Below are 270,855 nucleotides of genomic sequence, written 5' to 3' on the forward strand. Positions count from 1 at the left end.
TTTTTCATTTCTGGACAAAAGCATAATTGTATTGGTGGAGGGGGGCAGAATACTTGAGAGTGGGCATTCAGTTGAGTTGACAGTCTGAAAGTGACTCATCTGAACTCGAAAGAGCCTGCTAAATGGATTTATTTTAAAATGCTGTTGACAGATGGGAAAGATACATCACCTCCAAGGTTACCATTCTGCAGGGACCATTCCATTTGTGACATCCTGATTCATCCCTCTCACTCCCAGCATTTCCTCTGCAACACAGCACATTTCCAGGCAGTGGCACAAGGTCTAACACTTACTCTTTCTCCTCACTGTCCAAGATCCCACACATACCTCCCAGGTGAGGCAGTGTTTTATGTGCACGTTTAAATTGGTTTACTGTATCCACTGTTCACAATGTGGTCTCCTATAGCTTGGCAAGGCCAAATGCAAGCAGGCTGAATGCATTGCTTGTAAGAATGTTCCCAACTTTCCAGTTGCTTGCAATAACAAAATAAACTTGCTCCCGTTCTAACAATTACACCCGAGGCCTGTGTTCCTGTGAAGCTCAATGCAAACTGGAGGAACGCCACCTCATTTCCCACTTGGAGATTTCACATCCTCCAGGACTTCAGATAGAGTTCCACAACTTAATTATATGACCTCTTTTCTCCATTTTGATTAGCTGCTTCATCCTGTTGGTTTTCCTCAGCATAGCAGACCCATTTTCACCTCATGTACCACCATTAGAACTCCTTTTCAAACTCTGCAGTTTTGTTTAGGGCATCTGCACTTCCTCCCACTTTATAATCAGCAATTGAAAACATCCACCATTTTCCAATCCTTTTCAGTTCTGAAGAAGTCATATTGAATTCCAAATCTTGGTCTGTGGGAGGAAACTGGAGCACCCAGAGGAAACCCACGCAGACACAGAGAAAACATGCAAATTCAAGTCGCCAAGGATGGAATCAAACCTGGATCCCTGTGAGACAGCAGTGCTAACCACTGAGCCACCATGTTGCCCCACAGTGAGTACCCTGAATCTTTATATACATACACAGTATATTCTATGGATCTGCTGTCAAATTTGTTGTAATGCTTTCTACTGTCAATTTGATGCTAACATTTCCCATCAAGGAGCCCAGAATAATGACTTCCTAGGTAACAAATACTTACTAATCATGAGGAAATAAAAAGATCTTAGCTTTGCATTGTGCAATAATTCTGAATCTCACCTGCTGTTGAATTCTGGGAAGTTTATTTAGAAGCAAAGTACGAGACCAACAATACATAGAGTATTTACAAATTATTCGGATAAAAGTGCTTTACATCAGTCCAATAATTTTTCCAACTTCTAGCTCTCAGATACATTTACCAAATGGAAGTCATACTGCTTTAATTGGAATCATACAATTGTTGATGTAACTAACCATTTCTTTACTTGTTAGATGAATGTTTCCTGTCAGCCCCTTGACAAGTTTCAATGAATTTCAAATTCATTTAGTTTTTAAACTCATTTAACATATCTTTACTGTTCCATGAAAAATGAGAAATGGACAAGGAAATGGCATTAATGAGAAAAATGTTCATGGTGAGCATGGCGGAATAAATAAGCTACTTTGTGCTATAAAACTCTGATGTTATAATCAGTTGCAGCAGGTGCTTAGAAAATAAGTTAGAATTAGAAGCAAAACTTGAAAGCAATTTTCACCCAACACTTGTATTACTTTGATATTAAATGCTCCATCTCCTCAGAATATGCTATTATCCCTTTCAGACCCTCATGAGCTTTTGAATCTGCTTCCCGTTGAGCAGATTGACCATCCATCACCTTAAATATTCACTGTCACCACGACTGGCATATGAGGCAGCAGTGTGCAGGATCTACAAGATGCACTTCAGCAACTCAACATTTTTCAGCACCTGCCAAATCTGCAACCTCTACCATCTAGAAGTTAAGGGAGTACACACCTGAAAATTCTAACATTTGAAAATTCTCCTCCAAGCCACATGCCATACTGACTTGGAACTGCATTGCTGTGCACTAGATCAAAATCCTGGAACTCCCTTCTTCACAGCACCGTTTGTGTATCTACACCACATAAAGTGCAGTGAATCAAGAAATTAGCACATTACTGTAACATCTTCACAATGCAATTAGGGATAAACACTGACTGCTGAAAAAGTGAAGCTCACATCTCAAGAACCAGTTAAAAAAATTTTGCAAGAGCTAATAAACATTGGCAAAGAGGGTTCAAGCTACTGAGTACCCAGTTCTGCCTCCAATTGTGATGGAAATTCTAGACCTTTACTCTTGGAACAGCCATTATGCTACAGGATTTCAAAATGGGACGGTTTGGACAGTACCAGCAAAATATTTCTGCAACCCATCATTGTGCAGTGACAATTGGAAGTCACATTTCCCATCTAAGATGCTGATTTTGATTATGACCTCTGTTTCAGAAATACTGGAATAACTCTAATGAGCATTTTTACTTCAAATGTTTTTGTGGTAAATGCCTAACTGTGAACTCAGTTTGGACAGAATTTCAAAGATTGCTTTACAGAGAATAACTATCAAATGAACCAAAAGTCAACAATTCTGAAAAATGCTGATTATTTTTTAACTTTATTTCCAATCATGTTCCTTTTCTTTCTGCTTCCGAAGGCATTAACTTTGAAAATGAATTCACATTAACAGAAATAAAAATGAAGAAAAAAAATCTGCAATTATTTAGCACCTTTCATTACCTGACGATATTCCACAAAATACTTTATAGCCAATGAAGTGCTGTTAAAAAAAAACTTGGCAGCCAATTTTCAAGTTCCCACAAACAGTAAAGAGATAATAACCAGTTAGATTGGTTATCGTGAATATTCACCAAAAATAATGTGGGAAAATGTGAAGTTGTTCAGTTTGGCAGGAAGAATAAAAAAGCAGGAGTACTATTAAACAGAGAATGCTTTGGTATTCCACGATGCACAACAATTTGGGTGTTCTGCACAAGTCTAGCTTGCAGATACAGAATGTAATCATGAAGGCTAATGAAAGCTATCCTTTATTAGAAGAGGAATTGAACATAAAAATAAGAATGTTATGCTTCAGTTATACAGGGTATTAATGAAACTATATCTGGAATACTTTACAAAGTTTTGGTTTCCTTCTTTAAGTATGGATGAAATGGAGCGGGTTCACAGGTGGTTTACTAGATTGGTACCTGAATTGTGTTATGAAGATGGTTGGGTAATCCTGGCTTATTTCCACTGGAGTTTATAAGCATGAGGGGTAATGGCACAGTGGCTAGCACTGCTGCCTCACAGGGACCCGGATTCAATTCCTGCCTCAGGTGACTGTCTGGGAGGAGTTTGCACATTCTCCCCATATCTGTATGGGTGCACTCTCATTTCCTTCCACAATCCAAAGATGTGCAGGTTAGGTAAATTGGCCATGTTGTTCAGGGATTTATAGGGTAGGTGCATTAATTAGGGGTAAATGTAGAGTACTAGGATAGAGGAATGGATCTGGGTGGATTACTCTTCAGAAGGTTAGTGTAGACGTGTTGGGATGAATGGCCTGTTTCCACACTGTAGGGATTCTATGAACTTGATTAAGTGCAAGAGATTCTAAAAGTATTTGTAAAGGTAGATGTGGAAAGGATGTTTCCTCTCCTGGATGTATCCAGACTTAGACGACACACTTTTAGGACAGAAAATAATTTCTTTCTCTCAGAGAATTGTGAAACTTGGAACTCTCTGCCTCAAAAGGCGGTGGTAACAGAGTTATCAAACACTTTTAATGCAGAAATCATCAGATTCTTGTCAGACAAGAGAATCCAAGATTATTCAGAGTGGATCGACATGTGGAATTCTAAACAGAATAGCTAAGATCTTATTACAGGGCAGGGCTGTCTTGGTGGGGGGGGGGGGGGGGGGGGGGGAGGTGTAAATGTGTAATTTTGCTCTGATTTGGTAGGTTTGTTTGCTTGTAAAATAGAAGAGAGTTCCCCTTCTCTTTGAATAGTGCCACAAAATGTTTCATGGCCACCTGATAAGGCAAATGGTTTTGGTTTCACATTTTATTCAAAGAATGATATTTTCAACAAGGCAGTACTCTCTCAGTACTGCACTGAAATATCAGCCTGGAGTTTATGCTTGAGTCTCTGGAGTTCAGTTTCTGAGTCATAAGTGTAATGTGATACCAAGGGAGCCAAAATCATGTGTTGGCAGTTCTCTAGTACATGAGATATCACCATCCTCCATGGGTGTACCTAAGTAGTGATTGGAAACTCTCAGTTGTGAGGAGTATCACAGCCATGGATCTTCTGTCCTTTGTTTGATATCTGTATCTGTGTGCTAACAACAGCACAAATAATGCAAAATCTTCAAATTTAAAATAGTAACATCTTCATTTATAGTTCTACAATTCTGTTGAAGTCTCTGCACTTCTCCAATTCTGGCCTCTTTCACTTCCCTGATTTTAATTGCTCTGCCAGTGATGTCCTTTCTTTCAGGTTTCTCTACCCCATTGAATGGAACTTGTTCCTGACATTTTCCCACCTCTCTCTCCTTTAAAAACTCCTGAAAACCTTCCTCCTTCCTGTCCAAATGTCTGATGTGGTTTGTTGTCAAATTTCACTTAATGTCCTTCCGAAGAGTCTTGAGCTTTTTAACTACAATAAATACATCATATAAATGCAATGTCTTTACAAGTAATATTAAATCTGGTCTGTGAATTTCATCTTTACTGCCTGTCTCAATTTACTGTTTTGAGGTTCAAAAAGATCAAAGTAGATTCTTGATTTGTCAACATTTTCCCTGATATACAGCATATCTTCCACAGTGTACAAATCTTCTCTTGCTGTCCACACAGTCAGACTGTATCTGTATTAAAACAAGATTGTTGAATTAGAGGAGACAGACAATATAGCAGTGCTGGATTGTCAATTAAAACACATCAACATAAAAACTTATTGTATGAAACAGATTTGATAATAGTTACTTGGTGCAAAGTTTATTTATCTGGACTTTGTGATGCATGGATACAAATATATTTAAAACCATTTTATGTATTGGCCTGTCTCTATCACCCTTTATTAGGCCGTAAGATATAGGAGCAGAATTAGGCCATTGGCCTATCAAGTTTGCTCTACCATTCGATCAAAGCTGATATCTTTCTCAACCCCATTCTCCTACCTTCACGCCATAACCCTTGACCCCTTTACTAAACAAAAACCTGTCTTTCTCTGACTTAAGACTACTGAATGACTTGGCCTCCATAGTCTTCTGTGGCAGTGACTTCTGCAGATTCACCATTTCCTGACTGAAGAAATTCCTCCTCATCTCAGTTCTAAAGGGTAGTCCTTCTGAGTCTGTGCCCTCCGGTCCAAGTCTCCCTTACTAATGAAAACATTTTCTCCACATTCAATCGATCTTCTAAACTCCAGCAAGTATAAATCCAGAGTCCTCAACTGCTCCTCCCTTGTCTCTGATATGTCCTTCATTCCTGGGATCATTTTTATAAATGTCCTCTGACCGTCTCCAAGGACAGCACAATCTTCTTTAGATATGGGATCCAAGACTGCTCACAATATTTCAAATGCTATCTGACCAGAGCCTTATTCAGCCTCAGTAGTACATCTCTGCTATTGTATTCTAGTCCTCTTTGAAAGAATGCGAATATTGCATTTGCCTTCCTAGCTGCCGAATGAATTTGCACGTTATCCTTAAAAGAATCCTGAACTAGGACTCCTAAGTCCCTCTGTGCTTCAGAGCCTATGCCTCTTCCTACCAATGAGCATAACCTCACTATTCTAAAAAATAATTTTAAAAATCAAAGACTTGTGGATGATTAGATTAGATTACTTACAGTGTGGAAACAGGCCCTTCAGCCCAACAAGTCCACACCGACCCGCCGAAGCGCAACCCACCCATACCCTTACATTTACCCCTTTAACCTAACACTACGGGCAATTTAGCATGGCCAATTCACCTGACCCGCACATCTTTGGACTGTGGGAGGAAACCGGAGCACCCGGAGGAAACCCACGCAGACACGGGGAGAATGTGCAAACTCCACACAGTCAGTCGCCTGAGTCGGGAATTGAACCCGGGTTTCAGGCGCTGTGAGGCAGCAGTGCTAACCACTGTGCCACCGTGCCGCCCAGATTAGATTAGATTAGATTAGATTACAGTGTGGAAACAGGCCCTTCGGCCCAACAAGTCCACACCGACCCGCCGAAGCGAAACCCACCCATACCCCTACATTTACCCCTTACCTAACACTACGGGCAATTTAGTATGGCCAATTCACCTGACCCTGCACATCTTTGGACTGTGGGAGGAAACCGGAGCACTCGGAGGAAACCCACGCAGACACGGGGAGAATGTGCAAACTCCACACAGTCAGTCGCCTGTGTGGAGTTTGTGTGGAGATTGAACCTGGGTCTCTGGCGCTGTGAGGCAGCAGTGCTAACCACTGTGCCACCGTGCCGCCCACGATGCTGGAAATTGAAACAAAAACAGAGATTTCTGAAAAACTCAACACGTCTGTTGGCATCTGTGGAGAGAGAAACAGTGTTAATATTTCAGGTCCAGAGACTCTTCTTCAGAACATTCTCAAGACGGTTCTCTAGACCTAAAATGTTAACTTTTTTTTTTCTCCACAGATGCTGCCGGATCTGCTGAGTTGGTCCAGCTATTTCTGTTCTTGTTTAAAAATTAATATCTTGCTCTTTGGTTTCCTCTTTCCAATCACAGTTTTGAACAAATTTACAGTTAGATGCAAACAAAATGAGAAAAATCAAAAATTCTTGAAATGTGAAATCTACTGGAAGAAAAGGCCTCTAGAATTTTACTCAGCTGAACAGTTCTTTTACCTTTCTGACTGCTCCACCAACCAAGACAGCTGTGGCCAGGATGGACGAACCAATGCTGCTCTAACTGGGAATGTTACTGGTTGATTGAGAGTCTGACAAATTTGCTCCATCTCCTTCACCATCTCCCATGTGTAACAAGAATCTGTTTGAAGAAGCAAATCCAATTTTAAAGATTCTTTGGTTTTAGATCATGTTTACAGTTTTCTCAAGATGATTTAGGAGATACAGCATAATGTTTATGGCACAGACAGAGAACACAGGAGGCTAACACCTTCAACATATTGTCTGGCTAACACTAACTGTTACAGTTAACCTGAGAAGGTAACTTTTAAAAAACGTTTTGTGATTTACACATGAAAGAAGTGAAACTATCATGGTATTCGAACAGATGAAAGACTCAACAAACGATCAAAGTATTTTTCAATGTATAATTTCAGTTACATCACACAGTAAACTTTCGCTATAAATTCTGTGTCTTACAATTGTGCCCTCTCCTACCACCTGATGAAGGAGCGGCGCTCCGAAAGCTAGTGCTTCCAATTAAACCTGTTGGACTATAACCTGGTGTTGTGTGGTTTTAACTTGATATGCCTGGAGAAGACTTTGGGATTTTCCTTTATATTAGCTGCTAATCGTTTTTCATTGTTTCTCTATGCTCTTATTTGCTTTCTCACCTGCCACTAAACCTTCAATATTCCTGTAATTCTCAGCTGTACTTTCTACCTTACACATATGAAAAACATATATTTTCTACTTCTACTTCAGTTGTCATGCAGGGAACTATAGATTTGTATGTCCTACCTCTTCCATTAGAGAGAACATACCTCAATTGTATCCAAACCATTTTCTCTTTGAAGGTGGCCCATTGTTCGCTTATTGTTTTTCCTGCCAACTTCTTACTTCCAATCAATCCTGCTCAATTCTGTTCTTGCTTCATTACAGTCAGCTCTCTGTACATTGATTTTTCTTACTTTGGATTGATACAAGTCATTTTTCAATGCCATCTTGAACTTTATGGTACAATGACCACTGTCTCCTAAATATTCACCCACTGACATTTGACCCACTTGGTCCACCTCATTTCTAAATACAAGGTTAAGCAATGCATACTTCCTTGATGGACTGAACACATACTGTTGTAGGAAGCCCTCCTGAATGCAATTGTTATGGACTAGGCCAAACTACTCATAGAACATAGGACAATACAGTGCAGAACAACATCGGCCCTCGATATTGCGCCGAACTTGAACTAATCTAAGCCCATCCCCCTACAATATCCCATCATCATCCATATGCTTATCCAAGGATGGTTTAAATGCCCCTAATGTGGCTGAGTTAACTACATTAGCAGGCAGGGCATTCCACACCCTTACCGGTCTGAGTAAAGAACCTGCCACGGACATCTATCTTAAATCTATCACCCCTCAATTTGTACCTATGCTCCCTTATACAAGCCAACATCATCATCCTAGGAAAAGGACACTCACTATCTACCCTATCTAATTCTCTGATCATCTTGTATGTCTCTATTAAATCTCCTTTTAGCCTTCTTCTCTCCAATGAGAACAGACCTAAGTCTCTCAGCCTTGCCTTAAAAGACCTTCCCTCCAGACCAGGCAACATCCTGGTAAATCTCCTCTGCACCTTTTCCAATGCTTCCACATCCTTCCTGTAATGGGGCGACCAGAATTGTACACAATATTCCAAGTTAGGCTGCACAAGCATTTTGTAAAGTTGCAGCATGACATCATGGCTCCGGAACTCAATTCCTCTACCAATAAACCTAACACACAGTATGCCTTCTTAATAGCACTATCAACCTGGGTGGCAACTTTCAGGGATCTATGTACATGGACACCAAGATCCCTCCGCACATCCACACAACCAAGAATCTTTCCATTGACCCAGTATTCTGCCTTCCCAAAGTGAATCACCTCACATTTATCTGCATTGACCTCCATTTACCAACTCTCAGCCCAATTCTGCAGTTTATCCAAGTCTGCCTGCAATCTGCAACATTCTTCCACAATGTCTACTACTCCACCGATTTTAGTGTCATCTGCAAACTTACTAATCCATCCACCTATGCCTGCGTCCAAGTCATTTATAAAAATGACAAACAGCATTGATCCTGAAACAGATCCTTGTGGCACACCACTATAACCGGACTCCAGGCTGAATATTTTCCATCAACCACCACTCGTTGCCTTCTTACAGAAATCCAGTTTCTAATCCAAACTGCTAAATCACCCTCAATCCTATGCTCCACATTTTCTCCAATCGCGTACCATATGGAATCTTATCAAAGGCTTTACTGAAGTCCAGGTACACCACGTCAACACTTACCTTCATCCACATGATTGGTCACCTTCTCAAAAAAACTCAATGAGGTTTGTGAGACACGTCCTACCCTTGATGAAACCATGTTGACCATCTCCAAGCAAATTGTTGCTTTCTAGATGATTATAAACCCTATCTCTTATAATCCTTTTCAAAACGTTTTCTACAACAGACATAAGGCTCACTGACCTATAATTACTTGGGTCATCTGTGCTGCCCTTTTGAACAAGGGCACAACATTTGCAATCCTCCAGTCCTCTAATACTAAACCCGTAGATAATGACGACTCAAAGATTAAGGCCAAAGCCTCCGCCATGTCTTCCCTAGCTTCCCAGAGAATCCTCTGATAAATCCCATCCGGCCCAGGGGACTTATCTACTTTCACGCATTCTAGAATTGATAACACGTCCTCCTTGCTAACCTCAATCCTTTCTGGTCTAACAGCCTGTATCTCAGTTTGTTCCTCTACAATATTATCCTTTTCTTGAGTGAAAAAAGATGAGAAATATTAGTTTAGCATCTCTCCGATCTCCACAGGATCCACACACAGCTTCCTACTTTTGTCTTTGACTAGCCCTATTCCTACCCTAGTCATCCTTTTACTCCTCCCATAACTATGTAAAGCTTTAGGGTTCTCCTTTATTCTACCTGCGAAAGACTACTCATGTTCCCTCCTTGCTCATCTTAACTTTCTCTTTAAATCTTTCCTAGCTAATCTGTAACTCGCCTTCGTCTCATCTGACCCATTTTGTCTCAACGTCGCTCAAAACATTCTTATGCAGGTAGCCCAGACCAAAACTTTGCAATTTGTTTCAGTAAGCGTACAGTGAAAGTGACTCCGAGTAAGTTAGTGAGATTGACTACCAGGTTAAAACAGACAAAAATTTATTCATGAAATTGCACAATGAAACACAAAGAATAGAATAAAGAACCCCTACAGAACTGTCTTTCCAAACTAGATTTAATTATGCTGTTCCGAATACACACAACAGTCCCAATAAGCAAACTCTCTTAAAGACCAGTAAAAAAAAAGGAAAAGATGATTACACCTTGAAGTTAGAGGGCAGACGAGAGTGAGTGAGTTTCTACACTGCTCACTGCTGAACTCCCAACTAGTTGTGGACTGAACTGCTCAGCTAGAGAGCTAACCTTTCCCTTTTCATTATACAGGTTACTTCTAAAACATGATCACTGTGGCCTGAAGTCTCATCTGTTTTACATATAAACAAAAGGCCTCTTAAAATCCTTTTCATCTCTGTACCAAACCAATCTGATCGGAGCCCGGCCTGGTTTACGACTCCTTTGAAAAAAAAATCAATAACACAGTATCCTTGAGAAAAGGAACAGCTTTTAGAAAAAAGGACCAACTTTGTGACACCTCCTCCCTTAAAATAAAAAAGTCAATACCAAAAGATGGCTTCATTTTTAAAACCCTTTAAAAACCCTGTTAGTAGTCTGAACACACATATATACTATACTAACTATAAACATGCACACATGCACAACTACATGCGAATTCAGGCTGTGACACACCTGCCACAAACACCTCTGTATCTCATTTGAGTCTTGATAACGCATCGGATGGGCAATCACATTTTCACGGCCTGCCACATGCACGATTGTCAAATTGAATGGCTGCAACAACAAGCTCCATCTAAACAGTCTGGCATTTTTCTCCTTAAAGTTTTCCACAAACGTCAATGGGTTATGATCAGTGTATACAATTGACTCAGATGCATTGCTGGTAATATAGACACTGAAATGTTGCAATGCCAACACCAAGCTTAAAGTCTCTTTCTCCACCGTTGAATATTTCTGTTGATGAACGTTCAACTTCCTGGAAAATTACCCAATGGGTCTTTCTACTCCTCGTCATCCTCCTGCAGGAGCACCGCACCAACACCCACATCACCGGCATCGATAGCCACCTTGAAAGACTTCATGTAATCTGGTGTGGCTAGTACTGGGACAGTGGTTAACACATTTTTTAGGCTGTCAACTGTCTTTTGACAGTCCACTGTCCACTGAAACTTCTTGCACTTTTTTAACAATTCGGTGAGTGAAGCAGCCACATTACTAAAGTTCGGCACAAACCTTCAGTAAAATCCACTCAAACCTTGGAACTGTAGTACTGCTTTTTTTGTCAACAGTGTGGGAAATTCCCCAATTACTTTTGTTTTCGTATCCCTTGGGTCCATTTGTCCACGTCCAATAACACGGCCCAGGAAGGTAATTTAGGCTTTGGCAAATTCACTTTTTGCTAGGTTTACCACCAAGCCTGCCTTCAAAGGTTGATCAAACAAGTCCGATAAGTGCTGTAAATGTTCCTTCCATGAGTGACTAAAAATCACCAGGTCATCAATATACACCACACAGTTAGGTAATCCGGCAATGACCTTATTAGTCAGTCTCTGAAATGTAGCTGCAGCGTTTTTCATACCAAATGGCACAATTTTGAACTGATATAGTCCATTTGGCACTACCAATGCCGAAATTGCCTTTGCTCTCTCTGACAGAGGAACTCGCCAGTAGCCTCTGAACAAGTCCAACTCAGAAATGTAAGTTGCTTATCCCACTTTTTCGACATAGTCCTCCAACAATGGAATTGGATACGTATCAGTCTTTGTAACAGCGTTGACTTTGCGATAGTCCACACATAACCGTTGGGTACCATCTGGCTTTGGCACCATGACTATAGGTGAGCTCCAGTCACTGTAACTCACTTCGATTATGCCATCTTGGAGCATGCGTGCTATCCCCTTCTGAACCTGTGCCAACTTTAGAGGGTTATGCCCAGTAGGATGTTGCTTAATCAGAACAGTGTCTCCTATATCTACATCATGCCCAATTAGGTTAGTACTTCCCAGTTTATTTCTGCATATCTCCCCATGTGATAGCAATAACTCTTTCAGGTCATTTCAATTTTCTTGTGGAAGGTAACTCAATCATTTATCCCAATTTTTGACAACTTCTTCATTTCCGATTTAATTTGAGGAATGTCCAATTCATAATCATTAGCCACTTCAGCTGGTAACCTTGCTGTTTTAATTCTCTGCTCTTCCATAAGTTTGTACTTCCTCCCTGCTACGGTTACCTTCAGCCTTTGTCTCCAGCCTTTTAAACTGACTTACCTTTTCAAGTGTCAGTTTTTGAAGTTCAAAAGCTCTCTCTTTTTCTTTCTCTGCTCTCTCTTTTTCCCTCTTTTCTGCTTTTAATCGTAACTCAAACTGTTTCATTTCTGCTGCCCTTTCCTTATCTCTCACCTCGAACTCAAGCTGCTTCATTTGCAATCGAATTCTTGCCATCTCTATAGATTCTGATGGTTTCTCCAGCAAGTTTAAATGCTGAGCTACTGTTGTAATTATCTCTTCTTTCCTCACAAAAGCAGGCAGATCTAATTTCAACTTCTCTGCTAATTCCTGCAGCTTGGTCTTATTCACCTTTTGCAAAACATCCAAAGTCACCGCATCCACTTTCAGAAAACTTTTGGCAAATGGAAGAGCCATTACTATCCCAAAGTTTGTCTACCCAACCAAACCAACACCCAAAATAATGACACTGGCACCTACCATTCGCTGTTTAAAATTCCGTAAAGAGCCCCAAACTGTTATGGAATAGGCCAGACCACTCAAAACATTCTTAAGCAGACAGCTGAGACTGTAACTTTGCAATTTGTTTCAGTAAGTGTACAGTGAAAATTACCTGGAGTAAGTCAGCAAGGTTGACTACCAGGTTAAAACAGTCAGAAATGTATTCATAAAATTGCACAATGAAACACACAGAACCTCTATAGAAGTCAGTCTATCCAAATTAGACTTAATTATACTGTTCCGAATATATACAACAGTCCCAATAAGCAAAGCCTCTTAAAGATCAGTTAAAAAAAAGGAACAGATGCTTACAGGTTGAAATTAGAGGGCAGGAGGGAGAGAGAGAGAGATTCCACACAGCAGACTGCTGAACTCCCAACTAGTTCTGGACTGAACTGCTCAGCTATAGAGCTAACCACTCCCTTTTCATTATACAGGTTACTTCTAAAGCATGATCACTGTGGCCTGAAGTCTCATCTGTTTACATATAAACAAAAGGACTCTCAAAGTCCTTTCCATCTCTGTACCAAACCAATCTGATCGGAGCCCAGCCTGGTTTATGACCCCTTTGAAAAAATATCAATAACACAGTATCCTTGAGAAAAGGAACAGCTTTTAGAAAAAAGGGACCAACTTTGTGACACAATCAAGGAACACCTGCCCCTTGCTGCCCCAAGTATCCCACTTTATATTTGGATAATTAAAGTCACTCATTATAACAACCCTAAAAATGTTGGCATTCTCTGTAATTTCCTTACAGATTTGTTTCTCTACATCCTTTCCACTAGTTGGAAAGACTACATCATGCAATATAACTGCACTCTTTTTATCCCATAGCTCTAAGACTGACACTGTCTGTAAACCTTGGATGTCTTATTTCTCCAGCACTGCAATGCTTTCTTAAGCAATACTCTTACCCTTTCTCCTTTCCTTCCTTTTCTATCTTTCCTTTGCAACCGATACCCAAGAATATATAATATCCAGTCTTGTCCTTTCTTGAGCCATGTCTCCAAGCACTGCCACAACATCATTTTCAATGTTGAAATCTGTGTCAGTACTCCTTAACCTTATTTAGTATACACCATGTATTTACATATATGCACATTAATTCTGTTTTGGTCTTGCTTTCTTTTACTCCATCTCCACTTCACATATGAACTTAATATTCTCTCTGTGCCTAAGTATTTAGAGAGCCCAGGTTTTCTCCTTGACTATATTTTCTTGGTTCCCACATTCTTGTCCAGTTAATTTAAAGCACTCCCAATGGCACAAGCAAAACACCTCACAAGGAACTCAGCCCCGGCTCTATTTAATTACAAACTACCTGGTTTATACAGGGAGCCATCTTCCCGAGAACCAGTCCAAGTGTCCCAGAAATCAAGGAATCAATTATAGCAGTGAAGAGGAAGGATCATCAAACTAGGTAGAAGTAAAAACTACAAAAGGGGCAAACACACCATTGGGTGTGCACTTTGGGCTTTCAAACATACAAGGAGAGACAGAGGATCACATATATAATCAAATTTCACAGAAGTTTAAGAGCAAGTAATAGCAGTGGATGTTAAAGACTCAAATATGAAAATGTAGTATGTAGTATGATCCATTTTAGCCATTGACAAGAATATTTAAATAACAACCTGAAGCGAATACTGTGATATGTCACATTATTGAAAGCACACGGATGAACAATAACTTTACAATTACCCAGAACACGCTTTAATGAATTAATTTATCTGAAATAAGAAAAAACTGGATACTGGAAAACTAAAACAAAACGGAAATTTCTGGAGAAACTCAGCTGGCCTGGCAGCAACTGTGGACAGAAAGCTGAGTCAATGTTTTAGGTCATCTTGACAAAGAGTCATTGGACCTGAAAAGCCAAACCTTGCTTTTTCTGTACAGATGCTTCCAGACCTGCTAAGTTCCTCCAGTAAATTTGCGCAATTCATCTTAAATCCTTGCTCTTTTTACATTTGCAATGGACATATCCAAAAGAAGCTGACAAAGCAACCTTATACACTTGATGATAGGTGTGTAATGTGCAAAATTACTTTTCATAACAATCCTTGATTTTTATGACATTTGACAATCCTTACCAATATTTTTTTGAATAACCAACTCACCAGTTCTCCAACCAAGAGACAGTGTTACATGTGGCAAGTATGAAGTCACTATGCGTAAAAAAGCTTTGCTTTCGTTTGGTCCAGGAAGAATATCCGCATTGATCCAAACTGGGCGTGAGAGTAGATCCTTCATTGATATTAGCATTTTAATAGCAGGTTCCACAGCTGACAAACTGGCAATGACAGAGGATTTAATTTTAACAGAAGTAATTTCACCTCACAAATGGAAACACAAACTCTGACACAATGCATATTGCTAATGGTTTCTTCTCGGAGACAAGGTGGAGGAGAATATATATTCCTGATGTAATGAAAGGAATCAAGCAACTATAAATCTGGAGAAATGCTAAAAAATAATTTCTCCAATTGACCTCAGGATATATTCATACTACTGTTTTTATTTATCATGAAATGTTAGTATTACTGGCAAAGTAAATGATAATTGTTATCAAAGTCAGTGGTAGGTAGATACAGTGCTGTTTTAGAGGATGTTCTGGGGTTTTACCCAGTGACAGGGAAGAAATGCAGATATATTTTCATGTTAGGGTGCTGCATGACTTGGAGGTGATGATGTTCCATTAGCCTCATGTCTTTAGTACAGGTCACAGATTTTACACTTTTTCAAATGATCTTTGGTGAGTCGTTGCAGTGTATCCTGAAGGTAGTACCCAATGCTGTCATTGTGCAATGTTAGTGGTTGGGGTGCCAACCAAGGAGACACCTTTGCCCTGGAATAGTGTAGAGCTTCTTTATAGCATGCTGGAATAACAATCTCGAAGAGAAGCTCTGGGGAATCAGGAAACAAAACACCCACAGCAGAACTTTCAGCCTCAATCTGCCTTTTTATCCACTATTAAGTTTCGGGTCAGTGGTGATCTCCAGGATGTTAATAATAACACTGCCATTAAATTTCAAGTGGAGATGATTCAATTTGCTCTTAGCGGAGATGATCGTGAATTAGTGGATGTAACCATAGACAACTTTCTTAACTTCTCATATGAAGCAAGTGGTCTTGTTTTGAGGACAGCTACAATTGTGCTACTAGTAAACAATGCCACTGGACATCAGCTTATCTATTTTTAAAGGTTCATTCATAACTCAATTATACCACAGAAAAAGAATTGTTTGGAAAATAAGGGCTTCCTGCAAGAAAGTTTTCCTCGAGGCAGCATGGTTGCAATTGCTCCAATATTCCATGCACAGTGATGAGCATCAGCATGCCAATCACAACATTGGGTTATCAGTTTCGGTCAGCTCCATGCACAGGCCTCAGAGGCCAGCTCAGCTGCAAAGAAAATTAGAGGAAATGCTGACTGCAAGTAGATAATCACCAAACACAATGGACTATAAATGCAGAAAAAACCTGTGTTTTCCTTATTGGCCTAAATTAAATGCCCTCCGTTGATTTTTTTGCCCCTTTTGTTTATTGGAAAGTTCACTTCTGAATATAAAATACATTTTTAAAAAATCAGGTCTGAACAAATTATATTAAACAAGAACATTCAATATAAATACAACTCTTGGGGGGGATCCAAGATGGCAGCGATCTCAGCAGATCTGCCTTGCTGAGCTCTGCACCCCAGTCCAGCAGTCGTGATATTTTGACACCCCCACTTTCTGTTTTTTTTTGGGAGAAAATTGATGTTAAATGGTCATGAAATCATTTGAATCTATTTGCGGTGGAGCCTTGAGAGTCTGAATGAGATGAGCAGGGAGTATTTTGTTTGGATGATTAATCGTTCGGTTGGCCTTAAACAAGCGGTAATCTACAAGTGCCGGTTGTTCAAGCATTTCTCAATTATCCGGCAATGCTCACCATAATGCCGTTTTCGGATGGTTTTTGTTCAGATAGTCAAGGTCCTACTGTAAATTCTTTTTGAGCAATTGACAATGACAAAAGGATAGCATACAGCCAGACTCCAACATATGCGACACTCGCTGAAGGTATCGGGTGGGCCCGTGACTGAGGATGTAGCTGCAGCTCCCTCAGCAGCTGAGAAAGAGGTACCTGCGCAGCAGAACATTGCTGAAGAACTCATGGCAATCCGACGGATGATCAAGGAGTTGATGGAAGGCAATTGTACTCGGTTGGAGTGAAGTAGGAGGAAAAATATTTGAGTCATTGGGCTGCTAGCCAGAGTGGAAGCTGGGCAGCTAGCAAGCTTTTTTGAAGACTGGCTGTCACAGTTTGTTGGCTGGGATGTCAAAGCAGACTGAGCGAAGGTTGACAGAGCTCACTGGGTTGTGGCGCACAGATCTGGTCTGGTACAATTTCAAAGCTACAGGTACCAGCAGAGAGTCCTGGAATCTTCTAGAAGGATGGGGAAAGATCCACAGGCCCTGACTTATCAGGGAATTAAGATAACGTTCCTCCAGGACTTTTCTGCAGTGGTGATCCATAAAAGGAGATCGTTTGATGAGGTCAAGAGAAAATTCAGAGAACTTGGTATTCAATACTCAATGAGATACCCATCAGTGCTTTGTATTACTCACGTGGAGATGGTGTGGTCATTTGACTTCTCAGAACAACTGAAAAATTTCTTGGACATTTTAAAATAATTCGGATGGATTTATAGACATGGACAATAATATTTGGTTTTCTTTTCTCTTGCTATGTTTCTTGTAATGTTATCCTTTTCTGAAAGAAGCTGCTGTTGGTGTGTGTGTTTTTTTCTCCAATTAGGTTTGGTGTTGATATGTATTTGGGGTGGACAGAGTGCTCATTATTTTGTCTGCTTCATTCTATGGCTTGGGTCTGGGGTGCAGTTCGAGCTGGATGGGGTGTGTGGGAAGTTAAGCACCCTTGATGGGCAGGGGGTAGAGTCCCCCATTAAATGCCTTTTGTGTTTTGTTGTTAGTTTAATGTTTTGGTTTCTCATAAAAAGACTCCACGAGTCTTCTTTTGCATATGCTCAGCATACTGTAAGTTGAATTTTTCCTCTCAGCAGGTCAAAGGTGCTTGTAAAGGATCATGGCTAGCAGTTTTCTTAAATGGTGCACCGCTGAAATATTAGAGGGATCCATTTGCCAGTCAAAAAGAAAAAGATGTTGTCGAGCCTCAAAAAGGAGAGGGTGGATGTTGCCCTGTTGCAGGAGTCTCACCTTAATGACAAGTTACAGCAGGGAGTGTTTGAACATAGAACAATACAGCACAGAACAGGCCATTCGGCCCACGATGATGTGCTGAACATTTGTCCTAGCTTAAGCACCTATCCATGTACCTATCCAATTGCCGCTTAAAGGTCACCAATGATTCTGACTCTGCCACTCCCACAGGCAGCGCATTCCATGCCCCCACCACTCTCTGGGTAAAGAACCTATCCCTGACATCCTCCCTATACCTTCCATCCTTCACCTTAAATTTATGTCCCCTTGTAACACTCTTTTGTACCCGGGGAAAAAGTCTCTGTCTACTCTATCTATTCCCCTGATCATCTTATAAACCTCTATCAAGTCACCCCTCATCCTTCGCCATTCCAATGAGAAAAGGCCTAGCACTCTCAACCTATCCTTGTACGACCTATTCTCCATTCCAGGCAACATCCTGGTAAATCTCTGCACCCTCTCCAAAGCTTCCACATCTTTCCTAAAGTGAGGCGACCAGAACTGCACACAGTACTCCAAATGTGGCCTTACCAAGGTCCTGTACAGCTGCAACATCACCTCACGACTCTTGAATTCAATCCCTCTACTAATGAACGCTTATACACCATAGGCCTTCTTACAAGCTCTATCCACCTGAGTGGCAACTTTCAAAGAGCTATGAACATAGACCCCAAGATCCCTCTGCTTCTCCACCTTACTAAGAACCCTACCGTTAACCTTGTATTCCGCATTCTTATTTGTCCTTCCAAAATGGACAACCTCACACTTGACAGGGTTGAACTCCATCTGCCACTCCTCAGCCCAGCTCTGCATCATATCTAAGTCCCTTTGCAGCCGACAACAGCCCTCCTCACTATCCACAACTCCACCAATCTTTGTATCGTCTGCAAATTTACTGACCCACCCTTCGATTCCCTCTTCCAAGTCATTAATAAAAATTACAAACAGCAGAGGACCCAGAACTGATCCCTGCGGAACTCCACTTGTAACTGGGCTCCAGGCTGAATATTTACCATCTACCACCACTCTCTGACTTCGACCGGTTAGCCAGTTCTCTATCCAACTGGCCAAATTTCCCACTATCCCATGCCTCCTGACTTTCCGCATAAGCCTACCATGGGGAACCTTATCAAATGCCTTACTAAAATCCATGTACACTACATCCACTGCTCTACCCTCATCCACATGCTTGGTCACCTCCGCAAAGAATTCAATAAGACTTGTAAGGCAAGACCTACCCCTCACAAATCCGTGCTGGCTGTCCCTAATCAAGCAGTGTCTTTCCAGATACTCATATCCTATTCCTTAGTACCCTTTCCATTACTTTGCCTACCACCGAAGTAAGACTAACTGGCCTGTAATTCCCGGGGTTATCCCTATTCCCTTTTTTGAACAGGGGCACAACATTCGCCACTCTCCAGTCCCCTGGTAGCACCCCCATTGACAGTGAAGACGAAAAGATCATTGCCAATGGCTCTGCAATTTCCTCTCTTGCTTCCCACATAATCCTAGGATATATCCCATCAGGCCCGGGGGACTTGTCTATCCCTAAGTTTTTCAAAATGCCCAACACATCTTCCTTCCTAACAAGTATCTCCTCTAGCTTACCAGTCCGTTTCATACTCTCCTCTTCAACAATACGGTCCCTCTCATTTGTAAATACTGAAGAAAAGTATTCATTCAAGACCTCTCCTATCTCTTCCGACTCAATACACAGTCTCCCACTACGTCCTTGATCGGACCTACCCTCGTTCTCGTCATTCTCATGTTTCTCACATACACATAAAAGGCCTTGGGGTTATCCTTGATCCTACCCGCCAAAGATTTTTCATGCCCTCTCTTAATCCCTTTCTTCAGCTCCCTCCTGGCTATCCTGTATCCAACGCTCTGTCTGAACCTTGTTTCCTCAGCCTTATGTAAGCCTCCTTCTTCCTCTTTACTAGATATTCAACCTTCCATGTCAACCAAGGTTCCCTCACACGACCATCTCTTTCCTGCCTGACAGGTACATACTTATCAAGGACATGTCGTATCTGTTCCTTGAAAAAGTTCCACATTTCAATGACATCCTTCCCTGACAGCCTATGCTCCCAACTTATGCTCCTCAGATCCTGTCTTGCAGCATCGTATTTACCCTTCCCCCAATTGTAAAACCTACTCTGTTGCATGCACCTATCTCTCTCCATAACCAAGGTGAAAGTCACAGAATTGTGGTCACCATCACCAACATGCTCACCCACTAACAAGCCCATCACTTGTCCTGGTCCGTTACCAAGTACCAAATCCAATATGGCCTCCCCTCTGGTCGGACACTCTACATAATGAGTTACTGTAAATGAGGAACTGTAAAACCTGCGCCCACACCTCCTCCCTCACCTCCATCCAAGGCCCCAAAGGAGCTTTCCACATCCATCAAAGTTTTACCTGCACATCCACTAATATCATCTATTGTATCCGTTGCTCCCGATGCGGTCTCCTCTACATTGGGGAGACTGGACGCCTCCTAGCAGAGCGCTTTAGGGAACATCTCCGAGACACCCGCACCAATCAACCACATCGCCCAGTGGCTCAACATTTCAACTCCCCCTCCCACTCTGCCGAGGATATGGAGGTGCTGGGCCTCCTCCACCGCCGCTCCCTCACCACCAGATGCCTGGAGGAAGAACGCCTCATCTTCCGCCTCGGAACACTTCAACCCCAGGGCATCAATGTGGATTTTAACAGTTTCCTCATTTCCCCTTCCCCCACCTCATCCTAGCTTCTAACCTCCAGAAACTCGATCCCCTGACCTGTCCGGACTTGTCCGACCTGCCCAGCTCCTTTTCCACCTATCCACTCCACCCTCTCCTCCCTGACCTATCACCTTCATCTCCTTCCCCACTGACCTATTGTACTCTATGCCACTCTCTCCCACCCCCACCCTCCTCTAGCTTATCTCTCCACGCTTCAGGCTCTCTGCCTTTATTCCTGATGAAGGGCTTTTGCCCGAAACGTCGATTTTGCCTGTCCTCGGATGCTGCCTGAATTGCTGTGCTCTTCCAGCACCACTGATCCAGAATCTGGTTTCCAGCATCTGCAGTCATTGTTTTTACCTACATAATGAGTTAGACAAGCTTCCTGGACACACTGCACAAACACCGCCCCGTCCAATCTACTTGATCTAAAGAGCTTCCAATCAATATTTGGGAAGTTGAAATCGCCCACGACTACTACCCTGTGGCTTCTGCACCTTTTCAAAATCTGTTTCTCAATCTGTTTCTCCACATCTCTGCTGCTATTGGGGGGCCTATAGTAAACACCCAACAAGGTGACTGCTCCTTTCCTATTTCTGACTTCAGCCCATACTACCTCCAAAGGCAGATCCCTCTCGAACTGCCTTTCTGCAGCCATTATACCATTTCTAATTAGCAACGCCACGCCCCCTCCTTTTTTACCACCCTCCCTAATCTTACTGAAACATCTGTAACCAGGAACCTCCAACAACCATTCCTGTCCCTCTTCTATCCATGTTTCAGTGATGGCCACAAAATCGTAGTCCCAAGTACCAATCCATGCCTTTAGTTCACCCACCTTATTTCTGATACTCCTTGCGTTGAAGTATACACACTTGAACCCATCTCTGTGTCCGCAAGTATTCCCTGTCAGTGCTGCCTTCTCCACAGCCCTCTACATTCTTGGACATCCTGAAAAACAGCTAACCTACTTGCTGGACTACAAGTCCGGATCCCATCCCCCTGCCAAATTAGTTTAAACCCCCCCGAAGAGTGCTAGCAAACCTACCTCCCAGGATATTGGTGCCCTTCTGGTTCAGGTGCAACCTGTTGATCGGGTGTTTTTCTCATCCTTTAACACTAAGAGCAGGAGGGTAGCCATACTTGTCCAGAAGAAGCTTCCATATAATTTAATAGATTGTGTTAAAGATGACTATGGCTGGTTTGTTATCCTTAAAGCCCTAACACATGGCGAGGAATTTGGTATTTAAAATGTCTATTGTCCTCCAGCCCAATCCCTTAAATTTTTGACTGATGCACTATCTAAGCTGATGGCCTTTGCATCGCAGCATGTTATCATTGGGGTGGGAGGTAGAGACTTTAATTGCCTTATGGATCCTGTGCTGGATAAAATGCCCAAAGGTCCCCCGAAAGCTATCTCCATAATTGAAACAGTTGGGTGATCTATGTGTGGAACTGGGGTTGATAGACATTTGGAGACATCTACATCCTATGGGCAGGGACTTTACGCTCTTTTCCAATCTTCATAAGTGCCATACGAGGATTATTTTTTCCCTAACTCCCGCAATAAAATGGAGTCCTTTTCTTGATTTGATTGTATCTTGTTCAATTAGGAATATTGCCACCTCGAGATCAAGGATAATGCAATGAGCTCATGGTACTGGCAAATGGATTCCTTCATCCTCAAGGACAGCAAATTTGTTGAGTACTTTTCTAGGGAATTTGATGCATTTTTGGCCACCAACTCTGGTACAGCTAGTAATCTGTCCATTCTTTGGGAGACTGCTAAGGCCTATGCTAGAGGGATAATCATACTTGGCCAGACAGAAGCGATGTAAGGGAAAGCAGCAGCGTCTGCTCGAGGCACAATTGAAGGCAGCTGAGATGGCATATTATAGTAGACCGTCAGTGGCTAAGCAGCAGATCACAGCCCTTTGATTCGCCTGAAACTCCATGCCTTCACATACAACCAAAATGGAACCGTCCTTTGCAAAGCAAAGGTTGTTTCAGCATTGTGATAGGCCAGGTAAACATTAAATAAGGGAATGGGACTCTTATTTGTAATGCTACAAAGATCAATGTGGCATTTCAAAGGTTCTATTCTGAACTGTAACAGTCTGAATGTTGTGAGGATAGACGGGATAAAATGGAGTCCTTTTTTAGGAACTTGGATCTTCCTGGGGCATCTGCCGGGCAGCCGTCTCTCCTTAGTGCTCCATTAACAGCACAAGAGATACAGGAGGTGGGGGTGAGGTAACTTCAAAGTGGAAACGCACCCAGCCTTGATTGTCTTCCCAGTGAGTTTTATAAAGGATTTGTAAACATACTGTCAGGACTGAGCTCGACATACATAACTATTCAAACTGCCTCCCGCCATCCTTGAGAGAGACTAATATCTCTCTTATCCTCAAGAGAACTGTGTTTCATAATAGACCTTAAATTCTGATTATAAAATTTTGTCTAAGACTTTGGCATCGAGGTTGGAAGGGGTGCTGCCCTCTATTATTAAAGAAGATCAGATGGGCTTTATAAAGGGTCGCAGATCCTCCAATGATGTTAGGAGGTTGCTTAACATGTTTTGTGTGCTAGCAGTAATTGGTTCTAGGGTTGATGGTCTCTTTGGACACAGAGAAGGCTTTGATTGGGTGGAATGGCAGTCATTTTTTATACCCTGGAGTGGTTTGGCCTGGGTGAAGTGTTTACTAGATGGGTAAGGGTCCTTGACAGTGATTCTCTGGCGGCAGTTCTCACCAATGGTATAATGTCTGATAATTTTAACAGTGGTAGGGCCAGTTGGCAAGTCTGTCCCCTTTCACCATTGCTGTTCACATTGTTGATTGAGCCATTGGTGGAGGCCATTCATGGGCACCCTAATATAGCTGCCCCAAAGGTGGGGTCGAATGTGCATAAGATTACACTACATGTGGATGATGTTCTTATTTTTCTCTCAAATCCAGCAGTCTCAGTGCCCTATTTGATAGAGTGTATTAATTCATTTGGTTTTTTTCTCAGCTTACAAGATCAATTTTTCAAAGTTGGAGGCTATGGCTATGAGGGCTTTAGGGGAATACCTGGCATGAAAAGTGGGTTCCCCTTTAAGTGAGCACAGGGAGGTTTTCCTTACTTGGCTAATTTTGTTCATTTGTTTGACAAGATTAAACAAGACCTTCAAAGATTGGTGGTGGGGGAGGGTCCTTCCAATATCACAGTTGGGTCGAGTCACTCTTATCAAAATGAATGTTCTTCCTCACTTATTGTACCCTTTGCGGATGCTCCCTTTGCTCTTTCCTAGGCAAACATTTCTGAAATTGAATGGCTGGTTTAATTCTTATATTTGGTGTTATAACCAGCCCCTTATTAAGCTTGCAAAACTGCAATTGGCCCAGAGATTGGGGGGAGTGGACCTCACAGACATTAGATGGTATCAACTGAGCTCCCTCCTATTTTTTGTAAGTGACTGGGCCTGTGGGGACTTGGCGTCTACATGGTTGGACACTGAGACCTGCCAGACCAAGTGTCCTCGTATCAACCTGTTGTGTTTAGACAAAATGAGGACAGTTACTGAACACTGCCATAATCCAATAGTTACTAATACGGTCAAAGCATAGAGGGCAATGAGGCAGATGGAGGGTAATATGTCTAAACCATCTTTTCTTACTCCCATAGTTGGCATGCCGAGTTTCCATCCAGGGACAATGGATCCCAGGTTTAAACTTTGGGCGGGTAGGGGAGTCTCTTGTTTGGGTGATCTGTTTGAGGGTGAAACGTTGATGTTGTTTGCTCAAATAACTCGGAAATATGGATTGTTGAGTAGGGACTTCTTCTGTTTCTTTGAGATTAAAGATTTTATCCAAAAGGAGACCACTTTTTTAACTGAGTGTTATAGATCTGATATGGAAAAGAGGGTGCTTCAGACTAAGCACTCTTTCACTGAGTACTCTCTATCATTTGTTGGAGGGAGGTTCCTCGGGTGACATCGAGAATCTACATGAGGTCTGAGGGACAGAGTTAGGTGTTGAGATTACTTCAGAAACATAGGAGGACATTTGAGAGAATGCGAGGAGGATTTCATTGTGTAATAGGACCCATGTTATACCATTAAAGATTCTTCATAAGGCTCATCTGGCCCCAGATCATCTTGCAAAACTTAAGCAGGGAGCATCTTCAATGTGCCACAAATGTAAGATAAATACGGGTGCCCTCACTCACTGTTTGTGGTCCTGCCACAGGTTCTGTTGTGGCAGGAGTAATAGAGAGGGTCTTGGGGACCAAAGTCAAGATGGACCCGGTCTCTTTGCTCCTGGGTCTACCAAATTTACCTCACTTAGATGTACGTGGGAAAAACCTTTTTAACATTTTGCAAGGCAGAACATTCTGATGTGTTGGGTGCCTGAGAACCCTGAGTCTGTCGGGTGGTGCAAGTTAATTATGAAACACATTCCTTTAGACTTTTTTACAAATATGATGCACCAGGAAACAAACAACTTTTACAAGATGTACTTTTACAAGTAATTTTTGAATCATTTGGAAGCAGATCTGTCCGCCGTTTTGATGAGGGCTTTTGTCTCGCCATGATGGTTTGGTCTGATAAACCTAAGAACATGAGAGGAAGAATTTCGATCAAGTGTGGGTTTAATAATTGATGCTCTTGAAGTGGCATTATTTATTTATTGATTTGTAATAAGTGTAGTTTTGATTTCTTTTGTACAGTAATCTAGCAGTTGGTTTATTGTCATTCTTGATGTTATGACATTATATTTTCATGTTTCTATAACTTGCTAATTTTGTAAAGAAAAATTTTTCAATGAAAATGTTTTACAAAATAAATACAGCTCAACATTACCTTGAACAAATACTGCTTTTTGGAGCTGCCTTCTGCTAAAATTAGATGAAGAGAGTGAAATGACAAAAGATCAAAAATTATTTTTAACATAATAAATGTTCGAGGTTGTACCTTTTAAAATCCAACTTGATCCCCTTGTCTGATTGCCGTACTTCACTCAGCCAATTATGCAATGTATTGTCACTGTCAGTTTCAGGAGGATGGGCCATGATAGGCTCTCCTCTATGTGACCCCTGGCTCGCAATAAGAATATCTGCTTCAATCATATGTGCATCACCTGGTGTGAATTAAAAACACGTATATTTTAATAATGGATGCCCAGAAGAAAATTTTAATCAATACATTTAAGCTAGAGTCAGCCATAGAGACCACTATTAGGTATATTGTGTTAAAAGGAAATCTCCTGAATTTTTTCATTATTCTGTTTGGAATAACGAACATCAAGAATACCAGCCTTGTTGTCAGAAATTTCCTACAATAAGATGCAAGGTGCTCACTGAAAGATTCTCAGACCACAGTTAGCTAATATAGACAGGAGAAAGTGAGGACTGCAGATGCTGGAGATCAGAGTCGAGTGTGTGATGCTGGAAAAGCACAGCAGGTCAGGCAGCATCAAGGAGCAGGAGAATCAACATTTCGGGCATAAGCCCTTCATCAGGAATCCTGATGAAGGGCTTATGTCCAAAACGTCAATTCTTCTGCTCCTCTAATATAGACAGTTGCCTGTTAGCAAAGAACTTTTAGATAACTTATTAGGTTTGTTACATGATACCTTAGTTAATTAGACAAAAAAACCTCAAGAGAATCAAGAATGGTTTACTGATACCAGACGATGAACTGGCAGTTGGCACAACATGTATCAATCTCATTACTGTTGAGTGGACAGCATCTCACTCTCCCAGTTTTAGTGTTAGTGAAATCTTCCCTTGGATTTCCTTCTCTTCTTTTGGTCCAACTCACATCTGAAGGATATAGCTGCCCAGCAAGCATTGCCCCTTGACCTGGGCTACTGGCTGACATGCCTTGTTTTGAAAGGTAGGCAATTTATGGTGTCAGTCACTTAGTTGAAACTTGTAGCAAATGAACATGGAACAACTTTCATGATATCAGAGTAGCAACTCAAGGTTAGCTTACATTATAGAAGAGCAGACCCTTCTGTTTTTCCTAAAGAATTTGGGGTATTGAGCACCACTGGCCTGGAAATCCTTGTAATCTTTCCTTTAGCCTGCCTTTGGGTCCTTATTAGAGATTTGGATATTGCTGACAAGCATCATTAATTACTCATTCCTAACTGTCCTGGACAAGGTGATGGCGGGCTGCCTTCTTGAATGAATGCAATCTTTGGGACATAGGGACCCCCATAGTGCTGGGAGTTCCAGGATTTTAACCCAGTGACAGTGAAGAAACAATGATTATGGATCGAAGTCGGGGTGGCATATGAATTGCAGGGAACTTGGAAATGGTGGTGTTCCATGACGAGTTCAGGAGTGTATGCCAGGAGCAGCACCTGGCACACCTAAAGTGAGTTGTCAAGTTGGTGAAGCTACCAAATAGGACTTCTTGCATGTCAGACACTAAGTAGCAAGTGATAGACAGAGCTAAGCGAACCCAAATCCAATGGACCAGATCGAAGCTCTGCAGTCATGCCACATTCAGTTGCAAGTGGTGATGGACAATCAAACAACTCACTGAAGGAGGTGGCTCCACCTCAGCTTCCTGCAGAGGTCGCCAGGATCACAGATACTGTTCTTCAGTCAATTTGACTTACTCCACATGGTACCAGAGAAATGGTTGGAGGCACTGGTTACTGCAAAAGCTATTTTTCCTGACAACATTCCATCAACAGTACTGAAGATTTAGGATGCAGCAGGTTCTAGAGTATGAGTCAAACTGTTGCAGTACAGCTAAAATATTGGCATCTATCTGACAATGTGGAAAATTACCCAGACATGGTATCAAGCTGTTGTTGAAGTTGCACTCATCCAAGTAAGAGGGAGATAGGAGCTGAGTTGTTCACTACAGAATTCCTAGCCTTTGACATACTCTTGTAGCCACGATATTTATATGCCTGGTTCAATTTAGTTTCTGATCAATGGTAATCTCAATAATGTTGATGGTAGAAGATTCAGCAGATAGTACCATTACATGTCAAAATATGTAAGTTAGTGGTTGAATGTCACTCAAGTGAACATTATTTTCTACTTTTCAATCCAATATTGGTTGTTCTCCAGGTCACACTGTATGGACACACTGTGTGAAGTGACACAAATGGTGCTGAAAATTATGCAACTATTTTTGCTGGAGGAAAGGTCAATCTTGAAGAAACTGAAGATGGTTGGGCCTAGCACACTGGCTTAGAAACTCCTGCAAAGATGTGCTGGGGCTGTGATGATTGTCCTCCAATAAACATAACCAACGTCCTTTGTACTAAGTACAACTTCAATCAGTGGAGAGTTTTCTCTAATTCTAATGAATATCAATGATACCACATTCATAGAAAAGCTGCCTTGACATCAAGGGCACTAATTCTCAACTCATCTTTGAAGTAAAGCTCTTTAGTGCATGTATGGACCATAGCTATAATGAGGTCAGAAGAAGACGACTGAAATCTTTCAAATTTTTTTCTTTTTTTTTGAAGTAACACACTGACTGTGGCCCAGCCAGCACAGAGTCAGTGCCCTAAACTGAGGGGACTCTAAATCTCCTGGTTATTTTTTTTCCTTCTCTTTTTCTCTCTTATCTAAAAAACCCCACACTGCCGCCGAAATGTGGTAGTGCTTATATTTTACTGAGATCTTTAGATTTGAGTCCATATCTCAGATTGTACTTTATTTTAAAACAGATACATGAACTACAGTATTGTAAAGGCAAAATATGGCAGACACTGGTAATCTAAAATAAAAACAGAGTACTTGAACTATTCATCAACAGAGATGAAGAGTTAATTTTTCAGGTTGATGGAAAGGTCACCAAAATCTTAACTCCAAATCTTCCACCACAAATGCTGCATCATGGGCTGAGTATTTCCAACATTTTGTTTGATTTTAAATTACAGCATTGGTGAATTGATTCTAGAGTTTCCTCTTAACATTCAAAGTGATGTGGTGGATATTAATAGCCAGCAGAACATTTCACTATGATAGAATCAGTGCACATTTATGAAAGTGAAGTTGATCAAGATACAATGATCCTAAAATTGTGGTAGAATCATTCTGTTACATTCATTTAAAAACAAATTGCAAATTAACTTGCCCATACAATAACTTCGGATTAAGAGTTTTCAAAAACTGTATTATGGACTTCAGAAACATTCTAGGTACTCATAATCTTGATTTGTGTTCAAAATAGTTGAAAATTATTCATAGTCATACAGCACAGAAACAGACTCTTTGGTCAACTAGTTCATGCCGACCAAGTTTCCCAAACTAAACTAGTCCCACTTGCCTGTGTCTGGCTCAATTCTCTCTAAACCTTTCCCATTCACATAACTGTCTAAATATCTTTTAATTGCAGGAACTGTACCTGCATCTACCACTTCCTCTGGTAGTTTATTCCACATACCCTCTGTGTTAAAACATTGCCCCGTTACCTTTTAAATCTTTCTCCTCTCACCTTAAAAATATGCCCCTTAGTTTTGAACTCCCCACTGTAGGGAAAAGACCTTTACTATTCACCTTCTCTACATCCCTCATGGTTTTATAAACCTCTATAAAGTCTCCCCTCAACCTCCTATGCCTCAGTGAAAAAAAGTTCCAGCTTATCCAGCTTCTCCTTATAACTCAAACCCTCCAGTCCCAGAAACATCCTGGTAAATGGTGGCACAGCAGTTAACACTGCTGCCTCACAGCGCCAGGGACACAGATTTGATTCCAGCCTCGTGCGACTGTTTGTGTGGAGTTTGCACGTTCTCCCTGTGTCTGCATGGGTTTCCTCCAGTTTCCTTCCACATTCCAAAAATGTGCAGGTTAGGTGAATTGGCCAATCTAAATTGCCATAGTGTTATGTGCCCTAGTCAGAGGAAAATGAGTCTTGGTGGGTTACTCTTCGGATGGTCAGCATGGACTGGTTGGGCTGAAGGGCCTGTTTCCACATTGTAGGGAATCTAATCTAAATCTTTTCTGAACCCTCTCTTATTTAATACTATCCTATCTATAGCACAATGACCAGAACTGGACAGAGTACTTCAAAATAGTCCACATAATTTAGAACTAAGAGCACCGTCATACAAATGCTGAGTGACTAAAAATATTTACTTTGTTTTCGAGAAACAAGGCATTACAGGTTAGTTTAGATTCCTTCCAGGATGGAAACAGGCCCTTCAGCCCAACAAATCCACAGTGACCCTCCGAAGAGTAACCTACCCTATATTTACCCCTGACTTGACAATTTAGTATGGCCAATTCATCTGATCTGCACATCTTTGGATTGTGGGAGGAAACCAATGCAGACACGAGGAGAATGGGCAAACTCCACACAGACAGTTGCCCGAGGTGGGAATCAAACCCCGGTCTCTGGTACTGAGAGGCAGCAGTGTTTACCCCTGAGCCACCGTGCCAGATGAATGGCAATGTTGCAATGAATATATTTTAGTGTAAATAGGGTCATTAACATTTCTCCAGTAATACTAGTTAGGAGGATACATAGCTGAGTATTACAAAAGATTATTTGGAGACTCATTCAATTTACTATGCCGCTAAATCTAGAATTCAGGTTAAGCGTATTTATCTGAAAAAGCACGGCAGGTGTTTCTCAATTATAACAGAATAAAAATAGCATTGAATTGGGACTTTTGGACAAAAAAGTATTTCTTTGTACATTTTATCACTGACACTGTAACAAGAATATTCACCTCTGAAAGGTAAGTGCTCAAATGCTTCAATTTTGCTGTTTAATGAAAAGATAATGCCAATTTAATGTTAGCATTAAGATCTTACCATTTTGTTCATATTTCATTCTTTAATATTCATATTTCTATTTTACATGTATTCATCTCCATGACTTTCACCGATTAGAGTTACTACACAATCCCTTGGTCAAAAGATTCTGGGATCAATGCTGCTTACAGAGTCTAACTTACCCAACTATGCACCCCAAATAGTATCTTTACCTTCTGCTACATAGTAATCACTTTATGCACTGCAATTGTCTTTTTTCTGTATCTCTGATATCATCTTACTTTTCAGTGCTTCTTCCATTTGTGCCTTTCTGTTGGCAGCATGATACCAGATGATTTCCACTGCATCATGAGAGGAGATTCTTCCTTGTTTACGAAAGTACTCCACTACATTTTCTCCACCATCTGGTCAACAAAATAGCTTTAATTTATCACATGACAGTTTCATTAGAAGAAATTAAAATGTGCGTGTTTCTTTCACATGCCCATGTCACGAACACTGAATTTTTCAAGATTATGTTCTAAAATTTAACTTTATCTCAAAAAGTAAAATAGATAGTTCTGAAAAATGGGGTGAAATCCTATAAATACCTTAGTTTGGTGACATGCTCATGACACTTGAGAACCAAAGGGAAAGAAAATCAAATTGAAACCCATGAAATGTTGGGCTGCAGTTTTCTACCACCCTTCACATAGGTTCACAGCTCAGAAAACAAAAGTTGTTAGTGTACAGGAGTTGAAAAAAATCTGCATTAAAAATGAAGAGGGATGCATTTAAGGATTCTGCTTCTGTTTAAAAGGAAGGGACAGAACAGACAAAACTCGAAGATACGGGGAAAGTGATTCATCGGGATATGCCTTGTTGTGATAAATATCTGAGAGACTAAGTGGAAGTGAAGAAGTTGGCAAGAGATACTGGAAGATTTGACCTGGTATGGCAAGGTGTAATCCTCAGTTCTGAGAAAGGTTAGAATAATGATGTTTTAAGGTAACACAGATTAAAGATGATGTTTTTAGCAGCAGGTAAGCTAATACAGGGAGGGATCAGGCAACATTACAGCTGTGAAAGTCTGCAACCAATGCAATGGGGCATACACTGTCAGATCTCATCTTGGAGTCAGACACAACAATAGGAGAGTGAACATTACAGTTCAGTCTCAGACAATGACTAACATGAAGAACGGAGTTGCTGATGGAGGCTGAAGACGATAGCTTTGTTCACCTCTACACTTGGCTGGAGAAAATACCTGCTCACCCAACATAAGAAATAAATCGAGGAGATGAGAAAGGTGGTGGGGAGAACGCGGTCATGAGTGTCTACAGTTTCATTAGAAGAAATTAAAATGTGCGTGTTTCTTTCACATGCCATGTCACAGAACATGATACTGTGTCTTCAGCAACTAAAACAGAAACTGTTGAAAAAATTGAGCAGGTCTGGCAGCATCTGAGGAGAGAATGCGGAATTATCGTTTGCGGTCCAAAAGGAAATTGCCTTTTCATTGTAAATTGGCCATCTGTAGATTTTTCTGACAGGACCAACCAGTGCGAAAATTCAGCATTGGTAGTGAAGAGTTAAAAATCACAACACCAGGTTATAGTGCAACAGGTTTAATTGGAAGCATTAGCTTTCGGAGCACTGCTCCTTCATCAGGTGGTCGTGGAGTACACAATTGTAAGACACAATTTATAGCAAAGGTTTACAGTGTGATGTAAGTCTATCATCTGTTAGAATGATCATGTTAGTTTCACTTCTTTCATATGTAAATCACAAACTTTTTTTTAAAAAGTCACATTCTCAGGTTAACTTTAACAATTGGTGTTAGCCCAGATAATGTGTTGAAGGTGTTAGCCCCCTGGGTTCCCTGTCTGTGCCATAATATTTAGACTAATTCTAATCTAAAAAATGAGTTAACAGAGTCTTAGCAGTTTCATGCAGTTTTTGAGCAAAGTACGATATAATTCTGCAAGTACAAATTCCGAAGTACTTCCAATTAAACCTATTGGACTATAACCTGGTGTTACGTGATTTTTAACTTTGTACACCCCAATCCAACACCGGCATCTCCAAATCAGGTAGTGAAGGGTGCAGTTATGGATAGCAATGGAAGCAGAGCAGCATGTGGATGAGAAATTAGATTAATGTCACAGTTAGATTCCTGGGGGACACCCCCGGAAGCAATATCCTGGGGCTGGGGTGAAAACTTATTACAATCGCTCTCTATCTAGGAACACAGAACATGAAACTGAAACCAGGGAACGGCACACCACCCACACGGATGGGAAGAGTGTCAGAGGAAAAGTGGTGTGGCCTGTGATTTCGAAGATTATACAAACATTTAGAAGACAGACCCTCCCCCACTCTAATATGAAAACACTCTTTGGGACAATTAAGTTGACGTCGGCCCCGTCAGGAAGACCACGGGATAAGGATGAGCATCCCTATGTTTAAACGTTCATGGGGTGAGGCTCAGCCTCGGCTGCTCACTGTGAAGGATAAACAGAAGGACATACCGTTGGCCCGAGTACCATCTCCCCGGAGACCGCACTCACTCCCCTCACGGACCTCCATCACGAGCCGGCCCCTCCTGCGCACGCGCCTTTGCCAGGGCCCGGACCGGCCTCGCGCATGACAACAGGGAGTTCAGGTCATTTCATGCAATTAGCAGCCTGTTGTTTTAACTAGCACACAGCAAAATCAACTCTTCCCCTCTTTAAAGCCGTGCTTCTTTAAGCGCACACCCGACGTTTTCGTCAACATTGAACGATTCCGTGACAATTTCAATCAAATTATACTTTTCACAACAATCAATGCAGAAACCTTTCCCTGTTCCCTATCCTAAATCTTTACTGTTACGTTTGTCCTCCTAGAACCATGTTGCTAAAGGAAACCAGTTTTAAAAGCCGAGAAGCTTCACTGAAACTGTACAAGGCATTAGTGAGACAGTGCTAGTCGGATTGGCCATGGAAATGCAGGGTTACAGTAGAGGTGAATCCTAATTATTATATTCTTATCTCTTTAAAAATTAGACCATTTGGCCTTTTGAGTCTAATGGTTGATTGTATTGTGATCTTAGCTCCACCTTCTTGGCTGCAACCCATAGCTTCAGACATCCACTGGTTTATTTAAAAAAAAGACGAACTGAACCTTTAATAAATTTAAAGACCCCCTCCACTACATTCAAGGGAAAAGAATTCCACACTCATCCTCTGAAGGTGAATAAAATCTCATCGCTATCTGAAGAGGGGGACCCTCTTGGTGTTAAACTATGTCCCCTAACTTTCACTTCCCCAATAAGTAAAATTAACCTCAGGACATCCACCGTATCCAGTCCTCTCAAAAGCTTTTACGTTTCAATAAGATCAACTTTCATTCTTACAAACACCACCACAGTCATGGAGATGTATAACACAGAAACAGAGCCTTCGGTTGAACTCATCCATGCCAATTAGATATCCTAACCTAATCTAGTCCCATTTGCCAGCACTTGGCCCATATCCCTCTAAACTCTTCCTATTCATATATCCATCTAGATGCCTTTTAAATTCTGCAATTGTACCAGCCTCCACCACTTCCTCTGGCAGCTCATTCCATACATGTATCACACGCTGCATTAACAAGTTGCTCCTTAGGTTCCTTTTATAGCTTTCCTTGTTCACCCTGAATGTATGCCCTCTAGTTCTGGACTCCCCCACCTCAGGGAAAAGACGTCTGTTGATCCTAACCATGCCCCTCACCCCTCAGCCTTCGACCCTCTAGGGAAACTAGCCCCAGCCTATTCAATCTCTCCCTATAGCTCAAATCCTCCAATCCTGGCAACATGTTTGTAAGTCTTTTCTGAACGTTGTCAAGTTTCACAACATACTTCCGATAGGAAGGAGACCAGGATTGCACGCAATATTCCAAAAGTGGTCCAACTAATGTCCTGTACAGCTGCAACATGACCTCCCAACTCCTGCACTCAATGCTCTGATCAATAAAGGAAAGCATACGAAATGCCTTCTTCTCTGTCCTATCTACTTGCAAGCCTACTTTCAAGGAACTACGAACCTGCACTCCAAGGCCTTTCTTCAAAAGTTAAATCCTCCAGGGTCGGCTGGCCCTGTTAGTGAGGAATGATATTCAGTCCCTTGCGAGGGGTGCGTAGAATCAGGAGTAGCGGCAGTATGGATAGAACTGAGAAATTCTAAGGATAGAAAGAGCCTAATAGGAGTTATCTACAGGCCCGCAAATAGTAGTCTGGATGTAAGTTGAATAAGGAGTTGAAGCGAGGTTTGAGAAGATAGGAGGCTCAGGTTGTGGTTCTGGATGTAGGTTTGCTCACTGAACTGGAAGGTTCATTTTCAGATGTTTTGTCACCATACCAGGTAACATCATCAGTGAACCTCCAGCCAAAGTGCTGCTGATGTCTCCTACTTTCTATTTGTATGTTTGGGTTTCTTTGGGTTGGTGATGTCATTTCCTGTCCTTTTTCTCAGGGGGTGTTAAATAGGTTCCAAGTCAATGTGTTTATTGACAGGAGATCCCCATACAGACAACAAGCGAAACTAATGTCATTTACAAAATACCGTGCAAGAACTGTAACAAACACTACAATGGACAAACAGGCAGAAAACTAGCCACCAGGATACATGAACATCAACTCGCCACAAAACAACATGACCCTCTCTCACTAGTATCCTTACATACAGATAAGGAAGGACACCACTTCGACTGGGACAACACATCCATCCTAGGACAAGCCAAACAAAGACACGCACGAGAATTCCTAGTAGCACGGCATTTCCAACTAGAACTCTAGCACAAATGCATTGACTTTCATCCCATTTACCCCCCCCCCACCAAGAAAAACAGGAAATGACATCACAAACCAAAGGAACCCAAGCATGTAAATAGAAAGCAGGAATCATCAGCAGTGCTTTGTCCGGAGGCTCACTGATGATGTTACCTGGCATGGTGACAAAACATCTGAAAAGGAACCTTCCAGCTCAGTGAACAAACCTATATCCACAAGGAATTGAAATTGGCCTGTCGCAAAGGTATTGCTTCAGTTGTTATGGGAGATTTCAACATGCAGGTAGACTGGGAGAATCAGGATGGTACTGGACCCCAAGAAAGGGAGTTTGTGGAGTGCCTCCGAGATGGATTCTTAGAACAGCTTGTACTGGAGCCTACCAGGGAGAAGGCAATTCTGGATCTGGTGTTATGTAATGAACTGGATTTGATCAGGGACCTCAAAGTAAAGAAGCCATTAGGAGGTAGTGACCATAATATGATACGTTTTAACCTGCAATTTGAGAGGGAGAAGGGAGAATCGGAAGTGTCAGTATTGCAGTTAAACAAAGGGAACTATGGACTATGAGAGAGGAGCTGACCAAAGTTCAATACCCTAGCAGGGATGGCAGGTATTTCTGGGTATAATGCAGAAGGCGCAAAATCAGTTCATTCCAAAGAGGAAGAAAGATCCTAAGGGGAGGCAGGGGTGGCCGTGGCTGACAAGGGAAGTTAAGGGCTGTATAAAGATAAAAGTGAAGTATAACCTAGCAAAAATGAGTGGGAAGCCAGCGGACTGGGAAACGTTTAAAGAGCAACAGAGGATAACTAAAAAGACAATACGTGGAGAAAACATGAGGTACGAAGGCAAACTGGCCAAAAACATAAAGGAAGATATCTAAAAAAAGCTTTTACTATGTGAAAAGAAAATGGTTTCAGACTAAAACTGGGCCCTTGAAGAAAGAAACGGGTGAACTTATTATTGGGAACAAGGAAATGGCAGAAGAATTGAATAGGTACTTTGGATCGAGCTTCACTGAGGAAGACCCAAGCAATCTCCCAGATAGAAGAATGGTTGAAGGACCTAGGGTAATGGATGAACTGAAGGGAATTTATATTAGGCAGGAAGTGGTGTTGGATAGACTGTTAGGTCTGACGGTTGATAAGTCACCGGGACCTGATGGTCTGCATCCCAGGATACTTGAGGAGGTGGCTCTAGAAATCGTGGATGCACTGGTAATCATCTCCAATGTTCTACAGATTCAGGATCAGTTCCTACGGATTGGAGGGTGACTAATGTTGTCCCACTTTTCAAGAAAGGAGGGAGAGAGAAAACAGGGAATTATAGACCGGTTAGCCTGGTGTCAGTAGTGGGAAAGATGCTGGAGTCAATTATAAAAGATGAAATTATGACTCATTTGGATAGCAGTAACAGGATAGAGCAGAGTCACCATGGATTTACGAAGGGGAAATAGCGCTTGACTAATCTTCTGGAACTTTTTGAGGATGTAACTATGAAGATGGACAAGGGAGAGCCAGTGGATGTAGTGTACCTGACCTTTCAGAAAGCCTTTGCTAAAGTCCCACATAGGGGATTAGTGAGCAAAATTAGGGCAGATGGTATTGAGGGCAAAATACTGACTTGGATTGAAAATTGCTTCCTGTCAGCCAGCCAAAGAGTAGTGATAAACGGGTCCCTTTCAGAATGGCAGGCGGTGACCAGTGGGGTACCACAAGGTTCAGTGCTGGGACCACAGCTGTTTACAGTATATATTAATGATATAGATAAAGGCATTAAAAGTGATATTAGCAAATTTGATGATGACACAAAGCTGGGTGGCAGGGTGAAATGTGCGAAGGATGTTATGAGAATACAGGGTAACTTGGACAGGCTAGGTGAGTGGATGGATGCATGGCAGATGCAGTTGAATGTGGATGAAATGTGTGGTTATCCACTTTGGCAAGAACAGGAAGGCAGATTAATATCTAAATGGAGTCAAGTTAGGTAAAGGGGAGGTACGAGATCTAGGTGTTCTTGTAAATCAGTCAATGAAAGCAAGCATGCAGGTACAGCAGGCAGTGAAGAAAGCTAATGGCATGCTGGCCTTCATAACAAGAGGATTTAAGTACAGGAACAAAGAGGTCTTTCTGTAGCTGTACAGGGCACTGGTGAAACCGCACATGGAATATTGTTTAGATTAGATTAGATTACTTACGAGTGTGGAAACAGGCCCTTCGGCCCAACAAGTCCACACCGACCCGCCGAAGCGTAACCCACCCAGACCCGTTCCCCTACATTTACCCCTTCACCTAACACTACGGGCAATTTAGCATGGCCAATTCACCTAACCTGCACATTTTTGGGCTGTGGGAGGAAGCCGGAGCACCAGGAGGAAACCCACGCAGACACAGGGAGAATGTGCAAACTCCACACAGTCGCCTGAGGCAGGAATTGAACCCGGGTCTCTGGCACTGTGAGGCAGCAGTGCTAACCATTGTGCCACCCATAACCACTGTGCCACCGCGCCGTGTGCAGTTTTGGTCTCCAAATTTGAGGAATGATATTCTGGCTATTGAGGGAGTGCAGCGTAGGTTCACAAGGTCAATTCCCAGAATAGCGGGACGATCATATGTTGAAAGAGTGGAGTGACTGGGCTTGCATAAATTTGAGTTTAGAAGGATGAGAAGGGATCTGATTGAGACATAAGATTATTAAAGGATTGGACACACTGGAGGCAGGAAGCATGTTTCCGCCGATGGGTGAGTCCAGAACCAGGGGACACAATTTAAAAATATGGTGTAGGCCATTTAGAACAGAGTTGAGAAGAAACTTCTTCACCCAGAGAGTGGTGGATATATGGAATGCTCTGCCCCAGAAGGCAGTGGAGGCCAAGTGTCTGGATACTTTCAAGAAAGAGCTCTTAAAGATAGTGGAATCAAAGGTTATGGGGATAAGGCAGGAACAGGATACGGATTGTGGATGATCAGCCATGATCATAATGAATGGTGGTGCTGGCTCGAAGGGCCGAATGGCCTACTCCTGCACCTATTGTCTATCTTAGAAATGATTCAGGTGAAGCTTCCCTGAACTGCTTCAAAAGCAATTTATCTTTGCTTCCCACCCTAAGCATCTTCAGAAATTTGGCATGGCGTGGCACAGTGGTTAGCACTGCTGCCTCACAGCGCCAGAGACCCGGGTTCAATTCCCGCCTCAGGCGACTGACTGTGTGGAGTTTGCACATTCTCCCCGTGTCTGCGTGGGTTTCCTCCGGGTGCTCCGGTTTCCTCCCACAGTCCAAAGATGTGCAGGGTCAGGTGAATTGGCCATACTAAATTGCCCATAGTGTTAGGTAAGGGGTAAATGTAGGGGTATGGGTGGGTTTCGCTTCGGCGGGTCGGTGTGGACTTGTTGGGCCGAAGGGCCTGTTTCCACACTGTAATCTAATCTAATCTAATCTAAGGACCGTCACCACCATAAGAAACTGCAGAAGGTGGTGTGCACAGCCCAGACCATCATGGAAGTCAATCTCCCATCCATGGACTCCATTTACATGACTCACTGCCACAGAAAGGCTGCCAACATCAAGGATCCATTGCATTCCGGTAATGTCAGGCAGAAAATACAGAAGCCTGAACATACTCCCCAACAGGTTGAGGAATAGCTTCTTCCCAGTTGATATTAGACCAATGAATGGACTTCTCCAGCCTCAATTAATTCTGACCTTGCTAACAATGTTCTTGCCTAGTGCACGCCTTGTGCAACGTAACCAGTATGTTTCTGTCTAAGTCTTTTTGATCTGTACATCCTTGCTTACTATGATCTGCCTGTAGTGCTCGTAAACAAAGCTTTTCACTGTACCCTGGTACACACAATAATAAATAAATCAAATAAGATCAAAACTTATGACATTCCCCAGATTTGGTCTCACCAACGCTCTGTATGACAACTGCTCTGCACACTAAGATTTTTGCTGAAAGAAAAGAAACAAAATAAGCCTGTTGGACCATAAACCAGTGGTGTGATTTTTAACTTTGTCCACCCCAGTGCAACACCGGCTCCTCCAAATCAGATGGTCAAGACATTGTTAAGGAGTATACAACAAGGAAGTATTGTCCCACACTTGTTCAATTCAAAAAAATAGCTCAAATGTCTGGCTGGATATGATCTGTTTACAATAGTTGCTTTAAGCATTTCTCATCTCACATTTACACTTCTTTGCACCAGAGATGATCACTTATGCCACTAGAAAAAGCTTCTCCCGATTTATTACAAAAACATCTTTCATTTACCATCGTCAAATCTGAATAACCTCTTTTATAATCTTTTGTGCTCTAATACCTGAAGTCCTTTAATTCCAGTATCATGACAAAACATCTCTTCTACACTCTAGGGCTTCTTTCTAAAGTACAGTAACTACCATTAGCCAAAATACTGCAGCATGGGCTTAACTAGTTTTATACTGATACTTAGTGTAACTTGGCTGCTTTTATACTCCAAATATAAAGCTATCCTGCAAACCTTTCCAACAACTTTCTTCAAAATACTTTGTTAAATTCCCACTTTTTGTCTTGCATCCCTCTTAAAATTGTACATTCTATTTTGCCTCTGCCAAAATCCATAACATTACACTTCACATTTCATCGATATTCTCCTGAGATCTGGTGCTATCATTCCAAAATTGCATCATGACCTGTTCATCTATCCATTATGTTCATTGACTTGGTCTCCTGGTACAGCACCATTAATTTTAAAATTCATGGAAGTAGTTTTTAAATTCTTCCTTTTTTTCCAGCCTGTCACTATTCTCACTGTCTATGTTCTAGTCCCTCAACCCTTGTACTCACCCAATTCTGGCTCTGGAGCATTCCTGATTATAATCATGTCACCAGTGGCAGATGTGTGTTCAATTAACTGGCTCCAACTCTCAAATTCTCTCCCTAAAATCCTCTCTTTGGCCAACTCTGCCAGAGGAAGTGGTAGAGGCTGGTACAATTGCAACATTTAAAAGGCATTTGGATGGGTATATGAATAGGAAGGGTTTGGAGGGATATGGGCCGGATGCTGGCAGGTGGGACTAGATTGGGTTGGGATATCTGGTCAGCATGGACGGGTCGGACCGAAGGGTCTGTATCCATGCTGTACGTCTCTATGACTCTATAACTGCCCCATTATATCCATTTGCAGAATGTCAAATATTGTTTAATTGCACTCCCATGAAATATTTCCATGGTGTTGTGTCTCTTTGGGCAGCACATTGGAAAGCAAGCACCGCTATTTCCAGATCTGTAACAAAGGTTAAAATGTTTTAAATATACATAGGATTCTCCAATTTACCTAACTTTCAGACCCAGGTTGACAGTAAGCATGGACCAGGTTTCTGTACTTAAAAACAAGAATGACTAGTTATTACAAATAAATTAGATTCTAACTACACAGATATGCAATTATAAACCACTGATATAAAACTACTAGTTAAAATTTTAGCCTAGTTATAAACTCACCCTCTATACAAATACAGGAAAAAGTCATGGGTGTTTTGAGCAGAGTGAAAGACTTGGAAGATGTTCTTTGAACCTGGTCCACAGGGTTTACTGGGATAATTCTTGTGGTCAGAAAGCTGCTTCTCGATGTTCCAGATGCGTTCACTTGTTTGTAGGAGGCATAGTGACGAGCTTACACTTTTAAATGCTTTTTCTTAGAAATTAAGAGTCACAACTTAGGGGAAATAAACTGGCTAACTTCAGGCTTGAGGTGCTTCACAGAGTGAAAAAAAGCTAATTCTGTTCAGCAGTCTAATGGTCTTTGCCAAAACATTCACATCAAGCTGTTCAGCTTCCTGGGAGCCACACTCAGTCATTTGCAGGCAGAAGGCTGTCACTAATAATTACTTCATAAGACAAACTGCAACTTGTTGCCAGTCAAAGCTCCACTTGTGCACACCCCTTAGCTCCAGCTCATCCGTAAACTGGGCTTCCACTACTGCTGGAACAAGCAGCAGTACAAACAATATTCACAATGTGTGTCATGTTACTTACTTTTAAGAAGTGCAGCAATCTTCCAATAATCCTTGGTTTTAAAAACAGGATTTTTTTTGCTTTTCAGTAAAAAAAAACAATGAAACGACAAACAAAAAAGTCTTTATAACCAATTTACTTTTTACTACATTATGCAAGCTAGAATGGTGTGTGGTTAAGAATCATGTCAATAATGACATCATTTGGTTCGATGTTTTAAAGCTTTTTGCTGTGGCAATAGCAAACAATGGCACGTCATTAGCTAATGATTTGTTTTTACATGCTGCACTGAATTTGTATTGATCTGCAAACACAAATTTTGCAGCTTCATTGGAGGTAAAATCCTTCTTCTGGTTTAGATTTGTCAATGATACACAAGTTGGTGCAACACAAAGGCTACCTTTTGCCACATAGAAGAATAACAGTAGCCATCTTCGAGGTGTTGCTTTTGCGAATGTTGATATTGGACCAAATACAGAAGTGGCCTGTCAAATTGAGCTGAAGATCACATCTTCTCCAGAAACTCTAGTGACAGGAGAAATTGCACTTCCCATCCCTGATTTACTGAAATAAAACAAAACTGCAGATGCGGAGATTAAAACAAAACCAGAAATAGCTGGTGAAACTCAGCAGGTCTGATGGCATGTGTGTGAAGAAAGCACTGTTAACTTTTCAAGTCTGATGACTTGATCAGAACTGAACAGCTAGGAAAAGCTAGTATTTATGCAGATGAGATGGTGTGTGGTGCGTGGTGGGGGATGCAGAGCTGAGTGAATAGGTGAATAGATGGAGATGGAACCCCAGAGATATAATAAAAGGGGGTAGGTGACTAAGATGATCATGAATGGCATACGAGGCTTGAAGCAAAAGGTGCATAAGTGATAAAGATAGTGAAGATAGCAGAGAATGGGTGGTCTGTGCTGAAAGCAAATCTTTAACGTGAACAATAGGCTTGAGAGTGGGTGAAAATAGGAAAGCAACCCATGTCATATCAGAAGCTGCTGTTTCTGATTTCAAGCATCCACAGTTCTTTCGGTTCTATGTCATAACAGGACTGTGTGTGAAGGTTGGTATAAAACTTAAACGGATGGAATAAGGTAAAGTTGCAGGATCCCGAGGCGAAAATGATGTTGTTCTTCAAGCTTGCACTGAGACTCACTGGAACACTGCAGTAGGCCTGTGACAGAAATATTGGTGTGGGAACACAGCCGTGTGTTGAAGTGACAGCTGACTGGAAGCTCTGGGTCATTTTTACAGACATAAAATGGTTTTTTTTTTGAAGTGGTCACCCAGTCAGCACTTCATATCCTCAAAGTAGAGATCACCATTTCAATGATTACTGTGGACTAGATTGAATGATGTACAGACTTTCAGTTCTGATTAAGAGTCACCTGCCTCAAAATATAAACCTTACTTTCTTCCCACAGATGCTGCCAGACCTACTGAGTTTCACCAACAATTTGTATTTTTGTCAGATTATTTATACATGCAATATTCAAAGGTTTCTAAAAATCCAGATTGATTTGTAAACAGACCAAATTCATTAGCACCAATCTATGCAAAACATGCTCCAGCACAATTCTCTCAAATCGTAAATAAAACTGAAAGAACTGCAGATGCTGTAAATCACAAAACAAAATCAGAAGTTGATGAAAAAGCTCAGCAGGTCTGACAGTGTCTGTGAAAAGAAATCAAAGTTAATCGAAGGTTCTGAGGAAGAGTCACTGGACCTGAAACTTATCATTACAGAAATTTGAAAGGTGACATCAGGCAATGCCTATTCGAGAACATAAGTATACACACAAAACCAACAAAGCAATGGAATTTAAAAGTCTGATCCCCGAACATTTTACAGCAATTTTCCTCCATGTTTAAGGGCTCATGGCTACGTGTACTCATGTAGCTATTTCTCTACTTATTCTCATTTATTTGAATACTGTAAAAGCTGACAACTGAATTAAATCACTTTAATTCTCTCGTGATTTATTTTTCATCATAAATATACATGGATACATATAAATAAAAATATGCAGGCAATGAATGATTTACCATTTTACAAAACATAAATCCATGTGTTTAGAACTCAACATTTAAGGACACTAATTTGATTTTGTTTATACATTTGAAAAAAAATTACTTGATGCACCTGTCATGTGGAGCACATTTTATTACTTTAATCTTTCAAGCACATGGCATTGAAGAGATTTGAATGGCAAGTGCAGACACACCTTTCCCTGTGTATTGGCAGTTTTAAAAAAACAAAATATTGTTTGTAAAGATAGGAATTAGTGATTTTACACAGACATTTAACTAGATACAAAACCTACAGTAAGAAATTAGGCAAAGAATATACATTTAAACATTTCTCAGACACTCAAAAGGAGTATAGATTCACAAGTTTCATGGTAGGGAAATTGCACATTTCTACCTTAGCAAAATACAGACTCAAGGATACAGTAACTAATCAAAAAAAGGCGACGTATGCCAGTGTTACTTTAATTAGTTGTTCTTAAACCTCAAACATTAAGCCGATTTAATATCCCATTAATGTTCTCAATTTGATTATATTCTATTTGAAACTAAAGTTACCCTATTTTATAAAACTAATAAAAAAGTAATAAAGATAAGTACGCTTGAAAGGCTTTCTCAATTGATTCAAACACTGCTGAAAATTTAAGCCGCAGTTATAAAGTTACAGCATATTCCCAAACACCAATGTAAATAATTTGTAAACAAATCTATGAAAAAATTCAATCTGTTATAGAAAAAATTAGGAAATATACATAAAGGTTAGGAACATAATTATTTTTGCAAGTTGAAATCCTCACATTGGAATGTCAGATACATGAAATATGCTGAACCAGAATGTGAAGTGGTTCAGAATTCCTGGAAAGGCTTACTGGAGGGATCCGACTCCTCAAGTGGGATGGCTGTCTATTTTCAAATCATAAGGAGAATGTTTCTTCACCTAAACTGTTAGACTGGCCCACATTATTTTGTGCTTTACTGGATTGAAGGAGGTTAAACTCTATGTGATTGCCAACAGGTGACAACAGGTAACTTGCCTGCATATACTGCTTTATTCTCACAATGAAAATGCTGTCAACTGTAGCATGGCTTAGCCAGTTCACACATCCAAAAGGACAATTGAAACAGGGGACCTTTTAAAATATGCAACATTTCGAAGATACAAGATATCATGGAAAACATATGCACGGGTCAGCGTTCCTTACTTCCAGATTTAATATACTTAGCAGCTTTGAGATGTCTTTCAATCACTGACTGTCTTGGGAAATTCTGACGGTTCACATTACTATTCACAAATGTCAACTTAAGAAATAAACTGCTGCTCTTTAGCCTAAATAACTTTTCAAAAAAATTTACTTTTAATTGGATGGCTTTTAGGAATGATTAAGATGCCAAAGTCAAAGCATGATGATTCAAATTCCATTTATGGCTTCATATACTGCTGCTTAATTACAAAACTGCATAGCTTAATTATTTGTATTTAATTTAAAATTTTCAAAGTATTACTGGACCAGTTTATCAAAACTTATACTTAGCATATCTCCAACAATGACCTGGAACCTGATTGTGTTAAGATGACACATATTAGCCATATTAAATGAAATATGTTCTCATGGACATTGGAAAATTGAATGACTACCTTCTGTAGTTGAACTGCAGACCAACCACAGACCCAGAGTTGTGGGTGTCATCTATAACCGAACATCACATCTTGAAGTTGTACATAACAAAGCAAGCAGATTTCATGCCTGAGATTCTGAATGTGAATACAAATACATTCTGAATGGGAACTTAACCATTTTGTCACAAAATGAAACCTCGTCTCTGAAGACAGACTGGCCTGCAACCCTGCAACAAAATGTCTATTTTAGCACAGCACCTGTGAGAATAGATTAACTCAAAATAGGGATCACTGAATGCTTTAGTGAAGTCACTGAAGCAGAAGAAAAAACTTGGAAAGCTTCAATCTGTACTGTTACATGTTTGTGGGCCATCAAATTAACACATTTTCCTCCTCACTTAAGGTTTTCCAGAAAGAAGAAAAATAATTCCATCTCTAGGGGACCACTGCTAGCATAAGAGCTCCCACTGTGGATTACTGGGATTAAAGCACTGTCCAAGTCATTCATGTAGTGTTGTGGAAGTTGGCGTCCATTTGATCCTGCTTGATATTCAACCTATAACAGCGAAATATGACATCAGCAAATAACGTAAAATCTGCAGAAACTTTAAGTATAATTTTAAAATTTCCATAACTGATTTCTTTAGCTACAGTCAGTTCTACTATAACACGAGTTTCTTCAATGTGAATTGGCTATAACATCTCTGAAGAATTTAGACCATTATTTGTAGAACGCAAACTTTCCTTACCTGTATTGGCTGCAATGCAATTCCAGTCCCATTAGTTTAAATTGTGCTGCTATTACGCAATTTAGTTATAACACAGGAACACAACCATCGCGTTACATCAGAACAGACTGTATTATTACAACATTAGGTTCTGTTCGTAAATATTTCAGAACTTCGATACCAACTAGTTAAAGTTGGACTAAGAAAATCAGTTTAATAGAACATCTAAGCCTGTCAAACTTCAGCACTGTAAATTCAGCAATCCAAAACTGCTGCCTATTTTGAATTTGCATAAGTTCTATTCACCTGTGTTTACTGACTCAATTCAGCAACATCTTCAACTTTAAACTCATGTTTGAGTTCAAATTCCTCACTTGGCTCTATGTCATCATCTCCAGCTCTCTAACCCTCAGAGACTGCTCCACTCCTCCAATTCCTGTTATTGGCACCTCCCAGCTTTCTGATCTTGGTGGCTGTGCTTTCAGCTATATAGACTGAAAGTTTCATAATTCCTCTTCCAAAGCTCTCTATCCTACATCAAGACGATTCTTAAAACCTACCATTCAATGAAAGTTTGGTCCCTGTCCTCATGTCTCATGTGGCTCGCTGTCAAATTTTATTTGGTAACTTTGCTGTGAAGCACCTTGGATGCCTTAGCATATTAAAAACAACTTATATATGCAAATTGTTGTCATTGCTGACCACGAGAACAATGGTGATGGCATTTGATACGGGCAGGCATAAAGTATACAATACAAATAAGAAAATAATTTAAGTCCACGAATGATGTTAAAATAGCCAAGAATCAAATAGGGACAGACATATGGTTCCAATCGTGTGACATAAAATTTGTTTAAACGATACAGTGCTCTCAAAATATATTTATAAATCCCTAAAAGACAGATAGAAAATATCAGAGTTCCCTCATGTTACAGTACAGTTGAAATAACTGACAAGGAATTTTCATTAATGTGTATTGGCTAAGTTGTGACTTTTAAAAACAGAAAATAATTTCTCTCAGTTTCTCAGCCAGTTTCCCTTAATGTATTGAAAACATGTTTTACATTATCCCTTCACCTTCTAAATTCTAAGGGATGTAAGCTTCATTTGTTTATTCACTCCCTGTACCTTAAACCTTTGAGGCTAGGTCAATATTCACTGAAAGCTGTGACTCTATACAGTAATCTGAACATTCCTATGCAAACTGCACACATTTTGACCCTTCAGTTAAAAAAGTGCACAACTTGTTGTTATATTGGTCCAAGTAACACTGGAGTAAGTCTGACCTTTACTTCCCAAGGCCAAGGTGAGTTTTTTATGAGTTGACATTCTTACATTTGTGGGCGGCACGGTGGCACAGTGGTTAACATTGCTGCCTCACAGCGCCAGAGACCCGGGTTCAATTCCCGCCTCAGGCGACTGACTGTGTGGAGTTTGCACGTTCTCCCCGTGGGTTTCCTCCGGGTGCTCCGGTTTTCTCCCACAGTCCAAAGATGTGCAGGGTCAGGTGAATTGGCCATACTAAATTGCCCGTAGTGTTAGGTAAGGGGTAAATGTAGGGGTATGGGTGGATTTCGCTTCGGCGGATCGGTGTGGACTTGTTGGGCCAAAGGGCCTGTTTCCACACTGTAATCTAATCTAATCTAATCTAAATCTAAAGACATTTCATGCAATTTAATTCTTTCCTGTTTTTGAATCAAATTCTGCTTGTTTAAAAGACAACACTAGTCCAACCTATACAGTGTGACAAGACTCCAATGCTTTAGTATAGGTCATTACTTAAACTTTCAGGTTTAGGAAATCAGAGTTAACGTTTCGGATTGAGTGACCTTTCCTCAGAACTGTTGAGGAAGGGTCATTTGACCTGAAACGCTGACTCTGATTTCTCTCCACAGATGGCGCCAGCTCTGCTGATCTTTTCCCACAATTTCTAATTTTGTATTTGAACAGTACATGCTGCAGCAACCAAAAGTGATCAATTCAATTTCTCACACAGACAAAAATAATTGTTTGCAGAATAAAACTAAAATTGCATCATTAACATATGTGCATTCATGAAACCCTACAATGTGAATGATGAAGAAATTGAAAGTACTTGTTAAAAATACACTTGAGAGATGTTTTTGCCTGCCTTACCTTGTCAGTTTCTAAAGAGACTCTGAGACTCAGCTTGTTTATTCCAATTTCTTTCAATGCTTTTAGGTGTGGGCACAGAGCAGCACAGCAAGCACTGGCAATCTCCTCAGTCAGTTCACTCTGTGCAGCTGGAATGGTAGGACTGAGAGGATCATGATTTCTTTGCAAATAAAATACCTAGAATAACAAAAGTAATAAATTAATTAACTTAATGGTTATAGCTTTTATGTGCATCAAAATAGATTCTGTAGATTTTTACATACGTGGAACTCCATTTTATAAAATATACAATACTTGATCCTCCAGACATAGTAGTGAGGTGATTGAAAGACGGTCAGTGAAAGCTTGCAACCCAATGGATTTTAAAGCACTCAAACATGGAGGTGTGGTAAACAGTGAGAAAGATAATATAGACTTCAGCAGAGCACAGACATGCTTTGAGAAGACTTGTAGCACAGGTTGAGGTTCTGGATGTAAGTTTGCTCGCTGAACTGGAAGGTTTGGTTTCAGACTTTGCGTCACCATACTCGGTAACATCAGTGAGCCTCTGGTGAAGCACTGGTGTTATGTCCCGCTTTCTATTTATGTTTGGGTTTCCTCCAGTTGGTGATGCCATTTCCTGTTCTTTTCTCTGTTTGGCCTGTCCCAAGATGCGCGAGTTATCCCAGTTGAATGGTAAGTGAGCCAACCACAAAAAGGCTTACCTACTATCATTAGTATTCTTACATACAGATGAGGAAGGACACCACTTTGACTGGGATAAGCCAAACAGAGATGTGCATGAGAATTCCTAGAAGCATGGCAATCCAACTGGAACTGCATTAACAAACACATCGACTTGGAGCTGAAAATGTGTTGCTGGAACAGCGCAGCAGGTCAAGCAGCATCCAGGGAACAGGAGAATCAACGTTTTGGGCATAAGCCGACGTGGACCCTATTTACCACCCTCTGAGAAATAGAACAGGAAATGACATCACCAACCCAAGGAGACCGAAAATATAAAAAGAAAGCGGGATATAACATCATTGCGAGCCCCTGGTGAAGCACTGGTGTTACCTAGTATGGTTGAAAATGAACCTTTCAGCTCAGCGAGCAAACTTATGTCTATAGACAGGCTCGAAATATAGATAGAAAAGTAGCACAAAGAAGTTAACACAGAAGTGCAACGGGATGCATTTTGACAAGAGGGATAGAGACAATATCGACTTCATGGCAAAGTTCTTAAATGGCTACGTGCAGGAACACAGACATGGAAGAACCTCGGCATTTAAGTGCACAGATCTTTTAGGTTGACAAGACATAAGGAGAGGATTGTTAGCCAGGTATGTGGGATCTTGGGTTTCATAAAGAGTATAAAATCAAGGAGGTTACATTGAACCTTTATAAAATTCTGTAAATTAATTATTTCTAAAGGAAAGTGGATGGATACAATGACTAGATCTACAGGAATAGAGGGAAGAACAGAGCTGACTCGCATTGGGCTGAATACTGGCAATGAACTCATTGAGCTAAATGGCACCCTTCTATACTGCAAAGACTCCATAACTATAACCAGTCAAGACAAAAATAGTTTTACATTGATCTTAATTTGTTACATTGAGCGCTTTAAAGCTGTCTCAAAAAATGTAATTTAAATAACTTTTTCATCCATTCATTTCAAGACAACCAAGTTGTGTACACTTAAAACATTCATGTTTAAAATGAGCAGCTGCTTACATTGGACAAAATGCAATTAGCATTATCCATTTGTATTCATATCAATTCCAGTATCACCAAAGTATTACATCTTCCACTTATTTGGGGAGAATCAGCTAACTGGTTCATAACTTGTTAAGCTGTACCGATTACATAGCGATGTCGATTTAATCACGGCTCAGTGGTTAACACTGTTGCCTGACAGTGGATCCATACCCCTCTCCAGGGCTTGAACACAAAATTCAAGGCTGATATTCCAGAGGGGGAGTTATACTTGATCAGAGCTGGTGTCTTTCAGATGACACATTAAATTGAGGGCTGCTCAGGTGGACGCAAAAGATCCCATGACATTATTTCCAGGAGCAGAAAATTCACTGGTTTCTTGGCCAATATTTATTCTACTAGGCATAACCAAAACAGATGTAATCATTGTCACATTGAGACAGGATACATTCTTGAATAGTACCATATAAATGCAAATCTCTTTATTTTAAATTAAGCTGCATTTGTGAAATTACCATTTGAGCTGATTCCACATGGTATGGCTGCAGCTTATATAAAACTGCTGGTCAGATTGCAGCTGGGTAAAAAGTCACAACAGAAAGCTAGCTGTGGTAATAGTGCTTAACATTACATATTATGTCAGCATTTGAAAGTAGTGGCCAAAATATATTTGCACAAATGTACTTGTTACAAACAAGAATGCTGAGATAACTGTACTGTTGCAAACTGAAATGCAACTTTTCTAAATTTCAAGGTTTTATTATTGATGGATAACTGAGATTAGTGGGTTTTTTTAAGTGGATTAGACAACCAAAAAAAAAGTTAAACATCTGATGCCAGAACAAAGCACCTTATCATTTCATTAAACTTTGGGATATTCAGTGCAGAAAGGTTCCATTACAATAGATGTTTATTTCTAGAAGTTATTAAAGAAATATAACATCACTAATTATTGCTCACTTTATGTAGTCTTGACACATCCAAGATACATGCAGGCATAATGAAGACCTGATAACTTCTGAATTGTTCAACTCAATACATATCTTAAGATTTTTGAAGAGTAGATGAATAGGCTTTATTACAAACATTAAGCAGCCATAAAATAATACATTTAAAATTATTAGTTTACCATAAGAAAATACCACTAATTACAGTCTAACATCATAATAAACGTATGCAGGTGGTATTTAGATTAGATTAGATTACTTACAGTGTGGAAACAGGCCCTTCGGCCCAACTAGTCCACACCGACCCGCCGAAGCGCAACCCACCCATACCCCTACATCCACCCCTTTAACCTAACACTACGGGCAATTTAGCATGGCCAATTCACCTGACCCGCACATCTTTGGACTGTGGGAGGAAACCGGAGCACCCGGAGGAAACCCACGCAGACACGGGGAGAATGTGCAAACTTAGAACGGAAAAATACAAATAGGGTACAATATTGAATAAACGTCAAAATACAGGGATTCAGGAGGTTCACGTTAAAGTTTGATGCTCAATGTAGGGAACAGCTGAGACCTTGAAGACTTCCTATGGAAAAACTGCTTGCATAAAAATGGAAGGTAGATACTTTCCACCAAAGGAAACTACAGGATGCAAAAGTTCGCCGGTATAGTGGAAAATAAAAAGCATTATGTAAATATGAAAAGTTAGAAACGGCTATTTTATCTGTTCATCATTGGTCAAGAAGAGCATGCTCATGACGTGGTCACCATTTTAGTGAAAAGAATTGGGAACAGGGACAAGTTAAATGCCATGAGAGGCTCTGACTTTGTCTCCAGGCAGTGGAGAAATCTAGAAAACAAGACAAAGCAGAAAGGATAACAGAAAGAAAAACAGAAGAGGAGTTCCAAGACCAACACTTTCATGGAGAGTCATTGTGCACCCCTATCCAGTATGAAAATGGGAAAGATTACCTACAATGGATTGTACAACACTAGCTAAATTTATCACCAACAGTTCATCTGAGGATTTAAACTTGTCCTGACTTTATTTCATGAATCTAGTCTCACAATAAAGTTAAAAAAACCTTTCAACCCAGCACATAATGCAATCAAAACTCAGATACATGATCACTTATCTTAGAAAAAAGTTAAATGTCTGCTTAAAACACTGCCAAAGCAATTATTAACGTGATAAATGCAAAAGGATTAAAATACACACAAACTGTCCAATCATACATTTTCAAGGTTTTCTTCCATGTAGTTCTAAACAAAATAGCCACTGACCTCTGTACACTTTACAGTAATTCCATCTGTTTCAAATACATTTTCTTGGAGCATTTTGATGCTAGGAATGTCTTCCATGGATCGTCTATCAATGGGACTTAAAACACTAGAGGTGGAGTTTTAACATAATTACTTTAAAGTTTACAAGTATGATGAAAAACGTACTTCAAGATTCATATCACAAAAAGCTCTATGCAGTCTTCAATTACATATTATCACCAAACTGAAAAACTTGACTTCAGTGTGAATACACCATTAAGGGAAGTGCTGAACAGAGATCAATAGCCTAATTACACATTCTTCCAAGATAATCAGACTATAAAATGTTTTATCAATTCCCACTGTTAAAGGCTGTTTCCATATTTTAGAACAGTCGAGAATGTGATGCTGGCAAAGCACAGCCAGTCAGACAGCATCCAAGAAGCAGGAGAATCAATGTTTCAGGCATAAATCCTTCATCAGCAGAGCACGTAGAAATACAGAGGTCCACTGCAGGTCTGGGCAAGTTTGGGTCTGAGCTAGGGCAGGACTGACTGATGTAGAGTAGATGGCGGAGCATGGCTGATAGCAAGAAGCAGAGGATCTGGAAAGAGAATCGTTGTTGAAGGTTTCGGATCTGTAGTGTGTACATTCTACATCCTCAGAAGGATACATGCTCGAACATCAATGCTCCTGCTCCTCGGATGCTGCCTAACTGGCTTGCTTTGCCAGCACCACATGCTTGACTCTGATCTCCAGCACCTGCAGTCCTCACTTTTCCCATATTTTAGATGAGCGCGATTGTGTGAATGAAGGACACCATAAATTGGCTAACAAAATATTACTAAGAATCATACCCTTTATTTACAGGTTCATCACCATCCATCCATTGAATATTTACAAATTCTTTTCTGTCATCTGGATCCAATTTCCCACAAATGATTTTAAAGTTTCTTTTTTCTCTCAGAGCTCGTCTTAAACCCTCCATGGTTTCTGGAGTAATGTGTACCATAAGTCCATCTGAAATCAGAATCAATTTCTTTAAGGAAATGTTTTTAAAAAGAATTTATGTATATACCAGGAAACAAAAATCAGACTCTTAAATATGATGTAATACAACAAGAGCATTTTTTAAAAAAATGCAGTGGAGTACCTTTCCACAGAGATAAGTGGCCAAATCATCAAAACTTTGAATAATTTTGATTTGCTGGAAAATTGAAATAATACCACCATAGGCAGATGATTGTATTAAAAATGTTTAGTATATATTTGTTTCCAAAGAGGGAAATAAGATCTTAACAACTTAAATTTTGCATAATATTGGTAAGAACTTACCGCAAAATACTTCTCAAAAAACAATCAGGATTTACTGGCATTCAATTGTTCACCAACAACACAATAAAGTTATACAGTTAGAAAAGTATCAATCTTTTGCCAAACTCTGTGGGTTTCAACTTCACCTTCAACTATTTATTCAAAAAAAAACATTTTCACGCTGTACGTAAGAACTGAGATGCTCCAACACTAGTAATGTGGAAAATCGCACAAGTATGCTCTGTGCTCAAAAGTAGAACAAATCTAACCTGATCAACTAGTGCCCTACCAGTTTACTCTCAATCTTCAAACGAGTGATGGGCTGTAATTGACAGTACTATCAAGGTGCACAAAGGAATAACCCTGTCACTAATGCTCAGTTTGGGTTCTGCGTGGGCCACTTGTTTCCTGACCTCAGCACAGACTAAGTTGAACCATGGTCAAGAGCTGAATTCCAGAAATGCGAACTATACAACTGCCTCAATGTCAAAGCTGCATTTGACAGAGTTTGCATCAAGGATTCCTAACAGAACTAGAATCATTGGAAATAGGGGAAAACTCTCCACTGGCTAAAGTCATCCCAAGTAAAGATGGTTATGGATGTAGGAGATCATGGAGTCTGACATCTCTGTTTTGGGTTCCTCAGAGTATTATACAAGGTCCAAGGTACTTAGTTCTGAAGATCATAAATGTGTATGGTTTGCTGATGATTGCACAATGTTTAGCACCATTCACAAGACCTCAGATATTGATATACAGCAAGACCTGGACAACATCCATGCTTGGGCTGATAACTGGCACGTAATATTCACACCATTTAAGTGCTGAAAATATGACCACAACCAGGAATGGGGAAAAGCAAATTCTAACCAGCTTCAATATTTAACGGCATGACCATCAATGAATCCCCCCCACTATCAAGTTTCTGGGGATTACCATTGGTGGACCACTATACAAATACTGTAAGTACAGGATGGGGTCAGAATCTAGAAACTTTGTGGCATGCAAGTTACCACTTGTCTTCCCAATGCTCATTTACAGGGCAAAAGTCAGGAGTGTGATACACGCAACTTGCCTCGATAAGAGTACTCAACAAAATTCAGGAAGCGAGACAAAAACTCAAGAACAAAGTAGCCTAAATGATTTACTTTCAACATTCAATCCCTTCACCACTGACATAGAGGCAGCTGTCTATACCATTTACAAATGCACTGTGTTAAACCATCAAGACTACTCCAACAGCAGCTTCCAAACCAGTGGCCCTGACCACTTAGTAGGACAAGGGCAGCAAATGTGTGTGAAACTACCTTTTCCAAGCTCCCCTCCAAGCCACACACCATACTGACTTGGAACTACATCAGTGTTGTTGGATTAAAATCCCTTTCTAGCAGCACCATGGATATCCCTATTCCTCAAGCGCTGCAGTGGTTCAAGATATCAGTTCACCATCACCTTCTTCAGAGCATTTATACATTTGCAAAGATTGCTGGCCTACTCAGTAATGCTCACAACACATGAACAAATAACAATAAAACCTAGAAAATTTTAAGTGAGGTGGAAATCTAGATATCAAGCTTAAAATATAGATCTCTGATAATTACATGTAAATGTCAATGGATTTTAACCCAGCAATGATGCAGCAACAATACAGTTCCAAGTCAGGATGGTGATTGGCTTGGAAAGGAGCTTGGAGGTGATAGCATTAAAATTAATGGATATTTCTTAGTTTAATCACATATTTAAACTACTAAACTACAGAATTAAAATTAACATCCTTGGGCTTTCACTTTTACAAGTTACGAAAAATAATGAGATTTATAGATTCTTTTAATCAATGTTTGATGTATGAATCTATTTGGTCTTTTTTTAAAAAAGTGAATAATTTCTTTTACGTAAAATCTTAAAATATAAAGTAATTGAAGTTTTTTGGAGAGAGGAGGAAGAGAAAGATATAATAAAAGAAAGAACAGGAGTAGGTCTGAGCACAAGAGATTATTTCAAAATTCTAAGTATCAACCTAACTGCCAATTTCTTGTAATGCAATATACTGGGATCCAAAATTAAAACCCACGGTATCTGAAGTATAATTAGAATGCTTGCATTAATAATATAAGATGATGTCACATTAACATTGGAAGTCACATGCAATAGAAATGCTGAGACAGAGAATGGAATAACTATACCAGAGTCATAGATCAGAGACTCATGTCACGTATAACAGTATGGAGAGAAAAAAAACTTTGTTGCAACTCCACAGAGTCAAACAATAGTCACTTTTAGGTAAGGCATTGATAGTGATGCAGCGCACTTAAGAGTTGGGTCAGTATAGTGCAAGATAACAGACTTTAAATAGTGCAGGTCCACTTCTCAATACCCAAACTTCATAGATGATCAGTCTTTATGGATACTGATGACTTAGGATTGTTTCAATGATGACATAGAACTTAGAAAAGTACAGCAAAGAACAAGCCCTTGCGCCCACGATATTGTGCCGAGACTTATTCCTAACATAAAATATAGTAACTTAACCTACGCACCCCTCAGCTCACTGCTGTCCATGTGCATGTCCAGCAGTCGTTTAAAATGTCCCCAACGACTTCGCTTCCACCACCTCAGCTCGCAACACATTCCATGCATTCACAACTCTCTGCGTCAAGAACCTACCTCTGACGTCTCCTTCATACCTTCCTCCTAAAATCTTCAAACTATGACTTCTCGCACCAGTCAATCCTGCCCTGGGGAAATGTCTCTAGCTATCGACTCTATCTATTCCTCTCATTATTTTGTACACCTCGATCAAGTCTGCTCTCTTCCTCTTTCTCTCCAGAGAGAACAGTCTGAGCTGACTCAACCTTTCTTCATAAGGCAAGCCCTCCAGTCCAGGCAGCATCCTGGTAAACCTTCTCTGCTCCCTCTCCAAAGCCTCTGTATCTTTCCTATAGTAAGGCGACCGGAATTGGACACAATATTCCAAGTGTGGTCTCACCAGGGACTTGTAGAGCTGCAGCAAAACCTCGCGGCTCTTAAACACGATACCCCTGTTAATGAAAGCCAAAATACCATATGCTTTCTTAACAATCCTATCCACTTGGGTGGCAACTTTGAGGGATCTATGTACTTGCACACCTGGATCCCTCTGTTCCTCCACACTGCCAAGAATCCAGTTTTTAATCCTGTATTCAGCATTCGAGTTCGACCTTCCAAAATGCATCACTTCGCATTTATCCAGGTTGAACTCCATCTGCCATTTCTCAGCCCAGCTCTGCATCCAGTCTGTGCCCTTCCAATCCTCCAGTACGACTCCCGTGGAGAGTGAGGAGGCAAAGATCCTCGCCAGCGGCTTAGCAACCTCCTTTCTCGCTTCCCGGAGCAGCCTAAGATAAATCTGGTCTAGCCCTGGGGACTTATCAATCTTAATGTTTTCCAAAATTTCTAGCACATCATCTTCATCAATCTTGATCTGGTCAAGACTGTATCCCAGCTCCTCTAAGTTTTCACTTACAAGTTCCCTTTCCTTGGACATAAATAAATAATATAGATTAAAGCATGTATTATGAATAAAAACAAAATTAGCTTAATTGCCATTAAATTAGTGAGTCACTGATTATGTTTGTTGGTCATGACAATATGCAGTTTCATTGTTATTTAAATCAAACAAATTTCCAAAATGCTTAAGAATCAGTCTAAATTCAGGTCAAACTAACAACAATACAAGCAAAAGAACCATGAAATCAGTGAAAGGCTAACATTCTAAACATTCTAGGGACTGGTGGTTCTAGACTGTGTTTGGAGAATTTCCTACAATGATATGTAAAGGACAACAAGAAAGAAGGCACTGTTAGACCCGATTTTTGGAAATGAGGTGTATCAAGTAGATCAAGTGAAATGGAAGAATAATGGAGGTCATTGTATCATAAAGTTTAGGATGTTACTTGACAATGATCGTGGGCAAACCAGAGTCGGAAAAAAAAAATCAACTGGCAGAGAGCAGACTTCAAAAGGAAAGAAAACAACTGGACCACGTGGAACACAAGTTGGCAGTAGGAACAGCAACTGCAAAACAGGCTAACTTCAATGAGACAGTGGAATGGGCACAGTCAAGGCCATTACCTCAAAAGGGAAAGGTAAGTCAAACAAATCTCCAATTTCCTTGATGACAAAGGATTTATAAACTAAATTAATGAAGAAAACACGTATAATAGGTCTTAGGTAGTTAAATAAAAATGAAAAAATAGAAAATAGGAAGTCATTTGGCCCATCCTATAGCCAACCTCACATGACTGTGGGTGATCTCAAAGCCATACTCCCATTCTCTCTTCTCGACACCTGCAGTTCCTACAAATCTATTTCCTTCTTATATTCCTTTAGTGATGTCTACAGCTGACTGTGGTTGAGAATTCCACAGGTTCACCACCCTCTGCATGTACAAATTTATCCTCATCTCAGTCCAAAAAAGTTTATGCCATATCCTGAAACCATGATCCCTCACTATGGATCCTAACTCTCTTTCCCCCACCACCCTTTCCCAGGTCAGGTGAAAGATAGTCTCCATCCAATCTGTCCAGTCCTGGAAGAATTTGACAAATTTATTAAATCCCCTTTCATTCCTCTGAACTCCACTGAGTACAAACCCAATTTCTGCCCAGACAGCAAACCTGCCAACCCCAGACTCAGCTTGGTGAACAAAGCTGAATACACTCAGTTTAGCAGGGAGGTGGGAAAACAAATACAAGGAGAAGAAAATGATTTTTTTTTTAAAACTGACAGTTACCATAAAGGGAAACTCCAAAGTCTCCTCCAGGCATTACAATATGGAACTGTACAACGGCTCAGTGGTTAGCATTGTTGCCTCACAGTGCCAGGAACCCGGGTTCAATTCCAGCCTCGGGCAACTGTCTGTGTGGAGTTTGCACATTCTCCCTGTGTCTGCGTGGGTTTCCTACCACAATCTAAAGATGTGCAGGTTAGGTGAATTGGCCATGCTAAATTGCCCATAGTGTTCAGGATGTGTAGGTTAGGTGCATTATTCAGGGGTAAATGTAGAGTAATGGGGAATGTGTTTGGGTGGGATACTTTAAGGTTTGGTGTGGACCTGTTGGGCCTAAGGGCCTGTTTCCACACTGTAGGGATGCTATGATTCTATGCAGGAAAAGGAGGAGAAGGTCTATTAGGGACCTAAAGGAAACTTTATACATGGAGACAATAGACCTGGCAGAGGTGTTAAATGAATGCTTTGCATCTGTCTTTACCTAAATCTTACCTCCGTCCAGGCCATGGTGATTGAGGAGGACACTGTCACTAGAAGAGTTTAAAATTGATAAGGAAAAGGTGTTTGATAAATTGTTGATACTTTAAGCTGAAAGCCTCCAGAAACAGATGAGATGCATCCAAGGATATTGAAGAAAGTGAGAATGGGAATTGCAAAGGTACTGACCACAATCTTTCAGTCTTCCCCGATGCAGCAAAGTTGCCAGAAGAAAATTGCAAACATTGCTTGCTTGTTTAAAAAAAAGTTATAAGGATAAGCCGATCAATTACAAACCAATTTAACTATAGTGAAGAGAAGCTTCAGGTAGAATATACAGCCGCATGAAAAAGTATTGGCTAATTCAGAAGAGTCAGCATAGATTTGTTAAGGGAAAAGTTGTATCTAACTAGCTTGCTATTATTTTGAAGAGGTATCAGAGAAGATTAATGAGGATAAGGCTTTTGACGTGATGTACATCGACTTCCAACAGGCACTTGATACAGGACCATACAACAGAAACTGACAGGTTATGGAATAAAAGGGACAGCAGCACATGGTCACAAAAAATGACTGAGTGATAGGGAACAGAGACTAATGGTTAGTGGATATTATCTGAGCTAAAGGAAGGGTCTTGGTACACTGGGGACAAGTTTGAAGTTTCTGACGTCAGAAAACGTGGAAGAATTGTAAACCTGGGAGGTCAGTTTAGAACTTGAAAAAAAGTTAGTGAAGTCAGTGAATAGGTGACAAAAGGTTTAATAGAAGCAGGAGATTACAAAAAAAGTTCTAAGCAACCTGTTCACAGAGGTTATTACACACCTCCAGAGCAGATGGAACTTGAACCCTGGCCTCCTGGCTCATAGGTAGGGACACTATCACAGTGGCACAAAAGCTCCACATTTTTGTACAAAGAACATGGTGAGAAAGCATGAAATAAAAGGTACAATTCTTAAGGGTGTGCAGCAGCAGAGAGACCTGGCTATGAACACAAATCCTAGCAAGCGGCAGGTCAGAAACAGGGTGTAGTTAATAAATCAAGGTATTCTAGGTTTCATTATATAAAAACTAGGAGTCAGCCATTCAGCCTATTCCAGCATCAAACAGGCTCACAGCTGATCCTCTATCTTAATGCCATATTCTTGTCTTCTCCCCATATTCTTTGTTCCCTTTAAAATTTTCGAAATTTTACAGTCATAGTCATACAGATCTACAGCACAGAAACAAATTCTTCTGTCTAACTCGTCCATGCTGTTAACTAGCTCAATCTTGAACACCTTCAATGAATTGATCTCTATAGTTCTCTGCAGTAGAGAATTTCATAGGCTCATCCCCTTGAGTGAAGAAATTTTTCCTCCTCAGTCCAAAAAAGTCTATATTTTCCATATCCTGAGACTGTCTATCTTATTTTACAGTTCCCAATCATGGACACCATCCCCTTGCATCCAGTATATCCAGCTGTGTTAGAATTTTATATGTTTCAATCAGATCCCCGATCATCCTTCTAAACTCAAGTTAATACAGACCCAGTTGAACCAATCTCTCCACACTGGACAGTCCTGCATACAATAGTCAAGGTAAGATCTCACCAAGGCCAGTATAACTGCAATAAGACAACTCTACTTCTGAACTTCTGAAGTTTTTGCAATGAAGGCCAATACACCATTTGTCTCAATGCTTACTGCTTTTACCTGTCTACGTTCACTGTGTACAAGGACACTCAGATTCTTTTGTTACATCCACACTTCCCCATACATCATTTAAATAATACTCTTCCTTTTCACACAGAATTACATCATGTCACATTTTACCAAGCTGTGCTGAATCTATCAAGTGTTTGCCCAATTGCTCAACTTTTCTCAATCATCCTGAAGCCTCCTTGTGTCTTTTTCACAACTCTCAATCCCACCCAGTTTTGTGTAATCAACACATCTGGAAATGTTACATTTGGTTCCCATATCCAGGTCATTTACATATAACATGCATAGCTGGTGCTCGGGCCCAATGGTCACTGCATAGTACTTGAAAAAGAGGCTCATTTATTCCCACTGTTTTCCATCTCTCAACCAATTTTTGATCAGTGTTAATATTTTACCACCATCTCATGTACTTTAACTTTGCCCACTAACCACTTATCAGGAACCTGATTAAAAACCTTCTGAAAACTCAAATACACTATATCTACAGATTCCCCTTTATCTATTCTACTAGTTATATCCTCAAAAAGTTCCAGTGGACATGTTATGCATCATCTGCCTTCCACAAATCTGTGCTGGCTTCATCTAATCAAATTAATGCTTTCCAAATGTTCCATTATCACACCTTTTATATTAGACGCCAACATTCTTCCCACTATTGATGGTAGGTTAACTAATCTGTAATGCTCTGTTGTTTTCTCTTCCTTTATTTTTAAAAAAAAAGTGGCGTCACATATGTCACCCTCCAATCTGTCGGAATTGCTCTAGAGTCGACTGAATATTGGAAGATGATCACCAATATTTCCTGGGCCACTTCCTTAAGTACTCTGGGATGCAGATACTCAGGTTCTGGTGATTTTCTGGCAGCCTTTAACCATATCAGATGTTCCCAGCACCATTTTCTTACAATAGTGATTTCCTTCAATTCTGCTCTCTCACTAGCCCTTTGTTTTCCTAACGTTTCTGAGATATTATTCGTGTCCTCTACTGCGAAGACAGAACCAAAGCATGAGCTCAATTTTTCGGTCATTGCTTTATTCCTCGTTATAAATTTCCCCACTTTTAACTGTGAGGGACCTACATTCGTCTTTACTAATTTGTCTTCACATATTTATAGAAGCTCTTATAGGCAGTTTCTACAGTCGCTGCAAGTGAGCTTTCATATTCTTTTCTACCTCTTGATCAAACTTTTTACTCTCTTCTGCTCAATTTAAAAGCAAGCCCAAATCATGAGGCTTTCTGGTTTTTTTCTGGCAATTTCGTAAGTCTCCTCTTTGGATCTAATAATATCACTAATTTATTTTTTAAGCCAAGTTTGAGAGGAGATATGATAACCGTTTCAAAATTATGAGGAATCTGGATAAAGTAGAATGGGAGAGATTATTCCTGCTCGTGAAAGCATCAACAACTAGACGGCACAAATTGAAAGTGCTTTGCAAAAGAGTCAAACACAAGGGGAGAAAAATCTTTTTCACACAACGAGTAATTCAGGTCTGGAATGCTGTGTTTTGAAATGTGTTGGTAGCTAATTCAATTGAGGTATAGAAAAGGCCATTGGATGACAATTTAACTCCAAATAATGCATGGGGTAATGAGGAAAAGACCGGTGTTTGGATAAAGTCAAAACATTCAGTGAGCCAATGCAGACACGATGGGCCAAATGGCTGCCTCCTGCGCCAATACAATTCTGAGATATCACGATCAATCAAGTAGTTAGGGCATAGAAGACAAGTTATGCATTCCTTCACATCTACTCACGCTTTACAAGAATAATCTAACTATATCCTTTTCCAGCACTTTTTAAAAGCAAAATCATTGTTCTCAATAAATGGTACAGACTAATATTAAGCCATCCACAATCCTAATTGGACATGAAGAACTAAACAGACAAAGGCCGCGGAGAAGCAACAATCCAAATTATTTCCTAACTGGATATTGCTTACATCTTGAACTAGACATTAGCTTTCTATCATACTGTGTTTTCTTACCTTCCACTATGCTGGATTTAGCGATAAACCCTGATGTTGTTTTAAGGGCTCCATTAAACACCACAAAAGAGGCTCCTGTAACTATAGCACATTGGAAAACAAATTACTTAACATTGCGCTTCATAGTGCTCTGTCAATTTCCACTAATGCAAAAATACAACAAAATACAAGCTACCTTTCCTGGACTTCCCAGTTATAGTGTTTGCCTGTGTTTGATAAGTTTTATCATCATTCTGTATGCAGACCAGGTGAGAGTCAGCATCCAAACTAAAACATGCCCCCATGGTAATCACGTGTTCATTGGAAGAGGTCACCACCTTCATGACCTGCAAAATAGGAACAGGCAATCTTTGAAAGAGTCGATAACAAATATTCTCGCTAAGGCATAAATTATTACCAATACACACATCTTATACAAGTCTCCCCGCTACAAGTCTTCACCACACAGAGTTCAGTTTGATTCTTCTTATTTACCTCATTGTACCTTCGCTTAGGGATTTTAACAGTGCTTTGCCCCATCTCCACAAGTAGTACTAATCCCTCAATTGTAGGCAGAGTATATTGGTAACTTCGAAGATCCTGCAAAAAAAAAAGACAAAAATATAAAAATTAATGACAAAAATTCAACTAAGAAACACTTGCACAAAGGTTCAACCGTAAATACTGAGCAATAAAATCAACACAAAATTATCTTGAAACCAAGTTGCTTGATCAGTTGTCTATGGTTATGATACTAGACTGAATGACCCAGATTTTATAAGATGAAATTCCAATATAACATGATACTGGAAATGACGTGCTTTGTACCAGTAAAATAACTACAAATGCTTATTCAGTCAAGTTAGTCACAGAATATCTCTCAAGCACAGAAATATGACATTTCTTTCTGAGGGAGACTTTTGTCCCACAGTACATGATAGCCTTAATTTTTGAAGTTCACATGTCACTCAATTGAAAAAGAGAAAGAATAAACTGGTAAAGTCAATCAACAAACCAGGACAAGGCAGACAGGTCTGCTCAGTTGATATTCAGATATTTTAAACCAACCCGTCCAGAAATGTTATGACACACCACTGGAGCATGTGGGACTCAAACCCAGGCCTCCTAGCTCAGAAGTAGGGACATTACCAGTGAGCCTTAGGTCACCTTAAGTTTTCCACATTGACGGAAATGCTTCAGTTTAATCAGGAAAAACCCGGCGGTCAGTCACAAAATCATATCAACCAATGTGCCAGTTTCATTCTTATTCCACCAGGATAGAGTCATCGAGAGCCACAGAGACTTACAGTACGGAAACAGGCCCTTTGGTTTGGTCTATGCCAACCAAAATGTCCACCCACACTAACCCCATTTCCCTGCACTTGTACCATATCGTTCTAAACCTTTCATATCCATGTATTTGTTCAAATGCCTTTTAAATGTTGTTAATGCACCCACCTCAACCACTTCTGCCGGCAGCTATTCCACTGTGTAAAAGTGTTGCCCTTAAGTTCCTTTTTATTATTTCCCCTCGAACCTTAAACTTGATGCTCTCCCCAACTCTGGGAAAATGACAGAGTGCATTCACCCTACCCATGCCTCTCAATCTTATACATTTCTGTAAGATCTGCCCCAGCCTCCTACATTCTAAACAAAGAATAGGATAGGCCCAAAAGAGACAAGTTGAAGGCACAAAACAACTGGATGAGAATTGTTCTCAAAAATTTTAACATTTGACTGTGATTCCTAGCCTCAGATCAAAGCCAAATAGCCTTCATCAAAACCCTTCATAATTTTGAACATATCTATAAACTTTCCTCCCAACCTGATCTAATAACTTCACAAATAAAGCTTACCAGGACTCAGTGCAGTTCAGTAAGTTTCTCCACTGCCAGCCCATTCTAATAACACAACACTCTGAAGTTACTTATAGTCCTCAAAGTAATCGTACTTCTAACTGTAATGCTGTATACAAATATTGATAACATCCACCTAATGATCTCTAAAGCAATACATACAACGCTGTCTAATCCCTGGAGGGGTACACCATTAGTTATAGAAACACTCTGAAGAACATCTATACAAGGACGGCACAATGGCTCAGTGGTTACCTCTACTGCCTCAGCGCCAGGGACCCGGGTTCAATTCCAACCTCGGGCAACTGTGCGTGGAGTTTGCACATTCTCCAAGTGTCTGCGTGGGTTTCCTCTGGGTGTTCCGGTTTCCTCCCACAGTCCAAAGATGTGCAGGTTAGGTGAATTGGCCATGCTAAACTGCCCGTAGTGTTAGGTGCATTAGTCAGGGGTGAATGTAGGGGAATGGGTCAGGGTGGGTTGCTCTTCGGAAGGTCGGTGTGGACTTGTTGGGCCGAAGGGCCTGTTTCCATACTGTAGGGAACCTAATCTAATCAATAGATCTGCATGTCAGTTAAAAAATTTCTTACCCAGGTTACCCCACTTCCTTAAAATATCTAAGTATCACCAAAAACTGTCGTATTTTGTTTGTTTTGCAAATCCACAATACAACCTGCACTACATTTCCTTAACCAAGATCGGAATATATTTATTTCCTCAAAAACCACAATTAAGTTTATCAGAAGGTTTTTGTTTTTACACACCCCTTCCAACTGCCATTATCTTTTTAAAGTGAATATTCAATTTTATTCCAAATTGTTTTTCACAAACTTACCCATTACCACATGCATGTTAGAGTGGCTCTGGAAAGTTAATATATTTAGGCATACACTGCAATGTGATCACCCAAGGGTTGTACTGGATTACTGCATTACAATCTATTAAAATGCTGTAGAAATTATGCTGTTTATTTCACATCTGCCAGGAGATTACTTTCAAAGGCGAATGTATGAGCATTTCACTTCAGTTATTCCTCACAGTCGAGTGGGTCCATCCATTAGAGTTGATTTTGCATAATTTGCATTCTGGGAGTGCAAAAATCCGAAATAGGACTGATATATTTTGCTTCGCTTTATAGATGGTTAAGTACAAAAGGGAGGGAGGGAGGGAGTGGGGAGGTAGTACAGAAAATAGGATAGAAAGCAAAACACTTACTGCCAGCAAATTCATGATGGTATGACCTGTTTCCCCAAAGAGTGCTTTACGGAATCGGACACTCATTAAAGGACAAGGATAAACTATAAATGAAATATGCACCAATTAGTAACAACTTTGTGGCAAAAACATTAGAATCGTTATTGAAAATAACTATAGATAGGTCTATTATCTGTACCGTTACTTTCAGATATCTGAAATTTGAAGTACAGTTTTGAATGCTTTTCCTCTGGTGACTTAAAGAAAACAAATCTCCTGATCAGTGTCATAAATGCAACATTTACAGACATATTGTGACCAACACAAGATAGAACTATTACACATTAAATACACTGATAAAGGGCAATTAGTTCAAAGAAGAAACTTTGTTCTCACCCGAAAGGGAGAGTGAGTGTGAGATTTTTTTTCCCCCCATGGAAGCAAAAGTCAGTCAACCAGTCAAGTCTGCTCTGCCATTCAATAATATCATTGTTCATCTGATAATGCTCTCAATACCACTTTGCTGCCTTTTCCCGCTAACCATGGATTCCTTAACTGATTAAAAATCTATCTTTCAAAGCCTAGAATATACTTAATGACCCAGCCTTCGGCAGTAAAGAATTCCACAAACTCACGATTATTTGAGTGATGAGATTCCTTCTCTTCTCTGTCCTAACTGGATGACCCCTTAGTGAGATTATGCCCTTTCAACCTGAATTTGCTCACAAGGGGAAACGACCTTTTGATAGCTGATCTGCTTTCTATCCTATTTTCTGTACTTCCTGCCCACTCCCTCCCTCCCTTTTGTACTTGGGCGGCATGGTGGCACAGTGGTTAGCACTGCTGCCTCACAGCGCCAGAGACCTGGGTTCAATTCCTGCCTCAGGCGACTGTGTGGAGTTTGCACGTTCTCCCCGTGTCTGCGTGGGTTTCCGCCGGGTGCTCCGGTTTCCTCCCACAGTCCAAAGATGTGCAGGTCAGGTGAATTGGCCATGCTAAATTGCCCGCAGTGTTAGGTGTTAGGTATAGGGGTAAACTGTAGGGGTATGGGTGTGTTGCGCTTCGGCGGGTCGGTGTGGACTTGTTGGGCCAACGGGCCGGTTTCCACACTGTAATGTAATCTAAAAAAAAACTCACCATTATATTCCGCACCCAATCTTAGCATGAGTCGAATAGGGAACACTTTTGCCCAAGGAACTTCCAGTTTCTGAATGAGGATTCCAAACAAAAATGGACTACTTGGAAGTAGTAATTCTGTCAATGGTTGGAATGTGGGTGTGACGAATAGGAATCCTCCATGATGTTGACTGCCGAGAAAATTTTCGGTGAAGGTAACATTTCCTAAATTTCCAACAGGTTTTCCTGTTTGACAAAAAGGGAGAGTAAATAGCAAGATATGTTCATAGGAACCATAGGTAAGCAATATTTATAACAATTTATATTTCTGCAGTTTATAGCTTTACAAAAGCAAAACATGACTGAACCATATGAACTATGAGGTCTGATGACCCAAAGCTTGGTCAGAGAACTACTTATTAAGGGGTGTCTCAAAAGCGAAAAGCAAAAGTAGTAAGTGTAGGAGGGAATTCCATAGCTTGACTTCCAGATAATCAAAGGTTCAGTCACCAAATCGTATGACGGTTTAATTAAGATTGCTCAAGAGGTCAAAACTAGATAAGTGCAAATGTTTATGCATTACGGGCGGGAGAAGGTTAGAGAGATAGGGAGGAGAGGGTCATGGAGGAATCTGAAAACAATTCTGAGCATTTTAAAATCAAGACATCACTAGAACAGAAGCCAATATTGGTCAGCAAACTCAATGATGGCAAAATGTGACTTGGTGTAAGTTAAGAGTTGGGCAACAAGTTATGGAAGGCCTCAAGTTGAGGCAAAATGCAGTTTTAACCAACTGGAAACAGGGGTTAGGTAAGAGCTCTTATGGTGCAATGGTAGTTTCCCTAACACTGAATTGAGAGACTCAGGTTCAAGTCCCACCTGTTCCAGAAATGTGTAATAACATCTCTGAACCGGTTCATTAGAGAAAAATATAGGTTAAAGCACAACTTAAAGGGATGCTCCTGAGGGGGGAAAAGAAAATCATTTAGGGTCCTCATGTTGTGCTGTGTTAGTATTCCTACTCAATGGACTAAGACACACAGGTTCAAGTCCCACCTGCTTCAAAGGAATGTGATAATTTCTCTGAATGGATTGATTAGAAAATTAGGCAAAATTAAACTTAACAGGGTTAGGCGCTGAAGGAGGATGAGAAAAAGTGAGAACTGTAGATGCTGGAGAGTCAGAGTCAAAAAGTGTGGCGGTAGAAAAGCACAGCATGGGGTCGGGTAGCATCAAAGGAGAAGAGTTGACGTTTCAGGAATTAGCCCTTCGTCAGCAATGTGGAGCGGTAAGGAGGCTGAGAGATAAATAGGAAGGTGGGAGTGGGGCTGGGGGAAAGGTAGTTGGGAAGGTGATAGGTAAATGCAGGTGATTGTGATAGGACGTGGGGAGAGTGGAGTGGATAGGAAGAAAGGTGGACAGGTGCAGAGTTGGAGGGGTTGGATCTGGGATGAGGTGGGGTGGGGGGGGTTCGATTTCAAAACTAGTGAAGTCGACATTGATGCCATGTGATTAAAGGGTCCCAAGGTTTAAGGTGAGTTCTTCCTCGAGTCACTGGGTGGTGTGGATTTGGCGGTGGGTGCAGCCCAGGACTTGCATGTCCTCGGTGGAGTGGGAGAGGGAGTTGAAGTGGTCGACCACAAGGTGGTGGAGTTGTTGGGTGCGTGTCCCAGAAATGTTCCCTAAAACACACAAGTTGGTATTCTGTCTCCCCAATGTAGAAGAGACCACGTCGAGAACAATGGACACAGTAGATGAGGCGGATGGATGTGCAGGAAAACCTCTGCCGGAATACAAATGCTACAGAAAGGATAGGAAGGGAGGCAAGAGAGGAGGGGGACTGGCATTTTTGATAAGGGATAGCATTACAGCTGTGCTGAGGGGGGATATTCCTGAAAATACATCCAGTAAGTTATTTGATTACAACTGAGAAATAAGAAAGGAATGATCACCTTATTGGGATTGCATTATAGACCCCCTAATACTAAGAGGGAAATTGAGAAACAAATTTGAAAGGAGATCCCAATTATCTGTAAGAATAATAGGGTGATTACGGTAGGGGATTTTAACTTCCCGAACATAGACTGGGACTGCCATAGTGTTAAGGTTTTAGATGGCGAGGACTTTAAGAGTATACAAGAAACTTTTCTGATTCAGTATGTGGGTGTACCTACAAGAGAAGGTGCAAAACTTGACCTACTCTGGGAAGTAAGGCAGGGCAAGTAAATTGAGGTGTCAGTGGAGGAGCACTTTGGGGCCAGCAACCATAATTCTATTAGTTTTAAAATAGTGACGGAAAAGGATAGATCAGATCTAAAAGTTGAACTTCTAAATTGGAGAAAGGCCAATTTTGATGGTATTACGCAAGAACTTTGAAAAACTAATTGGGGAAAGAGGTTCGCAGGTAAAAGGGACGGCTGGAAATTGGGAAGCCTTCAGAAATAGATAACGAGAATCCAGAGAAAGTATATTCCTGTTAGGGTGAAAGGAAAGACTGGTAAGTATAGGGAATGCTGGATGACTAAAGAAATTGAGGGTTTGGTTAAGGAAAAGGAAGCATGTGCCAGGTATAGACAAGATAGATAGAGTGAATCTGTAGAAGAGTATAAAGGCAGTAGGAGTATACTTAAGAGAGAAATCAGGAGACATGAGATAGCTGTGGCTAACAGAGCTAAGGAGAATCCCCATGGTCTTTTCCAAATACATTAAAGACAAAAGGGTAAATAGGGAGAAAATGGGGCCCCACAAAGATCAGCAAGACGGCCTTTATGTGGAGCTGCAGAAAATGGGGAAGATACTAAACAAGTATTTTGCATCAGTATTTACTGTGAAAAGGGAATGGAAGATGAAGAATGAAGGGAAATAGATGGTGACATCTTGAAAAATATCCATATTACAGAGGAGCAAATGCTGGATGTCTTGAAACGAATAAACGCAGATAAATCCCCAGGACCTCATCAGGTGTACCCCAGAACTCTGTGGGAAGCTAGGGAAGTAATTGCTGGGCCTCTAATTGAAATATTTGTATCAATAGTCACAGATGAGGTGCTGGAAGACTGGAGGTTGGCTAAAGTGGTGCCACTGTTTAAAAAAGGTGGTAAGGACAAGCCAGGGAACTATAGACCATGAGCCTGACGTCAGTGGTGGGTAAGTTGTTGGAAGGAATCCTGAGGGACAGGATGTACATGTATTTGGAATGCCAAGGACTGATTAGGGATAGGCAATATGGCGTTATGCGCGGGAAATCAGATCTCAAACTTGATTGAGTTTTTTGAAGAAGTAACAAAGAGGATTGATGAGGACAGAGCAGTAGATGTGATCTATGTGGACTTCAGTAAGGCGTTCGACAAGGTTCCCCATGGGATATTGGTTAACAAGGTTAGATCTCATGGAATACAGGATGAACTAGCCAGTCGCATACAAAACTGACTCAAAAGGTTGTGGAGGGTGGTAGTGGAGGGTTGTTTTTCAGACTGGAGGCCTGTGACCAGTAGAGTGCCACAAGGATCGGTGCTGTGTCCATTACTTTTCGTCACTTATATAAATGATTCCGAATAGGAGCATAAGACGTATAGTTAGTAAGTTTGCAGATGACACCGAAATTGGAGGTGTAGTGGACAGCAAAGAAGGTTAGCTCAGTTTACTACGGGATCTTGACCAGATGGGCCAATGGGCTGAGAAGTGACAGATGGAGTTCAATTTAGATAAATGTGAGGTGCTGCATTTTGGGAAAGCAAATCTTAGCAGGACTTATACACTTAATGGTAAGGTCCTGGGGAGTGTTGCTGAACAAAGACACCTTGGAGAGCAGCTTCATAGCTCCTTGAAAATGGAGTCGCAGGTAGATAGGATAGTGAAGGCGGCGTTTGATATGCTTTCCTGCATTGGTCAGAGTATTGAGTACAGGAATTGGGAGGTTATGTTGCGGCTGTACAGGACATTGGTTAGACCACTGTTGGAATATTGCGTGCAATTCTGGTCTCTTTTCTATTGGAAAAGATGTTGTGAAACTTAAAAGGGTTCAGAAAAGATTTACAAGGTTGTTGCCAGGAGGATTTGAGCTGTAGGGAGAGGTTGACTAGACTAGGGCTGTTTTCCCTGGAGCGTTGGAGGCGGAGGGGTAACCTTATAGGGGTATATAAAATCATGAGGGGTATGGATTGGATAAATAGACCAAGTCTTTTCCCTTGGGTGGGAGAGTCCAGAATAGAGGGCATAGGTTTAGGGCGAGAGGGGAAAGATATAAAAGAGACCGAAGGGGCAACGTTTTCACTCAGGGTGGTACGTGTATGGAATGAGCTGCCAGAGGAAGTGGTGGAGGCGAATATAATTGCAACACTTAAGAGGCATTTGGATCAGTGTATGAATAGGAAGGATTTGGAGGGATATGGGCCAGATGTTGGCAGGTGGGACTAGATTGGGTTAGGATATCTGGTCGGCAAAGACAAGTTGGACTGAAGGCTCTGTTTCCGTGCTGTAGACATCTATGTGAAAAGATCCTTTGGGGCCTTGGACAGAGGGAAGGGAAGGTAGCAAAGGTGCTGGGTGTGGAGGATGTATTGGTGGGGAGGCATGGACCTAACAAAGGAGTCACAGAGGGAATGGTCTCTGTGGAACGGGGAGGGGGGGGTGGAATATATATCTCTGGTGGTGGGGGTCTGATGGTAGGTGGCAAAAATGGAGAGGATAATGTGCTTTATCTGGATATTAGTGGGTGGAAGATAAGTACCAAGGTGTTCTATCCTTGTTGTGGTTGGAGGCTTGGGGTTTAGGGGCAAAGCTGTGGAAGGTGGAGGAGATGCACTGGAGGGCATTGTTGATCACGTAGGAGGGAAATTTGCGATCCTGGAAATAGGAGGCCATCTGGGATGTCCTGGAGTGGAATTGCTCCTCCTGGGAGGTGGAGGAATTGGGAGTAAGGGATCTCATTTTTACAAGAGGGGTGTGCGAAGAAGTGTAGTCCAGGTAGCTGTGGGTGTCAGTGGGGTTGAAATAGTTGTTCGCCGGAGATGGAGGGGTCCAGGAAGGAAGGCAAAGGAGGTGTGCGAGATGGTCCAGGTGAACTTAAGATCAAGGTGGAAGGTATTACTGAAGTTGATGAACTGTTCCACCTCCTCATGGAAGCACAAGCTGAAGAAGGATGGTAATGATCAAACATGTCAAAGTCCACAGACAGTTCAAGAAGCTTTAGGAGTAATAGTTACCTTTGTCACAATCACATTGTATGTCAATTGGGATTCAACTTAGAATGCTGTTTGAAGCCAGGGCAGAAAGCTGCTTGGAGAGAAAAGACCGTGGGTCTCAACCAAAAAAAACCCTAAGTGCTCCTTGAATCTTTCTACCAATTGCTTCAAATCTATCCTCCCTGTTTTCACATCCTACAAAATTAAACAGATCACCTTTATTTACTCGACCTAAGCGTCACAATTTTATACACCCAACTAACTCACCTCTGAATCTACTCCATCCAGAACACCCCATCCGACCTACACTTTCCTCAAGAGTTGAATTTTTAACTCCTGACAATGTCGTCCTAAGTCTCTTCCACATTCTCCCCTGTGCAATGACATCTTTCCTTATGTGTTCAAAATTCCATGCAGCACTCTAACAAGTGTTCTATTCAGTTTCAGTATGTTGCTTTTATAATCTTTGCCTTGGTTAATAAAGGAAAAATGCCATATGCCTTCGTAATGACTTTATAAACCTATCGGCTACCGTTAATGATCAGAGATATTCATTCCAAGCTCCCTCTATTCCACCATACGACTCTATATCAACACTGTCTCTGAGGTGGACAGTTGCACAGCTGCTCCAGGGTTCCACGCTGACTCCTGTTTTCACATGCTGTACTGTTTTCACTGCCCAGTATGCTCTTCACATAAACTATTTCCTTGTCTTGATGCAACTCCCAAAATGCATTCTCTCATGTTTCTGGATTAGGTCCCATTTACATTTTTCTGTTTAATTAAAAGAATCATTAACATCCTGTCTAAGTTCTTCCTCCTCACAGCCGTTTTGTGTATCATCTGAAAACATCTTTATCATATTTTCTGCACCAAGTTTGGGGGTGCCAGTTAGCTCAGATGGTTTGCAATGCAGACTGATGCCAATTTCCATACTGCCTAAAGTTAACATGCAGGTCCCATCTTTACAAAACTGCCCCTTGCTGGATGAATGGTGACCTTCAGGTTAAAGCACCACCCGTCACCTCTCTCCAATGAGAGGGCAGCCCTATGGTCCTCTTGGACTATGGCAACTTTATCTGACGTTTGAGTTTGAATCGTTAATATAACTTCTTGTTGGATGTGAGAGCGAAGGAGTCAGCAGAAAGGAGTTAGAGGGAGAAAAAGAATCTGGGATTTATCTTTACATTTTAGAATATTCCTAGAATAGTTCTCAATTTAGCATGGATAGCTAGTTATTATTGAAATTGCATTGCAAAGTGTGGAAAAGCTAAATTGAAAAGTTTAGCTCAATTATACAGATATTCATGATTAGGTAAACCAGTTATCCACCATGACCTTTCAAGTCTTGTATTTAACGAAACACAGAAGAGGGCCAAATCAAGAAAACAAATATGGTGGGGAGGAAGACGAAGTATGATTGAAAGAAAACATTTCTTCACAAAATTTTAACCTGCAAATTTGGTTCATTTATATCAAATTGAATGTCTGCATTTCTCAAACTAAATTTTTCAACTTTTCCACACTTTGCAATGCAATTTCAATAATAATTACATTTTGCAAATTAGCTACAAATATAACACATGTAAAATCCAATGTCTAGACTGAAGACGACAACAGCCAATTTTCAACATCTAGTTTGATGCAATAATTAACTTTTTGATTAATGGGGCATCGCAGACATACCTTTAGTTGCATCCTGATAAAGTGCAATAAAAAAGTTAAAGATGTCTTTGGGAATTATATTTTCATTAGGCATACAAAGCAACAGAATGACAACTTCTGCCTGACCCACACCATGTAATCCATTGGATACAAAGCACCAGCATTTATTTGCAGCATCTAGGTATCAGAGATGAGAAAGAAAAATGTAAACATATCTGAAAACAGTGTTATCAATCAATTAGCATCCCACTTCTGGTAAACACAAACATATTGCAAATATAGCATTAGAAAAATCACTGATGTTGAAAAGTCATCAGTAAAGAATCTCACTAAACTACAATACAGATGTCAGCTAGAAACACTGGGAGAAAATTAAGGCAAGGAAAACCATGTTAGAGTAGCAGGAAGTGACTTATGATTATTAGTAATTTTGCTAGTTACACTGAATGAATGATTTGAAGTAAGATAGACATATATTATCCAAGTTCGTTGACACCAAAACAGAAGAAAATGCAAAAAAAAGCTGAATAATTAGGGGTGCTAAGTAATCTTGATTTTCTTTTAAAAAATACTGAAGTGTGGACAATGCTGGCATTATGGTAATGCAGATTTGTAAATGATTAGACGGGCACAAGTGAAGACGGAATGGATTTAGTCAGATTTACAGGGCATAGGCAGAGATTAACTCATCAGTGATCATCTGCAGTGACACGAAATGGCAAGATTGAAACTGTAGCCATGACCATGGATAAGATAGATAAAGGAGAGATGTTTGAGGAATATTGAGGGACAGCTATTTCAGAACAATTTGGGTGTTTGAAAAATCAATAGCACTCCAGGCTGGTTAAAACATATGCTCCATTTTGTATTTAATATTTTACGTGTGTCTCCAGGAAAGGAGAATGAAGTTACAAGAAAAGCAATCGTTCAATGCACAAGCCAAGAAAAGCAAAGTAGAAAGGCATCTTGGGAGAAGGTTGAAGCACGGCTCGATCAATTTGAAAGGATCAGCAGAAGTGCTAGAATAATGGGATAAAATGCTCAAAGGAGACATTCAATTGATTTAAAATCTCCCTCTTGAATGCACTTAACACTAAATAAGCTCTACAGTCCTTTGGGGTAAAGAATTCCAGATATTGACTACCCTCAGAGGGAATTTCTCATCACTACCCTAAAGGACATTTTCGGTAAATACAATGACTGCAGATGCTGGAAACCAGTGTCTAGATTAGAATGGTGCTGGAATAGCACAGCAGTTCAGACAGCATCCGAGGGGCAGTAAAATCGACGTTTTGGGCAAAAGCCCTTCATCAGGAATACAGGCAGAGAGCCTGAAGGGTGCAGAGATCTCTCGACCCTTCAGGCTCTCTGCCTGTATTCCTGATGAAGGGCTTTTGCCCGATATGTTGATTTTACTGATCCTAGGATGCTGCCTGAACTGCTGTGCTTTTCCAGCACCATTCTAATCTAAAGGACCTTTTAGTCTGATCATGCCGTTTGGTCCAAGACACTTCCACAAGAGGAACTCAACCTCTCAGCATTCAGCCCGTCAAACAGTGCCATCCCCCACAACCACTTCACCCCCCCCTCCCCCTCCACCAAGAGTTTTATATATTTCAATAATGTCACCTCTCATTCCTCTAAACTCCAATGAATTCAGGCCCAAATTACTCAACTTGTCTTCATATGACAATCCCTTCACACTCAAGGTCAACTTGGTGAAACGACTCTGGACTGCCTACAAACGTCAATATAGCCTATAATACAATATCTCACAAAAATATATTTTTAACTCACCTCACCAGCTCGCTATATTCATTAATACCAGGTTCCTGCTCATTCATAACCTTTTACTAACCCATTATTTACTGCAAAACTATTTCATCCATTCAATTAGAAAACCGTAGTTCTGTAGTATCCAAATTTAAACCACTACTGCATTCAGCATACTGAACAATACCATCCCCATCAAGTCTCCACGAAACATAATTTTAATCAGTTACCTGTTAAACATCTTTTAAATGGGCCCTTATGCATTGAAGAAACTGACAAAACAGCACTTGCATGAAATTGCATGAATGGATGAAACTCATGCCAACAAATAGTAAATAAATCTCACCTCACAGCTGTAGTAATCAGTTTAGATTAGATTCGATTCGATTAGATTAGATTACATTACAGTGTGGAAACAGGCCCTTCGGCCCAACAAGTCCACACCGACCCGCCGAAGCGTAACCCACCCATACCCCTACATTTACCCCTTACCTAACACTACGGGCAATTTAGCATGGCCAATTCACCTGACCTGCACATCTTTGGACTGTGGGAGGAAACCGGAGCACCTGAAGGAAACTCACGCAGACACGGGGAGAATGTGCAAACTCCACACAGTCAGTCGTCTGAGGAGGGAATTGAACCCGGGTCTCAGGCGCTGTGAGACAGCAGTGCTAACCACTGTGCCACCCTGCCGCCCACAATATCCTTTAATATCCTTTATTCTTTTATTATGATTTCTAACTTATTTAGAGAAAAAGGCCTAGTATTTTTACTAACATGAACATTTAGTAGGCCACCACGGTGGCTCAGTGGTTAGCACTACTGCCACACAGCACCAGAGACCCGGGTTCACTTCCAACCTTGGAAGACTGTGTGGAATTTGCACATTCTCCCAGTGTCTGCATGGGTTTCCTCGGGTGTTCCAATTTCTTCCTATAATCCAAAGATGTGCATGTTCAGTGAACTGGCCATGCTAAATTGCCCATAGTGTTCAGGGATTTGTAGGTGAAGTGCTTTAGTCAAGGGTGAATGTAGAGTATTAGGGTAGGGTAATGGGTCTGTGTGGGTTACTCTTTGGAGGGTCGGTATGGACTTGTTGAGCCAAATGGCCAGTTTCCACACTATAGGGAATCAATGAATTTAAAAGACAAAAGAACTAACACCTCTTGATTATGCAAGCAGACCAGACAGACATCCCATCAGAAGTAACAGCTAATAGTAAGCACATCTTTCACCCATCTCCTGTCTCCCAGGACAGAAGCCCTTCAAACCTTTGTGTACTGTAGATGAAAAATTAACCACTATAGTAATGATATGTAAGAAGTGTGCATAAAGGGGCTCGTGTAAGAACCGATTTCAGGGTTCTTGAACTTGTGCTGCTATTGCTGAATAAAGAGGCTATTTTCGCCATTTACCAATTTTGGTCATTATTTGACATGATCCACATTTTGTTATTTAAGGGGATCAATACTTTCACAATACTCCAGTCTGGTCTAACCAATGCTTTGCATAGTTATAGGAGAAAGTGAGGACTGCAGATGCTGGAGATCAGAGCTGAAAATGTGTTGCTGGAAAAGCGCAGCCGGTCAGGCAGCATTCAAGGAGCAGGAGAAATCGACATTTTGGGCATGAGCCCTTCTTCAGGAAAACATTCCTGAAGAAGGGCTCATGCCCGAAACGTCGATTCTCCTGCTCCTTGGATGCTGCCTGACCGGCTGTGCTTTTCCAGCAACACATTTTCAGCCTTGCACAGTTATAGCAAGACTTATTTTCATTCTCCATTCCTTTTGAAATAAAGACCAACATTTTATTTATCTTTTGTATTACCCCACTGAACTTGTAATTTTGCACAAGGATTCCCAAATCCCTCTGAAAAGTAATCCCTCACACATCATATTCCATTTGCCAAAGCCTTACCCACTCACTTAGCCTGTCTTTATCCCTCTGCACTCTTCTTGTCATCCTCACTACTTGCCTTCATACCCAATTTTGCATCATTTGCAAACTCAGCCATAGGAAATCACTTTCCTCATCCAAGTCATTAATATGTTGTAAAAATACTTCTAGACCTACCCTTGATCCCAGTGGTACTCTGCTAACTACAGACTGCCATTCCAAAAATACCCTTATCCCAACACTTTGTCTTCCATTAGTTAGCCAATCATCTATTCAGGCAATAAAGCACCTGAGAATGGAGAACTAAAAGATGGCACGAGAAAACAGATCCAAGCAGACAGACAGAACCAGGCAGCAACCGACAGGCAGACAGAGAGGAGAGATGGGGTTAAAAAAGTAATAATATACTTACAGTTCACACGTTTCACATTTACTAGAAGATTGGCATTTAACACAAACGTCAAGGGATTTGACCCTTCATCCTCCAGCAACAGCATTGCTTGGTTCTGAGATGGATGCTCCTCCACCACCACTGGGCCTCCTCAGCAAGTAGAAAGTTAAACAAATTAAAATTGAACGAAGATAACCCTTAGTCCACTTGATTACATCCTTCTAGAATACAAGCTTTAGCAATCAGAAAATCAGAGAAAGTAGAACTCTATTAGAACATATGTCTCAACTAAAGTACAAACGAACACTGAAGAATATTCAATGTTCAGATATTCCAGTCTAATTTGTGACCCAAATTTTTCCTCACAATCTTATAACGCAGAGATGATTTCCATCAACTAAGCTAAGCAGACATAAGTTTAGATTTATCACATTCAACATGAATCCTCAAGTTTAGCACAATAACTGCAATGTTGCTTTATTAAAAAGTCAAATGACAGCTACAAGTGATATAAAACATTAGCAACTTAGAGTCTGACAATTTGCAGTGGTTGCGGCAAATTATTTATCTGAATATCAAAAATGAAGACTTCTCAAAACATCAAAGGATGAAGCTCAGGTCACATTCAAACTGACTGATACTTTTTTTGTTTTATTTAGATAATTTCTCAAATCAGGTACAACCACTTAAAGTTGGAATTTCTAACAAATTTTAATACTCAAGAAAACATTTTGATTCTAAGACATTCAATCACATACTAGCAAACTCTCACAATCAAAGACCAGTGAATATGTTAACTGGCATTGTACTTCATTACAGTTTGTGAGACCTTGCTGTAGACATGATTACCACAACCACCTCCATGTCAGTATCTGATTCTTCATTATTGGTAAAGCAAATCTGGATCCTTAAGAGTCGTGACAGGCAAGTTTTTTTTTTAAATCTGTCCTCATTTTACAAAAAAGCAAACCTAAGTACATATAATTTTCATTTCATTTTATGTAAGTACAACATATGATTTGCTTAAAAACTTTGAAGTATCGACATGAAATACCTTCACCTTCTATTGCCACAATAAGCGGAGGGAGATCATTCTCATCATCTGGAACAAGACTGATGACTTTTGCGACAGACTTTCCAATAGTTGCCAGTGCTCTATAGTCTGCTCGATAAATAAGGTTAGGTGTGATATCGTTTTCGAGGCTTGCTGAAACAGTTTTTGTTGAAGCTGAATCAGTCCTCAAAGCACCAACTTGACTTATAGCTTCAGAATGTATTTTATCTCCTGCACTAGAAGATGAAGGCTGCAAATTGGAGAAAGGACTTACTTTAACTGAAGATTTTTAAAACATTTTAAAATCTTGTTATATAAATGCTTATTTGAATGTTTTGTCTGAAAATGAGGGGAAAATACAATTTTTCCATTTTTTAAATCAACAGGTTTCTGCCACTGATAACTGGATTTGTTGCGTACTAGGAATTAATTTGGTATTTACCAGTACCACTTTTGATTCTTGTGTGACATGACTCATTCGGCACACATCATCTGGTGTTTGCTTGCCTACACCAACTGTTGAATTTCCTGTCATTGTTGTTGTGTCTGCCACTTCTCCATTTGGCAGGATACCATCTGCAAACCAGACTCTTCTATGTTCTCTGGAACAGATGCCTGTGTAAGAAATTATGTCTTTTAAAATTAATACATTTCATCAGTAAAATCACAAACATTGTCAAGAAAACTGCATTAATTCTATTTTCTTTCACATCACAATTTTAAAGTTTGAAAATTTTAATGCAGAAACATGCTTTTAAAAACCTTAGCATAAGGAATAACAATTCCAAACTTCGTATGAAGATTCATGAAAATGTCTAATTCTCAACTCGAACGTTAGGAAAGACATTCGCATACATGTTGATACATACAAATCCAACAGTAATTTATGGATCAAAGAGTATCAGCATGTACCAACAACATACTCACTGTCAATTAAGTTGTAGCGATTTGGGTCTGAACAACGGTTTCACAGTAAATATTTTGCAGAATTCCGGTCATGATTTTATAAAAAGGATCCAGAGATAGAGATGACTTAAATATTCGCATACAACTGCCTTTGTGTGGAGCTGCAGGAGATGGGGGAGATACTAGGGAGATATAAAATGTAGGGAAACAGATGGTGACATCTTGAAAAATGTCCATATTACAGAGGACGAAGTGTTGGATGTCTTGAAACGCATAAGCGTGGATAAATCCCCAGGACCTGATCAGGTGTATCCTAGACCTCTGTGGGAAGCTAGGGAAGTGATTGCTGGGCTCCTTGCTGAGATACTTGTAGTATTGATAGTCACAGGTGAGGTGCCAAAAGGTTGGCGATTGGCTAATGTGGTTCCACAATTTAAGAAAGTTGGTAAGCACAAGCCAAGGAACTATAGACCAGTGAGCCTGACAATAGGTGGTGGGCAAGTTGTTGAAAGGAATCCTGAGGGACAGGATGTACATGTATTTGGAAAGGCAAGGACTGATTAGGGATAGTCAACATAGCTTTGTGCGTGGGAAATCATGTCCATGGATATCAAACCTACAGCTCAGCGAGCAAACCTACACCCTATACTTCAGATTACAACTAGATCTTGATCAGATGGGCCAATGGGCTGAGAAGTGGCAGATGGAGTTCAATTTAGATAAATACGAGGTGCTGCATTTTTGGTTACACTTAATGGTAAGGTCCTAGGGAGTGTTGCTGAATAAAGAGACCTTGGAGTGCAGGTTCGTAGCTCCTTGAAAGTGGAGTCGCAGGTGGATAAGATAGTGAAGAAAGCGTTTGGTATGCTTTCCTTTATTGGTCAGAGTATTGAGTACAGGAGTTGGGAGGTCATGTTGCAGCTGTACAGGACATTGGTTGGGCCACTGTTGGAATACTGCATGCAATTCGGGTCTCCTTCCTATCGGAAGGATGTTGTGAAACTTGAAATTTACAACACGTTTTACAAGATTTACAAGGATGTTGCCAGGGTTGGAGGATTTGAGCTATAGGGAGTGGTTGAATAGGCTTGGACTGTTTTCCCTGGAACATCAGAGGCTGAGGGGTGATGTTATAGAGGTTTATAAAATCATGTGGGATATGGATAGGATAAATAGACAAAGTTTTTTCCCTGGGGTGGGGGAGTCCAGAACTAGAGGGCACAGATTTAGGGGGAGAGGGAAAAGATATTAAAGAGAACTAAGGGGCAACCTTTTCATGCAGAGGGTGGTAAGTGTATGGAATGAGCTGCAAGAGTAAGTGATGGAGGCTAGTATAATTGCAACATTTAAAAGGCATCTGGATGGGTATGTGAATAGGAAGGGTTTGGAGGGATCTGTGCCGGGTGCTGGCAGGCGGGACTAGATTGGGTTGGGCTATCTGGTTGGTATGCACAAGTCGGACTAAAGGGTCTGTTTCCGTGCTGTATATTTCTATGACTCTGACAAGCTTACACAAATTTCCTAAATAGCCTACTGGTTGAAAACCTATATACTTGTTAGTACTGCAGCAAATATGTAGTATTAAGCATGACAGACATTTGATTCCCAGTCTGCACTATTTTGCTCAGTCGCTGTGAAGAGAATATCAGACTCAAAATGTGAACTTTGGTTTTCTCTCCACAGATGCTGAGTTTCTCCAGCATTTTCTATTTTTATTCCAGCATTCATAATATTTTGCTTTGTTTTAGTTGGGGTTCAAAGATTTTCCTTTTCTCCTTAGTCAAAAACTAAGTTAGGACTCAAAATCCTTACAGCATGGAAGCAGGCTATTCACCCATTCTGTCCACACTGACTCTCCAAAGAGCATCCCACCCAGGCCCACCCCTCTACCCTATCCCCATAACCTTGTGTTTCCCAAAGCTAACCCACCTGACCTACACATTCACAGATACTATGGGGCAACTTAGCATGGCCAATCCACCTAACCTGCACATCTTTGGACTGTGGGAGGGAACAGGAGCACCCAGAGGAAACCCATGCAGATACTGGGAGATTGTGCAAACTCAACTGACTCAAAGACAACAAAAGTGTGGAAGTGATGCTTCAATTTTACATTCAGTTATGCTCTCAAACTGAGAACAGTCACAATGGCCTAGGAAGAGACCGGCCAGAATTAAACTATGGTCAAAAGAGCTAAATTAAAGGACAGTAGTATAAAAATTATCTGTATTTGCATCAAATGAAAAGTCATGGGAAGGAGCTCCTGTGGGCAATGGTTCTGTCTCTACCACTGGGCCAGAATACCAAGTTCAAATCCCACCTACTCCAGAGGTGCATCAAAACATGTCTGAACAGGATGATTTAAAAATGCAAGTTTGTGCTGGTGTAGTCATCAAATAATAAAATTGATAGGGGAGAGACTGTGTTTTCATTTAATTTAGCTTAAAATATATCTAAATATGGTTAAAATAAATCAGTGCAATTGAAAACTAATGAACTAATCAGATAAATAAGGTTAAATTGACATTGGCAGGTGGGAGCTTGTGGAGAGTATGATCCTAGACAGCTATAAATGCAATAATTTTCTGCAACTTATGTCATATCTGCTAGTGTTGTTGAGCTGGAATCTCAGCTGTCAATATATTGGGGCATTAGGGCGTGGGACAGTTACCTGAACATTTGCAGGAGGCAGTCTATCACATACATAGGAGGAAGCAGAAAATATTCTTTCAATTAAGTTGCAGCAAAATTCAGAAACTGATAAAAAGTTGTCCATTTTTAAAAACAAAAAACCTTATCTCGACACTTCACACATGATTACTTTTAAACACAGTGATTGCTTACAAGCAGAAAAGTTAACTCTGTTAGTTCAGTGCAGTACTGAGGGACAACTGCACTGTTTGAAGGTGCTGACATTTATATGAACTAAGGTTCTATGTGCCCTATTACACAGCCATTAAAGATGACATAACAATCCTTCCAAGGAGAGCAAGGGAAGTTACCTTTTCGTGTTGTGGCCAATGTTTCTCCTTCAATCAATATTACAAAACAGAGTCATGTTGTTCGTCTGCACACAAATTGTCAGCTGCATTTCCAGGGTTAAAACACTCAACTTTCAAGTGCTTTGGGAGGTCCTGAAGTCATGGAGACTTGAAATACAATGCATTATCTATGCAGTACAAATTAATAATGCTCATGGACACAAGTGCAGCAGCCAATTTATTCACAACAAGATTGCACAATTAAATGATTTTTTTTGGTGATGGAGGAAAGAACATTGGTCACGATATCAGACAATTTACCTCCACTAGAACAAACAGTGCACCAAGATTTTGAATGTTCACTTCAAAAGGCAGTTCATTCAATAGTCATTGGTTTAATGTTTCATCTAGATGACCACACCTGACAATGCAATAGCTCCTCAGCAATTCATTGTCAATTTAGATCACCCACTCAAGTTTATTTGAACTCTGGCCTCATTTGTCACTGACAAGTATTTCAATACAACCAAATAATACCTGTTTTGGAAGGAGATACAATGCCAGTCGACAAAATCAAAAATACCTGAACACAACTCTGGAAAGATAGGTTAAGAAAAATCATAGATTGATCAAATTCATAATGTTGACTAGACTCTGCCAAAGTCTATCATTTTATTCACAGGAAAGTATTTACACCTGCACCTTCTCAAGGGCAACTAGATGAGAAATAAACACTTGTCCAGCCAGTAATATTTACATCTCATAAATTAGTTTTCAAAAAAACCCTCCATGCTCAACATTAGTCTGTTCCAAAATGGCACTCAACACTAAAAGATGAAGAGCGAATTTTAAAAATTAGAGGCTAATATTTTAGATTAAATTTAAATTCTAACGCTGATCAGTATCTAAAGCCCAATGGAGGGGATGTAGTTTTCAGAAAGTATTTGAGTGCACTTTCAAAAAAAATTTGATAACCTATGTTCTAATTTTCACAATATGTTACTGAGTGAACTAGGCATTTTAATTTGCAAGAAATTAAGTCACAAGGTTGAACAAACTCATTCATAAGCTACTAAATACTTGTAGAAGATATTGTAAATTTATAATCTTGCAACTGTGAGAGAACAGACTTATTTGAATTTGACTGTTCTTGTATGATTCAAAGGTTTTATATTAACACTTGTATGACAATGTTTTGCACATTAATTTTTCAAATGCAGTATTAGAATTATTAGCATCTGATTTCTTAGTCCAACTTATGCAACAAAGGATAATTTTGTTTAAAATCCTACATGTGACTTAGAAAACATTTTCATGCCTGTGAAACAACTTCTGTGGACTCTACTGATACTGTCCTGCAGGTTATTAAGGGCAGCAGCACATGCATTCATCTGACCTAGCATATCAATGTAAAATTATAAACTATGTTGCAGCTTGTGGATGAGAAAGGTAACACCTCAAAAATGGTTACATGTAAAGTTTTACAGTTTTTCTCTGCACTGAGCATCGGTGGAGGAGGGAGTGGATATTTGTGGATATGGTGCCAATCAAGTGGATTGCAATGTCTTGAATGGTGTCAGAATTCTTGAATGTTATTGGATCCATATTCATCCAGGCAAGTATTGTATCACACTCTTGACTTGAGCCTTGTAGATGATGGACAGTGTTTGGGTATTCTGGAGGTGAATTACTCTTTACAGTATTTCTACGTGCAGCCGATTTTTCTGGCCACCATACCTGTATTACCAGTCCAATTCAGGGCTAATGCCCGAAACGTCGATTCTCCTGTTCCCTAGATGCTGCCTGACCTGCTGCGCTTCTCCAGCAACACATTTCCATCTGATCTCCAGCATCTGCAGACCTCATTTTCTCTTCAAAGATTTCAACCTACTGCGAATCCTCTTACAAGGATGCCTTCCTTGAAGAAGCTCTCTTTCTCCCTCTACAAAGATTTCAGTGAATCCCTCTCTCACTGCACCCCCCAGGTCATCTCCTCTGCTCAGAAGCTCTTCAGCCACATTCTCAAACAGACTCGCTACCACAGCCACATCCCCTTCCTCAGCACCTGCCTACGGAACCGACTTATCCCGCACGGACTCCGGACTACGTTCCGACCAACAAAACTTGGACCCAACCAGGACAACCAGAACCTACAACAAATCCGAAGCCTCCAGCAACAGACGTCCCTCCGGATCCTCCGTTCCACACTTGCAGCCATGCGCTGCTACCTACATTCCCTGCAACTCGACCTACCCCAACTCAGGACAACACTCTCACAAACATTCCTGAAGAAGGGCTAATGCCCGAAACGTCGATTCTCCTGTTCCCTAGATGCTGCCTGACCTGCTGCGCTTCTCCAGCAACACATTTCCATCTCAATTCAGCATTTGGTCAATGATAACCACTAGAATGTTGATAGTGGAAGAGTCAATGATTGTAATGCAATTGAATATCATGGGGTGATGGTTAAATTCTCTTGTATTGGAATTGGTCATTGCCTGGCAATTATGTGATGCAAATGTTATTTGTTACTTCTCAGCTTAAAGGAGAAAGTGAGGTCTGCAGATGCTGGAGATCAAAGTTGAAACTTTATTGCTGGAACAGCACAGCAGGTCAGGCAGCATCCAGGGAACAGGAGATTCGACGTTTCGGGCACAGGCCCTTCTTAGAAGGGCCTGTGCCCGAAACGTCGAATCTCCTGTTCCCTGGATGCTGCCTGACCTGCTGTGCTGTTCCAGCAATAAAGTTTCAACTTCTCAGCTTAAGCCTGGATATTCTAAACAGGTATATTTTTAAAAACTACCACATTTACTAATCGGCAAATTCTGTCTGGTTTTCACATTTCAACTTCAGTTTTTCAGCAGGCACACAAGTTATAAAAAAGGGGAAGAAGACATGGTATGACAGAAATTCAATTTAACAAAAATAATAATTTACAATCTTCCAATGGATTAATTGATGTCCTTCAGTGATTAAAACCTAGCACTCATATACAGCGTGATCTGTACCTGACTCTAGGGCACACTAGACAAAGGGCCCTCTATTACTCTCTCAGGGTTTCTTGTTGCCCAGAAACTGAACTGGACAGCCACACACATCCTGTAACTAGAGTAGTGGTTCGGAGACCAGGAATAATGCAGTAACTCACCAATATACTGGTCATCAATCCAGCATTCACTAGCCACACAACAGCGTGATGAAATATTCCATACTTGCCTGGATGGTGCAGCTCCAACAACACGCAAGAAGCTGACATCATACAGGTCAAACCAAGCAGCCTGACTGGCACCATACCCACCACCTTGAATATGTATTCCTTCCATGACTGACAGTGACAAAAGTGTGTATCATCTACAAGATGCACTGCAGCAATTCACCAAAGCTCCTTTTATTGCACTTCTCATACCCACAACCTCTACCACCTAGAAGGACGAGGACAGCAGACACATGAGAACACTACTACCTGCAAGATCCCTTCTAAGCCACACACTATCCAGAGTTGGAAATATATTGCCATTCCTTTAATGTCACTGGGTCAAAAGTCCCAAAATTTCCTCTTATAGCCTTACAGGTGTTTCTACACTCCAGGTTCAAAGAGGCACCTTATTCAGAATAATGAAGCAGCATAATGAGGCAATCAATGCTGGCATAGCCAGGATGCCGACGTTCCCTTGAATAAATGAAAAAAAAGTTATTCAATAAATTGGACATTTGCTGATGATGCTCATAGAGAATTCAAAAAACTCAAACAAAGGATCTTAAAACTTAATTAAAAGAAGGATCAATCCTCTGCTCAATTTTTCCTTGCATTTACTGGAATCACAGCGAGGGGGAATATTTTATAGTACTCTGTTAAATTTGAACTTCATTTATGTTTTCATTAATCAACAACAATATGGTATTCAGTTGTGGTTCAACACACCTCTGATCACTCCCTAACAGACCCATTATTCTGGTACAGAACCTTATGCACCAGTTTTATTGTGATTTGGTGATTTACAGCAGAAATATAATCATGCAGCACGATCAACTGAAAGAAATGGTACTACATCCCCTAATGCGTGTGATTCTTGTGAACAAGCAATGTGTACACACTGCTTGCAATTAGTAGCAAATGAAGTACAATGCATCTACTTTATCAGCAGAAACAAATTCAAAAAGCTGCTGTACATTTCTACTAAGAGATAGAATAATCCTCTCAAGTCAATTCAGACACTTGAAACCATAGACACACAGACCTACTGTTTTAAACTTTTATCCATCAATCTGTCCTGCACTCAAATGATCTTCAGATTGCTCGTTTCTCCTTCAACGCTGTCCTTTAAACCCTACCTTTTTTAAATAAGTTTGTAGAATTCAGCCCCAAAACTCAATTGAGCTCAATTGTAAATTGTACTTGATAATAGACCTGTAATGCACTATGACATTTTGCCATATTAAAGTACTACATGAATTTGTTCTTGTTTTTCTTGCTTCACCTGGTATGACAGGCCGTTTACTTCCTCCCTCCACATTGTCCAAGGCCCCAAACATACCTTACAAGTGAAGCAGCACTTTATCTGCACTTCACTCAGTTTAGTCTATTGTATTTGCTGCTCACAATACGGTTTCCTCAGCACTGGGGAAACAAAGTGCAGACCAGGCGATTGCTTTGCAGAATATCTATGTTCTGTCTGCAAAAAAGACCCTGAATTTCCAATTGCCCAGCACTTTAACACACCACCATGATCACTGGCCAACATCTGTCTCAGGCTTGCTGCAGTGCTCCAGCGAAGCCCAGCGCAAGTTGGAAGGACAGCACCTCATTTCCCACTCGGAAACTCTGCAGCCTTCTGGACTTAATATTGAGTTCAATTGTTTAAGGACTTGAGGTACATTCTCCCATGTCCTTACCCAAACCCTCACACACCAAGCCTGGTCATCACATGGGCTGCTATCTCTCACAATCCATTCCCAGCTGCTAACAGTCCCCATCAGCAGCTATTCATTCTCCTAAACTGACTTTTCACTGCTCCTTTTTCTGTCCAACTGTTTTTCTCTCTTTTTGAGCTCTATCGCCTCTTCCAATAGTCTGCGTAATTATCAACCTTTGCCTATCTACCATCTGGAGAAGGGTCACTGGACCGAAAACATTGACTGCTTTCTCTCTACAGATGCAGACGGACCTGCTGAGTCTTATTAAAGAATTTCTGTTTTTGTTTCCAATTTCCAGCATCCACAGTTCTTTCTGTTTTTTTGTTTAAGTAAAAAGTAAACACTGGTTCAACAGAGGCATTTGAGAGATATTTCAGAAGACGCATTACTATGAAACTGAGTGCTCCTTGATCAGATGATAATAATGAAAGCAAAGGTTTTATTGATCAGCATCCCTCACTTTATTGATAGTCAAAAATTTACAAAATACATAAACAGTACCATGTCAAGGTAGGCGACTTAAAAGTGGATTAAAATTGGCTTAGGTTTTTGTGAACAGTGCATTTAGTTCCTCCTTGTGTGCAAGATGGTTAGAATTAAGACAACTCAGTAAAATGCCTGAAATAACTCCACTAGCTTGACTATTTGGCCTCCCGGTCAGTGTTTTAACTTATACTTCTATGCACTTAGTATTAGAGTGCATTACTAAATTTGGCCTGAAGCTATGGGCCACACTGCCTTGTACTCTAAGTAGATCTAAGAGAGTATTTACTCCCTTAAAAGACATTGGGGGAATTTTAGTTTTGGTCTCTTATGAGAAGCAACCCAAATATGACCACAAAAAGTTCCTTCTCTATCTGGCTAATGCAGAGCATAAATACGCTCAAAGTCCTAGATGCATATGCTAATGTGCATTCCTCTCCATTGGGCCATCTATGAGCTAATAGCACCCCGATGCCATACAAGGAGGCATCGTATGTCAATACCAGATCTCACTCGGGATCACAGTGTGCCAACATCTTAGAGGAGGATAGCTAATTCTTCACTTCTCTGAAAGCGATGGCTTGCCTATGTGACCATTTCCAAGGTGCCAGGATGGAGGCCAGGTTATGTATGAACTTTGCACATGAGGAGCTGGGGCACCTTTGATTACCCTCACTTTATCTTTCAATAGGTATACCCAATCTTGTTGGCACTGCAGCCGAAGTGAGTCACTTGGGGTGCCAAGAACACATTTTTCCCTTATAATGTGTATGCCTGCCTGGGAGAAAAGTCTAAGGACTATGTCCTTAGTGCTCCTTATTGGTCTTCCGTTAGTAGCATGTCAACTAGATAAATGGTGACCTGGGTTGGACGTTGTAAAATGTTCTCCATTGTCCGCTGAAAAATTGCCATTTGGGTTATTGTCAACCTATTCAGTCTCATATATTGGTACAAACCCTAATTGTAGCAAGAGGCTTTAAAACAAGGGGCTCCAATAGAAAACCATGACTGAAAACTCACTGAACTTTAGTTGAATGATTTAGATGTGAGCATAGGAGGTATAGTTAGTAACTTTGCAGATGAGCATTCCCATGGTGCATTGGAGGCTGAGGAGTGACCTTATAGAAATCTATGAAATCATGAGGGGAATGGATAGGATAAATAGACAAAGTCTTTTACCTGGGGTAGAGTGTCCAGAACTAGACAGCATAGGTTTAGGGTGAGAGGGGAAAGATATAAAAGAGACCTAAGGGGCAACTTTTTCAAGCAGAGGGTGGTATGTGTATGGAACGAGCTGCCAGAGGAAGTGGTGGAGGCTATTACGATTGCAACTTTGAAAAGGCATCTGGATGGGTATATGAATAGGAAGGGTTTGAGGGATATGGGCCATGTGCTAGCAAACAGGACATGATTAGGTAGGGATATCTGGTCAGCATGAATGAGTTGGACCACAGGGTCTGTTTCCGTGTTGTACATCTCTAAGACTCTTTGACTGCATTTAGATGAAGGTTCCCCTCTTTTTACTGATTGCAACAATTTCTGACTGGTCATAAACTGAACTGTCTCAACTCAAAACCTTATGACCATGAACACAAAGGACACCATAAATTGCCAAATAGGGAATGACTGGTGTATGATATTAGATTAGATTAGATTACTTAGTCTCAATTAGATTACTTACAGTGTGGAAACAGGCCCTTTGGCCCAACAAGTCCACACTGACCCGCCGAAGCGCAACCCAACCAGACCCATTCCCCTACATTTACCCCTTCACCTAACACTACGGGCAATTTATCATGGCCAATTCACCTAACCTGCACATTTTTGGGTTGTGGGAGGAAACCGGATCACCCAGTGGAAACCCACGCAGACATGGGGAGAATATGTATGAATTCATACCAGTAGTCCAGAAATTCTTTTGAGGTCGGGACTAAACTAATGTTGGAAGACCTGTGAATTGTTTACTCTACTTGGTCTGTTCTGGAGTACTTCAAGTTGACAGAGTAATGCAAATTAGAAGAGAAAATGTGTTTCATTCTTAAGCAGTAATAGACTAGTTGAACTCCCAAATAAAAATAAAGTTTTTGCAATTAATATAAAGTACTTTCAATAGCCAAGTGAAATGAAAACCAAACATAAATTTTTCACAATATCTGTTTCTACCAGACAGAAGTGAAATCTAATAAAAACTAAAACAAATCAACAAATACCTGTGCTTGTGTTTCTTGGGTGTTTTAGTACTGAGACTGGTACCATGACAGTGGGGGGAGGGGAGTTGAGGGTGCCAGATGCCTGAGCTTGTTGCAGAGGAGGAACTGTGGAACAATATTCTGATGGGATATTAGGGTTAGGGCTTGGACCAGTTGGACTCATCATAGTCTTAAAAGCTCGAGCTGCAAAAGACCAAATAAAATGTGCTGGTTTATGAACAGTTGACCTGAAACTACCCAACAGCTCCCAAAATCACCACATCATCCATACTAATACATTAAATCAATAACTTAGCTGAGGTTTAATTAACTCAACTAATGTTGAATTCAGAATATATTTAAAATCAAAAAATCATACACATTATTTATGCTCCAATGGTAATTTGACTTGCTTTACTTGTATGGCACCAAAATCTAACTTTGATTTTTAAAAAAAGGAAACACACAGCAAGCAAAACAGAAATAAGCTGATAAAAAGGGTTTAAAAAATGCTGGTTGAAAAAGCTCACTTAACACCTTTCACAGGCTTTAGCATTTTTCATCCAGCACTTTAACACCAAACTATCATAATTAGCTTATAATGTAGTCACACTATTCAAAGTTTACTTTGTACAATTTAATCCTTTTTTTATAGTTCAGAACTTGAGTATTGCAGAAAGGAGATATTTCGTCAAGGCTTTTTATTTTGCACTCATCAGAACATTAAGAATAGCATTGTAAAATAAACACCATTTTATAGTGTATGAGAACAATGTCCTGGTTGGAAAGTGGATTTAGAGTCGTGCACATGGAAACAGACCCTTCTTTCCAACTTTTCCATGACGATCATGTTTCCTAAACTAAACTAGTCTCACTTGCCAACACTTGGCCCATATGCATTGAAACTTTTCAGATTAGATTTGATTGTTTGGCAGATATTTTCTAATGGTAGAGATATTATCAAGGAGAACGCACCAACTCATGGTGACTGACAGCTAACAGTGTCACAATATTGACTTAATTGGTCACGGCATTGCATTAAAAACGAGGCCTATTTTGTTCAGTTGAAACAGTACTGTGTCCAGTCATTACCATACAATAGGAAGGATATTATGAACTTGGAGGGGGGGCTCAGAAAAGATTTACCAGGACGTTGCCAGGACTGGAGGGTTTGAGTTATAAGGAGAGGTGTAATAAGCTGGGACTTTTGCACTGGAGCCTAAGAGGTTGAGGGGTGACGTTATAGAGGTTTATAATGTCATGAGAGGTATAGATCCTTTCCTTAAGGAGAAGAAATTCAAAACTAGCGACATTATTTAAGGTGAGAGGAGAAAGATTTAAAAGGGACCGGAGGGACAACTTTTTCCAAATAGAGGGTGGTTTGCATGTGGAATGAACTGCCAGATGAAATGGTAAATGCAGGTACAGTAACAAATTTGAAAGACACTTCGATAGATAGATGAATAGAAAAGGTTTAGAGGGACATGGCCAAATGCAGGCAAGTGGGACTAGTTTAGTTTGGTAAACCTGTTGGACTAGTTGGACCAAAGGGTCTGTTTCCATGTTGTATGTCTCTATGACTATGTTCTCGACCATCAGCTCTCGCTCAGAAAAGTGTACAGTCTGCTACAGAATACCCTGGAAGAATGAGCTATTCAAACATTAGAACAACAGTCAAAGCTAGCAATTTGCTAGAATGCAGTAGCAACACAGCAATGTTCACTGCTAACAGCTGTTATCAAGTCATAAAGTCTATCACACAAGTGAATACTGTGGCACATGAATTTCAGAAGGGCATTGATGCTAGGTATGTATGCCTTATGTCCCAAAAGGAGACAGATCATATCAGTTTGTCCCTTTGGCTGTTTTTAACAGGCATGATGCTGATCGCACCCAAGCAGCTGCTATTTGCGAAAAAGTGTTCAACACAATTTGATAACATTTGCGAAGTAACCCGAGCGTGCAGTGTCAAGCAGATTATATTGGAAGATATACAGGTCCCTGCTCTTTGTAGGCATAAAAAACAAGTAAATAAATTGCACCTGTTCCAACTTTAAATAGATGGAAGTCATTCCCCAATAGGGTAATGCCTTCAATTATGAGTCAATCTGCCTGGGTGCTATCTAATTGGTGCATTCTCCATGAAAATGACTCTTCCAATTACAGTCCACTTGCCAAACAGCACACACTTCTCGTACAATATAACATGTTGTTCCTCTTTGCAGAGATGTTCTTGTGAATATCGTGATGAGTACAAGACAAAAAGCTTGAATGTGTCTTTTCTCAGGAACACTTCATTGTATTTTGTGACTTATTAGCAATGTATTAATTGTCTAACGAAACATGAACTTGCAAATGATATAAACAGCAGAACAGAATATTTTTTCTCAGCTCAATGATTATAAAATGAAAAGCAAAACCTATATACGTACCAAAAGGGGGAATAAGTATGAGCTCCAATTTTATCCCTAGCCACTTCCTTCCAGAATTCAGGAAATATATATGGTTGAATTTTCTTTTCTGCATTTCCTCAATTTTCTCTCTTCTCATGAAGGTGTGACCTCAGGACACTTCAGTTCCAAGGTGTAAGAAGTGATAAATTGACAGGCTACTCAACTTTGGAAGCATTGCAGTAGTTATCTGCCACTATCCAGCAGCCACATTGCTGGGCTCTGCAAGAGATTACTGACCTTAAAACTATAACCCTTTCCATCTCCTCCTTATACAAATGCTGTTGACCATTGCATTTTGACATTTTCTGTTATCATTCATTTTGCAGGAGGCACCAATTGCGCCAATAACAGAATCATGCATAATTATTTCCTCTGCTTCATGGTAAAACATAATTGGTGCTAATATCATTTCTGTCCTGTTTGAGATTAGCAAGGTAGAAATTGGGACATTCCTGGTTTTAACAAAATACTCATCAGACAATATATTCACCTGGAATCTTCAGTAGAAAGAGCTTATTTTAAGGAAAACCTTATTTTTCCAGGTTTTTGAAAAAGAATTAAAAACCCCAACATACTTTCTCATATATAAGCACAAAAACAATATGAAGTACAATTTCTAGTCATGGAGGGTACAGGAATGAAAAACACCTTTGGTATTCCTTCCTTGCAAATTTGGATGGATTAGAAAAAAAATCATTTTTGCAGAAGGCTATAGAAATTGAATAAAAGCAAAATACTGCAGGTGCCAGAAGTCCGAAATGAACATCAAAAATGCTGGAAAAAACAGGTCTGGCAACATTGGAGAAGAGAGAAACAGTCAATGTTGAATTTGACATGTCTTCAACAGAACAGATTTATATTTTTGTTTCAACATTTACTGATTTCCCACTTTCCTGTGATTGGTACCAGATTTCTAAGTTGAACATCATTTAATCACAAACACTCTTAGGGCAATTGCTTTAATAACATGAATTCAAAATAAAAAGAAAACTCACTTATTTCCATGGAATCCTAGCAAGGCCAGCATTTAATGCCTATTCTTAACTGATAGCCTTTTCGCACCATTTCAGAGGGTAATTAAGAATTGGGTACATTTCTATGCGTCTGGAGCCACTTAGATTACTTATTTAGATGAGATTACTTAGATTACATAGACCAATATTTCCTTCCCTGCATTAGTAAGCCAGAGGAATTTTTTTTTTAGAAAAATTGATGATCTTGAGACTATTACTGATACAGATCAAATTCATTTAAGTTCTACCAGCTGCCATAGTGGAATTTAAACATCGCCACAGAACACCAATCTGGCCTCTGGATTATTCCCTCACCGCCATTTCCCTCAGTTAAAAATGCGATTCTCTCAATATGCTGCATTTCCCATAGAGTCCAGGGATGTTCGGACTAGGTGGATTAGCCATTGGAAATGCAAGGTTACCAGAATAGGGTGGGGAAGTGGTCTTCAGAAGGTCGGTGGGAGTTCGATGGGCCAAATGGCCTGCTTCCACAGAGTAGGGATTCCATGATTCTAGGTTTTCTTTTCAAAATTCACTGGTCCAATTTTCCTTCATTAGCTGATGCAAATCTTCTGTAATAAAATTTTAAATAACTAAAACATGAAAATGGTATCCAAGGAAAAATACCTTGGGTTTCACTACAGAAAGTAATGATGAATTATTTTTAAGTAAACTATTGGCAATAACTACAAAATATATTCCTATAGAACAGGCTGATGCAGTGATTAGACGTTAACCTTTCACCTCTGCAATCTAAGGTTAAATCATTTTCAAAGTGGTGAAATTAAAGTTTGTACCAACACTCTCTAATTTGTTCTGGACTATGCATATTTGCATTAATTTAAAAAGCCACTGTGTTGCCTGAATGACAATCTGCTCTGCTCTTGTGTAACTTAGAGGAAATATTGGTCTCTGCTACGACCTATTGACTTGAGGACCTTACTTGGAAATAGTCTGAACATGGTCAATTAAGCCAGACAGAAAATGACCCCAGCATTAATACCCAGATATTAATTCTGGCCTCAGCATAGTTGGTATGGAAAGCATTACATTTGCACTTGAGATTCATGGGAAGTTTTGAAAGAATTTTGATCTGCAACTTGCTCTGCCATGCAAATCAAGTTGTGCTCAGTATCAGCCTTGCAGAGGTTTTATTTCCCAGCATCAACATTTAGGAGAAAGTAAGGACTGCAGATGCTGGAGATCAGAGTTTTTCAAACCCATTCTCTTGCCGGATGAAACAGGTCATCAACTGTGCTTTCAAGCAGCACTTGGTTAGCAATTACCTGGCCAATGGTATGTACAGTTTAGGTTCCACCGGGGCCACTTAACTTTTGACCTCATTACATTCTTGTAAAACGATAACGAAGTTGAACCGCAGACAGGAGGAGAGACATCAAGGCTGCATTTGACCGAGTGTGGCACCAAGGTGCCAAGAAAGGCTAGATTCAATGGGCATCAGGGGAATTTCCACTGAGTGGAGTCATAAAGGAAGATGGTTGTGGTTTTTGGACATCAACTTAACTTCGGGACATCTATACAGAGACTCCTCAGGGTATCTTCCCAAGTTCAATCATTTTCAGCTGCTTCATTAATGACTTTCCCTCAACCTCAAAGGCCAGAAATGGGGATGCAAGCCAATGATTGCACAATACTCGATATCAAACTGACCCTTCAGATACTGAAGCAGTCCATGTCAAAATGCACATTTATCTAATCACACTTCGATAACATCCAAGTTTGAGGAGGTGATGCCCAAGGAGTACTATCGCAAGCTATTAATACAGAAACTCAACTAGCACTCCAGGATTTTAATATGAATCCTGTCGCAGCAGATGGTGGAATTTGAATCCAATAAAAAAATCTGGAATTAAGAATCGACTAAAGACTGTGAAACACTTGCCGATTGTCAGGAAAAAACCTATCTGCCTCACTAGCGTCGTCCACGGAAGTAAAGTGGCCATTCTCATCTGCTCTGGCCTATATGTAACTCCAGACCCCTAAATGTAGTTGACTGTCAACTCCTTCAATTGGCTTAGCAAGCCACTCAATTCAAGGGGATGGGCAATAACTGCTGGCCAGGCACAGACACCCATGACCCATGAGTGAATTAAAAAAATAATAACATTTGCACCACACAAGTTGGCAATCTCCAACAAGCATGATCTGGATAATTTGGGTGAGTTGGGGCAAATCAATGGCAGATGCAGTATAATTTGGATAAATGCGAGGTTATTCATTTTGGAAGCAAAAGCAAGAAGGCCGATTACTGTATTTATAGTTGAATAGTTGTAAATTGGGATCAGTGTGAGCAGCACGGCATGGGTGTCCTTGTGCACCAGTTGCTCAAAGTAAACATGCAGGTGCAGCAGGCGGTGAAAAAGGCAAATGGTATGTTGGCCTTCATTGCAAGAGGTTTTGTGTACAGAGATGTGTTGTTGCAGTTATACAGGGCCTTGTGAGGCCACAGCTAGTATACGGTGTCCAGTTTTGGTCTCCTTTTCTGAGGAAGGATGCTCTTGCTCCTGAGGGAGTGCAGCAAAGATTTACCAGGCTGATTCTTGGGATGGCAGGACTGGTGTATAAGGAGAGATTGACTAGGTTAGGATCGTTTTCACAGGAGTTCAGATGAATAAGCGGGTATCTCATGGAGACTTATAAAATTCTAACAGGACTAGACAGGATAGATGGGGGGGGGGGGGGTGGGAGAGATGTTCTTGATGATGGGTGCATCCAGAACCTGGGGTCAATGTCAGAGGATCTGGGGTGGACCATTTAAAGTGCACAAGGAGACACTTCTTAACCCAAAGAGTGGTGACCCTGTGGAATTCATTACCATGGGGAGCAGTCGATGCCAAAATATTGAATGTATTCAAGGGGTGGCTAGACATAGTTCTTGGGGCGAATGGGACCAAAGATTGTGGGAAGTAAACAGGGTAAGGCTATTGAGTTGGAAATCAGCCATGTTCGTGATGAATTGCTTCCTCCTATCCTTTATGTTGCTATGTAAGAGATAATATTATCAACTTTTGCATTAAATAGTATTACCATCACTCAATCCCCAGTGTAGAGTTCACCATTTTATCAGAAATGGAACCGGACCCGCCATTTCAATACCATTAGCCGGTCACAGGATCAGCGAGAAACTCACCTCCAGACTCCTCAAAGCCTGTCCACAATCTGCAAGGCACAAGTCACAAGTGTGACAGCGTACACCTCACTTGCCTGGATTAAAGCAACGCCAGCAACACAAGCAGCTTGACATCATCTCTGACAAAGCATGCAGCTTCATTGACACCACAATCAAAAACATTCATTCCTCCACCACTGATGCAAAAATATAACAGTGTACCATGTAAAAAACACACTGCAGACATTCACCAAAGCTCCTTCGAGAGCATCTTTCAAACCCATGACCTCCACAAGACAAAAGGGCAACAGCAGACACTCACTATCTGAACCTACCTCAGCGTGACTGGGTCAACATCCTGGAGTTTCCTACCTAACAGCATTGTGGGTGTTCCGACACCAAATGAGTCAGACGTTTAAGACAGAACACCACTTTCTCAACGCTAATTAGAGGTAGGTAATAAATGGTGGCCCAACTGCAGAAACCCACATCCCATAAATGAAATAAGAAAACATCAAAATCATACACTGCAATTTGTACATTAGAATGTTGGAATTGAGAATAGGAGTGGGGGTGAGTGCAGGGCAAGCACACAAACCGAAGTAGTTGTACTAGCCTATAAACATCAATTTAGTCTCAATTCATTTCAGTCTCTTAGCAATTCACTTCCTGGAAAGCTAGAGACAACTTTAAAATAATGGAAATCAGTTATTTTTTTAAAATTCAGTGTGTAAAATGCCAAGTAATTTATATCAATAGTGACAAAGTCTATGAAGTACAATTCAGAAAGATTTGTTGGAAATAATTTTTCAAATTCTATTCCATTGTTATTTTCAATCACAAGACATTGTGATCATGAGTCAAGTGATCACAGTAAATGAAGTGTTAGGTTCAGAGTTGTTCAGTAATTCCCAAGGCTTACAGAAAAACAAAATACACTTCATAAATAAAATGATGATTAATGACACGGTACAGCCTTACACTAGGCAGTATTATGTAGATGCTGTCCAGTACCGCCAAGCTTGGGAGGAAGTTCCACATGGAATAATATGTATGGATTAAGGAAAATATACCTTTTACACGAGATGGAATAAAAAAATTAGCAGAAAAAATCCTTACATTTAAAACTTAACTATGATAATCATTCAATGCATCAACTACTTGGACAGAGAGAAAGAACCTCAAGAGATGATGCTGAAATAATAAAGTCAAATACCATTACGTCAAGCAGAAGTCATCAATTTCTGCATCAACACAAAGACCCAGATTTTATGGTCAGTAGGGAGGTGAAGGCATTTGCCACAGACCTCAAAAAGTATCCACAAATGTCTTGCTATCTCTGCAACAAACTTCTCTCTTATCCTGATGTTAATTCACATCTGGTGCAAAATCAAAAGTATCTCCAGAAATTCAACAAGAGTGATGCAATTCAGCATGATATGGTCAATCTTACTGAAGTATTGTAACTGTTGACAAAGCAGGAAGTTAAAGCACTAATTATTCACTGCTGCAACTTCTGCATATCTCTTATAATTATACATGCGCTGTCTCCAGATGTTGCCGTCAATTTCAGAGAAATAAGAACAGCAAACATTAAAAGTTTCATCGTTGTGATGAGCATAAAACGCAGCCCAAAAGAAACAGAAACTAACTCCACCAAGTTGGTTTACCATTCTTACCAAAAGCAACAAATTATTTTTAAATTGTACATGTCAATGCATATTTCAAATGCAATTAATATAGAACAAAAGATAATTTCTTAAAAATCTCAAATGTCACTCATTTTATCCTCATAGGAAGCACACACAATTACAAAAAAAAACTTCATTTCTATCCAAAAGGACAGTCCATATTTTAAAACACTGATCCTAGTTCTGGCCTGACTGACAGGAAGAAATTTCCTTTCCATATCCAAATTGTCAAGATCATTCAGGAACTTACAAGCTTCAATCAAATCACTCCTCAATCTTCTAAACTCAAGATAAAACAGACTTAGCTTGTCAAATCTATCAAAAAAATCCTCCCAACCACCTCAAACGCATTTACATCCTTTCTTCTATAAGGGGAGCAAAATCCATAAGATTGGAACTGAGGCCTCACCAATCTCATGCATAACTTAAATATGATCTACATAGAACAATACAGCGTAGAACTGGCCCTTTGGTCCTCGATGTTGCGCCGACCTGTGAACTAATCTCAGCTTGTCCCCCTACACTATCCCAAAATCATCCATGTGCTTATCTATGGATTATTTAAATCTCCCTAATGTGGCTGAGTTGACTACATTAGCAGGTAGGGCATTCCACACCCTTACCGCTCTCTGCATAAAGAATCTGCCTCTGACATCTGTCTTAAATCTATCACCCCTCAATTTGTAGGTATGTCAGCTTGTATGTAGTACAAGCTGACATCATCCTAGGAAAAAGGCTTTCACTGTCTACCCTATCTAATCCTCTGATCATCTTATATGTCTCTATCAAATCCCCTCTTACTCTTCTTCTTGCCAATGAGAACAGGTTCAAGTCTCTCAGCCTTTCCTCATAAGACCTACCCTCCAGACCAGGCAACATCCTGGGTAAATCTCCTCTACACCTTTTCCAATGCTTCCACATCCTTCCCAAAATATGGGAATATTGTGTACGGTTCTGGTTGCAAGTGCAACCGCACCAGCGTTTTGTATAGTTGCAGCATGATATTGCGGTTCCGGAACTCAATCCCTCTACTAATAAAACCTAACACACCGTATGCTTTCTTAACAGCACTATCCACCTGGGTGGCAACTTTCAGGATCTATGCACATACACTCCAAGATCCCTCTGCACATCCACACTACCAAGAATCTTTCCATCGACCCAGTACTCTGCCTTCCTGTTATTCTTCCCAAAGTGCATTACCTCACATTTAGCTGCATTGAACTCCATTTGCCACCTCTCAGCCCAATTCTGCAGTTTATCCAAGTCCCCCTGCAACCTGTAACATTTTTTCACTGTCCACCACTCCACCGACTTTAGTGTCATCTGCAAATTTACTAATCCATCCACCTATGTTTGTGTCTAGGTCATTTATAAAATGACAAACAGCAGTGGTCCCAAAACAGATCCTTGTGGCACACCACTAGTAACTGGACTCCAGGCTGAATATTTTCCATCAACCACCACTTTCTTTCAGAAAGCCAGTTTCTAAACTAATCTCTTGACTTTTACATTTAATTGCTCTCGCAATGATGGGTAGTAGCCCATTAGACTTCTTGATGGCATTCTATATTTGAGTAGTAACTTTGCGACTTTGAGAACATTTAATTCCCTCTGCACCTCAATTCTGCATTTATTCTCCAACATTTACTTCATATATAAAATGTAAAATTGTGATTGCACTCCTTGCAGATTACTGTCTTATACATATTTTTAACAGCTGCAAAAGATAGAGATTTTTTTCCCTTGTAGTGATCTTTTCAATTTTGTAATCAACAGTCAGAATCTATTGTGGATTTTGTTGCCATTGTACTAAAACATTGAACCTGTGTGCATCATTTTGAATTCCCTTTTAATGGCACTACAGTTAACAGTTCAATAGCCAGGGAACCATCACTACATTACCCGATTCATCTTTCTTCATGATCAAGCCTAGTTAAATTAGTGCTCGTGTCCTATTTGATCAAAATAGATACCCTTTAGTTTCTCTTGGTCTCCATACATTTATCAAGCAATCATGAGGACCAAGAGAATTATGTCTCCCCCTACCATCAGGTTACCCAAATGCTACACCAGCTAGGATTGAGTTACTTAGTTTAAAAATCAGTGGTGCAAGTCGGGACTAAGTGGTACAGTTCAGTCACACTACCTTTATTAACTTAATCAGGGCCATTACCTTCATACCATTTACACTTGACAATTCAAGTTGTTTCAACACAAATTACAATGCATGATGGCCAGGTTATTCTCTAAATCTCAGTTGTTTATTCAGTAGGTAGATTCAAGCTTCAGAGGAAGCCAGGTACCCACATAAGTCAACAGGAGCTATAAAGCACACCCAAAGGCTCGTATATGATGTCAATCTTTGGGAGAGAAGGTGCAAGCTGAGAGGAGGGTATATCAGTAGGACAAGTCAAATGTCTACCAAATTTAATATCTTAGCAGCATCAAGTTTATGATTAACGTGGTAGCAGCAGAAACATGGGTGCCATTCAAATCAAGAATACAGAGTCACTGTACTAGTTATACCATGCTGACTGTTCTTTTAAAAATAAATCCCTTGATACTGCTCCTAGAGTACTGTGCGATATCACCCCCTTTCAAGGTTACATTTTAAAAAAAAAACCATAGTTGGTATGGGGAGGAAGATTCTGGAAATGTTATTTCTCTTATCAAAGTGATCTTCCCTGTAGATGGAAAAAGGTATTTGATACAATAAAATAATATTTCTAACTCATGAACAATGCTGAATATTCATGGGAAGATCTTAAAATGAAAGCAAGTTTATCCCCTCTTAAATTACTTACCTTTCTGGATGGTGTCATAGCAGTCAACACAAACGCGAGCTTCCTTGTTTTCCAAATATTGCAGCTTACATCTTTGGTTACAACAGGTCGCACAGAAAACCTAGAAAAATGACTGCATCAGGACCCAATAGTTGAAAACAAATAGCATAGTAAAAACTAAAACTCACGTATGCTCTACTGCACTTAAAACATTAAACAATATCAGTGCACTCTAAAACAGGAAAGTCTATTATTACATTCAACATCAATATTCAACTTCAGTTTATTACAGAAAACGCATAAAAAGAAAAGTGGGAAGGAAGTAAGCATAAAAATGCAAAAGGAAAGATAAAAATCAGGAGGGGCACTGATAGGGTAAACAGACAAAATCTTTTCCCTGGGTTGGGGGAGTCCAGAAATAGAGGGCATAGGTTTTGGGTGAGGGAAGAAAAATTTAAAAGAGACCTAAGGGGTAACTTCTTCACACAGAGGGTGGTGCATGTATGGAATGAGCTGCCAGAGGAAGTGGTGGAGGCTGGTACAATTACAACATTTAAAGGACATCTGGATAGGTATATGAATAGGAAGGGTTCAGAGAGATATGGGCCAAGTGCTGGCAAATGGGACTAAATTAGGTTACAATATCTGGTGGGCATGAATGTGTTGGACCAAAGGGTCTGTTTCTGTGCTGTACATCTGACTGTAAATGAACTCTTACAATTTCACAAACTTTCACATCTTCCAAAAACAAAAATTGGTAAAAATTATTTCACAGAACATGCAGCTTGAGTGGAAGCAGCAAAGACACAGCTGGCGGGATCACAAGCAGATATGGAGAGAAGGTGGAGGATAGAACGGGGACCTGAGTTCAATCAGCAGCATATATTTATTAATCAAAAATCAAGGCATGATGTGACAAGACGGATAGCTGACTGGTTGGTACAATTGTTTTTTCATAAAGAGGAGAAAGGAATCAAATTACAAAATTTAGTATCAAAGAAAAACCTATATTCAACTTAAAATGAATTCTGTTTTCTCTTCAAAATCTTATATTCTCAACATTTTTATCTAATAAATGTAATTAGTAACTTAATAGAGCATGACAGCAGTCCCATTGACTGCACATCCTGCATCGATGAAAACTCCAGACTGCTTCCAGTGTTCTGGGTGAAGAAAGTTCAGTCAGTTGGAACTCTCCAACTTCCGGTTTTTGTGCAATGCGAGGTAGAGAGCTATGTGAATAACACATTCCAGGAGGCAGTCAGCCAGCAGCAAGTTGTGCATGCAGAGATGGGTGACATCAGACAAGGAAAGGTGAGCCAGATATGTAGTGCAGCCACCCATCTTAGCCTCGAATATCCTCAAACAATTCTGTTAGAATCTTGAATGCTCCAACATGATCATCTCACCGTCTTCTTAACTCTAACTGTATCAACTCAGTAGATCATATGGAATAGGGGTTGGCCAATCTCGTGAAACTTCATTATCATCTCCAATACAACCCATTCTTAGATATGGCAAACAAAATTGCACACAGTGTGGTCCCAATAAGCACCTAAACAATTTTAATAAGCTTTTCTTTTTCTTGTATCCAGGGCCCTTGCAAAATCCCTCCTACTTGAATACTGTACCCTGCATGATAACTTTGTGTCCCTCATAGGATTAAATCCAAGTCCCTCAGAACAACAATTCAAAGTTTCGCAAGTCTGAAAATAATATTCTGATCTTCTATTCTGACTATCAAAGCCTCAAACTTCTCCAATTTTCCATTGTGTTCTTTGATCCAGCCACAATCAGTTTATGCATTTTTTGCAGCTTCTTTGCATCTTTGTCATAGTTTACACTGCTACCTTGCATATCAGCACATTTTGATGCATTACCTTAGAGAAAATTCAAAACAGAAATTTTCTACTCATTAAATTGACACATGATACTTACATTCCCACATGCTCTGCAGTGATGTCTCCTTTTCGTGAAAGTAAATCTCGCCTGGCATTTTGCACATTTTGGTGCTTCAGAATCTGGTATCCATTGTGGATTACTATGTCCCAACATAGCAGCTTCTTTTCTACGTTGCTCAGCAATTTTATCTGTAGCTGCAATACCCAGATCACCAGGTGTGATGGAATCGTATGATGGTCCCAACACTTGTGTCTCATCTTCTGTACAAACACTATGTGGAGGAGTGGAGCTTGAAATGGATGGACTATCCACGGTTTCAGAAACAGAATCCTTTGTATCAATATATACTGTACACAGATTTACACTGTCAGTTGCATCTTTAGGATTATCATTAATTGGATCATTCAACTCCTTATTTAGTGGAAGTCTTGTTTGAGAATTAAGGATTTTGGGTCTCGCACCTCCAAAACTAATCTGATTGAGAGTGCAGTTGGCTTTTGGTTCAGCGTCAGTTGGGAATATAGACTGACTATTTTTGGTTTTGTCTGGTTTGTGTGTTATCGCATCCAATGCTTCATTTACAGCAGAGTTCATGGTACCATTTTCTGCTGGGGATGAAGAGTACCCAGTGTTTGATGCAAATTTACCATCTTCACATTCAGTTGATTTAGCAGGTTCTTTCTCCCACGAATCATGACTTATACCAACAGCCTCACTATCCTCAGAAAGATCTTGAGAACCTTCCAGTTTGAGAAAATCAGTAGGCTTTGAAAAACCTTGAATTAAATGGTCAATCATAGATCCTTGCGCACTATTTTCAGTCTGCTCCATTAAGAATGCATCAAGCTCAGAATCACTAACCAACACATCATTGATATTATATCCATCTTCAATATCATTAACAAAAGAAAACTCAGCTGTAAATTCTTTGCGAGTTGATGCCACTTCCACGTCACTAACATTATGCAGTACCTCTTCAAGTGGCTTAGCTATAGTTTTTGGAAGAGTATCTGAAGATACCAGAGTTCTTTCTTGTTGCATCCTCTCAGTGTTTGGATGTTTGTCCCCAGTCTTCTCTTCACGTTCAAAACTTACAGGTTGCTCTGAAGTGATATTACCATTATGTTCCAATTTCTCACTGCTATCATCTACAAGAGGTAGATCCTGATCACATGGTTTAGAGTTCAACTTAACAGGGTTTCTAACTATGCACGTAGCTGATCCACAGTCTAAAGTTCCATCATATCCTTCCTGATAATGGTTTACCTGAGAAGTCTGCTCTGGATTGGTTGAGTTTATTTCAGAGTCTGCTGCTATTTCCACTTCCTGGACCAAAGAATCATTGGATGTTGTAAAATTACTCATATTACTTATTTTATTTACATTTTTTGTTAACCCTGCATTGCATGTGTATCTTACTTTTAAAAACTCCTTTTCAACCTCTAAATCCGTTTCAACATCCTCTGATTCACAAGGTGCAACAGTGATTATGTTGCTTGAATTTACACATACAGGCAACTGTACACTGCAAGGTTGCTCTAGTCTTTTGTTGCTGCAATCATCGTATTCAATAGTTTCTCCAAACACAGAACTGATTTCTTTGGTTTGCTTTGAAACAACTGACAACTCTTCACTTTGTTCAGACTGAGGCAATTTTTCCAGATGTTCCTCTTCCTTTTGATGTTCATCATCTTTGAGCTCAACAAGACTCTTCGGCTGGATTGGGTATTCCTGGTTTCTTATTTCTGCATTAAAATGTTCTGACGGCTGTGGCTCAAGTGCTGTGCTATTAGGAAATGATATATTCAACTCCAACAAGTTTTTAATTCCTAAACTCCCACCTCCTGAACATTCCGACTCTCCAGTATGAACTGGTGAAGAAGGCTGATTGAAGTCTATCAGCAATAAGCCATTGGTCTGGTCCTCACTGGGTTTAATTTCAGCTTCATTATCAACCTTGTGACCATTTGTTTCATGGGTCACACTTTCAGTGTCACTAATTAAGTCACAGATAGGTCCACTGCCTCTGCTGTTACTGAACTGCTCCGAATCACCAGATGCTCTGCTATCCACAGTTGACAACAAGTCCAATTCTGTTAGAGTTTTTTGTGATGTCGGCAATGTTGAAAGTTCTTTAGGATCAGCACCACATGGCAATGTTGAATCTGATCCAAGCTGACTATCTGATGTATCAATTGTGTGCCTGTTGAATGTAGTCTGTGCAGCGGATGCAGGCAATTCTGATAAGTATTTTGAGTTTGCACGAAGTGACGAATAGACCAAAGGTATGGGCTCTCCTACAACAGTCTTGCAAAAGTCACTTTCATCTTTAAAACAAAAATCAATAAAATTGCAGTTAAACACAGTATTTACGAAGTCCAAAATTAATAATAGGGAAATTTACAAAAAGCATGTTAACTTAGCAAGTAACATTTGTAATCCAGAATTGCCGAGTTACCCATCTCTAACAAGAGAACTTAACCATTACCCCTTGACATTCAACGATATTGCTAAAACCTCCCACTGCCAAAATTGAAAGAGTGATCATCGACCAGTAGGTAAAACAGACCAGCCATCTAAATACTATGGCTACAAGACCAGGTCAGAGGTGATGAATTCTGCTATGACTAACTCACCTCCTGACCCAATGTCTATCTACAAGGCACAAATCAGAAGTGTTATGGAATACTGTTCATTCACCTGTATGAGTGCAGCTCCAGCACCACAAAGCTTGACACCATCCAGTACAAAGCACCGGGCTTGAAAGACACTAACACTTAACATTCACTCCCTCCACCACCATTGCACAATGGCAGCAGTGTGTACCACTTCGAAGATGCACTACAGCAACTCCATGGCTCCTTCAAGAGCTATGACTACTACCATGTAAAAGGACAAAGGAAATAGATATATCAAAATATCTCCATCTGCGAGTTCCCCTCCAAGCCACAACCATCCCAACCTGGAAATACATTGCTGGCCCAAAAGCAGAGAAATCCCTCATAAACAGCACTATGGGTGTACTTACACCACATGGATTCCAGTGGTTCAACGAAATAGCTTCTCAAATGAATAAATGCAGACTTAGCCAGCAACACCACCATTCACTAACTGAATAAAAAGTATTTGTCAAGTATTCTACAAAAAGAACCTGAACCGCACTTGGGATCACATGATGTAGGAACAAGAGTTGGCCATTCAGTCTTTGAGTCTGCTCTATCATTCATTCAGAAGACAACTGATATCCTTTCACTGTTTTGCTCAACAAAAATCTATCTACTTCTGCCTTAAAAATATTTAAAGTCTCTCTTCCTGAAAATGTGGTGAAAGTAGTTACAATCCTCAAAGATAAAACAAAATTTTGTTTCATCTGCTTTAAGTGGGCAATCCCTGATTTTCAAACAGTGACTCCCAGTTCTAGATTCTCCTGTAAGAGGTAACATCTCCAAATCTATCCTGTCAAGACTCTCAGGATCTTATAATATTACAATCAAGTTACCATTAACTCTTCTCACCTCCAACAGAACAAGGTTAACTGCCCAATATGCCTTATAAGATAAACCCCACATCATCACTATTAGTCCAAAAAATCTTCTCCAAACTGCCTCTAGGGCATTTACAAACTTGCTTAAATAAGGTGACCAACATTGTGCACAATACTCCAGACAAAATCTCACCAGTGCCCTTTTTAACTGAAGCATAAACTCCCTACTTTTGCAATAGGGAAGAAAATTGCAAGCACTGGTAAAAGCATTGGCCAAATGCTAAAGAAGGTTTTTTTTTGAACAAATTTAATTTTTAACAAAATAAAAATTCCACAAATTAGTTGGTGGAATGACTGGCAAGTGGGAGGCTTTCAAAAAGTGAGATAATGAGTGTTCAGAGGCAGTATGCTTCTGTTACAGTGAAGGGTAAGGCTGGCAGGACTAGGGAACAATGAATGAATACAGATATTGAGGCTCTGGTCATGAATAAGGAGGCATTACTTAGGCATAAACAACTGAGATCAAGGAATCTCTTTAAGAGTGTAGGGGGAGTGGGGCACGCTTCAGAAGGAAATCAGGAGGGCAAAAAGGGGATATTAGATGGCCTTGGCATATAAAGTTAAAGATAATCCAAAAGATTCCACAAGCACATTAACAGCAAAAGAGCACATAGGGAGACAACAGGGCCCCTTAAAGATCATGCTTGTCAATGTGTGGAACGATAGGAGATGGGAGAGACACCAAACAAATATTTTGCATCAATATTGTTTTAGACTAGATTAGAATAGATTACTTACAGTGTGGAAACAGGCCCTTCGGCCCAACAAGTCCACACTGACCCGTCGAAGCGCAACCCACTTACTGTGGAGAAAGACATGGAAGCCAGGGAACTTGGGGAAATAAATACTGATATCTTGAAAACAGTCCACAATACAGAAGAGGTGGTGCTGGAGATCTCAAAAAACAAAGATGGATAAATCTCTAGGACCTGATGAATTGTATCTCACGACATGATAGGAAGATAAGGAAGAAGTTGCGGGATTTTTAGCAGCGATAATTGTATAATCTACAGTCATTGGTCAGGTGGCAGAGGACTGGAGGGTGGCTAATGTGCCTTTAAGAAAGGCTGCAAGGAGAAGCCTGGGAACTATAGGCCGGTGAATCTGATGTCGGTCATAGGCAGGTTGTTGGAGGACTTTCTGTGAGATAGAACTTACATGCATTATGAAAGACAAAGACTGATTACAGATAGGCAGCATGGCTTCATGCATGGGAAATAGTGTCTTTCACACTTGACTGCATTTTTTAAGGATATGACCAAGAAGACAGACGAGGGAAAAGAGGTAGACATTGCACACACGGACTTTCGTAAATCCTTTGACAAGGTTCCACATGATAGACAGGTTAGTAATGTTAGATCACACGAGATTCAGGGAGAGCGGCACGGTGGCACAGTGGTTAGCACTGCTGCCTCACAGCGCCAGAGACCCGGGTTCAATTCCTGCCTCAGGCAACTGACTGTGTGGAGTTTGCACGTTCTCCCCGTGTCTGCGTGGGTTTCCTCCGGGTGCTCCGGTTTCCTCCCACAGACCAAAGATGTGCAGGGAAGGTGAATTGGGCATGCTAAATTGTCCGTAGTGTTAGGTGTAGGGGTGTGGGTGGGTTGCGCTTCGGCGGGTCGGTGTGGACTTGTTGGGCCGAAGGGCCTGTTTCCACACTGTAATGTAATCTAATCTAAGCTTGCCATTTGGATAGAAAATTGCTTGACAATAGGAGACAGAGGGTGGTGGCACAGGGTTGTTTTCTGAACTGGAGACCTGTGACCAGCCATGTATCGCAGGGATCAGTACTGGGTTCAATTTTGTTTGTTATTTCAATAAACAATTTGGATAAAAATATATGGGGCATGGTAAGTAAGTTTGTGGATGACAACAAAATTGCTGGTATAGTCGACAGTGAAGAAGATTATCTAAGATTACAAAGAGCTATTGATCAATTGGGCCAAGGATTGGCAGATAGAGTTTAAATTGGATAAATGCTAGGTGTTGCATTATGGCTAGACAAATAAGGGCAGGACTTATTATCGTCAAGGCTCGGGCCCTGGGGAGTGTTGTCGAACAGACCTAAAGGTTCAGATATATTGTTGTTTGAAAGTTGTGTCACAGGTGGACAGGGTGGTTAAGGCAGTGTTTGGTACAATTCCCTTTATTACTCAGACTGTTGAGTGTAGGAAGTTGAACAGAACATTGGTGAGGCCACTTTTGGAGTACTCTGTAGTGTTCTGGTCACCTGCTATAGGAAAGATTTTATTAAATTGGAGGGAGTGCAGAAAAGATTCACTAGGATGTTGCTGGGACTTAAGGGTTTGATTTATAAGGAGAGCCTGCTAGGCTGGGCCATTTTTCTCTGGAGCGTAGGAAATTGAGGAGTGACCTTATAGAGATTTTGAAGATTATCAGGGGCATAGATAAGGTGAATAGCAGAGATCTTTTCTCCAGGATTTGGAGTTACTTTACTAGAGGTGAGTGGAATAAGATTTAAAAAGGCACCTGAGGGGCAACTTTTTCACACACAAGGGTGGTTAGTATGTGGAATTAACTGCCAGAGGAACTGGTAGATGCAGATATAGTTATAACATTTATAGAGTCATGCAGCATGGAAACAGATCTTTTGGTCCAACTTGCCCATGCCAGCCAAGTTTCCCAGATTAAATTAGTTTCACTTGTCTACATTTGCGCATATCCTGTCACTGGAACTCTAAATCCTGGAATTCCCTTCCAAACATTTTGTGGATGGCTCTACCTCCTAAGAATTGCAGTTGAAAGCAACAGCTCATTACCTCATGAGCAATAAGAAATAAGCAATAAATGCTAACCCAATCAGTGATGTCCACATCCCATGAACAAATTCAAAAAATTTAAAAGGAAATTTTGACTGGAAAAGTACTCAGAGACTAACCAGATCACTAAACAGACATCTAGTTGACACATCAATAAGGTTTTGATTCAGGCCAAGCATTTCCTGACAAGAGGCAATTAAGAAAAAGGAAGCTTCCAACTTCTGCCTTCATAGTCATCTTTCCATACTCTTCAGCCATGACCTGTGAGAGATTAGCAAATGCTTTATTAGCTTTGCTATATCTAAGACATGGCAGGTTAAGTCCAATACTTAACAACAGAGTGGATGTAGTCAATTTGATGACTAAAAGTCCAAAATGAAATGACAGCAGTAATCGCTGCTATATCTATTCTGGGAAGGCTTCATTTATAAACAAGCATAATACATCACAAAATTCATCCTTCAGCACATCTGTTCTACAAATTTGAGGCAACTTTACAGAAGAAAAACTCTAATAGCTTACTCATATCGTCCAAGTTAAACTTCTACATTAGAACAATGAGTAATCCTCAAAACAGATTCCAAGCTCTTACATAACTAACAGGAAAAGAGAAAACTTCTACATTAATCTATGAAGTATTCTTGTACAACTCCAAGCGTTAAAGAAACAGAATTCAAGGCAGACTGCATGCCAAGATACACAAGAATAGAGGAAGTAAATTCAAGCTACCTGAAAGAAAAAAACAGAACAAACCTGGATTTTGCTCAAATTCATCAAGTAATTTGTCCAGATCACAAACTGCTGTCTTGAAATAGTTGTCCATTTTGGGTACTTATTTTTCAAGTATTGAGCCTTTGTGCTCCTGAAAGAATGAACAGAATAATTTTTTTTATTTGAAAAGATATATTTGTCCTTCTATCTAGCAATAGTTAAAGTGGGAAGTCATCACATGTTATATTCCTGACGTAACAACAATAAACACCATTTGAGGGGAGGTGGTAGTGTCGCAGTAATGTCAATGGATTAGTAATCCAGAACACCAGTTCTGAGGACATTGGCTCAAAATATATCAGGGCAGGTGGTGAAAACTAAATTAATTAAATATCTGGAAGTTTAAAAACAAATCCAGGGGGAAACATGCTGCCACTGCTGTAAAAATCCAAAATGGTTCACAAATCTCTTTTGGGAAAGGAAATCTACTATCCTTACCTGATCGAGCCAACACGTGGCTTCAAATCATTGCAATGAGGTTGATTCTTGAAAGACCTTTAGTAATTAGGAACAGGCAATAAATGAAGCAACACTCATGAACAAACAAAAGTCAAACTTGAACAGTATTTTAAAGCAAAGAAATGCAGATGCTGGGAGATATGAAACAAAAACAGGAATTGCTGGAGAAACTCAGTAGGTCTGGCAGCATCCATGGGGAGAAAAGAGAGTTAGAGTTTCAAATCTGGTGACTCATCAGAACCGATTCGTTAACTTGGAACTCTCTCTTTTCTCCTCCCAGATGTTGCCAGACCTATTAAATAATATTTTGTTGGTTATTAAGTACTTTAATAGTACTGAGATGGTGAAAGGTACTACATAAATGCAACTGCTTGCTTTTTCTGTGCTTATATGGCCCTACCAAAAGAACAACTGAGCATAATACTACTGATTATAGAGTCACAGAATCCATACAACACAGATAGAGGCATTTGGCCCATGAAGTCTGCATTGACCCTCCATGAAGAGCATCCCACCTATCCCCGTAACTTCTCATTTACCACTACTAACCTACTCAGCCTGCATAACACTGGACACTTTAGGATGGCCAATTCACCAAGTATGCATATTTTTGGACTGTAGGAGGAAATCAGACCACCTGTCAGAAACCCATGCACACATGGTGAGAACATGCAAACACCACACAGTCATCCAAGGCTGGAACTGAACCCAGGTCCCTCGTGTTGTGAGGCAGCAGTGTTAACCACTGTACCACTCCATCTATAAATTGCCACATTCATCAAATAATCCCAAAAGAATAAGTACAGATGTAGGAAGATGACTCAAAAACAAGTGTTTAGAAATGTAGTTAGATGTAGTTTTTGCATGTAAATCTGTAATTCTGTAAATTTGAAAACAAATCACTTAATGGTCCCAAAGGGAAGAATGAAAAAAGATACTTAAACATGTTTAATCAATCCTCAGTAATAGTCTATGATCATTCAAATAAAATATCACCAACTAATCAGCACTTAGAGTAGTCAGGAATGATAAAAATTAGGGAAGAATAATTTATAATATCAAGAAGCAACCTCATATTGCCTTGTAAAAATTAGAAATTGAATAAATATTCTTAATTCTCTCAAACCAAAAACATAGACTGAGAAAAAAATTACCAATCTACATGTTAGTACAACAAATAGATGACATTCAATTAGAATACCACTCACAACATCCTATTAAATGTACAACAGAAATTTTTCCAAAAAATTTGGTTTGAGAGGAGATGGGAAGGTATATTTTAACATATTCAATAGACAGATTCTTTAACATAAATTTAATCAGATTCACAATATAAAGAATACACAGGAAGGTACTATCCCAATAACAGAACAAAAAGCATTAAAAAGTGTAATGTTCAAAAGGGTAAAGAATTACATCTGCAGACTTGCTCGAGTGGAACGACACACAGTGGCTAATATAGCTCACGAAACCCAGTCAGGAGAATTTCGGCACAAGTTGACATAACCAAGGCAAAGTGTAAATACAGGAGCATTCTTGAATTTCACCAGCAGTGGAACGAAACAGCTCAGTAATCAGTTCTGTGTTGCTAAAATCAGAACCATTCTACACTACGGTATTCACTCGTGACAATGAACTGTAGGGTTATCAGCGGCCAAACAGAAACTACTGCGAGGTCCTTGGATAAAGTCAGGAAGGAGAGCGAAGGCCTTTCGCTGTCTTCCCCAGTCCTTGTTCCAGATCTGGCGACACGGGGTGAGGCAGCCAGACCGTAACTAACCGAGGTGGGGGTGAGGGGTGTCGGAGCCTCAGCAATGGAGACATGATCGGCTTATCCCCTTCGAGGGGTTGGGTGGGGGAGGGAGGGAGGGAGATAGTCAGCTCTACCCGAGGGTTGTGGTGGGGTGCTGGAAGGAGCCATCGAACCGGGTTTATTTTGTTTTTATTTACCCCCGCTTCCCCTACTGGGTCGAGGGTTAATCAAGGCCAGAAGAGTTCGATTACGATTACGATCACGATCACTCACCATGTCCGAGTTTCGGCTTCCTCTCCGCGGTAATGTGAGAGACTAGGGGGGGAGGGGAGGGGAGGGGGGAAGAGGGTGAACGGGCAGGTACAGCGCATGCGCGGCGCTGGCTGACCTTGCGCAGTGGGGTCAGTGGTCACCATAGGAACCGGGCGGGGCCTAGTGTTCCGCCAGTCAGCGCCGAGCCCGGCGTTCCCGCTCCGCCCAAACACAATAAAGAATTGCAGACGCCGGGAATCCGAAACAAAATAAAAAACAGTAATTGATGGAGAATATCAGACAGGTCTGCCAACATCTGAGGAGAGAATAACAAGGGTTAACATTTCGAATCCGTTGATCGGTCTTCAGAACCGCCACCCTGCGTCCCCGAATATTAACTGTGTTTCTCTCTTCGCAGACGCTCCCCGACCTGCCGAGTTCCTCCAGCACTTTCTGTTCTTTTTGTCTCTCCGCTGCTGCATTCGTCCGACTTCACCCCGAAGCGGTGGTGCTCAGATGATTCAGCTCACGATCCGTTCCTTACCAGCCGAGAGACCAGAGTGTCCTCCCACAGTGGTTAGCACTGCTGCCTCACAGCGCCAGAGACTCGGGTTCAATTCCCGACTCAGGCGACTGACTGTGAAGTTTGCATATTCTCCCCGTGTCTGCGTGGGTTTCCTCCCACAGTCCAAAGATGTGCAGGTTAGGTGAATTGGCCATGCTAAATTGCCTGAAGTTGTTAGGTAAAGGGGTAAATGTAGGGGAATGGGTGGGTTGCGCTTTGGCGGGTCGGTGTGGACTTGTTGGGCCGAAAGGCCTGTTTCCACACTGTAATCTAATCTAATCTAAATTTTATAGAAAGTACACACTGCTGCTACTGAGCATCAGTGTTGGAGGGAGTGGATGCTTGTAGATGTGATGCGAATCAGGAGGCTGGAAGAACATTTCCTGTCCATGAAAATCGAAATCCCAGGTTCATGCTGTTTTTGAACAGTTCTTGCTGTTTTTGAACAGTTCTTGCTTATTTTCTTTAGGTTCAGATGTTTAATCAATTGAATGAGCAGAAGAATCGCTTCTTTCGACAAGAAATTTATTCATTTCTTCATAGAATCTTTTCAAAGATTAATTTCAAGGCATAATTTTTAAAAAGCCAAAAATATTAACTTTATAACTTGGAAATTTGTCCAGTCAGACAAGCCACTTCCACAGCTGTTTCAACTGTATGCCTCTTTACTGCACTTGTCCAGCTTCTTCTCAACATTGATCCTTAATCATCGTGCTTGCTCATACTGAATGTTTGGTTCTGCACATGTACAAGCAGGCTGCATGATGAGCTGATTTCCCTTCTCCTGTCCATGTGTGCAATCAAATCGCCACAGGCGCTATCTCAGAAGGCTACAGAAAGGGGCACACTTCTCATCTTGTTTGGCCCACTGCATACTGGTTGAAAACTTCTGATGTAGAAGAATAAGGGACAGGAAATGCCACTTGTCCCTTCCCTAATTGTGTCATCTGCAGAGAGAAGTTGGCAAACGCTGCACTGGTCCAAGTAAGTTAAGACGGCATGGAAAACATTCATTAACACATTGATTTTGCAAATGTGTCTGTGCTTGCATTTGAAAATGGTGTATTTTTCCTGGTGGATTTGAATAATTAATGCTTTTGTTCCTTCTTTAGCTTATTGTATGCAGTATGTTGCAAACCTCTTTAGTAAGACAATAACCATAGCAAATGCAAGCAAATGTGACATTTATGAGCAGTCAATTAAAGGAAGTATGTGTGCCATGGAACTGTCCCTGCAATTATAGTGTGCTTGATGCTGAAAAGGGTGGGAACCATTGGTCATGAGTTTCAAAGGAACTGTCTAATGAGCCTTGGTGAATTTCTGCAGTGCATCTTGTAGATGGTACACACTTTTGCTACTGAGAGTCTGTGGTGGAGTGAGGCAACGTTTGTGGGGATATGATGCCAATCAAGCAGGCTGCTTTGTCCTAGATGGTGTCGAGCTTCTTGCATGTTGTTGGAGTTGTACTCATTTGGTCAATTGAGGGGTATTCTGTCACACACCTGAGTGGTGTCTTGTTGATGGCGGACATGCTTCAGAGAGTCAGGAAGTGAGTTACTGCAGTATTCCTAGCCTCTGATCTGCTGCTGTAGCTGCGGTATTTATTTGGCAAATCCAGTTGGGTTTCTGGTCAATGAGACAACCCAAAATGTTGATACTCATGGATTCAGTCATGGTAACACCATAGAATGTCAAGAGGCAGAGGTTAGATTGTTTCTTATGTGACGATGCTGTTACATTAACAAGATTATTTTGTCCTTGAGTTTTCTTTGAGAGGTCATAGAGGCAGAGGTATTGAGGGCTCCAGAAAGAGCCAAGTTTAACAATGGCAGAGGAGTGGCTAGTTCTCCCAGTTCAGGTTTTTTTCTAGTTTGATTTAGCTGTGGCAGTCACAAGATACTGGAGGGTTGAAAACTTCAACAGATGATTCCTGACTCCGTGTGTGTGTGTGTGTGTGTGTCTTTCTCTCTCTCTCTCTTTCTCTTTCTGAAACTTCTTTTGAAATTGTTCCCTCCTGTCTATAAGAATCTGTGTTTCAATTTACCTTTACCAAGGAGTGTGTTTATGGAATGTTACTGGATTGGAACAACTCGTTAGTTTAAATTGCAGTATTGGGTCAGTTAAGTTTTCCAATAGTTAAGTTATTCTAAATTCAGTTTTCTTTTGTTCGTATTTCAACTGTAGTGTTTAATTAAATTCTGTTTTGCTTAAAGCCGAGTGGTTTGACCAGCTGCATCACACCTGGAATATCAACTTCACATCAGCCTTTAAAATAAGTAGTAGTTAGGGTCTACGCTACCTTCCTAAAGTATTTTGAGGGGATCTAGCTTAGTCCATTACAGACTGGGGCCTCTTGTTGGGATTGATTATGCAATTCCAATTTGGGTTTAGGGTTGTTGGTATCAAAGGCAGTGAGTGGTAAGTGTTGGTGTCCTTTTTGTTCTGGGTGTTGGATTCACTTGTTGTCGTAATGGTTCTTTCAGTCACAAAGAGTTTTCTTTTTTTATATAGATATTTTTATTGGAAATTTAACGTTTTTACAAGTTTACAAAAATAAACAAAACTCAAGTACAAACATTGATATACAATTAAATCTTAAATAAATAATAACCAAAATTTAACATAAGAAAAATACCAAGAGAAAAAAAACAAAACTCAACTAACTACTACTAATCTAACCTATAACTAACCAGAGTGTATAATTAAGTCTCTTACATTATTCAAATAAGAGAAAGAAAAAAAAATCAACAGATAACACAGAAATTGGATAGTGAGATACATGTTTGGAATGTGTTAACATCAAATGTAACAAAACCCGCATTCGTGCGGGATTCCTCCCAAGGGGCCCCAGACCAGCCAGGTTCGCAATCTCAATTAAATAAAAGCCCTTGTTAGGATAGCCGAAATATCTGTATTTATATAATTCAAGAAGGGCTGCCATATTTTATGAAATAATTCGGTCTTTCGGTGCACCATATTTGTAAGGAAGTCAAGGGGAATACATCCCATAATGAATCTGTGCCAATTTGAAAGTCCAGCAGGGTCCTCAGCCACCCAGTTTACCAAAATATTTTTCCTTGCACAGAAAGAGAATAGAAAATAATCTCTTCCCGTGCATATCCAGGGAGGGTAAGTTCAAAAAGCCCAAAAGGAGAGATACAGGGTCCGCTTTAATTTCCGTTCCGCTTTAATTTCTGTCAGGCTACTTGCTACTTTAGTCCAGTATCTACGGATCTTATGACAGGTCCATAGGCAGTGTACAAGAGTGCCCACCTCTATTTTACATTTGGGACATATTGGAGATGCTCCTGCCTTAAATTTTGCCAATCAATCCGGTGCTATATGGGCCCTATGAAGTATCTTCAGCTGGATAGCCTGAGTTCTGTTGCAGATGGTGATTCTTCTGGCGTTTTCCCAAATGTCATTCCACGTTTCTATAGAGATTTCTAGTCCCAAATCCTGATCCCATGTTTTAAGCAGATTGTCCATATCTCCTGATACTTCATCATGTATTAAATGATAAATAGTACTGACGGAAGATACCCCCATTAGTCGTAGCACTCTACATTCTCTATCTGATTTATAAATACTATCTAATAACGTAGTCTTCTTCTGTGTATAATCTCGAATTTGGAAGTATCGAAAGAGGTCTCCATTAGGTAATCCAAATTTCTGACGCAGCTGTTCAAAAGACATCAGGACCCCTTCTTTAAATAGATCCCCTAAACATGAGATACCCCTGGATCTCCAGAGTTTAAAAGTGGCATCTGTAAACCCCGATTGAAATCCCCATGCTCCCATTATTAGGACATAGGGGGATGTTTTATGTAAGTTGCCCTCATTTTGCCACATTATATTCCAAGCTTTAATTGTGTTTAGTATTATAGGGTTTTTAGTGATCCGTAATGATTTTCCTCTTGTCTGAAAATAAAAGGTTACTAAGTGGGCATTTTACTGGAGAAGCCTCGATGTCCAGCCAGATTGGGTTTTGTCTGACCCGCAATCAATCAGCTATGTAACTTAATAGGGAACTTAACTGATATTTTCTAAAATCTGGGAAGTCCAATCCTCCCCTTGCCTGTGGAAGCTGTAGCTTCTTCAGCTTATTGAGGGGCCATCTATGATTCCAGATAAAGGAACCCAATCAGCCATATAATTTACGTAGTGCCAGCCTCGGCAACATCACCGGATGCATTCTCATAGGGTATAGGAGACGGGGCAGGACATTCATTTTAATTAGTGCTATTCTACCCAGCCAGGAAATTGGAAGGTCTCCCCATCGCTGGAGGTCCTGCCTTATCCTTTCCAGTAAATGCACAAAGTTAGCCTTGTGTAACTGACCAAATACTGGGGCAATAAAAATGCCTAAATATAAGAAACTCTCCAGGGACCACCGAAAGGGAAAGTGGGATCCATCCACTAAGTGGGGTATCATAGCAAGGCCACCCATTGGCATAGCCTCCGATTTTGAGAAATTAATTTTATAACCTGAGAATGCACTAAATGTATTAATAACTTGGATTAAATGAGGCACGGACCACAGAGGATTACTGAGGAATAGAAGAACATCATCTGCATAAAGGGTAATTTTATGTTTACCTGTACCAATCCTCGGGGCCGATATATTAGGATCAGCCTGTATAGCTTCTGCTAGTGGTTCAATTATTAGCGTAAATAACAATGGCGAGAGAGGACATCCCTGACGGCAGCCACTATCCACACTGAAGCTATCCGAACCTAATCCATTGATAACCACAACTGCTTTGGGATCACTATACAATGTTGAGACCCATTTGGTAAACACCTTTCCAACGCCCAACCTTTCCAATGTGTAAAACAAATATGACCATTCAAACCTATCGAATGCCTTTTCCACGTCGAATGAGACTGCTACTCCTGGTATCTTTCCCTGATGGCAGGCTTGAATCTAATTCAAAACCCTTCTAATATTATTGGATGATCTACGGCCCTTAATAAACCCCATCTGATCCTCCTTTATGATATTAGATTAGATTAGATTACTTACAGTGTGGAAACAGGCCCTTCGGCCCAACAAGTCCACACCGCCCGCCGAAGCGCAACCCACCCATACCCCTACATTTACCCCTTACCTAACACTACGGGCAATTTAGCATGGCCAATTCACCTGACCTGCACATCTTTGGACTGTGGGAGGAAACCCACGCAGACACGGGGAGAACGTGCAAACTCCACACAGTCAGTCGCCTGAGGCGGGAATTGTACCCGGATCTCTGGCGCTGTGAGGCAGCAGTGCTAACCACTGTGCCACCGTGCCGGTTATGTGGCAATACCCTTTCTAGTCTCAATGCTAACGTTTTAGAAAGGATTTTAAAATCTACATTTGGCAAGGATATTGGTCTGTATGATGCGCAATCTTCTGGGTCCTTTCCTTTTTTTAAGGATAAGAGAGATATTTGCCTCTTTCAACGAAGGCGGGAGACAGCCCTGACTGTATGCGCAGTTATACATGTCCATAAGTGGACCAGCCAATAGTCCTGTAAATTCTTTAAAGAATTCAGCTTGAAAGCCATCTGGGCCAGGTGCATTACCACTCTGAAGTTGCCTGATTGCGTCAAGTTGGACTGTTAGGGGAGCATTTAAGACCGATACCTGTTCCGGAGTTAGGTCCGGAAAGGTCAAATTTTTAAAAAATGATTGCATCCTCCTAGTCCTGTCTTCACAATCCTGCGATTTATATAAATCAGAATAAAATTTTCTAAAGATTGCGTTAATCCTTTTATGATCATGAGTCAAAATACCCGTACTTTCCTTGATAGATGTGATAGTTTGAGGGGCCTTTTTTATTTTTGCAAGAAATGCTAAGTATCTACCCGGTTTGTCGCCAAATTCATATAACCTTTGTTTTGTAAATAATATTTCCCTCTTAGCCATTTGGGTAAGCGTGGTGTTTAGAGCTGTCCTAAGGGCCGTAATCCTTTGCAATTTAATAATAGAAGGTCTATCAGTGTATGCTGTTTCAGCTGCTTTTAAGCGAGCTTCGAGCAGACGCTGTTGTTCTCCCTTTAATTTTTTCTGGGTCGCTGAGTATGAGATGATTAAACCTCGCGCGTAAGCTTTGATGGTCTCCCACATCATTGATGGGTTGCTAGCCATACCTAAATTAATTTCTAAAAAAGTTTTGAATTCTTGAGAGAAGTACTTTACAAATTTACTATCTTTCATCAGGAAGGGGTCCATACACCAATGCCGACGGGATGTTCCATTGTTCCTCGCCTTGATTTCCATATATACAGCAGCGTGATCGGAAATTGCTATACTACCTATTTTACAGGATGATATGGAATTTTAAAAAATCGAGGGGACAAAAAAACATATCAATTCTGGTATGACATTTATGTGGATTGGAGTAAAAAGAAAAATCTCTGCCCTGTGGATGAAGACATCTCCATACATCTACTAATCCTAATTCTTTGTTCAGATCCACCAATTGTCTAGATCTGGGAGATACTCCTGCAGTACTCTTGGGAATCCTGTCTATTTCCGGATCCATAATACAATTAAAGTCTCCCCCTATAATTGTATGACGGGCACCGAGAGCCATCAATTTTGAGAAGGCTTCCGTTATAAATTTATAGGATGTGCCGGGGGGGGGCAATACAAATTTAAAATCCCATATTCCTCTCCATTTATAAGGGCTTTAATCAGAGTATATCGTCCAGATTCGTCTTTTATCTGATTTAGGATTTTGAGAGGGAAATTCTTCCGAATAAGAATAACAACTCCCCTGCTTTTTGAGCTAAAAGAAGAAAAAAAAGCCTGATCAAGTCCACCCTGTCGTAATTTCAAGTGTTCTTTATCCAACAAGTGTGTCTTCTGTAGGAGAGCTGTATCAACTCTATCTTTCTTGAGATTTGATAATATTTTCTTCCTTTTGACTGGCGAATTACTCCCCTTGACATTCCAGGTGCACCACTTAACCGACTGATCAACCATAATCGTCCGGGCAAATCAGAGACCCCTCGGGAGGGGAAACCCTATCCAGAACATCCCGAGCATAGAGCATATAAAATTCACAAAAATAAAGGCTCTCTAATACACCCACAACAGTATAATAAAAACCATTTCTAAATAAAAAAAACATATTTAAATGGAGATTTTCCCCTTTGTTCCCAGGCGATATCACTTCCTTTCCAAAGGTCCATCGTATCATCTCCCAACCAGTGCCCCACCCTTGACCCAGGCGCTCCTCAATAGGATGAGGAAAATTCAAATATACTACAGAGCTAGAGTTAACAGTGAGCACCCTACCCCCATCCACACTAACACCTGGATATATTTGGTAATATTAATACTATGTATAAACATATATAACTATAAAATTACAACCTCAACAAGTAATAATCAAATATAATAATACAAATAACAAGGGAAAACAACCCTGCTCCTCGAGACAGAGGTAAAATAGAATAAGGTAACCACCTCCCCCCACCAACATTAACTAGACCCCCTGGCCTATATATATATAGAATAATTTTTAAAAACCCAAGGGGGTGGGGGGGGAGAAAATCGTTAAGTAGAGAACAAATAAATAAATCCCTTTCCCCACCCCCAAGAAAATATTGAACAGTAAGGTTAAAAAAAGAAAAGGAGGGGATATAAACCGGAGTGGGGGGAAGGCAAACCAACATCAATTATCTCTTACAATTTATCTAAGAGAGTCCAAAAATTCCTTAACCTTTTCTGACGATCCGAAGTTATACACGGATCCTTCTCTTAACTAACCACTACCCCTTAGTTGAACACAATTCTATTAACATGCTGTTCCAATAACAATCATTAAACATTACCTTAACTTAATTTCTCAAAGTCCATACAGTCTCTTATGCTTTCTTCCTTCTGGTCTTCAGATTCTACTGTCCTCTCCATAGGTTGTCTTCATACTTACTGCTTTTACAGGAAAAGGTACCTTTTTGGTAGATAGTCACTTCAGAAATTTCTTTGACAACAAGATGTTTATTTCTTCAGATTGCGTTTGCTCTTCAGCTCTACGGCAGTTACTCTCTGGTTCGATAGGCAGTTGCTCTGATCAATTTTCAAAATGCCCTCATATCTTACACCGTCCAACATCGTTCCCTCTTACAGGTCCAATGTTGTCAGTACAACATATTCAAAATCAATTGGGTTTTGGTATCCTGGGCATAATTTAAATTAATTGTTTAAATTTGAATTGTTGATAAAACAACAACCACAGCTCGGATATCCATTTAACAGCCAATTATTACATGTATCTATTGTGGAACAGCCCATAGCTTAGCTGTTCTGTATTCTGACAGCTGTTACTGTACTTTAAATTTACCTTAAAATTAAGAAAACACTTACTACCTTAAAGTGACCATATACTCTTTCGACTTTGTAACACCTCCCCTCTTAAGAAAAATGAACCATCAATAATGAAAAGATGGGTTCATTTTTCAATTTTTTTTTCTCTAAATCTTAATACCATTATTATGAAATAGATGTCATTATGTTTGTTATACCCCTCATAGTAATTCTGCACACATATATAACATTGGAATCGATACAGTCGAATCTTATTTACACCTTTGCTTTTAAAACCGCAATAGCCCATCTGCAATAACATTTTTACAATCTGTAACACGTAGTTTGTAAATTATAAGTCTGTAACATAAGACTGCAATTAAATTGTCTCACATTTTTGTCTTTAAATCTTTCCAAAAATGTGAGAGGCTTGTGGTCTGTGTACACAACTATCTCTGTAACATTGTTTGTCACATAAAAATTAAAAGTGTTGTAAGGCCAGTACCAAACTCAATAACTTGTTTTCAATGGTGGTGTTTTTCTTTAGTGGATATTGAGTTTCTTCAAAAAGTAGCTAATTGGCTGTTCAATTCCATCATCATCTTCCTGCATCAATGCAGTTCCAACCCCCATATCGCTAGCATCAATTGCAACTTTAAATGTTTTTTTTTAAAATTGGTGTAGCTATAACTGATTCTCAAATACATCCTGGCATTGTTCTGTCCACTGAAAGTTTGTGTTCTTCTTTAGTAAATCCATCAGTGGCGCCACCATACTGCTGACATTTGGCACAAACCTTCAGTAGAATCTGCTCAGTGCCAAAAATCGAAGTACCTCTCTATTCGAGGATGGTCATGGAAATTCCTCAATGGCCTTTGTCTTCACGCTCCTTGGGGTTCATCCTTACATGACCGATATTTTGTCCCAAGAACCTCACCTCTGCCTTTGTGAATTCTGTTTTCTTTTAGTTTATTATCAGTTTTGCTTTTCATAATTGTTCAAAGAGCTCTGCAAGCTGTACCATGTAATCTTTCCATGAATGGCTAAAGATCACTATATCGTTAAGACAAACAGTGCAATTTCTTAATCCGGCCACAACTTTTTTCATGAGTCTTTGAAATGTGGCTGGTGGGTTTTTCATTCCAAAGAGCATCACTTCAAATTGATGCAGTCCAGTTGGGGTTACAAACACAAATTTCTTTCGCTTTCTCTGATTAAAGCTTTCTTGCTATTGGGTATGAGTCAAATTTAGTTACAACGTTGACCTTCCAACAGTCCACACAGAATCATTGTGTTCCGTCAGGTTTGGGAACTAACAGGATTGACGAACTCCACTCATTCTGACTAGGTTTGATGATGTCTTCGTTGAGCATCATATCTACTTCTTTCTGGACCTGTGTGGTTTTGACAGGATTAAACCTGTAGGGGCATTGTTTTATCTGAACAGCATTCTCTACTTCCACCTCATGTACAACAGTATTAGTATCCTCCATTCTGTTCCTGCATATGTCCTCGTACTGCTGTAACAAACCTTTCAACTCTGTTCCTTGCTCCTGAGACAGATAGCTCACTACCCTATCCCATTCTTCAAGGACTTCTTCGTTATTTAACCATGGCTTTCCTATCCTCTGGCACATTTTACAGGTACGGCAAAATTCAACCACATCCTTATGTAGTCCAGGCCAATACAAGTGCTTTGTATTGAGTCTTCCTCACACCTAGATAACCTCTTACTGGTAATTTATGTGATACCCGTAATACTTCCAATCTGTATGCTACCAGCAACACAACCTGGTGCACTTCCACCCATTTCTCTTCTGCACTAACCTGCCGTGATCTCCATTTTTATGTTAGGATAATAACCCTTGGGATTATATTCTGATTCCTTTTCTGAGTATGCGTCATGACATAGGTCTTTTATCATCTCGTCTTTCTATTGTAAGTCCATTAGCCTTTCAGGACTAAACACCTGTCTGACCGTCTACCTGTTAGGTTTTTCCTGTACCATTACATTAAACAGGGTGTCAGCTAGCTGAACCTCAATTCCTTCATTTTTCTCTTTAACTTTTCCTTCTTGCTGTAACTTATGATAGTGGAATCTTGTTCCTACACAGTCTGGAAAAATTCCAGGGTATATTACTTTTCACTCTTCAGTTCCCTGCTTTTCCTTAGGCTTCTCCACCAGAAGGTGCATCACTCCCACCTTGGATCCTGCTAGGTCATTTCCAAGAACCAACTGTATTCCTGAAACTGTCACTCTGTCAACACTCCCATAGTCACTTCCCCAATCTTGATTTGGCATTCCAACCTGATCTTACACAGGAGAACACTAAATTTCTGTCCATCGATTCCACAAATTATCATCCTCTTGGGTATAGTGACAGAAATAGTGTAAATACTTTCATAGAATGTAGAACACTACACCACAGCTATAGGCCATTCGGCTCTCAATGTTGTATCAACTTTTTATCCTATTCTAAGGTCAAACGACCTACGTACCCTACATTTTACTATTATCTGTGTGCCTATTCAAGAGTTGCTTAAATGTCCCTGATGAATCTGCCTTGACTACCACTGCTGGCAGTGCATTCCACGCACCCACCACATACCTCAGATATCTCCCCTAAACCTTCCTCCAGTCACCTTTAAAATTATGACCCCTTATAATAGCTATTTCTAGCTTGGGAAAAAAGTCTTTGGCTATCCATTCTATTTATGCTTCTCGTTAACTTGTACACCTCTATCAAGTCTCCTCTCATCCTTCTACACTCCAATGACAAAAGCCCTCACTCCCTCAACCTTTCTTTGTAAGACATGCCTTCCAGTCCAAGCAGCATCCTGGTAAATCTCCTCTACATCCTCTCTAAAGCGTCCTTTCTATAATGAGGCGACCAGAACAGAACACAATATTCCAAGTGTGGTCCAACCAAGGCTTTATAGAGCTGCAGCATAACCTCACGGCTCTTAAACTCAATCTCCCTGCTAATGAAAGCCAACACACTATAAACCTTCTTAACAATCCTATCAACTTGAGTGGTAACTTTGAGGGATATATGGACATGGACACCAAAACCCTCTGTTCCTCCACACTGCCAAAAATCCACCTTTAACCCTGTAATTTGCACTCCAATTTGAGCTTCCAAAATGAATCACTTCACACTTTTCCAGGTTGAACTCCATCTATCACTTCTCATCCCAGCTTTGTGTTCTGTCAATGTCTTGCTGCAACCTACAACAGCCTTCCACAGTATCCATAACTCCACCACCTTTCTGTCATCAGTAAACTTATTAACCCACCCTTCCACTTCCTCATCCAAGTTATTTATAAAAATCACAAAGCGCAGAGTCCCAGAACAGATTCCTATGGAACACCATTGGTCACCAAGCTCCAGGCTGAATACTTTCCATCTACTACCACCCACGGTCTTCTATAGGCCAGCCAATTCTGTATCCAGACAGCCACATTTCCCTGTATCACATGCCTCCTTACTTTCTGAATGAGCCTATCATGGGAAACCTTATTGAACACCTTGCTAAAATTCATTCATACCACATCCACTACTCTACCTTATGTCAACACTCCCATAGTCACTTCCCCAGTCTTGATTTGGCATTCCAACCCGATCTTACACAGGAGAACACTAAATTTCTGTCCATCAATTCCACAAATTATCATCCTCTTGGGTATCGTGACAGAAATAGTGTAAATACTTTCATAGAATGTAGAACACTACATCACAGCTATAGGCCATTCGGCCCTCAATGTTGTATCGACTTTTTATCCTATTCTAAGGTCAAACGACCTACGTACCCTACACTGCTGCCTCACAGCGCCAGAGATCCGGGTTCAATTCCCGCCTCAGGCGACTGACTGTGTGGAGTTTGCACGTTCTCCCCGTGTCTGCGTGGGTTTCCTCCGGGTGCTCCGGTTTCCTCCCACAGTCCAAAGATGTGCAGGTCAGGTGAATTGGCCATGCTAAATTGCCCGTAGTGTTAGGTAAGGTGTAAATGTAGGGGTATGGGTGGGTTGCGCTTCGGCGGGGCGGTGTGGACTTGTTGGGCCGAAGGGCCTGTTTCCACACTGTAAGTAATCTAATCTAATCTAATCTAATAGTATTTTGTCACATCCTCATGACCTGCCCCTCACAAAGCCATGCTGACTAAATCTAATAACTTATGCTTTTCCAAATCATCATAAATCCTGTCTCTCAGAATCCTCTCCAATAATTTTGCCCACCACCAATGTAAGACAGACTGGTCTGAAATTCCCTATTTCCTTTATTGAAGAAGCGAATAACATTTGCCACCCTCCAATCGTCTGGTACTACTCCAGTGGACAGTGAGGATGCAAATATCATTGCCAAAGGTGCAGCAAGCTCTTCTCTTGCTTCCCATAATAACCTTGGGTTTCTCCCATGTGTCCCAGGGGACAATAGACAAAAGGTGCAAGAGTAGGCCATTCTGCCCTTCGAGCCTGCACCACCATTCAATATGATCATGGCTGATCATCCTTAAGAACACCTAGATTTCTTTGTACTGCCCCTTTATCAAAATTGATTCCATTTAGGTAGTAATCTGCCTTCCTGTTCTTGCCACCAAAGTGAATAACCATACATTTATCCGCATTAAACTGCACCTGCCATGCATCTGACCACTCACCTAACCTGTCCAGGTCACCCTGTAATCTCCTAACATCCTCCTCACATTTCACCCTGCCACCCAGTTTTGTATCATCAGCAAATTTGCTAATGTTATTCCTAATACCATCTTCTATATCATTAATATATATTGTAAAAGCTGCAGTCCCGGTACTGATCCCTGCGGTACCCCACTGGTCACTGCCTGCCATTCTGAAATGGAGCCGTTTATCACTACTCTTTGTTTCTTGTCAGCCATACAACTTTCAATCCAAGTTAGTACTTTGCCCCCAATACCATGCGCCCTAATTTTGCTCACTAACCTCCTATGTGGGACTTTATCAAAAGCTTTCTGAAAGTCCAGGTACACTACATCTACTGATTCTCCCTCATCCATCTTCAGAGTTACATCCTCAAAAGATTCCAGAAGATTAGTCAAGCATGATTTCCCCTTCATAAATCCATGCTAACTCTGACCTATCCTGTTACTACTATCCAGATGTGTCGTAATTTCATCCTTTATAATAGACTCCAGCATCTTTCCCACCACTGAGGTCAGACTAACTGGTCTATAATTTCCTGCTTTCTCTCTCGCTCCTTTCTTAAAAAGTGGTACAACATTAGCCACCCTCCAATTGCAGGAACTGATCCCAAATCTATCGAACTCTGGAAAATAATCACCAACTCATCCACGATTTCTCAAGCCACCTCCTTCAGTACCCTGGGATGTAGACCATCAGGCCCCAGGGACTTATCAACTTTCAGACCTAACAGTCTCTCCAACACCAATTGCTGGCAAATATAAATTTCCTTAAGTTCAGGTCCTTCAGCCACTGTTACCTCAGGGAGATTGCTTGGGTCTTCCCAAGTAAACACAGATCTGAAGTACCAATTCAACTCTTCTGCCATTTCTTTGTTCCCCGTAATCCCCTGTTTCTGTCTTCAAGAGCCCAATTTTAGTCTTAACCATTTTTTTGCCTTTCACATACCTAAAAAAGCTTTTACTATCCTCCTTTATATTTTTGGCCAGTTTACCTTCGTACCTCATTTTTTCTCTGCGTATTTCCTTCTTAGTAATCCTCTGTTGTTCTTTAAAAGCTTCCCAGTCCTCCGTTTTCCCACTTATCTTTCCTATGTTATACTTTTTCTCTTTTAACTTTATCTGTTTCTTAACTTCCCTCATCAGCCACAGCCACTCATGCCTCCTCCTAGGATCTTTCTTCCTTTTTGGAATGAACTGATCCTGCATCTTCTGCATTATACACAGAAATATCTGCCATTTTTCCTCCACTGTCATCCCTGCTAAGGTATTGCACAATTGAACTTTGGCAAGCTCCTCCCTCATAGCTCCATAGTTCCCTTTGTTCAACTAAAATATTGTCACTTCTGATTGTACCCTCTCCCTCACAAATTGCAGATTGAAGCTTATTGTATTATGGTCACTACTTCCCAATGGCTCCTTCACTTTGAGGTCCCTGATCAATCCTGGTTCGTTGCACACTATCAGATCCAGAATTGCCTTCTCCCTGGTAGGCTCCAGCACCAGCTGTTCTAAGAATCTATCTCGGAGGCATTCCACAAAGTCTCTTTCTTGAGGTCCATTACCATCCTGATTCTCCCAGTCTACTTGCATGTTGAAATCCCCCATAACAACAGTAGAAACATCTTTGCGACAGGCCAATTTCAGCTCCTGATTCAACTTACATCTGACATCAAGACTACTGTTTGGGGTCTGTAGATAACTCCCAAGAGGGTCTTTTTACCCTTAGAATTTCTCAGCTCTATCCATTCTGATCCCCTGATTCTAGGTCCTCCCGCGCAAGGGACTGAATATCATCCCTTACCAACATGGCCACCCGACCCCTCTGCCTGTCAGTTTGTCCTTACGATAGCACGTGTAGCCTTGAATATTCATTTCCCAGGTCCTGTCCACTTGAAGCCACGTCTTGGTTATCCCCACAATATCGTATCTGCCAATTTCCAAAGAGCCTCAAGCTCATCCATCTTATTTCTAATGCTTCGTGCATTCATATATAGTATTTTTAATTTGTTACTGCCCTCACCCTTCCCATCAACTCCTATTTCACTCAACCTTACGGCATGATCCCTTTTTGAGTTTTCTGCTTCATTGATACAGTTGTCTTTCTTGACTTCCCTTGTTCTAACTTTCCCTTCAATTTCCTTCTTAAACATCCAGTTTGTCCCCTCCGCCCCCCCATCCCGCTACTTAGTTTAAATGCAGCTGTGTTGCAGTAGCAAACCTGCCTGCCAGAATGCTGGTCCCCAACTTATTAAGGTGCAAACCGTCTATCTTGTATAATTTATGCTTACCACAAAACATACCCCAGTGATCCAAGAATTTAAATCCTTGCTTCCTGCACCAGTTCCCCAGCCACACGTTCAAGTCCATTATCTCCCTGTTCCTGGCCTCACCAGCCCGAGGAACTGGAAGCAAACCGGAGATAACCACCCTGGACGTCCTGCTTTTCAGCCTTCTTCCTAGTTCTCTGAAGTCCCACTGTAGTATGTTCCTCTCCTTCTTCCCGACATCATTTGTGCCGACATGTACCACCACCTCTGGCTCTTCACCTTCGTCCTTGAGGATTTCCTGCACTCTGTCTGTGATGTCTTTAACCCTGGCACCAGGAAGGGACTTATCTATCCTCATGTTTTTCAACATGTCCAGCACATCCTCCTTCTTAACATTAACCTGTTTGAGTACATCAGCCTGTTTCTCGCTGTCCTCACAAACGATAAGGTCCCACTGAATACTGAAGCAAAGTATTCATTAAGGACCTCCCCTATCTCCTCCGACTCTCGGCACAATTTCCCACCACTATCCCTGATCAGCCCTACCTTCACTCTGGGCATCCTCTTGTTTCTCACATAAGTGTAAAATGCCTTGAGGCTTTCCTTAATTCTACCTGCTAAGGCTTTTTCATGCCCCATTCTAGCTCTCCTAATTCCATTCTTCAGTTCCTTCCTGGCTACTTTGTAACCCTCGAGTCCTGTCTGATCCTTGCTTCCTCAACCTTAAGTGAGCTTCCTTCTTCCTTTTGACTAGATGTTCCACATTCTTGTCATCCATGGTTCCCTCACCTTGCCATCCCTTCCTTGCCTCAGTGGGACAAACCTATCCAGCACTCACAGCAAGTGCTCACGAAACAACCTCCACATTTCTGTCTTGCAATTTCCCTGAGAATATCTGCTCCCAATTTATGCTCCACCGTTCTTGCCTAATAGCATTATAATTCCCCTTCCCCCAATTAAATATTTTCCCATACAGTCTGCTCCTATCCGCCTCCATGACTATAGTAAAGGTCAGGGAGTTGTGATCATTATCACCAAAATACTGTTCCACTGAGAGATCTGACACATGACTTGGTTTGCTGCTGAGCACCAAATCCAATTTGGCCTCCCCTGTAGTCGGTCTCTCTACATATTGAGTCAGGGATCCTCCCTGGACACACCAGACAAAATCTGCTCCATCCAAACTATGTGTACTAAGGAAGTTCCAATCAATATTAGGGAAGTTGAAGTCAGCCATGACGACAACCCTGTTACTTCTGCACCTTTCCAAAATCTGCCTCCTAATCTACTCCTGTCTCTGTTGTTACTGGGAGGGTCTAAAGAAAATTCCCAGTAAAGTGGCTGCTCCTTTCCTGTTTCTGATTTTCACCCATAATGACTCCGTAGACAAACCCTCCTCAAAGACCTCCCTTTCTGCAGTTGTTATGCTATCCACTAATTGCAATGCCACTCTATCACCTCTTTTACTTTGCTCCCTAATCCTTTTGAAACATCTAACCCCCAGAACATCCACAACCATTCCTGACCCTCTGATATCCAAGTCTCTGTATGGCCACAACATCATAGGACCAAGTACTGATCCATGCTCTAAGTGCATCACCCTTACTCCTGACACTTTTTGTGTTAAAATAGACACAATTGAACCCAACACACTGAATGCAACTTTGCACGATCAACAGTCTATCCTTCATCACAGACTCTCTGCCTGTTCACCAATTACCCATCCTCTGATCCGTAGCTCCGGTTCCCATCCCCCTGCCAAACTAATTTAGACTCTCCCAAAAAGCTCTAGCAAACCTCCCGCCCAGGATATTGGTGCCCTTCAGTTCAGGTGCAAACCGTCTTCCTTCCCCAGATGGTATCCCAATGATCCACATATCTGAAGCCCTCCCTCCTTTATCAGCTCTGCAGCCATGTGTTCAGCTGCATTCGCTCTCTGTTCCTAGCCTCACTAGCTGTCTATATACTTCTGGTACCGATTCATAAGCACACAAAATAGCCTGTTTTACATTTGCATAGTCTCTTGACTCCTCATCTGACAGTGCTGCAAATAGCTCACCAACCCAGCCTACCAGCTTAGTCTGAACTAGCATTACCCACAATTTCTCTGGCCACTCCATCTGCCGAGCTCATTTTTCAAATGAAGTAAAAAAAAGGCTTTGACATCTTTCTCATTCAAATGTGGCAGTATTTTAACATATTTGTATACATCCCTACCTTCTCTTTATCTCCATCCTGTTAACTTGATTTTCCTGACTAGTTTGCAATTTTGAAATTCAAACTCTCTCTTTCTTCTCTCTGTCACTTTTTCTCTCTGCTCTGCTAAGAACATTTTCTTCCTTTCATTCTCCTCTTACTCAAGCTACTTCATTCACAATTGAATTTTAGCCATTTCCAAATATTCTAATGGCCTTTTCAGCACATTTAAATATTTAGCTATTTCGGAAATAACTTTATCTTTTTTTGGTGACACCGACAACTCCAGCTCCAGCTTGTCTGCCAATTGCAGCTGGTTTTCCTTACTCACCTTTCGTAAACCTCTCAAAATCACTTCTTCCACTCTCAGAAACCATTTAGTAACTGAAAATGACATTTCTCTCACTTTTTTAATCTAACCAATTACAAGTAGCTGAAATTAAACAAATCTTTCTCACTTCAGTTTTGTTTAAAGATCTACGATACTAATTGCCAAGTGTGTTTAAATCTGCTGGGACCTTTGGTACTCCAAATATGTTCAAATCTGTCCAGATCCTGAAACTGGTCTGTCCAGATCAGTCTAAACCTGTCCAAATCCCGGATGACAAGCCCCCAAACTGTCACAAAGTGGTGAACGAATCTCTCTGCTAATTAAAACCAAACACCCAGAAAAGTTCGCCTCTTCTTGTAATCTGTTAAAAAGGTGTGAACAAAAGAAGATCTCTGATTTCCATTGTATAAATAAGTAACAGTTTAATTATTTCACCTCCAACAGGCAACAGTTACCAAAACTATTAACAAACTGAACACACTTTCCCTAACTAACCACTACCCCTTAGCTGAACACAATTCTATTAATATGCTGTTCCAATAACACAAAAACATTACATTAAGTTAATTTCTCAGTCTCTTATGTTGTCTTCCTTCCAGTCTTTTGATTCTGCTGTCTTCCTAGTTTTTACTGCTTTTACAGGAAAAGGTACCTTTTTATAGATATTGCCTTCAGAAGTTTCTTTGAGATCAAGATGTTTATTTTTTCGGATGGTGTTTGCTCTTTGGCTCTACGGTAGTTGCTCTCTGGTTCAATAGGCAGTTGTTCTGACCAATTTTCAAAATTCCTTCATATTTTAAAGCCGCCAACATCATTCCCTTTTATTGGTCCAATGTTGTCAATACAATATATTCAAACTCAATTGGGTTTTGATATCCTGGCCATAATTTAAATTAATTGGTTATATTTGAATTGTCATCAAAACAGCAACCAGAATGCAGGTATCCATTTAAAAGCCAATTGTTATATGTATCTATTTTGGAATAGCCGTCTCTTAGCGGTTTTGTATTCTGACAGCTGTGGTAGTACTTTACTTTAAAACTCAGAAAACACATACTATCTTAAAGTGACCATACACTCTTTCGACTTCTTCGTAACACATGCATGTCAGGTAATTGGAAAACTGCAGGCAGTAATAAAACCAGCACCTTCAATACCCATTCCTGCATTTGAGGAACCTTTTCCAAGGGTCTGAATTGATCGCGAAGGACTGCTACCTAAAACACAAAGTGAGAATCAGTATTTATTAACAATGTGTCCACTAGATTTCCAGGGGCCATTCCATTATGCAATATCACAACTAAAAGGATTGTAGAGGGGTTACTCATATTTTTCACTAGATACGGACTACCCACAGAGATATAATCAAATCAAGGATCAAATTTTACATAAAAATTATTCAAGGAAGTTATGGACAGCTTTGGAAGATAACCATTCAAATCTACTGCATACCATCCAGAATCGCAGGGAGCACTAGAAAGGTGGCTTCAGGAATTAAAGACCATGTTAAGGGCTAACAGTCAGGACTATCCAGATGATTCGGATAAAGGAATACTGTTTGTACTTTTTTCAATTAGAGATGCGCCAAATGAATTGACCAAATTCAGTCCATTTGAAGACGTTTTTGGGCATTATGTGAGAGGACCACTGAAATGAATTAAGGAGAAATTGGGTCAGAGATCACATTTGGATTACGTGTCAACTTTTAGGGAACGATTAAATAAAGCAGGGGAGTTGGCTTGACAGCATCTAAAAATATCAGTGTATGATGAAACAGGAAGCAAGCAAGAAATCAAAAAGTCACAATTTTGCAAACAGAGGTTAAATGTTAGCGATAGGTGAACCTTTAAAAGCAAGGTTTCGTGGACCTTATCAAGTTGAAAGGAGATTGAGTGAGTTGAACTATTTGATAAGGACTCCAGACAGAAAGTAATCTCAGTATGTCATGTGAATATGCTCAAAAGGTATTTTGATAGGAAGGAAAGCAAAAGGAGAATGTGTTACTGTTACAACCCAGAGCGAATGAGGAAATTGTCAAAAATTGGGATAAATTATTAAGTTACCTTCTGGAGGAAATTACTTAGCAATAATTCTTTCATCACATGGGGAGGTATGTCAAAATAAGCTGGGACACACTAATCTAATTATGCATGATGTAGATAATGGAAATGATGTTCCAATTAAACAACATCCTTATAGACCTAACCCTCTAAAGTTGGCACAGATTCAGAAGGAGATTGAACACATGTTCCAAGCCAACATAATCAAAGTGAGTTGAAGTGACTGGAGCTCACCCATAGTAATGGTGCTGAATCCATATGCTACCCAACGTTATGTGTAGACTCTAGCAAAATCAATGTAGTTACAAAGTCTGATTCATTTCCGATTTTCCATTTGGAAGACTATATTGAGAAGGTTGGACAAGCAACTTATATTTCTAAATTGAACTTACTCAGAGGATACTGGCAGATACCCTTATCTGAAAGAGCAAAAACAGTTTTGGTTTTCCTAACGCCGATTGGACTGTATCAATTTAAAGTCATGCAATTTGTTATGAAAAATGTGCCAGCCACATTTTAAAGACTAACCAATAAAGTAATTCTGGATTATCCAACTGTGTGGTATACAGACAACCTGGTGAATTTTAGTCACACATGGAAGGAACGTTTACAGAATTTATTGGAATTATTCAATCAACTTCGGGAGGGAGGCTTGGTGATAAACTTGGCCAAGAGTGAATTCGCCAAAGACAATGTCACATTCCTGGGCCATGTTATTGGACATGGACAGATGGCCCTGTGGAATGTGAAAACAAAACTTATTAGCACATTTCCCATCAACAAATTCTTCCTGGGATTGAATGGAAGTTTTAATGGAAATTCGTAATGAATTTTAGCAGTGTGGCTGCTCCACTCACTGAATTACTGAAGAAGTGCAGAAAGTTTCCGTGGACACAGTCAGAAGGCTTTTGACAGCCTGAAAGCTGTATCAACCATTGCCCCAGTGTTTCTTTTTACTTTTTTTTTATAACCCCCACACTACCGCCTAACTGCGGTAGTGCTTATTTTTTCCCCAGCACCCATGGTGTGTGTGTGTGCAGGTGTGAGACACAGTGAGAGACACAAGGTGCACGAATCTTTATTCAATTTCCACCACCAGGCAGATAGGAAAAGACCTGAGTGGCCAGTGACAAGCAGTGCCCTTCACAAAAGGGCAATGCTATTGCCCTAGTGTTAGCCACACCTAATTATGCAAAACCATTCAAGGTGATTATTGACGTGAGTGATGTGGGTGTCAGTGCTGTACCCTTACAGGAGGATGAAGAGTTGATAGAAAGACCTATTGGATATTTCTCCAGGAAATTAAGCATTCATCAATAGAAATATTTGACAATTAAGAAGGAGACCTTGAGCTTGGTATTGGCGTTTCAATATTTATGTTGCCAATAGTGTCTGAGACAATCATAATGTACTGAAAAATTTAAGGACAAAGATTCCAGATTGTTTAGATAAAGCTTATTATTTGCATCCATTCAATTTGAAAATTATAGATATGGCAGAACAAGAAAATATAATTACTGATGCATTGTCGAGAGTTGGATGAAAAAAAACGGAGGCGTTCAGTGGCAGTAGATGGACTGAAGTCATGAATGTTTGCATATTGATAGTCAATGCAATGTGTATGTATTGTACTAACAGAGTAAGACGAAGAGGTTTAAAATGAAGCCATTTTTGTATATTGATGGTTCATCCTTTTTAAGGGCAGGGGAGGTGTGACTATGCTGTCACTTTAACAAGGTTATTTCGTCCTTGCATCGTAAAGGCAGAGGTGTCAAGGGGTCTAGAAAGAACCTAGTTTAACAATGGCAAGGGAGTGGCTAGGTCTCCCAATTCAGGTTTATTCCTGATGAAGGGCTTATGCCCGAAACGTCGATCCTCCTGCTTCTCGGATGTTGCTTGATGTGCTGTGCTTTTCCAGCACCACACTCTCGACTCTGATCTCCAGCATCTACAGTCCTGACTTTCTCCTTACCAATTATCAGCCCAAACCTGGACATTGTTTATATCTTATTGCATATGGCCATGGACTGCTTCAGTATGTGAAAAATCGTGAATGGTTCTGGACATTGTGCTATCAGAGAGTATCCTCACTTTTGACCTTTATGATAGAAGGACAGTAATTGATGAAGCAACCAGAAAATTCTCAATATGAAAGCAGGATTTTGTCTCCAGATGGACGATGCAGTGGTCACTCTTTCCAGTACTGCCCTGAATGCATCTGCAGCGGTCAGATTGGTGTGGATGAGGCATAGTCTGTTTTTTCCCTCTTTGGTTCTCTCACCACCTGCCACAGACTCAATGACCAACTCAATCAAGAATGCTGCTGTCAAGCTACTCTTAGTAGTGGACATTGAAGTCTCCCAGCCAGGGTGTATTCTGTACCCTTGTTATCCTTCGTGCTTCCTCCAATTGTGGTTCAGAATTGAATTATCAGCCAAAGGAGGACATTCCGTAGTAGTCAGCAGGATTGCTCATGTTCGACCTGATGCCGTGAGACTTCATTGCGTCCAGAGTCAATGCTGACTATGCCTCATCCTCAACAATCTGACTGCCGCAGATGCATCTGTCCATGACAGTATTAGTAAGAGTGACCACTGCATTGGTCTTGTTAAGACAAAGTCTTGCTTTCACATTGAGCATTCCCTGGGCAAATCCCTCCTGACTGCATATTATTATGTCACTACCTCTACTGGGCCTGTCTTGCTGCTGGAAAAGGACATATCCATGGTGGTGGTGGCTGGGACATTGTCTATAATCACTCATGTCATTCCACGAGTATAACTGTCAGGTTGTTGCTTGATTAGTCTATGAGATAGTTCTCCCAATTTGGCACTAGCCTCTAGCAGTTAGCAAGAAGGACTTTGTAGGATCAGCAGGAACACTGCGTTTTCAGTACCTCGACCAAACCAAGTGGCCCATTCAATTTCATTTCTTTTTTGTGACTTCATAGCAATTGTAACTACTTGAAAGGCTTGCAAGGCCATTTCAGAAGGTTGTTAATAATCAACAACATTGCTGAGAGTCTATAGTCACATGTAGGCCAGACCACAAAAGGATGGTTGTTTTCCTTCCCAAAGAGACATCAGTGAACCAGATAGATTTTTTTTTCCCAACAATCGGCAGTGTTTTCCTGATCCTCATTAGACTTTTATTCCAATGTTTATTCAAGTTAAATTCATCACCTGCCATGCCAGGATTCGAACCAGGGTCCCCAGACATTATCTCAGTTTCTGAATTAGTAGTTTAGTGATAATAACACAAGGCCTTCACCTCCCCAGACAGTCAAGAATTGAATAATGGGGAGTTTTATTTCACTAGACCTAAGTTTCCAATTGATGGGAAAATTAGTGGTGCACATGTGAGAATGGACATGGCAGCCACACAAAGGTGGGAGTGTATTGGTATGATGTGTTTTATCATCTCATCATAATTCCAGCATTGCAATCAACCAGGTAACCCTATTCCACCACTAGTTACTGGTAACCTCCCGATCACAAATAGCACCTAAAATCTAATTGCACGTAAACCCCCGGTCTTTGAAGCAACAGCACGAAGCTTTTCATCCCAGAAACAAATAATTGGACAAGAAATATGAACCACTCCATCATCCCAATCATTCATTTTACAGATAGCTAATACTGATTTTCTTTTAGGTTGTCAATTTGCATACAGGCTCCACGAACTGCACTGTGACAACGATCAGATCACCTGTCTTTGTTGGTTGATGGGTAAATATGGTAGCGAAGACATTTCAAAGAAGAATAGGGTATTTTTCTGCAGAGTTCAATAGATTCCTTTTCAACCACTTGATTGAGGAAAACGAATTCCAGAATATAGGGCTTAGACTCCCAAATACAAGACCACCAAAAGTGAGTTTAAAGAAGCAACGCAAAAGGTAAGTCCAAAATATAGAAAACCTGTTGTTGAGATTGAAGAATTTAAGGAAACTTAAACACAAACTTTTATGTTTGAGGCTTTGGATGGGTTAGGGTTAGCTCAGCAAGGATAAATAAACCTGATGGGCGAACACAACCTTGAGAGATATAGAGCATGAGTGCTAGTGTTCAGTTGAAGTGAAGTCATGCAGTGTGATGAATGGGAGATGGACCAAAAGAAAAATGGAATAACCAAGTCTAGAGGTTGCAAAGTCAGAAATGAGGATTTCTGCAGTAATTCCACTGCGGTAGAGTTGGAGGCAGATGATGTTATAGAGGTAGGGGAAGCTATACAGCCTTAGAGTGGTGCTGGAAAAGCACAGCAGTTCAGACAGCATCCAAGGAGCAGGAAAACGACGTTTTGGGCAAAAGCCCTTCATCAGGATTACAGCCTGTATTCCCGATGAAGGGTTTTTGCCTGAAACGTCGATTTTCCTACTCCTTGGATGCTGTCTGAACTGCTGTGCTTTTCCAGCACCACTCTAATCAAGAATCTGGTTTCCAGCATCTGCAGTCATTGTTTTTACCAAGGTATTCAGCCTGTCCAGCCAGAGGAGTTCATTGAAGAGCTTGTAAGACTGTAAAATGCTCCTTTTCAAATAACCATATCCCTTCAAAGTTTCTGTGAAAATCTGTAGTTCGGGAACTGATTGGATTCGTTGTTTGTCGAGCTGGTAGGTTTGTTGGCAAATGTTTTGTCGGCAAATGTTTTGTCCCCTTTCTAGGTGGAAAAAAATCAGTGCTGTGTTGCCTGCTGTGAAGCACAGCTGTTCTTTACTGTTTTGAAATGATATGGTTCCAGTTGGTGCCAGTTCTGGTTTTCCATTGCAGTGGTTTGAATATTGGGTCCAAGTCAATGTGTTCGTTGATTGAGGAGGAGTACCATGCTTCCAAGATACTCACTATGTGCAAGACAAACGTAATTTACAAAATCCCATGCAGCGACTGCACCAAGCACTATATAGAACAAACAGGCAGACAACTTGCAACCCGCATCCATGTACACCAACCAGCACCCAAGCGACAGAACCAACTCATTGCAATGGTTTGTAGATTGGGTCCAGGTCGATGAGTTGGTTGTTAGGGAAGGAATTTTGCTGTCTGTACCTCGTCTGGCCCACACATGACTCCAGACTTACAGGAATGTGGTTGGTTCTGAACTGCCCTCTAGGCAAGTAGGAATAGAGAACAAATGCTGGACTAGCCAGCAACTTTGCCACATCCTATTAATCAAATTTGTTAAAAATAGTGAGGCTGAATGTTGTATAGAATATTTAACATTACTGCATTGTTTTTCTAGTCTTTGCCTCTAATATCATTTGCTTTTTTTCAAACAACACCTTTTTCATGTTGTTCTTCCACCTTTAAAGATTTACATGTATGCATACGTATCCAAAGGTGCTTTTGTTCCTTCCCTTCTTGAAATTTATCCAACTTAGTTGTTTCCTCTCATTTTCCCTACTTCACCCTTCTGTGTCGGACTTGCCCTTTTATGCGCACTTCCCCTATGTATTTTCACCTTAAGTCTGTGAACATCCTTCTCAAAGTTTGAAGTTTATGAATAACAATTTAGAAATACAAAGTTATGCACACATTGAAAGAATTAATATACTAGCGAGTTTTGAGAAGATTTGTAGCTCAGGTTGAGGTTCTGGATGTAGGTTTGCTCACTGAGCTGGAAGGTTCATTTTCAGACGTTTCATCACCATACAAGGTCACATCTTCGGTGAACCTCCAGACAAAGCACTGCTGGCATTTCCTGCTTTCTATTTGTTTGGGTTTCCTTGGGTTGATGATATCATTTCCTGTTCTCAGGGGTAGTAAATGGGATCCAAGTCAATGCATTTCTTGATAGACCTCCGGTTAGAATGCCATGCTTCTAGGAATTCTTGTGCATGTCTCCATTTGGCTTGTCCTAGGATGGATGTGGTGTCCTTCCTTATCTGTTTGTAAGAATACTAGTAAGAGAGGGTCATGTCGTTTTGTAGGTAGTTGATGTCCATGTATCCTGGTGGCTAGTTTTCTGCCTGTTTATCCAATGTAGTGTTTGTTACAGTCCTTGCAAGGTATTTTGTAAAAGACATTAGTTTGCTTGTCTATATGGGGTCTTTCAAGTTCATTAGCTGATGGTTTAGTATTTTGGTGGGTTTGTGGGCTACCATGATGCCAAGGGGTCTGAGTGGTGTGGTAGTCATTTCCAAAATGTCTTTGTAGGGGAGAGTGGCTAGGGCTTATGGATGCATTTTGTCTGCTTGTTTGAGTTTGTTGCTGAGAAATCGGTGGACTATGTTCATTGGCTTTTTGAATACACGGTATAGGTGATTTTCCTCTGCTCTGCATAATTCCTCTGTGCTGCAGTGTGTGGTGGTGCGTTGAAATAATATTCTGATGCAGCTTCATTTGCAAATGTTGGGATGATTGCTTTTGTAGTTCAATATTTGGTCAGGATGTGTTGTTTTCCTGTAGATGCTGGATTGAAATTCCCAGTTGGCCGTTTCCTCGACTGCGACATCTAGGAATGACAGTCTGTTGTTGTTTTCCTCCTCTTTCGTGAATTTTATGCCAGTAAGGGTATTATTGATGGTCTTGAAGGTTTCCTCTAATTTGTTTCATTTAATGATGACAAAGGTGTCATCCATGTAGCTGACCCAAAGTTTAGGTTGGATGGTAGGCAGAGCTGATTGTTTGAGTCTCTGCATTACTGCCTTTGCTAAGAACCCTGATATTGGAGATCCCATGGATGTTCTGTTGGTTTGTAGGTTTTGTTGCTGAAGGTGAAGTGCGGGGTAAGGAATAGGTGCACTAGCTTGATGATACACCAACCACCACCAGCAAGGATAGTATGTGTCTTTGGTTCTTCTAACAGTGTAGTCCCTGTTTCCTTGGCCAGGTTGATGTTGATAGATGTGAAGAGGACTGTTACTTCAAAGGAGACCATTAATTTATCCTCTTCTATCTTGGTAGCTTTGGTTTTCAGGAATTCTTGGGTGGAGTGGCATGAGTTTTCTGCTAAGTGTTTTAGTCTTTGGTGTCGCTCCTTGGCCAATCTGTAAGTTGGTGTTCCAGGTAGTGAGACGATGGGGCTCCTGGTTTGTGAATTTTGGGTAATCCATAGGAGCGTGGTGTGTTGGATTAATCTGATTTCATTTTTTAGACGTCTGTCTTATTTATTTCTCCAGATTTCTTAAGTTTTGAGTAGGGCTGTGATTCAGTTCTCTAGTTGTGGGGGTCGGGTTTATTGCCACTTTGTTGCTAGGTGTTGGTGTCTACAAGTAGTGTGTTCGCTTTATCAATGTAGTCTCTTTGATTTAAAATGACTGTCAAGCGTCCTTTGTCTGCAGGTATGATAACAATGTTTTTATCTTTTTTTAGTCTTTCTAGTGTTTTCCTTCCTTTTTCCTGCTTCATGTTGGTGCGACTGCCTGTCTAATAGTTTGGTTGGTTTCTTCGGTGAATTGGTTGTCTTTCAATGTTGTTTATAATGTTGCTAAGAAATCTTTCTTGTCCACATCCTGGCAGTTGTAATTTAATCATTAAGGCAGCTTTTTCCGTATCTGTTATTTTGTGTAAGTTTGTCTCGTTTTTTTCTGCAGGTCTAGTTTTTTTTTATTTTGTGTTTGTCGCTGTCAAATAGCTATAGCTTGTTGTACTGTGTCTGTCTATTCATGGTCTGTTACATGAGTGAGTAATTATTTTTGGTGCAGAATTCCTCGTTGTATTTACAGAATATGTTGTGGGCGTCATTAATAATTTCTTTAAGCATTCTACAGCCATTTTGCTCTGCTATTCTTTTGGCTAGTGGGGTGTTAAGGGGAAGTTGTATTTAAGACATGTAGGTAGTACTGATTTTCTTAGGCATTCATGCAGGAAGTACAGCTGTTCGTGGGTGGCGCTCTGTTGGATGGCATTCATTGCCCATTTCAGGCCAGTTTTTGCTTAATGCGTCCATACATGCATCCAGAAACCCTAGCCATTCTCAGCTACATCAAAGACATTTCAGAAATAAGTGCCACTCTACTCAGACCCCTTGTGGGCATTTTGGTAGCCCACAAACCTACCAACACACTAAAACAGCAGCTAATTGAACTTGAAGACCCTATACAGACAACAAGCGAAACTTAATGTCATTTGCAAAATACATGCAAGAACTGTAACACTACATTGGACAAACAGGCAGAAAGCTATCCACCAGGATACATGAACATCAGCTAGCCACAAAACAATACAACTCTCTCTCACTCATATCCTTACATACAAATAAGGACATCACTGACTGGGACAACACATCCATCCTAGGACAAGCCAAATTGAGACATGCATGAGAATTCATAAAAGCATGACATTCCAACCGGAATTCTATCAACAAATAGATTTACTTTGATCCCATTTACCACCCCTGAGAAAAAGAGCAGGAAATGATATCACCATAGGAGATGACATCACCAACCCAAGGAAACCCAAATATAAATAGAAAGCAGGAAACACAGCAGTGCTTTGTCTGGAGGCTCACTGACTATGTTACCCTGTGTAGTGATGAAATGTCTGAAAATTAACCTTCCAGCTCAGTGAGCAAACCTACATCCAATTATACTGTCAAAGGAGCAATGATCTCAGCCCTGATCTCTGAGAAACACCTTTGTGTACCTCTAAGCTAAAAAATAACTTACTTCTACTGTCTGCTTTCTGCTCCTTAACCAATGCCCTCTTTAGTTCTGTTGGACTGGATACTGTTAACAAGTCTTTCCATTACCATGAATGAATAAAAAGTACTCTTCTCCATCAATAACAGGCCAAGAGGAGAATGGATAATGGTTATTCATGAGGGCTACACAGAGTAGATAAGGAAAAATTGTTCTCACTCAAAAGAGTTAAGAATGAGAGGACACAGATTTAAAGTGATTCACAAAAGAAGCAAATACGATATTAAGCAAAAATCTATTTTGAATGACTAGTTCAAGTTTTGAGCGCATTATCTGGAAGTGCAATGGAAGCAGTTTTAGTTATGGCATTCAAGAGGCCATTTATTTTTATTCAAATAGTCATCCATGCACAGCGATACTGGGAAACAGCACTAACTTCAAAATCATGATGTTCATTTAAAGAATTGGATGTGATCAGCCAAATGCTGCCCTCTTGTGCCATCTTGTACCATAACAATTCTGCAATTCTGTGAATTTGTCAAACATGACTAGATTAGATTAGATTAGATTACAGTGTGGAAACAGGCCCTTCGGCCCAACAAGTCCACACCGACCCGCCGAAGCGAAACCCACCCATACCCCTACATTTACCCCTTACCTAACACTCTGGGCAATTTAGTATGGCCAATTCACCTGACCTTTGGTAAATCCACAGTGACTGCTAAATGATAACTAATATTATGTCAATTGATGGATAATTTTACCAGTACTATCAGAAGTTTTTCCACCATTGATGAAGGGGTGATTGATCTGTTGTTATTGGATTTAGCCATTGTGAAATAAATCTGCCTTGGCAATTACAGTGTAAGAAAAGTAGTTGTGGAGAAATAGACAAAGGAGAAGGTCTGAAATGGCAGTCATTTAAACAAGTTTAACATAGGACTCAGTAAAAATTCATTCCAGTTGAAAAGGACTTCATGAGAAGGATGAACTACCCATCGTTAACGAAGACAGTCAAGGACAACATCCAATCAAACACTAAGGCATACTATGAGTGGTAGACTAGAGGATTGAGAATTTCTTTTAGGAACTAGCAGCAGATAACTCCACCGATCTTTGTGTCATCTGAAAACTTACTAATCAAACCACCCATATTTTCCTCCAGCTCATGGATATATACTACAGACAACAGAATACCTAAGACGAATCCCTTTGGAACTAGTTCCCAGTCTCCATTCTGAAAAACACTTACCACTTCTACAACCAAGCCAGTTTTGTATCCATTTGAGCCAGTCCATCCTGAATCCCATGCGATTTTTGTTTTTGTTCCAGGACTGTATCAAATGCCTTATTAAATTCCATATAAACTACATCCACAGCCCTTCCCTCATCAATTACCTTTGACACCGCTTCAAAAAAATCCAATCAGGTTGGTGAGACAAACTTCCCCATACTAAACCACAGTGCATGTCACTAACTAGTCTATTTTCTTCCAAATGTACATAGATCTTGTCCCTCAGTATCGTCTTCAAAGCTTCCCCACCACAGACATCAGGTTGACTCGCTTATCATTTCATGTATGATCCCCACTTCCTTTCTTAAGCAAGACGTTGGAGTATGGTGTACAGTTCTGGTTGCCTTGCTATAGGAAGGATGTCAAATTGGAGGAGGTGCAGAGAAAATTTGCATGGATGGTACCAGGACAGGAGGGTTTGAGTTACAATAAGAGACAGAATATGCTGGTACCTTTTTGACTGGATTGGAGTAGATTGAGGGGTGACCTTACTGAGGTTTGTAAAGTCATGACGGACATAAAGTGAATAGCAAAGGTGTTTCCCTTACGATTGGGGGTTCCAAAACAACATGACACATCTTTAAGGTGAGAAGAGAAAGACTTGAGAGACTGTAGGGGCAACGTTTTCACACATAATGATTGGTATGTGGAATGAACTGACACAAGAAGTGGTAGATACATGTACAGTTACAATACTTGGAGATATGTGGACAGGCACATGAATAGGAAAAGTTTACAGGGATATGGGACCAGTTTAGTTTGGGAAACTTGGTCGATATAGACCCTTTGTTCCAACTTGTCTATTTCCAGGCTGTACAACTACAGCAGAGTAAGAAAATAAGGGGATGCTATTTAAAAACCAAAATGAGAGATTCTCATGAATGGATAAAATTAGTTTTGTCATTTTCTATTTTTATCTGGCATGTCAACTAAGTAAACTGTCTATATAAATTCAAATTGTTAAAGTCAAAACTATTCTCTTGTGAATTGCGTTAGTGATCCCTTTGATACAAGTGCAATTTTTCAGATTGCATTTGGATAAAATTAGACAATACCAACTTCGTTCCACTCTAAAACATCTGTTGCATTTTCTCAAATCAAATTCCCTGTTGAGGTTTTATGGCAAATAAGGTAATGTCAGAAAGGCTTAAAATGGACACGGTGATCTCATGGCTTAATTGAAGCAGAACAGGGGAATTCTCCTCAAAACATATATCCTTAACCCAATACTAGTAAAAATTGACTGATTGGTTGTTTATTTGTTTGCGACAACAAGCTGGTGTGCATATTAACTGCTGCACTGCTGCATCGTTTGTGTGTGTTTAATTTACTTGCTTACTGACTGGGACGCTTTTTAGACTAATGAGATACGGTTTACCATGAGAAGTAGTTTATTATTGTTGATACACAAGTTATATCCACGTAATTCTATAAAACCAGTCTTTCCCTCTATTTCCTGAGTAACCTTGCAGTTCTTAAATTACTATGTTATCCCACTTTTTTAAAAATTTGCTTTGGATGCACAAAGTGATAAAGAAATTTGTACTACCTGAGTTACAGCTGACCAAACTGAAGTGGAGCCTGTGTTTCTTGTTTCCAAGGTTCCTGCTTCTTGTGCAGACATAGTCTCTGGAGTATCAGGCCCTCTGATTCAAGTGGCCCATTTAATTACAGTTCTCCAGGGCATTCCCAAGTATAATGTCTTACTATCATTGAACCAACATGCAGATTTCTCCTATGTATTTACATCGCTGAATCAAACTGATATATTTAACATAATTCAGCTATGTGTTTCTAGCCCAGAAAGATGTGTTATAAAAGGCAGTACTGGATACTGAATTTCCATATTGATTGAGCCAACTCTAGGAGCGAGGCGGTTTTCAAAACAGTTCTACCAAATGTCCAACCTATCTGAAACCTTGCCACATTGACCCAACAATATCTATTCAATATAGTCAGTCAATCAAGGTAAATGGCTTGCATATTTCTAGCCTGATCCAATTTGACAGTAAATTCTGCAAGCTTCCTGACTGGCTTGCTGGGAAGGGAAACACAATCAGTTGGCCAATTTTCACAGCATGCCATTGTGTCCTAAAAAGCTGTTATTAGAAGGGACATTTTACTACTTACATTGCTTAAATAGTACTCAGCACACTGCAAAAAGAATTCATTGCAAACCACTTTTGAATGTAGCATGATAGGTGCTATGAAAACATAAATTACTTCTTTAATGGGATGAAAGTTTTTTAAAATACCAATCCTAAATTTGATGTCCACTTGCAATTTAATCTGAAATAACTTTGCAAATGTCTTTCATAATGGTATAGTTTTGCAGAAATCTTCTTTCTGAATACCATCTTTCAAAGCTCCAGATACACTTTGTGATCTTCAAAAGGTCAAAAGCATCGTGACAATTTTCATTATTACCTTCATGTCTTAATTAGATTAGATTACTTACGGTGTGGAAACAGGCCCTTCAGCCCAACAAGTCCACACTGCCCCGCCGAAGTGCAACCCACCCAGACCCATTCCCCTACATTTACCCCTTCACCTAACACTACAGGCAATTTAGCATGGCCAATTCACCTAACCTGCAAATTTTTGGATTGTGGGAGGAAACCGGAGCAAACCCACGCAGACACGGGGAGAATGTGCAAACTCCACAGTCAGTCGCCTGAGGCAGGAAATGAACATGGGTCCCTGGCGCTGTGAGGCAGCAGTGCTAACCACTGTGCCACCCATCTGTGCCACCGTGCCACCCATGATCAGAACTAAAACAGTTCTTAAGGGTCAATCTGGCTGGAGCACTGCCACTTTGCTTCGTTTGATTTATATTCCACATTGAAGTTATGTATTAAATAAATATTTCTAGACTCTTAAATAATGTTAAGTGCCAAGTTGCATTCATAAATATTTGTACATTCAATATATGAATATAATTAGATTTAGTAAGTCACTCACTAATTTTGTAAGGCAAATTAAACTGTGCAAACTAATTAGACTCTAAATAATTGCTTGCCAGCCTGAAACTAAAAAGATAGATTGGTTGAAGCTTCCTGTCTTGCACTCATCAGGGCTAGAATGCAAAAAACAAAACTAAGAAAAAAGTGGAAGCCTATTTATACAGTTTAAGTGGAAGAATTACCAGAGTGCTGGCTGGTCTGAGAACTGAAATGGGTCATTAACTGTTCCTACTGGATTACCATGTCAATCATTCAACATTCTCTTCCCATGCTCTTTAGTGTTCCTTTGCCAAGTCACTATCTTGGTGTCCCAGTCCTGATAAGTGCAAGATGAAAAGCTTTGACTTGTCTCATTTTAATATTTACATTAGATTACCAATATTTTACTAAGAACAAAATCAAATTAGGATGTTGCCAGGAATGGAGGTTTTGAGTTAAAAGGACAGGTTGGAGAAGCTGAAGTTTTTTTCCACTGGAGCATAGGAGGTTATGGGGTGACCTTATAGAGGTTTAAAAAATTATGACAGGCATAGATAAGGTGAATGACAGGGTGGGAGGGGGGGGGGGGGGGGGGGGGGAGGAGTTCAAAACTATGGGGCATATTTTTAATGTGAGAGGAGAAAGTTAAGAATATAAGGAGAACAATTTTTAAAAAAACAGTGGTTCATACATGGAATGAGCTGCCAGAGACAGCGGCGGATGCAGGTACAGTTACAACATTTAAGACATTTGGTTAAGTACACTAACAGAAAAGGTTTCGGAGGGATGTGGGCCAAACAAAAAGTGGAATTTGTTTAATTTGGGAATATGGTTGGCATGAAGGTTATGTTTCCATGCTGTATAACTCTAGAAGTGGCTTAAACAATTATTAAGTCTTTTTACAAGTTAATTTAAAACATAGATATCATGTCCATTCTGAAAGAATGTCTTCTTACATTTATGAACAAACATCATGGAATTTTTTTGGCTTCAGCACTAATGTTTGTTCCATCAAACGTCTTGCCACAAGCTCTGTTTTAATAAATTCTTCTGAATTTTCAATTGCCCATGAAGTAACCTGCAGGGGAAGAGTTTGTCCTCAAAACCGTCTTGTGTTCACTTGGGTTTCGATCAGTTGATAGGAAAGATTTATTTTTTAAATCATGCAATCTTTTTTGACAATGATCAACTTTAAAAATTTCAGTTGCTGCAGTATCCTTCCTCAAGGACTTTCGTTCTAGATCCTCAACACGTCGGGCCAACATATAACTAACCTTCCGCTGATGTGCCAGAGCTTCCTCTTTATCATTTAACTAAGAATGGAAAGAAATAAACACATTTAGAATCTTAGTTATGGTTAATATAATAACTGAGCAAGTATCCAATGAACACTTCAAGTCAGTTAGAATAATTTGTGGCAATACATTTCATAAGACAACTATAAATAAGACAGGCCATTCATCTCACCCTAGACAGAATTGATACATCCAGGATGATCCTGACGGACACTAAATGAATCTTAAATAATAATACCAGAGTTTTCTGTTCTCTTATAGTACCCAAGAATCCATTTCATGCATTTGTTGTAGCACAGAGTCTGGTGGTCAATTCATGCTGTACTAGTAGTCTGAGCATAGTTGATAATTCAATGCAAGAATCCAAGTTACTCTACTCCTTTCCCAAATGTAAAAAACTTTTAAAATATTGGGATCATCCACTATTCTCTGCCTGATCCACGTGTCTCACTTATCAGAATTGGACAAAGTGCCCAAGGTGTGGTAAGATTCAAACCCTATCCAGTTTGACTTATTCTACTTTGTATTCTACAATATTAAACAGACAATGGAAAACTTTAGGAAGAATGCAAGAGACCTTGAAAGGTGCAAGGGAGATTCACCAGAATTCTTCCAGAAATGGGGGATATTAGCTGCAAGGTATGTAATAAGCATTTTGATAAAGACTGACAAGATTATGAAATTGTTTTATAAAGGTAGACAAGAAAAACAATGATTCCCATTCATAAATGTTAAAAAGAATACTGGGCACAGATTTAGAGTTTTGGGCTAGAGATACAAATGAGGAAGAACACTTAACACACCAAATGATAGTGACCTAGAGTATACAGCCTGTGAAGCTAGTGGAAGCAGAGGATCAGTAACTTCAAAACTGGACGGGCACTTGAAGGAAATAAACTTGCAGGGCTACAGGACAGAGTGAGAAAATAAAGCTGAGTCTATTGCTTCATGAAGAGCCAAAGCAACTGGCTAGGCCTGAATGGCCTCCTATTAAGCCACAAATGACTAAGTCATTCTTCATTACTTTCTTAACTACTGTTCTGAATTTTTGGACATTGAGCAACAAATCAATAAATTCTTCTTGATCTTTTTAAAAACTTTACATTAGCCACATTCCGATAGAACACACTTAAGATTTATCTGTTAAACTTCGTAAATTTTCAGTATAACAATGAACTTCATGCTATCAAGAGAATTAATAGGTAAAATCATTGCAGCCAAGGTAAAATCATTGCAGCCAAGGTAAAATCATTGCAGCCAAGGTAAAATCATTGCAGCCAAGGTAAAATCATTGCAGCCAAGGTAAAATCATTGCAGCCAAGGTAAAATCATTGCAGCCAAGGTAAAATCATTGCAGCCAAGGTAAAATCATTGCAGCCAAGGTAAAATCATTGCAGCCAAGGTAAAATCATTGCAGCCAAGGTAAAATCATTGCAGCCAAGGTAAAATCATTGCAGCCAAGGTAAAATCATTGCAGCCAAGGTAAAATCATTGCAGCCAAGGTAAAATCATTGCAGCCAAGGTAAAATCATTGCAGCCAAGGTAAAATCATTGCAGCCAAGGTAAAATCATTGCAGCCAAGGTAAAATCATTGCAGCCAAGGTAAAATCATTGCAGCCAAGGTAAAATCATTGCAGCCAAGGTAAAATCATTGCAGCCAAGGTAAAATCATTGCAGCCAAGGTAAAATCATTGCAGCCAAGGTAAAATCATTGCAGCCAAGGTAAAATCATTGCAGCCAAGGTAAAATCATTGCAGCCAAGGTAAAATCATTGCAGCCAAGGTAAAATCATTGCAGCCAAGGTAAAATCATTGCAGCCAAGGTAAAATCATTGCAGCCAAGGTAAAATCATTGCAGCCAAGGTAAAATCATTGCAGCCAAGGTAAAATCATTGCAGCCAAGGTAAAATCATTGCAGCCAAGGTAAAATCATTGCAGCCAAGGTAAAATCATTGCAGCCAAGGTAAAATCATTGCAGCCAAGGTAAAATCATTGCAGCCAAGGTAAAATCATTGCAGCCAAGGTAAAATCATTGCAGCCAAGGTAAAATCATTGCAGCCAAGGTAAAATCATTGCAGCCAAGGTAAAATCATTGCAGCCAAGGTAAAATCATTGCAGCCAAGGTAAAATCATTGCAGCCAAGGTAAAATCATTGCAGCCAAGGTAAAATCATTGCAGCCAAGGTAAAATCATTGCAGCCAAGGTAAAATCATTGCAGCCAAGGTAAAATCATTGCAGCCAAGGTAAAATCATTGCAGCCAAGGTAAAATCATTGCAGCCAGGACTTCTGCTCAAAAAGACAGGACGATAGCAAAACCATATGGAAAAAGATACTAATTAGTATTTTGTATTAAAAACAGATGACGAAAGAATGGATTTTCTAACATTTTAACATGATCCATCTAGTTTTGACAGGAACAAATGAACACTGCAAGTGAAATATTTATACCTATTTCATCATGAGGAAGAGCATACCAAAAGAAAACCCAGCACATGATGTTTGGTACTGCTTTGTTTCCTCTTGCATCACCTGTGTAAGTTGCATCATTTATTTTTAATTGCTGTCTGATAGTATAAACCTTGAGTATTGCTGAAGAAACAAAACATTTCGTCAAAGCTTTTCACCTTGTATTCATCAGGACAATTTTTAAGGAATACCAGTGTAAAAAGAAAACATTCATACTCTATAAGCATATGCTGACTGGTTGATGAGAACACAACTGATAGAGATACTGCCACAGAGAACATATCAGAGAGATGATGAGTGACAGTTACCTACAAGCTTTGCTCAAGTTTTAAAGCAAGCAGGTTATCTCTGATTTCTCAGGGCAATGCCTTGACCATCGACTCAGAATGGCAGTCTCCTATTTTGCTGAGGTGAAACAGGCAACGTACATGCTAATGGTTAGCTTATGGACTCGTATTGGTTGAGGCAATCAATCCTCTCATCATACGACTGTTGATTTTACTTTGCATTGGTACTTCCTGCAAATTGTCCTGATCAGTGCATTATGAAATGCTTCAAAACTCTTTTGCCAAGCAGTATTAGCTTATTTTATCAATAATCATGTATGGAAGTCCTGATATTTTTTCAAATATTGATCGAGATATGCCATTTCACTAACACCAATATGAAATATCAAAGTTTGTTGAAATATTCTATAGAATCACACCCTCACCACAAAATTAGATAGTATTGAGTTTAAAACCATCACAGACCAAGTCTATAAGTAGCCTTAGCACCTCCCGCGTGTCATCCAAGACCTCCAAATTCTTATGGTCTGTTGAGGAACTGAACAGACCCTTCAACTTTTGGCCAAGTGTTGAATGAATCACTTTTGTTCCCTGAATAGGATCTGGAATATTGTATAAGCAAGAAAAAGAAAACAACTTACATTAAACAAAAAGTCAGGTATTAATGTCAAATCAGTATACTGTTGGGAACAGATTGATCTCATGAAATGTTCAATGTTAGTTGATTTTGAGCAGATTTATGTCTGAAATCAAAATACACATTTGTACACACAGTGACTGAGTTAATATGAAACAGATACACAATTCAACACAACTCAATGTTTTCATTTCATACATTTACAATTTACCACCAATATCATTTACAAAAGTACCTATTAGAATAAATGTGTTCACTGAAAATAAAAATAATCATACATTTCGTTTAGCTCTGTAGATATAGTACTTAAGTACTATTGTACTCAGAAGATCAAAAATAGAAGTTGGTAAATCTTAAACTGTAGCAACGCCTTAAAGTGTCCTCAAACATTAGTTTAAAACATGAACAAAGCCTTTGTTTGAATGTTAACTGCAATATCAATGATAAGACCAACACATCAATTAAAAGATTCACAATTTTACATCCCCTAGACTTTACCTTTTATTTGATTCCAAACAAGCCCTTTCTTAGAAGCTTTTCTATGCAGTTTTTCCACTTCACTAATTCGGAGAGTTTGATCATTTGTTCTTTTTAATTGATGTTCAAAAGCAATTCTAAATGCATCAGCCACTATGTAGGCCTCTTCCTCTCGCTTTCTCTGAAGATCAAACTAATGATTCAAGATTACATATGGAAAAAAAATAGAACTGATAAGTTCTTGTGTCTATTACAAAGGTTAAAACACAAAAACAATGCAAAGAACAGGTCAGGTATAGACATCCCATCCAGTTTGCAGCTTTCCAATCATTGTGGTACACAGAAAAGTTTAGATATAAAAACACACATCCAACTTCCATACCCATCAACTTCAGTGTCATGTTATGCCTGTGTTCATGCATCATTAATTTACAGGCATCTGTGTTCCAGTTGTAAAACTATGCCAGCCAATTTCAAACATACTAGCCACTCTGATGTCAGAACATTCAAGTCCAATTCTGTTGATCAGATTTATTGATCACCAACTGTTTAGTGAGCGGTGATCCAAATGCTATTAGAAAAGCAACATGCTGAAAATATGGAGCAACAATACTAAAACTCTTGTTCTGTCCAAATCTACGTCTCAGTTTTATCCTGCATTTGCATAGGGGCAGAAAGAAGCTTGACTGTTGGATGCATGCCAGTAGCTATAGTTGAAACTTTATTGCTGGAACAGCACAGCAGGTCAGGCAGCATCCAGGGAACAGGAGATTCGACGTTTCGGGCACAGGCCCTTCTTCAGGATTCCTGAAGAAGGGCCTGTGCCCGAAACGTCGAATCTCCTGTTCCCTGGATGCTGTCTGACCTGCTGTGCTGTTCCAGCAATAAAGTTTCAACTTTGATCTCCAGCATCTGCAGACCTCACTTTCTCCTGCCAGTAGCTATAAACAATTAAATAACATTTGGATACATACAAGTCAAACAATTAGATATCTGAAGATATTTTTGGCAAAAGCAACTTCTAAGAATTCAGCATGAATATAATTACATTTGTCAAAACTTGGCACATTTAAAGTACTACTACTTCCTATCAAGCTAGTTAAGCCTGGTGTCTGTGCAATACACAATGCTGGTTTATGTAACATTTGTAAAGATGATCATCACTCTTGTACAGTTCATTGGGTCATGTGCCAACTTAGTATCACAGAACCTTTTAGTTTCCTTTTCAAAAGCAAAAAAGACGCTGCAATATTAATTCTTTTCAAATCATGTCCTGTTTAATCTGCTACATTTAAGTTCAGTTGAATGAAAGACCACGTATAAACGCAAATATACGAACAAAGCAGAATGGTAGGTGACTTGACGGTTCGAGCCTATTTCACCATTCAATGAGATCATAACTAATCTGATTTTAACCTCAACTTCTGCACATTCCTGATAATCTTTCATACCCATTAAAATCACTTGTTTCAAGAACTAAATAAAGATGCTCTAGCTCTATGCACTCATTACAGTGATTATTATTGATCTAAGATTGGTAAATTAAGACTGGAATGAAGATATTAAGAGGATGAAATTTCAGTTCTGCCACTATAACTTCGCAGAAACCTTGTTTATGTCCTTAAAGTTTAAGGGATGAATTTAGCTTCTAAAAAGTATAACAGCACAAAGTACCAAGGAAATTCACCTATCACTTTCAGGTGAATATTTGTTTACCCAAGACCTAACTCTAACAAGCACTTTATAATAAAGTGAAGCATTCTGAATATTTTTAGATTCAGTGTGCAATGTCGTGTCTGCATTATGAATCTGAAGTAACAGTGGCAGAATGCATTAATTTTACTTGATACACGATTCACATTTTAAATAATTTAATCCTAGTAATGAAGTTAAAAAAGTTGGTACCTCTTGCTTCTGTTGCAGTAGCTGTTTCCGTGTAGCAGCTGCCATCCTGGCACAAGCACAGGGCTCTCCTCCAGTACCATTACAGTGACACGCTCCAAGCACTCCCAGCTGAAGAACAATATAAATCTTGATCAATGGAAATGTCCAGTCAGCTAAAATATAAACACTAAATGTTTATCAAAAAATTACTCCTGTATTTATTTTTAAACACTATGTAAATTTCAGTGATCTAATGCGGGACTCCCAAACATGAAGTTTGTTTACAGTATCAGAACTATCCCCCAGATAGCTTGTCACAACACTTGTACAAAAACCCAAAAAAAAGCCGCATCAGTACTGACTGAAAGGCAAAGACACACCTGGAAAAATAATTCTTAGACCATCAGTTTGACTTAATTGGTAGCACTCTCACCCAAGTCAAGTTTGTGGGTGCATGCCTCACTGCAGAGTTTGGACATAATCTCAGCTACCACGAGAGAATGAAGTATTGTCGTATTTTTTAGATGAAGTGGTAAATTAAGACTCTGTCTGCCTGAAAGGACAAACGATTTTACTGCAGTATAGGGGATAACAGGAGAAATTTCTGAAGTGAAAATTTGAGTCTTTGCTTTTTGCCTTTCTCCGGCTTTCAGCCAAATCAGCCTCAGTTTGCTGCCACATTGGCTGAGATTTTGGATTCAATGCTGTAGTTAGCACTCCCATTGGTTACTGTTTCAAGAGAACAATTTTGCCTTGTACACTTGTTCCTAAACAGCATTTCCAAAATAATGAATGCATCATAGGGGAATCTGAAAGGTTTGTCCACAGAGCCAGTATTATCAAGAAATATATTTGTACTTTTTTAAATTTGGCATCAATGTACTAATCAACCAGAATCTCTTACAAAGTAAACACAGAATGGAAACAGATTATAAACTGTAAGTAAAGGGGTTTTCTTAGATTTTTACCTCCAACGTTGTAACTTCAGTGAAGCCTTTCTTATTTACTGGCAATGTGCTTTGGAAGGTCTGCTGATCCTTTGCATCAAGCATTGCAAGTAATTCTGAACACTGCTGGTTCAAAACTAAGAAAACAAATATAATGGACCATGAATAACAATGTCAATATCTAAAGTGTCACAGCAAACATTTCCAAACACTAAAAAGGATGCCACAGATCAACCTTGAAGGATTGCATATCCAATCACTGAGAATAGACCTTTCTACAAGTTTTAATCTAAGTTATTATGAACTGAACATATCAATGCAAGTACAAATATTGTGTTATGATTTTTAAAGGCATTGGTCCAAATAACCATTTGACCAGAAAACCATTCTTTAAAATTATAAAGCTGCCATCACCCAATTTTTTCCAATGAAAGTCGAAAAGTCAAAAATTGCTCTGCTAATTCCCAAATCCGATTGAGATAAAATGCTATTGGTTCACTGTGGAATAGTTATCATTTAGGCAACCTATCAGCAGTCAGGGTACATAAGAGTCGTTACCTTGAACTACAGTACATTGGATCACATGAGAAGAGGAAATTTAAAACAAGTACAGCATTCTTAATCTGCTGAGAGATTATTCAGATGGAGACTAACTGTATGGAGAATATTGTTGGGGACAGGAACATATTTTGCTGCAATACCCCACTCAACATCAAGACGTGCACATGAAGAATGTGCATGGTAATCAAGTTAACCAGCGCAGCATAATTTCACCACAGCACTGGTGATGGTCAGGACTTAGGACAAGTGGGCAGGAGAAATTGGAGGGAACTAAAAGAAATACCAAAACATTTGAGAACTATTAAATCAACAATTAGTTACAAAACCAGACTTTTATTTCTGAGATTTATATTTGAATCTACCTCAGACTGATGATGGGATGAAGAGGTGTTTCATCTCATCACATTTCAGTAATGCTCTAAAAACTTACTTGTATTTTCTGATTTAAGATTCCGAATCTCACTATCTTTTGCCGCCAAAGTTTTTGAAAGTTCAGCATTTTCAATACATATCCTGTAAAGAAAAGGATACCTGAAGTCTGCAGTATTCATATGCAAATGCTTGGGAAAATCGAAGTTCAAATATGGAGCCTTTAAAAATAATTATTTGACACTTGAAAATAACTCAAAATTGAACTACTGACATAATTTCACAGTATTAATGATTTAGATGAGGAAGCTAAATGTAATATCTTCATATTTTCAGACAACACAAAGCTGGGTGGGTGGATGAACTGTGATGTCGATACAGAGATGCTTTAATATGATTTGAACAAGTTGAGCGAGTGGTAAATGCATGACAGATGAAATATAATGTAAATAAATGTGAGGTTATCCACTTGGGTCACAAAACCAGGAAGGCATATTTCTGAATTGCAATAGATTTGGAAATAGGGAGCTTCAACACTGAAGATAAGGAATCAGCAAGCGGTAATGAAGGCAAATTGTATGTAGGCCTTCACAGCAAGAGTTTGAGTACAGGAGCATGGATCTCTTGCTGCAGGGATAGCATTGTACAGGGCCTTGATGAGATTACACCTGGAGAATTGTGCGCAGTTTTGGTGCCCTTATCGAAGGATGATATTTTGGTTATGGAGGGAATGCCATAGCTTATCTCATTGCTTCCTGGGAAGACGGGACTGACATTGGTCTCAACTACTTTCTGTGATGGAAAGTTCCACAGGCTCACCATTCTCTGGATGAAAATAAATTTTCATCTCCATCCTAAATGGCCTACTCCAAACTGTTACACTATGACCCCTGTATCTGGATTCCCTGATCATTGGGAACATCCATTTTGTGTTTATCCTGTCTGTTCCTGTTAGAATTTTATAGGCTTCTTAGATCTGTCCAGGATCTCAGAACAGAGACGTACAGAAATAGAGACAATTTCACTTGATTTGACTCTGTTCAAAGCACAAGTAATGAAAACCTTCTGATATGAAATTAGAAGTAGCAGGTCTTATAATTTTCATATTTTTTTGCCTTAGACAAAGACATGCCACTACAGGACCCATTCAACACTCATCCACTTGCATCAACACTTGTAACATCCAGATGCTTAGAGTGTATGCACAACTTCCAGACAATAGGTGGGAATGTTTTGAGCTGCGAGGTCGAAACTTTGTTTCCAATGACATAATTTCTTCATTTTTTCAGACCTGTCCTTGGAAGTCCTCTGAAACTGCAAGATCACTGACAGACATTCCATCCATTCAAAATTGGCATGTCCAGTACAGAATGCTTGAATCTTCCCAGATTGCCAATTCTAGCAGACAGCACTTTAGCCTCAATGACCTCAGAAACAATCTTGTTCTTCCTAAATTGCAAGAAGTACCTAGATATACACTTGCACTATGAATGGAAATCCAGCCATTACCCACATAGCAACACTAGCTAAAAGAAAAGGGAACCAAACCTCCAATAATCCACAAATGATCCAACCTCAAACCTCCAAAAATACACAAGTCTTGAAAAGCACACAACAGAATTTCTCACTAACATAAAAAGAAAAGGGGCTGACAACCCAAAGATATTCTCAAAGCTACACTCAGAATGAGTGATCAAATTCTGACTGAGCAGAAAATAAATGGATAGCAAGACACAAAGAAGGGAAAGAGATGCTCAGAAATGGAGAGAGAAAGAGGACTCACAGCTCAACTCGGGAAATACCACAGATTGCTACAAGTCAAGTGATTGGGATAGTGAGAATTAAAAAAGTAAGTAATTCAGAACAAGAGAAAAAGATCTAATCAACTAGGTCACAAGACACAATCCATGAACGAAGGAACTCAACACAAAAACAATCCATTACTGTGGACTTAGTGATCATTGCACACCTGACTTACGGACCATGTTTGATTTTAAAATACGCACAAATATATGCTTGCTTTTATTTATGGGGAAAGTAAATATATGCAAGACTATTAGATAAATGAAAGTTGCAACAGCTTTCTAAGTCCAGCAGGCACCTTAAGAGTCCAACCTTGTGCAATCTTCAGCCAGCTGGTGAGTCAACTCAAGCTAAGGGTTTGAACCACACTGTCTTTATTACTCTTCACCAAACAAGGAATTCACTGTATAGGGCACCAACAAGAACTTCCAGAAAAATAAGGATTCAAATGAGTGGGAAGAAGCCATACTAAAATATTAGGAGGAATGAAAGTTCATGGGATTAAATCAACGCAAGCATGGAAAGACCATCGCAGTCAAAAATTCAACATCAAATAAGTTGCCTTAAACCTATCCCCCAATATATACTCATTGCTTTCACTGGGACCATTTTGATGTGGCAATGTATTCCTCCCAAAAACACCACATAGTCAGAATACACCAGTGAACTAAGTATTATTAGCAATCATATGGGAAACCAAGACCAGCTGATTTTAATCGAAAAAACTTCAATACGTTCCTCAAAAGGAAGATTTTATTACATTGTCTAAAATGTGCAGATTAGGTGGACTGGCCATACGAAATTCTCTAGTGTCCAGGGATATGCAGGTTAGGTCCGTTAACTATTGATAAATGTGGGTCATCAGGAATTGGATGGGATGCTCTTCAGAAGGTCAATGCAGACTCAAAGGAGCTGAATGGACTCTATCTGCACTAATATTGCACAATACAATGAACAAGCACTGAAAATATGTTATATTCATAATTAGTCCACTAACCGATCATATCTTCCAATCCAGATCTGTTCCAAATTCTTAAATTTATCCAATTTCCAATCATTTTCCCACTGTAATATATTCACTTCCTGTAGAAAGGGTAACAAAACGTCACATACATTTTCTACTCTCATCAAAAGGTAGATTGTTAAGGGCATTTTGAAATTGTTTTCAGGATGATCCAAGTAGATTGACTGTAGCATTTTACTTTTATGGTTAAATGCACTCAAGTACTGACTACAGATACTGGGAAAAAAAATTAGAAAAACTTAAAATCTCAAAGGACAGTAAAAATTATTCTGGTTTTGATTAGCTGTTTTTGGTTTACAAATTAAACACAAAACATACTCTCCTACACTTTGCAATGTGCAAATCGTTCCCCACCGACCCACCCCCAATCAATAATTTGTTCAACCACCTTTTGAATATTACTACTGAACTGCTACCATCACTCCATCAGGCAGCATTTCCCAGAACATGACAACTCTGTATAAACTACTTTCCTCATGTAGCCACCTGGTTCTTTTGCCAATCATCTTAAATCTATTTCCTGTACTTATTAACAATTTGCCATGAAAAGCATCCATATACTGAATCAGCATTCCCATATTTACATATTCAGTATCATAACCACTAATGATTTTGAATACCTCTATCAAATCTTCCCTTAACGTTCTCTGCTCCAAGGAAAGCAACCATTTACTTTGGTCTCTCCATTGAAGGTTTTTACCCCTTAACCATTCAATAAATGTCTTCTGCATCTTCCTTTGTGGCTTGACACCCTAAAAGTATTTTGCCCATCATGATCAAAATACACGAACAGGGACCAAAGCAGTGTTTCATAAAGGTTCAGCATAACTTCCTGCTTTTGATTTCTTTGCGTATCCTAATAAGAATACAAAACATGAATACACCTCATAATCTCTCAAATTTACTAATCCAAGATCAGAGCCAAAATCTTTCCCAACCTCTCAGTTGATTTCTTTAGTGTCAAAAAAGTCTCATTTATCTCAAATGTTAAATGTAAATGCAATTGAGCATTTACAGCCTCTGGGACACAATTTCCCAGAAGGAAATCTGCTATCGTCACTTGTTCTCACCTACTGTGACTCCAAAATTACAGTGTTGCCTTTAAAGAGCCCTGAAAGGACATTATACATGAGTGACAGTGGCACCCACATCTATGAAAGAACAATTAAAAATCCCAATCCAGTGAACCTTCTGTACTTATCTTGGAAGATGCTACATTCTTAAATAAAAACACCAAATCTGTAAATAATTCTCCCAGACTAGTCTCACCAAAGCCCTATTTGTAGCATGACTTGTTTTCTCCTATACTCTAACCTGTTAGCAATAAAAGCCCAATACATCATTTGCCTTCCAAATTGCTTGCTGTATCTGTATGTAAATTTTATGATTCATGCACGAGAGTCTTTACATCTCAAAATTTACTCAAACCACACCTTCATAACAAAATCACTCTGCTTTTCTATTCTTCCTACCAAAGTGAATATTTGCTCACATTGTCTAGTTCCTTTAGCCAGTGTACAGGCTTCTGTGATTTTTTTTGTATTAGCAACAACATTTATACATGACTCTTAATCCTCTCATTTAAAACTCAAAATATTTATGGCTCAGCCACTGATCCTTGCAGGGCAGTTGGACAATCCAAAATTTACTGTTTTTTTAAATATACTGCATTTTTAACCCATTAATCAATCCTTAAACCAATAAATTTACACATATCCCATCAAAACCTAACCTTGTGCGAAGATCTTAATGCTTTCTGAAACAATAAAATTTTCTTGCATATTTACTGTGCTAATTATAGCCTCAGAAAACTAAAGATTGATTAAACATTTTCCTTTTATAAAACCAGATTGACTGTCTAATTATACTGATTTCACAGGTGCACTGTAACCACTTTCTTAACAATTACTTCAAACATTTTCCCTGCTCCTGATGCAAGTCTAATCGATTTATCACTTCCTGTTGTTTTTACTTCCTTCCTTTAACAGCAAGGTGACATTTGCTGCTTTTCTGTCAACACAGAAGGTTCTAGAATCTATGGAATGCTGGAGAATCAAATCTAAAACATCCTCTAAGTTGCCACCTTTTTAAAAAATCCTATGGCATGAATCCAGCATATTTGTCAGCTTTTACTCTCAATTTCACCAGTACTTTCTCTACACCAGTATTATATTCATTCTCATTACCTCTTTTTAGTTTCTCTCAATATCCAACACATTCTTTTATACTTCCACTGCAAACATCAAATTAATTTTTTTTTAATATTGTTGCCATTTCATGATTCCCATTCTAATTGTCGTCTCTTACTCAGAGGGATTCCCATTTACTTGCACTAAATTTATTTCTTTTTAAAAGTTTTTACAATGATTCCATGTTTTTTATGTTTGCTATGTGACAATGCTGTCATTTTAAAAAGGTTATTTTGTCCTGGGTTTGTTGAAGAGGGGTGCTGAAGTGGCTATGGGAGTCAGCCTAAATCAATAGTTTAAGAGGCCTTTAAGTTTTGCTTAAAAACAGTTCCCAGATCAGGTGAAGCTGTTTGGGTCCCAGAGTTGGAGCTTCAGTAAATGATTCCTAACTGTGACTTTCTCTGAAATCTCAATGTTGAATAGCATGTATGAATCGGTGTCTGAATTTTTTTTGCCAAGGAGTGTGTTTATGAGATGATTCTGTATTGGAACTGGTAATGGGTACTAATTTTAACTATAGCGTTTAAATAAATCGTGTTTTATTTATCAAGTTTGACAGTTTATCACTTCTGGAACATGCACTTCAAATGTACCTTTAAAATAAGAAAATGTCAGTGTCTAGGCTAACTTCTTAAAATGTTTTGAGGGGGTCTGGTCTGTCCATGACACCCTGCTCATGTACTCTACTTTATTTTACCTTTGTCGCTGTCAATTTGTTGGTCACCATAGGATGCTTTTTAGTACCCATTCAGTCCTGCTATTGTACAGCCATTACGCTTAACTTTTTCAGCTGGTCATGGCTATACTACTTGTCCAGTGAAGCTTCTAATTCCTCAAGGGAGCGTTTATTTGTCATGAACCTGGCCAGTCTTAAAAGATTCTGTATACCTTTCAATGTGTCCTGTTACTTTCAAAGACTGTACAAATACACCTTCAAAATCTGTTACTACTCTGTACAAAAATATACTGCATTGGAGTCCTGTCATCTCTAAACTTTAAAACTGCACCCTGTTTAACCAAGTCTGAATCATATTTATCATAAAAAGCAGCAGTAACAACATCTGCCACTAAGCGGGACCACTGCATATTTCCCTCCAATCTGAAAACCACCCTTCAAGGTTTTTGTCCCTTAGCTAATTTTGTACCTATGGAGTAACTGTCTTTTTGATCCCAAAGGTTCAACATACAGATCAACCTTGCAATCCTCATGAAGCATTCTAATAAATTAAAGAACACAACTTGTTTTTTTTAAATCTGCTGCTTTTCATTTCTTAGGCAATTTTACAAAATACCAATTACTCTTGTTTTGTGTTACTATCTCAGTTTCAGTACCATGATGATTAGGCTGACTCTCTACAGTTACTACTGCTTTCCTCTTGAGATAGACATGAGTACAGCAAGGAAGTTTGGAAAATTGTGGCAATAAACTTTCAACTTCCTGAACAAACTCAATTGTGTCTGACATGGATTTCTGCTTTGATCATTACCAATACTTTGTGGCACCTTTTCTTCATTTAGATCTAATTTCTCTAACACCCTGTAATTATTTCTGATTTGATGAAGTGTAGGGCTGGGCAAAGCACAGCAGGTCAAGCAGCATCTGAGAAGCAAAAGAGTTAACGTTTTGAGCATAACCCTTATCAGGACTGGAGGGGGGTGGGGCTATGGGAAACGTAGGTGGGATGGTGATAGGTGAGCAAAGGTAGGAACTGATTTGTGATAGATCGATGGGAAGTGTGGAGCGATTGGGTGGGAAGGAAGATAGACAGGCAAGTCAGGACAAAAGGGCGGGGCCAAGTCAGAGGGTTGGATTTGGGGTAGAGGAGAGATTTGCAAACTGGTGAATTCAATGCTGAGGTCGTGTATTTGTAGGCTCCTGAAGCAGAAGAGAAAGCATTCATTCCAAATCCGGTAGAGATTTACTTGCATATCCTCAAATCCCATTTACTACATCTGTTGCTTTCCATGTGATCTCCTCTATATTGGATAGCCGGAGTGCAAACTTGCAAGTGGCGCGGGGAACATCTCTGGTTCGTACACATCAACCAACCCTATCTTCCTGAGGCCATCCGTTTCAATCCCCTTCTCACTCCCCCAATGACATGTCCATTCTCTGTCTCCTCCACCACCTAAACAAGGCCACCTGCAGACTGGAGGAGGAACACCTCATTTTCCACTCAGAGCCTACAACCACATGGCCTCAACATTGAATTCACCAGTTTCCAAATTTCCCCTCCACACCTCCATCGCAGATCTAACCCTGCTACTTGGCTCTGCCCTTTTGACTTGACCTGACCTATCTGTCCATCTTCCTTCCCACCTATTCACTCCACACTTCCCACCTACCTACCACAATCACCTCCTACCTTCTTCCACCTACCTTTACCCTAGCCCCACCCCCCCCTATTTATTTCTGAGACCCCTCCCCTCCCCAGTCCTGATGAAGGGTTATGCCCGAAATGTCAATTCTCTTGCTCCTCAGATGCTGCCTAACCTGATGTGCTTTTTCCAGCCAGACACTTTATTGACTGATCTCTCCAGCATCCAGTCCTCATTATCTCTTAATTATTTCTGTGACAATGGCAGCATCCTCTTGTGAAGTCAAATGCAATGTACTCATTGAATAGGTTAGCCACACCCTTTGTGTCCACAGATGAAATCCTTGGTCACTAATTGGTCCTAGCTTTCCTAACTTGCTTTTTGAAAATCTACTTTTGTACGAGTTTGTAAATGCAATGATAACATGTTCAGGTCATTTTAATGTTGCTCCCTTAATCAAACTACAATGAAAAAGCCCTTAATAACCCACTTGAGAAAAAGAGGAAAGGAAGATTCTGAGTTATCCAATTTAAAGAAAATTGAGCTAATACAGTCTAGAGATGACAGTTGGTCTGTCCTGGTACTGTCAAAAGTCACCAACATAAACATGATCATGAAGGATACAGGGAAAAAGAGGTTGAGATACATACACCAAGACGAAAACATTTGCAGAGAATGACATATTGAACACTGTTATATTAACAAATGTATGGACAAACTGTTATAACTTCAAACATAATTGGGTCGTATTTGAAAATGAGGAGAATTACAGCTTATGTTTTATTTGCAATATGTCAAAGTTTTTTGTCTAAAATGATCAAGTTAGATACTTTTCTTCAGACCATTCTAGAAAGATTTGAATTGAAATGTAACTGTTTTGAAAAAAATCAATTAAGAGGAATTGGAGAAAAATAATTTTTTTTTACCTTCTCCAAAATCTTGTTTCGTTCGCCTGTTTTTTGAAGTAATGTCTTTGTATGTGCAGTAGCTTTATCAAACACAGCCTGATAAACAGCGAATGGTAAAATTGTAAGTACATATAAACAAATGCAGTGCATCACCAGAGCATCATTTGCTATACTTCATTAAAAAATGCTCATTTCAAAACTGCTGTTAAATGAATAATAGAAAAGCACAGGCAAAATAAATTGTTTCTTCATTTTGTTAGGTTTTTAAGTAGTTTGATTCATTCAGCCAGCTATGGCTCTTGTACACAATTTTGGAAGTTCAAAATTCGTTTTCTGAACAGTTGACTCACAGAGCTGAGCAATACACATGCTCAGGGCAAAGCCTTAAATATAGATTTTTTTTGTTTCATTGTCTTGATGTGGCAAAACTAGAAATGCCTGCATTTATTGACTATCCTTAATTGCTTTCAAAGTAATGGGAAGCCACTTTGTTGGGTCACCGAATGTGGCTTAGTACAATTGAGTCAATTGCTACAAGAACAGAAATTGCTGGAAAAGCTCAGCAGCATCCAAGAAAAAAAAATCATTTTGGATCCGGTGACCCTTCCTCAGAACTCATGGTAGCTAGGAAAATAGGTAAAAACAATGACTGCAGATGCTGGAAACCAGATTTTGGATTAGTGGTGCTGGAAGAGCACAGCAGTTCAGACAGCATCCAAGGAGCAGCAGCTAGGAAAATGTCAGTTTTTATGCAGAAGATAGGTTGTGGGGGTGGAGGGTAAATAAAGAATAGACAATCGGTAGAGATAGAGCCCAAAGGAGAGGGGAGTGGATTGCTAGAATGTTTAAATGGGCAGTTAAGGTGCAGTCATGCTTCTGTGGGTCTGCAATAATGTATATAACCAGCCTAAGTAAAAGGTGACACTCCTTAAATGACATTAGTTACCAGATCAACTTATACGGATATCCAGTAGTTCTGTGGTCACCATTACTGATAGTAGAACTGGTCTACAAAATCATTCATCCAGGTACCTGGACTACTACTCCACTGAGATGACCACAATGCGATTGTACATGTATTTATTGTTGGCTTTTGCTTGCATTTTAAATGACTTGCTCCATTATTTTCACATCCTTTAATTATTTTCCTGCATTTTTATCACCTCATTAAGACTGCCTTTCTATTTCATAGCCATCATTTAATTTGTGATTTAATTTTCACACCTGGATGGGTGTCGTCTCATTAACACTGAAGTAGTTCAAGAACCTTCAAGACAGAGACTGGAGAAAATTAGTTTTCTCCACAATCTGAATGTGATTGCCACAGTATGTACAACTAACAGGGGGGGTGCTCAATAAACGTGGCTTCAACACTACTAATTTCTCTACCATTGAGATGGAGGGAAGAAATGTCATGGGAACACCACATCAAAATAACCATTGCAAGTGACACCAAGCCAATTTGGATATATACTGCCACTCCATCACTGTTGCTTGATCAATATATATGCATATTCAGGAGCTCCCAACTGTCCACGAAAAGCAGTTAGGAGCTCAAGATAGTCACTGTGAAGTTTCAATATTCGACTTCAAAACAATCACTATTTCTTAGAACTCCAGCACTTCAACAGAACTGTGGAAGTTCCTATACCACACATACTACTGTGGTTCAAGGAGGCAGCTCAATACCGCCTTCTCAAGGACAGCAAGGAAAAGGACAATAAGTGCTGGTCTGGCAACCGATGCCCACATCTTCATTTATAGATATCTTCAATGGCACTGCTTTCTTTCCACATACAAATTTTGGAATCAGACATGCACTGAAACACATACTTTAAAAAGAATTCCACCAAAATGTAAACAACAAAAGTAATCACTTGAGTGAAAGCAGAATTTATGTGAATGCTAAATTATCAGTTATGGGTTTCGTAGGACTACACCGACATGTCAAGCTTTTCTTTCCACTGCATGCTTACAGATGGGTTGCACCTGAACTGGAAGGGGACTAATATTTTGGCGGCTAGGTTTGCTCATGCTGCAAGGGAGGGTATAAACCAGATTAGCAGGGGGGGATCCTCAACAGCAGGGAGGCGAGTGCAAGGCTCAAAAGAAGATACAGTAATCAGAAATACTAAGTTGAAGAGACAGGCCGGAAAACAATATGGAGCAAGGAATGCCTGTTGCATTAAATTGCATTTTTTTTTGAGACAAGAGGACTGACAGATAAGGTCGATGAATTTAGAGTGTGGATAGGTATGTGGGACTGGGATATTATAGTCATTACAGAAACATGGCTAAGGGAGGGACAGGACTGGGAGCTTCATGTGCCAGGCTGCAGGTGCTTTAGGCAGGACAGAGGTGGTGGAAGAAGGGAAGGGGGAGTTGCATTTTTGATGAAGGCGAGTATGAAACCAGTTGTCAGAATCAAACTAACTGAAGGATCATCCAGTGAGGCTTTGTGGACAGAGCTAAGAAATAAGAATAGAATGGTGACGTTATTGGGTTTGTACTACAGGCCCCCCAGCAGTAAATGGGAATTAGAGGAACAAATATGTAGGGAGACTGGGGAGACTTGCAGGACCAATAAGGTTGGCATAATAATTTTCCTAACATAGACTGGAACTGCCAGATCATTAAGGGCTTAGATGGGGTGGAATTTGTTAAATGCATTCAGGCAAGTTTCCTCAAGCAGTATATAGAGGGTCCTACTCTTAAAAGGGCTAAACTTGTCCTATTCTTGGTAACTAGGGCAGGACTGGTGACACAGAGAGAGAATAGGGCCCCTCAAAAGCCAAAGAGGACATGTATGTGTAGAACAGAAGGAAATGGACAAGGTTTTTCAATGAATATTTCTCCTGCGTTTACCGTGGGAAAAGACACGAAGACTTGAGAACTTGAAGTTAGTGGTGAAATCCTGGGGACAGTCGACAACACAGTAGAGGTGGTGGTGGATGTATTAGAATGTATGAAGGTGGATAAATCTCCTGGTCCTGACCAGAAACATCCAAGAACACTGCAAGAGGCTAGAAAAGAAATTGCAGGGGTCCTGGCTGATATTTTTACATCATCGTCAGCCACAGGTGAGGTCCCAGAAGACTGGAGGGTAGCAAATGTTGTGCCATTATTCAAAGAAAAGGGAACTACAGATCAGTAAGCTTAACATTTGTAGTGAGTAAGGTACTTGAGAAGATTCTGAGAGATAAGATGTATATGTATTTGGAAAGACATGGCTTGATTAGGAGTAGCAGGCATGGCTTTGAGAGTGGGAGATCATGCCTCAATTTCTATTTTAAAAAAAAAGAGTTCTTTGATGAAGTGACCAGGAAGGTTGACGAGGGCAGGGCAGTAGATGTAGTCTATGGATTTCAGTAAAGCCTTTGATAAGGTTTCAAATGGCAGACTGCTCTGGAAGGTTAGATCGCATGGAATCCAGGGCAAACTGGTAAATTGGATACAAAATTGGCTTGATGGTTGGAAGCAGAAGGTAATAGTGGAAGGGTGCTTGTTGGACTGGAGGCCTGTGATTAGTGATGTGCCTCAGGGGTCGGTGCTGAGCCCATTACTGTTAGTTATCTATGTCAATGACTTGGATGAGAACGTACAAGACATGATTACTAAGTATGCAGAGGACACTAAAACAGGCAGTATTGTGAACAGTGAGGAAGGTTATCAGAAATCATAACAGGACCTTGATCAGTTGGCGAAGTGGACCAAGAAATGGAAAGTGGAGTTTAATAGAGATAAGTGTGAGGTTTTGCATTTGCAAAGTCAAATCAAGGCAGGAGTTTCATAGTGAATGATAGGGCCTGGAGTGCAAAGGAATAGAGGAATCTTGGGAGTTCAGGTTCAGTTCTCTGAAAGTGGAGTTACTGGTAGACAGGGCAGTGAAGGCGGCTTTTGGCACACTGGCTTTTGTCAGTCAGGGCACAGAGTAAACAAGTTGGGAAATTATGCTGCAGTTATAGAGGACATTTGTGAGGCCACACTTGGAATATTGTGTTCAGTTTTGGTCACCTCTTATACGAAGGATGTTATTAAACAGCAAAGGTGCAGAAGAAATTTACAAGAATGTTGCCTGGACTCAATGGTCTGAATTATAGGGAGAGGTTGGACAAGCTAAGACTTTTTTTCTTTAGAGCGTAGGAGACTGAGGGGGGCTATCATAGAAGTGCATAAGATCATAGGGTGAATGCACTTATTCTTTTCCCCAGGGTCGGAGAATCAAGAACTAGAGGGCATCAGTTTAAGGTTAGAGCAGAAAGAATAAAAAAAGGGAACCTGGGGGATAACTTTTTTTTAAAACACATATGGAATGAGCTACCAGCGGAATTGTTTGAGGTGGGTACATGAACAATATTTAAAAGGCATTTAGACAAATACATGGATTGCAAAGGATTAGGAGGATATGGGGCCAAGTGTAGGGAAATGGGGTTAGTGTGGACAGACGTTTTGGTCAGCGTGGACCAGTTTGGGCCTAAGGGCCTGTCTCCATGCTATTGATATCAAGGACTCTCAATCTATAGTAATCCATAAAAAGTACGTGACTACAGCATTTATTTGAGAATAGCAATATCAGCGTGCTTCTCACCATACTCTGTAGTATCTTTAATGCTTCATATTTCCCTTCAAGTTGCTGTTGTGTTACCTCAAGCTCACAACGTAGAAATTCTGCTTCCTACAAAATAAAAATTTGAAATTAATGACAAAATTACAGTTCTATGAACAAAGTATCAAACATTGCACTTATAATCAAGTTATCAATGCTGGGTTGATGCATAATACTTTGATCCATATTAATCATTCTGTGTACATTGAGCCACTAAGGAAAGTTACATGCACCACTACTCATTCTACAATAGAATATAAACATTCCATCAAAATGTGCATTTGAATGTACACCAGCAGAATTACAAAATCATTACTGCTACATAATAGCCCCCACCCCAATCTAACTGTTCATAAGCCACACATCACTGATAGTGTTTTTGTAATTGTCAGTTCTAAAGCATGAGTATGGATTTCTCTATGTTTAACACTTTAAAAAAAAAACAACAGTATGAACTAGTCAAGGAGGATTAAAACACTAATTTGGCCTCACAGCAACTTTACAATGCAAATAATTTTAGAACACATTTTCATGAACTTTGAAAACTAATGAAGTTCCAAATGCAAAGTTTTATTTTTCCAGCCTTATTTTTAGTTTGCTAAACTTGAGTTAAATTTTTAAAAAGCAGCAAGTTATACTTTTTTCACACTGGTCCAAAATGTCCAATGTTTGTATTTAATCTAATTTTCAGTCTCTCCTCTTCAGTATATTTTACAAAATTGCCTTCATACTTACAGTTTGTTTGTTACATAACCCCACAACAGGTTTTAAAAAAAAGCAATAATCTATTCAAAAGACAAACCATTCTCAACTGAAAAAAAATCACCTCCACAACTTCCTGAAGCTTGACTTTTAACTCTTCATTTGAGATTTCAACTTGTGAGCCTGTAGGGAAACATGCAAGGCAACATATTTTAAATAAAGTTGAACTTTTCATTTGCTTTATAATTTTGAACAGTATGGATTCAGTTGACCTGTGTACTGTGTACTTTCAAAACTGCTAATTAAAAATCGGTTTTGCTAACTTGATGCAAGTGCAATTGATTATTTATTCCATAAGCTGTATTTTTGTGGAAATAATGTCTTTCCAACACTTAATTGGAGAAAAATTCTGTTTATTTAATATTGGATGTCAGAGAACCTGTGGGACAATTCAGCAACACCAGAGGAATCACTAAAAGTAGTGAAGGGGGAGAGCTAGGTGTTGTCAAGTTTTCATGCGAGAACACTGCTGTTTTAGGCAATATTACTCAAAGACACCATGTAAATCAGAATTAGGAGCTGGTTAGACATCATGCTGTTCAGAATGTTGCCAACAGTGGAGAGTTCAACCCATGTTCCAGCTGGAGTAGCCCTGGGGCCTTTCTTAACCTGCCCATCATTCAGTATCAAGGATGTTACCTCCTGAAGGAGGAGGAAGGCCACAACTGATCCTTTGAAACACAATAATTTAAAATGCAGGATCAGAAACAGAAGTTATGCAAGTAATTTTCCATATCTGATTATAGACTTAAGACCCAAACAAGACAAGAGGTGTCCCACAAAGACAGACAACAGAAGCAGAGTATAATAATATATTGAACCATGTCAAAGGCTGCAGATAGGTTGAGAAGATGCTCCTTAGGTTCCTTATGTTTTATAATGCTGTTGTGAAGTCACTTGGGATACAGTACAATTTTGAATGCAAGCTATTTTATCTTATTGCTGGTAATGTTAGTGGGTGCTTCCCATTATTTGATAATGCATTAAAGTCATATCATTCTGAACTATTTCCGAAGATAAAAGGATGGCAAAGATGGTATTACAATATAGGGATAGCAAGCGAAACCAAATCAGCCTCAGTATTAGTGGATTGTGAAGTCAGTGAAATTAAAACATTCAAGACCTCAAAACTGCCCAATGGCATCCAATCAGATTTCACAAACAACAGATCCTAGACACCAAGTTGATAACTTCAACAAAAATTAATTATTAAGAAAGTAATTTTAGCAGATCACAAATGAACAAGGCAGCAGTCTAATTAAAAGCTACAAATCTAAATCCATGCTTCTTTGATTATAACTGAGTCTGCCTATATGGGAGTGTGGTTAAGGTATAAATTATAAAGAAAATCGAAGAACTACAATTTCGTGAAATCCTTGGACAATGGGCTGTTCACAGGCATATAGAACGGTACATCTCGCTGAAATTCTGAAGTCACATTAATGCAAGCAATTTCAGCAGACTCAGAAATATTTACAGATTTCTTACAGCCTAGGATTCTTTTCTCATAACATTAAATAAATCAATAAGTGGAGAGAGATCAGAGAACGCAAAATAGAGTAGCCAGCCCAGAAGCTTCCAAATTGAGGGCAGCATGGTGTCTCAGTGGTTAGCCCTGTTGCCTCGCAGCACCAGGGACCAAGATTCGATTCTAGCCTTGGGCGACCATGCGCAGTTTGCACATTCTCCCAGTGTCTGCGTGGGTTTCCTCCGGGTACTCCGGTTTCTTCCCACAATCCAAAGATGTGCAGGTGAGGTGAATTGGCCAAACTAAATTGCTTGTAGTGTTTAGGGATGTGTAGTTCAGGTGCATTAGTCAGGGATAAATGTCGGCTAATATGGTCAGGGAATGGGTCTGGGTGGGTTACTCTTCAGAGGGTCGGTGTGGACTTGTTGGGCCAAAATGGCCTGTTTCCACACTGTAGAGATTCTAGGAAATCGTTATCTCCTACAAAAAAAAGTTATTCCTGACTCTTTGTTCCTCTTATTAATCAACATTCCTTGTGGTTGGCTGGCTGGCACCAGTCCTCCCTTGACTGACCAATTCAACATCTAAACAATCACCAACCTCTAACACAAACAATTCAATGCCAATCTGTCTACAGTGTCCATAGTACAGTAATTAGTTTGCATTGTTTTCCAGACCTGTTCCCAACAGATAACATCTGCTTTTGTTCTCTTCTCTATTCAAAGAAGTAGCTATTCAAAACTCAACTCTTAATCTAAATTAAGTTCCAAATTTTGAAAAAAAAAAGAGAAAAATAAAATACAAATAGTGACGGTCTCAAAAGAATATTCTCTATTAATCTTTCAGACTGGAATAAACAAAATCAAAATATAAACAAGTTACTAGAAGGGAAGATAAAAATTACATTTCTTAAAATTCAACATTAATAGAGTTGTGATATCATATACTCAAGAAAACCTTAGATTGGTGAGATGAACACAAGTCACACTTGGGGGCTTTAAGAAAAACATTAGTTCCAAGAGTCATTAACAAGATCAGTTTTAACCACTTACCTTCTCACCATAACCTTCAATCTCAACACACTCCATTAGGCCAAATGATTCAAACACATGAAAAAAAATTCTGCCTCAATCTCTCTTGAACATTACTTTTTCCTGAAAAAGTTCTTGAATTCTATCTTACTCCTAAATTTTCGCCCAATGGTATCAACAATTGGATAATCAAAATTTCCTTGAAACGTTTTAAGGAAAAGAAACTTCAATTTGTACTCTGACATATGTTAGTTTAAATTGATTTCCTTTCTGGAGAACTGTGTTTCTCATGGATCACTTGTAACTTATTTTTTTCAAAATCAGTGCAGAGATTGTACACACGTGTATAATTGTTTTTTCATCCTTTTGTACTTCATAATCCATCCCTTATGACGCGAGATTTTTACTTGAAACTTTCAAATAAATTGCATGTTATAGATGTTCAGGTAGTTGCACTTTTTCACTTAAAGGGCACAAATAACTACCAGCCAGAGTTTTCAACCAAGATAAAAATTTGAGGTTTAGACACATTATGACCGCTATATCTAAAGTAATAAGATGTCATTCAAAAATAAAATTTTCACAGCTTTATCAAACCTGATCTTTAGAGTAATGCACAATTGTTAATGATTACCATTGCTGCTCGACCGCCTGCTTGTACTTGTCCCATCAGAAGTTGTTAGTTTATGAAATGAATTGTGTAGATTACTGTATTTGGTCCAGTGGGAAGATGTAATTGCATTCTTCTCATCTTCAATTACACTTGTACTAAAAACAGAGTCATCGACATCTGATCCATGTCTGGATGTTATGGTCTCAGCAACCGCACCTGGTGTCTGTTCATAAATTCCGCCAGGTTTCCTGCAAAGGCCATCACCCAGGTCTCCACAGGACATATCATCCTCCTCTTCTGTTTTCACCTTTGATTCGTGTCTTTCAGACATTTGATGTTTCACACCTTTATCTGCCAAACTATCTGCAGGGAAAACAAGAACTGACACATAGAGAAAACGAATATGTTATAAAATAATGCAATTTACAAAAAATGTCATTTGTGTTAAGCTGACAATCTGCCTTCACGAATTCAACAAAAACTAACTCTTATAGTAAGAGCAAAGTACTTGCAGATGCTGGGAGAATGGAAATAAAAACAGAAAGCGCTCAAACTCAGCGGAGAACCAGAGTTAATGTTTAAATAATTCCCCTCTCAGTAATATGTTAGCCATTGAACTGTTTTTGACATTCTGTCCAATCTTCTGACCTGCCACCTGTTTTTGCACAGTTATCAGCTCAATGCGAGTTACATGTAAATGCTAACAATTTTATCACACACCTTCCTATCAAGGTGGTGTAGATTGGACTATTCAATGAATTTTTAAACAGAATATTGCAACACTTGAATTAATATGACTATTATGAATTAAATTTCAACTTATGTCTGTATCAGTAACTCCAAAATAGCAGTTAACTAAGATACAAACAAACATGACAAAATGAAAAAGCTTCAAATTAAACAATGATTGAAATTAATTGTGCTTCCAACTCTCATTTTCACTATAATGAAATTCCATTGCCCCTCTTTAAACACTGCCCACCTCTGAGCCTGCTTCATGTTCATTTGTACCTCAATTGTGTGTGTCTTGGTTTCTTTAGGTTTGACAGTTTCACAGCTCTCCTACTCAACCTCCTTAAAATTCAGCTCATCCAAAACTCTGCTGCCTGTATTCTAGTCTTCACAAATCACACTCATACCCCTGAGCTCACTAATTTACATTAGCTGCTCATAATTTCATGCTTTTATACTGCACATATTTTTCAGTAAATTGATTGATTTTGATTTTTTTTGTTTGTCTTCTGTGCATATCTATTCAATTTCTGTGGGTATCTGTTTCTTGTTCACTTCCACAAATAACTCTGATCACCAACATTCATGTTCAGAATTTATATCCTTGTGGTCAAACACTTTTCACAGCTTTACACCTCATTAATCTCCAACTTTAAAATTTATTCAAGACATGTCTGTTGCGCTGACAACACCATTTATTGTCCATCCCTCAAACACTGGTAGGCATCCTTTGAAACAGCCTAGCCAAAGAATTACACACAGAAGGAACAACATATTCTAATCTCTGCAGGGCTTTCGTGTACCAGACAGAAATGTACAACTCTTCCTTCTCCTCTCTCCCCACCCATCCCATCACCATTACTAAGCTTTATATTTCAGAATTATTTCATCAACTGAATTTAAATCCCCAGCTGCCATGATGGGATTTGAGGTCATCATCATATCATCAGTACAGACCTTTGGATTGTGGTTTCAACAGTATGATTACTGCTACCATGTCTCCAGCTACTTCAGGCCTAGAAGCCAGCTATCTCATTTTTTGGATCTGATTAATTTATCCTTCCCAGTCCCCTGCTGCAATGTTCATACTATAAAGCTAACTGCCTCTATATCTCCTCCTCCTTTCATGTCCATCCAAATGTCCATCTCTTCAACCAAGTTTTTAGTTAATATTACTTTTCTAAGCCACCTATTTTGTACATTTGTGCAATAATTTAAGAACTTTTCTCTACTGAGAATACCCTATAAATGTAAATTAGTGCTTTTAAGACTCATTCTACGTAAAAATACCCTTCTGCCTTTTAATAGGGGACAGCTAATGATCTACGTCATTTTTACACAACAAATGTTACTTCAATAATCCTTTCGAACTCTGACATAATGTTTGTCATTAGCTAATGTTTAAAATACTAAATATGACAATAGCATAAGTGAAGTAATGAAATAAATTGAAGTATCTTAAATGGAATTGTCAACCAAAGATGAGAATTTTGATTTCCTTAGATACACAACTAAATTCCAGCTTTCGCTAAAACTTTGAGTATTGCCCTGATCTTTCGTTTTCAAAATAATTGAAACGTTTAAGCATCACAGCTCATATGCAAGTTTGAACCCTTTGAAAATAAAACATTCTGTATCTACATGTCATCAATAATAGTACACAACATGTTAAGCTCAACTGTTGTGTGGTTTTATCCATATCCACAAGTTTGAGAGAAGGCAAAGGTCAAGAACAACCATCATGCACAAACTTCTTTGTAAATGTTTATTACATACCAAGACTAAATACTGTATTAGTTGGTATTCAGAGATATACTAGGCTCAAGTCTTACACTTACATTATTGAAAGACTAAACTTTACCACCTAACACCAATCAGTCTACTCCACATGCTTCTGTCATTCACAAGGCTCAACTTAAGGTTTCTGCCTCATTCTCTTTGCTTCTCTTCCTGCTCAACTCTTGTGCATACTGTAGGGTTCATGTCAAATGAGGGGTGTTGTAGCATCATCACAAAATTGCTCTAGGGTCCTCAAGGCCTTGCATAACAAACCTACTTTTGCATATGATGCAATGCACCAGCAGAATTCATTTGCATGTATTCTCTTCTGAACAGAAGGTAACTAGTATTTCAAGCAACTAGCAAAAACAAACAGAACAGCAACCTTCAAATAGTAACAGCATAACAGAAACATAAAAATGAAGTCTTGCCAAAATCTTCCCAACAAAAGCAATAAAATGAGTTTTGGTATTCCAATGGAGATCGAAGGTATTTAATTAACTCAAAGTCACACAAAACAGTACTACCAAGGCAAAATCCCATTCATCCATTAATCCTGTTTGTTGGCTGAGTGTAGACCCAGCTAACGATGTCACCATCTGAAAACTCACATCCTTCTTTGAAAATCCTTCGGCGCTAACATTTGTTGTCTACACACAATCTCCTCCTCCCCACAACTTTGAGGTAAGTCTCAAACATCCCGGACTCTAAATACTCCATTAGACATGTCACAGTTTTAGCTGCCTAGGCCCCAAACTCGAATTCAATTCCTAAATGTCTCCAGCTTTCTTTCCTCCTCTAAGTTATTCCTTAAAATCAAGCTCTGACAAAGCTTTGGGCTCTCTCATCTAATATTGTCATATGGGGGCTCACTGTCAAACTTTACTTTTTATCATCTGTGAAGTGACTTCAAACATATTAAAAGGTATCATGTAAACTGGGAATACAAAGAAAAGATAGCTTAAGTTTCTGCTGAAATGGTAATAATAGGATGTAGGTTTGCTCGCTGAGCTGGAAGATTCATTTTCAGATGTTTCATCACCATACTATGTAACATCTTCAGTAAGCCTCCGGATGAAGCACTGGTGGCGTAGCCTGCTTTCTGTTTATATGTTTGAGTTTCCTTGGGTATAATTAACATAAATAGAAAGCAGGCTAAACCACCAATGCTTCATTCAGAGGCTCACTGAAGATGTTACCTAGTATGGTGACGAACCATCTGAAAATGAACCTTCCAGCTCAGCGAGCAAACCTACATCCAGAACCTCAACCTGAGCTACAAATCTTCTCAAAACCTGCTATGGTAATAATAGAATTGATAAACTGGGCTACATATTTTTATGAATAAGTATATAAGTGACTTTTCTGGTAACTGGAGCGGTTTCTGGTGGAAAGAAATCTACACAGAAAAGTCTTCACATTACTAGGAAAGGGGACAAAATTTTCTATCTTTCTTAGCCATTAACTATCATAACTTTATGCCCAAAGTAGATTTTGAAATGGGAAATCATTAGTGATTTGATGAAGAAGCATGAGCCTTGAGTGGCCAAAAGGCAACATAATTATTGTTTTTACAGTTTATGAACCAAGTAGCAGAGCACTGAAAACCAAAAAGCTAAATAACTGTAGGATCAAGAGTACAACCTCTGCATTTGAAAACATTTAGCCACTGCATTTTCGGAGCAATGTTAGACCTGACCCAAGTGCATAGCATCAAGGTTTTAAGTATTGCACTATTGTACATTCAAATTTCAAAGAACAAGCAGAGCAGCTTCCATTTAGTTAGTACCTTTAACACAATGAAAAAAACCTAAGTATGCTGTATAAACACAAAATCAAAAACAAGTTTAAAAACAATAGCTTTAGTACAAAAAGGCAAATGCTCAATGTGACAATGCTGCTCCTTTGACAAGGTTATTCTGTCTTGTTTTTCCCTTTCCCCCCCCCCCCACAAAAGGGGCGTAAATGCATAGGTTCCAATGTGTCTGGTTTACATGGGTTTTAAGGCCAATTTAATTATAGCTAACAGATACTGCCTCAAGTAAGTGTTTTTTTATAAAACACTTATACAATGAAAGGGAAGTGGCTCGTTCTCAGAGTTCAGGGTTTGGTTTTTTAAGTCAGGCTGTTTTGCAGCTGCTAGTCAAGTTTTAGCTGGGAATCCACAGAAGCTGCTGGACCCAAAGACACAGCTCCATGCTAATCCTCTCTCTCCTTTAAGAACCTGTTTTTGAATTTACCTTTTTGCCAAAGTTTGTGGAAAGGGAGAGTAGTTTAGGGGATGTTGCAAGCATTTGGTATAGCATCAAGTTATGATAGAGACAATTAGATTTTTCAGCTGTTACGTTATTCTATATACTGCTGTGGTTCTGTTCGCCGAGCTGGAAGTTTTTGTTGCAAACGTTTCGTCCCCTGGCTAGGCGACATCATCAGTGCTTGGGAGCCTCCTGCGAAGCGCTTCTTTGATGTTTCCTCCGGTGTTTATAGTGGTTTGTCCCTGACGCTTCCGGTTGTCAGTTTCAGCTGTCTGCTGTAGTGGTTGGTATATTGGGTCCAGGTCGATGTGTTTGTTGATGGAGTTTGTGGATGAATGCCATGCCTCTAGGAATTCCCTGGCTGTTCTGTCTGGCTTGCCCTATGATAGTAGTGTTGTCCCAGTCGAATTCATGTTGCTTGTTGTCTGCGTGTGTGGCTACTAAGGATAGCTGGTCGTGTCGTTTCGCGGCTAGTTGATGTTCATGTATGCGGATTGTTAGCTGTCTTCCTGTTTGTCCTGTTTTGTGCAGTCCTTGCATGGTATTTTGTACACTACATTAGTTTTGCTCATGCTGGGTATCGGGTCCTTCGTTCTGGTGAGTTGTCTGAGCGTGGCTGTTGGTTTGTGTGCCGTTATGAGTCCTAGGGGTCGCAGTAGTCTGGCTGTCAGTTCAGAGATGCTCCTGATGTATGGTAGTGTGGCTAGTCCTTTTGGTTGTGGTATGTCCTCGTTCCGTGGTCTTTCTCTTAGGCATCTGTTGATGAAGTTGCGCGGGTATCCGTTTTTGGCGAATACCTTGTATAGGTGTTCCTCTTCTTTTTGCAGTTCTGGTGTACTGCAGTGTGTTGTGGCCCTTTTGAATAGTGTCCTGATGCAGCTTCGTTTGTGTGTGTTGGGGTGGTTACTTTCATAGTTTAGGACTTGGTCTGTGTGTGCGACTTTCCTGTATACCCTTGTAGTGAATTCTCCGTTCGGTGTTCTCTGTACCATCACGTCGAGGAATGGGAGTTGGCTATCCTTTTCTTCTTCTCTCGTGAATCGGATTCCTGTGAGTGTGGTGTTGATGATCCGGTGTGTTTTTTCTATTTCCGTGTTTTTAATGATTACGAACGTGTCATCGACATATCTGACCCAGAGTTTGGGTTGAATTTGTGGTAGGACTGTTTGTTCTAACCTTTGCATAACTGCCTCTGCTATGAGTCCCGAGATTGGTGATCCCATGGGTGTTCCGTTGATTTGTTCGTATATCTGGTTGTTGAATGTGAAGTGTGTTGTGAGGCACAAGTCCAGTAGTTTAAGTATGCCATCTTTGTTGATAGGTTCAGCGTCCTGTTTTCTGTTCTGTATGTCCAGTACGTTGGCTATTGTTTCTCTGGCTAGGGTTTTGTCAATCGAAGTGAACAGTGCCGTCACGTCGAATGATATCATGGTTTCTTCATGGGCCTGATACCCAACATGAGCAAAACTAATGTAGTGTACAAAATCCCATGCAAGGACTGCACAAAACACTATATAGGACAAACAGGAAGACAGCTAACAATCCGCATACATGAACATCAACTAGCCACGAAACGACACGACCAGCTATACTTAGTAGCCACACACGCAGACAACAAGCAACATGAATTCGACTGGGACAACACTACTAATCATAGGGCAAGCCAGACAGAGAACAGCCAGGGAATTCCTAGAGGCATGGCATTCATCCACAAACTCCATCAACAAACACATCGACCTGGACCCAATATACCAACCACTACAGCAGACAGCTGAAACTGACAACCGGAAGCGTCAGGGACAAACCACTATAAACACCGGAGGAAACATCAAAGAAGCGCTTCACAGGAGGCTCCCAAGCACTGATGATGTCGCCTAGCCAGGGGACGAAACGTTTGCAACAAAAACTTCCAGCTCGGCGAACAGAACCACAGCAACGAGCACCCGAGCTACAAATCTTCGCACAAACTTTGAATTCTATATACTGTTCTCTTTTGGTGGCGTATAAATAAATTGTTTGTTTCAAACTGAGTGGTTGGGCCAGCTGCATCACTCCTTGAAAATCCAGTTTACATCTGTTTAAAATAACTAGAAAAATTAGGGTCAAGGCTACTTTCTTGAAATATTTTGAGGGGGTCTGGCCTGGTCCATAACACTCAGATTGAGGAGCAGGGAAGAAAGAGAGGTTTGGAGGAATGGGGTGAATTCAGAGGTTAAGATCAAGGTAGATGAACGCATGGCTGCTAAGTCATGAATGTATAATTAGGAAATTTGAAGGAATACAAAGTTTTGTCAGAGTTCCAGACCTGGACAGGTTACATGACGATTTGAGCACAAGTTGTGTTTTAAATAGGAAGCATATGGGAATTGTAAGCAATCAGCATTAACTAGATCAATAAATCAAATATATAATTCTGCCCGAACACACTATTTTCCTTTAACACCAAGGCTATCTTCTCATTAGAGACTACATACTAGTTTCTCGGTGTAAAAGTCAAATAAGAACTGTAATAAGTTGAAGTTTCATAATGCCTTTATTATCAGATAAACAATCACAAAGTACTTGTTATTTTTAAGCATAAATGTTTGATCATGTAAACAAGGGTTAGCCAAATTTGCTAAAATTTTGGAGAGACCAGTTAGAAAAGAATCGGAATCACGGTGACTGAATAAAGCTTTCGCCAGCAGCTAAAGCTTGAATGGAGATGAGTGATATCACAAGGTTGGAATTAAGCAGTCTTTCCAAGTATGAAATTAGAAACAAAGTTGCAAACATTAATACTAGTGCCCATTCTTTTCTCATGGAAATGGTGGAGGGGGTAGAACAGCAAAAATCTGACAACTTCTAATTCCAAATGAGATTCTTCTGTAGTTCTTTTACATTGCAAATTTAGAAATATCTTTCTAAATAAACAGACAATAAGGATAAGTTACATTGTTGTTATCTTACATAGAAGTTCACCTAGTTTTCTATTTAAGTACATGGAGGACATTTTAGGTAATCCTCGTCCTTGAACAGATGCACTGAAGCTAATTTGTAACCTTATTTCAGGGATAGAATTACCAAGCAAATTTCCCCGTGAATAGTTAACTGTGAAGTAGTTAACATTCCTCCCATTGGCCCAGACAAAGTACAAAATAACATCCTGTTTTATATATTTGAGAATACAAAATGAAGCATTTGGTCTTTAGCGTCTGACGTAATAACTGCACAAAACAAATTCAGGAGAACATAAAAATAGGAGGAGTAAGTCAGTCATCGCTCCTAAGCCTACATCGCCCAGTAAGAACTTGACTAATCTGCCCCGGGTCTCAACTCCCCTTACGCCAACTCATTACTCTCAACTCCCTATCTATAAAAGGCTGTGCAATTTACTGGTCGATCACAAGTCTCACTCCAAACAATTTGGTTACTTTACATTATCGACCAGTCTGTCTCGATGACAGATGTAGAAAAAAACCAATAGATGACTTCAAAAAATGAGCACTTCAACTATGCAAGTAGCAACAACAAGGGCCTTATTGGGCCAAAAGAAAGTCTGTAGAAGCCGGCAGGCACTAGTGCACACACACAAACATTGCTCCACCCGGCCGGAGCATCCAACAATACAGACCGCCTGACATAAAAAGAAAATGCTTCCCCTCACCCAACTCCTCTCATTCCCAATCAGTCCCTGCTCACCTGCACCGACCTGAGATAACCGTTTCCGCCTCTTCTCCCAAAACACAAATGGCGGAGCTCACGTGATCCATCCGGGCCCGCCCCTCCGTGGGACGTACTCCCAGGTAAGTCCCAGATAGCAGGAAAGAGTCTGAACAAACTCCTGCAGCTAAAGTCCTCAAGTCCACAATCATTACCCAGTCTGAAATTCATACACAACACATTACAAAAACTCCCTCTTCTCCAATAAGCAACACGGAGTCAGGTTTTCCTATAACAAACTGGAAGTGAACTCCAATGATTTTTAAGTTCTTCCATTTGACCATTTATATAAAGCTGCATGACTACCTTGAGCAATGAGTGTGATGTCCAGTTGGAGTTTCCAAAATGACACTTTTTTTTTTAACTAAGAGCCTAGTTGGGCACAACTCAACTCGAATTCATCCTCACCTAAAATCCCAATCACACTTGGCAGGCAGCTCTGCTAACCACTTCTAGATCCTTAATCCAACAGCTGAAATTGACTGGTGAAAGGATTTTCTGATTTCACATTCTGCATTGGTGGGAATTGAATTCAAAATTCTTAGTCTAGGCCTTGGGATTACCACATGCAGCAACATAATCATAGCATTTCTGTATTCATTGAGGTGTGGAGTGCTAATAAATTGATGGTCTCAGTAATCCTCCAGGTGAAAGTGACGACTGCAGATGCTGGAGAAGGGCTGCTGCCCGAAACGTTGATTTTCCTGCTCCTCAGATGCTGCCTGACCTGTTGTGCTTTCCCAGCACCACTCTAATTTCATCAATCCTCTAGTCTGATAGTCATAAATGAACGAGGAAAGTAACAAATTCTTGTCAGTTGGGAGAAAGGAAAGCTGCCGTATACTTTTTCTTATTTTCCTTTGCAGCTCAGCTTATTGAAGCAGCTCACCTGTCAACCTAATACCTGAAGAAGATCATAAGACCATTAGACAACAAGACATAGGAGCAGAAATTAGGCCATTCTGCCCATTGAATCTGCTCCACCACTCTCTACATCGGGCAGACCAAACATAAGCTTAGAGAACGGTTCACCGAGCATCTCAACTGGGTCCACTATTCAATCATGGCGGATAAGTTTCTCAACCTCATTCTCCCGCTTTATCCTCATAACCCTTGATCCCTTTGATAATCAAGAAGCTTACTCTAAGGCTGTGTCCTTGGATCCTAGTCTCTCCTACAAATGAAAACATCTTCCCATTTTGGGGCGGCCCAGTGGTTAGCACTACCGCCTCAAAGCAGGGATACGGGTTTGATTCCAGCCTTGGGTGACTAGCTGTGTGGAGTTTGCACATTCTCCCTGTGATTGCGTGGGTTTCCTCTGGGTGCCCTGGTTGCCTCCCACAATCCAAAGATGTGCAGGTTAGGTGAATTGGCCATGCTAAATTGCCCATAGCATTCAGGAATGTGTAGGTTAGGTGCATTAGTTATGGAGTAAGTGTAGGATACTCGGGTAAGGGAATGGGTCTGGGTGGGATACCCTTCAGAGGGTCAGTGTGAACTTGTTCGGCCAAAGGGCCTGTTTCCACACTGTAGGATTTCTATATTGTACTTTACAATCCACTCTGCCCAGGCCATTCAGTATTCTGTAAGTTTCAATTAGATTCACACACACCCTCCCCCCCCCCCCCCCCCCCCCCCCCCCATCCTTCTAAACTCCATTGAGTATAGACCCAGAGTCTCTTACATTAAGCTTTTCATTCCTGGGACCATTCTTGTGAATGACCTCTGAACATGCTTTCGGGCCAAAACATCCTTCCTGAGATATGGGGCCCAAAACTGGGCACAATATTCCAAATGTGGTCAGATGAAAGCCTTATCGAGCCTCAGAAGTACATCCCTGCTTTTATATTCAAGTCCTCTCAAAACAAATGCCAACATTGCATTTGCCTTCCTAATTACTGACTCAACCTGTAAGTTTACCTCAACAGAATCCTGGAATAGAACTCCTAAGTTTCTTTGCACTTCAGACTTCTGAATTTTCTCCCCAATTTAGAAAATAGTCCATGTCTCTATTCTTCCTACCAGAGTGCATGACCTCAAACTTTCCCATGTTGTACTCCATCTGCCACTTCTTCGCCCACTCTCCTAACCTGTCCAAATCTTGCTGCAGCCTCCCCATCTCCTCAGTGCTACTTGACCCTCTACCTATCTTTATATCATCTGCAAACTTAGCCAGAATACACTCAGTTCCTTCATCTAGATCGTTAATGTATAAAGTGAAAAGTTGGGTTCCAACACTGAGCCTTGCAGAACACTACTGAGAGAGTGTCCTCCCGAGAGAGACCCTTTTATCCCCATTCTCTGCTTTCTGCCAGCATGCCAGGCTTCTATCCATGCTAGCACCTTACCTTTGATGCCATGGGCCCTTATCTTACTCAGTAGTCTCCTGTCTGGCACCTTGTCAAAGGCCTTCTTGAAGTCCAGGTAGATAACATCCATTAGCTCTCCTTGGTCTAACCTGCTCATTACTTCTTCAAAGAATTCTAGCAGGTTTGTCAGGCATGACCTCCTCTTGATGAAACCATGTTGAATTTGCCCTATTTTACCATACACTTCCAAGTATTCAGAAATCCCATCCTTCACAGTGGATTCCAGGTTGTTTACCACACCGAGGTTAGTCTAATCGGTCTGTAATTTTCTGTCTTTTGCCTTACTCCCTTTTTATCGCAGCTGTCACGTTAGCGATTTTCCAGTCCTCTGGGACCTTCCCTGACTCTAGTAATTCCCGAAAATCACCACTAATGCCTCCACTGTCTTTTTAGCTTTCTCCCTTAGAACTCTCCCTTAGTCCATCTGGTCCAGGTGATTCATCCAGCATCAAGCCATTCAGTTTTTCTAGCAGCTTCTCATTGGTGCTGGCCATCATAGTCTCTTGAATTTTTGGGATATCACTCATGTCTTCCACCATGAAGACTGACGTGAAGTAATCATTCAGTTCCTCAACCATTTTCTTGTTCCCCGCTACTATCTCTCCAGTGTCATTTTCCAGTCGCCCAAATGTCCACTTTTGTTTCTCTTTCACTCTTTATATATCTAAAGAAACTCTTACAGTCTTCCTTTATATTACTGGCTAGCTTACCCTCATATTTAATCTTCTCCCTCCTGATTTCATATTTTGTTGCCCTTTGTTGGTCTTTGTAAGCTTCCCAATCCTCTGGTTTCCCACTGTCCTTCGCTATATTATAGAGGAACCTTGATTATTCGAATATAAATTATCCGAATATCGAGTTATCTGAATATCGGATTATCCGAAGGAGATCTCGATTCCTGATAGAAACATTACATCAAGGAGCTGTTTCCAACACCAATCACACCTTTTGTTTACAATGATTAAAAACAAACTTAGCTTACTGAAATGCTGCCAAGAACAGTCCTGAACATTGATGGGAGTCCAGGCACCATCTCCAAATGACTGACCACTGTCTTTCTCTCTCTGTCTCCCCACACTTTCCCTAGAGTTCTACACAGGCGTGTACCCTAAACCCCCTTCCCCCAATAATCTCTCTAACATTATCCTGTACAGGGCAAAGGTGGAAGTTGACAAAAAGTTGCAGTAAAAAGTTGTGTGCGCGTGCGTGTGCTATTTGGAGACTCACCCCCAAAGGCAGCAGCAGTCTTACTGGTGGTGTCCAGTCCGGTTGCCCCGGAGGGTAAGGCAGAACGTGTGGTGGGACACAGGGGGCGCAGCAGACAGATCGGATGGCGGCGGCGGGGTCATCGGGGTCGGAATGTAAGTGGGGTCAGATAGGGAGAGGGGTTGAGGGGGTCAGATGGGGTTCGGACAGGGAGCGGGGTTGGGAGGGGTCAGGAGATTGGACAGGGTTGAGGGGGTCAGACAGGGAGCAGGGTTGAGGGGGTCGGACAGGGACCGGGGTTGGAGGTCGGACAGGGAGCGGGGTTGGGGGGTCGGACAGGGAGCGGGGTTGGAGGTCGGACAGGGAGCGGGATCGGAGGTCGGAGGGAGCGGAGTTGGGGGTCGGAGAGGGAGCGGGGTTTGGGGTCAGACAGGGAGCAGGATTGGGGGTCGGATAGGGAGTGGGGTTGAGCGGGGTTGGACAGGGTTGGGGGGGTCTCGGACAGGGAGTGGGGTTGGACGTGAGTGAGGTGGGAGCAGGGTCAGGTGGGGCTGGGAGGGTCGAACAGGGTCTCGTGTACAGTCTGCTGCTACCGCGTCTCCTGAATGGGGAGCGGTCTTAGCAAGTGCTCCCTGTGTCAATCCCATTTTACTGATAGGGGGTGGGGGGTGGGGTTCAGAAGCAAACCCTGAGACAAAGAGTGGGAGGAAGACAGGCAGAACGAGGAAAAAGGAAACTTCAGAAAACTCCAAGCCCCAGAGGAGAGGCATTGAATCAATTAACTGAATAATCAATTATCCAAACGAAATGGTGCCCGCCCATCTTATTCGGATAATCGAGATTCCTCTGTATATACTTTCTCCTTTGCTTTTATGCTCTTCCTGACTTCGCTAGTTTGCCATGGTTGCCCCATCCTCCCTGCAACATGCTTAATTTTACCTCAGGGTGAATCTCTGCTGTATCTCCTGAATTACTTCCAGAAACTCTGGCCATTGCTGTTCCAATGTCTTTCCTGCTAAGCTCTGCTCCCAGTCAATTCTACCCAGCTCCTCCCTCACGCATCTGCAGTTGCCTTTATTCAGCTGTAATACCATTATCTCTGATTCTATCTTCTCCCTCTCAAATTGCAGAGTAAATTCAATCTGAGACTGGTACAGATGAGAACAGAAGTGAGGAGAAAGTGAGGTCTGCAGATGCTGGAGATCAAAGTTGAAACTTTATTGCTGGAACAGCACAGCAGGTCAGGCAGCATCCAGGGAACAGGAGATTCGACGTTTCGGGCACAGGCCCTTCTTCAGGAATCAGAACACTCTTCACAGAAGTGAGTCAAACAGTCAGGGCAGGCATGGACAAGATAGAACTAATAAATTAAACTGCATTTATTTCAATGCAAGGGGCCTAACAGGGAAGGCAGATGAATTCAGGCCATGGTTAGGAACATGGGACTGGGATATCATAGCAATTACAGAAACATGGCTCAGGGATGGGCAGAACTGGCAGCTTAATGTTCCAGGATACAAATGCTACAGGAAAGATAGAAAGCGAGGCAAGAGAGGAGGGGAGTGGCATTTTTGATAAGAGATAGCATTACAGCTGTGCTGAGGGAGGATATTCCTGGAAATACATCCGGGGAAGTTATTTGGGTGGAACTGAGAAATAAGAAAGGAATCATCACCTTATTGGGATTGTATTATAGATCCCCAAATAGTCAGAGGGAAATTGAGAAACAAACTTGCAAGGAAATCTCAGTTATCTGTAAGAATAATAGGGTACCAATGGATTAGGTTCGGATAGCTTCAGTGTGGGTAGGGGCTGCCGTCAGGGATGTCCTCTCTCGCCATTGTTATTTACGCTAATAATTGAACCACGAGCAGAAGCTATATGAGCTGATCCTAATATAACGGCCCCGAGGATCGGTACAGGTAAACATAAAATTACCCAGTATTCAGATGATATTCTTCTATTCCTCAGTAATCCTCTGATGTCCGTACCTCGCTTAATCCAAGTTATTAATACATTTAGCGCATTCTCAGGCTATAAAATTAATTTCTCAAATTCGGAGGCTATGCCAATGGATGGCCTTGCTATGATACCCCACTTAGTGGACGGATCCCATTTTCCCTTTCGTTGGTCCCTGGAGGGCTTCTTATATTTAGGTATTTTTATTACCCCAGTATTTGGTCAGTTATACAAGGCTAACTTTGTGCATTTACTGGAAAGGATAAGGCATGACCTCCAGCGATGAGGAGACCTTCCAATTTCCTGGCTGGGTAGAATAGCACTAATTAAAATGAACGTCCTGCCCTTCTCCTATACCCTATGAGAATGCTTCCGGTGATGCTGCCGAGGCTGGCACTACGTAAATTATATGGGTGGTTGGGTTCCTTTATCTGCAATCATAGACGGCCCCTCATTAAGCTGAAGAAGCTACAGCTTCCACAGGCAAGGGGAGGATTGGACTTCCCAGATTTTAGGAAATATCAGTTAAGTTCCTTATTAAGTTACATAGCTGATTGGGTCCTGTTTGATCCACAATCAATCTGGCTGGACATCGAAGCTTCTCAAGTAAAATGCCCACTTATTAACCTTTTATTTTCAGACAAGAGGAAAATCATTGCGGATCACTGTAAAGACCCTATAATACTAAATACAATTAAAGCTTGGAATATAATGCGGCAAAATGAGGGCAACTCACATAAAACATCCCCCTATGCTCTGATAGTGGGAGCATGGGGATTTCAACCGGGGTACAGATGCCACTTTTAAACTCTGGAGATCCAGGAGTATCTCATGTCTAGGGGACCTATTTAAAGAAGGGGTCCTGATGTCTTTTGAACAGCTGCGTCAGAAATTCGGATTACCTAATGGAGACCTCTATCGATACTTCCAAATTCGAGCTTTTTTACAGAAGAAGACTACGTTATTAGATAGTCTTTATAAATCAGATAGAGAATGTAGAGTACTACGACCAAAGGGGGTATCCTCCATCAGTACTATTTATCATTTACTACATGATGAAGTATTGGGAGATATGGACAATCTGCTTAAAACATGGGATCAGGAATTGGGGCTAGAAATCTCTATAGAAACGTGGAATGACATTTGGGAAAACGCCAGAAGAATCACCTTCTGTAACAGAACTCAGGCTATCCAGCTGCAGATACTTCATAGGGCCCAAATAGCACTGGATCGATTGGCAAAATTTAAGGCAGGGGCATCCCCAATGTGTCCCAAATGTAAAATAGAGGTGGGCACTCTTGTACATTGTCTATGGACCTGTCATAAGATCCGTAGATACTGGACTAAAGTAGCAAGTGCCCTGACAGAAATTATAGGAACGGAAATTAAAGTGGATCCCATATCTCTCCTTTTGGGCTTTTCGAACTTATCCTCCCTGGACATGCATGGGAAGAGATTATTTTCTATTCTCTCTTTCTGTGCAAGGAAAAATATTTTGGTAAACTGGGTGGCAGAGGGCCCCGCTGGACTTTTAAATTGGCACAGATTAATTATGGAATGTATTCCCCTTGATTCCTTACAAATATGGTGCACCGAAAGACCGAATTATTTTATAAAATATGGCAGCCCTTCTTGAATTATACGAATACCGATATTTTGGCTATCCTAGCACGGGCTTTTATTTAATTGAGATTGCGAACCTGGCTGGTCTGGGGCCCCATGGGAGAGGAATCCCGCACGAATACGGGTTTTGTTACATTTGATGTTAACACATTCCGAGCATGTATCTCACTACCCAATTTCTATGCTATCCGCTGTTTTTTTTCTCTCTTTCTCTTATTTGAATAATGTAAGAGACTGAAATATACACTCTGGTTAGTTGTAGGTTAGATTAGTAGTTAGTTGAGTTTTGTTTTTTTTTCGATATTTTTCTTTTGTTAAATTTTGGTTATATATTTAAGATTTAATTGTATATCAATGTTTGTACTTGAGAGTTTTGTTTATTTTTGTAAACTTGTAAAACTGTTAAATTTCTAATAAAAATATCGATATAAAAAAAAGAATAATAGGGTGGTCATGGTAGGGGATTTTAACTTTCCAAACATAGATTGGGACTGCCATATTGTTAAGGGTTGAGATGGAGAAGAATTTGTTAAGTGTGTACAAGACAATTTTCTGTATATGGTGTACCTACTAGAGAAAGTGCAAAACTTGACCTACTCTTGGGAAATAAGGCAGGACAGGTGACTGAGGTGTCAGTGGGGGAGCACTTTGGGGCCAGCGACCATAATTCTATTAGATTTAAAATAGTGATGGAAAAGAACAGACCAGATCTAAAAGTTGAAGTTCTAAATTGGAGAAAGGTCAATTTTGACAGTATTAGGCAAGAACTTTCGAAAGCTGATTGGGGGCAGATTTTCGCAGGTAAAGGGATGGCTGGAAAATGGGAAGCCTTCAGAAATGAGATAACGAGAATCCAGAGAAAGTATATTCCTGTCAGGGTGAAAGGAAAGGCTGGTAGGTATAGGGAATGCTGGATGACTAAAGAAGTTGAGGGTTTGGTTAAGAAAAAGAAGGAAGCATATGTCAGGTATAGACAGGATAGATCGAGTGAATCCTTAGAAGAGTATAAAGGCAGTAGGAATATACCTAAGAGGGAAATCAGAGGGCAAAAAGAGGTCATGAGATAGCTTTGACAAATAGAATTAAGGAAAATCCAAAAAGTTTTTACAAATACATTAAGGACAAAAGGGTAACTTTGGAGAGAATAGGGCCCCTCAAAGATCAGCAAGATGACCTTTGTGTGGAGCCGCAGAAAATGGGGGAGATACTAAATGAGTATTTTGCATCAGTATTTACTGTGGAAAAGGATATGGAAGATATAGACTGTAGGGAAATAGATGGTGACATCTTGCAAAATGTCCATATTACAGAGGAGGAAGTGCTGGATGTCTTGAAACACATAAAAGTGGACAAATCCCCAGGACCTGAATGTGTGTACCCTAGAACTCTGTGGGAAGCTAGAGAACTGATTGCCAGGCCTCTTGCTGAGATATTTGTATCATCGATAGTCACAGGTGAGGTGCCGGAAGACTGGAGGTTGGCTAACGTGGTGCCACTGTTTAAGAAAGGTGGTAAGGACAAGCCAGGGAACTATAGACCAGTGAGCCTGACGTCGGTGGTGGGGAAGTTGTTGGAGAGAATCCTGAGGGACAGGATGTACATGTATTTGGAAAGGCAAGGACTGATTAGGGATAGTCCACATGGCTTTGTATGTGGGAAATCATGTCTCACAAAGTTGATTGAGTTTTTTGAAGAAGTAGCAAAGAGGATTGATGAGGGCAGAGCGGTAGATGTGATCTATATGGACTTCAGTAAGGTGTTCGACAAAGTTCCCCATGGGAGACTGATTAGCAAGGTTAGATCTCACGGAATACAGGGAGAACTAGCCATTTAGAAACAGAGCTGGCTCAAAGGTAGAAGAGAGAGGGTGGTGGTAGAGGGTTGTTTTTCAGACTGGAGGCCTGTGACCAGTGGAGTGCAACATGGATCAGTGCTGGGTCCTCTACTTTTTGTCATTTACATAAATGATTTGGATACGAGCATAAGAGGTACAGTTAGTAAGTTTGCAGGTGACACCAAAATTGGAGGTGTAGTGGACAGCAAAGAGGGTTACCTCAGATTTCAACAGGATCTCGACCAAATGGGCCAATGGGCTGAGAAGTGGCAGATGGAGTTTAATTCAGGTAAATGCGAGATGCTGCATTTTGGGAACGCAAATCTTAGCAGAACTTACACACTTAATGGTAAGGTCCTAGGGAGTGTTGCTGAACAAAGAGAACTTGGAGTGCAGGTTCATAGCTCCTTGAAAGTGGAGTTGCAGGTAGATAGGATAGTGAAGAAGGCGTTTGGTATGCTTTCCTTTATTGGTCAGAGTTTGAGTACAGGAGTTGGGAGGTCATGTTGCGGCTGTACAGGACATTGGTTAGGCCGCCGTTAGAATATTGCATGCAATTCTAGTCTCCTTCCTATCGGAAAGATGTTGTTAAACTTGAAAGGGTTCAGAAAATATTTACAAAGATGTTGCCAAGGTTGGAGGATTTGAGTTATAGGGAGAGGCTGAACAGGCTGGGGATGTTTTCCCTGGAGCATTGGAGGCTGAGGGTTGACCTTAGAGTCATAGAGATGTACTGCATGGAAACAGACCCTTCAGTCCAACCCGTCCATGCCGACCAGATATCCCAACCCAATTTAGTCTCACCTGCCAGCAACCGGCCCATATCCCTCCAGACCCTTCCTATTCATATACCCATCCAAATGCCTCTTAAATATTGCAATTGCACCAGCCTCCACCACTTCCTCTAGCAGCTCATTCCATACTTGTACTACCCTCTGAGTGAAAAGGTTGCCACTAAGGTCTCTTTTATATTTTTTCCCTCTCACCCTAAACCTATGCCCTCTAATTCTGGACTCCCCGACCCCAGGGAAAATACTTTGCCTATTTACCCTATCCATGCCCCTCATAATTTTGTAAACCTCTATAAGACCACCCCTCAGCCTTCGACGCTCCTGGGAAAACAGTCCCAGCCTGTTCAGCTTCTTAAATGTGGCACCACGTTAGCCAACCTCCAGTCTTCCAGCACCTCACTTGTGACTATCGATGATACAAATATCTCAGCAAGAGACCCAGCAATCACTTCTCTAGCTTTCCACAGAGTTTGAGGGGACACCTGATCCTCGGGATTTATCCAACTTTACACGTTTCAAGGCATCCAGCACTACCTCCTCTGTAATTGGTGACATCTTGCAAGATGTCACCATCGATTTCCCTACAGCCTATATCTTCTATATCCTTTTCCACAGTAAATACTCATTTAGTATCTCCCTCATTTTCTGCGCCTCTACCCAAAGGCCCCCTTGCTGATCTTTGACGAGCCCTATTCTCTCCCTGGTTACCCTTTTGTTCTTAAAGTATTTGTAAAAACCCATTAGATTCTCCTTAGTTCTATTTGCCAAAGCTATCTCATGCCCCCTTTTGCCCTCCTGATTTCCCTCTTCAGTACACTCCTACTTCCTTTATACTCTAAGGATTCACTCGATCTATCCTGTCTATACCTTACATTTGCGTCCTTCTTTTTCTTAACCAAATCCTCAATTTCTTTAGTCATCCAATATTCCCTATACCTACCAGTCTTTCTTTTCACCCTAACAGGAAAAACCTTTCTCTGGATTCTCGATATCTCATTTCTGAAGGCTTCCCATTTTCCAGCCGTCCCTTTACCTATTCACTTCAAGGTTTTGCCACTCTATGAGATGGTAGTTAAAACTGGATACAATATTCTCGCTGAGGTCTACTCAGTGATTTACTTTGGCATTATAGAGGTTTACAAAATTATGAGGGGCATGGATAGGGTAAATATGCAAAGTCTTTTCTCTGGGGTCACCGAGTCCAGAACTAGAGGGCATAGGTTTAGGGTGAGAGGAGGAAGATATAAAAGAGATATACAGTGCAACTTTTTCACACAGAGGGTGGTATGTGTGTGGAATGAGCTGCCAGAGGAAGTGGTGGAGGCTGGTACAATTGCAACATTTAAGAGGCATTTGGATGGGTATATGAATAGGAAGGGTTTGAAGGAATATGGGCCGGGTGCTGGGAGGTGGGACTAGATTGGGTTGGGATATCTGGTCAGCATGGATAGTTTCGACCAAAGGGTCTGTTTCCATGTTGTACATCTCTATGACCTCAGAGTTCCTTGATCTTAAGCTTCCTTATCAAGTCTGCCTCACTGCACAACACTAAATCCAGTATTGACTGTTCCCTGCTGGGCTCCACCACAAACTGCTCCAAAAAGCCATCTTGTGGACATTTCACAAATTTCTTTTCTTGAAATCTACTACCAACCTGATTTTCCCAGTCCACCTGCATATTGAAATCCCCCATGATCACTGTAACTTGGCCTTTCCTACACATCGTTCCTATATCTATGAGTATATTTCACACCAGCTGCTGACCACTGTTTGGAGGCCTGCACATAACTCCAACTATGGTTTTTTACCTATGCGGTTCCTCAATTCTACACACACAGATTCTACATCATCTCACCCTACTGTGTGTCTCACTATTGATTTAATTTCACTTATCTTTTCAATAGGATGTAAATCCTTGAATATTCAGCCCCAAACCTGATCCCCTTGCAGCCACGTCTCTGTGATGCCCACTATGTCATACCTGCCAATTTCGATCTGCGCCACAATCTAATTTACCTTCTTCTTATACTGCATCATTTCAGATATAACACCTTTTGTCCTATATTAACTGTCCCTCTTCTCATTATCATTCATTTATCCAGTGTGCTTGAAGTTTGATTGTTAACCCTTTCCAAACACTCTTCTCCTATTTGTGTCTGTGCTGGAGATTTTAGTAACTTTCCCTGAGTTCTGCACTCTTACATCCTTCTCTAATTCAGGTTTTCTAACTTCCCCTATAACTGAACCCTCTCCCTCAGTTATTTAGTTTAAAGTCCTGTCTACAGCCCTAGTAATGTGATTCGGTAGGACTCTGGTCCCAGCACAGTTCAGATGAAGACCATCCTATCAGAACAAGTCCCTTCTTCCCCAGCACTGGTGCCAACGTTCCATGAATTCAAACCCATTTCTCCCACATCAATCTTTGAGCCACGCATCTACCTGCTTAATCTAAATGACTGTGCCAATTAGCTCGTGGCTCAAGTAGTAATCCAAAGATTAATACCTTTTTGTTTGTTCCTTAATTTAGCTCCTGGCTGTGTTCATACTCCCTTAGCAGAACCTCTGTGCTAGTTTTATCTATGTCTTTGGTACCTATGAGGACTACAACCACTGGATCTTTACCCTCCCCCCTCCAAGTTCCTCTGCAGCCCAAACGAGATATCCTGAACCTGAGCACCAGACAGGCAACACAACCTTTGAGACTCCTGATCCTGATGGCAGAGAACAGTGTCTATGCCTCTTTCCCCAATTACAATGACATTTCTCTTCTCTCCCCCAACTTGAATAGTTCCCTCACCACAGTGCTGTGGGCAATCAGCTCATCCTCCCTGCAGTTCCCATTCCTGCCCGTACAGGGAGCAAAACTCTTTAACCTGCTGGACAAGGACTGGGGCGGAGGCTCCTGCAACTCTTGCTCCTGGATCACACCGAATACAAAAAAAATGTGGTGGCAATGGAAATTTTTAGAATATCATGCTTGTTGTAATTTTTCTATTGAATATTTTATTCTAGAAATATCAAAGTCAGTTTGATATCACTATTCCAAACTTTTAAATTGAAAAGTTTACATTTCTACTAGATAGACATGATTTTTTGTGTCTTGCATGACAAGTTACATATTGGAAAAATAGATCAAGATAAACATATTGAATTAATCAGAACATTCCTTCCAGTTAATGGAAAAACAGGAAAGCAGTAAATAAAGCAGTAACAAACATTATTACGGAAATACAACCAACACCTTTTATTGAGATTAATAAATTAGAATAGAGAAAACAGGATGAGTACTTTATGCATGAAGTACTCTTTTGATTTTAATTTAAAATCTAACACCAAGTAAAGTGAAACATATTAAATGTGAGTGAATGGTCACACCTACTGTGAACAAATATCCAGTCACCTTGGTGCAGTAATTGTATCCAAGCTTTCCTGTTCAAGTTTAATACCTCACCTGTCTTAAATTAAATTTGCCTTTCAAAGGGGGACATGGGATAGTGTATTTTGAACATATCTAGAACTTATTCATCAGCACAAACACAAGTTTGCCAAACTTGGACAACCAATAACTTACACTACAGGAGACAAAGATTCTGATTGATTGGCAGAGACACTGCCATGGAGAAAGCACTGGGAACACAGTTGGTGTAAATTTGACATTCTTGCACATGTCCTGATGAAAAGCTTCTGAAACTTGTCTCTCTTCTCAATGTACAATATTTTCTAAATTGATCATTTTTTAAAGTCTTATTTACATAAGTGGTTTGTTTGGAATAGACAATTTATAAATGAAAAAATGCAGTCTTTCTTCGTCTTCACACATTCATTCAGAAGCAAAATATTTACAATGAACACCACTGAATTTTAAATGTAAATATTTGACAATTAATTAAATCTTTATATAGCCTAAAAGTCCTTTGTTTTATCTGCTGCTGAAAATACCACTGTAAAGACAGTTCAATGAAATCAGCTATGTCAGATTACATTTGCCATTTATACACAAGTCCTTTGTTTTAGTACAAGGACATTTACAATTGCTAACATTCAATTGTTATCTTTCATCCACTGTTCAATCCATTGTATGATTTGATCCAAATTTCTCTCCAGGTCCTCAGGTGTATTACTGGGTAACTGATGGACAATTTCCTCCCGATATGACTCCATAGCTTCTTCATATATAGTCTGGAAAATCTCACACTGTATGTTGTCCTCAAGTTTCTTTCCACTGTAACTCCTGAAAGCAAATTTAAATGTCAACTGTCATTTCTTACAGTACAGAAGTTAAGCAACTGTCTCCAATCTTTCCAGATTACTATCTCTGATTTGATCTAAAGTCTGTGCTGTATTTCCTAACTTCAGACAAAGCAGCAGAAATACTACAATGGACAGCAAAACATCTGGCATTGAAAAGGATAAAAAAAGTAGTGCCAAGACATCTTCATTTACACTGCACATTTAACATCATAAAACATCCCAAACCACATCAAAGAAGCATCATCAAACAAAATTTGACAGTCATATTAGGAGATATTAGAATAGATAAGCTAAAGTTTGGTCAAAGAGCTCGGTTTTAAGGAACATGTTCAAGGTAGGAAGAGGGGTTTCAGGAGGTGAGGCCACTGTTTATGACCTTGATAGATGAATGCATGGCTGCCAATAGCACAATGATTAAAATGCAAAATCCAGAAATGGTGGCGCACAGCTTTCTCCTACGACAATGCCAAATGAAGATGCAGATAAATAGTGGGACAAAGAAATGAAAAATTTGAAAATACAGATGGAAATTCCAAAATTAAGAAGTTGCTTGAAGAAAGCCAATGAACATCAGTGAGCTCAAAGTGATAGAATATCAATCACTTTAGCACAAATTAAGGCACCAGCATCAGATTTTTGGGAAATCTGAAGTTTAAAAAGAGTAGAACACTAGAAACCAACCAATAAAGCATTGGAATAGGCAGGTCTAGGTGTAACATAAGTATCTCTGAGGGTTTCAGCAAATAACTTGAGATAGGACCTAAATCTGGCAAAGGTACAGAGGTGAAAATACCGTCTTGGTGATGGATGTGGTCACAAGTTTTTCTCAGGGTCAAATGTGGCAGTAAGGCTGCTAGGGAGAGGGTTGGGAGTAATTGGCTCGAAAACAGTTTGGGGAAAGGACTGAAGCCAATGGCTTCATTATTCTCAATATTTTATCTGGAGGAAATTTCTGTTAATCCAGAATTAGATATCAAGCAGTCAGACATTTTAGAGACAATGGAAGAATCTACAGACATGGCACTGAGGAAGAACTAGGCATTGTCAGTGTAGGAATAAGAAATAGGAGATGAACCAATGGTATATTCTGGGGACTGGGAATAATGAAGCAGCAGGATGAGAAACCACTTCAAGCGCTTACAATTAAATAGATAAGAAAGGGAGTCAAGAAAGCACACTTCCACACAGCCTAATAACAATTAAGACCCATTGGTGGAGGTTGACTTAGTCAACTATCTCAAAGGAAGCTGACAGGTTGAGAAGGGCAATCATGACGTGGAGGAGCTGGTGTTGGACTGGGGTGGACAAAGTTAAAAATCACACAACACCAGGTTATAGTCCAACAGGTTTATTTGGAAGCACTAGCACCTTCTGACTGGTAACCATATTGTCTTCCAAACATGCTTGTATGAAAACTGTGTTTAAAAACAAGCCTGGGCTCAAGTGAATTTACCACTGAGTTCATATATCCTCAAAAAACAAAAGCTCAAAAATTAATAGCCATTTGAACAAGATACAGAAAGATGGCCAGTGTCTAGGAAACAATATTATTTACTATTATATACAATTATCTGTTCCCTGACCTGAAGAAAAATACTGAGTCCCTAGGATGATTGTTTTGTGAGTGTGGCTGGAGAGGAAATGACTTTTACGTAAACAGTGCAAATGTGCATCAAGAATATTTTGAGTAAACTGAATTTTAAGTAAACATATATATCATATTAAACAGTTGGTACCTGTTTTCCAATCGGTCATATAAAATTGAATTATCTGTACGAAGTACGAACACAATGTGGAACCAGCGCTCCGGAAAGAAGTCACAACCATGGTAATCTACAATTATCCCACCTTCACTCATTTTATCTTCAAGTTCATCAACCACCTGGAAAACAGATTGTTCCTCAAATTAAATTTATATGAATGTACTATAATAGCTATCAAACACACAGGTGCGTACACGTATGTGAAAATATAGATATACAGATTTTGGCTCAAAATTGAACAGTAAATTTGTTACTGTGTGGTAAAACATTTGTGATTGAGTGAAGCTCAGCTTGTAGTGGATCTCCCAAAAAAAACTTCAATGAATGAATGAGTGGACAAATATTTCACTTAGCGATGCGCACAGTCTCATTTCACATCTGCACTGAGTTCAGAGCAGCAATGTGGTGTTAAAATTAATGTTAATGTCTTCATGTTTAGTGGATAGGGTTGAACCAGGCATAATTCTGATCATAACCACCATCCAGTGATTTGTGCTGTTTGGATATTGAGCAAAGGCACTAAACAGCTTCACTCCAGACTGATAAACCCTGCCAATCTAGCACAGACATGGCACACAATGGCTCTTGGAAGATGCATTAAAGTGCTGCTGAAGCTGGTGGAGCCATAGCTGACAAGAGGGACCACAAACAAAGATTAAAAGACAGAACAAAATAAATTACAGACCTGGGGTCCTTTACATTAATAGATAATGCAGAGTTTTTTTTTTAAGATCAGTAATTCATTTGACTTGCTGGAGCATGATCTAAAAAAATCTAGTCATTCAATCACATACAGTGAAAGCCAAGAATATGTTAGAGACCTCATTATTCTTGTGAAAATTAAAATTTTAAAAGTTGAAATCATGAGCTGAAATATCTTAAAATATATATTTGGTAGAGGAGGGCAAGAAAGAAAATTATAGGCTATTTAGCCCCTGGAGTCTGTTCCAATCATGTCTCACAAACTTGATAGAGATTTTTGAAGATGTAACAAAGAGGATTGCTGAGGGCAGAGCGCGAGATGTGATCTATATGAACTTCAAGTAAGGTGTTCGACAAGGTTCCCTATGGGAGACTGGTGAGCAAGGTTAGATCTAATGGAATACTGGGAGAACTCACCATTTGGATATGGAACTGGCTCAAAGGTAGAAGAGAGAGGGTGGTGGTGGAGGGTTGTTTTTCAGACTGGAGGCCTGTGACCGGTGGAGTGCCACAAGAATCAGTGCTGGGTCCACTACTTTTCATAATTTATATAAAAAGGAACCTCGATTATCTGAATACCAATTATCCAAAAATCGGATTATCCAAAGGAGATCTTGAGGTCCCGATAGAAACATTACATCAAAGACATGTTTCCAACACTGATCATGTCTTTTGTTTAGTGAATAAACAGGCACCGTCTCCAAATCAATGACCACCAGCCCTCTCTCTCCCCACACTTTCCCTGGAATTCTACAGAGGGGTGTACCCTAAAACCCCTTCCCCAGATAATTTCTCCAACATTGTCCTATACTGGGCATACTTGGAACCTGTCAAAAAGTTGCTGTAAAAAGTGGTGTCTGTGGCTGTGTGCGCGCTATTTGGAGACTTACCCCACAAAGGCAGCAGCAGCCTTGTTGTTAGTGACCAGTCCACTGTTGGATGGGTTTGGGGCACGGGGTGGGGGTGTTGGATGGGGTTGGGGGGCGCGGGGCAGTGTTGGACGCAGTTGGGTGCGGCCGGGGGAAAGGTGTTGGACGGGGTTGGGCGGTGTTAGACGGGTTTGGGGGGCGCGGAGGCACGGTGTTGGAGGGCGAGGGGTGGTGTTGGACGGGGTTGACAGTGGGCGGAGGGTGGGGTTGAACGCGGTTGGGGGTGGTGTTGGACAGGGTTTGGGGATGGGGGGCAGTGTTGGGGGTGGGGGCTCATGTGCTGAGTGCTGGGGGGGGTGGAGCGGGGTGAGGTGTTGGACGGGGTTGGGGAGTGGGAGGTGGTGTTGGACCAGGTTGGAGCGCGAGCGGTGTTGGAAGCGGTTTGGGGGTAGGCGGGGGCAGTGGTTCACACGCGGTGTGCTGCTGCTAGTCTCCTGAATGGGGAGCAGACTTTAAAAATTACGAGCCCCAGAGGAAAAGCACTTAATCGATTATCCGAACGAAATAGTGCCCACCCATCTCATTCAGATAATGGAAGTTTCCCTGTAAAAGATTTGGATGTGAGCATATGAGGTACAGTTAGTAAGTTTGCAGATGACACCAAAATTAGAGGTGTAGTGGACAGCGAAAAAGGTTACCACAGATTACAACAGGATCTTGACCAGATGGAAATGTGTTGCTGGAAAAGCGCAGCAGGTCAGGCAGCATCTAGGGAACAGGAGAATCGACGTTTCGGGCATTAGCCCTTCTTCCTGAAGAAGGGCTAATGCCCGAAACGTCGATTCTCCTGTTCCCTAGATGCTGCCTGACCTGCTGCGCTTTTCCAGCAACACATTTCCATCTCTGATCTCCAGCATCTGCAGACCTCACTTTCTCCTCTTGACCAGATGGGCCAATGGACTGAGAAGTGGCAGATGGAGTTTAATTCAGATAAATGCGAGGTGCTGCATTTTGGGAAAGCAAATCTTAGCAGGACTTTTACACTTAATGTTAAGGTCCTAGGGAGTGTTGCTGAACAAACAGACCTTGGAGTGCAGGTTCATAGCTCCTTGAAAGTGGAGTCGCAGGTGGATAGGATAGTGAAGAAGGTATGCTTTCTTTTATTGGTCAGAGTACAGGAGTTGGGAGGTCATGTTGCGGTTGTACAGGACATTGGTTAAGGCACTGTTGGAATATTGCATGCAATTCTGGTCTCCTTCCTATTGGAAAGATGTTGTGAAACTTGAAAGAGTTCAGAAAAGATTTACAAGGATGTTGCCAGGGTTGGAGGATTTGAGCTATAGGGAAAGATTGAATAGGCGAGGGCTGTTTTCCCTGGAGCGTCAGAGGCTGAGGGGTGACCTTATAGAGGTTTATAAAATCATGAGGGACATGAATAGGATAAACAGACAAAGTATTTTCCCTGGGGTTGGGGAGTCCAGAACTAGAGGGCATAGGTTCAGGATGAAAGGGGAAAGATATAAAAGAGACCTAACGGGCAACATTTTCACACAGAGATTAGATTAGATTCCCTACAGTATGGAAACAGGCCCTTTGGCCCAGCAAGTCCACACCGACCCTCTGAACAGTATCCCACCCAGACCCATACCCTATACTTACCCCTGACTAACGCACCTAACTATGGGCAATTTAGCATGGCCAATTCACCTGACCTATACATCTTTGGACTGAGGGTGGTACGTGTATGGAATGAGCTGCCAGAGGAAGTGGTGGAGGCTAGTTTAATTACAACATTTAAAAGGCATTCTGGATGGGTAAATGAAAAGGAAGGGTTTGGTGGGAATATGGGCCGTGCGCTGGCAAGTAGGACGAGATTGGGTTAGGATATCTGGTCGCCGTGGACAAGTTGGACTGAAGGGTCTGTTTCTGTGCTGTACATCTCTATGACTATGTCAAAATTCAATAAGATCCTGGCTGATCTGTGACCTGACTTCATAATCCAAACTTTGTCCCATAGATTTCTATTAATCTAAGACATTACAAAGAACAAAGAAAATTTACTACCCAGGAACAGGCCCTTCGGTCTTCCAGGCCTGAGCCTATCCAAATTCACTGTCTAAACCTGTCGCCCAACTCTTAAGCATCTGTATCCCTCTGCTCTCCAACTACTCATGCAAGTGTACAGATGCACCTTAAATGAATCTACCATGCCTGCCTCTACTACCTCTGCTGGCAATGGGTTCCAGGCACCTACCACCCTCTGTGTAAAGTACTTGCTGCATGTATACCTTTAAACTATTTACCTCTCACCTTGAATGTGTGACGTCTCGTTATTGAATCCTTCACCCTGGGAAGGAGCTTATCTCTATCTATCCTGTCTGTACCCCTCATGATTTTGTAGACCTCAATCAGGTACCCCCTCAATCTCTTTTTTTCTAATCAAAACAAACCTGTCTTCATAGCTAGCACCTTCCATACCAGGCAACATCCTCATAAACCTTCTCTGCACCCTCTCCAAAGCATCTACATCCTTTTAGTAATGTGGCGACCAGAACAGTATTCTAAATGCAGCCAAACCAATGTCTTGTACAATTTTAACATGACCTGCCAGCCCTTATACTCAATACCCTGTCCGATGAAGGCAAGCATACCATATGCTTTCTTGACCACTCTGTCCACCTGTGCAGCAACCTTCAGGATACAATGGACCTGAACTCACAGATCTCCAGGCTCATCAACTTCTTCCAAGTCTCTTCCATTCACAGTATAATTCGCTCTAGAATTAGACTTCCCAAAATGCATCACCTCACATTTGCCTGGATTGAACTCCATCTGCCACTTCTCCACCCAACTCTCCAGTCTATCTATATTCTCCTGTATTCTTTGACAGTCCCTTTCTACTACTCCAACAATCTTAGTGTCATCTGCAAACCTGCTGATCATACAATAGTGCCTCTTCCAGATCACTTATGAATATCACGAACAACAGTGGCCCCAGCACTGATCCCTGTGGAATACCACTGGTAACCTTTCTCCATTTTTAGAAACTCCCTTCAACTACTACTCTCTGTCTCCTGTTGCTCAACCAGTTCTTTATCCACCTTGCTAGAACACCCTGCACACCATGTGACTTCACTTTCTCCATTAGTTTACCATGGGGAACCTTATCAAACGCCTTACTAAAGTCCATGTATATGACATCTACAGCCCTTCCTTCATCTATCAACTTGGTCACTTCCTCAAAGAACTCTATTAAGTTCTTTTGTATTTTGTTAATAACCCCTTTGATTAAAAGGCATCAATCTCAGAAATAAAATTAGAAATTGACTCAGTTTCAACTAACGTTTACAGAGAAGGGAGAAAATTTACCACCTTTCGTATATCAAGGCATTTCCAGACTTTGCGCCTGCAACGGAACAGCTCTCATTTTTAGACTCTCTTAGATTTTCCGATCAGCAGAAGTAGTAACTACTGTATAAGTTCCCTGCAATATCTTTAAAGCTTTAATCAAGTTAGATCATAACCTTCCAAGGAATCCATCCGTACTTTGTGTAAATTCCTAATTTATGTAAAACTCCTACTTGGAATTCTGATATAGTTCTACTAAATCTGAGACCAGTGCTAATCACAAAGTGTGGTATCTGGAACTGAACACAGTATTCCAAGTGTAAATGAATGATGGAAAATAATCTAAACTCCAAATTGAACTTTATTTGACTCCTAGATAGTTATAAACCATGAGATAGTCATTAAGTATTTAAATATTGAGCTGAGAAGAGCTGGAAAATGTTTATTTAGACATCACAAAGTCCATTTCAGCCCACTCAAAGTATACCCAAAGAAGAAAAAGATAATTGGAAGTTTGTCTAACTGTCTTGACTCGACAAGTCTGATCAATTTAATCAGAATCTAAAACTTCAATAAGATACTATAAAATTAGCAGCAAGTGTATATTTAATAAATATTTAAACAAAAGAATGGACATGGGAAAATTACTATATTCAAAATCATTTTGCGTTATAGTATGGTTTTATATCACAATCTCACCCTGTCTTCATCCAGAATGGGACATGAGTATTCTTCATCATAGCCTTCATAAAGATTACCTTTACAAGAACATGAGAAACACAACGCAGTTTACATCATCTTTCCAATCAGCACAATAAATCCTGAGAGAAAGCTAGGGATAAATAAATTACATCAACACACACTTTGCAAATATAATGCAAGCAAAATGTATAACTGATACATTATATATTATATTATATACATGAAACCCTGTAATAATAGCAGGACTGAGCAATGATTATTACTTTCCATTGTTTTGCTGAATGTAAAATGTCTATCAATTTACTTGAACACTATGGACTTGTACAAGTCTTAACAAAAGAAAATGTTTTTATTCATTCATGAGATGAGGGCATCGCTGGCTCGACCAACATTTATTGTCCGTGCCTAATTGCCAGGAGGACACTTAGGAGTCAACCACATTGCTGTGGCTCTGCAGTCACAGATCAGCCAGACCAGGACATTAGTGAACCAGATGGGTTTTCTTGACAATCAACAATGAATTCATGATCACCACTAGATTCTTACTGAATTCAAATTCCAGCCTCTGGCATAGCGGGATTTGAATCTGGGTCACAGAACATCTGGATTAATAGTTCAATGATAATGTCACTAGGCAGTTGCATTAATCAGGTAAACTGATGCGGCGGTGTAAGAATCGTTATGAAAACAGGGTCAACTGAGTTCTCTATTATCCAACACAATTTTTTTTAAAAATTGCCCTATGCTTTCATTTACATTTCACATCCTGGAATTGCAGATTTTAAAACATCTCTATGCAAGCATAAGACCTTTACCAACTCCTACTTGTTTTGAAAATGAATAAATACATTCCTTTTGATGTTACTAAGGCAAGAAAAATTCATGTGAATGATAAAAATCTCTTGTGAAACTCTCAAAGATTCAGTACTGGGTTAACACAGTGTTTGGATTCAAAAACTTCAATCGTATAATGATAAAGAATATTCCATTGTACCTTAAATGCATGGAAAATTAGTCAAGAAATTAAAAGACAGTCATGCTAATCAAGATTGCCAGTAAATACTATTGAGCGCTATTGTCAATTCCAGCTCTCAAAAATAACAACTTTTTCAGCAACAAATGGATTTGTACAAGATCTGACAGCAGACAATTCTAGTAGTTACATTAAGCTGAGGTGTAAACTGGGTGGATTACATGATAACTCATTTTATCCAACAATTACTATATTAATATTATGAAATACTCTTTTCCATTCATGTTCACCTTCTTTTGCAAGTTCTCCCACATTAATGTATGTCAATCCAGTTCTTCCAGCCAACTCTTTACCAAGGGTAGTCTTTCCAACACCTGGAGTACCTGTCAAAATAATAAATATAGACAATATTATGACGTACCATTAAAACAACAGGGTGAAGTTTCACTATATACAATCCAGGTTAACCCTTAAGAAATATGACTTCTGATAGGTGATGTCTTAATCTGCTCGGTAAAATGTTAGGCTACAATAAATAAAACTATTGAAGACAGATACTCAGACTTCTCGAAATTTATATTCCACCAACTCCACCTTTGATATTCTTGTCTTCTGTCCTTATTCTCTCTCACCCCAGTTCTTTGTCCTCATGGGTGCAGACTTTGGCAGCTCATGTGCAAATTGAATTAATTATTCAATAATGGATCACCAGACTTCAAACTTACCTGCAAAGCCAGCTCACTCTCTCAGGATTACCTTAGAGAATAAAGTTAATAAACAGACTTTCTCTACCACTCTCTCCTTAAACTTCTTTCCCTTAAGTGAGCAGCTTATGAATTACTTTGTCCAACTGCTCAGCTGCAGCTGCTACTTTAACCTAAAACTTCTGTGCCTTTGACAACTTATAGCCTGTTGTTTTTGTCCATCAAACACACGTCCTACTCCCTTGATGCCATTCCAATAAACTGGTGGCCATCTGAATTCCCTCAATCACTACACGAGTTGACATTGTTAATTATGCTCATCTTTCCTCAAATCCTGCTCCCCTTCTTCAACTTCATGTTCCTGTCCAAAGTCCTTAAAGGTGTTTTCACCTCCAAAATCTATTCCCATATTGATCCATAACATCTTTCCCATGCCATCACCTTTATCAAGCTAAGAATTTGCCTTACGTCAATGTGACCAGAGAGTAAGCGATGTCAATAGCACAGAAAAAGGTCCTTCGTCCATCGAATCTACTCAGGGCAAAACACCAAGTATCTAATTTTACCATGTCACTGTATTTTCTCATCATCCTTCACCTGTCTGCAGCTACTGATGCAGTTAACCAAACAATTCTTTAACACTTTTCCTCCATTAAAAAAAACTGGTCTAGTCTGGTTGCACTTTTATCCTCAGAATGGAGCCACAGGGCTGCCAGCAATGACTTCTTTCCACACTAATACAATTGACCCCAATGAAGCCATTCTCTCTTATTTATATATGCTGCTTGTCATGACAACAAAATTGAGTCAACTTTCACATACATGCTGATAGCACTCAGACTGAACTCTCCACTCTTCCATGTTCTACTTCCTATGTTCAAAGATTGGATTGTGAGACCATCATAGAGAAATCACAATTCTCTTCAGTTACTTTTTGCTTCTTTGCTCGTGCCTCAGGGCTGAGGATGACTTGATTCCACTTTGAGGGGAGGTAGGAATTGTCCAAACTGGGAGCTGCAGACACTGCCACAAGTGGGGCAGGTGGTGTTTGAGGAGACAAATGGATAGGACACTCTGCTTCTCTGCATTCTTTCCACTGCTGGTGCATGGCCTCCACATGCTCCACTCAATGATTCTTCAAGTAGTTGCTGCCTTCTCCAGTTTGCACATTCTGGGCAAGCAATGCATTTGCTTATGGAGGTTTTCAGAATGTCTTTGTAACATTCCTTCTGACATCCTAGTGATCACTTACCATTCGGAAGCTTGGAGTGGGCCACTTTCAACAGCTTCCTTATTTCCCCTCACCCCACATTATCCCAGTCCCAAGCGCCCAACTTGGCACCACCCTCCGGACCTGTCCATCATTTCCCCCCCAATCTATCATCTTCTCCTTCACCTTGATCCACCTATCGCTTTCTCAGCTACCTTTCCCCAACCCCCACCCCCCTCCCATTTATCTCTCAGCATCAACCCACAACCTTCATTCCTGATGAAGGGCTTATGTCAGAATTGTTGATTCTCCTGCACCTCGGATGCTGCTTGACCTGCTATGCTTTTCCAGCACTACACTCTCAACACTCGTTTAGGGAGTCTTGTGTCATGCGTACGGACAAAGTGGCCTGCAGCTGGTTGTGCCTACCCAGTGCCACAATATTGGGGATATTGGCCTGGGTGAGAGCATTCTTGTTTGTATGTCTCTCTTGCCAGTCAATTTGCAGGATTTTGCGCAGGCACCACCGGTAACGACTCTCGATGGATTTGAGGCGTTTGCTCTACACAGTCCATATTTCTGATGATAATTTCCTATTAACACTAAAGTCATAATCATCCAACCCTCCTACAAACTCCACACCAATATTACCGTCTCCTGATTACTGTAGCAGGCTGAGCAAGATTTACAAACGCAGGACCTCAGAACAAAAGCAGGCCTTTCACCCCTACAAGTTTACTGCACAATTCAATAAGATCATGGTTGACCTGGTTGTGGTCTCAATCCAGTTTTTTGTCAGACCCTCCCCCAATTTTTGACTTTCTCGTCTATTGAACATTTATCTAACTCTGCCTTGTACAAATTCAATAGCCCACTGTCCACAGCTTTTTGGTGAAAATAATTCCACATTTCACAGACCAGCAAAAAAAAATTTGTTCTAATCTCAGGGAACAGAACGTGAAACTGTTGAAGTTAGATGTGGAGTGAAGGTAATCAGAACACAAATATGAGCATGGAAATAGTTGAACTCAATGGTCTGTTTCTCTGCAGTAAACATGATGCATTCATGCAGTCATGTGTTGTACATAAATAAATCACCGTGTTCAATGAATGAATGAATTCCCAATACCTCCCCATTTACAATCCTGATTATGTTCTGATCCTGATGAATTTAATTCACACTATCTCAGTAAACTCTCCCAACCCTAAGACATTGCATTCCTCCAAAGTCCAGGCCACAAACCTCTATGCATGTCTTCTAAGATGCCCCTTAAAATTGATCTCCTTGGCCAGATTTTTGATCACTTGCATTTAGGCCATCTTCTTGATCTCAGTATCAATTTTTGAGTGATAATCTCCTGGAATGCAGTGGATTGCAAATGGGAATTTTTATTATATTAAAAGGTGCTAAAAAACTGCAAACATTTTAGAAAAATACTATATATGGTTCATTAGGAATAACTGATATTTTAGATCAAAATCTCATTTCAACAGTCTTCATTTTAGAAAGCACTTATTCCAGTTGAATGCATTGTGGGAATGAACTGAACTACATAGAAACAGTGAAACTAAGAGTAGGATTAGGCCATTCAGAACTTCCAGCATCCTCCACCATTAAATATGATCAGGCTGATCATCGAACTCACTGTCCAATTCCTGTTTTCTCTCCATACCTTCTTATCGCTTTAGATCTTAAAACTACACAGAACTCTTTTTTGAAACAATTCAATGTTTTCGTCTCAACCACTTTCTGTGGCAGAGATCTCCAGAGGCTCATCACTCTCTGGGTGAAGAACTTTCCCCTCATCTCGGTCCAAAATGGCCCATGTTGTATTCTAAACTGCGACCTCTGGTTCTGGACTCCCTGGTAAACGGGAACATTCTTTGTGTTTACCCTGTCTGGTCCTTTCAAAATTTTATATTTTGAAATCTTGAAAGTTGATCATCAATGCATCCAGTATTTCTTGGGCCACTTTCTTAGGGTTCTCTGTGATGTAGATTTTCGGGCCCTGGGGATTTAACCGCCTTTAGTCCCATCAATTTCCCGAACACCATTTCCCCACGAACAGTGATTTTCTTGGATTCCTCTCTCTCATTTGGTCCTGTGTTCCCCACCATTTGTGGGATGTTATTGAGTCCTCCTTTGCAACACAGAACCAAAATATGGATTTAGTTGGTCTGTCGTTTCTTTGTTCTCCATTCTAACTTCCCCTGTTTCTGAATGTAATTGTTTCCACCAAGCTTTTTCACTTTACATCGCCATAAAAGCTTTTAGAATCAGTTTGTATATTCCCCGCAAGTTTATTCTTGTACTTTATTCATAAGAACGTAAGAAATAAGAATAGGAGTAGGCCCATTGAGCTTGCTCCGCCATTCAATAAGATCATGACTAATCTTTTTTGTGGACTTAGTTCCACTTATCCACCCACTCACCATAATCCTTAATTCCTTTACTATTCAAAAATCTATCTTTGCCTTAAAACATTCAATGAGGTAGTCTCAACTTCTTCACTGGAAAGGAAAATCCACAGATTCACAACGCTTTGAGTGTAGAAGTTCTTCCTCAACTCAGTCCTAAATCTGCTCCCCCTTATTTTGAGCTTTGCCCCCAATTCTAGTTTCACCTGCCAGTGGAAACAACCTCCCTGCCTCTATCTTATATATTCCCTTCTGAATTTATATATTCTTGTATAAGTCCTTCCTTCCTCTCCCCTCCTCAGTTTTTCTAAATTCTACTTAGTATAGTCTCTACCCAATCTCTCTTCATAAACCAACCCTCTCAACTCCAGAATCAATCTAGTGAACCTCCTCTGCACTCCCTCCAGTGCCAGTACATTCTTTCTCATGGAGGGAGACCAAAACTGTACACAGTACTTCAGGTGTGGCCTCACCAGCACCCTACATAGCTGCTGCATAACCTCCCTGTCTTTAAACTTCATCCCTCGAGCAAGGGAAGACAATATTCTACTTGCCTTCTTAAATCAATCACTGCATCTAAAAACCACCTTTTTAAGATTCATACACAAGAACACCCAGGTCCCTCTGCACAGCAACATGCTGCAATTTTTCACTGTATAAATAATAATCTATTTTGCGGTTATTCCTACCAAAATGGATGACCTCACGTTTACCAACATTGGATCCATCTGCCAGACCTTTGCCCACTCACTCTGCAGACTTTGTACTTAGAGGAGAAAGTGAGGTCTGCAGATGCTGGAGATCAGAGCTGGAAATGTGTTACTGGAAAAGCGCAGCAGGTCAGGCAGCATCCAGGGAACAGGAGAATCGACGTTTCAGGCATAAGCCCCCCAGAAGGGCTTATGCCTGAAACGTCGATTCTCCTGTTCCCTGGATGCTGCCTGACCTGCTGCGCTTTTCCAGCAACACATTTCCAGACTTTGTACTTACTCTACAGATTTCCAACGTCCTCTGCACATTTTGTTCTACCACTCATCTTAGTGTTACTGGCTAACTTTGAAATTCTCCCCCTCTTAATCGATCCTTTTGTTGTCCTTTGCTGAAATCTAAACTGCTCCCACTCAGGTCTGCGGTTTTGGGCCAACTTCTCCGCATCTTCCTTGGATCTAATACTATCCCCAATTTCCCTTTTTGTTTTGTTTTGATGCCATGGCGAAAGACAACAGAAACGGCAAAGAAAAATATTGATCCAGGTATGAACAAAAAGTAACTTTCTGGTCGGGGTTTGAGTTACTCGACCTGTCAACAGGATGTTCGGCTCCCTCGCCATGTTCCAGGCGCGTGTGGTCGGACTCCTGGGGTCCTTCCCTTGGTCCTGACCATCTGTATGCGCGTCATGGCCTGTCCTTTCCACCATCATCTGAAGTGATTCAAGAAATTATATACTAACAGACTGAACCCGGTCCGGTTTGCGACTGATCTGAGCGGAAAACAAAGATTCAATATCTCGTCGCTCTAACATGGAAGGACTACAGGCACTTCTGAAGATAGCTAACAGCCTGCGCCGGTGGCAGGAAGGCCCCCGGAGTGCAGTTGGAGTTTTTTAAACCGGACGGAGGGAAGTGAGAGTCCGGGGTTTTGCGGTGAAAATTCTGACTTGTTTGGCAGGTATGTGTGGACAGGTCATTTCAACTTGATAATGCAGTGTCCTGGCTGCTGCACTAACATTCTGTGCCCCTTAAAGGTTTTTGATTTTTGTCCTGGCCTCGGGACCATGGTCCAAGAAGTAGCCGGGCTCTGCGCTGCAAGTCTGGGGACCCCATCCAGATCCGCTGCTTCTGTAAATTCAGCGTTTTGCATAAGCAGTAGGTATTCCCTTCACTCTGATTACAGGCGGAACAATGTTGGTAGAAACCAAGAATCTCCCACCTGTCTTCTGCGCAGGTAGAAGTAGGTTGCAATGTTCTCTTTGCCGTGTATCTGTCTGTTTCCCATGCTGCGTTTACCTTTTCCCTTTTGTGCTGCTATTTGTACGCTTGAGGTATTAAAATCCCAACTCACTTCTCTGGAATTTATTGCCCAAATGTTCCGTCTGTCTGACTTGTTGTTTCATCTTGTCAAAATTACTCGGTCGGGAATGCTCATGTCTGTCAAGTTCTGTATTCTTCTCTTTCTTCCCCGATCCCCCAAAAATCGGTTTACCGAATTGAAGCTTCATTTTCTACCTAGTTTTAAACTGTTTGTTCCCAAACCAAAGTGTGACTCCAAACTGTCAGCAATAATGATTTTCTAATAGGTGCTCTCCAGGACAATTAAGAATTGGCAACAAGTACCATCTCTGCTAGTGATGACCACGTCCTTGAAAGAATAAAGGAAAATAAAATCAAGATATGGAATCCTTTAATATCTTTGCCTGTATCTCCCATTACTTTCCTTGTTCAATCTTGCCTTTTGGTTTTTGGTTCCCCAATTTGTACATTTGAGTTCCTGCATAATGGTTTTGCACCATACACCAAATGCCACTATATAAATATTTGTTTATGTGTAATATTATTGTAGATAACTAGGGGCTAATTGTTGTGTTACTGTGTGCAAATCAGTTATGTGCCAAGTAATAATGCACCTGTCCATCAGTCACTAGGAGAACAGCAAGAAATATACATGACGAAGCTCCAATATTTTGAATCCAAAGTGGGATTATGTTTAATCTCTGAGAGCCAGAAGATGTAATGTGCAATGTATAAAAACAAAAACAGAAATTGCTGTAAAAACCCAGCAAGCCTAGAAGGCTCTCTGAAACTGAAGTGTTAATTCTGCTTTATTTCCACAGATGCTTGTGGACATGTTGAGATTTTTCAGTAATTTCTGTTTTTGTTTCTGATTTCCAACATCTGCAGTTTTTTTATATATATTGTGTACATACTGTACACATTGCCATTCCAAAATCAAGGATAAGAGGTCTTCTTTTGATTAATATCAGACTGTTTGTTTAATTATGGAACCCTACCATTTGAGTGAAATATTTTCTTAATGTCTGCTTTGCCCTTTCCAAAATGTAGCACGGTGGCTCATTGGTTAGCGATGCTGCCTCACAGTGCCAGAGACCCAGGTTCAATGCCAGCCTCAGGAGATTGTCAGTCTATGTGGAGTTTACACATTTTGCCCATGTCTGCTCCAGTTTGCTCCCACAATCCAGAGATATGCAGGTTAGATGAATTGGCCATGCTAACTTGCCCATACTGTTTAGAGATTTGTAGGTTAGGTGTATTAGTCAGGGGTAAATATAGAATAATAGGGGAATGGGTCACTGTCAACTTGTTGGACCAAAGGGCCTGTTTCCACACTTAAGGGCTTGTCAGATTCAAAATGTTTTTCCTTAGTTTGCATGTACGTAATCAGCTCAGATTTATGTTGTCAAGATAAAAATCTAGTTTTAGGATTTAAACAGACACCATTAGCTTTCCCGCCTGAAAGGGATGCGATTTTGTTGCTTATCCCACCAGCTACATGTTAATAGTTTTAAATGGCAAGTCACTCTCGATCTTGGTTTTTCTACCTCTCTCGCTCTAATTTTGAACCTCCAGAAAACTTAGCTTTGACCAAACACTTAATCACTTGCTATATTGTTTCTTGCTTTGCATCAGTGTTGATTTTTGTCTGACTATTTTCTGTGAAGCACTTTTTTCTGTGTTAAAGGCACACATTTAAGTTGTTCAAGATATAATAGATTTGAATCACTCCCTTTTAAATCTAGCATCTGGCTACTTGGAAAAATCAAACCAGTCAGTCAGTGCAGTGTGGTAAAGTTTGTACAATATGTGAATTTGTATCAATTTTTCAAAAATATATTCGGGTCTATGTATTTAATTCATCCTGTTTTACATGCACTAGCTACAGGAAATGGTGAGGTTGTTTGGCTAAATTTTTCAAAGTGCACTGGTCCACTGCCTTGACAGTAATAAGTAAGCAAAGGGTAATGTAATGTCTCTAGCCAAATGAAATCTATTAATTCCACTATTTGAATTGGCCGAGAAGCATTTTCATTGACTGCAGATTGTAAAAGTACTGTAATTACACAATTCATTGCATGTCAAAAGGTTTCACTGGTATTGCATGTATGGAAACACAAAGTGATTATCTGGGACATGATGGTACCTTTAATAACTCCCAAATGTCTTATGGATTGCTGCAAATTTTTAATTTAAATTAATTTTCACATGTTACATACGGTGTTCCTTGCATTCTGTACGATATAATTTTGCTGTTACGCTTCAGTCAAACTTACGTTTTCAACTTTGTACAAGTGGCCACCTCAGAGTGCTTATCCTGACACCCAGTGTGGCCCTCTCAATAGTTCTAATAGAATCCCTACAGTGTTGAAACTGTTCATTTGGCCCAACAAGTCCACACTAGCCCTCCAAAGAATGGCCCACCCAAACCCATTCCCCCTACCCTGTTACCCTACATTTACCCCGAATAAATGCATCTAACCTCCATATCACTTAAACAATGATTTCTGTGCAATTAATGGGTTTGAACTGCCTCAAAATTGTTTGAAACTTGCATTTTGCAATGTTCAAAGGTATAAGGTTTCCATAATTTTGTTTTAGAATGCAATCTGATTAAGTAGTTTATCTTTTTATGTTCCTGAAATGAAATATGTTCAAAATTTAAATCGTCTAACTAGCCAGTTTCAAATTATTTGTTTTTGTTATGTTCATTACACCTGTTCAAACAATAAATTTCTTGATTGTTGTCATCTGCCTATTTTATGGTTGAAAGCAAATTGTAAGTTTCTTTAATCACAGTTTACAATTCTTCTTTTTTTTTGCATTGTTTTTCTTAAATATTGGAATCCAAAATAGATCATTCTGTATCATGTACCTTTTTTATGGTATTCTTATATCAACTAGGAATTTGTTAATTGTTAGTTTGAAGAAAGACAATATAGAGAAATAACCTGTAATATCATGCCACCTTAGTCTGTCATTCCTCTAGTCCCTCCTGCTTGTTCATCATTCAATATCTACAAATGGTCTGATCAAAACCTTCTATGGGGATAAAGTATATTTGTATTATTTTACCTATGAAAAACTTCTAAAGGCTAAAATCTGACCCTGAATTATATAAAGTGGATTACCTTCCAGCTAATTTTCAGCTGCTCCTCCTATTTTCTCATTACCAATGATGTGCTGTGGTAAGATTTAATGGACAAACCCACCTTCTGCTCTCAAAGAAATATGCAATTATTGATCTCAGTACCTCTGAGTTAGGAATGGACTGATGAAAGCAGCAAAAGTATCTGTTTAACCACTTCTGAAGTGTTCTGTTTTCAAGTGATCGTGGACAGTAATTATTAATCATCCATTTGTAGATGCCCAATTGTGTTCTCACTGACATTACTTCAGCAGGATAACTGGCTTGTGATCAAGCTCAGAGTGATGGCTGACTTTATAACCACCTCCCCCAACTTCACTTTCTCAGCTAAAGGATAGTGAGGTCAATTGTATTATTTCCAATTGTGAAAATCTGCACTTGAATTATACTTTGACTGAAAATGCTTTTTTTTAAAAAAAAAAGTACTGAATTATTAGTTAGATTAAGGCACAATAGTTATTCCTTTGGAAGTTTTAGATTAAAACTGACAAAATGTACCTGGTACCGAAAAGATCTCGTTTAATTTTTTGCAGCTGCCTCAAACTTGTTCGATTCAGTGTAATTATAGAAAGCCTGAAATAGTGATTACATTGCAGGGGTGTATGCCACTTCTGTGTATGTGTTTTGCACAATGATCTTGATACTGTTGGAAAAATTGGATGTGAATCACTATATGCCTTTAAAATTCCACAAGCCTTTGTACTGTTTAGGAGATTTAGCCAAATAATCTAACACAATCGAGCAGAAAATCCATGTCTGAGTTTACCCATTCAGTTTTACTAATGACTTGCATCTAGGTGACAATATATATATTTTGTTAATTGAAAGTACTTCGTAACAGAGGTAAATGATTGAGTTAAAACTTGATATTCTCTTTCCTTCCTGAAGCTGAACTTGAGAGAAGTGACTTTATTATTGATGGTGCAGAACGTAGCCTGCTTATGAATAACTCCCAAGTTGATGATGTCAAAATCCTCTATCAGCAGACAGGTTGTTTCTGCTAAGGTAAATGTATTTTGCAATCAGTATGTTGGGTTTATAGTTTGTACATTTTGAAAGTTATAGTACCTGGGTGATAACACAAGTTGTTCCCTTGTTTCTATTTGCAATAGTCATGCTACATCTGTTTCAAATGGAAGTCGAAGCTGCAATTATGTTGTAAATGGTAAATTATTCACATTTAGAGGAATTATTCTTACTTTTTAATGCTCAGAATACTACATTTTTGATTTTGTTGTTCAAGACATGAATTTCTGCAACTTGCTGATGCATGGCAGTGTTTGCGACAAATAGCGTAATTTGGTAAATATATCAAGGAGAAGCACTTTCGGGTAGAGTTAGATGAACTAAAGCAAGAGGAGGCTTGTGTGGAACATAAACATGAGCGGTTTAAGCTGAAGGATGATTTGTGTACTGTATATCCAATGCAACTTTAATTAGTTCAGTAGATAAAGCATTTCAGTGAGCCAGAAGAGTATGGGAAGAGCTGAGTTCACCTACCATTTCGAGTTATTCTCAGCTGAGCAACAGAAAGTGCCGGAAGTTCCTTGGGTTTGAGAGAGGGAGGAAATTCGGCACCCTGTTTCTCACTGCTGTCCAGTGACCATTGCTGAAAAACTGAGATACCCCAGGGTAATCCATGAAATCAAAAGTCAATTTAATAGACCTGTTTATGCCCCTTTTAAGGCATAACAAACATATCCAATTAAATGATAATACTCAAACCAGCTACTGCCAATGCTGGACTGGAAAAACTTAGCAGGTCTGGCAACATCTCTGAACAGAGAAACAGAATTAACAGTTTGAGTTGCATATGATGCTCCTTGAAACTCAATTGTTATAAATGATAGTATAATTTGTTCTGTGCTTCCTGGTCCCAGAAATCCTCAACAGCAGTAGCAGACACGAGTTACTCTGCCAGTGACACATGGCGGATGTTGCCATGAAAGAGAAGCAGACAGCAAAATAAAGAATGCCGTTGTTGTGTTTATCCAACACCACTTGACAGGGACAGATCATGAGACAATGCCATACTTGTCTGAAACCCTCTGTTTGAGTTGACAAAGAAGCAGAAATTGAGATCCAGCCCTTCAAATAATTATTCATTAACAAGTCTCAACAGAGAAAGTTTCTATGTGAGAGGTATCAGAGGGACTAAAACATACGGGGGCAATACACCCAAATTATTTTTAGACTCCTTGGGTAAATTGGAACAGAGGAAAAAACTCAGTAATATTTTTTAAAATTGGACTGCATTTGTTTTTGAATTTCTTTAGAGAATGTTGTTCATATTTGTCATCTTTATGTCCAGGAAATTTCAATTTAGTTTGATTTAAGCTTTCAATATACTAACAAACTGTTTGTTTAATAAACAACATTGTTGCAGATTGCTTTGCATTCCTCTGAAATACTGTTCTTGGTTAAGGTTGATGTGTCTGGCCTTGCTAAAGTGGAATAATTGGCATTTCTGTAACAGTACTTTTAAAATAAGTTATAAAACTTTATATTGTTAAATACCCATATTGATACTGTACTTTTCCCTAAATTTAATTACATTATCAGAAGTTTAGTAGAAATAAACATGCCAGTTTGTAAATATATGTAAGTTAAAGATTTAAGACTACTTGCTGTATCTCATCATATGAAAGAAGATTTACTTGAGGAAACAATGTGATTATATTGCAGTTTTAATCTAGTAATTACCTCCTATTGAATGTCATTATGTGAACTCCGCATAACTCTCTAGCAAGTAATAATAAACTTGTTCTTGAAGATATAAAGAATTCTGCTAGGTTGATGAGGGCTAAATTATATGAGTGACATTGATTCTCACTTCTTAGCCAATATTCATCCCTCAATCGACATCTTGAAGAGAAAAATGATCTTGTCCTCACATTCTTTCCAGGCATGTGCACATTCTCTGCCATATTTTTAGCTGTGACTTCAAATATACTTAAGTGACTGTAATGAATTTTGAGATGACCAGTCATGAAAGGCAATATATTAACTTGTCTTTTCCACAATTGCCATTTTAGGTGACACACTGGGTGAATCCGTCTTTTGATGGTATAAGCAATTCTAGTTTACCGGTAATCTCAGACAGAAAACAATCTGGCAATTCAGGGTCCAGTGCTGGAGTTCAGAAAATTCTTTCGAGAGAACAAGACAAAACATTGCCGTCCTCAATCTTAAACGTCACAAAGAGCAGAAGAAGGACAAAGGCGTCAGGTGCAGACCACATCTTTGACTGTTGTAGACAAAATTCAGTTTCAAATTCTGATAAAGCCTGGGTGGATGAATATAAACCTCAAAATCAGGTACGTATGTAATTTATAATAAATCCAAAGAAGTTTGGGCATATAGATTTTAAAACAAATTTCCATTGTTGTTTTCAACACTTGCATGTATTGTGTAATAGTGCTTATCAGTGCAGCCTTTGTACGTATGATTAAGATGGTGTTACATCTTTTAAGCAGTTTAAGATTTCTTTTGGATTCATGACTCATTCTGTGAAGTAACAATGTTAATTTCTAATTGCACATGTTAGGTTCTTCTGAGATTTCACGCATGAGATGCAATTCGCGCACACCAACATTTGCAAACAGATAAAAGTTTATTAAAGCTTGTACAAGCTAGGTAACCCCTTTGACCCTCTTCGCAAGGAAGGGGTTTGGAGGGATATGGGCCGGTTGCTGGCAGGTGGGACTAGATTGGGTTGGGATATCTGGTCAGCATGGACGGGTTGGACCGAAGGGTCTGTTTCCATGCTGTACGTGAAGTTGAGTCAAAGTGAGGCCCTGAACAAAGAAAACACATCCCCTTTATACAGGTCAGTTGGTCATGCTCACAGATGCTCTGGCCACTCCCCCCAGTTACATGCCACTCAAGACAACCTGCAGTTTCACAGTCACATGTTACCCCAGATATGATATAAGGATGAGATCATCTTTGGAGATAATGCTAATGCCCTAATCCTGAGGAATCGTTATACAGACAATTTCCTGACTCAGCGATTTCCCCAAGACAATGTAGGTGTGATACATCCTAGCTTCGGGGTGGCCCTGCAAATGAATTTTGACTCCTGCTTCTTCCTCAGACAATGTAGGTGTGATGGACCTCAGCATCGAGGATGATCAAGCGAACCTGGGGATGGCTGTGAAAGTATGGAAAAGATTAAATGATAGTTTAACTTGATAATAACAGGGGGAGCAGTAGCAAATGACAGTCTAATTGGGGTGGGAGTCATTTGCATTCCAGCATGACTGTTGTCCCCACCCACTTCCAGAATGTTCATTCAGTGTAGTTCAACCCTTTAATGTCCAGAGAGAGATTCCCATTTAATCTTTTAACATTAAACATTATTTATTCACTCGTAGGATGTGGGCATCACTGGCTGGGCCTAGTTGCCATCAAGAAGGTGATGGTAAACTGCCTTGAACTGCTGCAAGCCATTTTGCTGTAATTAGACCCGCAAGTAGGAAGTTAACGACAAGGAATAGCGGTATATTTCCAAGTTAGGATGGTGAGCGTCCTGGAGGGAAGCTTGGAGGTGGTGTTCATATTTAGCTAATGCTGTAGTTATTATAGATGGTAGTGGATTTAGGTGTTGTCTAAGGATCTTCGGTGAATTTCTGAGTGCATCCTGTAGATGGTATATGTTGCTGTTACCGAGCATTGCTCATGGAGGGAAACAATGTTTGTGGATGCGGTGCCAATTCAAGCAGGCTGCTTTGTCCTCAATGGTGTCAAGCTCCTTAGCAGTAATTGGGACTGCATTCAGCCATGCAAGTGAGGAGTTTTCCATTACTTGTGGTTTGTAGATAAAGATTAGGCTTTGGCAAGTTAGAAGGTGAACTACTTGCTAATATAAATTTAAATAATGAACTGTATTTGTATTTGTCAAGTTGTATTTGATACTGTTCCTATGCTGTGCTTTACTTCACTTTTTTTATTTTGTTTTTGGTACTTTTCATAAAATGGAAGTTATTGTCCATGTGCAACTAATTCACACTTAATTGAACAAGTCCAGTTATGAATCATTAAACAGATATATTACAGTTAGCAAATGTATACGATCAACAATTTCAGTAATCCTTAATACTGCATAACACACCTCAAATAGGAAATGAGATATTTGCATCCTTTTGGTATACTAATAAATATTACCTTCTTACCTTACCTCTGACATTAAGGACATTTGCCACCTTTTTGTCCAATTCGCAGTCTATGTGGAAGTTTATTTTTGCCAGCAGTTTTTCCAAGTATATTATGAATACCCTCCCTTTTATACATTCACCCTTCATGTTATCAACCACATGATTCTTGGTGGCCACTGATTTTATCCTCAGATCTTGCAGTGCTTGTTGTGGTCAGGGACTAGGAGGTACATAGTGCAGCCAAACAAAATGTGTCCATCCTTCCATCCATCTTGTATCTTTTACTCCTTGTTGTCCAAGGAACAGCAGAAAAAGCAATTTTTGCTGATAACTTCTAAGTGGACTAGTTTTATTTGCAAGTAATGAGAATTAAGCTACAATTCCTGTTCTAGACCAGTACCTTTGTTAATTTTACATAGAAGATGTGCTTCAAAATTCTGGAAGTATACACTTGAAATTTAAAAATATAAATTTGACGACCAATGGGCCAGATTGGGTGGAAGGTAACTTTTCCTATGCAGCCAAAGATATGGAAAATATACTCCTAGTTTTAACTATCTTTGTAAGATAGAGGAGCAGAAGTCCATCGAGTCTGCACCATCATCTGATCATGGCTAATATTCCGAAACTCTATTCTCCTGCCTTCTCTCTGTAACGCGTGATCCCCTTACTAAATCAAAAAACTATCTGTCTTAAATACATTAAATGACCTGGCCTCCACAGCCCTCTGAGTTTCACAGATTTACCACTGTGGTGAAAGAGATTTTTCCTTCTTTCAACTCTAAACGGTCATCCCTTCACTCTGAGGCTGTGCCCTTGGGTTCTAGTCTCTCCTGCTAGTGACAATGTTGTCTTTGTATCAATCTATGCAGGCCTCTTGATGTTCTGTTTGTTTCAATCAGATCCCACCTCATCATTTTAAACTTCATTGAGTACAGGCCTAGATTTGTCAACTACTTCTCAAGCCCTTGATTATTCTAGTATTCATTCTTGTAAACCTCATCCGGATGCCTCCAATGCCAGCACATCCTTCCTTGGGGACAGAGTCTGAAACTGCTCACACGATTCCGAATGTGGTCTGACCAGAGCCTTAAACAGCCTCGGCAGTACAGCTCTGCTCTTGTATTTTAGCCCCATCAAAATGAATGTTAACATTGAAATTGCCTTACCAATTACCAACTGAACCTGCATGTTAACTGTAAGAGAAACCTGAACTAGGACTCCAAGTCCCTTTGTGCTTCAGATTTCCCAAGTTTTTCCCTGTTAGAAAATAGCATATGCCTCTATTCTTCCAATCAGAGTGCATAACGTCACATTTTCTTATGTTGTATTCCATCGTCCACTTCTCTGCCCACTCTCCTAGTCTGTATGTGTCCTTCTGCAGCCTCCCCATTTCTTTAGCGCTACGTGTCTCTCCACCTATCTTTGTGTCATCCACCAAGTTGGAACAATGTCCTCAGTTCCTTTGTCCAAATCATTTGCTTAAAGTGAACAATTGTGGTCCCAACACCGACCCCTGCAGAATTTCACTGGTCTCTGGCTGCCATCCTGATAAAGGCCCCTTTAACTCTGTGTACTTCAAATCAGCCAGTCCATCCCATTATCTTGCCCCAACAGCTTGGGCACAGATCTTATTTTGCAGCTTTCTCAGCTTACCTCAAATAAATTCTCACAGAATTGTCAAGTATGGCCTCCTCTTGAAGCCATGCTGACTCATCCCTATCTTACCTTGCACTTCCAAGTAGTCCACAATCGCTTCCTTAAGAATTGACTCTAAAATCTGACAAATGTCAAAGGTCAGGCTAACCAGCTTTTTTCTTTAACCTTCTGTCTCCCTCCTTTCTTAAACAGGGGTGTTACATTAGCCAGTTTCCAGTCTTCTGTGATTCTCCCTAGCTCCAATGATTTTTGAAAGATCACTGTCAACGCTTCCACAATTTCCTCAGCTGTCTCCTTCAGAATCTTGGGGTGTAGTCCATCTGGTGCAGGTGATTTATCTGCCTTCAGACCTTTCGGCTTTCTAGGCACCTTCTCCTTAGTGATGGCCTTTACATTCACCTCTATACCCTAACACTGGAAGTTCTGGTCTGCTGCTGGTATTTTCCAATGTGGAGACTGATGCAAAATACCTACAGTCAGTTCTGCTGTAACATGGTAGTTCTATGTGCAATCCAATGTGAATAAGAAAATCATGTAATAGCAGCACCAGTTAAACTAATTGGGACAGAATTATATTATAACCAATACACACTTCAAAACTTGTATTTTATAACTATATTAAGAGGAAGAGGATTACCAGGGAAAGAATGGAGCCTATTAGAGACCAAAGGGCTAATCTGTGCATGAAGCCACAGAACGTGTAAAGTCTTAAATGAATATTTCTCCTTTGTATTCACAGCCATTGCCCTGCCCAATTTGCCAACTGATCAATATCAGACTGCGGACTGAGACCATCCTTCTCACTATCAACACCAGTTTGTGTCATCTGCACACTTACTTACTTGCTCTTCTCCCTCCACATGCAAGTTGTTAATGCACAAAATAATCATCGAGGGTGCCAGCACTCATCCCTAGAGTACACTGCTAGTCACAAATAATCAGATCTGTTAACAGAACATTTGAAATAAATAGTTATCAATTTTTGTGTATGTATTTTATATACACACATACATTACGTTTTGAATATATTTAGATATGTGGATACAATGCTATTTCTCTTTTTGGTGTCATTTATTTTCTTTGTTTCAGAATGAACTTGCAGTTCATAAGAAGAAAATTGAAGAGGTTGAAAATTGGCTCAAAGCCCACACTGTAGAGAGATTTCCCCACCAGGTGACTCACTATATTTGTTTTGCGTTTTTCACTTATAATCTTGTGATCTTCAATGGAGTTTGAATTTACCACAAGATTATTATTCTAGGGGTAAAAAGGGAAGGTGCTAGGAGTGGAGGGTGGGTTGTTGAAGGGTTTGGGGGGGCGGGGAGGGGGGTGGTGAGCAAGTGTAGACCTAGCCAGGGAGTCTTCTGCTCTGAGGAGTTCAGAGGTTAGTGATTACTTTTGTGAAATTATCAGAGTATCAAAGGACATTTGTGAATCAAATTGTGCTTTCAGAAAGCCAGATCAGAATATGGCTGAAGGTCAACACATTCTGTGGCTGCATCTTGGCTCAACTGTAGAACAGGGAGATGGAGAGGACTACAGATCCTGAAGATCAGAGTCAAAAAGTCTTGTGCTCAAAAAGCACACCTGATCAGGCAGCATCTGAGGAACAGGAGTTTCAAGCATAAGCTCTTCATCAAGAATGGGGAGGTGGGGGTGGGAGTGCAAGGGTGTGAGAGATAAATGGGGGGAGTTGGGTGGCAAGGGGGTTGAGGGATAAATGAGAGGGGGGTGGGGCTGGAGGGAAGATAACTGGGAATGTGATAGGTACATAAAGGTGGGGTGATAGGGTGGAGCGGATAGGTGGGAAAGAAGATGGATAGGTAAATCTCTGGTGCAGGAAAATCTGTTGGATGTGGAAGGATCCTTTGGGGCCTTGGATGGAAGTGACGGGGGAGGTGTGGGCACAGGTTTTACACCTCGTGAGGTGGTGTGGGGGTGCGTGTGGACCTAACAAGGGAGTCGCAGAGGGAATGGTCTCTGTGGAACGCCGATCGTGGTGGAGAGAGAAGTATGTCTCTGGCGATGGGGTCTGTTTGTAGCTGGCGGAGGATGATGCATTGTATCCTGAGGTTGGTGGGGTGGAAGGTGAGGATCAGGGATGTTCTGTCCTTATTGTGATTGGAGGGGTGGTTTTCAAGGGCAGAGGTGCCGGAAGTGGAAGAGATGTGCTGGAGGGCATCGTTGGTCACATGAGGGAGGAAATTGCAGCCCTTGAAGGGGGCTCCATCTCCATTTCTGGCACCCCATCCAATAGAGAGTTTCCTGTACCTCCACACACGTTATCTACTGTGTCCGTTGCTCTCAATGTGGTCTTCTCTACATTGGAGAGACAGGTTGCCAACTCGTGGAATGTTTCTGATAATCCCTCTGAGACACACTCGCTAAAGAACCCACTGCCATGTGGCCGAACACTTCAACTCTCCCTCCCACTCCACCAAGGACATGCAAGTCTTGGGTCGCCCCCATCACCAAATTCTAGCCACAGGATGCCTGGAGGAAGAACGCCTTCTCTTCCATCTTCAGAACCTCCAACCATGTGGTATCAATGTGGATTGAACAGTTTCCTCATCTCCTCTCCCGCCACCTTATCCCAGATCCAACTCTCCAACTTGGCACCACCATCTTGAACTGTCCTACCTGTCCATCTTCCTTCCCACCTATCTGTTCCACCCTCTGCTCCGACCTATCACCATCACCCCCCCACTGTCAACTACCTATTACAATGCCAGCTACCTCCACCTCCTCTTTTTTCCCCCCCCTCCCCTTTATCTCTCAGCCCCCTTGGGTCCCTTCCGACACATTCCTGATGAAGTGTTTATGTTCAAATCGCCCACGATCCTGCTCCTCTGAGACCAGCTGTACTTTTCCAGCACCACACTCAACAGTAGAACAGGTCATAGTATCCCTCTTCAGTCAGAAGTTTGAGTATAAGTTCGGCTAAAACACAAGTCCAGTGGTGAGGGAATGCTTCTAATTGTATTTGAAGAAGAATAGGACAGTTCTCCTGTCTTATTGGCCAGTGTTTATCTTCCAATTGGTATGACCGACATACTTATCTGGTCACTAATTTAGTTGCTGGGTTTTGGTCCTTGCTTTGTAAAAACAGAACGAACCATACTTCAATGGCTAACAAATTGGTTGTGGAATGCTTTGGGATGTTCTGAAGCAGTAATATGTTTCAGATCTGTAATTGACATGATCGTCTATCAGGAGGTTCCAAGAGAAATGCCAATAACAAGGAAAGCACTATATTTTGCATTGATAAGATTGATGAAAATATTCAAGCACATGATCAGAAATGGTCTGTTTTACTGCTGGAGAAAACTGGCTGTTCACTAAAGCTGCTCACTGTGATCTCTTTCTGTGACAACATGTTGGATAAGGTCAACTACGATGGGGCAATTTGGAACTCTTTGAGATCCGTAGAAAATTGTTTTCTGGCACAACAGTCTTGGGTATATTCTTTTTGTGACTGCCTTGTGCCGACAGGTTACGCTCCAGAACGGAGAGCTGCTCTGTCTTGCTTGCCAAAGAGCCAAGACAAAGAAGTGAGAGTTGCTTTATGCTGGTGATGGAACATTAGCATTCTGTAATGTGAAAGATCTTCGGACCAAATGGACAAGCTGTCTTGCCTGTCAAGAGTTTAGTTTGACCATCAGCATCAGGAAGAAAAATACCAAAGTTCTGGACTTTGCCATACCATCATATAGTAGCGTTGAAAGCTTCAAGTATTTAAGCTGTGCAATTGCTACCAATCTGTCACTTGATGCTGAAATCAACATGTGCTTATGTTCAAGCTGAGTAGGAGAATGTGGAACAATGCCAACCTGGCTTGACAGCACCAAACTGAGTTGACTAAACCTGTGCCCTTGATACAAACCTCTAAAGTGGTGAGACCTGGATAACATCTACTGTGCAGGAGACAAAGTTAAATGATTTGTACCTTCACTGTCTTGTGCATATTCATGACATCTCTATCTAGGGTAAGGTATTGGCACTGATGTCCTGGCGTATGGGTAATGGCTAGACCCACCCTCAACCTTTCCATATTGCTCTGCTTCTTTGCTTTGGTTGCTTACTCCATTTTCTTTTGAAAACTATAGTTTAATTTCCTGCTACTACAGCCAATGCATTTCAGATCCTAAAAATTTGCTGTACAACAAAAATATATTTTCCCTATGTTGATGTTGCTTCTTTTGCCAATGACCTTGTTTCTGTGTTAGCTGGTTCTTGATCCTTCTGTCAGTGGGATCAACTTCTTTTTATCTTGTCTTCATAGACAACTCATGATTTGAACACCTCTATTAAACCTCCTCTGGGTCTTCTCCAAAGGGGAAATGCCACAACTTCCCAATCTATCAGCATAACTAAAGTCCTTGATCCCTGGAATCACTCCCTCTCTCTAAAGTCTTTCCATTCTTCTGAAAGTGTCCAGAATTTAATAATCCTCCATGTTGAGATTGAACCGGTTCAATGTATATATGAGAGAGAGAGACAGATACAGAGAGATGGAGAGTCATACAGCACAGAAACAGACCCTTTGGTCCAACTTGTCTGCATTGACCAGACCTCCCATTCTCACCTAATTCCATTTGCCAGCATATTTCCTATCTCCCTCTAAACCCTTCCAATTCAAATATCCATCCAGTTGTCTTTTAAATATTATAACTTTACCCGCCTCCTCATTCCTCTGCCAGCTCATTTTATACACGTACCACCGTTTGCATAAAAAAAGGTTACCCCTCACATCGTTAAATTTATGCCCTTTGGTTTCGGACTCTTCCACTTTGGCTATTCACCTTGGCTATTCACACTATCCATGCCCCTCATGATTTTATAAATCTCTATATAAGGTAACCCCTTGGCCTCCGACACTCCGGGGGGGGGGGGGAGATGGGAAGAGCCCCAGCCTATTCAGCCTCTCCCTGTAGCTCAAACGTTCAGTCCCGGCAACATCCTTGTAATACTCTTCTGCACCCTCTCAACTTGTAAACTTTTGCACTCTGCATGAAACCCAAATGAGCTGCTTTCTCAATCTGTTCTATCGCATTCATCAATTTGTGAACTTTACTATCGATGACTGAAAGTCACATTGATATTGTAATTCTTGTGCACTGAATGAAAGGAATAGGATGTTTTTCCTTTCTATAGTTGTACTTCAACCTATTGTTATGACATCAGCTGATATTATTACTGAGCAACTCAGATCCTAAATTAAAATTTGCCTTTATAGGTCATTTTTGGTTTCAACAAGATGGCCTTTAACTGACATACAAGCCTACCTTGTAGCAGATGTTGTTTTAACAATAAAACACAGATTTATTCCTCAAAAGAAATGAAGATAAAATAGAATAGATTGAACTATTCACATGTAACATGTATTTGAATATTTTGAAACACATGGTAAAAGTACAACTCTCTAATCACAACAGCCTCTCATTACTGTACTCATGCTGGAGACAGTTTATTTATCTATTCCATATTGGGTTTTACTTGGCTGTGGCTTAAATTACAAATCATGAGAATCTGATGGCCTCCTTGATCCATCATATTCATAAGATTAGACTTTCCTAGCTTCACATAACCCCTTTGGGGTTTTAACCAAACATTTCTGGACTGGAACCATTTAAACTAAACTCCTTTTTATACTGAGTTTATCCCATTCTTAACAGTCTTGAACTATCTCCCTTTCTCAAGAGTAACTGTTTCGATACATTTTAGTTCAGCCAAGGCTTCGGTAAAACTGCCAAACTGAAGCCAAAAGGTTTTTTTTTTTACATGCTGTGAGTGTTTCCCCTCAAAAAGTGAAAAATAACTTTGACCTGCTAAGCTATTTACCACTGTTTACTTTGCTCCCTCCCAATGTAAACACATTTCCATTAGCCTGCAGAACGGTCTTTTTTTTAAAAGACTTGAAGACTGCAAAAGTACTTGCAAGTTAATCAATTAAAAACCCAATCAGGCATGGAAAACCTATTTGCCATTCGTTCAAAATTCAAAAATACAAAGCAAATCATAGACTATATGTAACACACCTGGCATCTCATTCTGTAATTTTACTTGTCCAATGCATTACAAGCCAATTCCCATAATGTTTTCAAAGCAATGCTCCCAAAACTGGTCAGTAATATATTTTTCTTTAATCAGTTTTATTTACTTTTTAAATATTTGTGATATTAATCTCAAAAGAAGCCATTTCTAGTGTCTTTATTACCATCCAGGTGGAACCTACCCGGTCTATGCAGTCTCACCATCCTGGGAACTGGCTTGTCTTTGTGGTGGCTGAACTCACTTCCAAACCAATTGAGCCTTTGGGGAGCTGGGGACTAATCACAAATACTTGAACTTTTATTGAAGAAGTCTCAGCTAATCATTTGTGCAATGCAGTATGTTGTTTGCTTGTCGTCTTATTTGGAGTATCAAATGTAATAGCTGTAGCATGTTGAAAATTTCTGTGATATATGAATGTTAATCAAGTCTATATATGTTTTCACATTAAAGGGTGGTTCCATCTTATTACTAACTGGTGCTGCTGGTACTGGTAAGACTGCTACAGTACAAGTTCTTGTAAAGGAGTTGGGAATCCAGCTACTGGAATGGACAAATCCTTTGTCAGAAAACAAATTTAAAAGCTATGATGAATTTAAAGACTGCTTTCATACTGGTAAGAGTGGATTTTGGCAAATTGTGTTCAGGTGCATTGTTCAAATAATGATCCAATTGTATCACCACTGCACAAGCTTTCAGTCATCTAAGTTCAGACTAAGAATTAAAACTTGTTTTTTTTAACTATGTAACTCCATTCTTATATAAGTTTTTTTTTTAAGAACAAAGCAACTCTCAAACAGTACTGTGAATAGATACCTGGCAAATGGCATCATAGTATAGGGTCTGGATTCATTATTTAAATATGAAATGGCAGTGATTTGTCTATTGCAACATGTCAGTGCTGATTTATAGATTAGCTAATTTGATCGTCAATATTATTTTTGCCAGTAACATGGCACTTTATGGAAACATGTTGTTTTTATTTGAATAACCAGTGTTTTTGATTTTGATGGAAGGTAACCAAACAACTGTGGGTGATGGGATAGGAAACATGAATTTGCATTTTTTTTAAAATGTAGTGATACTGCTACGCATTGTTGTTTTCTTTTTCCCACCCCCATTTTGGCTTCCTCCTGAAGATTTCCTAGCCCAGGCTGAAAGCTAAAAAGGACCTCTTCAATTGATCATGCCATGAAGTTATTGGTAATTTAGAAATTTGGTGCTGCCATTCATATTTTGCTATTCAATCACCCAGCTACAATAAAAAAAAATCTCTCGTGCAACTCCATGTAACAATACATCCTTTATCACTTTTAGTTCCTGCATACAATATGAACAAGTTTCTCCAGGTTTTAAAAACAATTCTTTGATTTTCCTCAGAACCAAGTTTTCAGGTACACATCAGCAAGTCACAGTCTATTCTATTCGAAGAATTTTTATTGCGAGCCAACAAATACAAAAAGCTTCAGATGCTGGGAGATAGACTGGAGACAGACAAAAAACTGATTCTCGTGGAAGTGAGTACAATCCTTTTGAATTCCTTGCTCATTGTAAAGCATCTTTTTTCATAATTAACCTGTTTAATGAAGGGGTATTAATGCTTTGAATAATACGGTAAGGTGATTGTTAAAACTTAGTACCTACTTGAAAGTAGTGCACCTTAAATGTTTGATCATTCCACTCTTTCATGCTTTTCAAATATAGACTTTTGAAGTGTGCAAAATATTTTTGAAAGTTGAAAAGTGTGTTTTGTGCTCAGTAGGAAAGTAGGAATCCTACAATAGGTACAGCGTCCACCTTGTATTCTGGAACATCAAAGTATTGATCGTTCACAATCATTGAGCATATTTGTACTTCACACAATATCAGACTTTCTTGTTCACTTCAGAGAAACTAAGTGTTCTGCTATTGATAACTCTTATTTCTTGATTCATAGGATATTCCAAATCAGTTTTATAGAGAACCTTCTTGTATGCATGATATTTTGAGGTAAGTTTTCAGAAGTATATATGTATCAGTGAAAAGAAGTACTGTTTTGTAGTATAAACGTTTGCAGTTTTCTGACCAACTGTTTTTAGAATTACTAAAGCAGTCGGTGTCGGACTGCCATTGACCCAATACTTAATTTCTACACATTATGAACACAAGAATAATTTTCTTACTTAACTGCCAGGAGTACTAATTTCAAAAATCAAACATTTCTCCCAAACTGAGTGTCAATAGAGATTCCTTAATGCATGTTGATTTATATATTTATTTTAAAAACCAGTCTGAAACTGTTTAAGATTTTGTATAATGTCAAATCAATTATTCTTGGGTTCTCATTGTCTAAAATCACCCAAATAAACCAAAGCTAGCATCAATTTGAAGAGAAATGCAGCTAGCGTACTATTAAGCATAAAAGTCCACACTGGCGTCATTCCAGTCTGCAACAGAACAAAATAGATAGCTGCAGGTGGCTTTGTGATGGCTGCTTTTCTAATTAAGGTCTTTGTTCAGTCATTTTCTTTAGGGCATTCCACAAATCATGTCTTTCAGTAGAATTATCCTTTATTTGTTCTCCAGGGTCTAGCTCTCAATTGTTGTTTCCATCCAGCTGCACACATGGTTCAAATATCCATTCAACTTCTCCCAACATGAAAAGCTCTGTGTCCTTTTCTTTGTGATTATGTCTGGTAGTGTCAATATTTCATCTAATTTTCTAAAGATCTTTTGCAGATACAAACTAACTTTCCCAAGCAGGCAATTGTCTGGTCCCTTCTGTGGATGAAACTTGGGTGGTGGGGATGGGTTTGACAACTTGAGTAACAACAACACCTAGAACTGACCTAGCACAATTCTCTTGCCAGAAGATGAAATGATAATTTACAGCACATACAGTCATCATTCATTCGTTCGTTGGCAGTCCCTTCCAGACAAGAATGACTCTTCCGCTGTCTTCTTGAGAGTAGAAAATCAAGAGAGAGTTACAACATGTAGAGCTATGTTGATTATAGTTTTGAGTGGCTTTGTTGTGTCACAAAGCTAGTCCTTTATTTTTACTAAAGCTGTTCCTTGGCTCAAGGATACTCTGTCCTTGATTTTTTTTTTCGGAGGGTTAGTAAACCAGTCTGGGCTCCAATCAGAGATAGAACATAGAACATAGAACAATACAGCGCAGAAAAGGACCTTCGGCCCTCGATGTTGCGCCGTCCTGTGAAAGTATTCTCAGCTCGTCTCCCTACACTATCCCATCATCATCCATGTGCTTATCTAAGGATTGTTTAAATCTCCCTAATGTGACTGAGTTGACTACATTAGTAGGTAAGGCATTCCACGCCCTTATCACTCTCTGCGTAAAGAACCTGCCTCTCATGTCTGTCTTAAATCTATCACCCCTCAATTTGTAGTTATGCCCCCTCGTACACGCTGACGTCATCATCCTAGGAAAAAGACTTTCACTGTCTACCCTATCTAATCATCTTGTATGTCTCTATCAAGTCCACTCTTGCTCTTCTTGCCAATGAGAACAGGTTCAAGTCTCTCAGCCTTTTCTCATAAGACCTTCACTCCAGACCAGGCAACATCCTGATAAATCTCCTCTGCCCCTTTTTCCAATGTTTCCACCCTCCTTTCTGTAATGGGGCGACCAGAACTGTACACAACATTCCAAGTGTGGCTGCACCAGCGTTTTGTATAATTGCAGCAAGATATTGTGGTTCCGGAACTCAATCCCTCTACCCAATGAAACCTAACACACCGTATGCCTTCTTAACAGCACTATCCACCTGGATGGCAACTTTCAGGGATCTATGTACATACACTCCAAGATCCCTCTGCACATCCACACTACGAAGAATCTTTCCATTGACCCAGTACTCTGCCTTCCTGTTATTCTTCCCAAAGTGCATCACCTCACATTTAGCTGCATTGAACTCCATTTGCCACCTTTCAGCCCAATTCTGCAGTTTATCCAAGTCCCCCTACAACCTGTAACATTCTTTCACACTGTCCGCTACTCCACCGACTTTAGTGTCATCTGCAAATTTACTAATCCATCCACCTATGCCTGCTTCTAAGTCATTTATAAAGATGACAAACAGCAGTCATCCCAAAACAGATCCTTGTGGCACACCACTAGTAACAGGACTCCAGACTGAATATTCTCTATCCACCACCACTCACTGCCTTCTTTCAGGAAAGCCAGTTTCTAATCCAAACTGCTAACTCGCCCTCAATTCCATGCCTCTGCACATTCTCCAACAGCTTACTATGTGGAACCTTATCAAAGGTTTTACTGAAGTCCATGTATACTATGTCAACCGCCCTCATCTACATGCTTGGTCACCTTCTCAAAAAACTCAATGAGGTTTATGAGATACGACCTGTCCTTGACGAAACCATGTTGACTGTCTGAAATCAAATTGTTGCTTGCTAGGTGATTATAAATCCTATCTCTTATAATCCTTTCCAATATCAGAAGTAAGGCTCGCTGGTCTATAATTATCTGGGTCATCTCTACTGCCCTTGAACAAGGGCACAACATTTGCAACCCTCCAGTCCTCTGGTAACAAACCTGTAGATAATGATGACTCAAATATCAAAGCCAAAAGCTCTGCTATCTCCTACCTTGCTTCCCAGAGAATCCTCTGATAAATCCCATCTAGCCCAGGGTAATTGTCTACTTTCACTAAAGGATTTTGAGAAGCCTTTTGTTTATATGTAAACAGATGAGACTTCAGGCCAAAGTGGTCATGCTTTAGAAGTGACCTGTATAAAGAAAGGGGAGTGGTCAGCTCTCTAGCTGAGCTGAGCAGTTTATTTCAGTCCTGAACTGGTAAGGAGCTCAACTGTGAGCTGTGTGGAATCCCTCTCTGCCTCTCTTTCTGCCCTTCATCTTCAACCTGTAAGCATGTGTTCCTTTTATACTGGGTTTTAAAGGGAGTTTGCTTATTTAGATGTTGTGCATATTCGGAATAGCCTAATTAAGTCTAGTTTGGATAGATTGTGTTCTGTGTTTCATTGTTTATTTTTGTGAATACATTTTTGTCTGTTTTAAAATCTAGTAGTCAACCTAGCTATTTTAGTCTGCGTAATTTCACTATACACTGACCAAAACAAATTGTAAAGTTATGGTCTGGGGCTGCCTGCTTAGAATGTTTTGATTGGTCTGGCCTAGTCCATAACAGTTGTGCTATGCTAGGAATAGGGATGGATACTTTGCATAATTGATTATGAGCTTGCATGAAACAAAAACCAAAACAGTTGAGTTTCTCCAGCAAATCTGGAAACATCTATGGAGAGAAAGCAGCGTTAATGTTTCAAGTCCAGTGACCCTTCTTCCTATGCTTGCATGACTTTTTTTCCTTGCTCAAGGAATTAACCTAATATGCAAATTGGTGTGTTTGACATGGTAAGTTCATGATTTGGCCAAATCAAAATATTTCAATCTTAGTGGCCATAATAAGGTAAACAATTGTTTGTAAAGGTGGAGAACAAGTAGTTAACGTAGGGATTGGTGAAGATGCATGCCAAGCATAAATGAAAGAGACCCTCAGAGGCCATTTTTTAAAAAAAAAAATAGAACGGCTGGGTAAAAGACAAAGCAGTGCTCACCCACCCCCCCCCCCCCCCCCCCCCCCACAAACATTCCACAGCAGATAAAATGGTACACTGGCTTAGTGGTTAGCATTGCTGCCTCACAGCACCAGGGACTCCGGTTCGTTTCCCACCTCGGGCGACTGTGTCTGTATGGAGTTTGCACATTCTCCCACTTCTGCGTGGGTTTCCTCCGGGTGCTCTGGTTTCCTCCAACAATCCAAAGGTGTGTGGATTAGGTGAATTGACTAAATTGCCCATAGTGTTCAGGGATGTGTAGGTTAGATTTATTAGTCTGGGGTAAATGGTGAATAGTAGGGGAGTGGGTCTGGGTGGGTTGCTGTTAGAGGGCCTGTTTCCATACTGTGGGGATTCTGTGGCTTATTGCATCATGTCACAATGTTGTCCTTTATGGCATTCAAAGATCTCCCTTCTATTGGCCTACAAGGAACTAGTGCTGGATAGTATGATGAATACCCTTTTAATCCCTGCCGATGGTGCTGCTGGACAAGTCTGATCCTGCACCGAGAACCTTTCTCTTCAATGTCCTAAACTAGCTCCTTCCTCAAGGTGGAACTGTTCTTATATCTGACCCAAACCTAGTCTTCTGTGACCTGCACATAAAGGATTTCCCATCTTGGGGTTATCCTGAAGCAGTGATCAATTCTTGATTCCTCTAAACCATAACAAAGATAACAGTCCACATTTTCTCTCTGATCATAAAATACTCAGAATATAAATAAATTCCCATTATAATTCCAGGAGGATTTTAAATACTGGTTTAAAATCAAGACTTGAAATTCTGGCGTATTAATTATTTAAGCCCCTCATACACACAGACTAAAATCCTCATGCCACTCGTTCAAAATCCAAACTCTCAAATAAATGATGTAATACATAAATTTAAAAATGTTGCACCACAATAAATTATTTGTAAGTTCTGTGAACAGATACAATAGACTGACATTAAGAATTTTCTTTCCACACTAAAATTTATTGATTTGATAGTTCAGGTTATTGCTAGCACTTGGCTTTAAGTTTCTACTTGCCTATACGAAGCCTATAAGCAAACTTAAATTCCTGTACTTCATCTTGTGCACAATCATAACTCAGCATGGCATACATTCAACATAAACTGTACAAGTGTCGCGCATGTGCCAAAATGATTTATACCCCAAATAATTTGTTCTGCAACTTTGCTGCATGAGTTATAATCACTTTTGACCTGTAGTTGGATACATGCCTGTGATTGTTTTGTCACTTCACACTTAAAGTCGCTTTCACTTAGTTTCTACTGGCCTAATAAGATGACTAAGGTACAATACTGACTGTGGAAAATTCTACCTACTGAACTATAGTTGGTGAAAGCAAAGCTGTAAACAGCCAATTTATGAGCAAGTTACTGCAGATGCTGGAATCTGTACCAGAAAAATCCTGGAGATCTCAGCAGGTCAGGCAGCATCCATGGAGAGCGAGCAAGCTAATGCTTCAAGTCTAGATGACTCATCAGAGCTGACACCAATTTACGTCTGATTCACTCATAGTTTGGTTAAGCATTTTTCACAACCTTCATCTCCAAGTCATGTTTATAGGGGCAGCGCATGACTCAGTGGTTAGCATTGCTGCCTCACAGCCCAGGGGCCTGGGTTCTATTTCACCTTTGGGCGACTGTTTATGTGGTGTTTGCATATTCTCTCCATGTCTGTGCGGGTTTCCTCCAGGTGCTGTGGTTTCCACAGACCAAACATTTGCAGGTTAGGTTGATTGGCCATGCTAAATTGCCCATAGTGTCCAGGGGTCTGCAGACTAGCAGATTAGAAGACCATGAGGTCTACAGATGCTGGAGATCAGAGTTGAATGTGTTGCTGGTAAAGCACAGCAAGTCAGGCAGCATCTGAGGAGCAGGAAAATCGATGTTTCAGGCCAAACCCCTTAATCAGGAACGTAGATTAGACTAGCAGATTAGCCATGGGAAGCGTAGGGTTACAGGGATAGGTAGGGTGGTGGGTTAGTCTGGGTGGGATGCTGTTTGGAGGGTCAGTGTGGACTCTATGGTCTGCTTCCAGACTATTGGGATTCTGCGATTCTATGATTCTATGATTTTATTTTAATTTAAGTTGATAGCAATGTTATGAAAGATTGTTGATTTCTTGATGTGTATAAACTATATAAAATGACTACCAAAACTTAAAATAATAGAGCTCAGAATAAAATGATTAACACATTGTGTTAGGGTTTTCGAAACAAACTCTTTGATATTACTGGAATCTTTGGTAAATACATAACATTTCACGAGAAGAAGAGAATTTAAAATCTGTTGATAGAATATGAAATTTAAGCAGAGAAAGAAATGTTAAATAATCTGTCCTTTTAATAGGAGATTTGTGCAGGCAGCAAGATGTCCACTGGTGTTTATAATTTCTGATAGTGTTAGTGGCGATGGTGGTCATCGGTTACTCTTCCCTAAAGACATCCAAGAGGAATTGGGTATCGCTAACATAAGGCAAGTATTAACTGAGCAATTTAATGACAAATCATGTTTAGGTGATGGAGTATTTCTTTTGACTGGCTTAAATATGTGCTGCTGATCCTCTTATATGATTTACACAATAAAATAAGTGCATTATGATCTGCAGTTAAATTATTTCCTGGATGTTTTTTTAATTTTTAAATTTCAACTTTTTCATTTTTAAAATTTGCTCATATTTCCACTTTTTTTTTTCTTTTAACCCATCAGGAATTGTGGGCATTACTGGCTAGGCTAGCATTCATTTCCCATCCCCAATTAACATTGTAAAAGTGGTGGTGAGCTACCTTCAGAGGCTGCTACAGTCAATGGCAAGAGACCTCCAGGATTTTGACCCAGTGACAGTGGGGGAATGCTAATACTGTTCCAAACCAGGATGGTACTTGGCTTGCAAGGTGTTGTTGCTACCCATCTCCTGCTAGACATTGGAGATCATGGTTTGGAAGGTACTGTCAAAGGAACCATGGTGAGTTGTTGAGTGAGCATTTTAATGCTGTCAAGCAACAGCAAATGGTAGTGAAGTCTCCAGAGTTGCTATTTTGGGCAGCAGGAGTTGATTAGCTCAGCTGGTTGAATGGCTGATTTGTCATGCAGAGTTGAGCCAACAGTATGGGTTCAGTTCCTGCACCAGTTGAGGTTTCTATGAAAGTCTTTCCTTTTCAACCTCTCCCTCATCTGAGGTATGGTGACCTCAAGCTAAACCATCATTAGTTGTCTCTAACTAATGACAAAGCAACTCTGTGGTCTGTGGTCTCTGTGGTCTCTATGGTAGCTTTTTAAAATTCTGTCCTGACTATGAACAGAACTGTTTGGATGGTGTTTCATTTTTGCCAGCAATCTACCAAGTGTCTTTCCCACATATCAATTCTACTTGTGTGGCCTTAATCATGGGTGTTGATGGGATAATCAATATGAAAGGCATTACAGCCAAGCAAAACATGAGAAATAGGGGCACGAGTAGATCACATGGCCCTTTTAGGCCTACTCTGCTATTCAGTACAGTCATGGCTGATCATGTATCTTGAGAGACTGAAAATCTATGTCTTTCAGCCTTGAGTAAATGTCAGTACCTTTTGGACAGAGAATTCCAAAGGTTCACAAGTTTGAGTAAAAATAATTTCTCCTTGTGGTATCTGAAATGATCAATGCCTTTTCTGAGTTAGAGCCCCTGTGTTCTAGTTTCCCCAACTCAGACAGAACAATCTTGGTGTTTTTCTTATTTTCAGAAACTTGTGTTTCAATGAGATCCCCACTCATTTCTTCTAAAACTCCAGAGAATATAGATCCAATCTATTTAGCCCCTCCAGATAGGACAGTCTTACTATCCCAGGAACCAATGTCGTGAACCTTGACTCTCTTGCCTCCAGTGCACGTAAATCCTTCCTTGGATATGGTAGCCAAAATTGAAAACGATACTCGAGGAATGATTAATCAAGTCAAGTACAATGTAGTAAGGCTTTTATTCCTGTACTCCAATCCTCTTGTAATTAAGGCCAACACATGATTTGTGTTCCTGATTGCTTTCTGTATATGCAAGCTAATTTTCTGTTTTCCTTGTACAAGTATATGCAATCTTACTGCCAAAGTTATAACTTCTTGTTTGTCTATATTACATTCCATCTGCCATGGTATTGCCCATTTACTTACTTAATCTAAATCTCAAGATTCGCAAGAGCTAACACTTGCTGTCAGTGTAGTCACTGTGGATTGCACTGGCATCTCCATCAGCTCCTACATACTACAACTGAAAAACATCCAGTCATTTCTGCTTGATTTTAATTAATTAAATTGGATGTTAAATATTTTTAAAGTGAATTTCTAAACTGTACTCTTCAACTGTAATAGCATTTCCTGATTTTTAAACCACTTCATCACTCAAAACAAAAAACATCTGTCAGTCCCATACCTGTTTTCCTGTGATGTTACACTTCAGCGCTGACAAGTAGAAACAAACTAAAGGGGCTTGCTGCTGCCAGTTTTTAATCTCCCACTGCCCTTGTTGCACAGGTCCAGTCTCCCTGTCTGCTTCACAGTGCTGACTTGCTGCACGTTCCTACCCTGAAAATTATTCAGGATATTATTAATTTAAAGGAGGACGCTTATAATATTCCAAAGAATGGTAATAAGCCTGGGAATAGACAGTATTAGAGATCACTAGAAAGCAACCAAACATTTGATAAAAAGGGATTAAAAATTTAAGAGATCTAACAACTATTTTTAAAAAAGGATAATCTAATACAAACACTCATCTAAGACAATCCTTAATTAGCCATATTCCCTTCTGAGGTTTCATTTTTTAAATGGAAAATATTTTTGTTGAAATATTAAATCATTTTTAGTGCTTTCCACTGTGCACCTGGGCGCAGTACTGATCTTTCCAGCTCCTCTGGACTTAACTTGAACTGCCCTCTTCTAACTCTCTGCTTCTGGTTCATTAACTAACTCTTAATCCATGGCAATGTATTACACCCCCCACTGCACAAGCACCTACGTCGTATGTAAATCTTTTTTGTACCATCTTATTCAAATGCCTTTTGGAAATTATGTACACTACATATTTAGCTACTCTTTGTCAACCTGCTGGATACATATACAAAACAAAACTAAATTTGTTAAACACTATTTCCTTTTTTTCAAAATCATACTTGCTTTGATTGTACTGCAACTTTATTTTTTGAAGTGCTTTATGAAGACTTGAATAAATTCCACCATTTTCTTAATAACCAGTATCATGTTAATTGGCCTGTAGTAACCTGTTTTCTTTTTTTGTCTTCCTTCCTTTAATGGCCATGTTACTTTCGCGAACTTACAATCTCTGATACGATTCTATAATTGAGGAAGTGCTGTAAAATTATACCCAGTTCATCCGCTATCTCTACGACTACCTCTTTTAAAATCCTCAATATAAGCCATCATGTCCTGGAGATTTTAGCCCTTCAATTTCTCCAGTATTTATCTATGCGAGTATTGATTTGCTTTAAGTTACTTGCTCTTTATTAACCCCTTGGCTACTTTCTATTGCAGGATGCATTTTGTGTCTTCTACTGTGAACTTAGAGGAACTGTATTTGTTCAGTGTCTCTGAAATTTCCTCCCTTCTCATTGCTTATTCTGTCTCAACCTCTAAAGCACTAACATTTACTCTTAGTACGGTACTTCTCTTTATATGTTTGTATAAGCTTTTACAATCTGTATTTCTGTTCATAATCTATTTTCCCTTTTTAATGAACTTTTTGGTCCCCTTTCATTGATTTCTAAAACTTCCCCAATCCTCAGGCTGACTTTGTTCTTTACAACATTGTAAGAACCTTCTTTTAATAGACGCATAGAAGGAAGGGTATGATACTCACCTATTGAGCCTGCTACCCCATTCAGTCAGATCACTACTGATCATCTATTTCCATGCCATTCCTGCACTGTTCCCATATCCCTGATGTAATTAGTGTTCAGGAATGTATTGATTTCTGTACTGAACATGCTTAATAATTGAGTTTCTACAGCCTTCAGGTTAGAAAATTGCCCAAGAATCCTGACCCTCTGAGTGAAGAAATTCCTCTTTTGTCTCAGTCTTAAGTGGTTTATCCCTTAATCTGAGACCATGTGTTCTGGTTCTTAACTCACTAGCCAAAGGAAACATGCATTGACTCTTGCACCCCTTTATAAGCAATTAATAGCCAGCATTGTTCTTCATAAGCCATTGCTGAATCTTTGTCACCAGCTTTTGCTTTAAAAGAGCATATTTTTGTCAAAAATAGTGAATAATTTCTTTAAATGTTTCCCATAGTTTCTTTGCTGCCATAACTTTGAATTTATTTACCTGAGCATTCAGAACTAGGTCTCCCTGCATGTCTGATCCTGTCTCCATCCAATACATGCAGGGCTAGACATCACAAGTAACAAATTCTGCCCTTTTTTTTTCTGTTATCCTTCTCCCTAGCTTGAGATTTCCTATCATCTCATTCATTAGTGGCTAAAGTGAGATTATTTTGGTTTTACTGAAGGTTGAAGCTGGAATGGGCTGGTCTCTATGGTCACCTAATAAAACAAAAACATTTGTGAGGCTCGTCAAATGTTTATCATTGTATTCCTGTTGAATTCTAAATCAAGATTTTCCATTTCTGCCATGATCCATTATATTGAATACATTCCCCTGTTTTTTTCTTTTGCCAGTTTTAATCCTGTGGCTCCCACAAGCATGTTAAAAGTTTTAAGTAGAATAGCTTCTCAAGAGGCTAGTAAGGTAAGTTTTAACAAGGATTAACTTTTTCAGTATTTAACCTGACTTTTTGCGAGGGTTTGTTTTGAAACTTTTTTTTTTGGGTGTCAGTAGCTCCCTGGTAACTTGCTGAATTCATAATAACAGAATCAGATCTCATTTGAGAATATTAAATTTGATTCTGGGCATTGTCTTATTAACAATGTCTCAGGAATATACAGAGAAGAACAGCAGAGCTGATTCCAAACTTAAAGGAGATGATGTTTGAGAAAAAAATAATCAATGTTCACTTTTATACTAGGCTACTTAATATATATCCACATCTCAAATCAGAGCTGTTTCAATAATTACAGGTAGTTCCTCCATATCCAATAGTACCTGGACTGAGCTTTTGCGGAGCAGAGAACTTCCCAGACCACAAATTCTATATGGAGAAAGTGAGGACTGCAGATGCTGGAGATCAGAGTGGAGAGTGTGGGGCTGGAAAAGCACAGCAGGTCAGGCAGCATCCAAAGAGCAGGAGAAGCGATGTTTCGGGCATAAGCCCTTCATCAGAAACATCAGTCCCTGATGAAGAGCTTATGCCTGAAATGTTGATTCTGCTGCTCCTCGGATACTGCCTGGCCCACAAAGTTTATATGTTGTCACAAAGCTGGTCCCTTTTTTTTCTAGCTGTTCCTTTTTCTCAAGGATACAGTGTCCTTGGTTTTTTTTCAGAGGGGTAATAAAACGCTCCTGGTGCTGATTTAGACTGGTTTGGTACATAGATTAAAGGGATTGAGAGGCCTTTTTGTTTATATGTAAACAGATAGACTTCAGCCCAAAGTGGTAATGTTTTAGAAGTGACCTGTATAATGGAAAGGAAGTGGTCAGCTCTCGAGCTGAGCAGTTCAGTCCAGAATTAGTTGGGAGTTCAGCAGTGGACTGTCAGGCTGTCTCTCTTTCTGCCCTTGTAACTTTAACCTGTAAGCATCTGTTCCATTTTTTAAAAACTGTATTTTAAGGGGGTTTGCTTATTGGGACTGTTGTGTATATTCGGAACAGCATAATTAAGTCTAGTTTGGATAGACTGAGTTCTGTAGGGGTTCATTATTCTGTTCTTTGTGTTTCATTGTGTAATTTTTTGTGAATAGATTTTTGTCTGTTTTTTAAAACCTGGTAGTCAACCTCGCTAACTTATTCCAGGTAATTTTCACTGTACATTTAACCAAAACAAATTGCAAAGTTTTGGTCTGGGCTGCCTGCTTAAGACTGTTATAGCCTAGGCCAGACCACTCAAAACAATGTCCAGTACAGTTTAGGCTCCAGGCCCGTGCCACTCCTCTCCCACTGAGACCAAAGCTCGGTTTGTGCCTTGTGTTGCTTTTCTTTCTGGCCATCTTGGCCTTCACTATTTGTTTTCTTGAGAAAGCTGAGGCTGGAGCTGAAGGACAAATTTGAGGAGGCACTTCCAATCACTAGCACCTCCTCTTGGTGGAGTTCTGAGAGTGATAGGGAGGAAGGAATCTAACCATGTTTAAATAGTAAACCCATTCTATAAGTCACGGTAAACTGGATAGTGACTTCTTAAAATTAACCTCAAAATTGTGAGACAGGTGCTGACTTAAACTGAAGTACTGTGAGCACAGGCACACAGTTTACTGGTCCAGTAAACTATCAGATAACTGAGGTACAAACTGTACTTGAATATTCTTGTTGAATACCTTTTTCTAAATATGTTGTAAGAATTATGTTTGCAAATCCTTTTCAACTTTGCCTTTATAACTTATATTTGCTAAGTTAATTAATTGTTGATTTGCAACTATTGCTCAGGATGAGGATTGTTCATGTGAGGATTGATATTATTGACAGTAAGCAAGAGACAGTCAGTTGGTTAGTGAAGCTGATGTTTTTTATCCAAATAAAAATAACAGATGAAATTTTCTTAATATCCTGCAACGCAGATTGATGGAAAGACTACTGTTCCCGACAAATCTGTACTGGAGTTTCTCTGTAAAGGCAGTGCAGGAGATATCAGAAGTGCAATAAACAATCTCCAGTTTACATCAGTGAAAGGTAACTATTTAAAAGGGTAAATTGAGAATAAATTAACTGAATAAATGGTTTACCAATACAGAATTAGTGATTTGTAAAAAGAAAACTGCAAAATTAAATAACTAAATGTTAATGAAATATGTTTTGTGTGGATTTCAAAACCTAGCATGTCATGGCATTTAATGGCTGAAATCTTACAGCACTATAGTCTTCGTCCTCATCCTCTTGCCAAAAGATCAGGGTGAGGAGCTCTGCCAAGAAAGGAAATTGTTGCCATATGACCATTTACTAACCCACTTGTCATTAATAAACTGATGGTAGGACTTCCTCCCTTCAGACAGGAAGTCCTGTCTCAGCTGCTGGCCAATCTCAGACCAGCAACTGTTCAATACTGGCAGTATCACTGAAAGTGGTGGCAAATGCTGGACTGCACTTGGCACTTGAGCTGCACTAGATCGAGCTCTGCAAGTAACTGAGTGTTTCTCCTGATGTTCAGGTGACAGGCCTCAGTTGGGCAAGAGATGGGGAGGTGGGTGGCCATGTTTGAGAGGTCATGATTAGGGTGGAATCTAGAGGCCACATGGCTTGGCCATGTGGAATGTCCTTCAGAGTCAAGAGGGCCTATTAGGAAGGTGTCCCTCACCACTGCCACTTGTTAAGCACAGGATGAGGCCCCTGGTGATGATTAATTGCCCACCGAAAAACATCAATTGGATCAGTGGTGTCAGCCAGTTGTACCACCCTACTACTTGTAACATTGCAGTGCGAATGGGGTGGTGGTGGTGTGGATGTTGGTGGGGGGGTAGAAAGTAGATGGTGGTGGATAGGGCAACTGATTCTATATTTTACCCCTCCCACCTTCAAAGCCACTGGTACAGGATCACACAAGCGCTAAGTACACCAGAGTGAACTTCAAAGTTTAACTGGAGAATATAAACAAAATATAATTTGTGAATTTCCCATGGGAATTACTATCAAGCGTAGTCTTCCGGTGATGCAGAGTTAGAGACGGATATAACCAAACTGTGGATCACAAGTTTATTCAACCCTTACTTTAAAGTTGTGCATTCTTTATTTTCCAATATGCTGCATGTTTTGCTAGTTCACTATAAATAGGATAAAGCATTCAATAAAAAACAGAAGTAGAATTGTTGGAGCAGAGGTACAAAACAGGTTGAAGCTCTAGGAGAGGCAAAAATGAGGTACTACACCACTATAAGTAAGAGTTGCAATTGACATATGACCTCTTTATGTGGACATCTTAAATGCGGACACAGGAATTTCTGAAGGAAATACTTACAAACTCTGTGTGTGCACAGATATATACTCTATTTAAGGAGATTGGAAGTTTGCCAAACCATACTTCGTAGGAAAATTCAATGTTTGAGTCAATTGTTCTATGGTGAGACAGGAACATATATAGCAGGCATGATTGATTTAATCCTAGTTGAGCTAGGAAACATAAGAAGAAATCAGCTCTGCTTCTGACCACTTAGTAGTACCTGCATTAAAGGAATCTTAAAATTGTACGGAAACAGAATCCCAATGAGCTGCGGTTGCTTCTACAGTAAAAATAGCAGCCAGTGTGAGTTGCCTAAGTTATACTTTTAGGATTGGTGATTTTTTTTCAGGGCACCATGGGCTTTTGGTGCTTGTGAAACCATATTCCAGTATGAGCCCCTACTTTTAGCAGAAAGGAAGAACAGATTAAATTTCTACACAAGATTTTTAGGAACAATGATGAAGTATGGTGTCAGTTGTTGTGTCTTTGTAACATGAGTCACTCCAGTGATAAACTTGCTGAAACTGCTGCTATTATAAATTGTTCTCATGTGCCTTCATCCTAAAATGGAGAATGTGCTGAAGTTAATCAATTTTAAAATGATATTCTCTATTTTATTCAATTACCTTCTACATAGTAGCTGCTTCAGATTTCTACTGCAACGTATTTCATAATTGCAGATTCTCTGCATGTATATCTGTATACACATTAAACATGGTCATCTTCTGACAACTCAGGCTGCCCATTGGAACTGAATTCAGCACAGAATCATAAAGGAAAAGCGTTAATAAAAGCAGGCACGTCTTCAAGAGGCAAACGTAAAGAAAAGTCTTCAAAGGTAAATGAAAAAGGAGGTGGCCTGCACACCATTGGAAGCAAAGACCAATCTCTCTTCCTGTTTCGAGCTCTGGGAAAAATAATCTATTGCAAACGTAAGTTGAACAAGTTTTTGACAACTTCTTTCAAATCTGTTTGCATGTGTCCAATCTGCTGTTTTCTACAATTTGATGTGGGGATGAAACTGGATCTCCTGGGGTCTTGTTGTTTGTACAGGATTCAATGTATTTGTTATCAAGCAGGCTAGTTATCCTATTTTGAATAATATATTAAATTCCTAAATTAAATGGATTTACATTATTTTAAGGCCTCAACATTTAATTGATCGAAGTAGGCATATCCTGAGGTGAATTATGGCTAACTGGTTTCTTCTTATAATGTTACAAAGTATGATATGGGGCAGTAGGAGGTAAAAGGGCAAGTATTACAATTTCTGCAATTGCATGGGAGGTGCCATGAGGGCAAGGATGACATAGTGTAAGGAGTGATAGAAGAGTAGTCCAGGATGTTATGGATGGAAAGGTTCCTGCAGAATGCTGTGGGGAGAGCAGGCAAAGATGAATTGGGAGGTGGCAGAAATCGTGGAAGATGATCTTTGAATGCAGAGGCTCCTGTCATGGGAAGTGAAGACAAGAGGATGCCTGTTCTGGGAGGGATGGTAAGGGATGAAGCAGAAGTAATGGAAATGTCTGACATGGGTGAGGGTAGTTGCGGGAAATGGGTTAGACAAGTCTGTGGGCCCTGTCAGTTAGTGGATAGGGTCCTTGGTTAAGAAAACCGATGTCCAGAAGCACCCCTGTGGCAGGTGTGGTAATTGGAACAGGTAAGACAAAGAACTTGTAGAATGGAATGTAGTCCTTACAGGAAGCAAATCATGATGACACATGGCCAAGGTAACTGAGTCAGTGGGTTTCTAATAGATATTGGTCCTATCTCCAGAAATGAAAACAGAAATCAAACAATGGTGGATGATCAGATGAAATTGAGGGAAGGATCAAACGTGGAAACAAAACTCATACATTCTCTAATTCTGGAGGAGAGGAGGAAGGAACAGCAATAATATTGTCAGTGGACCGGAGAAAAGTGTTTGGGTGTGGGGGTTGGTGGCGAGTATGTCGGGAGCAAGATCTGCTCCACATCACCACTTAATCTAAATGCATATTCAATTTCTTTAGTCTATTTTAAATGTGATTAAATATGTATCAAAGAAAAAGAGAGATCCTATAAAGTGGCCAAGAGCCCTGGGAAATCAGAAGATTGGGAAGGCTACAAACACAGAGGATAACAAAGAGAGAAATAAGGAAGGAGGGGTCAAATATGAAGGTAGGCTAGCCAGTAATATTAGAAATGATAGTAAAAGTTTCTTTTAATACATAAGAAACAAACGACAGACAAAAGTAGACATTGGGCCACTTCAAACTGATGCTGGAAGGCTAGTGATGGGAGATAAGGAAATGGCTGGAGAACTTAATAAACACTTTGCGTCAGTCTTCACAGTGGAAGACATGAGTAATGTCCCAACAATTAAAGGGAGTCAGGGGGCTGAGTTGAGTATGGTTGCCATTACAAAAGAGAGAGTGCTAGAAAAGCTAAAAGGTCTTAAAATTGACAAATCTCCTGGCCCCAATGGGCTACATCCTAGAATTCTGAGGGAGGTGGCTGAGGAAATAGCAGAGGCGTTAGTTGAGATCTTTCAAACGTCACTGGAGTCAGGGAAAGTCCCAGATGATTGGAAGACCACTGTTGTAACCCCCTTGTTCAAGAAAGCATCAAGACAAAAGATGGAAAATTATAGGCCAATTAGCCTAACCTCGGTTGTTGATAAAATTCTAGAATCCATCGTTAAGGATGAGGTTTCTAAATTCTTGGAAGAGCAGGGTCGGATTAGAACAAGTCAACATGGATTTAGTAAGGGGAGGTCGTGCCTGACAAACCTGTTAGAATTCTTTGAAGAGGTAACAAGTAGGTTAGACCAGGGAAACCCAGTGGATGTGGTCTACCTCGACTTCCAAAAGGCTTTTGATAAGGTGCCACATGGGAGGCTGCTGAGTAAGGTGAGGGCCCATGGTGTTCGAGGTGAGCTACTGGCATGGATTGAGGATTGGCTGTCTGACCGAAGGCAGAGAGTTGGGATAAAAGGTTCTTTTTCAGAATGGCAGCCGGTGACAAGCGGTGTCACGCAGAGTTCAGTGTTGGGGCCGCAGCTGTTCATGTTATATATTAATGATCTGGATGAAGGGACTGGGGGCATTCTAGCGAAGTTTGCCGATGATACAAAGTTAGGTGGACAGGCAGGTAGTACTGAGGAAGTGGGGATGCTGCAGAAGGACCTAGACAGTTTGGGAGAGTGGTCCAGGAAATGGCAGATGAAATTCAACGTGAGCAAATGTGAGGTCTTGCACTTTGGAAAAAAGAATACAAGCATGGATTACTTTCCAAACGGTGAGAAAATTCATAAAGCCAAAGTACAAAGGGATCTGGGAGTGCTAGTCGAGGATTCTCTAAAGGTAAACATGCAGGTTGAATCCGTGATTAAGAAAGCGAATGCAATGTTGTCATTTATCTCAAGAGGGTTGGAATATAAAAGCAGCGATGTGCTACTGAGCCTTTATAAAGCTCTGGTTAGGCCCCATTTGGAGTACTGTGTCCAGTTTTGGGCCCCACACCTCAGGAGGGACATACTGGCACTGGAGCGTGTCCAGCGGAGATTCACACTGATGATCCCTGGAATGGCAGGTCGAACATACGAGGAACGGCTGAGGATCCTGGGATTGTATTCATTGGAGTTTAGAAGGTTAAGGGGAGATCTAATAGAAACTTACGAGATAATACATGGCTTGGAAAGGGTGGATGCTAAGAAATTGTTTCCATTAGGCGAGGAGACTAGGACCCGTGGGCACAGCCGTAGAATTAGTGGGGGTCAATTCAGAACAGAAATGCGGAGACGTTTCTTCAGCCAGAGAGTGGTGGGCCTGTGGAATTCATTGCCGCGGAGTGCAGTCGAGGCCGGGATGCTAAATGGCTTCAAGGCCAAGATTGATAAACTCTTGATGTCACTAGGAATTAAGGGCTACGGGAGGATGCTGGTAAGTGGAGTTGAAATGCCCATCAGTCATGATTAAATGGTGGAGTGGACTCGATGGGCTGAATGGCCTTACTTCCACTCCTATGTCTTATGGTCTTAAATGCCTTTTTTTTTGGAGGGGGGTAGAAATGGCATCAGCTGAAATGTTTTTGTGTAGTTTTCCTTGACAAGTCAATTTTTTTATGATATTGATTTATCCTCCACTTATCAGAAGGAAGTCCTGACTATATTAGTAGGATGAAATCTTTGAGGAGAAAGTGAGGTCTGCAGATGCTGGAGATCAGAGCTGGAAATGTGTTGCTGGAAAAGCGCAGCAGAAGGGCTTATGCCCGAAACGTCGATTCTCCTGTTCCCTGGATGCTGCCTGACCTCCTGCGCTTTTCCAGCAACACATTTCCAGCTATATTAGTAGGATTCCTCACATGGTCTCACTTTGTCATCGATGATGAGGATTTTCTAAGAGAAATACTAAACGTTTTTTCCATATCAATTATGCATTTATAAACTTTAAAAAAAAATGTTTTCCTGACTTCACCAGTAACATTAAAATAAATTTAAACAGACCATGTAATTTGTTTTGCTTTGCTTTATTTCATTACCTACAAAAGAGAACAGTGACTACTTCTGAAGTAACCTAATGGAAAGGTTGGAAATGACAAGTCATATTGTGTACTATACAGTGCAAATCTTTTTTTCTCTATTTATTTTCTAGATTCAGTATAATGGCAGAATCTGGAATTGACCACATTTTCCTTTTGTGACTATTGATGGAAGAAATACATTTTTTAGCCATTCTGCAATATTCCTTCCTGACGTATGTCTTTTGCAAATTCATAAGATTCTTTGCCGTTATCCTTTTGGTATTGGCTCAATTGGTCACACTGCGTGCTCTTGATTTGACAAGATTCCAGGTTCAAGTACCATACCAGAGCTTGAGTACAAAAAGTGAGGTTGGTAGTCCAGTGCAATTCTGATGGAATGTTGCACTCTCAAAATACTGTCTTTCATTTGGGACATTAAACTGAAGCTCCCCTGTCTAGTTGGCTGCACATAAATGATCCTGTGGCACTGTTTTGAAAAGCTGGATTATTCCAGAGTCCTGGCCAATTATTATTCCTCAATCAACATCACCAACACAGATATTCTAGTCAATATCATACTGTTGTTTGTTAGTGTTTCATGTGCTTCCGATATTACAACAGTGACTATACTTCATTAATTGCTAAGTTCTTTGAGACATTGATCATTAAAAGCACGATCTGAATGCACGTTTTTTTTTTAATCAACTCTCCATTTATTTTTAAGTACTTTACTGTTTATCGATTTGCTGGTTTAGATTAGAATATGGTGTACATGTGAATTTTAAGCACTATCTGCTGTGTTGAGTTGCTGAACTGAATCAGAAAGCCTTCATTTACATAGTGCTTCTAACTCAGAATCCACTGGTTTTTCATTGTGTGCTAATAAGTCTACTGTATATTTCTTGCATTTTCTCTTTGTTTCAGTATTCCTTTCTTTATTTTGGTAAATTAAGATTTGACCTGTTGAATGAGCCCTGTTGGCTTGCGTTTACATGGCAATTAGCTTTTATTTTTCCATGTTCTTGCATGAGATGGTAGTGTTTGAGATCTGTTTCAATAAATTTTCAATAACTGCTTATGTTAAATTAGAAGCTGTAAGACATTGGAGGAAACTTTGCAGCTAATAGAGTCTGCTGGGTCATTCAATGATATCATAGTTGACTGCAGCACTCTGTGGTAAAGAATTTCACAGATTCACTACTCTTAGAGGAAATTAGTCCTCATTTCTGTTTGAAATAGGTGATCACTTATTCCTGAAGAAGGGCTCATTCCCGAAACGTCGATTCTCCTGCTCCTTGGATGCTGCCTGACCTGCTGTGCTTTTCCAGCAACACATTTTCAGCTCTGATCTCCAGCATCTGCAGTCCTCACTTTCTGCTACTCTGAGATTATGTCCTCTACCCCTAGACTGACCCATAAGGGGAGCCAAATTCTCTACGTTAACAACCTTGTAAGAACCTTGTATGTTTCAATGAGGTCAGCTTTCATTCTTCTAAACTGCAATGACTACAGATCTAAACCTACTTAACCTTTCCTCATAAGAAAATTCTTCCATACCTGGAACCACTGGTTGCTTCACAGTATAGTAATTAGAAATCAGGGACTGAACCAAAGAAATAAACACTAAGATCAAAGTGTTTTCTTGTTTTTAAAGAGACGGGGAGGTAGAAGTCCGAGGTCTTGTAAGATGGAAATCCAGTGCATGAGCCTGAGATGGAGAAAGGATGAATGGTAGGGTGAGAATGCACAAGACACCAGAATTGAAGGGTCATTGTAATATTTGTTGGTTTTTATTTTTGTGGATTGAAATGGGAAAAGGACTAATTGGGAAACCAAAGATTGTGGAAGGTATTCTGCACTTTTTAAAAACTGATTATCTAACACCCGGTGTAAGTGCTGTTTGAGCATTGGGGAGGTTAACTGCAGGTGAGTGAGAGCCAGCAGGTACACAAAGGAGATTTTTCCAACAACAAGTAGGTGATTGGTTTGTGAAGCAGTGCTCAGTAGTTCATAACCAAAGCCTTCTCCTTGCCCACAACAATGTTGTTTCCAGAAAGCTGAACAGCTTGTGGGTATGAATGTTTTGCAGGAGCCATCAGATCTCCAAGAAGGAAAAGCCTTGCAATGTTTTCTTCACTTAAAAACTACCTTTTTTTATTCACTCCGTGATGTGGGTGTTGCTGGAGGAATTGTGGAAGAGTCACTTGACCTGAAATGTTAACTCTGATTTATCTCCACAGATGCTGCCAGACCAGCTGAGCCTTTCCAGCAATTTATGTATTCATTAACTTTCTGTAGATGTTGCATTTTATTCCAATTTTGAAATGGGTATCTCAAATTTGTGTATTTATTTATGTTTGGTCAGTTTTCTTTTCATGACCAATTTTATTTTTAAGGAGAGCCACCTAATGACTTGGATTGGAATCCATTACCAATCCATTTATCTGAGCATGAGAGGGATCCACTTCTGATCAATCCTGAGGTAAGATTCATCCTCGGCAAAAACATTGAAGCTGCGGGAGGCAGTACTAAATATTTCACGTGCTTTGTATTGTTTCTATGTTTGTCAATTCAAATCTTCACCATTTCCCAAACTTCCATTTCAGTTTTGTGTTGGGCATTTAGGACAAGGTACTATATAAGGAGCCTTGGAACTGTTTACCAGTTAACAGAATAAATTCTTGGAAGGGCATAGGTTTAAAGAATAAGTTGGTAAAATTAACAAAATTATAGCGTAATATTACCTCAATTTGTTGAGCTTGTTTTTATATCTGATTCATATTTCAGGAGGTGATTGAGAATTCACACATGTCTAAGGAGCTATTCAATCTTTATCTTCATCAAAATTATCTTGATTTCTTCAGTGAAATAGAAGACATTGTACGGGCTAGTGAATATCTTAGTGATGCAGATTTCTTAACAGTAGATTGGAACGTAAGTAACAAACAGATGCATAGCAAAACATTGGTAATTTTCTTGAAATCCAATAATTATATTTAAAGTATAAGGGAAGGAGTAGATCTCCTGTGTTTTACAATCTGAGCTAGTTAGTGGTCATTGCTTGTTAATTTGTTGCCCTTAATGATGGAAATAAGTTTGAAGTTTCTCAAGGTATACATGGTAAGGTTGTGTACACCCTTTTCCTTTGTTGTTAACTTTTAATGAAAATCGACAGAAAAATTGTTGTTTTTCAAACTTTTGGGAAACTACTTGATTGACTAGTATTGAAGCCATAAATCCGGTACCTCTTAAAAACAAGATGACTTTTTGCTTTTAAAAACCGAATTTATTTAATTACTGCAAATTCAGGAAGCCTCCTGTGTTAATATGCCATTTAGTCTGTAATCCTCTGTAATGTGCAGCATTATTGATCCCTTCACAAATGCATAATGGATTTGTACTGAGGCCAGAGCTGTGGTGGTTGGCTGCACCAAGGTCTTGACTTGTCCTGAACCTGTTTAGCAAGGATAATAATTATAGCAGTTCAAAATCTGCAATTTGATTGGATTTATCACAAGGAATTTATTAGTGACTTCCGTTGTTTCCCATTGCTTCGTCCAAAAGATATATGTTTGTTTGTAGATTTTTGCTCGGGAAGCTTGTGCAGGAGTAGGCCATTCATAATCACTCAGGTTAATAGCCTGTTTCTGCTTCCACCCCACACCCCATATCCTTTAATCCCCTTAGTCCAAGTGTTATGTCCAACTCTCCTTGAAATCATAGAATGTTTTGGCCTTGACTGCTATCTGTGGTAGCAAATTTCACAGGCTCACCAATCTCGATGAAGAAACTTCTTATGTCAATCATTCAATCGTTTGCCTGTGACCCCTGGTAATGGGCTCCCCATCATCAAGAACATTGTTTTGCACCTACCCTATCCAGTCCTGTTTGAATTTTATAGCTTTCTAAGAGATCCCCGCTTTCCACCCCCCCCCCCCCCCCCCCCCCTCCCCCCCGGCCTCTTCATTTGTCTGAGCTCCAGCAACATAATACCAAAACTGATTTGAACCGCCCCTCATACATTAGTCCTGCATCAAGGACTGGCATTGATTAGAGTTTCCATGAGCTTGTGTCTTTCGTCAGTCAGTGGATGTGAGGGGGAATGTTGTTTTGTGAGGACAGGAATCAGTGGAGGGGTATTGAGTGAAGATTTCCAGTGTACAATGTTGCATTCAGTTAAGTGTCAACAAGGGTTGTGTGTGTGTGTGTGGTGGTGAGGTGTTTATTTGCATGCGTTTGTTTGTTAGGCTTATCTTGGCATTGCTCCATGTAAATCCAGTGATATTGATTCGGGAATTATTGCTTACTTTTGACCTTTATGTGCTGCCAGGGATATCTAAAGAAAACAGCAGCCAAGTTCTAATCAGAGTCTCACTCAACCATGTTGGGTTGCAATTGTGCCTTAATCTCTGGCTATCCATATGCAACTAGCATTGTGCAGCTGGAATTTTCAGGGTATCGTTTCAGAGTCTTTAAGGAAAACATAATTTTATTTGAAAAGTACACAAAATCGACAGAAGTCCTACAGAAAAATATAAAATAAGACATCATTTTGATTGTGGATAAATGTCACACTGAGTTTAAAAAGTAGATAACACCAAAAGTGGCCAAAAGCCCTCCCTGCAGCTGTAATGCACTCTGGGCAGGCGAAGCACGCTGAGAATGGGGCATATGCTTGTTAGTGGAAGAAAATCCCAGCTGTAAAATTTGCTGGCTAATCTAATTAGCTGGCAATCCAAGCAGCAGCAAAACACAGCAGTGGGTGCTGCTGGACTGCAAACAGGCCTACACAACTTTGGAACCTGAAGGGAGGCAACTCCCAGGCTTTTAGAGCCGTATGGGTTCTAGCAGCCTATGAATGTGCTCAAGAAGAGTGAGGGTGCTGGTTTTGAATGGCAGGCAGAAAGAGAGATGGTGAGGCATGATCTTGGCAAAGAGGGAAGTGGTGGTTTTCCAACAGGTAGGGGTCACTCCAAATGACATGTAGCTGTCGCTTTCTCTGTTTGCAATTGTGTTTAAAAATCACCCAGCCCATTCCTGCCTTTCTGTCAACACCAATTGTTTTATAGCTTGGAGTGTATAATATTCCCATTAATTGGCTTAGTAGCTAGTTCATTTGAGTGTCAATTATTTATTTAACAATAGTACTTGGATTGATCATTTCAGTACCCACCAACCTACTGTATTGTGAGGTACAGGTTAGGGTGGGTAGAATGCTGATGAGCTGGATTTCCCCCTTTGTATTTTACTTGCTTCCACAGCAAATACCTGCTGGGCCATGGGGCTATAAATTCCAGCCCACGATATTTGTCATTTTAACAGAATTTATACGTGACTCCTCTCTCCCCAAAAATGTTTTGTTGTTATCACCTTTTAACCAATTTTCATCATCATGTCTAAATAACTATTTCAGCTTCAAATCTGTGTTCTTTCAAATGCACTTAGGCAATTAGAGTTCAGACTTGACCATTTCGATATTAGACATTTGAATTTTTGTCCCATGTTTTGTTCACACTAGATTGTTGTGTAATCTGTGGTCTTCGTTTATCTGCAGGCAACTTGTGTTGCTTCAATGATGTTTTTTACAAGGACCTATTTCCTTGGAAATTGGAAGGCAGATAAAGTGTTATGTTCATGTTTTTATTCAAATTCTTTGTAGGTGGAAAAATAATTTAAAGTGAGGAAGATTAAAGGTTGTTTTGTTTTGTACGCAAGTTGTCGAAGGTAGCAGGGTATATATATATTTTTTAATTAATCTGCTCCGATGTATCGTGACACTCCTCGGTTGCCATTACGTTCCAAGGTAGGACATCAACCCAGACCTTCTGACCCAGAATCAACATTGGTTTGGCCCAGCTGGTGTATCGTATCCAATTCTTGGCACCGCAACTTTGGAAAGATGTGAATTCTTTGGTGAAGGTGCAGAGAATTTTACTAGAATGGTTCTAAGAATGAAGTATTAGAGCCACAAAGATTGCCTGAAGAAGCTGGCATCATGCTTTGAAAATAGAAGTGTCAAAAGAGGTTTAATAGAGGTGTTTAAAATCACAAAGGGGTGTCTTGTGACACAGTGGTAGTTTGCCTATCTCTGAGCTAGGAGATCTATGTTCAAGTCCCATTCACTCCAAAGCTGTGTACTAATACCTCTGAACAAGTTAATTTGATTAGATTAGATTACCTACAGCATGGAAACAGGCCCTTCGGCCCAACAAGTCCACACTGACCCTTCAAAGAGTAACCCCCCCAGACCTATTCCCCATATCTACCTCTGACGAATGCACCTAACACGATGGGCAATTTAGTATGGACAATCCATCCTGACCTGCACATCTTTGGACTGTGGGAGGAAACCAGAGCGCCTGGAGGAAACCCACGCAGACATGTGGAGAATGTGCAAACTCCACACAGACAGTCACCCAAGGCTGGAAATGAACCCAGGTCCCTATTGCTGTGAGACAGCAGTGCTAACCACTAAGCCACCCATGTTAAAATCAAGAAAAGTTTAGTTAGTAAAAATAAAGAGCATCTACTCTAATTGGCTCAGTGGCCATTAACCAATGGATATAAATTGAGTGCTTTGCAAAAGGACTAGAGACAACATGAGGAAAAGCACTTGTGTATATCAGGTGGTTACAGTTTGGAATGCACAGACTGATGGGATGGAAGATATTCATTCATAGTCTTCACAGGAAATTGGATAAATTCTTGGAGAAAGAAAAATTGTTGGACTGGGCGGGGTAGTGTTTGCTTTTTGAAAGAGCTGTTAGACCACATGGCCATTTTCAGTGCTGCACTATATAATTCTACATAATTGGAATGCAGATATATATTTTGCATTATATCCTAACTTACAGACAAATAAAACTGAGAAAATTGGTCATGCTTATGGTCCTTTCTTACTTCAAATTTTAATGAACCTATTTCTCTGTACATTCAATACAACTTCCTTAGAATCGTTCGACAATGCAGAAATATAGTACGTCTGTTGCTGCAAGAGGGTTGATTCATGCTAACAAAGCTAGAGCTCGAGCTAATTGTAAAGGAGGAGCTGGCTTCAAACCTTTACACAAACCACAGTGGCTCTCAATAAGTAAAAAGGTAAGTGTGGATGTTGTTTAGCTGACTAATACTTATAAATTCTGGTAGTGATTTATTATCCAGATACTATTTGGTTAGTTGGGTTAAGTCTCTGTGGAATGTGAATGGTGCAATCCAGCAGGAATGTACTTGTTGCAACAATTCTATTTAATGAATTCCTTGGTTATGTTACTTCATATTAGATTGCAATTACATGTTTTTATGCATAAAATATCTGTCTTTCTGTTGTTTCAGTATAAAGAAAACTGTCTTGCAGCCAAAAGATTTTTTTCAAATTTCTGTTTGGCACCATATTGCCTTCAGACCCAGCTATTGCCATATCTTGCTCTGTTAACAAATCCCATGAGAAACCAAGGTAAGAAGCTGAATATTAATGGGGTAGTGGAAGTTTGTTTTCAGCAATACATCATTTGATGCAGAGGTTGTACCAACTAGGCATATCAGTTGTTGCATATGTATATTTGAGGAAATTTGTTATTTTAATTGCCATTTATAACTTTCAAACCAAAATCTTCAGAAACAGAAGGGTGCATGTGTTTTTTTTTATATTGTGTTGCTCTACACTTAGTCTCACTTAATTTGAGACTAAGTGTAGAGCTGAGTCTAAATGCGGAAAGAACTTCCACTCGGACAGGTTGGGTTTTCTCACAGGACTATGTCCATCTCCGTTCTGCATTTTTGTATGCAGGTGAAACACAAAATTTCATGGGCAGAAAATCCACCACCCCTACTGGCAGCTTTCAGGCACCATATTTAAATGCTGCCTTTTCCCCGCTGTCTTCTATTAGTTGGTCAATATTTATGCACACTAATATACTACCTCCAGCACCATGAGCGTATTAAATAACATAATGTGCTTTCTGGAAATCCCTTCCTGACCCTAGCTGCAGATCTGCCTGCAGGAGGATGGATGATGTACATGGTTGAATTCCTAGTCATGTCAAGATGTCCCTGGCATTGCATTTCCCTTACCCACAAGTAGTTGCAAAGCCTTTATTACATCCTATCTCAGAGCACTTGACAACATTGAAGATCCTCTTCTTGCCCTACATTCACATGTGCAGCTGTAGGCCCTTGAGCCCCATGTCTTGGTTCCATTAGGTTGTTATTTCTCCTCCCCTTCCTCCTTTGATTTGACTTGCTATTGTCGCATGTATCTTGGTACAGTGAGAAGCTTTGTTTTTGGTGCAGTACAGGCAGATCATGTCATACAAGGTGCATTAGGGTAATAGAACAGAGGGAAGAATCCCTTGTTTTGGCTGTAGAGAAGGCGCATAAACAGCAAGGTACGTTTAAATTTAAAATTGAGCAGTCCATTTAGAAGTCTGATAACAATGGGGAAGAAGCTGTTAGTGTATTTAAGCTTTTGTATCTTTTGCCCAATGGAAGAGATTATAACTAGGGTGAGAAGGGTCTTTGATTACATTGGCTGCCTTCCTGAGGCAGCAAGAAGTTAAGGTGGAGTTAGTGGATGGAAAGCTGGCTTGCATGACGGACTGGGCTGTGTTCACAACCTTCTGTAGTTTCTTGTGGTCCTGGGCAGAGCAGTTGTCATACCAAGCCATGATGCACCCAGATAGAATGCTTTCCATTCTACATCTATGAAAATTGGTAAGCATTTTTATGAACATGCCGAATTTCCTTCTGAGGAAGTAGAGGCATTGCTGTGCATCAACATGGATGGATTTGGACAGATTGTTAGTGATCATCACTCCTACAAACTTGACACTCTCTCAACCATCTCCACCTCCGCACCACTGGGGTATGCCCTTCACCTTCCTTCCTGAAGTCAATGACTGGCTCTCTCAATTTGCTAATGTTGAGGGAGAGATTGTTATCTCTTCCCCTTCCACCCACAACCACACAATAACCACATGATAAAGCTGTTTTGGCATGGAAGTACTGATCTGTGAAGTTATAGCACAATAATTGTTTCCATGTCAAATGTTCGCCGAGTTTGGAAGTTGATTTGCAGACATTTCATCCTTGTCTAAGTGACATCTTCAGTACTTTGGCACCTCCTGTGAAGCACTGCTGAACTGTCTTCTGGAATTTATTTGGTTTGTTCGTGCAAGTTCCGGTTGCCAGTTCTGGTTGTTCATTGTAGTGGCTGGTATATTGGGTCTCGGGCTGTGCTTTGGTTGATGGAGTCAGTGGATGAGTGCCATGCTTCTAGAAATTCTCTGGCTGTCCTCTGTTTGGCTTATCGTATGATCATTGTGTTGTCCCAGTCGAATTTGTGGCCTTGTCATTTTGTACCTAGCTGCATTAGAATGTACACTCAGAAGTAACGGACTAACCAAAGAGACACACAGCAAGCAGTCAGACAAACCATTGTATCCTTACCAACAAAGAAAAGACAAATGAACAACCTCGACACCAAAGAGAGAAATTTCCGAAAAACAGTCAAAAATGACACGAGCGTAATCATAATACCAGTGGGCAAGGGCAGTAATCATGGACAAGACTTGAATATATTCAGAAAGCAGAGCAACTACTTGCAGATACCTACAGAGGGAGTGTGACCCCACGCCACAGCTAACCAATAGAATAAAAACACACTACAGAATCTACAAAAAAAAGGACTAATATCCAGTGTGGACCGACAAAGGATGAAACCAGAAAGCAGCAACACCCAAGATTTTACGGATTACCCAAAGCACACAAACAAGATATATCACTTAGACCCATAGTGGCACTCATAGAGTCATAGAGATGTACAGCATGGAAACAGACCCTTCGGTCCAACCTGTCCATGCCGACCAGATATCCCAACCCAATCTAGTCCCATCTGCCAGCACCCGGCCCATATCCCTCCAAACGCTTCCTATTCATATACCCATCCAAATGCCTCTTAAATGTTGCAATTGTACCAGCCTCCACCACTTCCTCTGGCAGCTCATTCCATACACGTACCACCCTCTGCGTGAAAAAGTTGCCCCTTAGGTCTCTTTTATATCTTTCCCCTCTCACTGTAAACCTATGCCCTCTAGTTCTGGACTCCCCAACCCCAGGGAAAAGACTTTGTCTATTTACCCTATCCATGCCCCTCATAATTTTGTAAACCTCTATAAGGTCGCCCCTCAGCCTCCGACGCTCCAGCCTGTTCAGCCTCTCCCTATAACTCAAATCCTCCAAACCTGGCAACATCCAATTGTAAACCCTTTCAAGCTTCACAACATCTTTGATAGGAAGGAGACCAGAATTGCACACAATATTCCAACAGTGGCCTAACCAATGTCCTGTACAGCCGCAACATGACCTCCCAACTCCTGTACTCAATACTCTGACCAATAAAGGAAAGCATACCAAACACCGTCTTTCCTAACATATCCACTTGTGACTCGACTTTCAAGGAGCTATGAACTTGCACTCCAAGGTCTCTTTGTTCAGCAATACTCCCGAGGACCTTACCATTAAGTGTATAAGTCCTGCTAAGATTTGCTTTCCCAAAATGCAGCACCTCACATTTATCTGAATGAAACTCCATCTGCCACTTCTCAGTCCATTGGCCCATCTAGTTCAGATCCTGTTGTAATCTGAGGTAACCCTCTTCGCTGTCCACTACACCTCCAATTTTGGTGTCATCTGCAAACTTACTAACTGTACCTCTTATGCTCGCATCCAAATCATTTATATAAATGACAAAAAGTAGAGGACCCAGCACCGATCTTTGTGGCACTCCACTGGTCACAGGCCTCCAGTCTGAAAAACAACCCTCCACCACCACCCTCTGTCTCTGAGCCAGTTCTGTATCCAAATGGCTAGTTCTCCCTGTATTCCATGAGATCTAACCTTGCTAATCAGTCTCCCATGGGGAACCTTGTCAAATGCCTTACTGAAGTCCATATAGATCACATCTACTGCTCTGCCTTCATCAATCTTCTTTGCTATTTCTTCAAAAATATCAATCAAGTTTGTGAGACATGATTTCCCACGCACAAAGCCATGTTGACTATCCCTAATCAGTTCTTGCCTTTCCAAATACATGTACATCCTGTCCCTCAAAAGAACTTCAACAAAACCGAAAACATCTTATCAGGGGATCCAAATACTCCATACAATCATCACAGGAATTTTTAGACAACATCAAGACCATAAACATAGACATGGACAAAGCAATGGTCTCATTCGATGTGATGGCACTGGTCACTTCAGTTGACAGAACTCTAGTCAGAGAGACAATAACCAATCTCCTGGACAAGTAGAACAGACAACACAATGAGGAACCTCTCAACAAGAACTGCATGCTGAAACTACTAGACCTGTGCTGGACGACACCCTTCACTTCAGCCAAATATATGAATAGATCAATGGAACACCGATGGGCTCAGCCATCTCTGGGCTTATAGCAGAAGCAGTGATGCAAAGATTGGAACAAACAACCCTCCCATAAATCCAACCCAAACTCTGGATCAGATACATGGATGACACTTTTTTATCATCAAGCGAAGAGAAATTGAGAGCACACACCGCATATCAACACCGTGATCGCAGGGATCAGATTTACGAGAGAGGAGAAAACCAACAATCAACTCCCATTCCTGGATGTGATGGTGGAAAGAACACAATGGTGAATGCACCACAAAAGTGTACGGAAAGCCCCACACGCTGACTAGCTCCTGCACTATATCAGCAACCACCTGAACACATACAAGAGAAGCTGCATTAGGACCCTGTTCAAAAGAGCTACAACACACTGCAGCACTCCCAACCTACAAAGAAGAATGCCTCTACAGACTATTCGCTAAGAACAGATATCCGTGCAACTTCATCCACAGATGCCTAACAGACGAACAGGGGACAAAACGTCTGCAAATCAACTTCCCAGCTCAGTGAACGTACAACTGGCACCTGAGCTACAAATCTTTATGCAAATCTTGAATGGTTTCCATTTGAGATCTTGACAAATTCAGTATTCCCTTTGGACCCTTATCAGGCAGCTTTTATTTTGGGTAAAAGCATACCATACAGAATGGTCTCCATGATTGGTTTTCCCTTTTCTCACTCTGCCCTGTGCCAGAAATTTATTGTCTGGCTCTTTACATTGTGCTGTTTGCCACCTGCATGGAAGATAATCTGACTCTTGGTGGGATGTTGGTGTGAAGCTGTAAGAGTTCTTGTTATTTATTCACAGGATGTAGACATCTCTAGTTAGGCCAGCATTTATTGCCCATCTCTATTTGTCTAGAGAACAGTTAAAAATCAACCACATTACAGTGAGCCTCTCCAGGTAAGGGTGACAGATTTACTTCCCTCAAGGACATCGGTGAACCAGATGAGTTTTCCAACAATCAACAGTGGTTTCATGGTCATCATTAGACCCTTAATTCCAGATTCCTTATTGAATTAAAATTCCACCATCTACCATGACAGTATTTGAACATCTGTCCCCAGAACACTAGCTGAGTTTTTAATTAATAGTCTAGTGATAATACCACTAGACCATTACCTGTCCTTGTATATCTTTTATTCTGCAGTGTGCTTCCCTTCAGCACCAAGTCCTTAACTGAGAGCCTGTGCAATGGTGCTTTCTAAGTTTGTGTTTCATTTCCATCAGTGTGTTATGCAGGAACATGTACAAACAGGAATGGGCCTCTCTCATTTGAACTGCACATCGCACAGTCTTTATTTTAAAATCCATTTTAGAGAAAATGTGGTTGTAAACATTTCCCTCCAGCTGTTGACTCTCTACCTTCCCCACTCTGTCATACTCTCTCACTGGACACAGCCCAATCGCTCCCCCCTCCCCACCAATACCTGTAGCTGCTTTTTCATTTCCTCTTTCATGCCTCTTCCCCCATAACTGTCAGTCATTTCACAATTTCCCACATTTTTCTATTCTTCCTGATCCCATTGCTATGTTTAGTCTTATGTTTACACTACACCTTCTTCATTTCACCACCTGTTTTCCCTCTGCAATACGCCTCATTACCTCATTGAGTTCCCCATCCTTGATATGCAACTTCCCTTTTGCCGTTATCATTGTGACTCTTCCCTCTTCACCCAAATTAAATCTCTCTATTCCCCAGAAAGCACATAGTGCCCATGAGAACAGCCCCGTTTTAAGTTCATTCCTTCCTGTTCCTTTACCTTGGCTCACTTTTTTTTTTTCTTTTGAATCCTCTTTTCATTTCAAACAATCTTGCTTATCCACAATATTGGCAGGTCTGGCAGATTCACCTCTGAGGCTAAAACCTTTAAATACAACAATCCAGACTGTTTGTCTCTGTGTCTGACTGAAACTTCTCAGGAGCTCATTGGTACAGAGATATTTTACCTGTTATACTCTCTACATTTGGTGCAAAAAACAAACAGCGTGGTTATGAAACAGCCAAGTAATAGAAAAGGTTTGTATTCAGGGGCTTGGAGGAAGAAGTCTACCCTGCCAGGTTCACACCACCTATTGTGTTTGTCAATATATATCCTGTTTTTATCTAAAGAGATTGCATCATGAACATAATTCTAGTTGGCTAGGGGTGTAATTGTGTATTCATGACATACTCACGAATGCAAAGACATTCCATTACCATCAAGGTCAGGAAAGCCAACCTGCATGAAAGGTTCTGAGGGCAGCAAACTTTTACCCACTGGGAAACTGAATTTTTTTTATTTGCTCATGAGATGTGGGCATCACAGACTAAGCCAGAATTTTGAAGGTGGTGTTCAGAAATAGTACAGTGTATCTTGTAGGTGGTACACATTGTTGCTATTGTCCGTTGCTGGTGAAGAGACTGAATATGGAAGTTGATGCATGTGATGCCATTCAAGTGGGTCAATATGACCCAGATGGTGTCAGTATTGTTGGAGCTGCACTTATCCAGGCATGTTGACAATATTGCATTACACTTTGAACTTGTGCCCTCTTGGCAGTGATATTGGGAAGATATTGGGAAGATTGAGGTGTGTTATGAGCTGCAGAATTCCCAGCTTTTGTTAAGCGATATTCATCAATAGTGATAGTAATACCATTGAATATCGAGGGATGACTGTTAAATATTCTCTTACTGGATTGGTCATTGTTTGGCACTTGTTTGAATGTTACTTACCACTTAATAGTTGATTTGCTGAATGTTGTTCAACTCTTGCTATGTATAGACATGGATTGCTTCAGTATTTGAGGCATCATGAATGTAACAGAACATTGCAATTGTCAGCAAGCACCTGCACTTCTGGGGAGGTCACTGATGGAGCAACTGAAAATGGTTAAATCCAGGACACTAGCCTGAGGAACTCCTTAGCTGCAGGACACTAGTGTATATAGCTGAACTGCAAAGACCATAGCTGAAACCCCCACCCCCATTTCCACTGACTTCAGTTTTGCAAAGACTCCTTGATGCCATTCTTCAATTGCTGTAATGATGTCAAAGGCAGTCACTCCTAATTGTTCTGAAATTCTTTTGCCCATGTTTGGACCGAGTTTGTATTTAGGGCAGGAACTGAGTTACCCTGGCTGTGTAACTCTGATGCCAGTGTCGCTGTTGTACTGGAAAAGCTTGGTTAAAGACACAGTTAGATTTGAAGCCCAAGTCTTCAGTATTATCGCTGGTGTTTTGTCAGGACCTGTAAGCTTTGCAGCATCCAGTGGGTTAATATTGCCTGGAGTAAACTAAATTATATCAAGACTGGCATATGAACACTAGGAACCTCTGGAGAAGGCTGAGATGGATCTACCACTCTGAAGATGGATGCAAATCTACCTCCTATTAATAATTCAATTGTCCACCAATGTTCATGACTGGATATGGTAGGACTATAGACGAGGGATCTGATCAGTCCATTGTGGGATTGTTCATTCCTGTCTGATGCTGTTTTCACAGTTTGACGTACAGGTCATTCTGTACTGTAACTTACCAAGTTGATACCACATGTATAGGTATGCCTGTAGTTGCTTCTGGCGTGCCTTCCTGTTTTTCTTTTGAATGGGGGTTGTTCTCATAACTTGATGCTGCAGTGGGTGATGTACTGGGCCTGAGGTTACAGATTGTGGTTGAATACAAGTCTGTAGATGCTGTTAGCTGGCAATGCCTCATGGATGGCCAGTTTTCAGTTTGCTAGATCGGTTTGAAATTTTCCCATTTACTTTGGTGGTTGTACCACACAAGATAATTGGAAGTATCCTCATGGAGAAAAATGAGAATTGGTCTACACAAGAAATGTCAGAGTCACTTCTACCTAGTGGTAAATGCAACATGTACATTGGTGAGAATGAGTTTGAGTATATTATTCCCTCTTGGTTTTCTTGTCAACTGCTACAGAACCAGTCTAGCAGCTATGCCCTTCAAGACTCCACCAACGCAGTCAGTAGTTGACATTCATGGCCCTCACCCAGAGTACAATATGTACTCCTCATCCTTCAATGTTTCCTCCAAATAGTGGTCAACATGGATGACTGATGGCTTTTACCCGAAATGTCGATTTTCCTGCTCGGATGCTGCCTGACCAGCTGTACTTTTCCAGCACCACACTCTCGACTCTAAGCATCTGCAGTCCTTACTTTCGCCTGCTGAGTTATCAGTCATGGGATGACAGTAAGCGACTATCGGGGAGTTTCTCTGCCCATGTTTGAACTGTTAACCTAAGTTATGAAGTCTGAAGTCAACACTGATTATTCTCAGAACAACTTCCTGACTGCCATCACCTCTGGTCGGTCTACTTTACCAGTGGGACAGGACATAGCCATTGATGGTGATATCTGAGACATAGTTATACTCCTGATGAGATAAATTACAGACAATATTAGGCTTGACTAACGTGTGGGACAGCTCTTTCAATTTTGGAACAAGGCTCAGATGTTAGTGAGGAAGATTTTTCAGCAGCCAGGTTGATGCCAGATACTCCAATAAAAGTTTTATTTCTTTGTTTTGACTTTGCAACATTTTATTACAACATAGAAATGTCATTTTGCCCTTTTTAAGCCTACTCTTGGTGCATACATGGAATGGGCTTCCAGAGAAAGTGGTTGAGGCAGGTACAATAGCAACATGTAAAAAAAAATTTGGGGTAGATAAATAGATGGGAAGGGTTTAGAGGGATATGGACCAAATGTGGACGATTGGAACTAGCTGAGTGGGCACCATGGTCAGCTTAGACCAGTTTTGGCAGAAGGGCCTGTTTCCATGCTGTCTCTATGACTCTGCCATTCATTATGATTTATGGCGAATTCTCCGACTATGATCTTAAAATAATGCCATGTTCTCAATTTCTACCAAGATTCTTTGTCTTTAATATCTAAATGTTTACCAGTTTATTTACTGACTTGGCTTTTGAAACCTTCTGTGATAAACAATTCCACAGGTTCACTACCCTTTGACATTTTTTTCTTCATTTTCAGTCCGATATGGTTTACCCCATATCCTGAGGTTGTTCCCTGGTTCAAGACTCCCCAGACTTATCAAAAGCCTTCTGAAAATCCAAATAGACCACATCCACAAGTTCTCCTTTATCTAGACTCATTATAATCTCAAAGATTCCAGTAGATTTGTTCAGCAGATTTCCCTTTCATTAACTTTTGATGGCTTTGCCCAATCCTGTTAATGATTTTCAAGTGTTCTGGTATCATGTCTTTTACGATACTCTAGATTTTTTTCCTCAAAGTGGCTTGCTACGCCATTTGAGAAAGCATTTAAGATTCAGCCATATTGCTGTGGGTCTAGATGACATGTAGACGAGACCAGGTAAAGATGGCAGATTTCCTTACCCGAAATATATTTGTGAACGCAGTAGTTACATTGTCACCATATAAGGCTAGTTTTTGGTAGTCCCAGGTTTTATTGAATTCAGTGTCACCGTCTACCATTTGAATCCCATATCTTCAGGGCATTTTAAAGCAAAATACTGTGGATGCAGGAAGACTGAAATAAAACCAAAAACTGCTGGAAAAACTCAATGGGACTGGCAGTATCTGCTGAGAGACAAAGTTTTCTCAGTTCTGAAGACAATTCCTGTCAGACTCAACACATTAACTTTGTTTCTCTCTCCACAAGTGCTGTCCGACTACCTGGATTTCTCCATCGTTTTTGTTTTTATCCCCAAACGATTAGCTTTGGCTCTGGATTAGTCTAAAGACATTATAGCCAAACCAATTTGCCACCCACCTAATTAAGTTCTCCTACTCCTCTTCTATGCCCACCAGACCTTTGAAAATATCTGGTAATGTCCTGCAACTAATTAATTGAGTAGGACTTTTCTTCTCAGTGTTGGTTTAAGCGACCAGACTCTGCTGTCTACATCTTGTCTTCAAACTAATTTTGATTTCGCAAGGTAAGAGATTAGTGAACATTCACCCTATATTCTGTAATGATTATTTGGAAATAATTTATGGACAATGATGAAATGCAAACCACAGGATAAATACTGAAACTGTCTAATGCAGACTGTCAATCCTCTATGTGACAGGAAGGTTCACATTTTGACTATAACAAGTTTGTAAATAGAATTATTTTGTTACTGATGTGGATGAGTTGATCCTTGCAGTTCTTTCTTGCTCCGCTATTGTGTCTGACCTGTTAACATAAAATGGTGTTTTGTTTAGTTCCCCAAACTAAACCACAGAACTTTCTTTGGTAAATTAGAAACTTGAAATCTGTTTCAGTACCTTTCATACGAGCAGCGTTTTCAAGAAAACGCAGCAGAAATAAAAATCAACTTGTGATAAATTAAAGTAGAGCAAGATCACTATTTGCACAATAGTGACTGCAGTTTTATGACATTACACTTTTTTTTTCATCTATGCTACATTTACAAAATTATTTTCTGTTTTGCTTACAGCCCAAATTAATTTTATCCAAGATGTAGGAAAGTTTCCTTTCAAGAGATACTCTGCAAGGTATGTAGGAATTTCTCTCCCAGTATAACATTTTAGGTCTTTCTATTTACACATAGTTCTCCTGTATTGTCTTAGTTGCATTCCAGCGAAACCTCGCTTAATAGAAAATTGCTTAATGTGGCCCATGGGAAAAGTGGGGTTATGGACAGACCAGCAAAAAATATCACTCCCGCTCGCTCAAAAATCACCTAAAAGTTCTGGATGTAGGTTTGCTCGCTGAGCTGGAAGGTTCATTTCCAGATGTTTCGTCACCCGACTAGGTAACATCTTCAGTGGGCCTCAGGTGAAGCACTGTACATGATACCTGCTTACTATTTATATGTTTGGGTTTCTTTGGGTTGGTGATGCCATTTCCTGTTCTTTTTCTCCAGGGGCTGTAGATAGAGTTCCGGTTGGAATGCCATGCTTCTAGGAATTCTCATGCATGTCTCTGTTTGGCTTGTCCGAGGATGGATGTGTTGTCCCAGTCGAAGTGGTGTCCTTCCTTATCTGTATCTGTATGTGAGGCTACTCGTGAGAGGGGGTCATGTCGTTTAGTGGCTCGTTGATGTTCATCTATCCTGGTGGCTAGTTTTCTGCCTGTTCGTTCAATGTAGTGTTTGTTACAGTCCTTGCACAGAATTTTGTAAATGACATTAGTTTCGCTTGTTGCCTGTATCGGGTCTTTCAAGTTCATTAGCTGCTTTTTTGGCTAACCCACCAACACACTAAAGCAGCAGCTAATGAACTTGAAAGACCCTATACAGACAACAAGCGAAACGAACGTCATTTACAAACTATTGTGCAAGAACTGTAACAAACACTACATTGGACAAACAGGCAGAAAACTAGCCACCAGGATACATGAACATCAACGAGCCACAAAGCGACATGACCCTCTCTCACTAGTATCCTTACATACAGATAAGGAAGGACACCAATTCGACTGGGACAACACATCCATCCTAGGACAAGCCAAACAAAATCACGCACGAGAATTCCTAATAGCACGGCATTTCTAACTAGAACTCTAGCAACAAATGCATTGACTTTCACCCCATTTACCACCGCCCAAGAAAAAGAACAGGAAATGACATCACTGTAGGAAATGACATCACCATAGGAAATGACATCACAAACTGAAGAAACACACGCATATAAATAGAAAGCAGGAATCACCAGCAGTGCTTTGTCCGGAGGCTCACTGATGATGATACCAGGTATGGTGACGAAACATCTGAAAATGAACCCAATGAACATAGTCCGCTGATTTTTCAGCAACAAACCCAAACAAGCAGACAAAACACCATCCAGAAACCCTAGCCACTCTCCACTACCTCAAAGACATCTTGGAAATGACTGCCAGACTACTCAGACCCCTTGGCATCATGGTCGCCCACAAACCCACCAAGACACCAAAACAGCAGCTAATGAACTTGAAAGACCCCATACAGACAATGAGCAAAACTAACGTCATTTACAAAATACCATGCAAGGAATGTAACAAACACTACATTGGACAAACAGGCAGAAAACTAGCCACCAGGATACATGAACATCAACGAGCCACAAAAAGACATGACCCTCTCTCGCTAGTATCCTCACATACAGATGAGGAAGGACACCACTTCGACTGGGACAATGCATCCATCCTAGGACAAGCCAAACAAAGACATGCACGAGAATTCCTAGAAGCATGACGTTCCAACCGGAACTCTATCAATAAACACATCGAGTTTGACCCCATCTACCACCCCGAGAACAGGAAGTGACTTCACAGGAAATGACATCACCAAAGCAAAGAAACCCAAACAAATAAATAGTAAGCAGGAATTTTCAGCATTGCTTTGCTTTGCTTTGCATGAGGTCCACTGAAGATGTTACCTAGTAGGGTGACGAAATATCTGGAAATAAACCTTTTCAGCTCAGCGAGCACACCTACATTCAAAACCTCAATCTGAGCTACAAATCTTCTCAAAACACACTGAAGAGACTTCTCATGCGCAGAACGGCAAAAAGACTGGCACCAATGTTGCGCATGTGCAAACGCCTCATTCACAGAATGTTAAGGACACCAGCACATATACAAAATGACGCAGAGATATCGGCCTGCATACTGTGCATGCACAGAACGAAGTGCACAAACCGATTCCCGCTGGAATCACGCTATTGCCAACAGAGGTAAGCATTCTCCAAAATACCATCCCCTAATCTTTCAGCAATTGTTATAGCCAAATCACGCTGCTGAAACATACATTATCTGAGAAATACCTGAGTAGGCTGTTGCCTATTCTGTACATTTTATCTTTAGGGGGTTAAAACTGAATTACATAATTTTTATTGCTTGAGATAAATTGAGGAGGAGAGAGGGTGCTGAAATCTAGTTATTTGTGATGGTTTTAATTGCTTGTGAATAAGAACTTAAATTCGAGTTATGAAGATTATTTTGGGCCAGTCTGAAATTCAGTTTGTTTCTCCTTTGCAAATGCTGGTTTAAAATGTACTTAAGTTCTGCAAGCACTGCAGAAAGGACAAAAAAAGAGCAAATGTTTAACTGCTCTTATTACTAAATGTTTTCACCTATTGCATATATACTTTGTAATCATCAATATTTTCAGTTCCAGGAATATTGTGTTCTGCTGTAATGTAAAAAAAAAATTAGATAAAAATGTGAAAGCTATTGCAAATAATTCTCAAGGCTGCATTTGTATACATTTTGAGGTAATAGTCCATGGACCTTCTCCCAAAGTACAGAACAGATTTGACCAGACTTTTTCCTTAAAGATTATATAAATTTTCAAGATTATATAAGTTGTTTGAAAGGCTCTTGAATAAAGCAGGCTCCTCTGTCTTGACTGCCAATGGAAAGCTGCAACAAATATAGAAAGCTGCTCTACAAGAAGCTCAACCACACAGCAGCTGTTAAATTAAGTCAGTGGTAGACCTTGCAGCACTACTGGGATGCCTTTAATCCGTACTGCAGATCTTTGTGCTGAAAAAAAACAACAATGGCTCCATGAATGGAAAAATCTCCCTTAAATATCAGTCTAGGAATTAAAGAGACTGGTGATCCTTAAATGAAAAATACATATTATATATACATTGTAATGTATCTATGTATCATCCATCTAACATTAAAAAAATGGTCTGTTAACACTGCTGAGAACAAATACTTTCACATCACACTTCATATTTGAAAGTTTCAATGTCTCCACCTGCTAACTGGAACCTACCACAAACTAGTTTAAGGTTTTGCTAAGTTAGGGTTCTGATATATATCATTACCTGTAGCAGTCTTAGCATTTATTTCAAAAATGCAGGGCAACTATGCTTTGTGATCTGAAATCTAATCTAAATTGAAACTCCAGTGAAGTAATGTTGCATGATCTGAGTCCCTTGGAGTCATAGAGATGTAAAGATCGGAAACAGACCCTTTGGTCCGACTCGTCCAAGCTGACTAGATATCCTAAATAAATCTAGTCCCTTTTGCCAGCATTTGGCCCATCTCCCTCTAAACCTGTAATTTCACCAGCCTCCACTGCTTCCTCTCGCAGTTAATTCCACACATTCACCACCCTCTGCGTGAAAAAGTTGCCCCTTGGGTGCCTTTTTAAATATTTCCCCTCTCTCCTTAAACCTAGGCCCTCTAGTTTTGGACTCACCCACCCGGGGGAAAATACCTTGCCTATTTACCCTATCCACGTCCCTCATGATTTTATAAACTTCTGTAAGGTCACCCCTCAGCCAATGACGCTCTGGGGAAAACAGCCCCAGCCTATTCAGTCTCTCCCTATAGCTCAAAACCTTCAACCCTGGCAACATCCTTAAATCTTTTCTGAACCCTTTTACGTTTTGCAACATTCTTCCCACAGCAAATGGCCTCGCTGTTTCTTGGCTGCAGTGTAAATGTAGTTTGCAACTATGCATTCTCCTGTCCTTGTGAAAACAATTTTTCAGTTAGCTTACTGTGAAGAACACCACAGGAAATTTGTTCTCTAGTTTTAAAAGGGGGAATTAAAGATCAAAAAATTACTTGGGTTCATATCTTGGAAGATCTGTCTTGAGCAGAAGAGTGTTGTATTTGTATTGTGCAATTGGACTGTTTCAGCCTAAAGGAATGGTAGATCTAATCATTTGAAGCTGACAGTGAGGCACCAGAAAGTCAGGGGTCCATTTTATTTTGATGCTTGACAGCAACTGGATCAATGCTGAAGAGATGTTTTCAGTGGGTGCAAGCTACCAGTTGAACTTTGTTAATTGCCGTGTTGCATGAATTGTAATCTTTTACTTAATTTACAACTTGAAGTTTTTAGTGCTAAGAGTTGACTTTATATTTGCATTAGCAATGGCTCATTGTGTAAGACTTCAACATTTACAATGTGTCACTATTCAATGGTTGCAACATTCATGAAATGCTGTCACTTAACATTTTTTTGCTTTGGATTTTTTTTCAGGTTAACTTTGGAAACTTTAACAGATAAGGATCCAAGTATTCTGGAGTTAGAAAATGAAGACTACTCTGCCCAGTGTCCGTCATTAACACATGATCAGGCAACAGCAACATCAGAGACACAGACATTGTGTTCAACCAGCAATGCAAGTCAGTCTGGTGCAGGAGATCTACCAAGTAGCCAACCACAACCGACCATAATGCAATCCTTCCAAAAAGATGATGAAGAATTAATGATAGAGGAATACGATAGTGACTAACATAGCTGTTTTGGTCTAAGTTGAGTCTATAAATATTTATTTTTTTAGATTTATTCAATCTGGTTAAGTATCGGATCCAAACATATTTCATTAATGAAAGTGTTTCTGGAACCACGGTAACGAGGAGCAGTTTTTGAAAATCTGTACAAGTGAAATAATGTTTGTCTGAGCACATAGAGTTGTGGAATTATTGGAAAATATTCCATATCTCCATTGTCTAGCACGCTAAGACTTACTAAGACCTGCATATTTTCAGAAAACTCAATGGAACCATTTACTTCCATTATTGTACCAAAGGAATCTATTTGTTATGCAAACTGTGTACAGAAATTGATTTCACCTTTTTGCTAAATATTCACACATGTAAAATCCTTTCTCTTAATTGCATCTTCATTAATATTGGACACAAATCTTTAGCCTTCATTTTACTGAGCCTGTTTACCAACAGTGCTTTCTATCAAAAGTTTAGAGACTGTGTATTTCGAAAAAAATAGTCTGGAAATGAGGATGAAGTTCCTGAATCAAAATATAAATTTATATTTATACTTGACAATGTTTTTGATAAACAAGAGGCCGTAAACTCCTTGTACAGCAATCTGAGCCTAATAACACTGAATTATTTATGTTGAAATATGATGTATACTTCACCATTTTTATTATTTGGTTGTAGAATTCACAACATTAGCGGTTCATGGTCCATGACTTTGCTCCATTTTATTAATACATTAAACCTTTTATTGAACACAGCAATATTTGGTTTACAATATTTTCAGTTGTTTGTAGTAAACAGTTCTAAATGCCTTATTGTCAATCACATTTTGTAATTAAGTCCAATTATTGTTAGTATTTTAAAATGGAATTGTTAGAATTTGCTAACTTCATTCACCTTTTCCACACATTTTTATGATCACAAAGTGAGCTACATCACGATGCATGTTATTATTGTGAACCTTCACGTGTATTGATGTGACATTACTAAGGTGACTTACTTAGACATTCCATCAGGAATCAAAATGTGAATGATCCTATTTTATGATTATCAAAACAACGGACAACCGAGGAACTAACTTAGTCTGCTGAAGAACTAAAATATCATGTGATGCATGTTTAAACATTCATGAGTTCGGAGTAAGAAGATAGAACTAAAATCTTTCATGCACAGCATAATTGCTGTGGAATTCAGAACCAGAAAACACTATTGAGGTAGACAGTATAAATATGTTCACAATGTAATTAGTTGCTTTCCAGAAAACCATTATAAACCAAAGAGAAGGGGAATAAATGGCTGGTCTTTTATTTCACATTTTCTACCAACTTGCCCTTTTTTTTCCCTACGCGTCCCCAGCCTATATCCATTTTAATTCTATATTTATCCAAATCTTGTAAAAATAAATAAAATTTAGTTTTGAATCTTAGAGAACACAAACAAACTGTATGGCTTATGTAATGCATCAAGGAGTTTGAAAGACCTAATCAAATACTTCAACTTCCCTGCCTTTTCTTTATAACCCAGCAATTTTCTTTGCTTCAAGTATTTATTCACTAGCTTATTGAAAATCACAATTGCATCTGCTGCTTCCACCCTTTTGTGGACTGCATTCCAAATCATCATATCACTAATCTTAAAAGAAAATTCTCTTTGCCCCACTTATTTTAAACCTGTGTGACTTTGACCTACCATACTTCTGCCATTGAAACAGTTTATCATCTTTATTAAGTGCTTCAATTTTTAACACCTTTGTTGAATCTTAACTCAAGAAGTCAATCTCCAGTTGTCTAGTTTCTCCAGGTAGCTGAAGTTCCTTATCTCCCACCACTATTCTATTAAATTTCTCCACATCCTTGATGCAAATTTGTGTGTACCCGGAATTGAACAAAATATTTCTGCTTAGGCCTGACCAGTGGTTTTTCATGGTCGAGCATAATCTCATGCCTGCATTTATGAAGCCCAAAATCTCATATGATTTTTTAAAACATTTTTAAAAACTTGTCTTGCTGTCTATATAGTCTATATGCAATTTCCTAGGTCACACTATTCCTGAACCCGTTGAAAATTTTCTACATACTTTGCTGTGAAGAATGAGGAGAGGAAACAAAGTGTTTCATTGTAACACTTCATTGCATTAAATTTTTATCTGCCATGAATGTGCCTTTTACTGATCTATGTCCTGCTGAAGTGTAATTATCCTCGCTGTTCCTTACTTTCTGATATTCGTATCATCTACAAACTTTGAAATTATGCTGCATGGTTGGTTTGTATGAGCTTAGCAACTGAGTTGCTCACTTCGAAAAAGTTTTGAAACTTTAAAGATTGCCAGTTTAAGATTGTCAGGGAATCCCTAATGGACTCGACCTGTAAGCCTCTCTTGGTTCGTCCCGGAGATCATACTCCGTAGTAGTCCAGAATATAAAACTTACAGACACTTTAGTTTAAATTATTACCTTTTATCTACCAAGGGCATCAATGTTTCAACTTCACATAGATACTTACAAGCCAGGCTTTTAGCTAAGGTTTTAAAACCATTAGCAGAGTAGCAACGCCAGCTCTTACTCCCAAGAGTTCTCTCAGGCTACTCTCTTTATTTTTTTTAGTGTTTAGGGCTGCAAATTTATTGTAGCTCAAAGACCAGCAAACTGGTCTATCATACAGCTCTGTAGGTAACACCCATATTGGCTTCATACAATTAATAACATTATTACACCTTGGTTAGCATCTATGATGACAATATATGGATAGACTTCATGTCTCATACACATGAACACAGTTACTCTATAAACTACCTTTATACCAAAATTGGTACTGAGATTACAAAAAATACCACATGTCCTTAAGTTTGTAGAGGAAGAGAAACTAATTGACAGGTCTGAGTACGTGTGACTAATTAAGCTACACGCACTTCAAAGTGGGAAACCGTGATCAAGTCAGGCCAAATGCCTTAACTAGATAAGCTCCCTTTTAATAGTTTAGTCCAGTCTCGTGTTATGATGTACTATGTAGAAAAGGTCATGAGGTAACCTCAATCAGCTAACATGCCCAGTACCATAGTCCTATAAAATGGCTTTTTAAAAAAAAATCTTAGATTCCCAAAATGCAAATTAAATTGATAACATTCCTGGATCTTGAGCTCTGGGAACAACACACAATCAATCCATGACAAACAAGTGTATGCTCAACTCAGACCACAAAGAGTTAACCTTTCCACCAGCTTCTGTCCCCTCTCTGTCAGCTAGTGTCCCTTGAACCCTTAGCTCAATGAATGTAATTTACAGAAGAATGTTCTGTCTGTCTCTCCTGTATGAACATCTTCCAACTTTCTTACTATCTCAGTTTCAGCTTTGTGTTTTCCTAGCTTGTAAGGGTAATGAGACATTCACATTCCAGAACAGTCAAAATTAGGGAGCTGAGCTTCATAAATTAAAATCTGGTCAGTATGGTATACATGAAAATTGTTCTAATATGTACATATTCCACTCAGCTTATTAAAGTACAAGTTCTTTTCCTATTGAGTATGAGTTTTGTTAAGAGTCTTTAATATAAACCAGAAACTCAGTTATCCAACATCCAACTGTAAATTATGCACAGTTTTCAACCCTCAGGGTCAAAAGGAAGTACTGCGCCACATTCCACAAGTGAACAAATGTTATCACCTTATTTACACCCATCCATTGACACTAAGAACAGATATCCTTAATTCTTCTGAACAAATAGGAATGTTTGCTTCATATGGCGAAAGCTTTAATAGATACTTAGATCTTCTTCATTTTAGCATTGTTTGTAGTTTGCTCATGTTTAATTGTAGGCAAGTCTGCATGGAGGATATAAGGGCAAAGATTGGTGGAGGAGGTGGCAAGTGTGGGCCAAAGGAGTAGTTGGAAGTGATGGAGTGAAGGCCAGAGGTCCTAATCTTTAAAACAACATCTTCGATCAAATCTCAAGGAAGGAAAAGTTTGAAAATTGAAGTTAATTAGTTGAAATCACTTTGTGGAAC

General features: G+C 40.1%; 5 protein-coding genes, 1 long non-coding RNA gene and 1 other non-coding gene across 17 annotated transcripts; 3 read left to right on the forward strand and 4 right to left on the reverse strand.

Moving 5' to 3' along the window:
- Positions 1–1,214: 1,214 nt before the first annotated feature.
- fam151b (family with sequence similarity 151 member B) lies at positions 1,215–33,062 on the reverse strand. The gene is made up of 6 exons (XM_043708131.2): positions 32,987–33,062; positions 30,758–30,880; positions 25,693–25,858; positions 14,902–15,074; positions 6,849–6,990; positions 1,215–4,854 (listed from the first exon to the last, which is right to left on the reverse strand). Exons 1-6 carry the CDS (start codon positions 33,042–33,044, stop codon positions 4,689–4,691), a joined length of 828 nt encoding a protein of 275 aa, XP_043564066.2. The 5' UTR covers positions 33,045–33,062; the 3' UTR covers positions 1,215–4,688.
- Positions 33,063–43,223: 10,161 nt separating this feature from the next.
- Positions 43,224–112,124, reverse strand: LOC122558981 (zinc finger FYVE domain-containing protein 16-like). 6 transcript variants are annotated; one of them, XM_087999868.1, is made up of 19 exons: positions 111,455–111,633; positions 110,018–110,074; positions 109,562–109,670; positions 102,521–104,811; positions 100,604–100,703; positions 89,531–89,713; positions 78,479–78,651; positions 78,037–78,286; positions 77,004–77,132; positions 72,941–73,096; positions 66,093–66,317; positions 64,977–65,059; positions 62,404–62,508; positions 62,105–62,255; positions 61,930–62,010; positions 52,543–52,705; positions 51,707–51,812; positions 47,775–47,951; positions 43,224–45,466 (listed from the first exon to the last, which is right to left on the reverse strand). In XM_087999868.1, the coding sequence occupies exons 3-19, from the start codon at positions 109,629–109,631 to the stop codon at positions 45,305–45,307; spliced, it is 4,605 nt and encodes a 1,534-aa protein (XP_087855994.1). In that variant the 5' UTR covers positions 109,632–109,670; positions 110,018–110,074; positions 111,455–111,633; the 3' UTR covers positions 43,224–45,304. The 6 variants fall into 6 exon arrangements, with proteins under 6 accessions (XP_087855994.1, XP_043563965.2, XP_043563957.2 ...); XM_043708030.2 differs by lacking the exons at positions 110,018–110,074; positions 111,455–111,633 and adding an exon at positions 112,065–112,124 and having other exon boundaries at positions 77,004–77,129; positions 78,043–78,286; XM_043708022.2 differs by lacking the exons at positions 110,018–110,074; positions 111,455–111,633 and adding an exon at positions 112,065–112,124 and having other exon boundaries at positions 78,043–78,286.
- Positions 112,125–112,977: 853 nt separating this feature from the next.
- LOC122559020 (uncharacterized) lies at positions 112,978–155,728 on the forward strand. Its single transcript, XR_006314315.2, has 4 exons — positions 112,978–113,592; positions 147,094–147,188; positions 148,955–149,082; positions 155,467–155,728. It is a non-coding gene; the product is annotated as an uncharacterized LOC122559020 (long non-coding RNA).
- Positions 145,855–179,377, reverse strand: ccdc125 (coiled-coil domain containing 125). Of its 3 annotated transcripts, none has more exons than XM_043708065.2 (12): positions 179,358–179,377; positions 170,922–171,263; positions 167,853–167,911; positions 167,009–167,095; positions 162,439–162,516; positions 156,978–157,063; positions 154,239–154,321; positions 153,269–153,384; positions 152,322–152,429; positions 150,438–150,609; positions 149,768–149,904; positions 145,855–146,567 (listed from the first exon to the last, which is right to left on the reverse strand). In XM_043708065.2, the coding sequence occupies exons 2-12, from the start codon at positions 171,229–171,231 to the stop codon at positions 146,313–146,315; spliced, it is 1,491 nt and encodes a 496-aa protein (XP_043564000.2). In that variant the 5' UTR covers positions 171,232–171,263; positions 179,358–179,377; the 3' UTR covers positions 145,855–146,312. The 3 variants fall into 3 exon arrangements, with proteins under 3 accessions (XP_043564000.2, XP_043564011.2, XP_043564025.2); XM_043708076.2 differs by having other exon boundaries at positions 170,922–171,281; positions 179,348–179,370; XM_043708090.2 differs by having other exon boundaries at positions 179,348–179,366.
- A 13,002-nt stretch (positions 179,378–192,379) lies between these two features.
- ak6 (adenylate kinase 6) lies at positions 192,380–207,449 on the reverse strand. 3 transcript variants are annotated; one of them, XM_043707984.2, is made up of 5 exons: positions 207,390–207,449; positions 202,049–202,141; positions 200,783–200,841; positions 195,138–195,283; positions 192,380–193,381 (listed from the first exon to the last, which is right to left on the reverse strand). In XM_043707984.2, exons 1-5 carry the CDS (start codon positions 207,418–207,420, stop codon positions 193,192–193,194), a joined length of 519 nt encoding a protein of 172 aa, XP_043563919.2. In that variant the 5' UTR covers positions 207,421–207,449; the 3' UTR covers positions 192,380–193,191. The 3 variants fall into 3 exon arrangements, with proteins under 3 accessions (XP_043563919.2, XP_087856033.1, XP_043563928.1); XM_087999907.1 differs by having other exon boundaries at positions 202,049–202,140; positions 207,365–207,435; XM_043707993.2 differs by lacking the exon at positions 207,390–207,449 and adding an exon at positions 204,916–206,958.
- On the forward strand, positions 193,309–193,413 carry LOC122539776 (small nucleolar RNA snoR97). The gene has a single exon (XR_006309183.1). It is a non-coding gene; the product is annotated as a small nucleolar RNA snoR97 (small nucleolar RNA).
- Positions 207,450–207,659: 210 nt separating the features above from the next.
- Positions 207,660–270,374, forward strand: rad17 (RAD17 checkpoint clamp loader component). 2 transcript variants are annotated; one of them, XM_043707967.2, is made up of 17 exons: positions 207,660–207,758; positions 212,136–212,252; positions 214,283–214,564; positions 219,152–219,235; positions 224,567–224,729; positions 225,494–225,630; positions 226,050–226,102; positions 232,068–232,193; positions 236,387–236,456; positions 238,376–238,487; positions 240,486–240,680; positions 246,648–246,733; positions 247,039–247,185; positions 251,203–251,349; positions 251,584–251,704; positions 262,120–262,177; positions 266,611–270,374. In XM_043707967.2, the coding sequence occupies exons 2-17, from the start codon at positions 212,208–212,210 to the stop codon at positions 266,864–266,866; spliced, it is 2,082 nt and encodes a 693-aa protein (XP_043563902.2). In that variant the 5' UTR covers positions 207,660–207,758; positions 212,136–212,207; the 3' UTR covers positions 266,867–270,374. The 2 variants fall into 2 exon arrangements, with proteins under 2 accessions (XP_043563902.2, XP_087856051.1); XM_087999925.1 differs by lacking the exon at positions 247,039–247,185.
- Positions 270,375–270,855: the final 481 nt, after the last annotated feature.

Source organism: Chiloscyllium plagiosum, unplaced genomic scaffold (assembly GCF_037043375.1).
Source record: "Chiloscyllium plagiosum isolate Xiang-an unplaced genomic scaffold, Cpla_swu_hap1 HiC_scaffold_2, whole genome shotgun sequence".
NCBI lineage: Eukaryota > Metazoa > Chordata > Chondrichthyes > Orectolobiformes > Hemiscylliidae > Chiloscyllium > Chiloscyllium plagiosum.

Excerpts from the sequence above, each read along its gene's own strand:
- LOC122558981 (XM_043708006.2), bottom strand. The coding sequence starts at position 109,631 with ATGGACAACTATTTCAAGACAGCAGTTTGTGATCTGGACAAATTACTT. Across the intron at positions 100,704-102,520 it reads ACTGCAGAGCATGTGGGAAT|GTTTTCTGTGCGACCTGTTG; the intron begins GTAAGTATCATG and ends TCATTTTTCTAG. Across the intron at positions 78,652-89,530 it reads CCCAAGAAACACAAGCACAG|GCATCTGTTCCAGAGAACAT; the intron begins GTATTTGTTGAT and ends TTTCTTACACAG.
- ak6 (XM_087999907.1), bottom strand. The coding sequence starts at position 207,420 with ATGGCGAGGGAGCCGAACATCCTGTTGACAGGTCGAGTAACTCAAACC. Across the intron at positions 200,842-202,048 it reads GGGAGAACTTGCAAAAGAAG|GTAATCTTTATGAAGGCTAT; the intron begins GTGAACATGAAT and ends GTTCTTGTAAAG. Across the intron at positions 195,284-200,782 it reads CCATTCTGGATGAAGACAGG|GTGGTTGATGAACTTGAAGA; the intron begins GTGAGATTGTGA and ends TCTGTTTTCCAG.
- rad17 (XM_043707967.2), top strand. The coding sequence starts at position 212,208 with ATGATGTCAAAATCCTCTATCAGCAGACAGGTTGTTTCTGCTAAG. Across the intron at positions 219,236-224,566 it reads TAGAGAGATTTCCCCACCAG|GGTGGTTCCATCTTATTACT; the intron begins GTGACTCACTAT and ends TTCACATTAAAG. Across the intron at positions 251,350-251,583 it reads GGCTCTCAATAAGTAAAAAG|TATAAAGAAAACTGTCTTGC; the intron begins GTAAGTGTGGAT and ends CTGTTGTTTCAG.
- ccdc125 (XM_043708065.2), bottom strand. The coding sequence starts at position 171,231 with ATGTCTGAAAGACACGAATCAAAGGTGAAAACAGAAGAGGAGGATGAT. Across the intron at positions 154,322-156,977 it reads TGGATTGGAAGATATGATCG|GATATGTATTGAAAATGCTG; the intron begins GTTAGTGGACTA and ends TTTTCTTTACAG. Across the intron at positions 150,610-152,321 it reads TACTGCAACAGAAGCAAGAG|TTTGATCTTCAGAGAAAGCG; the intron begins GTACCAACTTTT and ends TTGAATCATTAG.
- fam151b (XM_043708131.2), bottom strand. The coding sequence starts at position 33,044 with ATGGAGGTCCGTGAGGGGAGTGAGTGCGGTCTCCGGGGAGATGGTACT. Across the intron at positions 15,075-25,692 it reads ATCAAGTTGGATTTTAAAAG|TTTGTCAGCTGTGGAACCTG; the intron begins GTACAACCTCGA and ends TGTCATTGCCAG. Across the intron at positions 6,991-14,901 it reads GTCTCTTGGTTGGAGAACTG|ATTCTTGTTACACATGGGAG; the intron begins GTGAGTTGGTTA and ends TTCTTCAAACAG.